At 39.2% G+C, this 243,110-nt stretch overlaps 4 protein-coding genes across 10 annotated transcripts; 1 reads left to right on the top strand and 3 right to left on the bottom strand.

The window, feature by feature from the left end:
• The first annotated feature begins 15,525 nt into the window (after window positions 1-15,525).
• On the top strand, window positions 15,526-24,625 carry LOC115906031 (leucine-zipper-like transcriptional regulator 1 homolog). Its single transcript, XM_030952902.1, has 8 exons — window positions 15,526-15,711; window positions 17,126-17,378; window positions 18,111-18,190; window positions 18,974-19,052; window positions 20,563-20,609; window positions 21,373-21,493; window positions 22,392-22,578; window positions 22,914-24,625. Exons 2-8 carry the CDS (start codon window positions 17,225-17,227, stop codon window positions 23,578-23,580), a joined length of 1,335 nt encoding a protein of 444 aa, XP_030808762.1. The 5' UTR covers window positions 15,526-15,711; window positions 17,126-17,224; the 3' UTR covers window positions 23,581-24,625.
• Window positions 24,626-27,346: 2,721 nt separating this feature from the next.
• On the bottom strand, window positions 27,347-79,940 carry EPB41L5 (erythrocyte membrane protein band 4.1 like 5). Of its 4 annotated transcripts, none has more exons than XM_030952077.1 (26): window positions 79,779-79,940; window positions 78,667-78,851; window positions 68,321-68,425; window positions 63,438-63,480; window positions 62,231-62,309; window positions 59,711-59,755; window positions 59,347-59,399; window positions 57,433-57,553; window positions 56,945-57,032; window positions 56,226-56,314; window positions 55,980-56,049; window positions 55,086-55,255; window positions 54,515-54,621; window positions 53,801-53,828; window positions 51,552-51,594; window positions 51,139-51,254; window positions 42,840-43,006; window positions 42,246-42,340; window positions 37,133-37,261; window positions 36,514-36,575; window positions 35,752-35,862; window positions 35,103-35,196; window positions 34,107-34,184; window positions 33,271-33,312; window positions 32,760-32,887; window positions 27,347-32,131 (listed from the first exon to the last, which is right to left on the bottom strand). In XM_030952077.1, exons 2-26 carry the CDS (start codon window positions 78,844-78,846, stop codon window positions 32,074-32,076), a joined length of 2,301 nt encoding a protein of 766 aa, XP_030807937.1. In that variant the 5' UTR covers window positions 78,847-78,851; window positions 79,779-79,940; the 3' UTR covers window positions 27,347-32,073. The 4 variants fall into 4 exon arrangements, with proteins under 4 accessions (XP_030807937.1, XP_030807936.1, XP_030807938.1 ...); XM_030952076.1 differs by lacking the exon at window positions 79,779-79,940 and adding an exon at window positions 79,606-79,657; XM_030952078.1 differs by lacking the exon at window positions 79,779-79,940 and adding an exon at window positions 79,202-79,506.
• Window positions 79,941-83,753: 3,813 nt separating this feature from the next.
• Window positions 83,754-191,721, bottom strand: PTPN4 (protein tyrosine phosphatase non-receptor type 4). Of its 3 annotated transcripts, XR_004060892.1 has the most exons (28): window positions 191,625-191,721; window positions 153,257-153,411; window positions 146,719-146,826; window positions 143,801-143,843; window positions 143,626-143,704; window positions 139,916-139,960; window positions 139,621-139,673; window positions 137,494-137,614; window positions 136,324-136,411; window positions 135,486-135,574; window positions 130,228-130,291; window positions 124,004-124,176; window positions 120,273-120,341; window positions 113,457-113,591; window positions 112,065-112,223; window positions 107,454-107,613; window positions 104,498-104,581; window positions 104,356-104,412; window positions 102,875-103,031; window positions 101,211-101,377; window positions 99,671-99,761; window positions 99,524-99,585; window positions 98,615-98,761; window positions 96,945-97,063; window positions 96,207-96,335; window positions 94,625-94,773; window positions 91,443-91,578; window positions 83,754-88,966 (listed from the first exon to the last, which is right to left on the bottom strand). XR_004060892.1 is itself a non-coding variant. In XM_030952666.1 (27 exons), the coding sequence occupies exons 1-27, from the start codon at window positions 191,635-191,637 to the stop codon at window positions 88,880-88,882; spliced, it is 2,820 nt and encodes a 939-aa protein (XP_030808526.1). In that variant the 5' UTR covers window positions 191,638-191,721; the 3' UTR covers window positions 83,754-88,879. The 3 variants fall into 3 exon arrangements, 2 of the variants coding, with proteins under 2 accessions (XP_030808526.1, XP_030808527.1); XM_030952666.1 differs by lacking the exon at window positions 96,945-97,063; XM_030952667.1 differs by lacking the exons at window positions 96,945-97,063; window positions 191,625-191,721 and adding an exon at window positions 164,766-164,774.
• Window positions 191,722-224,617: 32,896 nt separating this feature from the next.
• TMEM177 (transmembrane protein 177) lies at window positions 224,618-228,713 on the bottom strand. Of its 2 annotated transcripts, XM_030952466.1 has the most exons (3): window positions 228,689-228,713; window positions 226,880-227,205; window positions 224,618-225,744 (listed from the first exon to the last, which is right to left on the bottom strand). In XM_030952466.1, exon 3 carries the CDS (start codon window positions 225,728-225,730, stop codon window positions 224,780-224,782), a length of 951 nt encoding a protein of 316 aa, XP_030808326.1. In that variant the 5' UTR covers window positions 225,731-225,744; window positions 226,880-227,205; window positions 228,689-228,713; the 3' UTR covers window positions 224,618-224,779. The 2 variants fall into 2 exon arrangements, with proteins under 2 accessions (XP_030808326.1, XP_030808325.1); XM_030952465.1 differs by lacking the exon at window positions 228,689-228,713 and having other exon boundaries at window positions 226,880-227,207.
• Between the last annotated feature and the right edge of the window lie 14,397 nt (window positions 228,714-243,110).

Here is a 243,110-nt window from a genome sequence, read left to right as displayed (position 1 = left end):
CTGACCCCTAGCAGAGGGTCTTCAGAGGGCCTCCACATGGAACTGGGCTGGGAGAGCCATTTGCTTACTTATTCATGACTTCCTTAGCTTAACTACCAATGCCTACAAGCTTCTAGTTTAGTCTGTTCAGAGGAGAAAGGGAAGAAAAAATCCTCTTGGTTAGCAAAGGATTTTCTTTATCATCACTTCTTACTCTTTTAAAAAAGTTCCCAAGTTACACGTTTTTGCAAAATAACAAGTCATTCGTCTTTTCTCAGTCTACTCTCACTCCCATGGCTTCCAGGTTTTATCAGCATTTCAGGTGAGACAGAATGCCTCCTGTTGCTCTCTGAAGATTATCTGTCTTAATATTTGGCAATGATTTGCTCTCATTTGCAGAGAAGCCTCCCTCTTTATATGCACGCTGCCTTCTTTAGTCATATGCCCCAGCCAAAATACTCCAGCTATGTCTGCATCAATGGAATTTGGGGTTTTTTGTGGGGTTAGGATGGGAACAAGACACATTCAGAGATTACACCCTTGACTACCTGACATTGGTCTCTCAGTTTCAGTTATTGCAAGTTGAGAGGTCAAACACTGCCCTGGTCTGAGCATCATAATAGACTTCATCCAGATTTTTAGTACAGACTAGAAAAAGACAGAATGGCAAACCTAGCACAAATGGGCTCACAATACAAAACCAGTGTATAATTCAATGCAGATATTTTTGCTTCTCTTAAGTGCACCTTATTTCTCGTAATAAAAGCTATTGGGATGACAAGCAGTTACTGGTTAGGATAAGAACAAAAGGGAGAGGAAAACATGACTCAGAGTGGGTTGCTTGTTAAAGAAACTCATTATTTAAATATTAAAATAGGAAATACACCGTAGAGAAAGAGAAAAGTTCCATTTAACTGCTCTACACATTTCTTTCTTGTCATTGAAAGCTATCAGGTATCACCAAGTCTAATTAATCATATCGTGAATTCCCATGCATAAAGTAAATCTGTTCATTTAGGGAATCAAAAAATATATAAGACTGTGTTGTGTGATTTGCTTCTGTTTCTTATCCACATATGCTGTATCTCAGCTTCTCCTAGTGTAAGAGGATGTTCTGTCCTCCTGAAATTAGGTACTGAACACATTTAACCTGTGTAAGTTTCAAAGCCAGCCCACCTTTTCAAAGAAGATAAAAACACAAAAATAAAATTCATCACTGATTATTTGACTCTTAGCTAAAGGAATTACATATATTGAAGCTACATTTCAACTACTGAGACAGTCTTTAGCTTAATTTTCACTGAACCATCTTCTTTGCACAACAACGCACCTTTTGGGGCAGAACATCTTCCTTTGCCATGTTCTGTTGAGCCACTAGATGTCCCTCGTTCCTACGTAAACCTCCAGGTGGGAGACAATCCAGGAAGAAAAGCAGGACTCAGGTGGAACTCAAGCAGTGCAGAAGCACGTTTGTGTTCACATCATGCATAAGCTTCCTGTAACAGGTACCAGTGGTTTGAATCACACCACTTAGAGTGTGATTCTCTAAGTCACAGAAGTTCCAGATATTGGTGCTCCAAACAGACAACAACAGTAACTGTGTTCAGACAAATTACAAAATCAAGAATCATCAAGGCTGGAAAAGGCCTCCAAGATCACCCAGTGCCTTCAAACAAGTATGGCCATGCCCACTAAACCACATCAAAAAATGTCATGCCTACCTGTTTTTTGAACACTTCCAGGGATGGTGACTCCACTACTTCCCTGAACAAACTGCTTCAACTTAACAACTAATTCGGTGAAGAAATTCCTAATATTCAACCTGAGCCTCCCCTTTTGCACAAAAAAATGCATGCATGGCAAATACAAAAATCAGATGAGACTGAAGAAAGCAGATTAAGATACCATTGAGGGAAATGGACTAGAAACCCAGGCATCACAGAAACCTGCATCATTCCATCCCAAACTACACACTGACAACAGCATTTTTCATATTCATGTTATTATTTTTTTGCCATTCATGAAGTAAAATGGCATAGTCTCTCGTGGCAGTCAGACTAGGTCTTATTTAATGAAACCATACATTTATCTGTAGTCTAGTTGGGGTTTGGAAGGACCATATCACCATGTAGATTTAGATAACTCCAGTCTAGCCAGGGAATGGTCACGTCAGTATCAGACTGTGAATGCTAGGCAATGTAAGCCAGACATGACATAAATAACAGCATTTGACTTACACTGGCAATGATGAAGCAAAGTCAAACACTGCTCTGGAGGAAACAAAACGTTTCACCAAGTAAATAGTGTCAGGAAGCTGCTTGCAACTGCCCACTAGTTGTTCAACTCCCTTTTCCCTTCCTGCACCCTATCTGCCTTTCACAAGTTTCCTGATCCCCATCAGTTAATTTATACCATCAGCACTTTGCAAGACCCTGCCACAGAAAGTGCTGCATCTCCAATTCTGTTTTGGAAACTCTTCCTCTGATTAGGACTCACTTCCTCAGTATTTTAAATTCACAAAGTGGAAGGGAAAGGTCACATCTAAGGAAAAAAAAAAAGAAGAAACCCTTCCTCTGGATTAGTTTTGCTTTTTAAGTAATGTGAGTGATACCAAATTATATCCATATAAGAAACAGGTCTCCAATGTCCTGTTGGCTTTTTTTTGTCAACAAAATGTTCATGACAGAAGGTCACAACATGTCCTTTCCAGGTTGTTTTCAAAACAGGAGTGCTGTCATTTTTCAGTAAGGATACAGATAGAAGGTTCTGCCAAATCACTGTACTTGTTACCTAATTTTAATGCCACTGACTGAATGATACAGATTTTCATTGCTAATTAAATATCAGATCATGGTGCACAATCTCAATGTTATTCATGCTTTTAATGCCTGGTTATTTCAGGGGGAACATAAGCAGCTAAATGCCTTTATGAGTCTTGATCCTATTCTTAAAAGATGAAGGGAAAAAATATGCAGTTCTCAACAATGTATTTGTTTGTCCAAGGCATTGTCAAAGCACAGAGAGCTGGGAATGTAAGAACTTTAACCTACACAATATGCCTTTGGTCTTCTCTACAGGAGGCCTTTGAACTCTTCTTCTGATTCTCCCTCCCAGCTGTTCTCAGATTGACTCCACTGGAGTGAGTGATGGTTGAAAAGATGGTTATATACAACCATTGCTGGCCCTCCAATTGCTGCATCCAGTCTGGAGCTGTTCAGATCAGAGTTAACAACAGTTGCAACCAATACATTGTGTACTGGTGACCAGTTTCCACCAGGCCATCTATCAGCAATACCAGAGAGGGTCAGATCCAGAGCCCAGCGACCATCAGTGTGAAGTATTGTTTAGTTTTCAGTGGGATCTGTATCAGATTGTTATTTCCACTGATGAAAGATAAACTGTTTGGGGGCTAATAAATCTTACAGCTCCATATAATCCCTGGTGTTCATTGCAATGCTTAATAACTCTGCTCTCACCAGTTATCTAACTCAGTCTGAAGCTAAATGGATTTTTTTTCACAGGCCAATACACACATTACACAGAATCTCCTTTCCCCTCCTGCTTACTCATGCTGTTGGCCATCTTTTTAATAGGAAACGGAGAGCTAAGAAATGGAGAGAACAGAATGACCTATTGAACCAATTCTGCTGCACAGCAGAGCTGACAGGAAAACGGCTGCCTCAGCTCAGGGTTCCAGGAATGGAAAAACAGATGTTTCTTAACTGCATTTAACAGATGCTATTCCAGCTTGAAACAACATTTTAAAATGCAGATCTCAAGTGTTTATGTATTTCCAAAGTATTCAAAGAATGGGAAAGTAGAAATTTCTTGCAAAGTCTTCAAGTAGTGCCAAGCATGCCTTTTATTCTTTTTTCCCCCCTCTTTATTTTCCCAAACTAACTTCTCCAGTTTAGCATTCCTGTAGCTGATACATGCACCTAAATATGCATTGGTGCCTACGTGCCTTAGATAACCAGATCAGGTCTCTTAACAGTGCCACAAAACTTGCATGTGGCCTTGGGCAAATCCCTTTATTTCCCTGGATCTCAGTCCTCCACTTATGCTACCTAGAGCTTGTAACTTTTCCTTAAGAACATCTCTCTCAACTACCAATACCTGCAATAGCTAATACTTAGAAACAACAAACAAGAACACAGACCTGGGGAATTGCCACAAAATAGATTTTAAAAATTAAATTAACTAGCAGCTATTCAGCGACTGGCAAGGTATATACACCAAAGTGGGTGAGACACAGGTGAATTGGAATTGCAGACTATCCTGTCAACTGGGAATGCTTTAAGTCCCAGCATCAAGTGTAAAGACAGAAGGGCAGAAATGTGAGGAAACAATTGTTTCCAGCCTATTCTCTGAGTATATTCAAGTATATTCTCTGAGTATATTCATATTGCTCTGTTATTCAGCCCTTACAGTAAATTCTTAATTTAGAATTAAAAACCAGGGAGGGAAGGAAAGGCGTGCTGAAACATTCTTACCCTGTGCTGACAGGTTTGCCTCTGAGTACGTTTAGCCCATGGAAGGAACTCTTCTGTCAAGCATCACAGAATTTGTGAGTTATTATTCTCATACTACAAATAGAGATCTGAAGTGACAGCAAAAAATAACCAAAAATATACATTAAAGATCTCAAGCCCATGGAACTGTGCATTTCCCAAGAATAAGCTTTAGCCCATATTTACATAGTTTCCTTCTTCCAGTTATGCCAAGTAAATCACAAGATCTGGCTGTGATAGAACTCTGAGCACTTCCTTCCCTGGCTGAAACCAGAGATATGCTACCAGCCCCAAAATAGAAAATACCTCAGCTTAAATTGGTTACCAGCTCTTGTGATAGTTATGGTGAAAGTGAAGGTAGAGAAGATGACTTTACTGAAGGAGTTCTTGAACTTGTCAGATATTCCTAATGTTTAGAGTACTGTGAAGTCTGGGGCTGGGGAACGGAAGCTCTTAATGGGAAAGAGTTGTCACCATCAGTACCAACAGAAAAGGAGCAGAAGCACAAATTTAAGGAAGGTATTTCCCTGATGTTCAAATGTACTTGCAGTAATTTCCTGGTGTTCTCCCATACACCCCATTGATACACAACAAGTATAGAACATTAAACTAAATGGGTTATTTTTACTAAAGAGTTATTTGGAATAGGGTTCTATTCCACTAGAGAACTGAAAAAAATCACCACTTTCTAACAATGCAGATTTAGTAAAAAATTGATTCCTTTTCAAAAAACCTAAATACTTTCTGAAAAAAATATTGACTTTTACAGAATGATTATTCTATGTGAAAAAATGAGCCATTATTCAAATATTTCAAAATAAAAACATAATATGTGGGATTAGAAATTATTGAAACACTCTCCAAACATTTTAAATACATAGACTGGAAACTTTAAAACAAAGACTTCAGATGTTGACTTTCAGAACTAAGATAACCTCTTCTTTTAAGCCAGCCATAGTAAAAATTTTACGTTTAAATACTGTGGATAATACAGCAGTCTTAAGGGCAAAACCATTGGCTTGTAACAAGGCATTAAAAGTCAGTGATTAGAATTTAGTGTAGATTGTAACAACACAGAAGAACTGATGCTGGGTGCTCTTGGTCTTTCATGGCCAGAGCTTCTACTCTTGCTCCTTGTATTTATGTCTCATAAATTGTTCAAAAACTTTAATAATTGAATTAACAGTCAAAATATCACTTCTCAACATCTGGTTCATATTCTTGTCCCAGCTATGCTGGTGCAACTCTAAATTAAACTAAATGCCTTACATGGAGTACCTCTATGATGGTGTTTGGAAGAAGTGGAAGTCTTTAAAAAATGTCTATGTTTGCAGCCAAATTAAATCACAGGTGTTTACAGCCTCTGTGGCACAAGATTGCCATCCAGTGGTAATTCCCAAACCTGTATTCACTGAAGGCATTCCCAGAGAGTTGACCAGCAGCCAGTGCTGCTTATATCTACCAACCTGTTAGCTGCAAATTCAAACTCCTGAGTAGCTATTGCTAGACTGAGAGGAAAATTTCTGTTCAAAATTCATAACTTATCTCTTAAAAAAAAAAAAATAGCTTTCCATATTGAAATAGTTTAGATGTATGTAGATTTTTGCTTCCTTAACAGCAGGAACATGCTGAAGGGGGAGGCCCCTGACACAGCTATATTCAGAGGTAGTACCACCACCCTCTCAGCTACTTTTCAGCCCCCTCTGCTGGTATGGCATTAGTCAGATCTGAGAGCAACACACCAGTGCTCATTTAAGCATCCTTGTACAGAGCTTCATCACCTGCTCTGGAGTGCCCTGTGCAGGGGATGGAGCTGAGACTGTGAGTGATCAAGCTTTGAGGCTGGTTTCATGTGAATACTTACCCAGACATCAATATGGCTACTGGTACCTCTGATCTGCAAAGAACAGGCCCTGAACTCAGACCTTCTACTTCCTGGATAAATGCTTTACCTGCTCTACTAGATCACAGAAATGTCTTTTAGAGGGAACAGGTACAGCTCCAGTTGTCAAGACTCAGTCTGATTGGCATCCTTTAGAGAGGTTTGAGGATTACCTCTAGAACTGAGCCTCTCTGGGGAACTGAATGAAGCAACACAAAGCTTTTAGTTCCTGATTGAGCTAAGATATGAAAGAGTGCCAAGCTGCTCAGCCCTGTTGAACTGGTGCAGATCTAGGCACACAGAGGCTCTATACAGCAGAATATTGCTCCTGTATAAACAGGAAATGTGGTTTGGGAATCTAGGTGTGATGCAAGGTCAGATACAGCTCACTGGGGTTTTTCCACTATCTCTGTTTTAGACTTAGGAGCTCAAATTCTGCTCTAACCACTTATTTTCTGGACTTGGCCTGTAGCCAATAAAATAAATTCTGGTTAAAACCCCATGTATTTCATGCCAGTTGTATTGATCTACCTTATTCTCTGTTTCACCCTCCCCCCATCTGTAATGTTTCCCTTGTACTTAGCTGTATCTCTTGCAATACAGATGTGTAGGAATGATTATGAATGATTCATGGATTTGTTTGGCCTGATTGCCCACAGATTAAATAATTTCATACAATGTTCCCATTAGCATTACAGGCATCTTACTTCTGAACAGGAATTGAGTTATCTGGGGTTGTGGAGGCACCATTGCTGTTAAATACTTGCAATCCCAATGAGCAGCCCTTTCTGCCAGGTCTCTTTAGGAGATGCAGAAACAGGAAAAACAATACTTTTCTTTCTAGGAAAAATTCCATTTTGATGCATCTTTTGCTGTAACATGTGAAATGAGATGCTGAATGTTCAGGCTGCTCCTAAGAGCAAAACAACAGTAGAGTTTCTCCAACTTCTGAAAGAGATCAGTGGGGTGCACATAAAACTGAGACTTTCACATTTTTATGATCACTTACTTCTACTTCACATTTCACTCTGTTCAAGAATGAAAACTATACACTAAATTAGTACAAATAAACTATTTTACCTAGAATTGGTCTAGCCAAAGTAGTAATATTCAAAATTGTATGAAATATTAACAAGTGTGGAAAAAAAAAATACACAAACATTTTGCACTGAACAATAAAGACTCAAATGCTGAAAATGAGACATTCTCCAGGACTAAAATTAATGTGATTTGACTTATGAATTTTGTGTGGTACAATTGCTTTGAGACACAGAAAGTGAGAGACTGGTAAATCAGCTCTTTGTGTGCTTTGTAGCAATCATCATATCATGGATATGTGGTGGAATAAAACAATGAGTAATTTACGTGTCTTAATTCCACAGCAGTTAAATCAATAAAAAAAAAAGTATCCTCAGACATTTTCAAAGCAGTTTGATTAATTTTCTGTTCATGAAACCCATGCTGCAATCCACAATTAATTTTAAAAAAATCAAGAAAAAAATTGAGAAGAAAAAAAAATCAGAAAAAATAACTCCTCCCTTCAAAAAAAGCAGAACCCAAATGCTTATTATCAGAAACACAGATTATTACTTGGTGTCTATGGGATCAATACAGTTTCCTCACATTTGACCAGTAAAACACAACAAATATTTTGCTTGTCTTTTCTTAGGTATGCTGCTTTCTCCTAGATAAATTTTTACTGCTGGCTCCTGTACACAGGGAAAGGAAATTATCTTCTTGGAATGCAAGTGCTCTGTCAGTGCAAAAGGCTGCAGTGGGCAGTTGCAGCAACAGGATTAATGACTTGTTGGCAAGAGAAGCTTTGAGCAAAGGTGGGATATGGACACAATCACAGTTTACATTTTCTGACACCTTTGCTGGGGCTCTCTACTCAGGAAAAAAAAATTGATTGGGGGGTGTCTAAATTTAGTGAAACCTTCATACTGCTCATATTTGATCAGACTAGAAATGAAAAGACAACTGGCAAAATCTCACCCTTCCAGGGTGCAGACCTCAAAGGAAGAGCCAAAGACAAGTGCAGATCTGCCACCTCCTGTTTCTAGTGTGGACAATACAACGACGGAAATAATTAGCTAATCTTTCATTTAAATAAAGCATTTTGGGGGAAAGGCTAAAAATAAACACTGATTCATTCCTTGTCAGGGAAGTTTCTTCTGTCAATTATCACATTGTTACTGCTGTTTTTAATCTAGTCAGATGGTGAGATTGGCAATCCTTTCTGCAGGGGCTTCTGGGTGTTATTTTGTGGAGAATCTTACTTGAAGGACTGATTACTGCTTTTATGGGAGCCAGTGGGAGTTTGGCCACAGTCCTTCATGCATGTTAATTTGAGGGACTTCCAAATGTTAGCTAATGATCTCAGAGTTCTTTTTATGAAATATGTGTGGGTTTGGTTTGGGGTTTGGGTTTTGTTGTTGGGTTGTTGGTGTTTTTTTTAATCCCTAGGAGAACACAATTAAGGCTGGAGAAAGTGCTGCACTGTAGCTCTGGACTGGCCTCTCAATAACACCTGAGTTCTAGAATAAAAGAATTCAGAAGCACACATCACTACTATAGTCAGATATATTATACATAATATTTTAAAATCAAATGTATTTGCATCATTTATATACTCCACACCATATGCTTTGCATTGCTATGGACTCGGTCTATCTGTCGGCCTTCACTTGCAGCTACCTAAGTCAACTCTTTTTTTAGGAACAATACTAAGGGGAAAGCTTTAGCCTCTGCCTCAAAGCAGGGAAATATGTCAGCATGGAAAATAGATGCACGTGTGGGTGGGGGAGTTTCATTCCTGTTTTCTGAAGCCTTATGTAGCTGTAAACGAGAAACAGGCAAAAAAGCGAGCCGGTGGCAGCCGAACGGAAAGCCAAGGACACAAGTCCAAGCAAGCGCTGGGGCTGCGGCTCACTGAGAAGCGTGCAAAGGGATCTTTGGCTAAACGCTGACTTGAAAAGGCTTGAAAGGGAGCACACCAACAAACACCGCTCTCCGTCCTTCCCCTTCCCACAGCCGCTACCACAGAAAAAAACCCCAAAAGTTATAGACATGTTTGTTTCTGGCTGCGTTCAGGCCAGAAACGAGATTCTGCAATTTCCCCGTGACTAACAGGGCAGTTAAGGACTACGAGACGTTCCTCCCGCAAGGAACGCAGCCCGCAGCACCCCGCGCATCCTCGGCTCAGCCTCCGGCCGCGCTCCCGCCGCAGGGCCAGGGACGGGACCCGGCCCCGCCCGCTCGGCCCCGAGCGCGTTCCCACCCGCGGGGCGGGCGGCCCCGAGCGGCCCCAGCGGCGCCGCGCAGGCTCCGGGCAGCGGCCGCGCCCCCGCCCGCCCCGGGCTCGCCGGCGGCAGGGGATGGGAGGGTAAGGCCGGGGGAGGGCGGGGGCGCCCGGCTGCTGCCCGCGGGAGGCGGGGGCTGCCGCGGGCTGCCGGCCGTGCGGGACGGGCGCGCCGCTCCCTCCCGCGCATCAGCGCTGCCCCGTCGGGCTCAGTGCCTGGGGCGGGCCCGAGGGGCGGCAGCGGGCGCGGCCGGGCTTGGTGCACCCCTGCCACATGCCGGCTCAGAGACTGTTTTTCCTTCTTTTCTTTCCTTGCCCCCGGTCTCGGTGGGGACAAGCCCAGCCGTGGTGGGGATCAGAGGCCCGAGGGGGTACCTGCAGCAGCCAGAGCCAGCCGGGGCCCGCCGAGGAGCAGCGCCCGGGCCCCAGGGGGAGAAGGGGCGCTGAGGGAAGGCGCTGAGGGCACTAAGCAGCGCTCATGCACGCCCAGCAGCCCAGGGAACACCGGCACAGCCTGGCCGTGCACATCGCGGCCCTGCTGGGCAGCGGGGCTCTGTGCAGCTGTGCACAAAGTCGCTTTCACTCAAAGGTAGGAAAAGAAACAAAGCGCATGAAAGGAAGGAAGCGCCCTCAGCGCTCAGCAGCCAGGAGACCGCTGGGGACAGGGACTTGCCGCTTCCGCGATGCTGCGCAGGAGGTCTGTGGTAGGAATTGCCAGAGCTCTTGCTGCCTGCTTCCAGTTTAGGAGATTCATCACCCTCTTTTTGCTCATTCCCTTTTCCACAATCAAAGAACATAAAGCACAAAATGCCTTCTATCGAGCAAAAGACAAACAAAGAAATGCAACCATCCAAAACCCAAGCCAAAGTGCATCTGGCTTGGGATGAATACTGGACCATGTCTGCTGGGAGTGAGAATTTTTCAGAAGGCTGGACTCCAGTCCAAAACGGACCCTGTCATTTGGAGTCTGAATATGAAAACAGCTTGCAAAACATTTTTTCAGGCTTCTGACAAAAGAGTTGGTCCTCCTTTTGCTCTGGTATCTAGGCTACATTGTGCAGGCTCATGCATATCACTGGTTTTATTCACATGAGTAATTCCATTTGAATTTGGAGCGACAACGTGTATGTGTAAAGTTACTCATATGCTTTCTGTCTCTTTTATATATTGAAATGATGTGGGTTTCTTTTTTTTCCATTTGATGGTGCAGCCCAGTAACTGTTGGCATCAAGGTTATAGTGAACCATCACAGTTATTATTACTGTTTGTCAGCTGACACCTTTGTTTTCCTTGCCAGACTAAAATGCAGCTATTCCTCTCTATGCAATCTATTTCATCTATGCAATTGTATAATGTTTTTATGCAACCATCTTTCACCTGATGGTGTAAATTCATCTCCCCATAAAAGATCTTTTTGTACTCAGCTTTTCTCCAGTCATGACTGACAGTCATTCCAGTTGTGCCATCTGAGTTTTTCTCACACAAGTCTCTCATTACTTCTCCCATACAGAATAATCTAAATTCATCCTGATTCTATCAGGATATCTGGGATGTTTTAGTATCTGCCAGCTGGAACTTTTTATTTTTCCGATTGCCAAATGCCCTTTCTTTCCTCCTTCATATTTCTTCAAGCTACAGCTTCTGCTATTCTCATAACCTTGTATGTCTTCTCTATCTCATGCTGCATTTTTGTCTAAGGGCAAAATGTCACAAGGAAAACACAATGTGTATCTTCCATGAAGTTGGGGACCAGGAAAACACAATGTCTGTCTTCCATGAAGTTGGCATTAAGTTTTAAGTGTGACTGAGTGTTTTATTAGATGCTTCTTTTCCTCAGTCAGGGGATATAAAGAAGAACCAAGTAAAATTCAATGCTGACTTTTTGGTTTTAATGGAAGATAATAGCTTTTCACTGATAGATTCTCAGCTGTCAGGCATATACTCTAGTACCTTAATTCATGCCTGAGGAGAGTAGTCAGGCTGAGCAGCCACTGACTCCTTTGTCAACCAGAGTCTTTCTTCCTAACCTAGAAAATTTTGTGAATTAGTGTGAGTAGAGTCTCCCTTAGGAAATAAAGTATTTTGAAGTTACTTCAGCAGCAGGTCACAAGCTGTCAAGAAGATGCATTCAGTCACACCTAAGGACAGATTTATTACATTCAATCTCCAGGGGACCTGCCTACTGTACCTTGAAAGAATCCAGCTAGTTAGTTTTTGTGAAATCCCCAAATGATGCCTTCTAGGAACACTGAGAACTGCTATTTCTGGGAGAAGGGCGATGACCTGTGCATTGAAATGACCTGCTCCAGTGGTGACAGTACAAATTACTTCCAAGGAAAGGCTAAAAGGCCAAATACATCTTAAGACTGCCCTGAGAACATGGTGGGAATTTCTCATTTCTTTTCTCATAAAGTCTGAGGACCAGGAACTGTATTTCCTGCCTCTGCCATACCTGGAAAATGCAAAATCACCTGTTTGTCTTGGCTAATTTCTGAAGAGCTTCCCTGCTGCAGCAGCACTTCAGAGTCAGGGTGTCCATTCCATTCTGCATTGTGCTGAGACCACAACAGAGACTGAGTTCTGCCCATGGGTGGAGCCACCAACAGGACCCTAAATAAGATTTAAAAAGCAGATTCGGTTCCTGACGTGAATATCCTATTAAGGACCATAAATAAATAAAACCCATAAGCACACTGAATATGAGCATAAACTTTTGCTCAGACATGGCTGCTGCCCTGGATTTATATATCCATAACATGCTATACTTGTGCCACCCATGGATGTGTATTTAGGAAAGCTCTTTGTCAGAAACTTCATTCAAAATTGAGATGCAGTTAAATAATTAATTGCAAATGTAAATTGTAATTAACAGATTACCTGGGGAGGTCTGCTAATCAAAACTATATATTCTAATTTTTAGTTTTTTTTAAATCCCATTCTTAAAAAAAACCCAAACTATCTAACAACTAACAAACAAAAGCCAAACAAAAAATCCCCAGCAAATGAAATTTTAATTTACTAAGGAAACTAAGGTGGGAAAAATGTATTCACTTTCATCTTACCATAAAACATATTTAAATACGGTGGAAAACGCAATTTCCTGATTCATATGCTAGAAATGTATATAAAAATGTAACAACCCCAGAAATACTTAAAATACTGAATTTCTTTTTTTCATATACTTCCTCCTCCACCATATTTAGAAAATAGATGAAATATTTACTGTATTATTCTAAACCAAGTATGTATTTTTGTGTGTGATAAATTTGTTTACTTAAAAATAAGAAATATACCTAGCATATAGAAAATACAACTGCATCTATTTATATTTATTTAATAAGTTAATTTATTACTAGTTAAGAATTCACTTTGTAACAGAGATGAAATAGTGTTACAAAACACTAACAACTAAAGGATTTTCATTCTTGGGTGAAAGCTTCTAGAAAAAAAAAGACAATGTATTAATAATGTCAATTTGCAAATTTTAATTTTGCAATGATACACAAACATAAATTTATTATGAACTTCTAAAATTAAAGCTTTAATATTAATGTGATCTGAATTAAAGAAAAGCAATCTCTTGCCTGCAGAGCTGCAGAAAGAGGCAGTGAGCTTTTCTCTGGGAGAGATTGATGATGTTCTCTCCGTTGTGCAGCGAAGGTGCCAATGCCCTCGGTGCTGTGGTGCTGCTCTCTCCAGAAGGAGCAGTTGCATACAGCCTAGAGAAACTGTAATTATATGTTTTATAACATAGAACAGAACATATTATAGAAACTGAATATATGCTGTTTCACAAGAGTTGCCCCCTTTAAAATACCTGTTCATGTCAAAAAGCATTTTGAAGCACTGAGATATAGCAGTGATCACGTTTACAAATACTGCCCTAAACTTGTTAAAATTTAACTAAGAGTTATTCCAATAAAAGCTGTCCAGTTTTTCTGTCAGTTTTTAGTATGTCTGCTCTAGGCTTTATTCAGACAACAGGGTTGTTCTTGTTTTACTTGAAAGTACCTGTCTTTCTTCTGAACTCTGAAATCAGGATGGAGCTGTGTCTTCTGCTTTGACTTGTCATTTTACAAACCCTCCTTCTGTCCTTCAGCTTCTCCCTGTAAGAGCAATACCTCTTTCTGTTCCCTTCCTTTTGTCTTCACTCCTGCACTTGTAAGCTCAGTCATGTAGTACTTGCATGTTTTACAACACGTGGCAAAGCCAGGCCCTTATTTCAGTACAGAATGCTAATAATACAGAACTGTCACAGACACCCAACAGTCCTAGAGCCATTCACATTTTCAGGGTGAAACTCTGAAGCTGAGCATCTCTGAAAATTACTTCCTGTATTTTGAAAAAAAAACCAAACCAAACCAAAACAAAAAAACCGACCACAGAAACAGTTCAGCTTATCTGGAGTTTAGGAAAAAATAAAATAGCAAACCAGAGGATACTAGATTTACCATACATAGTGAAGCATTGCAAGTAAACATGATATACTGAAAAAAAGCCTTTTTCTCTATTCTAAACAAGTTGGGTTTGTTTCTAAAACTTTGTAAGGGCCTTGCAAGTCTCCAGAGTTTCCTCATTCATGCAGGCAGTCCCGTTAGAACAAACTTACAATAAAACCACCTCCAGAGCCAAGGTTTCTGGGATAAGTACAAATGGGAAGATCTGTTATTATTTTTGAAAAGCAGTAAAACATCAAGTTGCCTAGTGAGAAAATGCAGTGTTCTGCCTGGAAAGGCTCAAGGCTTGAGTTCAGAAAACTGGGTCATTAACAAAAAAGCCCCAAAACAGAACAAGATTTCCGACTTGGGCCCCTCCCCATACAAGTGGTTTCATATCTCATTATATTCCAAAAAGCTTGATCATTTTAAAAATGAAACTTTTCTGAGTGTATTGAAAACAGATGGAAATGAATCAAGGGGCTGAGATAGAAAAAAGCTTTAATGAAAATCCATTTAAGCAATACTTTAAATAAATAAATCATTTGTCTGAGAAACCACATCTATCCGAAATATAAATAATTATATAGTGAACATGTAAACTACATTTCCTGAAGTAATTCCTGTCTTGCTACATTTCCTGAATTACTTGTATTATGAAACAGTAGTGGGGCGCCATTAATTGATACACACTCAGTGCTATAGTTACTGCACTAATTGCAGCTCTCCGGGCCCTCCACTCAGCTCCTCCAGCCCTTTAACAATTGGGATTGATTGCACAGAAGCTATTTTTAGAATGGAATGGCAGAAGACTTTGGAGAGCAGCAGACATTTTTGTGTGTGCTACAGCTGTTTTGGGGAAAAAAAACCCGTTGAATAAAAATGTTCAGAGTTGTCTTTTTGGATTTTTTTTCTGAAGTCAGAGCTTCCTATTGGATAACTGATATTGTATCAAGTTGAAACTGAGGTCAGTGGTGCAGGACACAGAGGACAAGGCTCAGTGATATTGTTCTCAGAAGAGGAGCAGCTTTTCTTTGGAAATGGGACTGCTCAGGTTGACAGTAGATGAACTCTGGTGGGTTGGGTTCTGTAGACAGGCAATCAAGGACAGGACAAACTTAACAGGGAGTCAAGTTTGCAGTTTAAAATACCAATGATGAAAGGCAAGATTCATTATTAACTTGGTGGGGTTTTTTCACAGCTCTGAAGTGGAACAGTTAACTGATTGTTAGGGACTGTAGGTCTGCTTCCAAGAATGCTTCAGCTGAGAGTAAATAGCCAAGATTCACAAGGGCCAGCCGATGCTGAAAAGGTGTGACTGGGAGGTGACACCCATTCAGTTCATCCCCACTTGGCCTTTTGTTATCCCATCCTGCTCACCTGCCTTGCAAGAGTTCAGCTGGGCTAGATAAACAACTGGACAGGACTTTGTTGCTAATCTGTTACATGAAATCAGGGCTGTCATCATCTCTTAATGCTTGTACAACAGGAGGCAAGGCTTGGAGGAAGAAAAACAAGGAGAAATATGTAGGAAGAAGAATAACCAGCTTTATAACTGAGAAAGAAACCACAAACAGCAAGGGGACAAGCCTGTTTACCTATGTAAAGTATTAATGACCTATCACCCTTTTCAGAGTTAATGATATCAATAGCAGTAATACCTTGGCACTGTTACCCTGCACTGCATCAGCAAATTTGAAGTGTTGTACTAAGGAAGTGACTGTCCCCATTTAGTTGAGGAAGTGAATGATTTGGCTGTGGTTGCTCAGAAGCTCGGCAGAGTTAGGGAGATAATCCCTGTTTCATGTCTTCAGCTGCTTTTCCCTTTTCAATAGGATGCCAGAGAGCATTAGGGACTTACACACCTATAATGTGTCATTACTTCATATCTGCTAATTCCCCTGGACATGAGAAATGCACCCTTAGTAACTGCCACCCATCTTTGTATTCCTTCAGAGAAAACATACAAAGAATATACTTCAGTTTCTACAGTAATAACTTACAATACTGGTTTGCATAAAAAAATCCCAACAAAATTGAAGTAGTTAATCTTGCCTGAATATGCTGCAAGAGATTCTCCAGCATCTCTTTGTCACTGAACATATTCCAGTCTTAAAAAGGGTAAATTTTAGAGATTAATTAGATGATAAGTTGGGTACAATAATTTCATATTAATATGAAATACAACTAGCTTTTGTATCTAGCTTGTTTTGCTGTAATCTTTGTTCTTTGAGTTAAGTGCAGCTTGCCCTGGATTTACGCAATTACTCTTAGGTAAATGAGTCTTCCCTATTGATTTCCATCCTGGGCTCTCAATGCAGCTGGAATCTGGCTCCCACTGGAAAGTCTTTGAATTGGGAGACTTTGTCACTTCATTTGGTGACATACCACCTCAGACACATTATCAACACAAATTACAAAATCTGGTCTAATGCTGGGGGCTTTTTTGGTGTGCTTTGTAAAATAATCTCTGTTAAAACAAGCCACTGTTTTGAAGAGGGTTAATAGAAGAATATTTTCCTGGTAGTTTTGTCTTCACAGAACACAGTGACATCTTGTGGCATGGGAACGGCTGGTGTCATTTTTTTCCAGATGCATCCTCATTTCAGCAGCTTTACAGATAAAAGTCTAAACAAATTCTGGACAACTGATGCATTACTTCCATTTGTAATCCTCACTCTACCCAAAGTTTTTTTTAGTACAGGTTTATCTAAAGTACTCTTTTAGTTGTGAAAAAAGACCAAGCCCTGATATTGTAAATGTAGTGTGTTGGAGCTTCACTGATTTCAGTTCACTGATATTCCTTGGAAAACTTTCAGCTCCAGGAATGTTCCTGTCCCGGCCTCACTGGTACAAGAATCTAAGTCAGAATTTCTGGTGCTTCACTCAAGTTAGTGTACTATCACAGATGGACAAAGTTGTCCACTGTTGCTTTTGAGGGGATTGAAAAGAAAATACAGTAACATTTTATCATAAGGTGGAGGCTTTTCTTTTTTTCCTTTTTGTCTTTTTGCAGACCAAACAGGGTTTAGCCCTGTTCCTGATATTTTGGGACCCTCCTCTGACATGGCAGCCCTTTGCAAGCTGATCCTTGGATAAGATCCCGGTTATCAGCATGAAGGGAAGAGCTGCCCGCGGAGCGCCCGAGGCACAGCAGCCGCGTCCCTGTGACCGGTACAAGCACGCCTGTGCTGTCTGCAGAGGCTTTGTTTATCTCTACGGAGGGCACGGCAGCACCACACTGCGGGACTTCTGGAGATACCACACAGGTGAGCTGGCCTCTTCTCTTGTATGTCAGGATTAAAGCCATTCCACATCAGTCATCGTGAAATTGAGATGCTCTGTGCTTAACAGATTATCCTCATTTAAGGTCTTTCTGTCACAGGGCTGGATAAACTGCTTTTTGTTCATTGGGCAGATGGGAGGTGTTTGCTCCTCTTGCAAGTGTCCACAAAGTTTTGATTTTAGTTCAGTTCCTTTGTTTTTGGGGTTTTTTCCCTCAACCAGAAATACTGAGTCATTTAAAGTATCCTGGTTCTAGCAAGGGATATCAATGAGCTTCCCTGACTCTCTAACACAGCAATAGTTCATGCATGTAAAGTGCACAAAGGGAACATGTGGATACAATACCTTGTAGGTTTTTAATATCAATGCACTATCAAATATAAGCCTTTGTATTTTTTTACTTGATGTATACTTTTCCCTGCTCACTTGTTACTGGAATAAAACAGAATTGTGCTGGGGTTTGTGCTTGTGGAATTGTCCAAATTTGATGTAGGTAACAAAATACAAGCAGTAACAATTATTGTATTTAAATGTAACTATTACTGTTATATTTAAATTTGCTAAATAGAAAAATTAATATATTTGATTTTTAACAGAGGAGAGATGACAAAATGCTTCATTTTAAGCAGCACAGCCACATTCAAAGTCCACCTTCTCACCTTTTCCCTACTGTTTATGTGTTGAGTGCACCACTTAACTTCAGCTTTGGTTTATAGTGAAAAATGAATGGGAAATGTTGGATTGCTCAAGAGATGGTCCAGAAGAACTAGAAGAACATTCAATGGTGGCTTATAAGGTACTAGACCAGGATTATATTGTCCATATCCTGACATTTTATTTCCTCCTATACAGTGCAATAAAATGCCATAGGTATTATGTACTGAAATACTATGCCCAGAAAGCATTTTTGTGTTGATGCAGTTCTGGATGTAGCTGTACCTATATTTGGAAATCTTTCTGAACAGAGCGGCAGTAATTCAGCTCTGCAACAGCCCCCTGGTTTCCTCAGTCAGTGCTCAATAAGTAGCAATAATACCAGATAAAGACCCTGGCAGCACTTTCTCTGACTTATCTGTGCAGTTGTAACAGTTGCTCTGAATTCATTTGCATGATCAGCCACGGCACAAAAACATTCACTACAGAACTCACGTAGAAGAGGGATGGGGGAGTAAAGCACAGTAAGAATTACAGCCCTGCCTGTGAGGGGAAGACAGAATTTAAGATATCAAGAGTTATCACACAATGAAACATTTCTCTAAACATGCATAATCCAATATACCTGAGCAATGCCTCAAGAGAGCTCCGTATTCCCAGCCCTGAAGCTGCCCCAGGCTGACAAGAAACGAGCAGTTCTGAAATATTGTTCCCATTAAACAGCACAATGTTCTTCAGGGCTTCCCACTGGGAGAAAATAAAGACAGAATAATTAAAAATTGGTGGCTTTTTGAGATTGTTAAAAGATCATCATATTGTTAACTAAATTTTGCTGATAGCAACCTTTGCATTTAAGAATTGTTTTTAAAATTATTTGCATGCTGTGTGCCTTCCTGTAATTGATAAATATTTGTGCATTTTGCAGGGCAGCCTGTATATTTTTGGTGGGATGGTGGATTCTGCTTTCACACAAGGAAAAACTCCTCTCTGGATATATGACATTGGTATGATACACAATAGCCAGTATTTTCCATGGGATATTCCATAGGCAGTAATAAATAACGAGAACCAAACTGTTTTCTGCTGCTTGTAACAGAGCCTTCCTTAAGCTTTACAACAAGTAATGTGTGTAAACCTGTGTGCATATTTTCACCTCCAAATTAGGCTGTTCAGCTATCAGAGATGCATGTCTTACTTCAATTAGAGAGGATTTTATGGGAAAATTGTATGTATTTTAAGGTCTCAGAATTTCCATTCCTCCCTCACTCCTTTTTACATTTACTATTTGATCATAAGACCTGATAATTCATGTATTATTTAATTTTTATTTTTAATGCCACATATATTTTAAAACCAAGCTTTCTTGGCTTCTACTTTCTTATGAAAGAAAGTAGATCAGTAAAATATATGTCATTTGTACTTTTACTGAAGAAACATATAAGCTAGAGCAAGAGAAATAAAAAATAAAATAAGGTGGGAAATTAACATCAACATTTTATAACATGGATTTTTTTTTCTTCTCCTAAGAACAAACATTTGGGATCTCTTAAGTGTGTATTCTAATAAAAACAGTGCAGAATTTGAATTTAATAGCAATGTCACACACCATAGATTTGCCCTTTGGAAATCCTGTGTACAGTAATAGCTATTATTTTGATGTCAGATTGTGAGGGGAGAGAGAGAGGCTCAGTTCTTTTTGAGCTGGTAACTCTTGTGTCCAGACCAAGATTTAAGTTTCCTGTCTTCTTTTGCTACTTCACTATGTAACTTTAAGTCAATGGGATTTTTTCAGCCCTTCCTTTGTGTTTTACACCAGTTGTCTGAGAGAACTTGCTGGAAAAAAGCCTCAGAACATATTTTAAAGGAGAAAGCATCTTATTAGTCACAGTACTTACCAGTGGAAATTGGAAATAAGTTATTCAACATTGGTTGTGTATCTAGCTGTTTCGTAGTTATTATTTAAAATCTTTTGGCAAGAATAGCTTTAAGTAATGCAAGCCTGCACTGATTCCTCATTGTATCTCTGTGCTGTGTTATCTGATATTTCCTCTCCTTCACGTTGATCCCAGATCTGTGATTGCTGGCTGTTATTTGATGGCTATTTAAGGGACCTATGAAAAAGAACAAGAAAGAATAAGTGTGCCATAATAAGGTGTGTATGGTAAGCAGAAGGAGTCATACATCCATAGGGAAATCTGGGATTCCTACAAGTTCACAAAATGATGAAAATCACAGGTTATTTCTGCATTATGAAATTCAGCTTTAGGAAACAGGAATACAGTGTGGCACCTGTGTGATTCTGTATCAGATAAAGATAGAGGAAAACTGTTCAAACTGTGTCTCCTGAAGTCTCTCAGTGCTGCTGTCCTAGCAGGATTTCTTCAGCCTTGTCAGTAGAAAACACCATGACGAGACTTCCATGAAATTGAGCTGTGCAATTTGAGCAGTTACTGTGGGAGGAGTGTCCTCTTGTGGTGCGGGATTTAAACTGCGCTTTATTAACTCAATCCCCAGATTCCGCAAGATGGACAGAGAGCTGCAACGAACCAGCAGAGACGGAGGTAAGGAGCCAGGAAGTGGGGAATGTGTGAATCAAATGCCTGTTGCTTTGTTGATTAAACAGATTGCTTTGAAATATGTTCCCCCAAACAGTTCCAATCTCATCTCTTCAGAGACATGTGGCTGTACTTTATTTCTTTGCACTTTCAATAACTTAAGGCTTTTTCCTTCTTCAAAACAGTGTTTAAAAATACTGCTCTTAAATTTTAAGTCCTATATAAGAAGTTAAGTCCTCTCCTCTGCTGCTGCTTCTGTTTTTCTGAAATCCTTATCAAGAAAACTAATTTTAAAGGGAATATTGCAACCATACGTGAAGCCTGTGCTTTTAAAAGTAGGGTTGTGAAAACAGATTGGCAGCCACGCTAATACGTTTTGGAACGTGAAGTGCTGCAGCATTTTTCAATTCTTCAGTGTGAACACGTGGACTCACCAAGTTACTGCCACTTCTAATTGAAACCTGAGTAGAAGCATTTGTGGCTTGGTCTTTTGAGATTGATTTTGTATCACTACACATTAGGAATCACTCATTTTTTGCTACTGAAACTTCGTCATCACAATGCTTCTATAGCTTGGGAGTTGGACCCAGAATTTTTATTTTTTTAAGATGTGACACAGTTACCACTCTGGTTACTTTTACTTGATGGAGGAGTCAAGAGAAATTTTGGGACTGCAGGGTTATTTGTGGGGGAAAAATAAAGGTGAATTTCCAAGACAGATATTGCTGCTGATATGACTTTATAGGTTTTTGTTTTTGAACTGTTCTAGAGCTCTGCACCTGCTAACAGAAAAGGTCACAGTGCAGTAGTGTACCATTCCAGCATGTATATCTATGGGGGATACTTTGGCATCAAAGGCATTTCTCAGGAGTTTTGGGAATTCCATTTTGGTAAGTTAAAAAAGCAGGATACAGTTTTGATCCAGTGTAAAACAACAGCTGCAGTAGCAGAGCTTGCTCTGCTAAGAAAATTCTTGTCAGTAGAAATTCTGTAAGTTAGTTTTGGCTTCTCTTTGACAACATTTAGTGATAAATTCTGTCAAATTCAATTAATTGCTGGCTGAAATTAACTAGACTATTACACTGGAATACATTTTGCAGTATTTGCCAGTTTTACAGCTGAAAATCAGGGAGAATGTTTGTTTACTATCCACTAAAATTCTTCAAGGATTACTAAAAACTTTCAGATCCAGCAGGGACCCTGATTTCAGCCTATTAATGTCATCTTTTGATCTCAAATCTCCAGATGACCATGGGGAGTCAAACCTGACAGGAGATAGTTTATTAGCATATTCATTACCATTCTGATTATGGCAAATGAGATGATTCCCAGAGATTTCCTAAGTGCATAACTTGTTATCTGATAGCCATTCTGCCACTATTTTGAAATAAATGATGGGTTTATCTCATCCTTCCATCCCTCACAGGGAGAATAAGCATAGACATTAATGAATTAATGTTTTTGTTGATTGATTTTTTCTCTCTTACAGCCAGGAAAGTATCTTTCTTTATCAGAGTCAATGAACTGACAAAGCTGTAGGAAAAACTGCTCTGTAAATAAAATTTCCATGGCATCTGTCACACAGCATCTGACATTTTCATTAAAAGTTTATTTCAAAACTGATTCTTTTAAATGCACTTTTTCAGTGTCAGAATTTAATATGTTAACTCATAATAAGCTTAGAGCAGAAACCCTTATTCTCCAACTGAATAGCTACCTCCTCCAGGAAGCAAATCCTTTCTCATATAGGGTAAATTTGATCCATCTATAAATCAGTTTTTGTTTCAGATACAAGGAAGTGGTTTTGTGTCTCCAGCCCCTGTCACAGCAGCGGTCCCGGAGCGCGGCACGGCCACTCGGCAGTGGTTTATCACACAGCCATGTACCTCTTTGGGGGGCTGCTGGGGCTCACTGAACAGAGGGACTTGTGGAGATGGGACTTTGGAAGCAGCAGCTGGTCCAGCATCAGAACAAGGTAAACTGTTCTATTTGTAACACTAAAAGAGCAGAGAAGAGAATTGATCTTACTCTGATTCTGCATGCGGATGGGGAGGGAGCCGATGCCCTGTTGGTAATTGTAGGGATTGTTCAGATCAGGATGCAGTGCTGCTGCCATGCCTGGGGCTCCAGTTGGCTTTGCTCGGGAGAGCTGTTGGCAAGGCGTTGATGCAGCTGTCAGCAGTGTAATTTTGATGTCCCAATGCAGCTGTTCAGCAGTCATCCTTCTGAGTCAAAAGGAAAACAGAAGCTAAAATCAGTGCTAAGTTTCTTTTTGGTCTCCCCTTAACTGCTGGTTTCTCTTACCTTCAGCCAAGGACCTCCTCCAGTGGTAGGTCATGCTTCAATAGTCTGCAAAGACTCTATGCTGATTTTTGGTGGAGGGATTTCAAATTCCAGCCCTTATGATGACCTCTGGAAGTATCATTTCCATACACAGACATGGAAGAAGCTTAGTAGTACTACAAAGGGAAACTTTTCTCCTAAAATATATCACTGCATCTTAGGAATTGGTGTGGATTTCCCAACTACCTCAGATTTCACTGATACATTCCCCAGCCACCCCAAGAGTGAGCAAAAGGACCATCCCCAGCTGGTGCCCATGCTGAGGCACTCTGGCTTTTGCAGCTTCTTCTGCCTACAGCCCATGGAGCGGAGCAACACCATCGAAATGAAAACCTTCAGCCTGCCCCTGGAGCCAGCAGAATTCCCTGCCTCCCAGACCACTTCAGAGGCAGGACTAGGCCCAAAGAGAGACAGGAGCTGTTTGTCCAAGGACAAGTCTCTCCATCTGTTGGCCTGTTCAGGAGAGGCTTTTGCTGCTGCTCAGGCTGTGGGTGAAGAGGAGAGACCTGACTGGGGGTGTGTGGCCACAGGAGGTGGGATCAGCAGGACCAACACACTGCTGCTCATTGGGGGCAAACCTTTGTCCAGCTTCACTGAGATCTCCTTCAGGCAAATGGAGTTTGATTGCTTGTGATTGCTTTGCTTGCAAAGTGAAGGAATAAATTTCCACCACCGTGGCAGTAGGTGGAAAACCAACTGCTTGCAACTGTCTTCAGCTTCCTATCAGCATGCTGGGGAAAAAAAATAATTAAACCTTCTCATACTTGCTGCGAACAGATTTTTTACAATGTTAACAAAACCTGACATATATTTAAGTCACAACTTGCATGTAAGTTGTGATTTCTGAGAGGAGTTTGTTGGAATGCTGCTCTTTTTGTTACTTTTCTCCTGGTCACTTCATACCCTTTCAAATTGGCAATGGCTGAGGCTGCCTTGAGAATCAGAACTGCAGTAACCCATGCTGGCTCCACAAGATGCCATTTCAGGGGCAAAGCTTGCTCATTTTGCACTGGCATAAGAGAGAAATACAGTCACATTTGAGGGGTTCAATTAGTCTTAACGTGAATGTTCTCTAAGATTTTAAAGATTTTATATTCTTGAGTGTTCTTTGCCTAATATATCTGCAACATGAGATGGCCTATGACAACAGAACCCAACAGACAAATCAGCAACTGAATTCTAGAAGATATTCAAGGATTGTATATAACCTTGGGGAAGTGAAACAATGAGTGCCCCCTGGAAATCATCAGCAAGGATCAGAGGAAGGGCATTATACCTGTGAGAACAAAGGATGTGCCAAATGAGTGTTGGCTTTAATGGCTGAACACAGAATCAAAAGGGTGTGATTTCCCACAGTGGGGTGGGGAGGGAACAGAAAGAGGAGAGCTTGACAGAGTGGCACAAAGCATGGGCTGTTTGCACTGGTAACTCATGTTTTAGTCCTAAAGAGATTTCTGCTTTTCCAACTCTTTTATCACCCTACGTAGTACTTGTTACACATTTCCTCTCTGTAGTAGTAAGTTCTGAGTTCATATATGGTTTTTCTTTGCTGAAAAGAAAAAGTGCTTGTTTTGCAAGGTAATATTGTCCAGCATTCAAAGCACTTATTTCATAGATGTTACTAAATACCAGCCTTCTGACAGAACAGCAGCTGTTTGTAAGAGCTGCTGGTATCTGAAATTACCTGAAAGTTAATACTTCCAAATATTTGAAAAGTTTCCAAAAGTTTCATAGGAATAATGACTTTCAAGTAATTTACAGATTTCAAGAATATTTAGAAGTACTTTCCTCATGTCTTCAGAAATAACTGTCATGTGAATTCAGTAGGAAAATTATACATGGATTTGCAAAAGCTGCTTAAGAGTTATCTGGACCACCCATGACCCTCCCTTACCTGGAAACAGAGAGGATTGTACACTGCCACATGAATAAAGCCTGCTCTGTTTCCTATCACTGTGTGCTCATGTTCACCTTTATGAGTCTAATATACATGTTTGTATTTTCTAACTGAACAAAGAACTTACCTTTCTGACCAAGGAAGACGATTCTGCAAGCCCCAGTCATTTCCCTGCACTTCAGCCAGCTTTGAGGGCTGCCCAGGCTTTGAATTTCTCCTCCAAGAACAAGAATTTCCCAGTTTGAGGAGGTTTGTTTGGAAGGGACATCAATACAGCGACTGAGCTGAGCATGTACTCAGCACTGCAGTCTTAAATCAGCAGCTTGTTTTCCTGGTGCTGACTGACATGTCTGTTTTGGCTTTATCCTGAGAGCTGCCGTAACATACAGCCTTTTATCTAGGATTGACAAGGGAAGGAAATTTAACTGGAAAGGCCAACAATAAACCAGTGATTTTTCCAAGTCACGCGAAGGCCTCCTGGCAGGTAGCGGTATCCTGGGGATGTGCAAGAGCCCCAGGAAAATGCCATCCAGCCTCTGCCATTCCTTTCTTCCTGCCCCCTCAAACTCTCTTCCCTTTGGCAGCCCCACGAAGGGTTTAACATTTACTCGGAGCCAACGCAGGCGGGACAGAAGCCAGCCCAAAGGCAATGGCTTGGCACAGGCAGGAAAAAGCAGCTTGGAGCCAGCCCATCTCCCCTCTTGGCTCCCCTGGGCTCTGCCCCTGTGCCAGGTCAGGTGGGGGCACAGCACTGGCAGCACCACACCCACTCCATCACTAAGGGATGCCAAACCTCTCGAGCTGGCCCTAAGGCCCCGCTGTACCCTGCCTTGGACAGGACACCAGGAGAGCAGGGGCTCGGGAAAGGCCTGGCTGCAGGGATGGGGGCTCAGGGCCAGGAGGGTGAGCTGCAGTTGGCCCCAGCCATGCTGTGCAAGGAGGGAGAGCCCTGATCCTGAAGTGGGGCTCTGTGCTACAGCAGTTTTGCTGAAGCCACTGGAGTCTCTTTTTCCCCTTGTGGCCCATTCCCAGGTCTTCAAAAAACAAGAGTGAGCTCAAGTTGGAAGGGAAGGGCATTGGCAACTGAAGTGACTGCATCCCACAAATGCCTACAGGAGTGCCTGACGCCTCAGTCCACTCTGGCCATGCACAACCCATATTTCAGGTACTCTCCAGTGTCCAGACCTAGGGACACAATCCTTGCTCACACCACTGTGACCTGATCATATCCCCTTTCAAACCTTAGCCAGTGCTATCAGCTACACCAAAAGGGTTCTCAGAGCACCTCACTCTCTTTTCCCACTGCAGGCACCTTTTCAAAGAGGCAGAAAAGAGCCTTTGTGGATGTGCTTATGATATTTCTCCGTAACTGTAGCAGTTAATAAGAATTCATCCCAGGCCCAAGCGAGTGACTAAAAGCTGCTGCCATCTGAAAGCTCGGTGGTGGCCTGCATGAAATAATGAATGGAATTACTCCAGCTAGTGGCAAATATTTAAAAACAAGACACAGCACCCCATTTTTGGCTGGGACTGAAGGGGCTGCCACTGAAGTTGGCTGTTTAGAATGTCTCTGAAAAGCAGGGAACCTTGCACGTTCACAGAAATGCAGTCCACACAACAAAAGCAAAAGGATGCAGCATTCTTGGCAGCCTCATCTGAGACATGTGCTGTTATATCATAAATTGTATATAAGGGAACAAATTGATCAGCACTAAACATCTCAACAAACTCATTGTTTTAACTGATATTTGGTTTCTAAACATTAAAATGTATGAATGGCAGAAATATAATCTTCTAAAATGCAGATACTCAAAGAAGGTTTTTTCAGTTAATAATAGAAAAACCTAAATGTTTCATTGTTTTGAGTTGTAAGTGGATTTGAAGAACAATTCAGTGATTTATCAGTGGGATCACAGTTTGACCTACACATAAAATTACGCAACAAGAGAAATTATCTCCTATGAGCTTAGTCAATAGGATGGAGTAATTTCTCTTCCTTTTGATACTTTCCAAATAGTTTTTGAGAAACAAAGATGATCAAAGGGTTTAGTTGCCCTTTGCAGCCGTCTTTAGCATTTAGCCAAAGTCAGAGCTTGGGAGTAAACAGTTCCCTTTAAACAATCAATCATTAGTGCTGCTGCACTTGAGAGCACAGCCCAGTCCCTGGCTGGAGACAGGAGTGAGGGTGCTTGGTTAACTGGCCTGCACTGGAACCACACCGGCAGCTCGGGCTCCCCTTCTGGCCACACGCCTGGGACTGGCTTTCAAAGGCACTGCACACCTGACAGTCCTCCTGGACACTCTCAGCTCTGTTGGAAAAAAAGCATGTAATTCTTTAGCATCTACCTGCAAGCTCTGGTGCTGTCCTAAGTTACACTTTAACTGACAACAGGCTAAGTTTAGAGCAGCAATCCGGTGTCCCAAGCCCCAGCTGACCCACCTCTGAGTGCTGTGCCGTGTAACACAGGGGGCCCAAAGACGACTCTGCAAGACTCTTGCACTGACATGGTGTATTTAAGACAAAACTACAGTACAAATATTCCAAGACTGGGTTGAGTGGACTACAGATCTACATGTTCCCATGTACAGTTTCAATACAGATCTCAGTGCAATGCCTAAGACAGTTCATACATCACCAGTGTTGTGAATCAGAAGCAAGAGGGTGCACTTCGTTTTATAAAAAACCCAACAAATAAATTATACATTGAGAGCTATTGCCAAGCTTTACATATAAAAAGTAAAAATACAGTAGTTAGTGCGGCTTTAACAAAACAAATCTAGCTAAAAAAATATTCTTATATACTTTAAAAATAAGTTTGTCCAGTTATATAGGTGGGGGTGGTGTGTGTGTTTAGGAGCAGAGTGCTCAAGTCAAGCAGTCTAAAGGAGGTGAATTCTGCAGGAGAATCCTGGGGCTCCCGGCCCTGTGGGTGTGGCAGCGCTGCCGGCAGTGCCTGCTCCTCAGGCCAGCAGCCACACGGAGCCGCCTGTGACACCGAGCCGGGCCTGGCTTTAAGGGGCTGTGCTGAGCATCCCCGCCAGCACTGCCTGGAGCCACTGCAGCTCTGCCTCTGCCCGGCACTGTGGGGAGGGCCCTGCACTCCTGTCGGTGGTGCCAACACCTGGAGCAAACACACCCGGATCACACCTGTGTCACTGAAAGGCCATTAGTATATACTGGTCTATCTTTTGGTTGAAAAGTTATGATTGTCCAGCTGCATTTGAAAGCTGTGACATTACAGTGTCTAACAGCTACATATATATATATATATATATATATGTATATAGATACTACAGCTTCCTAAACTCAGAAACACTATGTGCCCAGACAGAGCTTTAAATGCTAGCTGGCTGCTAGCTGCTATCACTTCACCAGTAGATTTGGGTTGTACCAAAATACGTTCACAATGTGAAAAATACATCCAGTGCTGTTTGTGAAGGACATGCTCATCCCAAGAGTATGTCTTTGCTTCATGAAATGAGAAGGAAGGAGCAGGGTGCAGACAAAGGGAAAGCAGGCAAGGGCTGCAAACAGCTTGTACAGAGACCCACACATAGCTGCACTGTTCACCTGAGCTTCTCTAACAGGGCTGCAAATTTTCTTGCCAAAGGTGTGTCCAAAAAATTGTCCAAAATTGCCTTACACAGCTGTGTGTCTTTGACAAAATATGAGAAAAATTTAAGTTTAAAATCAAATACATTCAATACAATTCATTAACCATGACTGATTAACAGGTAAGTAGGTAATTTATGTCCTATAAATTATCTAATATTAAACTCTATTACTACTGAACTAAAGAAGAGATTCTCTTAATTCTGGTGTAAGAAAGCCTCAACTCCCACGTTTTAATGCCCATTTCCTAAGCCTGTAAATGCACACAGCACATGCAGACTCTTAAATGGATGAGACTGAAATGCATCTCTCTCAGGTTAATCAGTTTGAGAGAAGGGCAGGGATGCTGTTATTATAAACACCAAGATTTCTATAAAACCTTTTACTCCAGTCACAGAATGTGACTGGAGTAAAATCACTTTTACTGTCAGATGCAATCACTTAGTATTCATTCATTCATTCATCCCTGTCAACTCTTACAGCTTTTCAGTGGTTGGCAGACCTGCCAACATCCTGACACCAGATTCACACAAAAGCTTTATTTATAAATCTCTTTAAATAAATACCAAAAAATAGACTTTAAGAACATGCTTGGACCCTTATAGCCAATCAATCAATAGTATAGTAATGGCAGGAAAATCCTTTTTTCTCAGTAGCACACAGGCATTAACTGATACTTTATAACACTAACTGTAGGAACTATTACCCCTATTTTGATAAAATGCAGGTGATGAGGAATGCTACATTACCAGTTAGGCAGTCATGTTGTAACACAGTACTTCTAACTGCAAACCAGAACAGTGATGCCAAACTGCAGGATGTTCAGATCACAAACCTGTGTCACCTTGGTCTCGCCAGGCTCCCTACATAAGCAATGATTTGGTTAGATAAGTAAGCTATGTCAAGGTAAATTGAGTGAATAGTTGCTCCAAGTGTCAGATTTTGCTGGGAAGAGTTGGGTTTGTAGCCCCAAATCTGTAAGTTATTGCAAGTTCCCAATTTACCAGTTGAAATGTTTGCATTTTTATGTGAAGTTTCAAATATTAGTCCTCTGAAAATTGAGGAAAGCCTCACCCCTTTGAAGTTTCTGTGTGTGTGCATGTGTGTAATTGCAACATTACCCTCCAAACACGGCTATCCTGACCATGCTGAAATAACAGTTGGTTATTTGGAACCATTTCGATTTCAGGGGACACACTCACCACACGCTATTTACTTGTTATTTGCTGTGATGGCTTGGGAGGAATCTAAGGATGGTATTCAACACACAGTGCTGGAAAACTGTAAACTTCTGTTATTCCAGTTTTGGGAGGGATTCAAGCTGACAGTTCGCAGAGCTCCTGAACCCAACGGGAAGAGCCAAATATCAAACATGCCTAAGAAAATGCTACTGCATTCTGTCTATTTACAAACCCAACACATGTAGCTGGTGAATGCCAGCTCAGCTGCTGAGCAAACAGATGAATAACAAGTGCCAAGTTTCCACACACAGTCCTGGCTTTGTGCAGAAAGCAGACTGTTGCAGCCATTGCTTCCCTTTTCCTGCAGGAACTTTGCTGGCAACTGCATTATTAATCCAGAATAAGACATTTGATATTCAAATCAGGAATCTTCTACATTTTAATAAGCAGTAAGGCTGAGACTTAAAAGCATAAAAAAAAGCCAATACTCAACTGGAAGTAGCAATGAGAGAGCTGAAGGGCTGGGAGCAGGAATCCTGTGCCTGGCTGGGGCAGTGGCTCTGCTCATCCGGCAGCGCGGGAGCAGGACCTGCCCGTGGGCTGCTCTGGTGCTGTCTGGAGAGGCACCTGCAGCACCTGCCACTAATCCTGAAATCCTGGCTCTTGAGGCAATGGCTGCAAATCACTGCCTGCAGAGTCACTCTGGTATGTCAGTCCTAGGAGCCTTCTCTGGTCCCTACATTCCTCTGTTAAGGCCTCAAGGGTTTTGAGACGTGGCAGTGGGTCATGTAAAATCCACGTGGCTTCTCTGAGAGCAACAGCAGCATGAACAGCTTGGTCTGAATGCAGCAGCCTCGCTGGGCCCAGCTCACTTGCACAACCCATAGTGGTTTAGTCCAAACCTTTGTTTACACTGAGACACGTGCACACAGCCAGTGGGCAGAAATGTTGTGCATACAGGATCCAGAACCAATTTTCACATTTAAGTTTGTTTTTAAGAACCCCATGCATGTAAGTATCTACAAACAGCAGCACTACGCAGAAAACACCCTCCAACCTCAGTCACAGGTTCAAACTTCTTCCTCAGAAAGAAAGATCACAGTTGTTTCATCTGTGCTTCCCTGTTAGATGTGGGATTCATCATCTTTGTTTCTCCTCCCTCTGACTCTGCATTATTTTTTTCACAGGCTACATCACCAGGGTCCGTGTGATAATACTGCTGCCCAGAGCTCAAATGATCTCTGAACTGTATGCACTGTACCCCAAACTTCACCTGGGCACCCAAAGTCCCTTCACACTGTGCAGTGTGTGCTCTTAGCTTCCTTCTACAAAGAAGTGAATTGCTTACAGCAATTTTTCACCCTTTTTTCCTATTTTCACCCTAGTCTTTCTGTTATTTGTCCCACATACAACTATTAAATGACACTTAGAACAGGATTCAAAGTGGTGTTAAAAACTGATCTCATGCTGCAAAAATACCTGGTAAGTATTCCTTAAGCATAGTGTCTGGAAAAAACACCCAGAAACAGCATGAAGAGAAACAAGAAAACTGTTTTCCTTTCTAGTCTTAGAAGACAGCAATACTAATCAATAAGCAATTCCTGAAGCAAGCTGCACTCACACCTTCACTGCTTTGGCTCTTAAAACATACAGATCTCTAGTCTAAAATGCATGTATTTGAATCATGTAGGAAATGAGATTATCAGTAAGTATTCTGCTAATGCTACAAGCTGTTTGGCAGGTAATTTGCATTTTCCTGGCTGCAGTGTGCAGCAGCTCAAATCCAGTCTACATAGCTGGTCACTAATGGACTAGATTTTCATGCGTTCCAGGTACTGTAACAGGGTGTGCAAGGATTATTAAGGGGTTAAGGCCAAAAAGGAGAGTATGTGTTGGTACAACGAGGGAAAACCAGAGAGAATAATCACACAGAAGAAAATGTCCTTGGCTGTTACGGAAGGGACAGTGACCACCATGGAGATCCCTGTGCAGGGCACGGCCACGAGGTGGCCCTGCGAGTTCTCCTCATCCCTGCGACGTTCATTATCCCGCAGCCATCAGGGCCCCAGCTCACACCCCACAGCTCTGCGACACCTTCCAGCACCAGAGCCAGCTCAGGGCAAGGAACAATCAACCAGCACGAGCAGGACACAGCTGCTTTCTTTTCCTCAGTTCAGAACTAGCTCCAGGGTGACAGTTCACTTCTCCCGAAGGAGAAGATCAAATGTGCATGTGATTTCACATCCCAGCTCAGGCTGCAGTTCCAGTTATTGTGAAAAATGCAGAAGTCTCTTCCTGGGTCCTGGCAAATCAGCTGGCTGTCTGACTCCCATTCAGAATGAGTTTGATCCCAAGCAAGTCTTTTGGAAGGATCCCATGGAGATATGTTAGAAGATTTGAGTCTTTACAAGGTGAGAGTTTCAGAGACTCCTTCTTCTAGAGTTCAGTGGTGAGTAAACATTTTGTTCTTATTGTAGCATCCTCAGTAACTGGGCTAAAAGGGGTGAAAAAAAATAAGGCTCTGTAAATACACTCCTCCAAAAAGGTCTGCCATGATGGATTACAAGAGAGAAGCATTGCTTCAAACAGCATTCATGGCTGCTCCCCTTGTAACTTAATGAGAACAACAGACAAACCTTAACAGAATGCAATTTAAACAATGCAGCAGTAGCACCACTGCCATTCTTTAAAGATGATCACTGCAAAGCCCGGTTGTCACTGCCATCATTCCGCCTCAGCAGCATGGCAGAATGGAATAGCAAGGGAAAAGACTTCTACCAGTTGGGTCTTCTGACACTCTTATAGCTTGGAATTAACTGGGGGGCATCCTCTCCCCCCCCCAATCCTCTAGCAGGTACTGAAACACTGTGAAGAGATTTCTCAGAAAATTCTTCTGTACCATAACTTTAGTCTATCATTAGAACATCTGAGGAGATAAGGAAAGAAACTGAAGTGAAATCATAACAAGCACACATCCATTTATTTGTCATACTTGAAATGCTACAAACTGAGACAGAGCTAATGTTTACTGGCAAAACAAGGCATTGTGTCTAAATGGCCACTGTAACTATGTCAGTGGAAGCAGTAAAGAGTGCCCACACAGACTTGTAGAGCGAGCTCACCTCACTTCAGGTGCCTGCTGGGATGGTGTCAGCCCACCTGAGGACATCAGGGTCTCTGTGCTGCCTTTCACTGCCTTCAAAGATAAGGCAACGTTATTTCCCAAAGGCCCGTTGGAAATCAGTCCAGTCTGAATGGGAAAGAAAGAAATAAGAAACTCAAAACACCAGTCAGGACAAGACAAGCTAGCTTTTCCATTTGATTTACACATAAATGGCAAAAATAGGATTCATTAAACTCCAGACTGGGCTTTACTAATACAAATTCTTTAAGAAATTTTATGGCATTTACCTGCAGTACAATATAGCAAAACTGAAGTTTAACAATTAACAGGGTATGTTGTCTGATTTACTCCAGCTGAATTAGTTTGCTTTGTTTTTGAAGGTCTATAAATTAATGTACCAGATCGAACTATTAAAAATTATTGTATTTTATTATTTAACTTGAACTCCTGTTTCTTAATCATGATAAAAGCTTTTGCTTTTTTCTTTAAGAAATGGTCAAGTAACTCACTGGCACTATCCACCTTGGTGTTACAATGGGCTGAGAAGACACCTACAAAAAGCAAACAAAAACTCAATTAAAAGGCTGAAAGCAGTTAAGAAAAGTTGTCAAAATAGCATACCTCCCAAAACAACACCTCCTGCAAAGCAATCTCAGATATTTGCCCCTTGTTAGCCTTCGAATCATGCTAGTGATTAGCTGGAGATGTGGCACCCACTGAGCATAGAGCCAGACACTCACTGGGAGCAGTTTCAACTCAGTGCTCCCTTCCAAAGGAAAGAATCCATCATCTTTCAGTGCTTTGTGGACTACCTTAATCCAGAGCACACTACTGTGAAGAGTTTAAAAGTCTTCCTTCTTCCCCCTTTCTCTTGGTGCATACCATGTAACTCATTTTTGCCAGCATAGATTATAAAAGATTTCTTTTTATCTGTATAAAAGGCTTGATTAGTATTACAAGTTTACTATTCAAGTATTTGTGTGTATATCTATATACAAACAGACATATACACATGTACATACATCTGAACCCTTATGTATCTCCAAAAGTGTGAGAAGCAGGCTGGCACTTGCAGCTCTACTAAAACAGTACTAGAGCTTCCTGTGGCACACATACAGGTTCACTCTCCAGGTTCCTTCATTTCTCCTGCAAAGCTGTCAAGTCTACACCCCTACACCAGCCACCCTGCAGGTGGGGGCCATGTGAGCAGTGATCCCTGTCCATCACTTCTTTCCACTGCTGCAGATCCAAGCCTGGCAGACAGACACTAAAGCCAGAGGAGAGTTCATGGGTAAAAATCACTGTTATGTGCAAAGGAAAAGGTTTGGGTTTGAAATACATTTACCCGAGGTGTGGCTTCTGTAAAGTCAATAAGATTCTCTGTCAGTGATGTTAAGGAAACGTCCTGGTCATCTGGAGTGCTCTATGGAATAAATCAGTTTTGAATTGAATTCCCAGTAGTAACCACACAGGTCTACTGAATACTCTAGTGGCTTCCTGAGTTATAGACCAGTATCTTTAATGAACACCACTTTTCAGCAGGCCTATTTTTTCACGTCTTTCCATCTGATCTTTTTTAATAGTCTTTTGATTTCCCTTACTCTCATTAATGTACTGGAAACAGCATGATTGCCACTGTAAGCAAGCAGTGAAACTGTCCCTTCCCCTCTGCGAAGGTGGGGTACTGCACCATTAGAAAGGTCAGCAAGGTCTGGAGTGGGGTGTTTGAATTCAGTGAAATTTATGATTATTCAGTACATAATACTAGTTTAGAGGGCAAACAGCTACAGGGCCGGGTGTTTTGGTCATCCAGAACAACCTGTCAGTCTGCTCAGGTAAAGGCAGCACAGGTCCAATGCTATTGGACTCTACTTTTCTTTTGGAGAGGAAAAAAAAGTTTAATCCCCGAATTTGTGCTCTTCATAGAGTCCAATTAAAAAATACCTTAAGGTAAGTAGAATATAACAAATGAACATCTAAATTTAAACTTCTCCTTCTGTGGTTCTTTTGATGGGAACTGCCTATGTCAGAATTTCATCCCTACCTTCTCCTTACTGGAGCATGAAATCGTTGGGATGTTAAGTGGCTCCCTCCAGTGTGAGAAAAACAACCAGTTTAGAAAAATAAGAGTTATGCCATGAACTGGAAAGAACACGAAGAAATGGCCTTTGGAAATCTCTGTGCAGTGTCCCTGCCTGCTTCAGACAGCACTCTCAGGCATTCCCCAGCGGCTGGCATTCACAGAGCTATGAGAGGCATGCAGCAAGGTCTGCTGGGCTTGCCTGGAGGCATCAGAGCTCAGAATGTGACAGAAACCTTCCAGGCTGGCAGGTGGTGATACCTTTGAAACAGCAGCCTCCTCAGCTGGAGCCAGATTAGCTGGAATTAGCAGGTCCTCATGGTTAGAGTCAGCATTGTCCTCATTCAAGGTATTACTGAAAGGGGAAAACATCCTCATTAGCACTCTGCCTGGATAGCATGGAACAGGGCTGCTTCCCAGACAGCTCAAAACCTTGACACCAGTTCCAGGGAGGCAGACAAAAGACTGGTATTTGTATGTTAATGTAAATGCCTTCCAACTACCTCCATAGGTTACTGCTCTCTCCCACAGTTCCAGCTACAGCTGTGCATAGACCCAACGGTATCGATGTCTTCTATCTCAAAGGAGTTTCTTCAGCCCTTGTGTCTAATTTGCCTGAAGCTTTTCCTGTCATCCTCTTATCTTCCTCTTTAGAGCCAGGGGCAGCAGGATGTCAGGAATCTCAGTCCTTTCAGAAGATGAGAGAGATTCCCATACTGCCTGCAAGGATACTCACCCCGAGGCCTGGCCCACTGATTAACTGCTGCAACGGTAATTAAAAATGCATCCCTAAACCTGCTTAGATGTAGCCTAAATGCTTCAGCAACTGTTCCTCATCTTTTCGGGCCTTTCATCATAACCTGCACGTGGTCCCCTTACCCCAGAAACACGTTTCTCCAGAGTCACTTACGGAACAAGGGTGTTTGAAGCAGGGATTGCTCTCAGCAGCTCTCTTGGATCTTGAAATACTGGACTGGTTGCCGGGGGGCTGCTCTGTGATTTGCCTGACAGGATAAGGTTCCTGGCACAAACCAACAAAAAACAAAAACAGAAAACAGGTACAACCTTCCATGCAAAGCTCTTTATGAATCGCTTGTTACAACAAAGTTTTGGGACTGCTAATGTAGATTTTTTTTTTGTACATTTTATTTACAGTATCAACCTCTGCTCTTTGAGGTCTGCCACGTGTGCATCGTTGCAAATAATCAGGAAGTTAGATGTGGTAACTTTTTACATTTTTCAATGCCTGCAGTCCCGCTGGACCTGCGATCATTTAATATTTAGTAATGCTCAGGAAATTGTCACTGCAGGAGTTTGTATACAATTTTTTTCCTCCACTAGAAAACACCTACTGTGAACAGACCCATCCCCTCTCCCCACACTGAAGCTGTTCACATTTCAGAAATAATTAGTGATTGAAATTGCTGTTGTAACAATGGTCATCAGGTATGGGATAATAAAGAGCATCTGTATTATCTTGTATATAATAAAACTTAGCAGTTATAATCCTGGTTTTCTTCTCAAAACCCCTTCACACTCATGAGGTTAAGGCACCCTATGCAAGGTAAAATGCAATGGTGACTGAGCCACTGGCAGACCACACTAAACTGCAGATTCTCAGTTCTGCAGTGAGGTAACTAAATCACATGTTTCTTACAAATCTATTCACTACCTGGCAGCAGCCTCCTGAATATTGGAATTCTTGACACCTGTCATGCTGTCATCTTTTCCAACCTGAGAAGAAGAAATGAACAGAGACAGACATTTCTGATACCTGTTTCCATCTTGTGTCAGTTCTGAGATTCACAGTAGACCTGAGTGTCTCTATCCCAGCACAAAAAAGTGCTGTTCATCTACAGCTCAGAGACTTAGAACATCAATTCCATACGACAACATCAGCGCAGAAATAAAAACAGTTCACCAATAAAACCAAATAAAATACTGTTATTTGCTAAGGAATTTACTACAACATGCAAAAAGCCCAGTCTTAGTGACAGAATAATTGCTTGATTAGAAGGCAACCTCTGGAGGTTACCTGTCTCAATGACCTCTCAAACCAGGGCTTGCACAGGGTCTTGTCCTGTTACCTGCTGAGTATCATCAAGGACAGAAATTCCTCCTTGGGCAACCATTCCAGTACAGAACCATTATCACTGTGAGAAGCCCCTGACTCTGCCTTGGACAAGGCTCTTGGAACACCCTTATAAGCAAGGCACATTCTCCAACACCAGGCAATTGAAGAGAAATAAAACATTTGAGAGCGTCACAGCTCTGCTCAGTCGAGTATTTACCTTGTGTCCTGCTTCTGCCTGGGCCTTCAGGATATTGCTTTTGAGATCTGCTGGAAGCCACTTTGCTGCTACCATTGGGCTCTCAATTGCATTGTTAAGACATTTATCTGTCAACTTCACCACTTCATCCTAGACAGGAAAACATCTTTATCAGAAGCAGTTTCCACATGGACAAGTCTGGGCTGAAGTTTATCAACATCTCTAAATAACAACAAGGCTCTGAAGCCAAAGGGTAGTTAGCAGATTTATACTGAAATGAAAAAGCAATTTTTTCCTTTATTTTGGAATTCAGTTGTAATGTCAAGGAACAAATAAAGGAAAAAAAGCACAGTGCTTGAATATGGATATGCAAACTGCTGTGCTAAAAATACAGTGTGCAAGAAATGAAGTGCATCCTAAAACTGCAGCCTAGTTTACTGAGAGGAGGTTAATATAATAGCCATTATATCACATCAGTGTAGCCTAAGTAAAAGTTGATAATTTACTCTCAAATGCAAGTTGGGAAGATTTTTAATTTAAAATCCACTTATAAGTTAGACCAAGAGTTTAATTAATGTGCTACTAACTACCTCTCCCATCACTGATTATATCAGAGCAAACTGGCAGCCAGATACATAATGAAGAGAAGTAAGAACGAGATACCTTTCACTACAGTATATTTCATTATGAGAATTTCATTTCTTAATTATAAAATGTTAATTAAGCATTCAATCTACTAATTGCTATTTGATTAGTGGCAGAAGTTAATTAGCTGAGTGAAAACTAAACCCTGTGACCTTCCTTCTGAGGGTATGACTCAGCAGGGGGAGACAGAGTCCTGCTTTCCTCACCATATGCCACGGTCTAGGGCAGGCTGTTCCCCCTGAGCTGCAGGACTGCCCCAAGCAGGGACAATCCTGCTGCACTCCCACCTGCACCAACTGCAGCGTGCCCAGGAGGAATGGAGCCCATTGCAAAGAGAGGAGCAGAACAGAGGAGTTAGAAAGAGGTGAACACCTGTCCCTCCACAGCCCTCCATCCGCTCTCAGATTTCTACATTCCCTGGAGACACTGCTGAGAACTTGTAGTTATTTGGTCTTTAGAGAGGGGAAAAACATTTCCTTTTTTTTGTCTTCCTCTAAACCACCTTTTGGGATACCCAAACAAGATCTTAGGAGACTATCTAAAGGAGAATCCATTTCCAAATTTTGACCCAGTCAGCAATGAACTTCACGAAATATTCAAGAGTCACTGTGTCAACATAAAAAGCTATGAGGACCAACGTTTTAAGTACTTTTATTTCAGAGAAGTTGCTGGAATTACCAAAAGGAATAATTACAACTAAATTATTATTATTTGTACAGCTGCAGCACCCACTGTGATAATCTTTAAGTCTCTACTGGACGTCACTGAAGCAGATGCCATGTGTGACACTACCTGCACAGCATTTGGAATGCATTATTCCACTAATACAATAAATCAGATCATTTTAACTGAGCACATCACTGGTGCTTGAAATATAATTTTATTGTTTAACTTCCTCCCAGCTTCCTCCCCCTGAAAAATCAATTTAATTAGGTCACTCTATTAACAATTAGACTCCCTACTTTTGAAAAAGCTTAGCACAATTACAGAATATTTTAATTTAATAGAGCATAAATGTCGTACCACCAAGGAAGCATTTCCCTCAATATTAATGATCCATTTTTTTCAACCCTATTTTGCACTTGAAAAAAGCATAGGTGTCTTACAGGTTTTTTTAATGAAAAAAGCACGTAGCTAGAAGGAAAAGCATCCAGCACCTGCTAATGCCTCCAGATGTCTAATTTACAGGACATTTCAGGTGTTCACACAAAACGGTGAAGCTGCACGGGTTTGTCATTATTCCAGCTCATTAGGAATGTTTGTTGTTTCCATGGACTAGACAAACTACACTTGTACTGTGTTCTTCAATCAAAACATGGAGCTAGGCAGTGATGCAAAAAGGCGAGGAAAGATTAAAGGCAGTAACAAGGCATGTGATCCCAACCCTTTGTGCTTTTGAGTTCTGCTCCCGGTGCCACTACAAATCACTTTGTGCAGGAAGATGGAGCCTAATACAGGTACATTTTGAACCAACTTCCATGTATTTACAGATCACAACAAATCCAGAGAAAGTAAACCCTCCTGTCCTTGTATTTCTGACTCAGGAGCAGACTTTGAAGACAGGCAAAGAGGGTGAACCTCTATTGTTCATTTCTCTTTAGAAGCTGATGAAAGCAGAGCACTGGTGTATTTAAAGCTATTTGCTCTCTTTGCCAGATCTGGTCACTGCACTACTGAAAGCTGGGAAAGGACAAAGTCGCATTCTTCCAACCCAACAGATTTTGGCAGTGAACAGCAGAGAAGAATGAAGCCATTCATTCCCTCGCTTCCTCTTTTTCTCTAAAAGAACAGGGGTAGCTAGATAAATATTTCCCTATCAAAGGAATCAATCAGGATTGATTGATTGCAAGTACAGAATTACATAAAGATGACTGTCAGACTATCTCTATCCCCTGATGGAAAACAGTTAAAGATTTTTAATTAACAAAGCTGAAGTGAGTTGGCATATAACAGTGTCATGAAGTTCAGGATGCAGCTCTGCCTTCCGGAGTAGGAAGATAACACCTTCCCTCAATGCATTTTACCAAACTTCTTATGTACTGTAACAGTTTCTGCGTTGCTGAAATTTGTAATCACACACGTTCAGAGAGAATGCTGCAATACTGCACTCCCTCTGAAATAATAGCAAGCTCCAGGATCTAAACTTATTGCAAGGTTTTAGTGGATATATTGCAGTCCCGTGCAATTCTGCCAGAAGAGGATAGCACAAACACTTCTTTTACTAACAGATTAAGAAAAGTAAGTACAGGAGAAGAGCCCACAGGTACATTTTATAACAAACACCATAAATGAAAGCTTCTATGTTTTCTAAAGCAGCCTTCAAAGGCAGGAAACAAAGTATTTTTAATAGTGAATTTTAGGTGACTCTTTTCAGGACTGGTTTCCAAACCATTAGCCTTCCTCTCTGAAGGGCGTGTTCATCTGGTGCTACTGTAACCTACATGTCTTTGCAATCTGAATCATTGGGAATTTCAAGTATGCAGAGAGTCTCCAATCTTTGTCTATCTTTTTTAAACAAACACTCTCAAGTGACTTCTTGGTAAGCTACATCATAGGCAGAAAAGTTTTATTCTGTCTCTTCTACCCTAAAAAACCTCCAATGATCTACTCTTAGATTTTCCTAATATAATTTGCACTTCCTTCTTGAAAGCTCAACTGTGTTTTAGCACCTATTGGCATACTGTTGATCCATAATTCTCTGTTATGCAAATGTTCTTGCTCTCTAATCAGATTACTGTCCTCCCAGTATCTATAACCTCTGAAGTTCCTCGGCACCTTATGTGACAGCAGCTGGATGACTGTGACTGTTCTGTATTGGCAGCTGTTTGTTAGATTAGCTCATTACAAGAATCTTAGCTTGCTTATTATAAATCAGCCACAATTTAAAAACCTCTGAAACAGGTCTGGGCCATTCTCTTCAATGAACCAATTAAGTGTTTTTCCCTCCCTCTGTCTGAATTAAAGTGGAGCTTAACCAGCTAAAATATTCTTAAATAAACTGTGTTCATTTGCTTTAGTTTATGTAGAAGCAGTGTTTCAGCATAACAGGACCTACAGTCTACTGACTAATCTTCTTAGAGACCTGGTAATCTTTGTAATGCACTCACCAAGCAGAGAGGTGCACCAGGCAGCCCTGACAGCAGCCCTTAAAGGGGACATGAGCCAAGCAGCCTGCAGCACCACCCACAGCAGCAGCAGCCTCTCACATGGACATGGTAAACAAACACTTAGGAGAGGGCTTAGCTCAAACACACACTGCTGAACACCTCTCCTGGCACCTGGTTCCTGTTACTATTGAGGGAGCAAGAAAATCATAGCTGCTTCACTCAAAGTTAGATAAAGCCTTGGGCCTCCCTGCAAGGGAGGGTAGTCTAAACAGAGATAACACTGCCAGGTGTTTCGCTCTCTCTGCTTGCCCAAAACACAAAAATCTCCCAAAGCTTTTGCATCAGAGAAAGCAGAATAATGGAAAAAATAAATTTCATTTTTAAAGCTCATTTAAAAAACACAGAAGAATGTCCTGTCTGGGGGTAGTTGTCTGGTAACCAGTGAATTTCTCAAAGTTCACTGCTGTTGTAAGGGAGGATCCTGGCTTCTCCGTCCCTTCTAGCAACAGTATTTATTTTCACTATGGCCCTGGCATTTCTTTGACCCCTTCCCTGAACCTATTTAACCCACTATTTACCAACTTAAAGAGCAAACTGAAAACCTAAAGAAACGCAGCACCTCAAAAAAAAGTTCAAAACAAAGGCAGGAAAAAAATTGTTTGCCAGTTTGTAGATATATTTGTTCACTGAAATGATTCCCGGTGGTGAGAGAGGAGCAAGGGAAGCTGGGGAAGAAAGAGTGAAGAGGAAGGAGGGAGAAGAGAACCCTCACCCTGTTCAGGGCACTTAGGCTTGTACTTGGCTCAGCTGCCTGTGAAGTGCAGCCTGGCTTGCCCAGTATGATTTGAGAGCAGTAAATCAAACCACATCACTCCTGTTTGTGTAAACACCGAGCACTAACACCTACATCAGAGAGCAGGTACAAACTGGCCACTTAACAGGAGGGATGGGTCATCAGCAAACCTGACTCAAAACAAAACGTCAGAACAACCTTCTTGGAACTGAAAAATGCCAGGAAAGCAGCTCAGCCCTTCCAGAGAGAGGGTGAACTACCCAACACCATGCAGGTAGCAACCTACACATAAAGACAACTGACAAACATTTCAAGTATTTATGCCTTTTACTCCCACTGATTTTAGAAAATCTCACCAGGGTACAAGTCCGCACACATGCACCTCTGCGCCCATCTTTATCTCACCGCCTTGTCACACACAGGTTTGCAGATCATAAAGCATTTGTACTTCCTTTGCTATCCCCCAGTATTACTCACTCATCATCTAGCAGTCTAGCAAACAGAGCAGGGCAAGAGGAAGGCTTTTCAGAAGGATCTGAACAAGATCCAGGACCGTAGCAGGGGAATGAAGGGAATGAAGGCCAGTTACCTGGACGTTTATGTTTACGTTGGGACGCTCAGTCGGCACGGGGCTGCTGCACTCTGTCTCCAACTGTTTCAGTTTTAGAAATGTGTCTTCAAATGCTGAAAAAGACAAAAAATACATCATCTTCCTAATGTTACCGTGGAGTTATCTGACTTTTAACTTGCATTACTCCTGAATACCAATTACATAATTTTGAAGTTGTACAAAAAAGCACAAGGATGGGGGATTCTACTTGCTCAAGCTTCAGTACAAATTCCAAGCCTGCAGACTGTGTGCACCAAATGACAACACTGCACTCCTGGGAGCTCATTTAACCAGCCACCCTCACAGTGAGCAACCAAACACAGAGTTAATTGCTTAGATGATTGCACTTTATTGTCTTTGTGGACAAAGTCACATCCAATGCAGAAATGACTTTTCACTTGTATCTCTGTCCTTGTTGTTCCAGTAATAGGTGAAATTGTCCTTATGCATATAATCCAAGGGAGCTTCCTAAAACAATCTCGCATTTTTCGTAAGGAAACAATCTCACATCAACCTATTGTTTAATCTTGATCTCACACATCATATCATGGAAAAATCTGTCAGTTTGCTTACGATCAGAGTCTGCTTTGTCTGCAACAGTTTCCTTCGTGCCAGGAGGAGGGCAACTAACAGCCTCTTCTGAATCTCCTGCTGCCAAGCCAACAACTGGACGGCCCAGGGCATCATCCACACAAGTTTCTGGCAAGTCTGTGCTGTCTAGCAAATCAACAAGAGGTATGCTGCAAGGGCAGAAAGATGGGCAGAGAGATGCACAATCATGTTACCGCTCTTCCTGTAACAAGAAAAAGCTTTAACACATGCAATCTCTTTTTCTCAAGCTGTCCTCTGCTGACCAGCCACAATCTAGAAAAACGGTTTCAGGTAACTAACAGACAATTGATGTTCAGCGAGCTTAAGAAACATGAAAAAGGGAACATTTCATATCTGTATAAGAGACTTCATAATAGAACAGGTCCATGTTGCCTGTTGTATCATTATATAGCAGCAGAAAAAGTGAAGAGAGACGGCAATTTTTTATCCATGAAATACTCTTTGGAACAAACATTTGAAGTTTTTCTAACAAACTTAAGGTACTCTTTAGGATTTTTACATGAAAAATAAGAAAAGTTAAGGGAAGGGAAGTTGATATCACAAAAAGCTGTTTGTGCAGCACTGCACCCAACACTGGGAAGCAGAACAGAGGGCAGAAGGGTGCACTGCACAGGACTGCTCTGACACTTATGGTCAGGCATACCTAGAACCAGATTCAGTTTTGTTAACTTAGGCAGAGCAATGAATGAAACCTTAGCAGTCACAGTGTTTTAAGGGAACCACAGCACGTACTCTGTACCCTGTCAGGATCACTTCTTTCACCTCCTTTGGTTTCTGATGGAAATGTCTCCTTTTAATTTTGCCCTATGAGCTCTATTTTCAATGAACAAGGAAAAACAATTACAAAACCAAAAATTATATTATGATGTTTATGTTGAGCAAGCAGTCAGTAATCTCATACATTTCTCCAAAGCTTCGGGAACATCAAAAGCTATCCTAAGAGCAAACACAGAAACCACTGCTGCACAATGCAATGGTTCATCAGACAGCCTGTGCACACAGCTGCAGCTTTACTGCTGCCCAGTTCAATCAACAAACACTCTCCATCAACAATCACAGTTTGGCTGCAATATTGATTTAAGAAGAAAAATCTATCAATCCCTTTTGCAAGTCCTGTCCCAAATATGAGAACAATGATACCAAGCCCATACCCACCACAACAGAATAGAACCTACCCTTAAGCACAGACAAGAGACATTTTCTACTTGACAGTTTAGACCAGCTTCTCCCTTACCACTACCAGGTTAGTGCCTCATGCCCCCCTCCAGTCCCTGGAACCTGGAAGCAATTCCCTGTTGTCACTATAGAGGCTGCAGGGAAAAACTCCTTCCCCTTCAGCTCAAGCACACAAAGAATTCTTTCAATGTTAAATATATACCTCTGAATCAGATTACAGGATATCACTGTTCTAGTGCTAATAATGTACGAATCATTTTAAGTCAATTAATTACTGTGAGGCAAGTTGAGGCCACTGGCTTGATTCTCTTAAAGCAGTGGAATAAGAAGCTACTAGCAAAGCAAATAACAGGGAAAATTTTTCAACTTCCTGTGCAGCCTCTCTCTGCACCACTAATGGGACAAGGCAAACAGCACACAGTCTTGCAGAGAGGGAATGATGGATGCAGAGATTTAATTGTTAGAACCAACAGACAGGAAGAGATGTTCTTCCAATTAAGGCAACAAGGAAAGTGAGACTGAACCCCATACCTTACTTTGCTGATACATGAGTCAAAATGTTTTATCATCTTCACATGGAGACAACAATTTTCTTCCTATTTTCTGACAATTTTCTGTAAATAGTCTCCAATCTTTGATAGGACCACCATTTGAAGAAGTTCAGATTTTACCTCCACCATGCAGTTGCTGACACCATGGCAGTTTGAAGGAACTTTCACCCCACATCAGGACAGGGCCTCAGGGAAATGAAATGAATTTCAGACAAACTCAAGGAAGCCTCCTAAGTCAAGATTCAAGTAGCAATTGACCCCATCTTGCCTCCAGACCCACTGAAACACCACCTGAGCCACGTGAGATAGGCAGTCAGTAAGAAGAAAGTCATACTTGAGAGACCCTCAGCCACTGGCATTCGCAGGCATGAGTTCTCTCTCCAAAGAGCAGCAAAAACTTTGAAGCCTCCCAGACTCTTCACCCTCTTCAGAGCACCAGCAGGAAGATTACCAGGCAGGCTTCAAAAATGGCCCAACCATGAATGCAAAAAGCACAAAAAACTTTAATCACTGCACAGAATTTCTGACACCTCCTATAAAATAATGATGAACTGGCACACCAGCCATAAGGGAAATTGTCCAAGGCTTCCCAGGAAAAGTAGGGCTTCTACCACAGTCAGCTCCCAGTACTCAGGAACTGACCAGGCATTAGCCCTCCACAAACGTGCATTTACCCACACACAAAGAGGTATTTTGAACTTTGCACAGTAATAAGTGCTGGGCTTTATGTCTTCAATCCACTTCTACCATCATATTTTAAGAAATATTCTCTGGGAAATGCTGATAAAAGATACCAGGAGTTCAAGCCACATAAATAATTATGAATATAGGAATAATGAAGGGTTGTAAAGCATGTAAAGGTCTGTCAATGCATTAACAAGTCATTATATGCTCAGGGAGCTCACACAGTTAAGGGAGTAGCTAATGCATTACCCCCTTCTTTTTGCCAGGCCCAAACATTGGTATAAACATGTACCACACAGCACTCAATGTATAACATGACTGAGAAAGCTCTCAGTTAAAAGTGGCGTGAGCAATCTTGTCTTCTCTCCATCAACTACACAGACATTACAGGATACTGTAAAGGTAAATAACTTATTTTCATTTGCATATTCTCATGCAACTTTATAAATAAGGAAGAAACAAATGGGTTTGCTTCACTCTAGAAGTTTACAACATCCACCATTCCAAACCTAAAACTAAAAAGAGCAAAAGTGATTGCTCCAATTAGCTTGGTAGGTGAGACACATCTTTAGTTTACAGCTTGTTCATACTTTTTTTTTAGCAGTGTTGTAAAATAGACTCATACTTCATTAGCAAACTCTTTCCCCCCCATCAGATGTGGGGGCGAGGAGGCAAAAATATCTCAGGCAATATTAAGTTATGTCCTGGTTGACACATTTCTTGGTTCTTCAGGTCTGGATATCTGAAAATAATGGTTTTTTATTTCTGGGCTCTGTAGCAATTTGAAACATAGTGAAATAATTTGAAAATCATTCAAACAATTCTTTTATCCTAAAAGCTAAACTAACTCCAAAAGTCCTCTGCTACCATTTTCCCTTCTTTTTTTTAAATAGGAAAAGAATATTGCAATTTAAAAGCAACAAACTTCAGAAAACACAAGAAAACAGTGTGTTCAAGGGTAAAGGTTTGTTCTTCGTGTTGTTAAAGGCCCCCAAGAATACCGCTGACCCATGAAGCTGGAGTCTTAACCTCTGACTTAACAATTAACCTTGTGAATCATATGGTAGGACTGGTGTTTGTCGGGAAATCTGGTTCTTTTCAACTGGACCAGAAAAACAAAAAAGAAAGAAGTAGTAATAAAAGCAAAAAATAATTTAAAAAATTACTCTTTGCCTTTTTGACACTTCTGGTAAATTTATTCTTAAAAAATTGAAAATAATTCTATTCCATTTCCAAACAATGTTTCTCAGAAGAGGTCTTATTGAGAAAAAAAAGGCTGGTTTTCATATCAACCACATATCTTAGATATTTTTACATGAACCTGGTTCAAAAGAAGGGCCAGTTACATCCTCTATTTCTCAGATTTTTGAAACCATATTATAACCCACTGGTCATATACATACTTTTATAATAAATGTGACTTCCTGCATGGCTCTCAAACGCAGCTAAAAAAATGGATTTTTCAGTCATTAACAAAAACTTTAACACAATTTAAAAATATATCTATCTATATGCACACATAGATAGATATATACTATTTTTAAAATAAGAGTGATGTGTGGCTTCTGGTCTATACATCGTTTTTCCTTAAAGACTCACTACCAACAGCACAATCTGCAGAGCCTTTGTCATAAAAGCTTCTGCCCCTCTATAGCCAGCTCCGGGTGCGTAGTCCTTGTCCCAGAGAGAGCTCAGGAGGCGATTTCCCAGCCTGTGCCGGGGAGCAGTCCCGAGCTGCGGCCGGCCCACGAGTCACAGCGTGGTCATGGTGGCCTGCAGCGCGCAGGCGGCGCCGTGCAGCCCCGCGTTCCTGGCGCTGCGCTCGGGGACGAACGCGGGGCTCGCTCCGTCCGTGGCGCGGCTCCTCGGCGGGGCCCACGCCTCCCACGCGGCTCCACCACGCTGACAGCGGCCGGCGGCGTCGGGGGGCCTGGAGCGGTGGGGAGCGGGAGGGGGAAAATTAGTCAGCGGGAAACGAGGGGGAAACGGTGGGAAAGTAAAGCAAAGGTGAGGGCAAGGAGATTGATGCGAAAAGACAAGGAAAAGGGGCATTCCTGGAAGGTGAATACTGGAGGGAAGAGACATGCAAGTAGAGGTGCACATGATGACGCTGCCAAATAAACCCCTTTCTGCACAGCATCGTGCACATTTCTGTACAAATCTGAATCGGCTCTCATGTTTATGTTGCTTACACTTCCCAAATGTAAAGCACTTCATATTTCAAAACACTTCACGGAAGTAAGCAAGAATCATGTGCATTTTATAGATGGGAGAAAATAATGTGAATGAGGAACAGACCTCAAATATACAGCACATGTTATTTGCAGAAAACAAGTTTAAGTGGCAGCTCTAAATGTACACCTGAAGCAAACACCTAAAGCAATACCAGTTTTGAAAGTGACTGGAAAGTGCAGATTCTAAAGCAAATTGAAAAAAAAGTAGAAGAAAATAGAAGCGCAGAAGAAATGAACATTACTGTGCAGGAGCAAACAGTAGAGCAAATGAATCATCCACAATTTAGGTAACTAAGGGATTGATACTATTGAAGAAGTTCCCTGCAGCTATAACTTGCATTAACATTAAAATTTAGCTGGAAAAGAATAATTTTATAAAAGGTCACAACACAAACTAAGACCTCACTTTCTAATTTTGCCTATGAAAGCATAATGGCTTATAAGTTTTAAATTTAGAGTTCCTAAAATCGAACCCACAGAAATGCTGCGCACAGTTATGGCCACTCTTTGCCACAGTTGGTATGAAGTCCTCCAAAAGCTAGAAAGTGGTGCAAGGGAGAACACTCATCACTTTATTCAGTCTTCTGAAAAATATTATTACGCAGGAGCCCCTAGCTGGGAAACTGTAAGGCTTTAGGCACAAACATCTCCAAAGCAGCAGGGATAAGCAATTAATGGAAAACAGCCAAATTTTAAAATACTTGAAAAATGGACAATGATCTGTTAACTGTTGTCTGTGTAGCACTAGGATCCTTCACCAGTATGTTTTAGGAGAGGCTGATAAAAGGTAGAGTCATATATCAAAAAAGTGCTTGGAAAAAAGCACTTCATAAACTACCAAAGTAAGGAAATTCCTAAAACAAACGTATTCCTTCAGTTTAACGTAAAAGATTCGATTTAATGAGCCAAATCTAAACAAAGTGGAAGGATTGTTGCTGTTCACATAGAGGGGTCAGACGGCCTTCAGCTCAAATTCCACCTTCTCATGTTCCAGAACAGCCAAGCAGACAGCTGAGTTGGAAGATCACACGTGTTAAGGCAGGCGAGCAGAAAAGCATGCAGGATTTACAACAGTGGTAAATGATTAACATTTGGGGATAGTCCTCCTTTAGAAAAGAAACAGGATTTATACAAAGCTCACCCATGAGTAAATTCAGAATTTTGGTTTCTGTGAAATACACTGAGGAAGTGACCCATGAATACTGAGGGCTCCAATCCCCAACAGTTCATTGTTTTATTTTACCATTTCTCTCATGGATGTGGTTAAGGAAAGCTACATCCACTAGCAAAAAAAAAAAAAAAAAAAAACTTCCCTACTTATCCCATAGTAAGGAATTAAATATTAAATCTCTGTCTACTGTCCTAACTTAGCAAAAAAATCCTTCATATCTGGCAAAGTACTTTCTACAATCTGGCAAAATTGCTGTTGGCAGCTGCAGCATTAACATTTTAAATTAAAGGAAACATTGACATTGGGAAGGGATCTAAGCTGCAAGGTAGCCAATAGAGGCATCTGCCAAGCAGAGTACAGAAATCCAGGAGGTCAGGACCTTACTTCTAAACCCCTTCAATCTAACTATCTACAAAATCCACAGTCCAGAAAATTTTGGTGTTCTCAACAATCTTTGGCAAGCTCTCTCTAAAAGAAGACTATTTTTCTGACAGAAAGCAAAGATAATTCATGCAGAAACAGGCCAATTAAAGACAGTAGCAGTTGAAAGGAGATCTTGTTAGCAGCACCAGACACCCTTGCAGGCACAATAGCCAAGTCACAGCGCCCAGCAATAAATATGTATGTTCTGGCAATTCCATTAACCTAACCCCACTCCCCATCTAGGAAATCAGAATGTAGCTCAATTCCTGACTCAGCTCCAAACTGTTGTCTTTTTCCTACAGCTGGATTTGCCCTTTATTGCAGGCAGTACTGTTTCCAGCGAACACAGTAAAACCAGAAAACAACTACTTTCACTAACAATGTCTCAAAGAAATGTAACACAGACACAGTAGAAGCATTGCACTTCAATTAAAATGCATCAGTTGCCAAGAAGCTTGTTTTCTTTAGGACACACTGTTTTGGGTTACATGCAGGTATGTTTTGCATTCACTCCCACTCTTCTATACAAACACTATACCCTGCAGCAGCTGGCATGTAAGCTGAGATTCCTGGACAATGTTAAGACAGACAGGCTCAAGTTCTCAATCCTAAAAACGCACATAACAAACCCAAAACCCAAGTGGCTATAGAGCCCTCTCTGCTTCAGAACCAAAGCAGCAGGATTTCAGTAAGCAACAGCAGCCTTGCAAACACGAGCAGGAACATTAGCACAAATCAGGTACGCAAGAAGATCTGGTCTGGGGCCAAGTCAAACATTTCCGTCAAAGGAAATACAGGTGACTAGCACTCATCTTGCAATTAGGCCAAAAGAATAAAAATATAACCATATTGAGAATGCTGAAGAATAAAGATGCCACCACCTTTCACCCACCACCATGGAAGGAATCGAGCGATCAACAGGATCCCACCATAGACAAGCACAGATTTCAGATACTAGATAAATCAAGGGCAAAAGAAAGAAAAACAACATTTATCATCATATGTTCTGATTGAAATGTCAATAAAATGCAACTCAAAGCAGAATTACCATCCCCTTTATCATTCAAAACTGATAGTATTAGAAGTCTTTAAATTAATACAATTTACACAATTGAAGTACATTTGTCACAGCACTGTTAGAAACAGGCACCATATACTTGTAAGAGATACTGAAGCAAAGCAGATTCATATGGCTGACAATGGGAGAAAGATCCTTTCTCTTGAGAGCTGAAATTGCTTAGGATAAGAGCTTTGGTGTCACTCCATTCTACCATGACTGCTCCTGAGGAGTCTGGCAGAAGCCAGAATTTCCCTTCTTGGAGAAGTCACAGGCAAGAGGAGCCAAAGAAGTTAAGTTGACCTGTGCACAAGTACTGGGTTGATATATGCCAATTTTTGGATTGAAAATAGCTCTGCAATATAGAATTAGTTTAAGAAAAGAGATAAATGTACGTGTACATTTATCTATCTTCAAACAAATCCTCTTCATTTTGAGATGCATCTAATCCATAAAACAAATACTCTGATTACATGAAATCAAAGCTCTTATCTTCAGCTTGTGTCATTTTCCTCAAGCTCCCATTCTACACAAGCACATGAGAAAAGTCAGCTTGCCTATTTCAAAAGGTTCAAAAGACAATTCACAAGGATACCAGTTTACAAGGTTCTGTATTATCTAAGGATCAAGGTTAAGTCGTTGGACCCCATGATACCAAGCAAAGAGTTACATGCTTATGGCAAATGAGAAGGACTGAACTCTCTCCAAGACTTTAAAATGCTAGTCCTCCTTAATTCCTTTAGCCCCTGAAGAAATTTTCTTTTGGTTGGCAGTGACTAAGCCTGTTGTCCTCACCTCTCCACATACAATTCATAGGAAGAAATCAGCTGCATCATCCCTAACTTGATTGTCAACTTACATTAGAGATATAAAGATGGCAGCTTATTTAAGCACAGATAAAGGAAAAGCTACTTGAATCATGCATAAGTAATCAGAATTCATTTCCCAGCACAGCTTAACATACCACTTCTTATCTTGCTGGCTGGCTCCTGGGCTCCTTGGGAGGTTTTCTATTTCCACTAAGACTGGTGCAGAAGGAACCGCTGTTAGGACAGGTAGGTTTGGCTTTGCATTCCAGCTCTTTAGAGACAGAATATAGACAAGTTATTATATACACATTAATGAAGTGATGACACATTAAAGTGAACAAAACATAGCAACACTTCTTCTTAAGCACAAAGCTAAAGCGAGGCAATTTTCTTCCCTTATTTCCCTAACACTGGATATCTATGCCCAGTCTTTTCCAGCACTGTACACAGTTAATAGTTAACTGCAACATTCAATTGGTCAATCACTGGATTTCAAGAACAAATAACAAAATCTTCAAATCTATTTAGACACAGGAAAATTGCCTTTAGAAAGAATGAAAGTCCTTACTTGTGATCCATTAGTTTGGCTGATAACAGCATTGTTTGCAGCACTGAAAGACAAGAATAATTTAAAACTGAATCAGATCAACAAACTGCTTTTGCAGGCTGGTAGAACTCTAAGGACTTTCAGAATGAAACAGTCGAAGATATTTCCGAAGTATTAATCTCTTTTCACAAAGGGTATCAAGTTGTTTTTTCTCTGTTCCAGCTGTAGTTTATCTGCAACTCATCTGTTTTTAACTCTTCTTTTCCTAAACCAGTTTGATTTAAAAAGTCTTCCTGATTCAGTAGGAAGATGTGGTAGGCACTTCTAAAGCAAAAATTGTATCATTTTAGTTAGAACAGCCAGAAAAATGTGACACTGTGAAAAGCTAACCTATATGCTGTAGATGTTTGTTCCATAACTAGAACCCTCCTGATCTGACATTTCACATCACAAGAGTTTATCAGAAAAATTAAAGAGTTTCTTCTGCATACAACCTCTGATGGACTTAAAAGCAGCTATTCAAATTTACATGCACAGCAACTCAGCATAGCATTAATAATAATTTTATGTTATTAAATATTTACTATATTTGATGAATTAAATAAGACCCATATCCCCATTCTTGATGATTTCTGAACCTGCAAGAGACATTGCACATTTCTGAGAGACTTAAAAGCAGTAATGATGCATTATAGATTTCATGCAAAGCAAAATTTTTCCCCAGACTTGTAGCCTTTTAAAAAAGGTTCCCATCTCTTACGACCTGTTAATTTTCTGATTTATGCCCTGGATAACAGCTATCCAACCTGGCAAGCTGACAATTCAAATAGATTTCTGTATTTACTTCAGTGACTCTTGAGAATTATTTTATTTAAAACACCATTATGTCAACACTGAACAAGCTGTTCCTTGCCTGCTTCCCCCTTCCCCCTTTCTCTGTTGAGAGAATGTGGAGGTTACCCCAGAATTTTCAGAAATATTAAGGAGTGTCTTCTGACTAGCACATTCTCCTGTGCTGGGTTAACACAAAGAAGGGAGCAGCATACATCTTTCATGATGCATTTCAATTAGCAACACTGGAGTGTTGAGTTTCAGAAATGGCATAGCTTGCTGTGGAGACACAACAGTGCCACACCTAAGCACAGATCAGGAGACCGCAGTCTTATCAGGAGGAGAAACTGCACATGAAGTTTCTCTTCCTACTCTCAGAATGACCTAAGCAACCTGAAACTTGGGGAAGGGCATGACAACACAGTGTGACAAGAGCACCAATGAAACAGGCACATTTTGCATGCAGAGGATCTCAATGACACCCAGTTTTGCAGAGTACTTTCCCATTATATAGAAAGAAAAAACAATACAGCAAGTCACACTGTAGCCTTGTCTCCCCACTTCCAGACTTCTTCTGCTCTCATGCAAGAACCAGCCCTGCTACTGCAGACAGAAAATGTTGGGCTGCATTAAGTCTGTTGTTCTGAAATGTTTTTTTGGCATTCTGTGGTGGTCACCATGGTGCTTAATATCTACGAATATCTACTTTTTAAAAAGTAATTTGGTTGCAACTGCTCACTGAAGTGTTCACAAGTAATTAAGGCAAAGGACAGAAACCAGAACTGAGTGACCTAAGTTTGTTCACTACCAGGCAGTTCTTTTTAACCTGGCTTCCTCTCTTCCCTTAAGGAAGGGTATGAAAATTATATGATTCAGACACATATGAGTAATTTACATTGCAACAGCAAGTATGAACCTACACATCCAGGAACTTTTAGTAGAAAAATAAAGAACCTAAAGGCTTCCCTTTCAATGTTGATCATGCATGAAAATAAATGCAAGTGTAATACAGAATAGAAACCCATCAATTTATTTCAAAAATACTCATTTTACTGTCTTTTCCCTGTCTTTGACCTTCACTGAATGAGGTATTTCAGTCACACAGCTGGAGCAGGCAGACTTCAGATAGAAGACCTCCTCACAAACTTTTACCTGATCTCTTTACATGGCAGCACATGAACTACAGCTCATATCCAGCAAGAATTATAGCTAGTAATAAACAAACTTCTTGGCTAGCTAGTAAGCAAGTCTGGCAAAATTGCCTGTATGCAGCAACACAGAAGCTTTGCTTTGAACACTAGCTTTTATATAAAGCAAACAATACCCACAGCTAAACCACAATTAAGAGTCCAACACTATATCCTCCTTCTGCAGACATGTGCTCAAGTACAGGTGCCAAACACCAAAGACAGAAATTCAAACACTGGAATGCATCTTACCTTGTTTCTTCCAGTTTAGCAGTGTATGCTGCAAAAATATAAAGCATTAATTAAAATTTAATTTATAATTAGGTTACCAGTTAAATATTAATTATATGATTAATAAAAATAGCCTAGCACTGCCTAAAAGTAGGCAACCAAAAGAGCAAAAGCTGAAACAAAAGAGCAAAAGTTGCACAGATCTCAAGTATAATGTGTGAAAAAAAAAATCTAAATTGGAAAATAAAATAATAAAATCTGAAGAGCAAACCAAAGCCAGATTTAAGCAAGTATCTGAAGGCAAACATGGCTGTCACACCTGACCTATGCAAGAGTGGGAGTCAGAAACAAGCTATCAGCTGCTGTCAGATCATGACAACAAAGGACAGCTCCTAACAACAATGAAAAAAATCTCAGTGACAAAAATTTTGAACTCAATTCATAAATCAAAAGTACCCTAATTAATATATCATTGTTTGCTGAGTCCAAGTTTTCCATCTTCATACCAAGACCTACTGTGTAACTTTCATGGGCAAGCTGGTTTGGACATACTTTGGACACAAGCTTTTTCTGATAAATACATGAGATCTCTTAACTAAGTCAAAGAAAACCTAATTTTGAAAATTCAAGAGAAGGGCAAACAGCTACAGGAGAACTCCTACCCAGAAATTTTAATGGAGATGATTACCTGATTCTCACATTGGATTATACTTCTCAGAATGGAAGTTCTTTTACCTTTCATTTGCAGGGTTCGTCTTGAGTATCTCTTGCTGGGCCTTCTTTCAAAGGATGCTGATCTCCTGGCTTTGTTGGTCTTTGTGGTTTGATATTCTGTTTTCCCACTAAAAATGCCATGTAAGAGTGCAAAGCAGTAAAATACATCGCTTATTTTTAATGATGGAATAGAGATAATGTTCATAAAAACATCAGACTTCTATTTTAAATTCATAGGTTACTATCTCATGTCAGTTCTAAAAAAACATCCCAAACTTCACACCTCAAAAGACTTTTCATAAAAGAGGGTAAGAGTTTTAGAAACATTCTCTTCTTCACGCCATTTCCCCAAGACAAATGGCAGAAGCAATAACTTTTTAAATACTAAATTGCTGTCAAAATATGTGTGCCCTCTGCATACTTCTGTGATCCCACTGCACAAGTTTTGGGAGAAGCTGAAAATTCTAGGAGAGAATAAAGTGTAAGTAATATTGCCAAAAGTCACAGAGAAAGCTGATAAAGGGACTAAACCCCAGCATCCAGGAAAGCAAGGAAAGCCAGGAGGTGTGTGCCAAGTGCCAGTGACACTGACCTGTATCGGAAGCGAGAGCCCAGGCGAATGAAGCCAGACCGACTGGAGCTTTTCTGGACAGGCCCCCGGAGCCGGAAGAAGGCGTGGTGCTCCACTGCACACTTCCACAAGTGTTTGCAGGCTTTGGGATGATCCAGTCTAAAGACAAAAGTGTGCTCCTGCTCCTTTCCCTTAAAGCACACAAAGCACACTGACAACTTACAAGGGGCTTGAGTAAGTCCAAGCTAAAATTCCATACAAGCCAAATAAAATTTGGTTTTTATGATTCCTAATAAATATTTTAAAAAATGTTTTAGGCAGGAAAATCAACATTTGCAGAAGCTATAATGAACAATTGCTATAGTCTAAAGTTGGAAAAGGCTGGAGTCCATATATTTAACAAACCTCTGAATAACTACAAATTGGAAGATACTATTACAACAGGAAGGTACTTGCTGATGAGGCTAAAACGGTTTCACTTCCAAATCTAATCTTCTCAAATTACCAATGCTCACTTTTTTAATTGTCTCAGGTGTAGGCAATTTCTTCGCCATAGAAACAATTCTGAAACCTGCTTAAGTAATTCATTCTACTAAATGTGGTATGTGGAATTTTTTTTAAAACTTTCTTGCGCAATGCACGCTGTTTCCAAAGTACCTGCTCTAGTTTCACCAGGCATTCTGTTTTTAAAAATGGATGACAGAAAAGTTTACCTTTTACTTAAGTCCCTTCATTTCCTTCCTCCCCCCACAAACCACAATCAAAAATCTTTCAGGCATCCACATTAATTCTCAAAACTTAAATATAAAACTTATATTTAAACTTAAATATAAATCTTATAAGGAAAGATTAGGAGTATGTACATTAGTAGTGTATAATCAAGACTGAGATTTAACTAAACAGATATTTATCTACCTGTTCATCATCTTCAACAACAACCAGAGTGAGTTTGTTCTTCTTGAAGTCAAGCCTTGTTATCTTTGGCCTGCCAGATGAACAGAAAGTGCAGGTTATGTCTATCTTTCAGTAACTTACTGAGAAAGTAAGTTACTCATATTCATGGCGCTCTCGCAACCCAAACAATTTTCTTTTTTGCTATCATAAAAGAAGCAAAAGAACCAAAATTGAGAACAGATTTTAGTGTACAATCAGAGAGCTTACCAGAAAAACAAACCAATCTTTGTGTCTCCTTCAAAGACAAGAACTCCTGTAGGTGTTAGTCCCAGGCTGTAATCATTGCCATCTCTTGCCTAATTGCCACAAAAGAAAAATTAGATTCATTTTTGTGTTTTACCCTCTATCCAATTTACTAGAGTGATTAATGTAATTTGTTTGTCCGAGCAAAGTGTTATAATTACACACGTCTGCTATCTTACACAACAAAACTCTTATAGTTTGATGATCTCATGTAATGAATTTTTCTTGTTCGCAACCCTTCAATAAGGCTGACTAAAGAGGAAAATTAAAGTTTCTTGATCTGTCTGTGTAATAAAGAAATCCTTATGCATTTGCTGCACTTGTGTCTCCACAGGAGATCTATGCTTATTTGTAGTTCTTCAGCTGGTAGCTGACTACACCCCAGCAAATTTGAATTACTATGATTTTTCACAAAATTCCTAAGTCTAAATACAAACTGTAGTACATACTTCCACATCAATCACAGATTTAACATACAGCAGATATGCTTGGACTCAAGTTATACCTTCTAGAAACATATACCAAAGAGTGGAATGTTGACACAAAGCCAGATCACTTATTATATAGATTGCAGGAGAACAATATTCCTTTTCTTTCCCCCCTCAAAGCAGAACTAGTGTTGAAATGCAACACAAAACTAACGCTGTCATTTCCAAAGGTCACCATGCTGTGGTTAAACATACCTTGACTATGTGCATGTCTACGCCATACATTTCCAGCCACTTAGCTTTGTTTAAGTAGTTAGTTTCAGCCTGTGCTGGTGTTTGGCCCCTGAAATAAAATTTTTGCTGTTAGGTAGATGCCTGAAAAAGCACAGAAAGGAAAAACTGGTAAATGAGGAAAGAGGAAAAGAACTTCCTGAAAGTTGTGAAAAATGTAAACACTGGTGACACCTGTTCACTTTATTGAAGATTAAGGTCACTTTTTAAAGTTTTAATCTGAACATGCTGCTGCAAAAATTACTGTTTTTCAAGATTTTGTACCTCATCATTTTACTCAGACCTTTGAAAAGCTTCATTTATCACATTATATTCTTTTACAAAATAGGACAGAACCATATTAAAATTCTATTTCTGAACAAGGCCACAGAAGAAGCATCAGCAGTATCTTTTCAATAGATTCTCCTCACAGAAAAATCAGTGCAAACAGCATTCACTGGAAGATCTAGTACCTGCATTCCTTCCACTTCTCAAAAACAGCTAATTCCATCTCTTCAGTCTGAGTGGGAACAAATCTGAACTCAGACACCAGCTCAGGGACATGTTCAGCAGGATCATAGTCTCCAAGTTCAGCTACAAAAAAGAACACTGTCAGGCACTGTTCTCAATAAACACAGTGGAAATCTCTGCAGACAGAAGAATTTCTGCACACTTTTCTAGTTAGTCTAAAATATTAAATTTCTTTTTGTGTTCCTTCTCCTATATCCAGAGATGTTATGTAGAAAACATACAAGAACATACCAGTCAAGGGGTTTGCCACATCAAAAATACAACTCCTTCTCCCACAGATGCTAACAAGTCCAGTTTTAAAGACAGATAAATATCTAAAATGCTGAAATTGACAACTAGAAACCTTTACAAAAATGTACTGATTTACTATTTTACTGATAGAAAACTCTATTTCTTGGATTCTGAATGCTGCAAGCATAATAACAGTCTTTTCACCCCCTCCTTTTTCTTTTTTTTTTTTAAATGCTGACTGAGGAAGTCTGTAGTTCTATAATAATTTACTCCCACTAAAAGGCCTGCCTCTGTTCAAAGGAATGTTGTCAAAGCCAGCTTAGGTTCCAGCTGATTTAAATAAAAGTACACAGCTGTCAGACAGTAAGATTAAAGCCCTGCTACAGGCCTCATTGTGGATAGAGAAAAGAAAAGACCACCACAAAAAGCAGTGGCTATACGGCCTAATTAGATCACTTTGTTTTTCCAAAATCTTATTTACTGAACCTGTATCTTAAGGCTCTAACAATGCTAATATTTTTAACTGTGGAATGTATTCTAACTGCTTTCCTTCCACACAAAAGAGCAGGTTAAAAAGGCAAGTGTCTTCACAGTTTAATCCCAACTCTTATACCTACACATGATTTAGGGCCATTAGCACTTCCTGCATGAAAAGAAGAAAGTGTTTTGAAAAATACTTGTAAGAGAACAAATTTCAGTGACTTAGTCCTGTCTCATGCAGAGTAAGTACAGCAGATTCATAAGATATATGTTGTGTGGAGAATTTGTGTGGCCCAAACACATGGCACATCAACTGGCTTGAATAAGGCCATATATCCATATATCTATATGCTTCAATAAGGACCCAAAAGCCTACTGCAGGAGGCATTTTTTAAAACTTCAAGCCTTCCCTCTTTCTTTTGTGAGCTCCTCTGCTTGAAACCATAGGAAACTTCACATTTGTTAACATCACACCCTCATCCAAACAACACATTTTCATCTGGAATCGAAAGTTAAAGACAACTGATTAATAAAATCTCAGATGACTCAAACACAGCGCTGTATAGCTGAGGAAAACAGAGTATATCACATCTTGGGGCTGAAGAAGGATCTGAAATCCTAACAAGTGCAGTTCAACCTGGAATACTCAAGTATAAGCATGAGACATAGGGCATTAAGATGTTCCTACAAATAAGAGGAAGTCAAAAGCTGGTATTTTATACACAGTGCAAACAAAACCAATTTTTTATCTGATTTGGACAACAAAGACAACACTTGACAGAACCTATATGATGAAAAAGTAATGAGCTGTGTTACTACATCAAAGTGATTCAGGAAGGCTGCAGGCCTCGTATCTTCTGTGAAAGTGGACAGATTTGCACATGAGCGCCTGAGAAAACAACTTTAGGGCAAAGCTGTTTGTGTTCAGAACCTCCTTGTTCTGCTTCCTGAGGAATTGAGAATTTTCTGTATATACTCTCAAGCACAAGTACAATCTAAAAGATCTGCATTTCACACTGGATCACTAATGGCTGGGCAGAGAATATTTTATGGACATAACAAGGACAGACTTTTTTAGACAGTTAATAAGAGTCTACACAAAACTGTTTGTGCAACTTCACCCTTCCTTTCTTGCACCTACTCACCTTGCATGTTATAAGCTGCCAACTGGACAGCAGTGTCAAAAGGACATTCCAATCTGCCAAAAGAGAAATGCACTGTTAAAACCTGAACTGACACCATTAGCAGACAACTTATGTAACTGACAGTAAGAAACTGCAAATGTCTGGGATAAGAAAATTTAAAAGTATTGGTAGGTTTTCAGAAAATTATCAGGAGATAAGCAATACATTATTTAAGCATTCCTCTCCTGATATTCATGCATAAAACAATAGTATTTTAGAGGAAAAAAATAACATTACACTACTAAGCAAAACTTATTAATTATTCAAATATAAATGTAATAAACTCTATGCTAAACACACTGTAATGGTTTAAAAGGCTGCTTACTTTCCACTAAGAATATCCAGTTTCAGCTGCAGAACAAATAAATACCTGTAGGATTAAATAAGAAATAAGTCATTGAGTAATAGTGCTAATGTGTCACTCAATAACACGAGTAAGTTAGAGCTTGACAAATAAAAATGTTTTCTACTCTTAACATGAGTTTCCAAGACGAAAGAAACCGCACCATGACCTCTCAAGGCTTTATCAGTTGGGTTTGTGTGTTTTGCAGGCATTTCAAATGAAGCAAACCCAAAAGTACAAGTTGTCAAAAGCTGAACTACAGTGTTGCATGGAAAAATAAACAGGGTACTGAAGTAAATATATTTTTTATTCTCTTCTGATTCTACTTGAGCAAAGAACAAGTTGCATCTTCCACATTCCCTTCATTATTCATACATATACCAACCTCAAAAAAGAATGGTTATTTTTAAGTCTTGAAAAAAACAAATGTTTCTACTATGGATTGCTTAGTTAAAATCTAACCTGGAATGCTGACTGCAAAGTGACTAAAAATAAATAGCAGGCTGCAGCCTTTTCAACTTGTTTACCCTTCAGAGCCAGCTTTCCTACACTGCCTTGCATATCCTCTACTCTTTTTGCTTAGAAGTGGGGCAAATATTGACTATGAATCCCTTTGGTGTGCAATACCAATTATTCTGTTCCAATACCTCTGAAGAGCAGCCCTTTGCTCCATTATGGTACACAGCTTTCCTTTAACAAGAGAAGAGCTCTCATCAAGTATAAAACACTGGCATCCACCATGGTATCCAGTCTGAATTCCAGCACAGACTCCCAGAAACCTTACACACAACTTCTGCTTCAACATGTGCCCGTGTCTCCTCACTCTTTCATACACAGACACAAAAGAGGTGCAGGTGTTTTTCCTACAGGTACCACAGAAGTCCACAAATACGTTGCCAAACCATTAATTAACCAAAACCTTTTGAACACTAGCCTCTGCATGGGGAATAAATTTGGTTGATACTGACCCCAGATATGAAAATGAACACAGGCCTCCAGTGTGTAGTGGGTGTGACCCGTCTGTGCTTATCAGCCACATAACACTTCCACACAATTCAGGCACTTCCCATGCTGTGCTCCATGACCACTGGCTGAGAACATGAGCAAGCTGCACCTGTGGAAGCTGAGAAGCTCCAGCTGAGTGTCCTGTTGTTTAAAGGCAGAACCCTGGGAAAGCCCCTGCCAGTGTCACCTATAACCCACAGCACAGCTCTGCTTCCCACTGCTTCTGCTATTTCAAGGTGTCACACTGTGTCAAGACAGAAGGACAACTTGCTGCTGTCCTGCTCTGGGGGATTAGCTAGGCAGGCAGACAGTGTTTAAAAGCCCTCAGGTTTCAGGTCTGCCCAGCTAAAACTTGCACAGCAAGGTCTGACTGGCAGAACTCAAGTCAAGCTCGATGAAAATGTTCCATAGTAGTAGATACAGATACAGGTCTGAATTTTGTCTGCAGTTGCTGGTTTTAAAGACAGTTAAATGATTATTCAGGAACATGTATGGGGAGGTAAAACATTCTTCCCAGGTCAGCAGGAAAGCATTAAGAAGCAGCAGTTACCACATTATGTTACCACATGTGAACATGAAGCTGCACAGGGTACATATGGCTGGAAGGGGTAATGCTACTATAATCTTCCTGGTAGCACTCCAAGGGATTTGGCTAAAGTGCAGATTGAAGATCCACACAGACATAAACCTGAACAACAAACAAATGCACTTCACACCCTTACAAATGGCTGAGGTATGAAATGTCTACAGCTATCATGAAAACACAACTTTGTTTACTCTCCAAAAGGGATCAGCAGCAGTGGTAACAACGCAAGGAAGCGCTGTCTCTTACAACAGATTTGTACTCCTGACAGGTGGTAGGTTGGGCTCTTTTTCAAAGCTCCCCTCCTTGTCTCAGCCCATTCAGAAATGCAGTTCTATGAATGGATTTGTGAAATGCTTTAATCAAGAGGAACTGCTGCTCACCTGATACTACAAACCTACACCTATAGTGGTGTTAACTCAGCTCAGCATGGCAGTAAAATACTACTTTCCATAAGCTCTTTGAGGACCACACATGCAATGAATTGCTAACTGAAATTCCTTTTTTCAAAGAGAACCTCTAACTTGCAATTCAATGCTTTTCTGCCTGGAGACAGGATGACTGCATGCATTTGAAACTAACAGCTTAAGAAAAAAAAAAAGACAGAGGAATGATGTCCGTTCTCTTCAGTGAAAACCTCTGTCCATCGTGTATAAGCTACTCAGATCAGTTGCCAAAACTGCCTAATGAAAAATGGTGCATTAAGTCATATATAAATATTGAGATCTCTCTGTGTCACAGCACATTTATCTCCACACACAAAAGAACCACTTTACAAAAAGAAAACTATATTTACAAAAAGCCAAGTAAGCAAGTAGTTCTAAAGAATTTTCCAAATTGTTTAAATAAATGCTATGGAAAACATTTCCCTGGCCTTATTTGGGTCCCCCTCTCACACACAAAATCCCTCTTACCTTGTTAGCTCTTCACGTAGATTGTTGGGCTCTGATGAGTAAAACTTTACACGAAAATGCAGACAATATGGGGGGCCAACTGCAAAGCAGAATTCATGCAAGACAGCAGTAACAGTTACAGGATGAGACAGGTTATTTATTTATTACACAGAATCACATCACAAAACTTGACTGAAATTGGTTGGCTATGTTCTACACAAGGTCTTAAGGCAGGAATTGCTTTATGCCAGGGAAACCCATGAGGAACATCAGGGTGAAAGGACACTTAAATATGCACACAAAACAGTTTTATGTGTTACAAGACAAGCCAATGATCATATCACATTAATGTGATTCTTCCTGCCAAGAGCACGTGAATCCAGGTTAATCCCTATATTTAAGGGCTCTATCCATCACCACAAAAGCTAAGCATCTTGGCTCTACAGTTGACTAAACCTTCAGGCATGCTGTTGGTCTCTGCAACACCTTCCCAGGGCTCTGGGAAATACTCACTGCTGACAACTCAGGCCCTTCTATTCCACAGAAGTTTATAGACATACTTTGTGGGAATTTAAGAGACCCTTCTAGGGAAGAAACATCTCTTCTGGAAACTAAAGAGTTAATTCAGCAAAAGGGTGGATTAATAGCTCTTCAAAACGCCAGACGCGCATCGCTCCGCTGATTCTTGCATTTGACAGGAGGAATTTTCTCTCTCTCACTGCTTCCAAAACCTCTCTTGCATTAAAACAACACCACAAATCCCTGAAGACTTCCCACAGTGCAGAGCAAGGAAGCTGCTAAACAACATCTTCCCCAAGTACACATCACTGCCACAGCCAGGCCACACTGAAGCCTTGCGCAGCAGGTGAGGACTTGATGGACTGGACACAGATTCAAGTACGCAGGACTGCCCCATGCATGAGGTTCCAAGACAAGTTTTCCTATAGCCAGGATAATGCTCCAAAACACTAGAACATCCTCAGCTGCATTGACTCCACTTCAATTATAATTAATGAGTCCATAGCATCTTTAATTAAGAACATCAGAATAAAGTAGTATGAGCTACAGAGGGAAGATGCCATTAAACAATCAGTAGCACCATGCTGGGCTTTTGTCACTCGCCACCCTTGCCCCCTCACAGGACACTGCCCCCACCACCCATTTCAACTGGCTGCGCTTTCCGGATGTTAAATACAATGTACCGAGAGAAAATGGAAAGGACACTTACTTTTAACTTGCTTTTTAATGCTTTTGGTGTTGTCCAGCCAATGCTGAAAAATAAATTAATTTCACTGAATTATCAATAAAGAAATCTCCCATAAAGAACAAAAAAGGAAGTGTCAGTGAAAACCATCTTGGAATAATAAGTAGTTTGTTAAAACAATCTAATTCAAATGTTTCACAATTCATAGCTTTCTGTGCTTGCTGAAGATCATTTTGCTCAAAGTTTGTAATGCAAAATGTCAGTTTTGAACAACAGAAACATCCTGTAGTACCTTATTTAAACCAAATCTTCAAGACAGCACTGTCTACTTAAAAGAAAAATAAACATACTAGCAAACCACTTCACTGGATTTTCATCCTGTCCAGACAAACACTTAATTCACACATTAGGAGGCCAGCTAGTGACAATCAGCCAGAGAAGCATAAATCATAGCTGAAGACTCTGGCACTCAGCTGTGTGTGATGTTTACTTGGGGCAGGAAGGGGAGAGACAAAATAAATATTGTTGGCTTTCAAGCATTTTCTTTTGATGACTCAAGTGCAGTAACAGCAGAGCTGTCTGTGTCCCAACATCAGAGTCGGCTCTACCTAATTCTCAAAAATCTATTCACGGATGACATTTCAGCAACTGTCACATGGGAGGACAAGTTACTGCCTCACCTACTAATGCTAATTATAAGCTATATACTGGACAAGAAGCCAAAATAATGGCTTGACTTACACTGTGTACAACAGCATGTGAAAAAGCTATACTTGGCAGATCGAAATACCTACACATGTACACTATGCTCCCCAAAATAATTGCACATAATCGCACTGCTGAAGAGTTTATAGCAGAAGTTAAAGCTGGAAACATCTAGTGGGACAGATCTCCTTCCTAGTGCTGTGCAGGGCCAACAGCTCCCTCCTCCAAAGGAGGTGACTCACCTAAACAGGAAACACAGCACCCTGACCAGCATAATTGCACTGACTCAACAGCCAGAGCCAACTACCTTACACACCATGTCCTGCATGGCTCACCATGCCCAGGGAACAACACCTCATCAGATCCATCCCAAATGTCACCTTGCAACTAATACAGATGACTTATATACTTAGACTCCTTTTGTTAAACTGTGTGACATGAAGTTCACAGGGAGCTCCAGGGAGGACAGAAAAGCAAGAAGAGTATGAAAAAGAACCAGTATTTTCAGGTTGCACTGCCAAGTGTAAACACATTCCTGCCTCCAGAACAGCCCTGCCTTCTGCAGAGAGCTGAAGTCAGCCTGCAACACAGCCGGGCTGTGACTGATTGCTGTATTAGCTGCAGATGAGAATGCTTAAACCATCTGCTGCTGCTGTGCACACAGCTGAGAATGCTCTCATTGCCTATTCAAACTAAGCAGTTACAGAGAGCTATCTGAAATGTATCTAATACATTTTTAAAATAAAGCAGGAAGCTTAAGGAGGAATGAAGCAAATATTTACATAAATTTTGCTTACGCTACCAGTGAAATGGGAGTTAAGTAATTTTTTTTCTACAAGGAAATCATATAATCTTTTTTCCTATTCCATAAACTCACTTGCTGTAAGAGTTTACTCACTCCTTCCTCCACCAAAAAAATATTTAAGCTACACAGCTGGAGGCTTGCAGGTGATTTGGATACTGAAATGGCAAGGAGAGCCCTGTCTAGGCTCCAGGGCTGGCTGTGCCCCCTGTTTCATCTCCCTCCTGTTTTCTCTCATCTCCTCCACATTCCATAGGAAGGCAACAGAGAGGCAGGCCCACGACAGGCAACGATAGCATTTCACTCTGCTGGGCTCTGACTGCTGCTGCCCACAGGAGCTCTGCTCAATGGTGATGGTGTGCAAGGGAGAAGGGAAACAGAACTGCTTTTAAGTGGGGGTGGGAATGAAACAAAAAAACCAGCCCCAAAACCAACACATGAATGGACAGACACAGACGTCAAGAAACTTGAGATTTATTCCAACTGATTATAATGGAATTCAAGTGGACCTGGAAAAGAAGTTTACTTTTGATGAGGGTTTGCACAGCACAGTGTATTGCTGAAAATCAGAGATAAAGTTTGCTAAACAGAAGGCATTACAAACAACAGACTGCGCAGAGTACTGGAAGTCCTTATTAAAATAGTTTGCTGCTGCAGAAATTAAAAACAAAACACATACAAAACCCCCTCAAATCCTCACACAGCAACATTTCAAGAAGTTTGGGCAAATAGGTTTGTTAGACAAGATGTTGAGGCTAAAACTGATCTCTTCCTGAACAGCAGACTAGAGTGAACACAGAAATCACATGGAAACAACAATTCCTTCACTTCACTAATGGTTTCAAGAACATTTTTAAAGAAGCTATTATTTGAATACTAAAATCCAAAATGTCAGGTAGTTTCCATTATCTGGGTTTCCCCCACTCCCTAGCAAATCTTTAACACCCAACTAGCGATCATGTCAGCAGCAGAAAAGAATAAAAAAAAAGCAATCCTTCAGTTGTTCACAATAGATCTACTGAAAACTTATTTGTACTTAAAACAAGTGTGGGATTTCTAAAACTTTTGTATAACTATGTGTTGCTAGTTTGTATCAATAAAAGTAGCTAGCAAGTATGGTGATATTCTTAGATTTAAATTGGGTAGCAGAAAGATTATATTCTTCAGAGCCAGTGGACAATTCTGTCTACAGTAAGGGACTGGATTCTTACACTATTTAACAGGTCTCCTGAATAATCTTGGACAAGTCACTTGATTAGTCTCTGTTCTTTGTTTCCAGCTGCAGATTGGGTTTCTGCTAAAACTTGCCAGCTCCTTTTGCAGGAACGGCTGCTATTGCAACAGTTCTTCATTTCTTAAAGCAATTAATTATCTTTGGCTGTTGCATTCAGCTCTTCTGGCAAAATTCAATCTTTTCTGCTTCATTATACACAGCTCATCATTAAGGTCCAGTTTAAACAGATTGTTATCTCTACTCTGCTGCTTTTCAGTCACACATAGTTAAAAAAAGGAAGCAAACAGAGTTTGAAATCCCCTGTACCTGGCAGATTGTGCAGTATCAAATATTCAATCACGTGCTCTCTGGACTGGCAGTAATAATTTGCTAGACAAAAGCAAGGCATGAGCCACTGCTGTGGCAGAAAAGATTACTTCTTATTAACACATTTCAAGATGAAATAGGTTTATTTGCTAGCAGATCAGGGAGAGAAAAAAATTATCATATAGATAATTCTAGCAGTTAAAATTAACCCACTGTGATCTCTTATGAGATCCTGGAGACAGGGAAATACATCAGAAGCCACAGCAGAAACTGAGTTAGGATACCTTAACCATACAGACTACAGCTTTTTAGAAACAAAAAGATAAATGCAACAGAGTATTTCACTATCCATACTCAGCATCTTGGAACGCACACGCTGAGCACAGCTAACATGATTTTGAGACATATAAAATGGTATGCAATAGGCTATTTTCTCATTTCTGTTGTATGCGTGGTTCTGAATGCCATCCATCTGTTAGTGTAATGGTCTTTTTCTCTTTAGTGTTAAATGTTTCTGTTCTGCAAGGGGTTTAAGATGACTTTCACTACTGGGAACTACAGACCACCAGCAGCTAATCCCAGGGGCCTTGAAGTTTGCTTCAGATGCAGAACACCAACAATTTTCTCTGAGGAGCACAATCTTTACAATTACATGCTAAGCATAAAATTTGATCACAATAATTTTGGAAAGAAGCCATCAGGCTACAAGTGCTTTGGGGTGGAGCACTGCATCCAAAGCTGTTAGCTTCTTTCAAAGGTTCAAGTCTGTGGATTTTTTTTTTGCCTTTGTACAAAGCTGCAACAACTAAGAGATTACCTTCAAACTGTTATGGACATGGATCTTCACAGAAATAAAGGAATATACATCACTGCCTCCATTTCTGTATGCTGACCTTGAACAATTCAGATATTTAGCTCAACTGTCTGTGCTTCCCCTCTGCCGTCCTAAGCATGAAATAATTCTGAAGTGGCCTTGAAACACAAAACCAATTAGGTTATACATCTAACAAATAAGACTGACATATGCAGCAGGAAAACACCAATCTCATTCTACCTGGGGATGTTGGGCTAAGTGAATACAAGTTTAAGTTGCAGGGATGCAGGACAAAGTAAAAAACACTCCTTGCCTAAAGGCTCACTTAACTTGCAGCTACCCTAGGTGGCATGATTAAATATTTGACTATAAGAAGTATCTATATAAAAGTGCATGGCCCAGAAGTGAAAGAACTGTGGTTACTACTGACAATGCTCTGCTTCTGACTTCAAAACCTGTTACATTTTTAGAAACACACAATAAAACACCAACTTGGGCCTGGAAGAACCCTCAACTCAAACTGATACATACAAACACACCTGTAGCTTCCTAAAAACTTATAGTTGCAGGTCTGAGTCACAACTGATTTGAACAAATCAAAGGTATACCCCTCCTGCAAGCAGATATGGACAAGGTGACTTGCTGACAAGAAAGCTGACAGCATTTGCAAAGGAAAACCTTCTCCTCTCTGTACAGCACATAACAAAAGGGCCAAACACACAATCTGATTTTGCTCCATCCTCTCTGTATCATCAGCACCAAGAGTTTCTGCACCACACACCAGGCTCTGGGGTCTGACTGGACCAGCCTGCCTAGTGACAACAGAGTGTGACAGGAACAAGTGGAAACAAGAAAGGAAGAGACAACAGGCATGGTCATATGTTAGAGTGCTGGAGGAAGAATTAAGCTTGGGGACATGGAAAATCACACACTACAGAGCTTCTGCACAAAACTTAATTCACAAAAGGCAGCTTTCTTATAGCATTTTTGTCAGTATTAGGATTCAACTTTTACACTGTTGCTTAAAAAGGAGCAGAACTACTTACTGCCACTTGTGCTGAATCCATGAACCTTAATCCAAAGTAGTCACTTTCGATAAGGTCCAGATGATACATGATTTGCTCAAACAGGAGCTGGCCTTTGGCTTTTTTCTGAAAAGATAACGGGACTTAGTACACGGCAGGTAGATTTATTGTAGCATCTACCTTTTTCTCTGCACACATTATATTCTAATTCCAAAAATTTAGTTTCTGAAAATATAATGTGGACACCTTTTTTCACCCCCTTGTATTTTCTGATGGCTTCTTTTCTGAAAGGCAAATGCACACCCCACAAGAAACACAGAATATCCATAAAGAACTTGCATAATCTCCTTTCTTGGAAAATGTCAACACTGACTTGCCAACAGAGTGTTAAAATGTCATTTTATCATCTTTCCTTTTAGTATTTCCTTACTCACTGACATTCAATAGAACTGGAAACACAGCCAGTACAATTGCAATAACCAATGTACTGGAAAACTTCAGGAGCCAAGCAAATTGCTTATGAATTTACTACTGTTTGGTATCTAGGTGTTTCACCCGTTTAGAAGCAGGTAGCAAAACCTATTGAATTAGGAGATAGCATTCCATTAGCAAGTGCTTTTAACAACTACTAGGAAACAGTCCTAGTATTCAAGCAACTTGAATAAACAGCATTTAGATATTGCATTTACAAAACTCAGTTCATAAAACTAACTTCCAGGTGCAAAAAGCCAGCTCATATGCTCATACATAATTTATTAAAAAAACAGCTCTAGCCCCAAGGAAACATCATTTTTACAGTGATGATCTAAAAAATTAAACAGCTGCTTTTAAAGAGAAGGCACATAAATAGCACTGAGAAGTTTCTACACAATATATATTCTTCATGCTGTGAGCTCCTTTATAACAATAAATGGAAATAATAGTTTAAGAGTTATTATACCTAAGATGCTTAAATGTAATAAAATACATTAATAAATTATTAGATCAAAGGTCATAGTGTAAAAAAAATTAAATGCAATGAAACGCAGACATTATTTATGCTTACTCTGCCAGCAGCTGAAGGGTTTCTCTATTTCTGTAAAACCACCATCTTGCAATATTTTACCTCAATATTCATACATTCACAACATGAGAAATGGGATAACTTTCTAAGCACATATTTAGTAAGTAAGTAATTAGCAAATTTAGTACAGCTCTCAAAATTCCGAGCCAGACAAATTTTTGTTCTCAGAAATAATCTGGTTTAATCAGTAAGTAATACCTAAGGAAGTAAAGTTGCATGCTGTAATTCTTGTCACCTTCCTCTACCCTGATCTTCAAATATTTTATATTCAACTTTGCAATCACCATCATTGGTTTACTTGATCAGTTAAATCCAACACAACATATCACAGCTCAAAGCAAAATCCTAAAAAAAGTCTGTAAACAGAGGCTGTCTAAGCAAATTCTCACACAGTTATTTCTTTCCAGGTACTGGGAAGAATAGCAGGAATGGAAGGCATTTGGGCCAGCAGGCAACTTCACAAACACACAGCATCTACAAAACATTGTATAATACAAATACTAAATGTCAACCTATCAAATTCATTCAAAGTATTTTCTGTTGGTTTTTGTGGAAAAAATAATTTCTCAGGCAGTAACAGATTTATTAAACACCAACTCAAACAGAAACCTTAAGGAAAACCATCTACACATACAAACCCGTACCTTTCTTTCATTAATAGAGTCTGTAGGCCCAGTCTCGAAAGACCAAGGTGTTGAACTGTTGATATTTTTTCTCAACACAGGATATCTTCCACTTAAACATTAATATAATAATACAAGTGCAATCAATTCAGCACCTGCAACAGCAAAACTAGAAAAACTAGAAAGACTCTATGTTGCATGAAGCTTTCAGTAGCTTGTCTAAAACTAGTGGAAAATCTTCCCTTATTGAGCAAAACATTTGAGATCCTTCTCAATTCCTTTGTAGATCATCTCTAAAAAGTGCAATTAACCAGTTATCTCGGACAAATTCCCTGCTGGTGACAGAAGCACTTGACTCCAGCCTGGAATACTACACATACTACTTCAGACTACCCACGAGCGAAAATTCAATTTCTGCAGTGTCAGATTAGTTTCAGAATGTGTTTGGCATTTCAGAAATCTCAGCAGAGGACTCGAAGATTAACTGGACTCCAAAAGACTAATGTGGGATAAAGCCCCTGAAGAAGCAGTGGAGCAGCTGTGGAAAGATCTGCAGGACTTCTGGTTGTTCTCTGACTTAAATCACCAGGGCTGTCAACATGGAATTAATTATGTACTACTTTGCATATGACTTAAATCATCAGCAGCTGTATTTGGTGCAAGTCAGCAGAAGTGTCACATATGCTTTACTTTACTTAAGTCCTTCCTCCTTAAACAAATAGCAACCAAAAATATTAATGCTTTGTAACCAGTCAACTTTCATGAATCAAAATTAATTTCTTTGTACTCAATAAAACTGAGATCTCAAGAGTTTTCAAAGAGCAAAGATACACTTTTATTACATTTCTTGTAAAAAATTGCCCTTTCTTATGGCAACATTGGTGCTAATAACATCAAGGTTGCGGGTTCAAACGCCGTATAGGCCATTAAGAGTTAGACTTGATGATCCTCGTGGGTTCCTTCCAATTCAGAATATTCTGTGATTCTGTGAAAGTGACATTTTTATCCTGTTGCTGTCCTCTGCTTTTTTCCCCCCCTCTCCTTTCTTTCCCTTACAGCAGAGCTCAGGTTACACTCAAAGGACAAATATTTTCAAACTATTTAATGGTTACTGATGAACTATTAACAACTCCACTCACAAGCAGTCCAGCCAGTAGCTGGTCCTCCCTTCAGGGCACAAATTAAACTTCTCATGGATTTGCAATTCAGTATAACCTGACTATTTGATTTACAGAGTTTGCCATTCTCTCTAGGAAGCAACAGCAAACATCTCACAGCAGGAGAATGAACAACAGGAAAATGTAAACAAAATACACCATACGCATAGGGCAGGACCTCTCCTGGTTTTGCCACACTGGATAAAAGCATCTTCTGATCACTTGGGAATGAATCACACGGCCCCCGCCCCCTCCCCCCGTTTTCCCAATGAAAGGGATGCTCCCAACTAATGACATCTCCTGCTGCTCTTAATAACTGCAATTGCTGGCTGAGTGGGTGTTACACAGGCTGGGCTCAGCCCGGTAGCTCAGCAACACGGCTGGGTGTTCACCTCGGCGCGCTGGTTTGTCCCCTCACTGCCTTCACTGCCGGGGTAAGGCGATCCCGGCACATTCTCCTCGGCTCAGGCATCTCAGCCACTGCCTAAAACCTGAAAGGCAGCATTTATACCCTCTTCTCATGGTCTCCTATTTCATGGACACGCATCCATGAGGAGAAGCCAGCCAGGTGCTCCAAACCGGTCTGATCAAAGGTCAAAGCCCCCTTCAGTACTAGAGCAGCCAGTACAGCAGCGCTGCAGGAGCAACACAAGCTCACAGTAACTGCAGAGGAGCTTGGGCTGGTGGGCACCAGCTGAATGGCTCACTTCAAGTTTTTAACATCACAGCAAAGTATTTTTTTTCCAGAACTTGAAAAAAAACCCCAAGATCAAAATACCCACCTAATAAATCTACTAATTAAAATACTTATAAGAAAATAATCCCTCCTGTTTGTTTATTTCTTTGTGAAGAAATTGAGGGCCTTATACAAGATGAACTTTGAAAAAAATAGATGAATAAGCATTACCGTCATGTAACATACTATTCTTTGCATCTTTGCAGCTGTACTTTTTGTTTAGATTTCTACAGAAGATCACGTTAATATTTTTATTAACAATAAATAACAGTAGCTATTGTCTTCAATAGCTACCAAGTGGCAAAAACTTTCCTTGGTTTTTGTCAACTTATCAGGAGGGTTACCATTCATATGCATACGAGCTTCCTTAGAAATACACCATTTACACACACACAGAAGGTATGGGTCCCTATTCAGGATTTACAGCTACCCAGTTGCTAGGATGTCACCTATGCATGTTTGCAGACCACAGCAGCACAGAAGCAGCAGATAAGCCTGCCCATTTTTTAAATGAAGTAAATCCTCTTCTCTGAAACCACAGGTTTCAAATACCTAAGCTTCAACAGTGAGCTTTAAAGGAAGATGATTTCATATCAATATCATGCAAAAGGTATCTACAGTTAACACCATTAAAGTTTGCTGCAGAATTGGAGTGTTAAAACCCCTTATCGTTACAAAGGCAGCGTTAGAAGTACACATTATTTGTATCACCCTGATCTTCTTATGGCTTTAAGTTCTGACCTACAAATGGAGCTGCTCCTCTCCTCAACAACCAAGCACCACTCCTACAAATAACTTTTCCAAACTCTCCAGTCAACTTTCTCATTCATCTAAAGATGTCACTGGCAGCAAAACACTAGTTCTTCTAGTGCTTCTTTCTCTGGTTTCCTCAGTTTTTGACAAGTGAATATAAAACCCTGCAGGCTGGAAGGCTGGAGAGAATTTCTACCTCCAGAGACAGCTTATCAATTCTTGTATTTACTCAGTGTCTCACAAGTACAGGGAGGTAAGCATTTGGGATTAAATATTTTGTTATTTTATTCTCTGGAGAAAGAAGGCATTTCCCATCTTCATAGCAAAGAAATTTTTTTCAACACCCATCCTAATTGTACATTCATTAGAGTGCATTGTAGGAGGATTTTAATGTACTGTGCTCAGGCTTACTGACCCTATTACATAAGACAAAGACTCAAAACATTCATGTCTGACAGTTTGTTTTATGGAAGTCTCTGTTTCAACTTCCTGAAAATTTTTATGTTCTAACTACCAATTTGATTTAATCAATTTTTTAATTCTTTCTAATACAGAATATATCCACATTGCTTCTTCAGTATTAAGGTTTACAGATTACATGCCTCCCCCTATTATATGTTCAAACATTTCAGTTTTATTTGGTGTTCCACCTGCAGGTTTCTCATGAGCACTCTGATTAAGAGCACCAGAGAGTCCCAAGCCTTTGAGCTCTTTGCAGAGGCAGTTCAGCAGGAAAGCAGGACTCCGGATAAAATTCGCTGTGAGTTAAGAACGTGAAACTTTCAGGCAACTAAACCAGCCTGCAGCACAAGCCCCAGAAACACTCTGGCAGCACACTGCAGGCCAAACAATTTTCTCTTCAAGCAGCACAGATTGCTGCCAGCTGCTCCCTTCCTCCCTCCTTTCCAACAGTGCCAGGGCATGGAGCATTGCACAGAGACTGAAATGCCTGCCTGCCATGGCCCCGAAGCGGCTGGGCTGCGAGCAGGACGCGGTGCAGGCAGCCTGTGCTGCTCACAGGGCACAGGCACTCAGCATCCCCTGGCCAGGGCTCCATCTCAGCACGTATTTCAGTCTGGCACCCCAGGAAGCACCGGCTCACCCTGCACTGCCACTGACCCCCTCCCACTGCACAGACAGCAGCACCTCTGCTGCAGCTCATGAATGATTTTGTCCACTTTCAGTCCCCTAAAGCTCTTTCAGAAGTTTAAGCAAACAGTCAAAAGCATGTCAATGCTTTCAGACAGAAGATCACACAGGGAAATAAAGTTTTAATCCAAAACTTTATAGCCTTAGCACACACAAAAAGGGGCACGTTCAAATGTTTATGTTACTACTACTTCTGTCAGCTAAGCTTATTTTGAAACTTTAGAGGTCAGCCTTGAACACTCAGAGTACTCATTTTATTTGATGATTGATTTTCCAGCATTTTTAGCAGTATTAGATTTTCTTAATCAGCATCCATGCCAGGAACAGCATTTTGTATTTCATGTTTACATCCACAAATATTCAGCAAATGGCCATAAATATTCCACAAGTTTTTAATAAACCAGAGTGGATTATTGAGTAAAATCAACTATCACAATGCATCTTTGATCTTGCAGTCAGATCAACACAAATCATCTCTCTCCAAACAAAAAGCCACTGGCACTCGTTAATGATTTTCACATTCCAGATAGATTTCTTTATTTTTATTTAAAATAGTCACCACAGATACAGTCCTCTTTTCATCTTGTTCTATATTCCAAAAGTCTAAACAGCTTAGTTCAATTCCACTATTACACACAACCACCGGACTGGTTTATACAAGACCTTGTTCTAATGATACTTCATTATAATAAGGACAAAACCATCTCATTTTGCAACCTCCGTATCAAATTTCATGCATGTGTAAGTAAGGAATATTCCAAGATAAAAAACTACTCAGAGAGAGCATCCATTCTCATAATTTCTGTCTTTCATCTTATACCACCAGGAAGCATTTACCTAAAACTTTGCACGTACAGAAACTGGAATACAATTAACTCCATTATCCATGAGAAGATTATGTAAATTGTGGGTTAGGCAGGGTCAGGTTTTTTTACTGAAACACTGCTGGCTTCCACAAAGTACACTTCTGCTTCCACAAGACCCTACACTTAGTATCTGCCTCTCTTGTAAGGCTGACCTTGCACCCCCATAAAAAGCAATCCAAAAATTTCATAGTTCAAGTGTCCATATTTACATTATTTATATTAACATTTCTCCCCCTATCTACGTTATCTTTTCCCTCCCCCAATTAGTACTATGGATAGCATAAAATTGAGTAAATGAGAACATAATTTTAAAATATTTTGATTTTAAAATCCTCTGGAGCTCTCTCATTTCAAACTCTTGACAGTTTTGTTCCTAATGATTTCATAAGTTGTTAGTGACCCCAGATGAAAACTTTTTGTACTTTCAAGTTCCCTCTCACCAACTTGTCTTTCCTCACAAACCCTGAGCACCAAGAGAGCTGGTATTCCAGCTGTTGAGGGGCTCCCTTGACAGACCAGAGTGGTATGACTGAGCTGATGGAATCCTCAGGTAATAAACCAGGGCTGTTCATGGCTTTTGAGCCTTGGGAATTCCAGAGGCGCAATGGGGGAAGATGTAGTTTAGTTTTGCATGGGAACAGGATGAAAAGTAAGATAAGGGATGTCAGCAAAACAGAGTTCTTGTCCTCTCACCACTCATACTAGTCAGTAAACATTCCACCCACGGATCTTAAACAATGGGAAGAAAAAGCACAACCTGACATTTGTCCAAGCTTAACTCAAGTTAACAGAAAAGCAGAATGTATAATGAACAACATCCACAGCAGCATTTACAGACAACATCTACTTTATAAAAACTTTTTTAAGATTAACAAAGTAACAAGCTTCTTAGTGTTTCACTAGGCACATAAATCTGTAAAAATGGCTGAATGCAAAGCTTCAAAAGAGTGGTAAGAGAAGAACTACCAGGTCAAAAAGCAACTTTAAATCTGATATGAAGGTGTGGGAAAAAATCTGACATCATTCAATCTGCCCCAAAAAACCACTGATAACTCGCATTAAGTTCATGCCTCCCATTTTGAACATACCAAGGTGTCAGTAAATAGTATACATGACACTGACATTCTTCAGTCATTGACATAGCTACAAAAGGAGTAGATTCTTGCAAAGAATCCAGTCTATGTACTGTGTGTGACTGCAGCTTTGGTGAAAAGTTCAAGTCAGGCATTTTTCTAATTAAAAACAACAGAAGACATGGAAAAGCAGAAAGATTAAGTGGCTTGACAGACACCAAAGATAAGATCAGTGGACAAAAAGCAGAGTTACTGCTCAAATCCTGGCTCTGTGTCTAGTAAGTTAAATCTCAGCTCCATCATTTACAACCCATCCCTTCCGTCTCATTGTAAGTATTGATAAAATATCAGTCTTTGCTACTTAATGACACTCAAATGTGTTTGGCTTACATGGCAACGTCCCTTGTGGCTGCTTCTTGCTGTTGTTTGCGCCTTTCCTTTTTTTCATTAAGGAGAAATTCAGCTATCTCAGGTTCAATTATATAAATGACTGTAAATGCAGAATACTCTTCTCAGTAAAAAATTTACTGTAAGGATAGAGCTTAACAGCTTTTTGAGCAAACCTAAGCCTGGTATCACCTCTAAATGCTTCTTCACCACATTTGGGGAGGCACATGGGGAACCAGATTGGAGAATCGCTCCAGCTGGAAACTACATAACAAAATTATACTGATTATTTTCAGCCACAGCATTTTCTTGACTTAGCTTACTGCCTGGCTGCTAAAATACTGTTTCTTCTGCCAAGGGGTATGAGAAAACAAGGACAAACGCAATAACGAAAGCAACATCTTTTCTTCCTGTGGCAGCAACAGCTTATGCCACCGTAAAGTATTTGTGTAGCCATGGATTTAAAAGGTATGGCATTCATTCTTGCCTAGACAACCCTTTCTCTGGCTGTGAACTAACCTGTTTGCTAAATGATTCATTCTTAAGAAAAGCTTGGTTATTTATTTTTTTAATAAAAGATTTTCACAGTGCTTAGGTGGACAGCGCGACTGTGCACAAATGAACTGGCAGAGCAGGGGGCACCTCTTTGAGAGAAACAGTTCATTTTAAAGCAAATTTACTGCCAACAAAGTAACAGTACCAGTCTTGGAAAAGATCTTAACTCAAAGAGCAAAAAGATTCTCAAAGAAAGGTTTCATAAAAGAAAAAAAATATACACATGTATTTTTAATTTAAGCTTTACATTTTAGAAAGTGATGTTGCTTTGCCAGGATTTTGTACCCTCCTCCACTTCATCCCCTGTCTTCCCTATCCTTTTTTCTTTCCAAGAGTCAACCTCAAAATATGAATGATGCAAATGGAGAAACAAGAATAAACACTCTAGGAAGTCTGAAATGAAACATTTAATTTACTTTTAATTTATTGTACTTTAATCACTGAAGAAACTGGTACATGTCAGCCACTGACGATGCACTCTAATTAGCACATCTGGCTATGTCAATTTGGTTACTGTTACTCATAACTCAGATGTTCACAGTCAAGGATCTATATTGGCTTTCAAAGAAAAAAATCTGGAGTGAAAAGAGTTTATTGGAGAAGTAAATAGTTACTACTGCACCCTGGTCTGAGATTTATAGGCCAGGTGGCAGGTCACGACACCTCTTCAGGTTCAATTTATGCTTCTCAAAGCCTCAGAAATGTTGTTGGAGCCACCAGGAATTTGCCTACAGAGCCCACTCCAGCTCCAAAGATTACTGCTCTGCTTATGCAGAGACATCAATTTAAACTTGAGTACTTTTTAAGTGTTAACTCTTGCTATTAAGTGTTTGCGGGCATTCCTGGCCTCAAATCAAACATCCTAGGCACTAAGCAGCACTGGATATATTCATTACATTGCTTCAGAGATTTACAAATTGACTTTACCACCCTCTATAAACGCCTATCTGTACAGTCACTTCACAAATAAAGATGTCAAAGGGTTTCTCTAACTCCAGATTATTCGGGGTTCAGGATATCACAAGCGTTATTTCTGCTATGTCAACAGCACTGCTCAATCAAGCTGACTTCCTTGCACTACCTAAACATTCCACGATTAAAAAAGAAAGGGAATAAAGAGCTGTGTGGAACAGCCAGTCTTGAAATGGCTTTCTTTCTAGTCAGCAGTTCCAACACCAGCACAACTGTGATTGCAGCCAAAATCCTCTGGAACTAGTCAGGTCTCGCAGATCCACACCTTCCTAACTTCCTAATGCTCAGCTCTGTGAGCCTAAAACAAGTCACAAACAACTACAACACATGGTAATGGAAAAACAGAGCACATCACTTCTGGTGCTACTGCTCATCCTGTTGGCCAAAAACAGGTATATAATTAGGCAAGCAGAACAGGCACGTGCATATTAAGGAAGCTTTAGAAATGTAAAACAGTGGCTAACACCTCACTCGGAATAAAGCACCATGCCATGAGACAATCCCTACTATATAATCTGCCCTGAGGAGGGGAAGGAAGCAGATTTTTCCTCTTCTCCTCCCCTCTCAAGTTAGCGTTAAAAACCGTGTCCATCTCTGACACAAAACCAGACCAAACCCAACCCACACAGAAATTCCTGCTGGCACTTCAACTCATTCCTCCTCTTAAACAAGTTTCACCAAAGAGATTCACCTTCTTTGTCAAGACAGACAGCTCACCAAAAAGAAAACCCAATTCACCAAACAGGCTACTCTCTCTAAGTTATGCCCTGGCACAACAATTGCATTAAAACATTAGAAGGTGTTCAGTGGATAAGGCATGATGACATCCAGCAAAACACTTCTAAGTTTCAGTGAATGTCAAAGTTAACTATTCTTTCAGAACCTTTTTATGAGCAGCAACTTAGCGGACATCAAGGCACAGGGCCAACTGCCAACAGCGAAGACCAATGCCTTTACTAACTTGCAAACAGCAATCCACATCAGAATGACACAAACCAAGTGTATTTCAAAAACACACTTGGATCGCTCATACCGGTAAGTCCACGCTGACATCTGTGCCGTCCAGCAGCGCCACTCGGCAGGTGATGATGGATTTGGCGTCCCCAGCTGCAGGGATGTGGGTTGCAGCCCTCTGGGCCTCTCGCAGCCTTTCCTTCTCCGCATGCTTTCGCATGGACCGGCGTCCCAGCGTGCGGCGGAAAAAGCTCAGCATCTTTGCTACACAATCCAACAGAGAAAATGAACAGGGTTACGTTTTTTACAGAAGAAAAACCACTAAACCAAAAAAACCAACCAAACAAGCCAACCTCAAACCCAATCAGGAAAAAAAAAAAGAAAATAAAACTGCAATAAAGTTCTTAGAAAATCCCAGACTTTGATAAAGAAACCTCAAGGATCAAACAGATTTTCATTTTTATTTAAACATCCACAGTCTCTGGCTGTGAAAGTCTTTGAAAAAGACTTTTGAAAAAAACCCAACTCAGAACTTTGAAGACGGATGGGTGACTTCTTGGGAATACACGAAACTACGCTTAAGGGAAAAAACAGCGATCGTGCAGATCACCTACTGTTCTCTGCAATCTTCCAATAATACAAACGCCACGGCGCGCTCCTCCGAGACGGTGATCTTGCACAGCTGGGAGGCAACTGAGCGCTACATACCACCGGCTCCTTTCCTGGCTCACAGCTCCACCTCTCCCATCGAAAACAAGCGATAAGCGATCCTTCCCGCCTCAGAGCCGCGCTCCCAGCTCTCCGAGCAGGAATGGCTCCGGCAGGACGGGCGAGCGCCCCTCAGCCACGGCGCTTCCCGGCACACACCCGGAGCTGTGTGGGGAGCCAGCCCCAAGCCCGAGGCGCGACCCCACACGAGAGCCGCCCCGCCGGGCGCCTTCCCCGCCCGCTCCGACCCCCGCCCTTACATAACGCCCCGGCCCCGCGGCCCCGCTCCGGCCCCACCTGCCCGGCTCACCTGCGGGGCGGCGGGAGCGTCCCCGCGGCGGCTCCTCCAGGCCCCGGGGGCGGGCGGGGAGGCGGTGAGGGAGCCCCGGGAGGGGCCGGGCCGCCGGACATGGCGGAGCGACGTGGGAGGCCCTTAAACGGGCAGCGACGTGCCGGCTATTTCCTCCCCCCGCGCTCACTCACCTGGCGGCTCCCCCGGCCGCGTTCTTCTGCTCGGTGGCGGCGCGGAGATGGAGGCGGAGGGCGGCGGGAAGGGAAGGCGACAGCCGGACGGGAGAAGGAACACTCTGCTTGCCGCCGCGCAGGGAGCCCATCGCCCCTTTAACAGGGCGGGGCCCGGTGGAGAAGGGGCGCCCCCCCCTCCCGTGCCAGGTGGTTTCGCCCGGCGGAGGGGCCGCCGCTGGGGGTGGGGGGGCGCGGCGCCGACCACGTGCTGGCCGGGGGGGGTGCGGCAGCGCGGAGCCTGGAACGGGCTGAGGGGCCGCGGAGCGGGGGCGGCGGGGCGGCCCTGGGGATGGGGCACCCCTGGGGACTGAGCCTTCGGGACGCGTTTCAGGTTATTTCCCAAGAGTTCTGGAGTTTTTGCTAATGAGTCGTGGAAGTTTCCCCTCGGTGGTTTGGCCGGACTGTGACCAGCCCTCGGCTGCCCAGCGGTAACTGGAACCTTTAGGTAAACGCGCGCTTAAACCATAAAATTTGTGAGAAAGTCTTATCTTTAAACAGTGCCTGAAAGAGCAGCGGTAGTAGTGTATTAAATCAAGCAGAGCCGTCTACAAGCGAACACTGTTAATATTTATGCACTGAAATAAGTGTATATTATACACTGTAATACACTAAATCAGTGTAATAAATATACACTGAAATAAGCGACTACAAAATGCAGTTTGTACTTTAAAGTTTAAATGCAACCGCCCAGCCTGTGCCGGTGCCCCACGCTTCCATCGCTTTTCTCACGAGTCACCCCAGCCCGGGGCACAAACCCCGCTCCTCGGCAGCAATTACAGAGGGCTGCACTAGACTCTGCTTTTGTATTACATAAATATTTGTGTCCATGTCAGTATTTGAGGAAAAGGAATATTAAACTCTTCGTGCGTAATGCCTGCTAAGAATGACAAAGCTCGGAGTAAAGGAGCTCCAGACACCTCAAAATCCCAGGATAACTGGGACTCCAGCCTATCTAATAGCCTGGGAGAGCAGATACTTGGCCTAAAGATAACACAACATTTTTTATGCTCAGCTCTGAATCGCGGGCTGACACCCGGTCAGTCCCTGCCAGGCAGTGGAATTGGCATAATGAAACCCACATTAATACCTCAACTCCAGTGCCTGAATATACATCGAGTTCCCTTGATGTCATTTACTGAAATGGGGGGGAAAAATTAAAAAAGCTGGCAGGTAATTGCCCACCATTTGCTGACGAAGTAACAGGTTGACAACCACTCTCCTGCCGCTGGGAGGAGCAGGGCGAGCTTTGAGGAAAGGTGAGATTCACATTCATGTGCCTGTTTATTTATTCAGAAAGGTGAATTACAAAACGGGGGCGAATTTAGATATTTACTTCTTATCAGAGGAGCAGGGACTATACTTGCTCTCAGTAGCCTGTCATGAAATACCTGTGGGAACTTGCAATAAAGTTCCCAAAGAAACCATACAAAATTTTACTATATTTAACGTGGAAAAATAATTTATCTTGAGGGTTTGCAGATATCTGATGAATTCTCAGATCAACTAACCAGTGGTTTGCATATCACAGATGCTTAGTTTGTAGTGGAGATCTGCCAGGTAAATGGGAGTCTCCTGCCTATTAAGTCTACAGCAGTTCACATTCTCCTATATGACAAAGAATTGTGGGGAATTCACTGATTCTTGGATGTTGTCCCTAAATGTTCTAACCATCTTCAACTATTCCTCAAACTGAGCTTCTTTCCACTCAGTCATTCACAAAGATTATGTCCTTCCTGTAGTTTCAGTGACACAAAAACTTAGTTGCTCATTTTTGCAATTTCTACTTCACACCACCCTCTTGCTACCCTTCCTGTAATTACAGTCCCCTCCTTCCTCGCTCTTTGCTACTCAGATACAGTCCAGTATGCACAGTACACATTCAGCTGTGTTATCTGCTACTTGTCTTATATCCAGTCTTCCTATTCCAGTTTAAACAAATCTCCTCCTATTGAAAAACCTCTTCTTGCATCTGTTTTTCTCCTTAAAGTGCTTTCCCACTAGTTTATATTTTTGTACTTCAAATCCAAACACCCTGTCCTCACTTTAAAGTCCTGTACTTATCAGTGGAATTAAGAATATACAGGGGTCTCAGACACTCATCCCTCCTGAGAATTTTGTCTTGCCTCCTAAGTCCTTTCATTATCTTTACCCACTTTCGTTTTGAACATCGCCTCACTTTGTGGCAGCAGATACTTCATCACAAGCTTCCATCTGGAGTTTTTGTTCTTCACATCAGTGTTCATCATACCCTCAGCTTTTTGATCAGATTATCATCTCTACTGAACACTATCTCAAATACACTCATTGCATAAAAGGTAATTTAAAAGTTATTTTTCCATTAGAGCAAATCTTGCAGTATTTATATATTTTCAGGCAAAAACTTGGGCTGATGCTTTAACCAAGCAACTTAATTCCTGATAATTTGCAATCTCTTCTAATGCACAATCCACAGGGGTGTATTTATGTCATACAATGTCAAGAAGGAAAATACAAGGTGAACATTATCTGGCACCAGACACAAATAAATGTGGCACAGCAAAACCGTGTGTATAGTAGCAAGAAAATCGCAAAAAAAAAATTAAACTTTAAATTACTAAAGCACATCTTTATTTTGCAATTAAACAATTAAGATTCACAAGTAAACTATATATATATTTTCAAGTCTGTACCTAGACAACTATTTGTCAACTGAAATTAAATATATCCACAAAATATGCATAACAGCATTTTTTTCACATAATAGAATGAAATTTTACTTAAGACTAAAACAAGACTTGTTAAATGTTAATTAGCATATTTATCCTGGGAACTGCTGGTTTTCGGTAGAAGTTAGTGTATACTTTTAATGGCAAGAATTTTAATTTTATCAAAATGAGGACAAATACATAAGGCCCTTTAAAGCATACAGTAGCTGCAGTGACAAAAGCTGAATTTGTTTTCACATTGTCCAGTGTTGACCAATTTCAAGTTTCCATCGTTTTCCATCAACCGTCCTGGCTGCTTAGCCAAGATGATGCATTTAGGTTGTTGGTTTGTTTTTTCCCTCCCCCTCATGTGCTTTTAAACAAATTTATAGGCAGAAGTCTACTAATGGGAAGAGCCTTTGCATCCCCCCAGTATTAATAAAGATACACAAGAGTTAGTCTAAACAATGCAAAAGCTGTTCAACTCTGAGATGATTTACTCCACACTTGCAGTCCATCATTCAGCAGTATGAAACTGAGATGAAATTTGACAACTGAAATCCACAGCTGGAAATGCAAATTCATTACCAGAAGTAACTGGCAAAAATATTGCCACCATCTGATTGTTAATGATGAACTAAATAATACTCTTCCCTTTGTATTTACACATAGTATAGCACCTGTTACAGAAAAAAAACCCCAAACCTTACACAAACAGCCCTGCCAAATTGACTGGTTAAAATGGGATCACTGGTAAATGAAGCAAACCAAATGGAAAACAAATCTGGATACACTGGATAAGATAAAACCTTTACTCTCTTACCTTAATTTTCCTGTAACATTATTTATTATGGGTTGTTACTGTGGTGCCCCAATGTACTGAGATAATTGCACTGGATCATTTATAGTCTAGTCCTTGTGGATATATTCTAGTTAAAGAACAAAACAGCTTAACATTAACTGTTTAACCCTTTCACTTATGTCTCAGGCCCCTGGCCTAGGTGCAAAAGGGTGACAACTTCCTTAAACTTTGTTGTGCATTATCTTTAGTTATCAAAATTCAAATAAGTTAAAAAAAAAAAAAAAAAAGAATACTGATTTCCAAGTAATTGATCTAATGTTAAAAATAATGTTTAGCAGAAACATTTACAGTAAACATAGCTAATCTGCAGCTAGCTGAGAGAGAGCACATAAATTTACAAGTACCCTGTAAGTTTCTATTTGCACCTTTTTTTCCTTTTTTTTTTTCCCCAAATGTAGGCTTCATATTTTTATTAAGACAGGAAAATTGAGATGATAGAATTATCTTATTAATGTCTATTTTCTGAAAATCCCTCAGAAACATGTGAACAATCAACAAGAAGTGGCTGGAACAACAGAAAGCATTCGTACCAGGGTGTAAGCCGAATCATCTCTGTACAGAAACCCATTAAGCATCTCTCTCCAAACCCAATTTATTTTGTCCAATAGTTCAGTCAGTAGTAAGCATGACATAAAGTGCTACTATTCAAACATCAAAACACTTTGAAAAAAATTATCCTTTAAAATGTGTAAGCTTGCTAAATATGAAATACCACAACCAACAAGCTGCCAGCCAGTCTGTGAACCATCATTCTTGCTACAGCAGACTAGAATCAGATATTTTAGTGGCTTTTTAAAATAAGGCTACTAATCAAAATGTCTAAATTTTAAAAATTGAATATTTCAGCTTTTTTTTTTTAAGAAAGTCGTTAATGTCTCCTTTTTACCACTGAAATCTCAATGAGCAAAACATGCCAAAGCCAACAGCCACAACTTACAGCTTATGCACCAGATCAGAACTTGTTGCAGGAGTAGCCCTATGAAAAGATAGACACCTGTGGGAGTAACAAGCACAGAGGTAAAATCCAGTGATAAGGAACTGGCCTTCTTTGCAGACTTCTAAACAAACAAGTGACTAAGTGCAGTGGGATAACAGAGACTGGACAGAACAGTTACACTGAAACAAACCAACCATTTCCTCCTTCTAACAGCTTCCAAATCACCACTAATTATAAATACCTGCATATTCATGCAAGATCCACAGTTAATCAATGAATATGTTTTCACCAGATCTTAATACTGGATCCTAGCGCTAGAAGTAGCAATGGGAAAGAACTTTTCAGTCTCAAGACAAAAGATGGGTACACTAAAATTGGCAAATACACCCAACCCATCTAACTGGGGACCTGAGATGTGAGCTACAAAAAAGACTGCATCTGATATTGGAGGATGTCATTCCTCTACTTGGTGGAAGTCCAAATATCCAAAATTTTCATGTGGACCATAACCAAATCACTCCTTTTATCCTCAGGGCTGAGGGGCTTGCTGATTGCCTGCACAGTGGCTCTACAGTCAAAACTACAGCATATGTACTGGACAACCTTCTTTTGCTTGGAAATTGTAGAGCTTGGTGGATCTGTAGAGCTTTTCATGCTCATGCTAATTCCCTGAGCCACCAAACATCACCCACATACCTGCACACACTGCATAAGCATAAAAATATCACATAATTCAGCTCCACAGCATACCTGGAACTCCAACATCTCTATGCCAGACCTTCCCTTTGTCAGGTTTCCCTGGGCAGCACAACTGCAGCACATCTGCTGCATTTTGGCCCTTCCACAGGTACCATGAAGCTTTTTGGAAGGTCTCCACGGAAAGTTGCCAACTACACAAGTTCTATAACAACCTCCTCATGTTCCTTAATGTCCCAACTGCTTTCTCACCCTTTCTTTACTAGATGGTGTGCCAGACTATAATCAGATATTCTAGAAGAAGTGTTATTGCTTTATCTATATGGCATATAAGCTTTTGAGATTTAACAGAGAAACGTGGAAGAAATGTCAGCTAGCATTAAATCTAGTGAGAAAAATCCCCAGGTGTTCTCTTTTTCATAACGGGGAGAGAATAGATAAAAATAAAATGCATAAAAGCAGTATTTTACTGCTTAAGACCTACAAGTGATTGAAAATACCAAATGCTTCTAAATTCAGGATAAATGAAATTTTCAGCCCTCAGTTACCTGGGATATCTAATGCAGTATTTCTCAAAGTGGACTGGCTGACAGTCTGTAGGTGGTTTATTAAACAATACCTGTATCTTATTTCATATTTAGCAAAAGTAAAAAATGCTCCCAAAAACCACTTAAAGCCCCCACTAGAGCCCCATGTCTTTCTACTAAAAAACCCCCTTCAAATCCATTTTAAACAAGAGATGGTAGTGGTAGTTTTCAATCTGAACCTAAAAGTAAAACCAAAAATCTTAACATTTTACATTGGCACAAATTTGTCATAATATTGCTCTTATTTACAATGAAAACTACTTTTTTTTTCTTTAACTGGATTTGCATCATGGAAGTGTTAGAAACATACTCTTTTCCACACCCACCCAACATTTTTCCTAATCAAATGGTATGAAAATAATTATTCATAAAATCCAACAGTCATAACACCAATCACATATAGGTCTATAAGTCATTATGTCTGAAAGATACATTCATGTTTTGTACAGCATGAAACATACAAAAACTTCTTTAAAAAACTCTTAAGGATGATACAGATCTTCATAACCCAAAGTAAAATATTAAGCAGTTTTGCTTTTTTGGCCATATAAAAATATTTTAAAGGCCATTTATACCACAACAGGTAGAAAAATTTAAATGACTGATTTATGCTGCAGAAAGACTTCAGTGCTATTCTCTTTCCCAAGCAGTTTTTGGTTACCTTTATCCTGGCTTTGGAGAAGCCAAAAGCCACTGAGTCACTGAGGCCAATTAATTAAGAATAGGTACTTTGTTTCATGTTTTTTCTCCAGTGTAGCTAGTTAATAAACTACAAGTCAGTGCAGAGGAACATTTTGAGGAGATCTATTATTCTTGCCTGTGTTTGTAATCAAAACAGTACTGACAGATGACCAATACATATCCCACACTTAATTGTGGTATAAATGGGACTTTTGAACTCGAACTGCTATGGCAATTTTACATAAGAATATTTAAATATGTGACATACCAATGCTATATAATGCTGCATAAACTCCATTTCTGATTTCCCTCACGATAACAGGGCAAATGCTATTTTTGTTTACAACTTAACTATGAAGAAAATTTCTTTCAGTATAATGGATGATTTTTGTTTATTTTTTGGACATTAAGTGCTGAGTTCAATATAACCTTCTAACTAGCCAGTAACTCAGGAAGTTAAAGAATTATAAAAAAAGATTTTTTATTTGTTGAAAATGGCTTAAAATATAACTGAGATTAAAGCTACCATATTACTCTTTTTCAGTTCAGTTCAGATCCAGAGGTTCTTGTAAAATTTATTTTTCACTGAGGGATAACATTGACTTCAGCATCAAATCTAGAAATATAAGTAACAGGGCCACAGCCCTCCTAATATTACTTTGTTTTCTAAAAATATTTAAAACTCTATCTTTCATTTGGCATTGTAGTTCTTGTTCATTACTAAGTCATAAGCCAGGATTTCACGTTGCCTGAATCCCTTTTCATTTAATAGTTCATAGCTGATCTGTTTCAAATGTCCATAGAACAAAGTATATTATACAATATAATTCTTCAATAGTTAAAAATTATTTAGTGTAGAACTTTCCATTTTAATTCTATGCTATATATATAGCTTACAACAAAATTTAATGGATATACATTTTCAGGAAACCAATACAATAAATTAAAACTTTTAAATAGAGGGCACAAAGTTATGCTGTCAGAGGGCAGTCAAATAAGTGACTGGTTTTTTCTTACAGTATATTACACTGGGTACCTTGCTTCTGACTTGGTTTCTCTTATACTAGAAAAATATTTAAAAATGGGGACACCTATGCATCTTCAGAATGAGCTCAGATACTGTATCAGACAGACATTTCTTACAAATCTTCTACCTACTTAAATAAGATGCAACCCATACCAACTGGAACGATTTTGCACAAGCATAACAGAAGGCGACTGGGGTCATTATGAAATTAAAATTAAGTTCTGGGATAACTTCATAGTGTTCTCCTCCCTTCTCCCCTCCAAACAAATAAAAGAAAATAAAAGGCAGACCTGTACGAACATGGCTTGAAATTAACTATGAGGACTGAACAGGTTAGTTAGAAGGTAATGGAATTAAGTCATATCTGATTGTAAGTTCAACTTAATTATCAGTGCTATTAAAGAGTTATGTCTAATTGAGTAAAACAGCTATTCTCAATAAAAGGATAAAATAAGGTATCGGCTTCTAATGACCTACCAGCATTTTGTAGTAAGATGCTAGTAAGTTACTAGTTGGAAGGAATGAAGGAATGTGTCAGATTTTTGATATAATTACAGCACAGCAGCATACAATGCTCATTCATTAAGTTGGCAGAGGTGCTTTTGCTACAGAGAGTAGCACACAGGTACTTGTATAACAAAAGAGGGAATGGTATTTCCATGACTCCTTGTGGTAACGTACTCCAAGCACCAAGGGCCATTTAAAAAATCTGAACCCATTAAGATAAATATGACAGGACAATACCACCCCCATGGAATCATGAGTGCCTTTCACTGGATGTACGCTGTAAGTCTCAAGGCACTTAAGGGGTTAAGACATAATGCATGCACTAGTTCCCATCACATAATCTGAAGTCACACAAATCAGAATACACCAGTGTATGACACACAAGCTGTGCCAAAGAAATGCTGTTTATTTATGTGTTGTTTTTTTTAAATTTTTATTGTTACTATTTTGTACAAGATGCTGGTAAGTGGGCATTATGCAGCTACTGCTGGGTTAACAGATGCCAGCTCTCCTCTAACAACCAGCTGGTCTTTAGTAAGGGTGTAGGACAAAGTGTGCTGCATCAGTAGGCAGTGTGTATCTATCTAGTATTGGCAATATTGCTAATGTTGTAAAAAACAAAACTGTGAGACTCTGTACATAGTAAATAAACCTAGCACTGGAAAAAGACCATGGCTTAGTGTATTTTTTCATTTGTTTTTCATTTTAAGAGACATGGGTGTAAAATAGAGTGAAATAATTCCAAGCCTTGTTTGTAGCAATCAACCAGAAGCGCAGTATATGGCACTACAATGAAATATCGGCGATTACCCTGAACACAATCAGTTCTTTCAGTCCATGGTTTGTTCGGAGCAAATCACGAAAATAAAGTCTTCAAACAGATGAAGGTTAGAAGAGTTTCAGAGACTGATTTTGTTTCAACGTAAAGTGCAACAGTGCTGAAGTTTTCAAAGTCCTTTGTCAATTCTTTGCTGTACTTCACTATCATTTCCTGCAAGCAGTATTATGGCACAAAGAACGTTGCCAGTTCATTATAGAGGACAGGATTCCTCAATTGATATCATAGGTTTTTTGCTCTTTACTTATGCAGTGATGCTTGTAAAGGTTTAATAAATCCTTCTTCATACACCTTCAAAATAGCTTCACATACAAATCTGTACTGACTCTGAAAAGGAAAGTAGATTCAGTAAATTGAAAAGAAATGTAATTGAAAAATGTCATTTGGAAACAGAAAAGGCCTCTAAGATTTCCCCACCCCATTCTCTTGACAGGCCAAGAACTGTGTTTCAAAGTTAGTTTAGGAAACATAATACAGAAGGAACTTTAGATGAGAGCATTTTCTTTCTCAAAGGAAGAATAGGATGAATGGCCCTTTGAAATATATACCAAAAGTCACACCCAAATCCCCAATACTATTATTACAACATCACCTATTTAGCAATTTTCTGCTCTTTGTTTCCTTGCTGAAATTGCACTGACCTGAGGTTTCCATGCCCTTGGATTTAGAAGCCATAGTTTCAAAGCACTTTTTCATACTTACATTAACTCAGGCATGTTACTGGCACCTCCCTGTCAGAATCTGATTTAAAAGAAATCTTTCATGTTTTAAAAACCTAAACCTCCTGTTTCTTAACATTATATAATGTCTAACTCTTCAAGGCATTGAAGTCTAGCACTTGCATACACAGAGGTGACTAAAAGTTTGTTTTATTCAAATAACAGTTAAAAAACCCGACAGTAATCAAATTAGAATAGAATGAAAACAAACTGAAATAAATGCAAAGTGCCACAACTCACACTGCATCCTGCACAATGAGTCTATGCTGGTTAGAACTCCAGCGCACCTGCACTGTCAGTGTTGTGGAACAGCCCTCTCTATGCAGCAGTTAGTGATGCCAGATCTTAAGAGATTAACATATGAACACATCTAGCACTAGAAGCCATCATTTGCTATCCTGTCGCGTGTATATGAAACAGTTCATTTCTCTCCTTTGGGGTAAATCTGCGTTTGTCCCCAGCGCGCCGCGAGGGCGGCGGAGCGGGCCGCGCACAGCGCCCCCCCGCGGACAGCGAGCGGCACACACGGGCCCGGCTCCGGCTGCCGGAGGAGGAACGGGAACGGCTGAGGGGCATGGAACATTAAAAAAAACCCAACTCCTTTATTAGGCCTTCTCCCTCCGACGCACTAAACACCTGCTTTTCACTGAAATTTTTTGTTTTCTAATAAAAATTAAGAAACCAGATTATATTGAGCACATACAGTGGGAAAAATGCCGTTAGAACTCTCACCACTGCAACTCCTACCTTCACTAATAACACTTTCTCCCCCTCTACATATGTTAGAGAGACAGCTATCGATCCTGAAGAACTGTCACAAACAGCAAGAGCCATCCTTCGCTATTTTTCATGTATCATCACCTTTCTCATCCTTCCTGTGCTACCTGAATACAACAACTTTTTAGTGAAGCATGAGTACTGGAACATGAATTCAGCAGCACTGAATGACTGATGAACTAGAAATGGAGACACATACATACTTTTTGTCAGCCTTAATACTCTCTGAAGAACAAAAAAATTTTATTCAAATTTTGTTCGAGGAACAGCAGCAGGGACATGAAAATTACTACAGCAACTACCTTCAAGTAATTGTGATTCAATACTGGATCTAGTGCCTTTTCTCCTTCAAGATGCTTTCTTTCTAAATGCTGTATACTGTGAGTAAAACTACACCAATTACTCATGATTACTCTTCCAAGAAAATAAAAAAAACCTGGAACTATCCAAAGTTTGGAACAACCAAAAATCCAATCTTCTTTTTTTTTTCTTTCTGAAAGACAACACAACTCAAACTTTTCACCCTTTTTAGGTACTTTCTAAAAATGTAAACACTAAACTAAACTGCTTTTAGAGATAAGCAATACCTAACTGATACAATAACAAGTCTCTAAATCTGTTCTAAAACTCTTACAAATCTGAAATATAATACACGAATTATCTCACAAACCCTAAACCTTACAGGTGCACGATAAGTTCTGGTATCTTAAGGTATGAAACCCCCAAAAGAATCCTTTAGTAAGTTACTTTTTTTAGACTAAAAAAAGGTACTTAGGATTGCTTTGATGCATCTCACATGAGATTTAATACACTGATTTTTACAAATATTATTTCTCTGATAACTTCCCTTTAAGTCATTTACAGAGCATAATTAAGGCTTGTTTCCATTACAACTAAGGCATCATAAAATCACTGAATTTCATCACTGAAGTTTTTTCTTGCATACTTTGGTTCTTTCTGTGCTTATCTTTTATACTACTCCCATTCTTAACACCTGGAATTAGGCTCCTCCTTTCTTCTCTGAGTGATTTTTACACTGCTTAAAATTGACCCTTTTTGTCATTATTTGCCAGGTATCCCTGGAACAGCTGCTGCTCTTTTTTCAAGTTTTCTCTGTAGAAATTTAAAGATTTGCTCCTTTCCAATAGCCTTAGAAATTTATTTATACCTGGAGCCAAGGTTACCGCTACACTGGGTAAAGGTGATCTCTGCATTATGATCAACAAGTGCATTAAAAACCCATCCAGTATGACTGGATCATAGGAAATCATTGTTCTGCAGCCCATAACAGCAGGGATGATACTCACAGGTGTTTGGATCATCATGGCTCTTTGATCTCTCATGGTTCTTACAATATCTAGAGGATAAACAGGCTGATTGCACTCAATGAGACACATTGCTGTCTCCATCGTGATCAGAACCCCTGTCCGGCCAATCCCAGCACTGGAACAGCAACAAAAACACAAAGAGGAAAATGAAATCAAGTGTCTGGGGTACTGCTCATAGTTAAAGACCTTCCGTCTCCTGGATTCTCAGGGTTGACCATTATGGCTCCCATACTGCTGGGGCAGGGATAGAACTGGTTCTGTCTGTGTCTGGAAGCAGCCTCAGCCCTGGCTGAAAAGAGCAAAACCCATCAGTACAGAACTGCCACTCCTTGGAGGAGGAACTGCCTTGGAGGAGGAAGTGCCTCACGCAGCCATTCCTCTGAGCAGAACTGACAGAGATGTCTGGTAAGATCCTATTACAAACCACACTAACATCTAGGGGATAACAAAACACGAGCGCATGCTGGACACGTTGTGTCAGTTGGACCATTGCTGAAATGATGATTTCTGCAATGTTGGGCCAATAAAATCATATTCATGTCCTTCAAGCAATGCATACCTTCCTATTTCCAAGTAAAAGAACAATTACTAGAAATCTCTGTAGGGTGACAATAAGGATTGTTTTCTTGTTATTAAAAGGAATACATGATAGCAATCCCTTTCAAGAAAAGGAAGTACCATAACATACACATCTCAGAATAGAAAAATTATCAAGAGAGCTTACAGAAAAAATATTTTTTCCTTAAAAATAAAACAAATCTAAAGATTCATCTACTTTGTTTTATGTACACATATGCTTTTCCAGAAGCGGCAAGCCTTAAAGACTGAATATTTAACCTTGAATTCAATGAATAGTTTCAAATCTTTCAATTAATGTTGCATTTTTGAAATGGACAACAAATGTTTCCCCATACTGGAATATAGGAACAAATACATATTTTGAAATGTCAGCATTATCCTAACTCATATAATAAATCAAAGTATTTGCATCTAAAGTGATTAATATAAACATTTCAAACTTTGAAAGTCCCTTGTTCTGATTTTAAAGAGTTACTTCAAATTAAGTCTGGCTAAACTACTATTTAAATCTTTGTCCAGGAGGTGGCATTAAAGCTACTCTATATTTCAGTGATGTCATAAGAATTTTAAGACAAGATGTACATGTGCTGGTTATATAAAATGATTCGGTAATATTTATATTTCTAGAATTTATATGAACAGAACTTAAATGCAGAATGCTTTATCAAATCCAAGCACAAACAAACAGTAACTGTCAAAGAACCTAATGACTCATTTTACAATTTGAAAAGATTCAGAGGGCAACAATGATGGAAAACATGATAATTTCCCTATGACAAACATAAGGTAGGATAGGACTCTTCAGCTTAGAAAAGGCAATCACTGACTGACAGAGTAGAACACTGAGATAGGGCATGAAAATCATGAAGGGCATTGACAGGATGGGTGGTTCCTAGCTCACCTAGAAGAAGAATTAGAAACTGTTCAACAAAAATAGTAAGACCTTGTAAAGATAAAAACAACCACATGACACAGAACAACATCAGAAGCTAGTGGTTTATGCAGCTCAATGTAACAAAAACCTTTCCAACTCCTTAAGGTCTTGGTTGCTTTATAATCTCTGTGGATTTGGACCATTTTGGTTTTAAATTATTGTACAAAATAAAATAATTTTCTATTAGCTACTTGGATTCCTCACACTAAAGTTGGTGGCTTAGTCCTGAAAACAAATTTTGTTGCACTAATGCCCTGTCCTACTATACTGAAGAGGTGTTAAAAATAGACTGCATGCACCATATGGAGGAACACCTGGGCTCCTTCTGCTTGACTCCCTGCTGGAATTTGGTTATACTTCCCAACAGCCACCAAGTTGGGCCAATTAAGTAAATTATGTTCAAATGTGATAATCCATCTCTTTTCTGCTGTGAAACATACATTTTTCATAAAGCTTCAACTGCACATTGAAATTATCAGTTTGGAGCTGAACTGGTGCCTCCTTGAGATGAATGAAACTGTTCCTATTCTCCCATGTTGTTGTTCCGGTGTTTCTGCACTGTTTATATCATAGAGGGTGTATTTGGCTGCCATTTTCACCATCTTTTCACGACCATATTAACCAGAAGTGTATCAATAATGGAAGCTGAGGAGCAGTATCACAGTTAAGACACCGGCATTCTGGTACTAGTTTCCCTAGTCAGTAAGATTCACCCTCACCCGCATAAAACAGAACTTGAGAGCAGAACTAATGAAATACAATTTCTGATACACAAGGTATATTTTTCTTTTTCTTTCATCTCCTTCAATAAATGTCTAGTTGTAGTCTTTAAATTTATTTTATCCCTCAGACTTCTCAGCTTCTCTCTGAAAAGAATGATATACACCTGATTCAAAACCACTGACTCTTTGGGAAGTATTCAGAATTGAGAGATCAAATATTCACAGAACTGTTCCCCAAGAACTGTGATAGCACATGTTCATTCGAAAACAACTCGTATTATTCTAGTTTGCTAATCAGGTATTTTAAAATGATTAAGGTCTTGAAATTCACTAAAGGAATGGAGAATGCTATAACAAAGTATTGCACAAGGAAAACTTACACTTCATGTGTACATAAAGCTCTAAACAACAGTTATTTTAACTCATTACAAAGATAAATTCTTGAGAAAAATGTCTCATCTTAATGTAAGTATCAAAATACCACATAGCCTAAGACCACAGACTTAAGAGAAAATGTCTTTTAACTGATCTTTTAATAAACCACCTGCATTTTCCACTATGGTTCATTTACACATCTACTCTAGAGCTTTGTAGAGTAGGAGCCTATTCCTCATGGTTACCAAGCATCTTTTGCCATTTCCCTGAACTATTATGTAGGTTGTTACCACAAGCATTTAAATTGCAAACAAAACAAAACATCCCAGCAAAATGCCTGAACAGATCAACACATGTTGCTATTCAAAATCTTGCTTAATGAAATGTGATTACCACATTAAATATTTGTTTTATTTCAAAGTTTGAGTTTTCCTGTCATCCCCAAAGCAGATACTATTAAATATTTATTTCAAGAACAAAGAACAGAACAGCTATTTGATGATAAAAAGTTCCCTTTGATGATTTAATAATATTGGAAAAAAATGTGATACCTGCAGTGAACAACAACAGGTTCTTCTCTGCCAGCCCTCTTCTTTCGCACGAGACACACGAAATCGAGGAAATCGCTGGAATCATCAGGAACCCCATGATCAGGCCATGCTATGTACTGGATTTGGGTTAGCTGGCGGCTTTCCTCTTTCTAATCAGAAACATGAAAGTTAATCAAGGGTAATTCAAGTCCCATTAAAAAAAGCACCAAAAACAATAATAAAAAAATCAATAGTACATTTATAGCAACTTGTACCCATAATCAAAGTGGCTTGAGGCAACGAGCAGTGCTTTGTGAGTGCTAACCATCAGTCATTCTCGATTTTACAATTACTTTTTTTTTTCCTTAAAAGTAAAAAAGGAAATCCACAAATGCTTGCATCTTCAACAGGTGAAAAAAATTACAGAGCACATAATAGAAAAGCAGTTAAAGGATACCAACAATCTAACTGAACACTAGATGTACAAGAAGGTGGTCATATTCTTAGCAAACTAAATTTAACAGAATGAGATAGCATCTTACAAGATCAAATGACAGAAGTGGGGTAAGGAGGGGAGATCAGACATAAAAATTTTCCTTCAAACTCTGTGTGAACAGCAGCAGTATTTTGGCTTGATCTGACCCTCCTACACCTAAAAGGCACAATGACTTTGTTTTCCACTCCCTCCCCTCCCTTGCTCTGGTATCACAAATATAATCAATCGGCCTCTGGTTAGGGGAGGGGACAGCCCGGGCAACCAGAATCGAATTTCAAAAGAAGAGGAGCTACTGCACTTTAAATAGCCTTTAGGCATTGAATCATTAACAGAGATTCCACGGCTGATAGTAGATGAGCAATTGTCTCAACAGGACACAGGGCAGGAATTTTAACTGCAAATTGATTAAAAGACAGCTCTATAAAACTGGCTTCTCACCTGGTAACTCAAGCAGTGAGAAATAACTACATGAACTAAATTCCAGATACTCATTTCCAAACATTTCTGACATTGAAATGCTGGCTGGGGAGGCTCTGAAAACTACATATGCCCTGAAAATCATGCAATGCATGTACAAAAAGGTCATTGTTTACATGTAGCCACCACTCCAGATTCATCTTTCAGCAGGATTTATCTTCCATCTTCTAGCACATACTGTTCAAGATGGAATTATTAAGAACTATTTGCCTCTACAAAGACTTTTCATCATCAGTGTGATGATGAAACATCTCTAATGTCTCATATGTTCTGAAAACATCAAGGGAATAACAAGTTTCTCAACATTTTTATCACTCTTTTTCTTTAGCCTGGTTATGAAATACACCAATAAAAACTTTTAGGATAAATTATATACCCTTCATGTGATCCAATTAATATGATTATGAAAAATGAATCTCAGTGATATTTTTGCTTATGAAAAGTTTGTTATCATTTTATGGACAGAATTTCTCCTAGGAAAGTACGTGACAGTTAGTTTTCAAGAGGGTTCTATAAATAGAGTCCCATTTACAGGGACATGTCACCAAGTTGAAAAGAAAATCTATGCATGTTTTAGGTAGTATCCAAGGATTCTGCAGAATAATACATGAAAATATATTAAGATTTTACCTCCAGATTAGTCAATGTCATTTCTCGAAAGACATAAGCAGGATTTCCTTCTTCTGAATGGCAGGTAATCTGAAAATTCCCATATGATGAGCTTCCTGATGGCTCTGGCCAGTACTGATGGCATTTAACCTAAGGTCAACACATTTTTAAAGATGCCTGTTTTTAAATTCAGAGTATAATTTTCATTTTCTTTAGTTTTTATACCTTTATTTGTTACAGATTATTTTGATCATTCTGTAAACACTATTTAATTACTTACCAAATAGACTTTGTTACCTAATTACTGTTTATAAAATAAGGTATCATAAAGATTTCCTGTTTCTCTTTCCAAGAGGACACATGCACCAGCTCTTGCAGTTAGTTTAACTGAAGATGGATGCCTTTAACTTCCATTACAATTTTTTTAAGACTTTATCTATAAATATTCCATCTTGACACTTGACTGACAAAGATGCTGCTTTATAAATATTTCTGACCTCCAAAATCCTAATCTGATCTTCTCAAAGTACATTTATATGGGAAAAGAACAAACAAAAAAACCCCGGGAAATACGCAACAAAAAAGTTGCTAAGCCAATGCAGAAAATAAGGGGATGAGGAGGGTGGACTTCAAGGACTCCCAATCAAGTCCTCAAATGTGAATGAAAACTTCAAACACTGTGATTTTCTGAAATATGGTTTGAATGCCTAATTACAGAGGTCATTTCAGCTCAAGTGTACTTTTGCATTTCCAACCCACCTGGCGAATCTTTAAGAGCAGCCAGATTTGCAGACTTCCTGCTCCACTGAGACATCCCGGCATGCAGTGGGATAGTGATGTCAGAAGCCTCATGATCAGCTTTAGAGCAGGGAGTCTGCCTATGGGTATAAGACAGATAAGGCCTTTTATTTCATTATTAAGCAGCTCTCCAAAGAACTCCACAAATATCATTATTGAAGGGGTGGGGGAACCTCAGAGAACTGCTATTGCAAGTCTGTTCTTAGCAGATCTGCAAAGAAAACTCAAAGTAAAAGGGCACTTGTACTGAAATTCCCTCTAATCATGTTTATTTGGGAGCAGGCAGCATCATGCAAACATTGAGTCACTGAAAAATGGTTTAAAACCACTGCAACTTCCCTTCAATTATTTTAATTCTATATAGAGTCCTGACCTCACAGCAAGTATATGGTTAAAAAGTCAGAATATATACAGGCAGCAGAACTACAGTTGGTCAGAACAGCCACAACCCACTATAAATCCATCTTCAAAAGAAATCTTGATATGGAGGAATTCCACTACACTATTATTGCAGACAGTCATTTCTGTCCACACACTTAACCAGCCAGTGCTACTGTGAATGTTCCAGACTAACCCAAGTAACTCTGGAATTACATTGTGTGTATGACCACACTTGATTGTTTTGCCTATCTCCAAAGGACAGAACTACATTAAATCCAAAGCTATTAAGGAGAAACTACAGCTTAAACCAAAACCAAACAAACCACAAAATACACCTGAGGCCTTTTATAGAACCATCCACAATTATTTTTACTAATTTTAACTCTTAATTACTCTATTACTAGTATTCTATTTTAACACATTTTATAAACAAATTAAAGGACAATGATTATTTCACATGATTAAACAAATCTTTATAACAGAATAAGATTTTATGGGAAATTTTAGAGTTCAAGTTTTAAGAAAATCCCTGATAAGACAACCATCCAGGCATGGGATATTAACCCTACAAAGCTGTATTAGGCTGTCTTAAAAATTAATCTCACTACATATCAAAGAAGTACTCTATGAAAACTGATGGAACTTCTTGGAGTTCCTTCATTTGAAGTTTAGAGGAAAAAAGTTCTATGAAGCTAAATTCTAGATGCTTTTTACTTTACAATAAGGAATCAGAGCAGACTGAAAGTATTTGAGAACATACATGAAGAGTTAAGTGCATTTCAGGACTGAACAAAGTTTAACTATTGGCTGTATTCACAACAACAGAAGGTTTAAAATCTAAGACTCATCATTGCAAAAGAACTAGGAATGCACTGCTCTTATGAAAAACAGTTATGAAATGATAGAACAGTTCTGGTTAGAATGGACCTTTAAAGACCATCCAATCCAGCCCCCTGCAATGAGCTCCAACTAGACTCAGCTGCTCTGAGCTCCATCCAACACGACCTTCAGTACTTCCAGAGATGGAAACCACTTCTGGGCAACTTGTGCCAGTATTTCACCACTCACATTGTAAAAATTTCTTCCATATATCTACTCTACCTACACTTTTCTAGTTTAAAACTACTTCCTACTATCCCCTTGACATATTATATGTCATCACAATATATTCCTCTAATCTTTTAAAGGCTAATCACTAATAGTGTTTTAGAAGACTATGGAAGTGGCATTTAAGGAAATGTTTTACTTACTCTGCCCCGTTCTACTTGAGTTGTCAACATCACAACCATGGAAGAGCCTTGCTCCCAAGTCATCTGCCAGAAATCAGGACAAGTGTTCGGTAATGGACCTTGGCAAGCAATGTACTGGTTTATTATTGTGGAAGAAGGGATTTCCATCTAAAAGAAGACAAAGCCATTATCTCAATTCCTACAGCAAATGAAAGTCAGGCATCAGACATTTACAGTTTAGTAACTAATTTTTAAAAAAGCATCCATGACATTAATTCTATTTCTTAAAGGCTAGCAAATATGAATTGGCACAGATAAAAATTCTTTAAGTGTTTCACATGCAAAATTACTACAAAGATTCAAATACACTTTACATATGAACTGACAGTCATGTAGTTGCCATAATGAAGATTAATGGGTGAAAAAAGAAATTACAGAGCAGTTGGCAAATAATTCAGGTGCAGCTATTTCTTGCTCTGTAGCTTTTTGACGCTAGCTTTTAAAACACAGATCTCAGAATTTAGTATCTGGAGTTTTTTTCATTAAAGTAAGTAGCTGTAATTTTTCTGTCACTAACAATGAAAAAAATAAGAAGCAAAAGAAATTGATGCCAAATTAAACTTTACTGTTGTTGAACACAACTGTCAGGAAAGTAATCAGAAAAGAAGAATTAATTGCTCTGGAGAGGGCTGCCTTCAGTTTGCATTTTTTCACATTAAATGCAGAGCTAGACTTTAAACATTTCTGAAAAGATGTGCCACCAAACATTAGGAAGGAAATATATCTACAGGAAATTTCAAATCACCTGACTAGAGGCTTAGTACTCCATCCTGAACTAGATATATAAAAAAGATTTTTTAAATCAATTTTTTCATTGAAAAACTATAGAATAACTTAATGTCAGAAGCACTTCTAAAAAATACTACTCACATTTATATAATTTGCATTGATGTAATCTTCATTACTTTTTAAAATAACCCGTGTAGCATCATCTGAAAATAATTTTAGAAAGATGTTACTTATTTAGTAACTGCAGTAAAATATTTTCAGAGCACATATAGACATAGCAATACTTACAAGGCGAAATGTCTCTGTATCTATTTTTGGAAATGTTTTGAGGTAATCTGGCACAAGACATTGTCATTCCAGGCTTTTTCCTATACAATTGCTAAAATACAAAGCTGATGGTCAGAACACAATAGATGCAATAGTCTCATTATTATATTATTTGCATAAATAGAATTTGTTCTAAAAAGTGGTGCTTTTTAGAACATAAACTATAGAGCAACAGTAGCTTCCACAAACATGAAAATACGTTTAAAAATAAAGCACTATAAATTTAGTTATGCTCTGGGATCACTGAAAATGACCAAGATGTAGCCAAAACTTGGTTAAAAACAAAGCGAACATTAAATTTCAATCTTCCACTAGAACATAAATCGAGAGAAAAAGTTGTATTGTATAGTGGTAAGTGAACTCACTGATATTGACATCCCACTTGGTCATTTGGGGCAAGCAGATTATGTTGTGCACAGGCATCAACCTACACTGCATTTCTTTCAGTTAGAATTTTTGTTTTTTCCCCAGAGGTCCTTCTGTATTCCAATAACTTTAGAGCAAATCCTGGTAACCTTGCACTTTTCCTGTACAAAATTGCTTTTGAGAGGTTTCTGCCCTTTCATGCCTTAGTCATGCATTGCCACAACTCTTGTGCTACAAAAAATATTAGTGAAATGATCCAGATTCAAAAAAAGCAGTTTAAAAAACTTTTACGCATTGAACCTGCTAGGGAGAATAAAACTTATATTAATTTTAAATAACTTAGAAAAAAAATCTGCTCTAAATATAAAAGGAAATTTTACCAAAGTTCTTAAAGAATAGTATATAAAATGTATTTTATAGATATATGTTGCAAAATACAATGCTAGATCTCCATTTGGTGAGGAATTCACAGAATTTGCACTGCTGTGTTTTACAAACCTACTGTTTCCTGCTTTAAGCCACTTGATCTCATGCATTTAAGAGGGATATCACCAAGGCACAAGTCAGAGCTGAAGAAACACCATGGCTATCAGCAGCTTAATGCCCCACAGAAAATGCATTACTGTTCTGAAATACGTCAATAAAAATCAACCATTTATAAAAAACACAGTTACATTAGCCTTTAATATTAGGACAGTGTTTTCCATTGGTTATTTTACCATCCCTCATCAAGAATGGCTATAGAATGTCAACAGCTCAGTGTTACTCAGTTTCTACAGCAACTTAGGTATGGAATGAAGGCCTGAGTACAGAACACCTATTTTGGTAGACATTCTTCAGCCTTCATCTTTATAAAGGTATTTTATTAGCATGTCCCTGATAACCACATGAAGTGTAAGTAATCAATGAAACTATTTATAAAACTAAAACCCAGGATTAGGTATTCTTAATTTGCACATACAATACAGGATTGATTTTTTTCCCTTGGTTATTTTTCTTTTGAGACTGTAAGGCGATTGTTTTCTTAAAGGATGCTGACTGTATTGAAATTTAACTGAAATCTGCTTTGTTTAAAATAATTGCTATCCCAAAAGACGTGGAACTTGCCCCTGGCTCCAGGCAATCCAGTACTCACATCAAACTGAGCCAGGACAGTTCCAGTGATGAGCCCCTCTGCTAACTGAATCATGGACTCCCTCAGAGCGTTATCATCTTGATGGACACCATCAAGGGGAGATTTCTCAGGGATGTACTGAAAATCAGGCTCGCTCTCCAGCTTCTCTTCCACAACATCGTAGACAGCTAGAAAAAGAAAAGGTATGAATGCTCTGAAGATGCTGTTTGACTAAAGTTAACTGTAAGTCATTTATTTAAAACAGCACAAACACTGCGTTTCTCCTGTAGAAAAATCCACATTTATTAGCACATTGATTTTAGTCCCCATCAGCAAGGACAGGGAGTCTTTACTGATCATTATAATCCATGATAAAACTATTTTTTTCTTTGGTGTAATAGTAATTTTAAGTGAAAGCCCATCACTGACAGCTAAAATTTTGATCAAAACTCACATTATACGCTGCCTTGTCTGGTATAACTCTCAAATCTCAGATTCTCACATCATGCCTCTGATACCATTATAGCTCCATTTACATTTTACTTACAATTCACTTAGAACTCATTTTAGGCTTCAGTAATTAGGGCAAGATGTGCAGACCACCTGAGAAAATTGCATTTAATACATGGCATTATAAAGCTATCAATGCTCTATGTGTTTCTTGCCTATAAGCTCAGAAATAATATGCATCCTCTGCTACACAAAACAGATATATGCTGCTCAAAAGCCTGTTTTTAAATTATTTTACATCACTACAAAGAAGGAAACTGGCAACTCCTCACTTCTACAACTCACATGTTTTTATCCAGAATACAAAGATAATCAACATGCAAGGGGAAAGCCAGTTTGTTTTAGAAAATGTGCAAACAAGGCTCCTAATTTTGTCTGAAAAGAAAGTAAGCACACAAAAGCTGCAAGAGAACTTATACACAGAATGAGAGCAGATATAAGTGGGGAGTGCAAATTAGTGAAAAACGGAAAAATTTTTATGAGGTGAATGAGGTACTCTGCGAAAGTAATTGCAATTATTCCAATTAAGCATCAATATTTTTCATTCTGCTTTTTCCTCTCCAACTCCACAGCAGTTAGGAGGTGCAGCAGAATTAAATCCAGTGCCCATCTGCTGGCTATGATCCAACAGTGTATTTTGTGAATACACTGCATAAGCATTGATTTAGACTGCATTTTAGCACTTCTACTAAATGTAGAAGTAGAAATGTTACCAGTGGTTTTGTACTGTTTTAAAAATATATGGAAGGATTTTGTATGTATTGACTTCTAATGTCACCTGAACACTGAGTATTTGGTGAGGGGGTTTTTTGTTTGTGTTTGGTTTAAATTTTCCTTAAGAGAACAATAATAACCTTATGAAATACATTCAATATCCACATAGCTTTCTGGACATTTTTATCAATGAGAGCAAGAACAAAATTTAAATTAGCTCTCTCTTAGAAAGATTAGAAATATTTGACGGCTGACTTCTTTATTGTTTTGCAACACTTAGTTACACACAGCTCCTTAGATTATGGGATCAATACACTGTGTTGTTGCAATTCCTTTTCAGGGAAGGGAGTTATTTCTTACATTGGAGGTTAAACACTCCATGCCAGGACACAAAATGGAGGTTAGAAAACGAGAGCAGGGTGTGAATTTTTGTTTTTAATTATGATGTACCAGCCACTCACCATTGGGTCGAACTAGGAGCACAAGTTCCCCTGAGTGTCTCTCACAGCTGGCTTTAATAAACATTACCACTTGGTCGTGGGTATGCTCTGCTATGTCCCTGCCGTTAATCAGGACAACCTGGTCCCCTTCATTCAAACGAGGGACACACAGATCAGCCTGCGAGGTTGAGGGAAAAAACCAAAACAATCTGTAACACCAGCCATTACCAATTTCTTACCTTAAAATAACAACTTAAAGTAACTATACTTGGGCTCTCGAATGCTAACAGCCCTCTTGCTATGGCTGCTGCACTGTATTTAAATGATAAATCCAAGAGTTACACAATCCACAGGCAGTGCCATTCCCATTTGCAGCTGGGAGGTGACTGGCACTGTAATGTGTCTTTCAGCAGCTGTTACTCTACCCCTCAGCTGATGCAGAAAGCTCCTCTGTTTGAATCACCCTTTGTACAGGCAATTAAAAAGCAGGATGTTTTTATCTTTGCAGGGAGGGGAGAAACATGGCAAAACCGTGTCCAAATCAATTTCACAGGCTTAAATGCTTCAGGTCTGAAATACTGCAATGGCAATGGCAAAAAACAATGCACAACTGCCAGTAACCCCAGGGAGAGGAATCAGGTGATAAAAATTCTTATTATAATCACAATCTAAACATCATTGTAGAAAAGAAAGAGCACAAGCCATCACCAACTATCTTCTCCCTATAGAGTGAATGTTTAAAGCCAAAACTTTGCACGTTATTAAATATTTCAGGGATAATAATTAACAAGATACATGAAGAATGATTTGAGCAAACATTTCAATATTTTCAAAAAGTAAAAAATAAAAGAAAAAGGCAAATAAATTGTTAACTTCACTCTAACACCTATCGACAGAGCTGACTCCAGTCAGCTGAATACCAGGTCAGTATTTCTGGCAATAAATTGACAAATATTGTTCCTAGTTTGAAGACACTCTTATAGTCACTAAACATCAGTAACAACACACAATCAGACCTGATGAATGATTCATAATGTCTGGTTTTAATCTACATGTTGGCTTTACTCAGCTACATCTGTCACTGAAGTAAGACATTTGCTATTTTAGTTATTTTTAACACTCTTTCAATATGTAATTTATGTGAAATTACTGAAAGTCTATATCTAAAAAAAGCAAAAAAGTAAAAGTATTTTTAGGATGGCACAGCTCAAGTACCAGTACATACTGAGCATCTGTAATGCCTTGTAATTTTCACAAATTAAACTTTGTTTCAGCAGGAAAAAAATACTTTTAAAGATTGACATATTTAAAGATTTGACATACTTTTAAAGTTTAACATTGTACAGCCCCACCAAATTCTTACTGCATGTAATTTGCTTTGTTCTGATAATGTTATAGCAAAACCTAATTTTCATAGGCAGCTAGAAAATAATTTATCATTTTCAGTACATCCTTCAAGATACACAGATATTGCTACAAAGTCTGCTTTTTTGATAACTTACAGGTGTTCCTGGAGCTACCCTGGACACTATTACCGGCATCTTCTGATCATATCCACCCTTTAAAAACAAATTAAATTAGTAAGAAATCCCAAATGTCAGAAAATAACCTTAATAAACATAAAAGGAATAGATGTACTGTTACCTTTACATTGAAGCCAAACCTTCCATTTTCATCTGGTTTCATTCTGATCATAACAAGATTGTCATGGGGGACACCACCATTGGGCTAACAGACAAAAGTTATAACATATTAGTATATGTTTTGTTCACAGTTAGATTTTGAGGATATTGTATTTAATAATTCTGCAGTTTCCTTATCAAATAACTGCTCCTGGATGCTTGAGAAAATATCAAGCAAGAACACAATCATCTTGGGTTTGCATAAAAGGGGAAAATTAGACATTTAAGAGGCTAGGACATAACTAATTTAAAGGCCTGTTCTGTCAAAGTAAGAAAGAATATTAGAAAAGACTAACTGGCTTCATAACTCTGATAAAAACAGCTTACCAAATGGAAATTTCTTAAATCAATTTTAATTACGACCACAGTGAAGAGCTGCAATAAGAATGCAATACAATGAAAAGGAAGATAATTGAAGATGTCCTTTTGTTTCTTTTAACTGCAATATGCCCGTAGCAAGCAAGGAAATCCTGGTTCCCTATCCCTTGCTCCATTTCCAGTCTAGTGGAGTATGAGGTGTGACATATGCTCTGCACTGATTCACCTCTGAAAATTTTAGCTGCTTTCTTCTTGGTTTTATTTGGATGACAACAACACTGTTAAAGGAGATGCCAATAAACTCAGGAATACTAGCTACCTTTTTAATCTGAAAAAAAAACAACTTGGTGCCATTGAAGTGATTTTTAGCTGGTTCCCATCTATATTTATTTCACAGACTGAACATTAGCTAGTATTTCCATACTTCCTACAGTGAGAATGCAAAGTAATAAAGAAAGGTGTTTCAAGAAAGTTTTCAATGTTATCAATTACAGCAAAGCAGAAGACTCATACTTATGAAAGTAAGTATTTTTGTATGTTAGAAAGTTCAGAACCTGGAGTTTCACTAGACTAAAGAAGTGTGCACAACTTGGCTCATTAGAAGTTAACTCAGCTGCAGGTGTCTTCTGTTCTTGGTTAAAACAAAACAAAATTTGCCAAATGCATTCATAGTAATGAAGAAATGAAAAATTTGGGAAAGTAATGGCACAAGAGATATTAATGAAAAGGAAGGGTCTTAAGAAGCCTGATCATATGCCAATCATTTCAGCCTATGCTCACTGGTGTGGGAGATCAGACAGAATGAACATCAACCAAGTGCTCACCTGCAGCATTTGGCAGCTTCTGTGCCACTGCATTTCCCAGACAGAAAGGAAATGCTAATTTCCTGCTTTAAGATGCTGTTTTGAGCGGAAGTTTATAATGCAAGTGTGCAGAGAGGACTGTATGCCATCATTAATGTGTTTGACTGAAGGGATTTTGACCACACCTGTTTTCAAGTACTTTCAAGTACTTCTGACATTCTCAGACTGGGCACTTAGGGAATGCAGATGGAGTAAAAAGTTGCCATTCCCATATGTGTCTTACTACCTTTCAACACAGACCCTCCATACCCACAACAAACAAAGGAAATTCAACAGCTTTACGAAGTCAAAATGGTGAGGGGTATTCTCTAAAATATTTGAGATGGAACAGCAGAAGACTTTAGCAGTGCAGGAACCTGAATTCTGGTCAGAAAAGCAATTTTGAAACAAAACGACATTCCAAAAATTTCAGTCATGCTATGTTCCTTCTTCTGCAATCCCCAAAATAAAAAGTCATCAGCAGACCAAATTAGATGTTCAATTACAACAGTGAGCTGCCTTCAGCGAGCCTGCATAAATGTATCCCACTGGAGCACAGCAAACAATCACACTGACAATGCACAGAGAAAAAAACAAGCTCATTCACACAGCTGTGTTGGTTTTGCTGAACTAAAAGGAGTTAAAAAAACAAGTGAAAGTTATTTTTGTCAATTTGGTAAAGATAACTGAATACAGGGCAGAAAAACTTGATGACTAAAGTAGTGTTATTTTTCAAAACAGAACAGTACTTTAATGTGACTCAGGTAAGCACTGCCTGAAGACAAAGATGTTACAAATTCTGTTTCATTATTTAATTATAACAAAAAAAAAATTACAACATTCCCAAAACAGTCAAAACCTTAAAACTTTCACTTTTGAGTCTTTTATTAAAACCCCAGCTATGAAATGAAACAGGGGCTTTATGGGAATCTTAACTTTGTTTTAAGGCCTTAGAGAACAGAACACCATAGGTTTACAGTTCAGGATGCAAAAAAAGCCAAACTAAGGCATTTCTAAATATCAGTTTGGGGAGGTGACTCATAATTTTGAATGCCTGAGGTTGACAAAACTGTTTACACAATACTTGCTACATATGGATGTTTTCCCATCCTGCAGCACTTTTCTTGTCCTATTTACTCCTCACATTAGTATAAAATTTAGAACCACTGGAAAACTTCTGGAAGGACAAAAATCACAAAAGTGATCAGGGAGATCTCAGACAATCAACTGACTGTCTTACTCATCTCACACATGCTTGATTATGGAAAAAGAACTTCCGCTCATATTTTTGTTTCTGCTATCACAGGCCTCTTGATACTCTCTTTCTTGGAAGTTCTGATGAGAAATGCAACCACAGACTCAAGAAGCTTCTCCTGATAAAACTACTTTAGAAGCTGGTAGGCATTTTTGGGTTTAGCTTTTTTAGCTAAAGGTGGATTAAACACCTGCAATGTCTTCTTTAAAACTGATGGCAAATGACTTCTCAAAGAAGAGGTTAGGCAGAAATTTCTGCATGTGCTGAAAAGCTAATGCTCAAAAGGTTTGCAAAACCATCCCAATGTAGTGATTTGTTATCAATTGACAAAGCACTACTCCAGCAGCTGGAGTAAAACCAGCAGGAGCCAGGGAAGGAACAGTAATGCTGCAAGGTAACGCACAAACACAGCAGCTCTGAAATGCTTCAGAACCAAGCCCATGTAAAATAGGACCATTATTATGATAAAAAGCAGAATGGTTCAACTGGATCAAAAAACTTACGGTGGATTTTTCAGGTGATGCAGGAACATCAAATGTTTCATTAATATGGTTATTCAGTTCTTGCTGCGAGTGTGAATGATGAATTTGGTTCCAACTGTTCTTTTTAAATTGTTTGGGTGGTAATGCTGGAGGCTGCCCATCTATAGGAGTCTCTTGAGATCTAAATACCAAAATAGAAATATGAAGTGGAACAATCATGAGATATTGACGGTTCTTTCAGGGCTGCAAATAAACTGAAAATGTTAGAAGAAACTCAAGAGTTTGAGAGATGGTTATCTGTAGGTATTTTTAGAACCTCAAAATGTAGTGCAGTAGAATATATTGGCAGATTATGTTTGCACCTGCTGCAGCATTTTTCTTGACAAGTAACTACACAGAACCAGCAAGTTCATCTTTTACCTATGACCGTCTTAAAAATGGTTTTAGCATGCTTAACCCATTACTTCTGATCTGCAAGCACTCCTTTGTAGATTAATAAAAATGTTCTCTGTGTTTTTATATAATATGGTGAATTTCCTTTTGTTAGTCCTCTTGGAATAAAAGCTAAACTCTGTAATTCATATTACATAAATATATGATTCATCTTTCATTATATGGATTTATATTTAAGAATTAGGAAGAACATTTGGAAAGGCTCAAAAGGGCAGCGAGCTCACAGTTCCCAGTAACTTGGTTTGAATGCCAGTTTCTAAATACCAGCAGGATATGTCTTCCTCCACAAGCACCCCATTAAAAGGTGCTATTAAGTCATTTAACGATTTCAGACAACAGCCCACTGATACCAGATCCATAAACCATCAAGAATGAAGTTACAGGTTACAGCTAAATCCAAAGAGAATGCTACCACCAAAAATAGGGGTGTCTGTTCCTTCACCCACATCCCTGGCTGCTGCCTTGAAGAGCTGGTCCTCCTCCCTTGGCTAAGGCAGCTTACGCTAAGCAACCAAAACCACTTTTTGGACAAGCCTGGGTCCTCTGGTTTATCTCAGGGCTGGCCACCATGCAGGGAAGGAAGGACACTCCCAGAGGCAAAAGGAAGACACTGCTCCTTTCATTATGAGCAAGCTGTAGTGGTATCTCATCACATCACTCCCTCCAAAACACACAAACGTGAGCAGCTCTACTGTATTTAGTAGTCTTGCCTCAGTGAACTGTTAGCAGGGCAAGACTCTCAGTATGATACTGAACAAGGTTTCAAGTTGCTGCAAATCTGAAAACCTAAGGCACACATCAAACTACACACCATAAAATTTGTCTCTAGGCAATTCAAGAAAGGCAGATCCCAGATACATGTTCAAAAATAAAAATCTCAGCAAAATGGAGTATACTGATTAAAAAAAAAAAGATGAACCTTTTTTAAAAAGCATGAAAACTGGGAAATAGAACACTTCACTTTGCAATGCCAAACACTTTCTGCTTCTGTTTAAAAAAATTAGTCAATATTCTTAGAAAACAAAACTGGTAACATTTTTGTCAGTGTATGAAAGAAAACAGCACATTCTAAAAGATCCCAACAATATTTTTCTCTATTTTTCTGCTTTATTTCAACTTTCAGAAAATATTTTTTCATGAAGTGTTACAAGAAAAAAAAGCACTAATTATTCAGTCTGATGTCTGAAGAACCTTATGTTCAAAACACAGTTGGGAAGAAAAATAGTATTTCTTAACACTTTTCAGTGCAAGTAACAGAAAAAAGAGCACACTTCATTTTTCAAGATAAGCAGCTTTTCTAAATTCATTTTTGTGGAGAGAAAAATATGATGATTGTCAACATTTGCAAAACAAATCTGCAAGGCAGCTATAAACTATTTAGACATCGACTTACAAAGGTCACCCAGAGATTTTTAGCTGTCTATGCATTCATTCATTCAAGTTTGGCCAGCACAGATTACTCAGTCTTTTAAGTTATGTATTTTCCTGAAAACAATTACTCCTGAGAGTTTCAAACCAAAGAAAAAAAGGAACAGAAAACATGAATAGAAACACAAAAGAAGTTATTCTGATAAAAGCAGAAGATGGATCTGATGTTTGACTAGATGTCTGTACATACATGTCAACAAACACAAGTAAATTCCTACTGAACACACAAACTTAAAGAAAAGATTGGAAAAGTTACTTAAATGAGCATTTTACAAGCAGCAATGCAAGTTCTGTAATATATTAGCATAATGAATTGTGAGAACTAACAATCAAGCCTCGGGCATAAACTTCAGTGCTTTATATTTGCCCAGTCAGCTTTGAATTTCCTTATGAATGCTCAGACAATGGCAGTGAAAGCAGCCTATTTTGCAGGCAAAGCAGCTCTCTGTTACTGAATTCAGCAATTTACATAATAATAAAATAACATACAAACCCTGGCACTGGCAAGCTTTGGGTATTTTTGTTACAGATATCCGGTCTGATCTTTTTAATATATTTAGCAAAAGTTGCATACACACCCCCATAAATTTATTAAATTAAACACTTACCATGTGCTCTTGGAATTTGAGGTTATAATTAGCTAAGGGAACTACAAGCCCTATCTCTCCATTTAGTGTTGAATAGGATGTGCAGATGGAGAAAGGATGTGCAATTAAAGGTTATATCAGCTAAGCTATAATATCCTTCTGAACTGCATGGAAACTGTTGATTTCTTTTGCTATGTTGATTCCAAACTCAAAAAGATCACCAAACCTATTGCCAGTCAGGTTAGCCCCTCTTTTGCACACATATAAATTTGATCGATAAATAAGAGTTTCTGACAAACTAGCACATGGACTACTCAAATCTTTTCCACCAGAAAGGTCAAATTGATTAAGAAATAGCTTTTTGGACTGTAGAACAGTATAGTTTAAAATTATATAGCTACTATGAACTCCATGTCAACTGTTTTCCTTCATAAACGGCAAATCTTGAATCAATAACATCAGCTTAAACCTTCAAAAGACCTCAATGAGATTCATGTATTTTTGAAAGTTAATGTCCTCATTCTTAGAAGTATCTTATATTAGAGATCTATACCAGAATATTAAATTTTAAGCTTCTAACAAGAGGAAAAAAACCCCAAAAATGGAACCCCTAACACTTAGTGATGGAAGAGCAATATTTTTTCTGCTTGGGCATAAAAAGTGCAAAAACATTAAAAAGAAGCCATAGTTGTACAAAACCACTTCCTCTCTTTCTAAGACTCATTTCTATGGTGACTTATTCAAGAAATCAAGTACTAAATAAACAAATCCTAAGAACATTCAAGAAGATCTTGTACAACTTCAAGTAAAGGGATATGAATAAAAGAGTATTTAATAATTGTGCTTTCTTCACTGTATCATTGTGACATTCAGTAGGGGTGTCATTCATAACTGACTTCAGATGGAAGTCTTAGAACAGAGGGAACCTGACCCTGTGTGGCCTTCGGACAACAAAACTGTAATATGAGAGAAGATTCTCATCTGTTCCAGTTCTGAGAGTCCTTTGGCATGTGAATATGTTAAAAAGTCCACCAAAAAAAGGAGTATTTACATGACTAAGTCAAATTAATATTACATAACCCTGAAAGTTAAGTAACTATCTGAGGATCAAATTGTAAATATTGTAGTCTATTGTAAAAAGCATCATGTGCTATTTTAGACAACTTTTAAAATTTTGTATTCTATTTCCCTCCTAAAAATTACACATGGTTGTTAAAATTGAAAGTAGAGTTGGTCTAAGCAAGGTTTTAAAACTGTGTTTAAATAGTTTTCCAGCGTAATTCTTCCTGAGACATACAATTTGTTTATAAACATGTAATTAGGTATGTGCTGCTTTAGAGTTCTCAATTGAAACCATTTGTATGATTTCTCTGCTAACAGAGATTATGATACAAAACTATGAGGGCATAGCTGGCATTACATGTTCAGCTATACTAAGAGGGTACAGTGCCAGTGATAAAATGGTATATATTGAAATATTTTTCCTAATTAATCTGTATTCTGAACACAATTTATTGAGTATTTCAGTTTCTTTGAATAACTCAATGGGGCTTTTTGTTTGTCTTCCTTCTGGACCCAATACAGAATAATAGCTTTTATTTCGCCCATTGTATCCTATGGTAAGCAAGCTTAAAGTATAAAGAATATTCAGAATTATTAAAAAAAAAAAGTCTGGCAGTGTCAGCTTAAAAAAATAAACTCTGTAACAATATACCAAACACACTAGCAATGTCCAAATGCTGGGGTGCCAAAAAGGTATTCTGATTACATAATTTGTAAAGCTCACTTCTGTGCCTTGACAAAAAAGCAACATTTCCAGACTTGTGGGACTAAAGCTTTCCTTCAATTCTATCAAAACCCCAACTTTTGGTTCCACATCCAGACACTGATGGTCACATTACAGCAAACCCACATCTTGGGTTGGTGGGGATGGTATTGTAATCCTGAGCCTGGAATATGTCAGACACAGGTGTTCAGTTCTGTATCATCTAGCTCTTTCTCACAGTAAGACCTACACTAATACCCCAAAATAAATACCACATTTTATTAGATTGCCTGGCTCTCCCTGACCCCACATTTAACAATAAATTCTTCAAGGCCAAGATCTCTGACTTCTCTTCAGCAGCCCTGCATGCCACAGTGGTGTGGTAAGAGCAGAACTTACGGGGATGATTCCAGTATGATGCTGTTGGCCTGGGTGGAGGATGGAGATCTGTGATTTACAAACACTTCACTGGGGGAGGTGTGAACCACATGATCCACTAAATGTCCGACTGATGAGGGTCGTAACCGGGCTCCTTCTTGAGTGAAGGCAGAGTTGCGACTAAGAGGGAAAGCAGAGCAGTGCATGTGACAATAATAACAATATTATTGTTAAACTGCATTTCTGATAACACCCACTAAAATGGGATGCTAAAAAATTATTTCCTCTCAGTGCAAGCACATGTTCATACACATATTTTTATTAAAATTTCAAAAATCACTGAAACAATTATGTTGTCAGATCAACATGTATTTAATCTTTAAGTGTTCAAAAATTATTTTAATAAACACTAAGGGCTATTGAAAAAATGTATTTACTTTTAATTAAAGAAGCCTGAAACCATCATGCTCCAATGAACAAGCTGGCAGCCCAGTCAACAAGAGGAAAAAGAGACTCCTAAGAAGACAAATCCTGACTCTGTTCATGGCAGAACTTAACCTGAATTTATTAAGATGAACAATTTATCCCCTGCATCTTCCCCTAGAAGAACCATAAGCATTGCATTGAGAGTTTAATAATTTCTGGAATCCCGTATTTTCCCATTTGAAAACTAGCATGACAAAATTAAAATTCTTTTAAACATGCATGATTAAGTTTGTTATGCTTTAAGCATCATTATTACACAATTTTTCAGTAATTTTTAAATGCTACAGGTATTTACAACATTGATCTTGTGAATAATATGCTGTAGAATCTTAAAATCTTATCGTTTATGTAATACAAAATTGAATAATACTGATTCTTAAGCAAGTCTCAGCGCCCTGAGAAATTGGTCACCCTCCAAAAGAAATCAGGAATGTTTTTTCACTCACTTAAAACAGAAGGCTCTATCATATGAAGACTGAACATTGAAAGGAAAGGCAGAAAAACTGAGAGGAATAAACCTGCAAGGATTTCCAATAAAGTAATTTTCTCCAATGTTTAAAAAAGTGGTATTAAGTGAAATAAATTATGTTTAAAATATCACATAGATTTTATCATCAGGGTCTTTTTTAAACCAAATTAATAACTTAGTTTTAACTGTGCTTAAGAAAACTCAAACTCTCAAATTTAGGGTAGTGTGATACATCCTACACTTTTAATAGGTCAAGTGAGAAAAGTGAGAAGCACCTAAAACTCATCCCTAAAAAAATGGTTTCTAATGTGAAGCCAAGTGTTACAGAGAATCATTTGGCACACATTTTTTGAAGCTATTTGTCTACATAACACATGAATCCCTTTATTACACAAGTAGGTCACTCCCATTAGAGGTAGAGAGTCACTTGTAGGGAGAGAAGATTTGATGCTACTCACTGATTTGGGGTTCCAGGTGGAGACCGTGACGGGAGGCTCTGTGTTTCCAACCTATCATCAGACAGTGAGTTCCTACTCACTACTTCCCAATCCATCCCACTCATCACTTTCCGTGCCAAGGGTTTACTGGGGGATCTAGAAGAGGAAAGTCAAATGACTAACCAAAAATTGTATGATGTAAGAACAAAATTATATAAAACTCACCACAATGAAACTGTTCTATCACAGGAAACCTGTGATAGATGTTCTATCACAGGAAACCAAATGATATGTAAGAAAGGAAACATAACAATGCAAAGCTTATTTACATGGACAGTTCTGTATTTTCTCCATCTACTGTACTTCATTTAATGTATTTTGAAAAAAAATGCCATTGAAATACTAATAAACTACTGTTGGCTGTGAGGGAGACAGGCAAGACAGAATCTAAACTCACTAGACTTTTAATGCCTCAAAGACAATCTGACTCAAACAGCATAATCACTGAGAGATCTGAACTTAATAAATGTAGAACAAAACCAAACAAAAAACAAGTTAAAAAATCCCCTCTAAGTAACACAACTGTTTAGCCACCTCAGGAAAAATGAAGCAGCAAAAACATCAGGCCAAAATACTCCCAAAGACTTTCAAGAACCGAAAGTGAGGTAATCAACAACATGGCAACAGAGTTACAAAGTTTGGTTTAGACATCAGGGATTTCCATCAAGACCACATGCTTTCTCCCAGAATATGCCTTGTCACTTGCCAGACAGATGCAGTAATATTATTTAACTATTTAAACTTCTTTGTGGGTAACAGAACTTCATCTGGTTTTGTGCCAGTAATGTCCTTCAGATTAAAGGTCATTCTCAGTAGTGCTTTTATACAAAAGGAATTCTGCATTCTACTTGTTGCCCTCTCTTGACATTAATGAAACTTTTTCTTCCCATTCTCTGGTCACTCCAGGATGCCTACAATCTCCTGCTGTTTCTTTCACCTCTTTCTTAAGCACAAATGAAACTATACTTGCAATCTCTCCTGAAATACAACATTTCCAGTTTATACTGGAAAGCAGCAAATGAATCATCTGTGGTTGCTTTTTTCTTAGCATTGCATTGGATGGTTCAGTCATCCTGCAACTAAAAACATATCCAGACTTTCAGATTTTGTTGTTTTCAACTGAAAATTCTTCAGCTAACAACAAAAATACTTTTAAACAATCCACACATGTCCTGTACATTTTGTGTTACTAGGTTTTTATTTTACTTCTACTGCTTTCATGGTGCTACATAGTTCAGATTTCCCATCTATCATTAATCAACCCTCTCTAGTTCCAGTGATACTTCAATCTTTTGTGATATAACAATTTCATTTCCATTTGCCTTCATATTCTATCACTAAATTCTCCAGTTTTGCACAATGAGGTGACAACATATTATTGTATAAGCAGCTCCATACACCCATATCAAAAAATAATTTCTGCCTTCACTGTCCTTGTGACACACGGTAACTGTTCTTTATCTTTGTCATTATTACTGGTTTACTGGAAGAGCAACTCCAGAAAGAAGGAACTTTGAGAAATTGAGGAACTACCTGCACACAAACTACATCCTCTGAAAACGGGAAACCAGCTAACAAATATATTTTTGCTTCTCAGAGAACTTAAAACTCAATGCAAGTCACCACCTTGAGCAGATAATATTGTCCTCAACATTACCAAAAAATCTACAACAATAACCAATTGAGTACTATATTGAATAAGCTTCATAGACAGAAATAAGTAAGATGTCAGTACTGTTGGGTACTGATGCAGTGGTGTTCTCATGGAGGGTTTATTTTTATTTTCACCCCGCCAAGCAGTTCTAAACAGGTATTGCATTCTGCTTTACTGCTCTAAAGTCTTACTGAGTAATAGCTGACAAATTTCAGGCAGTTAAGAGAGATGGGCTATTTTAATAATACTATTTCAGCTTTTATTTCACCTTGGGGAAAAAATCTAATAGTACATTGATATTTGAAAAGAGGGAAATATGAATTAATTCCTCCAGAGAAGCACATCCTTAGCACGCTTCACTATATTTAAGGAATATTAATTTGATTTGAAAAATAATTAGCTTGGTATCAGATCAATTAAACCAAAATTCCAATTTCTGTAATTTACTTCAAATGTGAGCAACTCAAACCACTTTGGTATCTTTCTTCACAAGCATGTTCATGCAAGCAGTTCTGAACAGGTAAAGGAACATGAAACTGAAACAGCAGAACTGAAATGCGTGTCTGATTCCAGCCTTTCCTTATTCTTTTAATGATCAGGGCTCTGGAAGCCTGGACCCTGCTGCCACCCAACCATGTGTTTGCAGCCAGCAGATGAGCACCAAGAGCCAGCTCTGCCAAGAGGTGGATTCTAATACCAGCCAAAGAACAGTCTGAGGGAAAAATGCAGAAGAATGTAATATAACCAATGCTGAATTAGGTAAGTACGGGACTGCAGATACAGTATTTGCTGACAGACATGTAAAGGCAATTACTGAACCTCATTTACCTTCAGTGAAAAAGCAAGAAATGGAATGTACGAAAGTTGGAAGTGCGGCTTTTCTTTATTTAACATGCAACAACAGCATAAGTGCAGCATCCTTGCCTGTGTGAAACTAGATAAATTACAAAGACAGACACAGGAGCATATAGGGTAGGGGAAAAAAAATCCAAGTTTTTCCAAAAGTTACATTTTTGACTGCTTCAAATACCCCACTGCTTTGTATCTTAAGCCAAAGTCTGTAACCATGTTTATGTAAACTTCCTCAATCAATACAACAAAGGAACACAACTCCAAAATGAGCAAAGCATCACCTTCTTCCCTAGGAAAACGTCCAATGTCAAGAAAATACTCACCTTTTACTGTGGATAGGGTCTGATCTTTCAGAAGATCACCTTACCACCACGATAAACAGCTGCAGTGTTTATCACCAAAGCTTTGGCCCAATTATTTTATTAACAGCTCTAACCTCAGAGTCCCCACCCACTCATGTTTGTTGCCCCAATTTCCTGTCTTTGCAGAAATTTCAAAGAAAAAATTACCACACTGCAGAACTGAACTTCTTAGTGCTGTGCCAATTTTAGTTCTCCTGTCAACACTTCTAAATCCAACAATAAGGTTTTTTTTAATTAACATTTAAGATTTGTTGTGAAATGTATCTACAAATTTGTCCTTTATCTCTGACCTCTAGCAATATTAAAATAATTTTCTCATGCCAGAGTGCAACTGAGGAGAAGGGAGAGGAGAACTAAGATGCACAACATTTTGAAATTTTTGAATTTTAAATTTCACCTCTGTCTGCTCAGCCTGGATGCTTCTATTGCACCCAGCACAGGGCACTGATAGTTAACAGAATAAGCCATTTTCAGATTTAATTTTGGTGTACCTGCAGAGACATTCCTAAAAGTTGGAAGCAGTCCTATCTATTTGAGTAGCAACAGAAACTGAAAACTTTACTTACCCCCAAGTCTTATGAGCTGCAAAGGTACAGCAAATGCAAAAAATAAACCCAAACACTCAAAACTGAGTAGCAGGGATGGAATTACATAAAGCAACTAAAAAAACCCATGACATTATATTAGCTCAGCTACAGTACAGAAAAGCCTTCAAATACAGAATTTGTTTGGCATCCACAGCTGAAGGGCTAAAATCTTGCACAAGCTGGGAAAGAATAAAGGTGTTGTTGGGAATACAGGTGGGAATTTAAAAAATAATCTCTGTTCCAAAAAGAAACATAACCTGAAGCCACAGCCTTGCTTTGTATTTTGACAAGGAGTACAGGGAACACATTTCTCAGCAAATCTGACAAATACTGCTGCAGACCAGGAGAGTAAAACTATACACAAATCCGCAAGGTACATCACACAAATGACATATGCAATTTAAAGCACCTGAGAAATTATTTAATAGACCTCAAAAAGTGCATAATTAAAGCAAGATTGAATTTTTGGAAACAGAGACACCAATTTATGATAGGGAGTTTGCAGATACAAATGACTGACACCTCTCACTCAAACTCCCCGCACTCAGCCCCCTGTGCACACCAGAACTGAGCAGCCCTAGAATATTTTGCAAGGACTGTAAGAAAAAGTAGTGTCCTTTAAGAATTCTCTCAATTCTGAACCTTTTCTACTCTTATTATCTGCTTTTATTAAGTTTCTGGGAATTCTTACGGGGTTTCATGGATTGTGAATATCCTGCAATAAATGACGCCAAGAGAACAGCTGTAATGAAAATTATAAAAAAACTCCCCAAAACAACAAAAACCCCTAAACAACCACAAAATCCCAAAATCAACCAAAAAAAACCCATCCACAAAAAAGCTAAACAACTGCAGCAACAGTCTTCTGAATGCAGAACTTAGTGCTGCATGAAGATTAAGAAAACAGCACCTACATAATGTATGAGATTTATTACAGAATATATCCTTCATAGTAATAATTCCATGTTTAAAGGTTAAATGTAAAGGTTTCTACAATTTAGAAAAAAAATCCTTCAGCTAATTTTAAAGTAAAATCCTGAGAACAAACAGCTAAGCCTGCTTCCTGTAGATAAAAATTGCTTGTTTTATTTAAATGGCTGTTAAAAAATTTTATTTCCCTGTCTTGTGCTCTGCACCCATGGCCAGAGCAGCTAGCCATTACTTGTGGCAATCAACATTTCTCAACTTAGAGCAAACAGATCACTGTAGTAACATCTCTGTGTAATTCTCTATGTTCATCTTCTTACCACGAAATGATTCAAAGCATTAATTTAAATGAGGCAGCTTCTAATTAGGTATTTTTAAGAAATCCAAGTGTAAATCTGGATAACTCTACAAAAAACCACTGAAAATATTGCTTGAACTGATCTTGAATTAATCTTCTTATGCAATAATAATAAAATCAACAGTAATTATTTCAACACCTGCCCACCTAGTTCTCAAGAAAGACCTTGAAAAGCCACCAAAAGAATCCCACTGCCTGAGAGCTTAAAAAGCTGTTCAATGCTACCATGACTTTGCCTGATAAAGACACACCGTGAAAAAGAAAGGCAGGTTACAGGAATAAAACCCACACTATAGCTGGAAAATCTGAGAAAAAAAAATTTATCTTCTGTATGAATACAAAAGGGTTGACATCTACTCAGCATGTCAACCTGAGATGCAAATGTTTAGAAGACAAAGAATTAGTGTTCTTAAATTAAGTTTCTTGAACAACACTGCATTCTAGAAATGTTTTCTCTTTCAAGCTTTTTTCACTCTTGAAAATATTAAAGGTCTTTGAAAATAAATTAATTGCACACTGTCATGAGGAAGACAGAAGAAGCAGCGGATTTGCTAAAAGCCTTTTGAGATGTATTTGTTACAATACACCATTATTTCATTTCACTGATATAAACATATATGCCTCAGACATCAATCATCAACACTTAGAAACTCAAAATATGTGGATAAATGCTCTATCTGTTAATAAAAAAGCAACAACGGAAAACAAAATTCCTGAGGATGGAAGAGCCAAGCATTTTATTAACTAAAAGAAGCCAAGATTTATGAAAATAAGAACAGTTCCAGCCATGGCTTTTGATTTTATCAACTTCTTCCATTTTATCCAACTATATTTTATAAACTACAAGTGACCCCCAGCAGAACTTGCTGGGTTTTGCTGCAAAGGGAAGAGTGCCATCTACTGCATAAGAGTTTATGAAATGATAAAAATACTTCTCAACACAAACTATCAGCTCTCCTCCACTCTCTTGACTTGTGGAAAATTGCCAAGTTTAGAGTGCACCAAGAAAAACAGTTTTTAACTGATTCACAACTGTCATTTAGTGAAGTAAAGCTCACCTGTCACAGTGCTGAGTCTCCTGAGTACTAAAAAAAGTTGCTCCAAGTACAAATCTAAATTACCTCACATTCCTAAAGCAAATTAAATGGAGTAAAAAACGGTTTTACACAGGAAAAAATGGTTTAATAAAACCTATTTGTTGAACCAGCATGTTACAGCATTTCTGCCCCCCAAACCAAGTATGCAGCTATCTTTGGTGGGCTGAGATAAAACCCAAATTAGATTCTAATGCATAGACAAGGGAAAGAAGGGGTGAGGACAGGGAAGGAAATCAAGGCAGAATTCACCAATGCTCTTAGGAACAGTGTCTGCAGGCACTTGGAAAATGCAGGCACTTTGCTGGATTTCTACTAAAAGTCTGCAAGTGTGAATTTCAACTCCGGAGTTCCTTAAGGGCCAAAAAGACATCTCAGATGTCAGTAAAAGGAGAAGCATAAAAAGAGGACAGGGCTGCCCCCTCCCCACAAGGATTCTATTCATGATCAGAGCAAACTGCCAGGTGGATGTAGCAGGTGCTTTACTATGGAAAACAGCATCATGATTTCTGAAGAAGTAACTAAATTTATGTCTCGAATCTTTTATTGTAATCACAAAACTGCTCAGGAGCCTGGAATAAAATTAAGTAATATATTCCTGATTAGCCAACTACTCTATGACCAAATACCTTCAGAAGCAGCTCACTTTTCATAGTAAAATGCCTCACAGAGACTACAGCGGTAAAGCTGTTCTCACAAGTAAGACTCACTGTACTTATTTCCTGAAGGAAATACATGTGTACAATTGCAAGAAATTATTACAGACAAAAATACCCATTAACTCAGTATTTTAATGGAGTCTTTTAAGAGCAGGAGATCATTCTTTGTAATAAACATAGCACAGAGAGTAATACAGGTAATAACAAACTATGTAGACTGAAGGCTATCCTGAAATTTTAAAATACATAAATGGGGGAAATATTAAGGAATGTAAACTACTTACCTTGCAAATACCCTGTCTTTATTTGCTCTTTCTTTACCATACTGCACAGATTGGACCTCTGTTCTCCCACTGGAAAGCAAAACAAAATCAAACCACTAAATCCAACATGATTAAATAACAATTCCTTTTTTGAAATTGAACTATCTCAACAAAATGTCTAAATTCTGTTTTCAGTCATGCTCAAGCAATCGCCTTAGCTTCAGTACAGCATAACCTGAGAAAGCATTTGGTAGAAATGTAGGTCTTCTTTCCAAATAATTTTAGATGTAACAAAAGCTTTTCCTTTTGTTTGCTTTTTTATCCAAAGCAATAAGAAATCTCTGCTTGGATCTCTGGGTAACACATAATAATAGTTCCTGTTATAGCCACTATTAAACATTTACAGCATCTCTTCCATGTTCTTCCTAAACTATTCCCTGAATTGCTAGTAACTTAGTTGCTACTTAGTTTAGCAAAATAACACAAAAAAATTACATGATAAGCACATCAGGATTGTATTCTTCTATGCAACTTGTCAAAACTAAGTTTAGATCTTGGAACTTGCTGACTTTTCATATAAGACCAGATGTCTTATGTCAAATCAAAGATTCTTTATAATATTTCATAATTTGCCTTCTAGAAAAAAATCCCAATTTTTCAGTATCTATCAGCACTTAAGAATTGGTGACAAGATACCAGCAACACTCACTCTTGTAGTCACTTCTCCATTATTGACTTCAGAACAAGCACAGAGCCTCCTACAGGGATATTTACATAATGAAAGCAAAGAATCAGCTATTTCCACCTTCGTATTACAGAACTAGTGGATGTGTGAAGACCTGAGAAACAGGTCAGCTGCAATCTCATGAAATTCAGTGCAGGAAAACACAAAGACTTGCAGCTGAGGAGGAATGACCCCTTGCACAGGCCGAGTGTCAACTGGCTGGAGAGCAGGTTTGCCCAGCACAGGTGAGAGCACATCTGGAATGCTTGGTGGAGTTCCAGAGCTCCACAAGTCAAGCAAAGGGCCACAAAGACAACTGAGGGTCTGCAGCATCTGATGGATGGGGAAAGGCTGAGGGAGCTGGGACTGTTCAGCCTCAGGAAGAGAAGGCTCAGGAGGATCCAATGCCAGAAAGGGAAAGTAAAAAATACAGCCAGATGCTTCTTAAGGGAGTCCAGAGACAGGACAAGAGGCAATGAGCACAAACAGAAATATGAGACATCTTAATCAGGGCAGGCAGCAAGGACAGGGCTACAAAACAACAGCCTCATTACCCACCAAGACAAAAGAAAGTTTTTACATTAAGACAGTTTAACACTGAACCAGGGTTGCTCAGAGATGGTGCAGTTTTCCTCCTTGGAGACATTCAAAACCTGGCTGGATATGCTCCTAGGCTACATGCTACAGTGGTCCCTGTTAGAACAGGGCACTGGACTCAATAGTGTCCAGAGCTGCCCTCCAACCTCTGCCATGCTGCAAACCCAGAAAATTTCTCTTTCCAAACCTGCTGCCAGCTAAATTGCTGGGGTTACACATTTTAAACTTAAACAAGCAGTAAGTTGGCTGTATTTGCATCTATTCCTTTCAGATAACTCTATAATTCTATTTGTCCTTCTATAACTGCTACTAATAATTGATTTAAGGTTTTCAGAGAATGCTCCTGCTCTTTTCTCTCTCTTTTTGGGCACTGAACTTGATCTACTATTTTATTGCCTATTCACCCCACATTGTGAAACACCACCAAAACCTTCTACTGTTGATTTCAGATTTTACTACAAAACTGTATCACTTCAGTGCTAACTTCCCTCCACTGTGAAAAAGGAACACACTTGTTTCCCATCTGGTTAAAAGAGATGCTAATACACAGTAAAACTCTTCATGGTTTTCACGATTATTTGGTGGGGAATACTATAAGAACCACTTTGAAAAACCCAATGACAGTGTACAGAAGTCACCTTTGCTCACTAACAGTCTTCTAGATCCCTCTTGGAAGCTTTAATTAAAAAAAAAAATCCTAAATATTCTTTACCATTTCATGCATAGAAGTATTTTAGACCAATGGAAATAGGTTATGTAACAATTCAATAGTTCAAAAATTTCATATCCTCAATTTCTTTCAGAAGTGGAGATAATTCTGTCTAGACCTGTCAGTTCTGTATTTTACTGACTCCTTTTGATCATACAGATGTTGGCTAGAAGTCTCTAGTCCAATCTTTTGCTAACACTAGGTCACCTCTGGCCATGGCTTTGTCTAGCTGACTTTTGAAAGCCTCCACTAACAGAGAACCCACAGCCAGCCCAGTAACTTGTTCCAGCAACACAGCTTTAAAAAAAAAACAAACACTTTGCCTCATGTCCACCCAGAATCTTCATGAATCTTCAATCTTCTGAAATCTCACCTGCCTGTTACCAGCACCTTTGAGTCCATCAGTACTGACATTGCCCTTGAAGTAGCTTTAGGATTGCTGCTGAATTCCTCTTAGTTTCCTCTTCACCAGATTAAAAAAGCCTAGTGCCCTCCACCTCTCTTTGTGGGCCATGTTATTCCTGTTACACTGCCTCTCAACAAGCTCTCAAGCTACTTGCAGAAATTCCAGCCTTTTGGCTGTTCCAGCAACTTTAATGACCTTCCTCGTTTCTATGCAGGTTCCCTTTTCATCTTATGTTAACTTAGGTTGGATGTCATCATCAAAGAGCTGTAATAGTAACCACAATGATTCAGATTCAAAATCTTTACAGAAATGAAAAAGCTTCCTGAAATTCTCTACAGCAACATTGAGTCAAGTCTCAAACACTGTTCAGATCATAGAATGCTCTTTCTCAAATGGGTACTGTGAATGCTGGTCAAAAACAGATGCTATAAACAGTTAGCCATTGAATTACTTTCCTCTTGATACATTTATGCAATTCACAAGTGTGACAGAAATAGCCTGTTATTATGTTTTCTAGCTTTTCATCATGTCCCTTTGTACGTCACAGACACTACTGCCATTCTAGATGGATGATTAGTAGCAGCTCTGTTATTCTCTGTTTCAGGCATGATTTAAACCATTGGCATTCTGCATTACTTGCAGAGACAATTAATTCAGTCACTGAACAGAATTTATTTTTTTTTTTTTATAAAAAGTATAAACCAGCAAAACCCAAAACCACCCACTCCAGCATTACAGGGATTATAGTTATTCCACAGTCATTCTGTGCACCTCCAAGCTTTCTGCCTATTATTTTAAGTTCATCCTTAAAGGTTATGGATTTAATTACCTCCTCATTTTCTAAAGTTCTGAGTTTGATACAGAACATGTATGTCCTTTGTTTTCACCTAATTCCTATTTGTATACATGTAGGTAAGTGAGCTTTATTGTACAAGCTTCTTTTCTGTAATTTCTATTTGGTATTTATTTAGCTCTGTTTTGTTGCTGTTGCTGCATGCAGTACCTGAGACTCAACAGTTTTCAAAAAGACCAGGCCAAAGACTTTGAAATTTTAAGACAACCCAGCAGGAAAACAGGCCAAGAAATGCAGCTTGGGAGACAATCTCAGAGCACTAGTGCAATAATGACCACTAATGTAATAATTGTATTTTCAAGCTATCTTAAAAAAATAGTGACATTTGAAACTCAGGCCAACAGGGAAGGGGAACAGTTGCAGGATTCAAAACCTACTTGAAGTGCATTTGAATGTAGATTCTAGATCAGTCCCCAAGCTCACTACTCACATTTTTTCTCATATATTTCAAATCAGCACTTACCAGTACCGGAACTTGGAACCCAAAGTGAAATAATGTGCAAAAAAGTTCTTCTGAGGTGGGAGTGGTCTGTCCAAACGGAAGAATGTGTGATGCTCCACACAAGCTTTCCACAAATTCTTACATGCTCGGTAATTCACCATATTGAATCCCAGTAATGTTTCTCTAGATTCATGCTAAAAAATGAGAAAAATGTATTTTAGATAAGAATTGTTCAAAGTTCTTTTTGAAACTAAGAAATACTGTTGGCTTTGGGGTATTTTTTTAAAATAATGCTTTTTGAAGTGGGACTCTAATTTTCTATTAACTTTATGTACAACAAACCCTTTTGGAATACCTTTAAAATTTCTTTAAAGAATTTTTTTGTTCCCCTGAGTTATTTTTGTTTTAAAAACAGCCTGCTCAAAGGTTAACAGTCTGTTTAGTTACACAGAAACAAGTCTAAAAGGTATGACCCAAACTATATGAAAAGAATTCCATGATTTGGGAGCTCAAAGACAATGTGCCTCTCTGTTGAAAACTACAGTTAAAATGAGTAATTGTCATGAACATGCGGCAGTTGAAGACTGGGAACAGGTATCGATCTCAAGAGCAACTGACAGTTTCTACTTCTAAATGATTGATTAGATTCCTGGGAAATGCAAAAAGCAAAATGGCAAAGCAAGCTAAGCTATTCTGCTTGTTGAGAGAGCTTGATAACAACCTCTGTAGGTCCAGAAATATCAGCAGCATTTTTCTTTCTCTTCACAGTACTAAATTCTCCCCAACATTTTGCACACCTCAACTGATTTAACTTAGCAGCAAAGTCCTTTTCCAGGTTAAGGTTTTGTTGGTCTGCTCATCTTCAGATCTGCTGAGAAACCAAGGCACAGAGACCTGCAACTCTTCCCCCAGTGTTATATTCAGGAACAAGAATGACACTATTTTCAGCCACAGGACAAATTTACAGCACAATAAAATGGATTTAAAACAAACAGCAAATTCTAACTCCTTATTGATGAAATTTAAGAAATTATATTCAAGACACTAAATCCTGGTATTTTAATTCAATTACAAAGATTACTTATATCTGTTTTTAATTTCCAAGTAATGCCAACTGTTCCCCATATTTTCTAGCCATGTGAACAGAACGATTTAAAAATCAGAAATCAGAAACAAGATAACAGACATTAAGCCCATTACCTATGCAGTTATAAAAGGCTTTACCAACAACATAAAAGTCAAACAATATAAACAAGGTAGATTACTATTCTGCAAGAGAGCAACTATGTATAATTATGGACTGCCTTTATCTGGATCCAGTAAAGGATGAAACAGCTAAAATTTTAGATTCCATCAACAAGTAATCATGATGTAGCAAATTTTCATGTTCTGTCAGCCTTTTAAACAGTTGGAAAAGAAAATTTGACAAATTACATGAGCTGGTGATCATGCATTTAATGTCATTCAAAGTATTATAATTACGGGTTGGGGGGAAAAAATATAACCTGCTGTTTCCCCTAGTTTGTATTCCAGAAACGAGCTGATCTGAATCTCATTCCACCATCTGATCAGCAGATCAGACATGAAGCATGAAGGAGGAGCTGGTGTGGCAGGATGAGAAGGAGCTGCAGCAAGATCAACTTAATTGTAATGCAAGACACCACTTTCACAGGAACTTGGTGTGCTAGAGCTTTAAAGGTACCTTAACAATAGTTCTATTCACAGCTTTTAAAGCTTTCATTGCAGTGCAGGGAGAACTGATCCTCAAACCCTACCCTTCATCTCAATTACAGCTAGGAAACATTGTTTAAGATAAAGAATAATTTATGATATTGGCTCATAAGTGCACTCATCCCTCCCCTATTCACCCTTGAAGGTTCTGTAATATTCCAATATAACTTGGGCACTTGAAATTCATCTTAGCTGAGATTCTGGGTGCAAGATCTAGTTCTACTGCTGGATTTAGAGAAAGGCTGCCCCTGTATTCCTTGGAAACAGCAGGCTTGAATCAATGTGGGCTCAGCACAGGACCCCAAGCTGACATTTGCAATATCCATGGTAGTTCAGCTGAAAGCACATAAAGTAACAGGACAGTTATACTGCAGCCCTGCAGCCCAAGGAATGCTTTTACAGCACAAGGCTCCAGCAAGATGCAGAATGCTCTATGGTCTGACAATAACATGCAGGCATTTCAGGGGGTTATGTCTGCTGTGTCAGACAGTGTCAGAGAGTCACAACAGGATTCTGCTCCAAAATTATTATCTTACTAATTGTGTCTGTGGTTTTTATTAAAGAGAGGAAAACAGTCTGCTTGCCATGGAGAGCAAGAGTGAAGCAGCTGGGATGCAATACTGGTAATGAAGATCTGAGCCCCAGCACAAAACTACAGTAAGACAAATAGAGGTAGGATATAGTGAAGTCCAAGTCATCTTTGTGATTCCTATTACTAAAAACACAAACCCAACAAAAAAAGAAGCCTGGATACTGGTGCTTCTCTCACACAGAACAGCTCAATACTTGAATAAGCACCTTGAGTGGGGCCATTCATTCAAACCCACCTTTGCCTGCCTTGAAACAGTGACTCCAGAGCACTGCTCCAATGTCTTGCTGCTCAGGAAAGAAACTGAGTTGAAAAACTTACTCTCTAATGAGACTCTTTTACTTTGGCTAAACAAAGAAAAATCTCAGAAAAAAACCCCAGAAATTCCCTACCTCATCTCAGAGAGACAAACAGACTTGTGCTTTATAAATTAGGCAGCAATCAAGTAGGCATCTAACGAATGCCAGTGCTACTTAAGATCAAGTATGTACTTGGGCAGATAAGCCCATGCACCACCTTGTGATTTCAGACCAAGTTCTTTCTAAAAGTCAGTCAAAAAAAGACAAAATTCAAAGCACAAACTTCAGATACATAACCCATAATTTAAAAAAATAAAATCAATTATCTTGGCCACTCACTGAAACCAGGTTTCAGTTATGGCCAGAAACCTATCGTATTTTTAGTTCCTGAATCAAGTAATTTTTCAGTGGACATTTGCCTTCTTGAAGAGCAAAAGAAAATGTTGAACAACTTCTTTGGCTGTTAAAGAATCAAGATCACAAAAACATGCTGGATGGCATTAAGAGCTTGATGCTGGCTATTGATATTACTACAGCCAAGGGTGCAACTAAATAGAACCAGAGAAGTTTAGGGAAACTTCTAGAAAAACGAAACTACTGAATTATTCTTAAGCAGCTTCAAAGCATGTAAGGGAAGCAGCATACAGAGCAGGCAGAACAAAGTAAGGTACAATGGAAAAAAATGCTGTTGAAGTAATGGCTCAGGGGGCTTCTAATGTTGCATGAAGAAGTCTTACATATAACATACTTTTCCCCCACAAAATCATAAAAAAAAAATGAAGAAAAAAACCTACTCCAGTGGATATATGCTCCAGCCATATGATTGTCAGAATACTCCACCAGCTTCCCCTCAAGATTGTATTATACTACCACTGGAAAATGACTGTGACATTCAACTGCTTCATCTCTCTTCATTTAAGTGATTTATTTAAACACAGATATAATCTAATGAAAGTAGGCAAATAATTCTTTACTTATGTTGATGCCTTTAAGCTATGCCAAGTCAGCGAATAAAATTAATAGGCGATTCTGAGATAAGGCACTTGCACTTTTGAGGACAGTTGCAATTAAAAGCTCTCAACACTTATTAGCAGTATTTGAAAAATATCTTTTTAGAATTATATAAACGTATATGTAACGCAGTTGGGAAAAAATAAAACCAGTGGAAAATTCCTTTCCCAAGTCCACTAATTTAATATTCTACAGCATCTCAGCTTTGCATTCAAATAAATGCAGTTTCTCAGATGTACAATTTGTTATATATTTACACACCAGTTTGAAACACATCATCAGCATACCATGAATGTATTTCCCCTGTCATATCGTAAATAGGTGATTTAAAATATGCACTCAAAGCACTAGACCAGAGATATTTTACATACCAAATGTGCAATCACTGAGTCACTTCACCTAGTTTCTGCTGCCTGAAGAGAGTCATTTAGGCTCCCTTTATTGTTAATGAGAGAGAAAACAAAAGCAAAAGGAAAAATATACCACCAGAGAACAACTTATTCCATCCTAAAACATACTTCCTGTTCAGGCAAGATGTTTCAGCCTTTGCACGTGATTATTACAGAAGAAATGTAATGATGAGCTTTGGTGAGCCAAGTATCACGAATCAGAAAATATGTTCTTTTAACCTAACTGAAACTGAATATAGGTGAGATGAATCTTATCCTATGAATCTAGTCATGGAAAGTAACTCTGGAAACAATAATTTTAATATTAGCTGTGATTAAAAAATTAGTTTAAGTATGACTTCTTTGGAAGCCAAATTTGAGCTTTGATCTTAAGATATTCATGACTCAGAATAAATGAAAATTAAGTTCCTGCCACCAGTTTTCATCTGATACACAGAGTTTAAAAAAAAACACTACAAGGCTTTTTAATTTGTCAGCTTGGATAAGGTGTCTCAGAAGAGAAATGACATTAATTATATAAACTACATTTTCATGCAAGTAACAATATGTAGAGTATTAAAAAGCAACAGAGAAATAAGATGAGAATTCTGTCTTAGTATTACCTTCTATTATAAGCAGGTTTCTTTTCTGCAGAAAATAGAGGAAATACTCAAGTACACAGTACCCAATCCTATTTTATATCTAGGTATCTTAATCTTCAGGGTCCTGAACTCTGCTACCACAGCATTTTCATCAAGTTCTAATTTAGGAAACAACTGCAGTCCATAATTTCTGAATTCCAAAAAAACCCCAAATTCTCATCTCACATGCAAATACAACTTTCCTGCAGTGGTAATGGAATTGGTATCATGACAAAATTTGACCTCAGCCTGCCTTTGAGAAGAAGCCTGTAGCTCCGGTGGGGTTTTACAAAAATGCTGTGTCACCCCAATAAAACACTCCCCCTCCACCTTTTTTGTATCGCCACTTTTCTGCTCACGTTGCATGATGTCTGCTCACATTGACAGACCTGCTCCCTTCATGATTTTGAAGGATCTGCTTTTAAGATACACCTACTGATACTCCTTTTAAGATACTCCTTTAAGATGCTCCTGTTTTCAGCACTAGTAGCAGTCACCAGACATTGGCCTGTCCTGACAGAACAGGTCTCTTCTTTAACCACATTGTCTCAAAACCTGGATCAGCCTTACAGTACTCAAGATGCATTTCTGCCTAGAGTCATCTTTTATATCTGGTCTGTAACCTTGCATTTCAAGTCTTCAAATCACAGAATCACAAAACATTAAGGGTTGGAAGAGACCTTAAAGATCATGTAATCCCAACCCACCTGCCATGGACAGGGACACCACCTACCAGACCAGGTTGTTCAACCTGGCCTTGAACACTGCCAGGGCTGGGGCATCCACAACCTGTTCCAGTGTCTCACCATCTGCACAGTAAATCCTCTCAGATGTAAGAATTGCAAAAAACCTCTTAACTAATCTGACAGGTTAATCACAAGGTTATATTTTTAAAAAATTCCTCCATCTTTCCCCAGTGCTGTGTCTGTGATGGAAGCTCATCTCTCAGGGGCACAGAACAATCAATTTCTTGCTGAATTAAATGCTCGGTGGTCCTGTGGCATTTCATGGGGTAGCAAACACACACCTCAAGCAGTGAAACATTCAGCTCCAACTTTTTCCACAAGAAATTCAGAAGCAGGCATAAAAATATAGCATATGTAATTTAAAACTACAAAGGAATTCTTATCTCCTCTGTTTACGTATAAGTAATAAAGTCATCATGCATTACCAAATCTGAATAATACAAATCAAAATGTTTATCAAACATTAATTTACAAGCATATATACAACTGAAGCAGCACTAAGCACTACCTTTACTTTGAGTCTGGTTTTTAATGAAATTTAAATATAATATTGATTTACTTTCAACCTTTTCCACATTTATCTTTCATAAACAAGTTACACTTCCTGCATACAAATGTAAAACTAAAAGTATCTAAAATATAAGGCAAATCAAATGAAAAAGAAAACTTATAAAGTATTCTAATGGTCTATCTGCAACACAAAAGAGACAGAATGTTGGTGAAACGGGACTTTTAATTGCAAAAAAACCAAATAATCAGCATAGTATCAGTCAGTATAATGCAGACAGGCAGCAGAAGAGATGTCATTGCTTCCAGATCAAATTTAAGACAGTACTCACCAGTTCTTTCCTAAGTTGAATAAAAAACTGCTTGCACTTAAAAGAAATCTTTACAATCTTCAACCTAAATGAAAAACAAAACCACAATATTAAAATCTTTTATATCCTGAATAATGGTTAAAGGCTTAAATACACCTACTGAAAATATACTTTCTAGAGAGAACATATTTCCCTTCCATGGACAAAAAAAAAGGTATCAAGGATTACATAAAATAGTTTGTATAATTTGAGATTTATGAGCTGTGTATTTATGTTATCCATCAAATTCACTTGTTTACATCCCAAACCCAAGGCAGTTGCTAATTTTGGTATCTTTTCCCCATTCCAAAGCCCAAAGAGCTTTTCTATCCTCAGGTCATTCCAGGCAGATGTTCTCTTTTCTCAGGCTGCTTTCATTATCCCTTAGAATATGAAAAAAATCCTTTGAACTTCACCTGATCCCTGAAAAACATTCTTTCTATATGATCTTACATGTCTTTAAATATTACCAGAACTTGTTTTAGTAAAATAGTTAAGATAAGATATAAGCACAGAGATAGGACTCACAACCTTAAAAAAAATGATCACACCATTAGGAGGAAAAAACCATTTACAATATCACATGACAGGGAAAAATCTGCCTACAGACATGTTCACCTTTCAGGTTATCTATAAACATATGAAATACTGACACTAATTCCAGACTGTTTTAGATGGTCACTCTAATAGTAGTTATACAAAATGGGAAAAGACAGGCTGTATTTTCATCACAATCTAATGATACACTTCTTCAAAGAAATGTAATATTATGATAGTCCATATATTTTATTAAATATACAGGAGCATCGCTTTGGTCAAGTAAAAAGGTGAGGTTCAAACTGTAAAAAGAAAAACATAGTAACTTTTATTACTTGAAAAATGAACAACCGATAAAATACTGCAAACTGACTGGAATTACTACTTGCATATTTATCACTTGCTGAATAAAAAACCCTTAAGACCAGGAAAGATGAGAAGCAAAACATTAACAGACACCTAAGTTGGGTATCTATATATAGAAATTATCTTCTTAACTAAATCAAATAACGACATTTTTCTCCAGGGGATTATTTCGAGCAGGAACGTAAGTGGGATGTCCTAATTTGTTGGGAGAGTCTTTATCTGCAGTAACATGAAGACACTCCATGAATATTAGTGTTTAAATTATGGTTATTTACATATTTTCCCATTTTTTTTCTTTCCCAGCATTGCTATTAGTTTAACAGTTAACCATAAAAACATAAAAAAAAAAAAGCAGTAGCAATAACTGTCCCATTTGTTAGTTGGTTTTTTTTTTTTAATTCTTAACAAATTCTTGCTATCAGAGTTAGTTTCTCAAGGATTTGAGACTTAAAGGTGAGTTGTATCTTATCTACTGAAATCAAATTATTCCCCTGGCAATGCACCAATCTTCTTAGAACCTCTTGTGACAAAAACCTGCTTAAGGATAATGTAGGATGGGTCATATGTTTGCTGGATAGGACATACACTAGTGATTATTAACAGTCTGACTGTGGGAAAAACAGAAAAAAATTAGACTATTTAGGCTGCAGCTAATCAACAAGTAAGTTATTACTAATTTTTCTAACACTTTGGTGTACAGGGCAATTAAAAGAACATTTTAATATATACTTTTTCTAAAAATCGATCTCCATACACTTTGCATACACATATCAGATTTACTTAGCAATTATTCCATTTATAAAAACATTTACTATCTCTCACTCTTTGGAGTTTCCTCTTCTGCTACAGAAATTACTACCCTTGGTAATTTATAAACTCAAGGAGAATAATACATACGGGGTTTTAATGTCATCCCATAATTTAGGCTTACAGAGTGAGGTCAGCTGACTTTTAAGCCTGAAACCATTTGGAACAGACTCAAAGCTGTAACATTAGCCAATAAGGTCTAATTCAACTCAAAAGAGCCACCACTCAAGTACAAAGAAATGACTCAGCAAAGCTGATTCCCAGCTATTTCAAAAAAATACAGCAGATGAGAGAGTTCCTATGCAGTGCTAACACCCTGCTAGGCACTGAGTGAGCACATCCATACTCAGCCCAAGGAAAAGGCATCCTGTCTATGCTTCCTGTCTCTGACTGTTGGCAATGCTGAATATACAAGGAAAAGCGTAAGAACAGGCAGGCATCAATATTATTTTCCTGGTATGATTTTCCCATCTACAGTCACCGCAGACATCCTAAATAAGAAAATATATCTTTTTAAATTAAGAGATATTTGAAATCCTAGTCTAAAATGCAGATTGTCCTCAAACATGTGGAAGGAATCTCCTGATACCAAGCCCTGGTTCTCACAAGGGATCTGCCACCCCAACCCTTGGGAGGTGATAAGGCAGGACATGAGCAATCCAGCAAATTTCTTGAGCAACACCTCTTGGACACAGGTTCTGGACCAGTCACCCAGGGAAGATGCTCGAGGTAGCTCAACTCACAAACAAGAAAGGATTGTCCAGATTTAGTAGCCAAAGACAAACAGGGCTCCAGCAGCTGGGAGATGGTGAAGCTAAAGATCTGAAAGGAAGGGGAGGGATGCAGCAGAATAAACCATGGGTTCAGGAGAGGGAACTCCAGTTTGTTCAGAGCTCTGGTGGGCAAAATCCCACAGAAGCTGCCTTTGGGTCACAGGAACAGGTAGTCAGTCTTAAAGGACAATCTTCTCAATCCAGAACAATACTGATGTGCTAGAAAAGATGCAAGCATGAGAAGAGGCCAGCCAAGATGCACTCAGAACTGCTGACTGGGCTCAAACACAAGAAGAAGTGTACAAGATGTGTAAGCAGGATCAGATCACCAAGGAAGAGCACAGTACCACCTAATCATTGAAGGACAAAACCAGGAGATCCACAGCACAACTGCGATTACAACCGGCACTGGATGCAAAAGGCATCAAAGCTTTCCAGAGATACGTCAACCACAAACAACAGGCTGAGGAAAGCATGTTTCCAACTGCTGAACAGGTGGTCTAGTAACAAAGGAAAGGCTGATCTACTCCATGATCTTCTCCTTTGGTCTTCAATCTCCTTGGATTCCCAGGTCTCTGTGCCTGGTAGCAAAGTTTAGGGAAAGGAAGAATTATACACAATACAAGAAGATCAAGTTAGGACACATGGATTAAAGACAGTGTCCTTTGTTTTCCTCTATTCCTCACTTGTCTTCCTCCTGTTTAATATCTCCCCATGATCAAAAGGTTCATAAAAAGCAATTTAGATATAAAATCAAATTAAGAGTGAGAGGGCAAAATTTTACTTGAGTCTTCTCTAAGCAATACAGTTAAATCTTTATTTCATCCCACATACATGCATTTCTATCCTCTCACTTGTCACAAAACTCAGGAGTACTGAAAAACAGGTATCCAAATATCTACTATACCTACAAAGCACTAGGAAGACACTACACAGCTCCAGCTGCATAGGAGCAAGAGTAAGTGGTAGCAAAAAGAAGTAGTATCAGTACTAGTGGCACAAGAGCAGCAGCATGATTATGGCTAGAAAGAAAGGGTAATATGTCTATTATTGAGCTATATTGTGGAAATTGGTATTTCAGATTATTACTCATAGAAAAAGAAAGCCTCTAACAGGGTGAAATGGGGAAGGGTGGTTCTTTTTTTTTTTTTTTTTTTTAAAGACCAATTATGTTGGAACTATAGTCTTCACAGCAAGAAATTAATATCCCTGGTGTCAGCTGATATGGTTGAATACAAAGAAGAACTGTTTAGGTAATTACACACACAAAAAAAAACCACACTAAGAATTTAGATCAGCATCCCTGGCATGCAAACAATAAGAAGCAGAACTCAGGGAAACCTCCAACTTCCATTAGTGACGTGTAGCTTAATTATGACTTAGATTGTACGTACTCAGTAATTTACCAGTGTGATTTACAGAACCTATTTCTACTACTGCTGTTTTCCCAAAAATAACAGCAGTAAAATCAGACTGAAATAAAACCTTCCTGACTATTACAGCAGTCCATTTGTAAAGCAGCCTTAGCCCAGAAATGGCTTCAACATCTCAAAACTCTCACCACATGAAGGATATCTCTCCCGGAATGTGTCACTATTATAAGGGCAGGTCTGACTGACTGGTACAGTACTTTCAGGTTATCATTGCAAACTCCAGTTTTAATTTACCCAATAACCAGGAAGACTGGAAATTTAAATGCTTTGTAATTGTCTCAGTCTTACTTTTCTTCAAAGGCATACAGGTAAAATGTTCACCACATTCAGTTGTACTGCCTGCAGATAACACTTTGATATAGCTTCTTTCTTTCTCTACAAAAATCAACCAAAATTCAACCAATGACACTGTTTCTCAGCTTGGTAAACCACAAAATATATAACTTCATACAATGAACCGTGAGACTAAGCTTAGCACAGAAAACCAGAATATCGCAGAAAAGATCAAGCACACATCAGCAACAAACAAAAATGCAAAATCAGTAGCAAATGAACAGTTCTGATCATTTCTCCTGAATGAACAGCTTTTGTGCCTGGTGAACTAATGTCTGCTATGATAATCTTATATGACTGACTTCACCTACTCAGAATGCAGCTATAGCAACTCAGCAACACAAGTAATAAGGCTGTCAAAATGAACTCCAAACCAGCAAAGGAAACCAAGGGAAGGTTACTTCTGCAGGAACTAAGAAAGGCATTTCCAGAAAGGTGACATAACTTCTGCAGAGCACCACAGAGGTTACAGAGTACTTCTAAAGAATTTAGAGATTAAAAGATTTTCTGCAGTAAATAAACTTTTTTGATCATATAATGAAAATGGTTACTTACAGATGAAGAGATGACAATATCCTAAATGCTCCACCTCAGTTATTCACAAGTACCCTAACTACATTAAATTTCAAGCCCACAGTACAATTAATTTATAGGTCACAAAACAGGTAAGAGCAGTCAATCTCCAGTTAATATTTTTCAATTCACCTGTCTCTTTTAAGACTGTAAGCTAGCCCATCACACTGGCCCCTGGCTATATAGTTAATCAAAGTACGCTTGGAAACTCCTGAAGAAAAAGAGTATTGAAATTCATTAGTTTCAAAGATGTTTAACAGCACAGCATGCAGACTGGGACAAACCCCCCACAATATTCCCCATGGCACATGAGATAAATAATTTCAACGTGATACAAAACAACATAAGGTTCAGTCTTTTTAAGAATGGTAAAAATATTTTGAAATAGCAAATAAAAACATTAAACAGCTGTCCTTACCACTGAAAGGTGTTAATTCGTACACGGTTCTTAAAAATTAGTATTCCACCTGACATCACTCCAATCATGATTTCATTGTTACTCTGATCCTTTAAAAGAAAAGAGAAAATTACTTGAAGAACAGTATAACTATCTTTTCAAACCTCACATACGTTCATTCTCATCTCTCTCTAAATACACAAAATAATGTGGAAGGAAATGTTTTTTAATAAAACAAATAAGAAATTAAATTTTCTCCTCCTATTTAGGACAAACCTGAATGTTTGCTCTGAGTTACCACAATAAGTACACACAAAATCTTAATTTCTAAAGTTAGATCTGTCTTTCACTAACTTTGATGAAATAAATACAAGAGTATTATAGTTTATTAACAATAGCAGCACCAATAGACTGGTTTGGCATTTGCTACACTAAAAGGGACCAGCAACTTTAATTCCTACTTGAAAGGAAATTACAATCTCAGAACACAGAGAGGAGAGCTTCTAAAACAAACAATATTGTAAGCAATTTAAGTAGCACTTTTTTCTTGAAATATGTTTGCACTCTAATCAAGCACCTGCTATAGAACTCTCAATGTGGCATTCAAGGCAACAAAGCTCAACCTGATTAACACACAGATAACTAAGCACAAATATGAGCAAAGAAATACCCTCTCTACAGTGAAACAGTGGATATTCAATCAGTAAACCCCGGTTAGGCACCTAACAGTATAATATTTTCTCTCTTATTTTCTCTTGTAAGCAAAAGCCAGGAAGGCTCACAAAAAGAAAAGTGTATTTTTCCATAAATCTCAGAGGAATATATTTTTACATTGCAACACTAGTTCATCCAAACTTACCCTTGCATAGTGCAATTCAACTCCATAAAGTTCTAAGGTACGTGCTGTATTGAGATAATTGAACTCTGCTTCTGCAGGAGACAACCCTCTGAAAGAAAGCAGCTAAATCAGGAATGTTCTAACACAACCTCCCACATCAGGCTCCCCAGGTGAGTGCAGACAGAAAATCTGCATTCATTTTACTACTTCTATCCCCACCCTGAAATCTGAATTTCCTTTCTCATGATAAACAGACAGTAACCCAAAAATTTTAACAGAAAAGTATTTGTGTTTCCAAAAGAACAGAAGTCTTGACAAGAGCTCACAACACATTTTATTTTAATGTACTTTATAATTTAAAAAAAAATCCAGATTCTAGGGCTCTTTGTGGAGCCCTAGAATCTGGAAATTAGTTTTACAGTTATTTGGCATTGGTAATTTAAATTACCATCAGCTCACTCAAGTGTCTTTAACGTAGCTAAGAGAATTTTCTAAGACTTTATCTGAAATTTAAGGTAACATTCTGTACTTTTGGAAGCAAAAATGACCTGATCAAGCAAATGTTTTATAAATATTGCTTATATTTTGTTAAATTGAACTAACAAAAGGCACTAAAGTTATAAAATAGGAAGGAACCATCACTGGAAAGTACCACAATGTTACATACTGAAAAAAAATATTTTCCATTGCTTCATTGCCTTTTCCTCTTTCTGAAAGGTCAGAGACTCGTACACAGGAAAGAGCAGATACTGAAGAAAAGGACTTTGTTACTTCTAAAGTAACTCTTTTACTGGAGAGAGCATCATGAAAACAAAGCCCTTATGCTCAGAACATTCCCAAAGACTGAAAAAAAAATCTTAAAGAAAATATATCTGGCTAAGTTAATATCCAACATAATATGCACAAATATTGTCTTCAGAGAACCTTCAACTTAACATGTTCATTACTTCACTAATTTAGATAGTCATATTTTGTACAGACCATCAATGGTATTTATTATACAGGTATTTAATCTAGAAAAAGAAAAAATCACATTATCTTAAAAGAAACAACCAAAACCAACCAACCAACAAACCCAACAACCCACCCACCCCAAAACCTTTAAGAAAAAATACTATTTGTTTTGTATAATAGTACAGCATCAGCAGTCAGGATTTGACAAAGTCAGTATCTTCTGATGTAAATCCTTACATGTGCTGCTGATGTAATTTTGCTATTTCTTTTTCAAAGTCTTGAGGCTGGCTAGGGATGAAAGAATATTCTGAGAGGTAGCCTGGCAAGTTTTCTGAATGGTTGTAGTCTCCCAGCTCGGCTAAAATATTAAAAAGAGAGGTTATTGTTTATCACTGATGTATTTGGCATTGTGCAATGCCCCCAAATTCACATGAGTTTGCTCCCACATAATTTATGATCCACAGCAAAGAAAAATAGAGAAGACATTTGGATTCCCATTTTCCCTTTTGAATAAACAGTCACATTCTCTGTGAATATCATTGAGATTACTTAGAGAGAGCTTTGATTATGCACTTATGAAGGAAATTCATAAAGTGTTTAATTTTTAACACACAAATTAATCCATAAATGCTGTCATTACAGCAAGCACGAAGTAGGATATATATATATAGGATAGTATTCAATTTTCTCTTACTATTTTACTTTTGCTTGTTTTCATGTGATTACACAATTTTATTCTTTTAACACTACAACTGCTATTTCGTTATGAAGACCTGCAAAGTCCAGCTACTCATTCTGCACCAAAATACATTCAGAAGCATTAGAAAAATATTTTTTGTACATTCAATTGTATGTATGAAACAAAGTACACATACATACACCTACGTTGAAACTATTCTACTTTAAACTAATAAAAAGTGTGTTTACATAACTTGTAACACTTCCCTAAAATTATAAGAAATAGATCACAATCACATTTGTCAGAAAACCACATATAAACAACATTTGCTTAAATTCTTTGAGGCTTTCTAACCACAATAGAAAAAATTCAGCTTTAAATATCTGCAATTCATGTAGCAGATCGACAGTGATAGATAAGAAACCTAAAATGAAAAGAGGAGAGATAAAAATAATATATCATGATCTGGGGTCCTGGGCAGGCCTAGCAGCACTGACAAGGCAGATGAAGGCACTTATTGAGCGGGAGGATGAGGAAAGGAAGGGAAGGTAGAAAGACCTCTGGGTCACTTGCATCACCACAAACAGATCCTACTTTAAATAATTTAAAAACTAGAAAATTGGACCAGGTTTCATAACAGAATGCACTCCTTGCTGAAGTCCGAGAGTACAGGACTGAGATCTGCTATTTACATGTATTTATAAAGAGTCCAGGAAGTTTATTACTAGGCAGGTACAGGAATCATTAGACAGAGCTCTGCACGCTGGCAAACATTAGCAGCAGGATGTCATGGATAAATGTAAATACAATACAGTGTGCATACCCACCACTTCTACAATATTTCCAATAAAAATGTTATCAAGTTTTCATAGTTCCTGTTATCAAATACTTCATCTCTTCTAAGACAAATGCCTATAGTATGACAGTATTTGCAGTACATTTTTCAGGCAGCTGAAGTGTGGGAGTTTTGTTTAAGAGAAACTGTTCTATTGATTGACCTACAAAAAGGTGATCACTGAACAAAACCATGCATAAAACATGACACTACCATTACTATATATTTTTTATGAACATATTAACATAGATGCTGTTTCTCTGATATGTACAAAGTATATAAAGTACTAATGTGCATGTAAGTATCTTCAAGAGTAAAAAACACATGAATGTGAATGAATATATTGGGATTGCTTCATTTCAGCTTATGAAGAAAAACTGACTGAGGAAGAAAACTAAATCTCAGTTTTCAAGACTCATCTACTCACTGGGTAGCTTAAAATTGTGAAGACAGGTATTGAACTTTTTGGCCAGATAAGACCAGAACTTCCTTTTCCACACCTATTTGGAGGTTCACCATATAGTGTGTTAAAAACATTCTAGTGTCTTAAGAAATACTTTTTAGCATCATTCTCAAGGCCACCATTCCATGCCTCAGAATGCACAGGAATTAAAGAGTATTGATTTGGGGTTTTCTAACAGCATGGCTTTAAGTATTTTTCCCATATCCAATTCAGCAAAACATACTGGGGGAGGACAACCAATCAATGTCCTTAATCATGAGAAAATTAGCACCATGCCCACAAACACCACAGTATAATGCTATACAAAGTACATTGTTTAGAAACTAACCAATAAGACTTTTTATATATTTCAGTACTAACAAGTACACAAACAGTAATTATACTTACATTGAACAGCATAGGAAGCCAGAAGAGCAGCAGTATTATAAGGACAGGGCAATCTGTTTTGTTTTAAAATGATAAATAAATAAAATTACATATTTCATATGACATTTGGTTTTGAAAATCCTAGTCTTTTATAGTCTATGGACAAATTTGACAGGTGATTGTTATAAACATTTCTACTAGCATAGACAGTGATTTATTCTTAATATGTTTTTATTTTTGCAGGCAAAATCTCCCATTATGAAATTTTTCTTGACCAGATTTGCATTTAATGCTTAACACAAGAAAAATGTCTTACCTTCCAGTAAGAATGTCCTGCTTAATTTGCAAAAAGTACTGGTACCTTATTTAGAAAAGCAAACAAAAAACACAACAATTAAAATTTATTCCATCATTTTTCATCAATCTAATGTAATTTGCTATCAGTTAGTGTAAAACTAACACTTGACATTTTCCATGCTATTTCTTTAACTCTAATAGGAAAGAAATGAAACTTTGCTTAGTAAACTAATAATACACCTTGGTAAATTAAATAACTTACAGGCTATGAAGTTATACTTTATATTTCACTAAAAGGTACAAATTTCACATTTTTCCTGCTTTATACAGCAACCACAAATTGCAGTTTGCATCTGTGTATGGAGGTACCCTCTTAAGAATGATCTGTACTCCACGTAGACAGAACTAATTTATTCTGAGTATTTGATACTGCTGTGTTTTCATTTATATGAATTATTCTTAGTATTTTGGAGTTACATTGTTATTACTGAAGTTGAGCACTCTATTATGTCAAACACCTCTCAAGTAACTTCCCTTGAGCTTCTAAAGTTTTCTTTAAATTATGATGTGAAAAAAGCTTGTTTTAGAAATTCATCTAGCTTCTTCATGTCCACTCTTTCAAGTCAGGAAGGAGATTGATATGACAAAAAGCACAGCCAAACACAAACTACTTCCCACCAAACAGGAGCACCAGAAACATCATGACTTAAAAACTCCAACAAGCCAGAAAGTACAAACAAATTTTCCTCTAAATTACTTCCATTGTTTCTCCAACAAATCCCAAATATTTTGTTAATGTCTCAGAATAAATCTTTTGTTCATTCATTTAGATCCTTCATATTTCACTCAGTGGTTTTAGAAAATTTGAAGTATAAAAGTATACTTCAAAAGTATACTTTTACATCAAGTGGCAAATCACACCTGCTACAAAGCTTCACTGAACTAGAGATTGCAGTGGGGTACCAAACAAGATTTATCATTGTGGCAGGATGCTAGCAGCTTAAACTTTTAGAATAAAAATCTCTGCAACAGAACATAAAAGCTGCTGTAGAATTTGTCTCCACTGCCTTTTGAATTTTTTAAAAAAGTGTCACTGAGTGGCAAATTTAAACATCATTCCTGCTTTCTTATAAATTTAAACCCTACATTATTACTATTATAATAATCACATGTTTTCCTTTGTGTAGTTCTGATTCAAAAGCTGGGCTATACCCATTCATTACAAACACCAATGTTACATATGAAAAGCACTAAATATTAAATATTTATTTCCCAAAAACAACTTCAACTAAGAAATTAAAGCCAAAATATATCACTTTATTACACATAACATGACTTCTCCTAACTATGTAGTCTTCAGAAGGTGGATTATCTACCACTTAAAGTCTTACACAAACATTTACAAATATCCACAGAGAAATCCAATTATTTACAAGCTATATAATAGTAAAAACGTAAAACATTCCATGTTTGTAAGAATATGAGGGCAAACATTTGTGAACTGACAAGCAAAGATTAGTCCATGCGCTCAACCCCTACAAAAACATCAAGAAATGCTTTAACTGACCAGAAAGGCAAGAAGCTAAGTTTAAAAGATATTAACCTCAAGAAGTTAAAACTTAGACATTCTCCAGACTTTAGGATCTCAAATATTTCAAATACTTAAAATGCATATTGAAATAAAAAAATAGATAAAGCAAAATTTTTTACTGATTAATAAATGCAATAAATTACAAGTTAAACTTATATATTAAATAGATATGCTTCACATGCTTTTCTTGAGCATCTCTTCACAAATATACAGCTGCACTTCCATTTTATTTGGATTTTTTTAGTATAAAGCTTTATTAGAAATATTTCATGGTACTTAAAGGACATCTTGATTAAGGGACACCAAGCAGAGTTCATCTTCTGACCATTGTTTGCAGTGAACAGTGAGGTTAATGGTTTGTTAGCCAACGACCAGTTTGAACACTGAAGCCTCACATATTATTGAGCAAAATGGGAAATCAATAGAAGCTTTAGCAAAGCAGATCTGCAAAAGCCTGAACAGACTCCACTAAAACAACAAAGGCAGCACTGCATGACCATGTTTTCATCTTACTTATATAGCTATAGCTAGAAAAGGCAGGACAGAATTACTGCTAATGGAATCAACGTTAATAAGCAATTCTCCCTGCCACGAGGAGCACTAATGAAGCTTCATTCCCTCCCCAGCCAAGTTCCAAGCAAAGCTCTCCAGCACACACTGAGCTCCTGCTGACCTCTCCTGACCTGGGGCATTCAAACCTGCCTTGCTCACATGAATGCACAGAGGGCTGACAAGACACTGAACCTTTCCCTGACAGCTCTTCATGCTGCTTCATGTGTTGAGCCATTCCTCTATTCTCATGGAATTTGTAAAAACTGAGCACTTTGGAGCAGTCTCAGCATCAGCCAGAACTGTCAGAAGTTTGCACTTTTTTTTCTTTCCCTTTTTTGAGGTGGAAATACTGATTACGTGAAAGAACCCATATTTGTGACATGGCATCCTAACTTCACTCCAAAGAAGCCCATGGATAATATCTCTGTCTTTATAATAATTCCAAATACAAATGAGTTTTCTCAGGGGCAATTAGGCCTATTAGCAAAAAAGGCAGAGCCGACCTAGATACAGAAACCATACATTATTTCCCATTTAAAAGAAAGCTGTGTTTATAGCTTTGTATTTAGAGAATAGCACTTCTCCAGTTTTCTCCTTCTTTATAGTTTACTTCACACTGATCAACATTAATGATTTTTTCACCTCCTCAGGAATATTACATATTTTCCTTTAATTCAGAAAACATGTTTTTCATTATTCATTATTTTGATAGAGTAAATTGGCAAATTTTCCTAGAGTAAATATTCCAGTAAAACAAAGTCTCATGCAGAATCTCTGGGAGTCATTTTAGTGAATTCTGTCTGCATAGATATGTGCAGAATTTTGTCCAAAATATGACAAATTAAAGGCAATGATAAACAAATGTGGACTCAAATTGTCACAGTTTTGGTACTCAGGTTTCAAAAGCTATCCTCAATAATTTTTTTGAATGGGCCTGACCTGTTTTCAGAATGGCCGACATCCAGAAATTCCAATCTGTCAATTCATGCCATTTTTGTAGAGGGCCAGAAGTAATTAAAAATATGGAAAATTTGAGGCATTTCTTCAAGGACTAACTGCAATTCACAAGCCTCTGATTTTGATTCACACTGAGCATTTTCTTTAACAGATTTCAATACACTGCTATCAAAATTAACTTATGTGATTCAAACTACAACTACAACCACAAAGAGCTTAATTTTATTAGTATTAATAGAAAACTGGGGAGGGAGACATGCAGAATGCTCAGCAATTTTTTAGTCACAAAGGAGAGCACTCGGAAGGATAGAATTAAATTTGTACTTATTGGTAAATACTGGGATTAAGTTTTTCCTCTTTTCTCTATTTTCCCTTTTCTGTTTCTACTTGGTAGCATTTGCTTCATGCAGTTACTTCACTTTGCATATAAATTCATAAGTTTATTCACAGAGGCTTTTTGTTATACTGATTTGGTACAACTGCATAACTCACATCTGTAATTATTAAGCAAAACTTAGAAGCTTGTACATACAACAAAAATGAGTTAAAAGAAAATTTCCATGTTATACCTTAAAGAAATTAATGACTGTTCTAGAGAAGTATTTTATTGACAAAGCAACCAGACCTACCTTGTGTATTCCTCTTGGAGCTTGTTTGGGTCACCTACAAAAAACTTAACTCTGAAGTTCAGACTGTGAGGAGATCCTCCTATGGTCAAGAAAAGTTATTTCTAATTAATCAGGGCACCCTGGAAAAACAGCATAATAACAATAGATGAATTGACAAAATACATACATTACTCACTTTTTAATTGTTTCCTGATAGGTTTGTTTGGATCCAACCACCTCTGGAAAGAGACAAATTGTAACACAAACTTCAGAGAAACAAAGTACAAATCACAGCCTTATACATCAAGAAACTGGTGCTTTTTTATTACTTTTTACTTGGTCTCTACCAAAATGCCTCACTGGCATACACAGGCTTATTACTGATTCTGGAGGCATCATCACTATCATCAACAACTGCTACTGCTCTTTTTTCCCCAAGATTAACCTATGTTGTCCAGATACCTGTTTCACAGCAGTAATTCCCCTTTGAGTTGCTTCCATGATTGTCACAGAAGCCTGAGAGAGGTCACAACCCAACTATGCTGTGTTTAATAACTGTCAGCTACTCTTTAAGAAGAACCACCTAAGCCAGTGAAGAGCTGTAAGCAGGCTCATTTACCCAACTCAGAAGTTAATTTGTTTAACTACTTCCAGTACTTCTGACTGGATTTTGTGAGTCTGCCACATCCAGGGAGTGATCCCACTGGCTCAAACTGTCAGCCTGTGTCAGCACTGCTACATCACTAACTTGATCTTGAAAGCCAGAGATCCAGCACTCAGCCTCCTGGATTAAGGACTACAGAATAATTTTACTGAACAGTTCCAAATATTGATTACTTCTGCAAGAGAACACTGCTGTGTACAGGCAGAGCTTTATAAAAATCAATGTGGCAAATTTCAGCTAAAAGTACAACTGCCTGGAAAGTTCTGCAAGTTGTTTAAACCACTGCCCATCAGCAACCCAGCAGTCTCTGTACACACCAACTCAGTCCAGGTACCTCCTAAGTCTATCTTTGGTATAAATATTGCTCAATTCCTTGAGCTGCCTTGCAAGGCAAGTCCACAAGCCTCAGGAAATCGTTACATGGGCACAGCTCCTAAGCAGTGACAGACACCTACCCCTTACAGCCTGCAACTCCCTCACACTTATCACAGGGTCTTTTAGTTTTTCAGGTGAGGGAGGAGGAGCCAAACACACAGGTATCTGAGCTACCTAACACACACAACGGATCTGAAGTTAGTCCTGTCATTTTTGTCCTTTTTAATTCATTAGCCTGAAGTTAGTCATTTTCTCATGAGGAATAACAAATAGTGATGACTAGATCTACATGCTGCAGCATCCTTGTAGTAGTTAGCTCAAGAGGAAGTAGAGGCAGTTTGATACAGCCTCAAAAGTGTGAATACCTGAAAAAAAAAGCCTCATACAGGATCAATTAACTTTTAAGACTAAATGTAAAAGCTTAAAGAACACTCCAGCCAGGGATATATGTGTACTTTATATAAGAATCTTTCAAAACATGGTGACAGATACTTTTTTTTCCTTTGATATTAGTATTATAATAAAACACAAGGTCTCTGCAATTCATGAGATCCATGTTTAAACACAATGGTAGAGGTTTCACACTCAATTAGCAGAATCCCCTCTTCCTCATCATCTTTATCTGCTGCTGCATTAACTATATCTTAGCAATATTCTGCTGTATTATTTCACAAGTAACTAGAATATTTGTCAACCCAATATGGTTTCCTTGTCCAAATGAACCAAATGTAAATGTGTATCAAAACCTGAAATTATTCAAACCCATGCATTCTTCACACTTGCATGACTAACACTGGTAATACTTCTTCTTAGCTCTGACACATTGTTTTCATGGCAACTAGATAGTGCTGAAGAGACAAAATATTTAGAAACTAAAAAAATAAAAAAAATCTTTAAAGTATGTGCTCGTACCAAATACCTGTTAAGTCATTGCTTCAGGATAACCCTTAATCAGATCCTTGTATTACAGTGTTGTGCTCAGCTGCTTCCAGACAGATAAACTAAAAGAAAGAGAGCTTAGAGCTCTACCCTTTGGAAAGGCAGATAAATTTCTGAATGTTGAGCAATATTCAATTAAATATTGAGCAATATTCAATTAAATACTTCTTTTAAATAGATGAAAAATAATTCAGCCTTTCTTCTGCTTGCCTATGTTTTTTAAGCCTGAAACAAAGTTTAGAATAAAAATATTACAGAGGCAGTCCACCAATGTCTTAACAAAACTGTCAACAAATGAATGCAGCTGACTTTTGATGCACAAATTGAGAAGTAAGTTTGGAGCCCATCATTGTGCTGTACATATAATAAGAATTAGGTAAAGAACTGTCTTAAGGAATAATGCTTAGCTAAACTGCACTTTGCAAAACAAGTATTGACTCTTTGATACTTATGAAAGAAAATATCCAAAAACGCTCTTAAGGCACTCAAGATCCCAGTAGGACCACTGTAACTAGTGCAGTGAATGTTACATTTGCATCTCTTAGTTTCTACTCGTGATTTACAAAGTTTCAGTTGCGTAGAATTTCTTTCAATTAAGTCCATGAACCGTTGTAAAGACTCATTTCCAAGGGAGTCCCTTCTTTGTTAAGGTGAGGAGATGACCGCCCTTGTTAGATACGGGACTATACCAAGCACTATTGAAAGATCACCAAGGTATCTGGGCTACAAACAGAAACTCCATACACAACAATCTAAAACCCCCTCATTATTCTCTAAGTCCTAAGGACAAATACAACCACAAAACAAATCTAAAACAGATTCACTTTTTTTTGACAATGATAATGCAATCTAGTAAACAGACATAACAAAACAAGTAATATCCTTTTAAGATATTACTTCATAAGCACAGAACTCCATATTTTACTCCAAACCTGGGACTATTAACACGCAATTTTATTGTAACTACAACAAAAGATGATAGAGACCCTCACAAATGACACAGCTGGGGAAGATGGCACAATCTTGCAACAGCTTCTATTTACCTCTCTTTAAATAACACAAAGCACAGTGATTAACATGATTATGACTCTTAAAGACTGTACTTATAAAACAGAGTTTTATAAGGGATAACTTACAGGGTTATCAGTAGATTCATCAGCCAACTGTAAACCAAAGTAATCTCTCTCTGTCAAATCGAGATGCTTGAAGACTATGTCCAACAGAACTTGGCCCTGATCGTGTTTCTGCAGAGAAAAAATACAGACCTTTCCTTTAATCAATAAATATATATAACTGGACACACAGATTTCAGGCAGGTAGAGCACATATAAATTCTTTCAGACGTGCTCTAGCAGCAATTTTTAAAATATCACAAAGTGTATCCCAGCAGCACTATTTTTAAACGAGCTTCAGCTCTTTTTGAAACATATGTAAGGAAATCATTTTTCTTCTCTGTCATTTTCTGACAGTAAGAACTTCTCACTTCTCAGCTAGCTACATGATTATTTCTGAAAGCCTTTCATTAGCCAAATTTGATATTTAAAAGGAGAGCAGAAAAGGAAAAAAAACAGTCAGAAATTAATAAAGAACTCGGTGCAAACAAGAATCTTGTTTGGGTCACTGAATTCAAATGTACAGGTCTACACAAAATATCCTTCCTGATCTCAAAATCTATTCCTGACTTTAAATGAACCAGCATATTGAAAATGCTTCCAAAGTTTAATGGCAGAGACAGCTGAAACAGCCAAATACCTAACCAAGAAGTATCATTTAATACATTCTAAGATAGCACTTCACTGTAAATGAATTAATTCAAAGTAACTGAGTAGCAGTAACACTTCAGAGTCAAGTGAACAAACTTGATTTCTACTACAGGGACAAATGTTACCCACAAAATGATATAAAAAGAATCTGTGGTGTTAGTACCTAGCCATTTTTTGCCTAACCTGGAAATACTGCCAACATAGTAATTGAAACTCTGAGTGTGCCATTATGACAAGACTCAATAAATACATTTGGTGAAATCTGAAGGGAGTTTCCCAAAGAAGTTAAAAGTGTCACAGCATCTTGAAATACAAAAGACAAGCAAAATTCTGCAAGAACTGTCAAACAAGAAGAAATGTGAAAGAGATGATTGATACATTTTCCACCTAGATTTTCTACTTTCTGTCACCAAGCAGAGAGGCTTCTAATAAACTTCTAGGTGCCAAGTATTATTGCAGCTACAGTGGATTTGATACATCTTGCCTTGTTTACTGTAGGCAGTAAGAATAATTTTAGAGTTTTAGAACAAAAACCTCTGCTGTTCTGCTCCCAAAGTACCCTGGTTTGCATAGAGATTACATAACAGTTTACCTTTACAGCTGTTGGAATGGAAGTATGTAGCTAAAAGATCAAGATAAAGCTGCAAGAATTCCATTAATACCCATACAAGAGAAAAATCTACACATCTGCCTTCAGACATCTTTTAACATCTAAGAGCATCCTATCAAAACTAAATTTTTTATTCAGATGAAATTACACTGAATTCAACTGAAGTTTAATAAACTGTCAGAGGCAGTTATTTGCGCCTAAAAACTCCAAGAAGCATGACAATTTATTTTATAATAATAAAAAAGTAGAGAATAATTATACACAAATTATGTTTGAAATAATCCCATGAGGACAATCATACCCATAACTCTGCATATATCTTTAAGTTGAAATTACATAAGGGATACATTTCAGGTCCCATATAAATTTGGCTAAATTGAAGTGACCTAAGAATTCCTGTATTTACTTTGCAAAAGACCTTATTTTTCTTTAAATGGTACAGAGAAGATGTCTTACAAATTGATAAGAAGTACACCACTGAAAAATTTACTTTCCAAATTACTAAAAACAAGCAAAGAAAAAAACAGATGTTAACACAATAAATGTACAACAGCATAAATGGATAAGGCATTTTTTATATACAATCCAAATATAGGCACTTTAATTTTTACTAAATTAGGAGTTTCTGTTATATTTTGAAATAAACCAATAATCAGTACAGTTTTTACAGCAAATAAAGCTAATTTTAAAATTACATAGCAACACTAATTGCCTCTTGGCATTTTTCCCACGTAGATTTAAATAAGAACACAAACGAAGAACTTATAACAGTAACTACCAGAAAATGGGAGATGTCTGGAACCTAAGTTTAGTCTTGCAATTACCACAGCTGACATGTTACTTCCTCTAACAGCATGCAGATACCATCTCTGTAGCTTTTTTCCAATCTAATCCTGCCAATGTACACTGTTTCTTAAAAACCTGAACAAATATTTCCTAATGAAAAAGCTTAGAACTGGCTGATCAGTTTGAATTAAGAAACACAGAACATCATTCCACAACCACAAGGAAGGTATTTTTCCTGCAATTGAGCAGCAAATTTGGTAAGAGAAGACAGGTTTCAACATGAAGCATTTGTTTGGATCACAATGTTTTACCTAGTGCAAAATAAAGATAAGCATTTAGCAAAACCAGACCTTAGCTTAACCCATCTCTGATATTTATGTAATGATGTTGCAGCTTGCCAAAGCAGGTGAAGGTCACAATTCTGGTTGTGGAGAAAGATCCAAAATACTTGTAATACTATGATAACATTGAACAGCTGCTCAAAAATATAAAAAGTATGAAATCAAGTTTAAATGTCTGATTTTTTTAATAAAAAAGCAAACCAAATAAATGCAAATGAGCATAATAAGAAACTTTTGTTGCTACAGATTCAAGTTAAACATTATTTCCTCATAAAACAAGAAATAATGAAAACACGTATGAAAAATGAGAACTATCTAAGACAAAACCACGAGTTAGACACAAAAATGTCCATTTTTTTTCTGAACTGAAGAATTAGAGGGTTACATGCACTTACTAGTCATTGCTGGAGGCAGAATGTCTCACAAATTTTGGCCTCTTAGGCCAAATTTGACATAGACACTAGACATCAATACATGAACTGCATTTTATTAACTGTTTATCATCTAGTATCACTAGATATATACGGATTAATTTTTAATTGCAAAATGATTGTCACTTGTTCACAAACACCATGTGTGAAAATTTAGGCAGATACCTGCAGCTTTGCACATTACACAGGTCTGATGCCTGCTTACCAGCTCTCACCCTCTTCTCCAGCTCCATTACTGACACTCTGCTTTTGCTGCTGCCCACAGAACTGGCTGCACCCACAACAAACACCACAAGACATTGCTGCTGTGTCAGCCTAAAAATATTTGGATTTCTGATGCCAGAGGAAGGGGATGACAGGTTCTGGGCTTTCCTGGAGAGGGTCACAGCTCTGCTGCTCACACATTTGTGGGAGGCTGCGCTGCTCCTTCACTACTGGCAACACAAACCCTTTCACTTGCAGCTCACAACAATGCCTGGGCTGATGCTCCAGGAAGTGCACTCCCCAACACTGCTCAACTCTCTCCTTTCCTTCTACAACTAATGCTATTCTTTTAATTTTTTTTTTTTTGGTCAAAGAAAAAAGGGAAAGTATCAAAGTAATGCTGGAGATTAAATTACTAAAAACATCTAAAATTACAGAGGGGTGGTATGGGGTTTTTTGTTTGGTTTGTTCTTTTCTTGTTTGGTTCGACTTATTTTACAGGTTTTTACATTTTGCTTCCATCAGAGTGTAAATTCATTAAATTTGAAGTTCTGGGATAGTAAAGGCTCCAAATTGAAACATTTGTCCATGACCATTAGCCTTTCTCACAGAACAACCCACCCCATCTATCTTGACATATTGGCTTTCAGGGAATATAAGTAAGCCAGCCTGCATGGAAAAGATGTAATTTTAGGTATTTAAACAAGTAATTAAAACAAATTAAAGTAATTTGATCTTGAAGAAACAGTTTTACAGTAATGCAAATGATCCTGATCATGTTGTTAACTCACATCAGCCTTCTTTCTTCCAGCTACATGTTCTACTGAAGTCTGCTTTTCAGGATGGAAGGAGGATTTCTTCATTTAGTAAGCAGAGCATTTTAAAGAAAGGGTTTGTACTCCTCAAACACAGGCACAGGTTAATTCCAACTGATTCTTCTGCCTGGAACCAATGCAGCCTTTCTCTGGCTACAATCCATGGGGATTATCTGGTTTGATTTGTTACACTCTCAACAAGGTAAGGCTTAGCACAAAGGTGCCTTTTGTTCAGATCAATGGAAAGGGCTGGTTGAATTGTGAACTTAGAACATCACGTAAATTATCAAGAGACATTGTCTGTGATCACCACTTTGCTGTTGGAGAAGAAATAGCATTTGAGTACATTTTTATTAACACACCACTGCATCCTCCAGATGATTTTTACAATCATTAGCATACAAAATACCTATAGCAATCACCAGGAGAAAAAAAAAAGAAGGGGCTAATTTATTTGATGTTATCTTTGTTCTTCCTATTTTGAAAACAAGCCCATAAATATTTATGGCTAAGTATAGAGCCAACCACAATAAAGTAAACCAAAGCTATAAAACCTGAGAACCTGTATGGCATGTAGGTTACATTTGCTACAAATGAATACTTTACTACTCCCTAATTGTGAAAAAACAGATTGAGTCTAAAACATGAGATCAAGATGTTCAGCACCAAGGAACTTTTTATTCCCTAGACCCAGTTTTAATAGACAAACTTGCAGGCTGATCTGTATAAGCAGTAAAGCATGATCCATGCAACTAAAATATTTAGTACACTAGGGAGGTGGTAAGAACATATTACATAATTTTTTCTTGGGAGAGACAGAACAGACATTTGAGGATTTATAGCTGGTGATTCTGCTTTTCTTAGAGGCACTAGTATCCTCTAAAAATGTACAGCTTTTAAACACCTAGATCAGAAAGAAGCACATCTCCCATACCTGCTGCCCAACAACTATTCCTTATTCTTCCCTATTTTTACTTTCTTCATAAGAAAAAACCACAAGACAGATACTTTAATGGAAAACTTATGCACCTGAAAGCAAAGATGACAACATTTACAATTTCTTATGCACTTCTAATGTTTTATATCCAACTACATTTTGCATATATTGCTTTTTGGCAGGCAGTATAGACTGGGAAACTGTTAGCAAGGATGAGAAGAGATACAGAAAAGGGGAAAGCATAGAGAAAAAATTATCTTAGTAGGGAAAGGAGGCTTGATGTTAATAAATTAAAGTCTTTTAAAAATCTGTCCCTCAGCTCCATCATCCAAAATTCCCACACTTTACTACTCAGAAGTCCAGGAAAATTAAGTATTTTTGAATGAACTACAGAAATGCCTCAAGAGACTATCCTAAACCCTTCCACCTTGACTGACATATCTAAAACAAATAACCACCAGATCTGCCTCTGAACCTTAAGCCTCTGGATGTTGGATCCCTGCAAGTTTTTGCCAGATAACAGCTTTCACTTGTGATCAGTAGCTGCAGGCTCTAACCACTGATTACAGAACAGAAAAAGGCAATCCCTCTCACAAATCTTCCCTGAAACATTCAAATATATCAATATCCTTGCTGTACACTGGGTATCAGAATTCAATATAATTACTGAGCATTAGAACTTCTTCAAATAGTCTGAATTGATTTGTCCATATAGATTTGACAATTGCTTCACTTTCTCCTTCACTTCCCATCTGAAGTGCCACAGCCTTATTTGATACTCCTACACTTCATTTGCTGAAGTTCAATCTCCTTTTGAAAAATTTTAATTAATATGCCACCTGTTAACTTTCATCATCACATTATTCAACCTTTCTCTATGTAAGTCATCAATTCTATAGCTTTCAAAGTAAAAGCAGAGTTCTACTACTACAGGAAAACCTACAGCTTCTTTCCTGTTGAGTTCTAGTTCTTCTCACACACAGACAACTTTAAATGCTTTAATGTTTTCTTGTGAGGTCCTTGCCTATTTTTAATGGGTTTTTTTCCCCCTCAGGAAGCTGAAAGAAAGGGCTGCACTTGTGTAACATATACACAACATCATGAACATTTTTATTAGAAAATGGGATGAATAACCTATTTTAAATTCCAGGTTCATGCGTAAAAGTTGTTGATTTTTTCCATTAACAGTTCTCAGTATTCAGCAACCAGCTTTCCATTTTCCTCCCTGTCATTGTCATTAGCGTAGTAGAAGGTGGTGACCTTAAGTGAGGGAAATCACAGAACAATAATATTTCTGAGGAAAGCAAAGAGCAAGGAGATTCTCTAAGATGACATCTATGACCAAGTATAACCATACAGGTGATTGAACACAGTCAGCTATACAGCTATGGGAAAAGTTCCCACTCCACCTTACTCGTGCTGAAAATACAAAAACCAGAATGCAGCAGAACAAAAGCTGCATTCAACTCAATGGCAAAACTGTCCTCCATTTCCACTGGGCAACTTTAATCCATGAAGAGAATTACTAGAAATAAATTATGCTTCGTACACTGGATTTTGAAATGAAGATGTGTTAGTATGACAGAGCATGCCAGAATGACTAAGATCCCAGTAACTGTGCACACGTGTACAAGCATGCCTGCCTGAATACAACTTCCCCTTTTATTCTCTACTTCACACTGTTTGAAAGTCAAACTCCAGCCATACAAACACAGAAAAGGAAAGCAAGCTCAGGATATTTATCTGCAATAAGCCAGATATTGATTTGCAGTAAGAGTGTTACTTACATTAACTCTGAAAGCTTGTACAGTGTTATCCAGGAGAAAAATGTTGCAGACCACCTCCGTATGCTGCCTGTCTCGTGCCAGCTCAGATGCTCGGACATTGTAGGTTCTGCCAGCAGGCAATCGGAAACGTGCGGTCATTACTGTCCACACAGGGTCTGCAGGCAAAACCAACAGAAAAGTTAAAAAGAGCCAAAAAAATGCAAATGCAACAATGTCTCACTTCAAAAAAAGGTGAAAACACAGCAAGTCCATTATTTAAAAAGTCCATTACAGACAGAAGAAAAGTGAACACTAAATTCACAGTAGTCAATAAGACAGCAATGCCTTACATGTTACAACACAACCTTATACCAAAATACTCAGTCCTTTACTTTCTGTCCATTGCCCACACCCTCCCTATTTTAAGGTTGTTTTGTGGGTTTGCTGTTTTCTCATTGGGTTTTTTGTTTGTTTTTAAAGATTCACAACAACATTTTCAATTCAAAAAGCATTGTAATTGCTAGGCATTATGGCTACTAGTTTCCTGATATTAGATGCAATTAAGTAACTAATTTCAGTGCAAAACAGCAAAAAATGCTTACATAAAAAGCTTTATGGAGAAAAAGAAAACAGCAAACAAACAAGACTTTGATGCGTTATTCTGCAAGGCCTGTGCATTCACTCTAAAATCACAAAACATGAGAATGTACAGTGGTAACAAAAAGATTAGCATTGTTTCTTTGCCCTCTTTTTTTAAAATTACAACATGAATAGTTTAATGTTTGTCAAATTACTGAATCTTCTGTCTATGTCAATTTGATTGGATTTGCACATTTAGTTTGGGAGCACAAACAATTCTCATCCTCTCAGCAAGCAACCATGACCATCACAAGTGTACACCCTGTGCTGAGAGCCGATAAATAGAATGCAAGAATTGACTTCCACTTTTCTAATCTAAGATTCTGGTGATTATCATCCAGCCCCAGCCCAGCAAAGTCCTTAAGGACCCATCTGAAGCTATCAGCTCTATCCAATGATACCAGCTACTTTCTCAAGTGCCTCACAGGATCAGGGCCTGTGATTCACTTAATTACACACTCAGCAAACTATTTCTACATCCTTTGACAAGGGCGTAAGCAAACAGAAAGTTTCATAACTTAAGTAGAGAATATATTGAGACATAAAATTAAAATACCCTAAGAGTAGCAAAAGAACACATGTACATTCAAAACCGAATATAAAGTGATTGATTTTCCTGATCTTGCATAAAATTATGAAGCCTTCAAACACATCTATGTATTAACTTCACATTTGTGGAGGGGGACAGGAGCATATGATGACAAAAAAAAAAAAAGGACAATTTAGCAGAGGACAGCAAACATTCCAGCAGTGATTAGAGAGCTTACATGGATCATAAGAGGTATCTATGCTCCAATATACATAAATGAAGAGGGAGGGGTAAGAAATGAAAGATCAATCCCTCCTGAATAGTTGGTAACTCAGATACATAGGCTCTCATGGGAAAGTGGAATACCAAGAACTAAGCCGGGACTTTGTGGTTCAATCATCTTTCCACTGCCTGCAGACAACCTCCTGAGTAACTGCCCTAAAAATCCCTGAGGTATTTGGCTTTTCTAGATCACATCTTTAGCTCTTGAAGTATGACCACACACCTGAGACATACAAAAATCTGCTTGATCATCATCCATCCTTGCAAAATGCTTATTTTGACTTACTCAGCATTTTCAGATTAACTAGTACCTTGCTTCCTCACCAGACAGCTTTTTTCTTTTGGCTACTCAGTCACTGGCTTTAGAACTGAAATGCTGTATTCATGTAGAACTACAGCAAGTTTATTTTTGTTTTGCTAAACCAACAAGACAAACTGAATGATAAAGACACCAGATAAAGCCACCAGCTGCTAAATTTATGACTATGTCAGCTACACAACTGATAACTACAGCCAGAATGTTAGGACAGTATTTGCTGCTGAGCTGAAACTAAGAAGGTTTCAGGAAAGCACACCATTTGATTAAAACCAGTTTCTCCATACCACAGAAACAGCCCCTTGATGGGTGTAATATACAAAGATTTGAAAAAGTAACAAATAAATCAAGAAACAGTGAGCGCCATCTTCAGAGTGCCTTTCCACAAATACAAACACTAGTGCACAAAGGACTGTTCAGCTTTCAAATTTAAGTACTGCAGTCCTCACAAATGCATTTGGCAGTGAGCTAGGAGAGCCTAACTCAACAAAGCATACTTTTGCAGCAGAGGGGAAAAAGGACTTGTTTAAAACTAGAAAACAATCTTAAAACCATCACGTTTTAAGAGAAGAAAAAGGTAAGTCTCACCTTTTCTCCTGTTCTTTCCTCTATTTTTGTCATATTTGCTGATCAAGACAAGACCAGCAATATTTTTTCCTTCCTCATCACTGCCTTAAACTAGACAGAAAACTGGGTTTCAGATGCAGCAACAAATCCGAAAGAGGGAGCAAAGAGAAAATCATCCCTTAGTGACCCTCAAAATCCTTTATCACCATGAAACCATTCACTCTGTCCCGTCAACAGACCCAACCTGCAGATCTATCAAGGTTCTTGCTGTAACACAGATCATCTTTGCTCCAGCCAAACAAAAAAATATTGCATAGTTACAGACAATGACTGGATTTTTCTCAATGTACATAAATGAAACGATCAAATTCAAGAAAGAGGCACTGTATTAAGAGTTTGTTATGGAAACAGGAGCAGCTATATTGGGCCAGAACAACAGTTCGTGTAGCTTGCAGACTGGAAGGGCAATGCCTTCTCCACTCTCCCTAAGAAAGAAACAAACAAATAGGACACACACACACTTCTCATGCTGTTCCAGTGGAGTTTAGCATCTTCCCAGTGGGAAGCTCATAGTCCCACCACGCTGGACATCAGTAATTCATTAATGTTTTCTTCATAGACTTAAGGAACTATGTTTTGTACTTTCAGATTATGCAATGATATATAAAATACACAGTACTTGGAACCACCATCTCATAGCAGACAAGTTTCTTGCATGAAACTAAGAGTTTTTTGCAACTACAAAACACAGTTTAACAAGTATAATGACTCAAATCCTGAAATGCGCCCACGAAATGGAAATAAACAGCCATGAAACTAATAGAGAAGAAGGTGACAAGAGACTGTCTTCTGTAACCCACATTCCAAGTTAATCTTTCCCTCTATGTCAGCAAAGAAACTATGGAAGAATGTAAGGAATATGTTAAAACACCTTCACCATCACATGCACTTTCAAAAATACTCCTCCTTCTAAGACCTGCCAGGGTTATTACACAGAACTGCTCTGTGGCCAATCATGTGCACACAACCCATATTTAAACCTCTATCAGCACATGTACACTTAACAAAAAGGACGCGGTTGTTAAGTACAGATAGACTCTGCAATTACTGGTTTTACTGACACACTTGTTTTACAACATAATTGGCCACAAACTGTACCCATATCATCTTTGCAACTTCTTTCTTTCACAAATAAATAAACCAAGAACACAGATAGTATTGTCTCCCAAACACATATTGCCATTCTTGCTATACATTTTGAAAACTTACTAATAGTGAAATGGCTAGCTCTTGCTTATAAGGTTACAAATTACAGCTGATTTCCTAACAAATACTGATATATAAAATGAGAAAATCTGATAGAAATTCAGCTACACTCATTGCATACTTCTGCAATAAAAATATTATAGCTAATGTTAGTACAGAACAGAGGAGTGCTTTAGGCTCCAAAGTAAAATCTGCATACCCAAAAGAAACAGGAGTAAAAACAAAAGCTGAGACTTAACCAAAAAACCAGTTTGAGAACATCTGGCTTAAACAGCAGGCTAACTTAAGCAAGATACTAATGTGTGTGCATATCCATGTTGTGGGCAGTGCCACGGCCACTTAATGCTAAAATATTTTTATACATGCAAGTGGATTATTTAAACCAGACTTAATCTTTGCATATGATGAAGGTTTTCTGCTTATAATTTTTCAGCATCTTCTGGTAAGCATGTAATATTTATGTGAATAAACAATCTAAAGAACATGCTGCTACAGCAACTGGAGAAGGACAGGACTTGTGCAAAGTAACTCCACTTACCTCTCAGGTCTGTGGAGGGAGTAAGTTGTACATTTCCTGCCTGAGCTCAGGTTTCAAGTGGTGAAGCAATTCCAGGGAGTGTTCCCTATCAAAGGGCAGAACATTCCTGCAATACTGGCTTGGTTAGGGCACTAAAGAGCACACAGAAGCTTCACAAGTGAATTTTCGGTCTCCTTTATTCTTTTACGTAAATGTATACAGTATAATGACAATTTGCTTGGGCATACAATAAACTAACTGATTTTAAGCAGCTTAATAAATAAGCAGTTGGTTAAGCAGGTAATTAACTGAAATTTAATTTATCCAAGAGTGCAGCCAATTTGCTGACTTGATGCGAACTTTCTTTAAAAGAACTCTTGATGTAATGCACAGAAAAACAACCACCTTAACACATTACTGTATGCACATGTGCATGCAAGGACATGAGAAATTTCATTTTTCATGGCTCATCTAAAGCAGTTAAAGAAGCTCACGCATTGTCAGATTTCCATTTGTTTAGGAGCTTGTATTTTAGCAACCCAGAAGGCACAGATTTGCACTGTGGCCCACCTGCTCATTTGGGTCCAACACAGTACATGAATTTCCTACAAGAAGTAGGAAAGTAGGTCAGACTCATAGAAGACCCACGTCCTTATAACATGATGCAGCTTGAATATATTAAGTAAAATGCAGACCCCATTGTTACTAAAATGATCCATACAACTTAATTTTTTATATATATATATATATATATATATATATATATATATATAACAAAAAAACCACCCTTTTAAATGTACAAAGACAATTATGAAGGTTTAAACAGAATAAGACAAGACACTGCAATTCAGACAAACACTAAGATACACCTAGAGCCCATCTTCATAGAGGTTTATTGAAAACACATTAGTGACACTACATTAAATGTTTCAATCCAAACTAGTTTGAAAATGCTAAACATTAGCTGGTCATGCATTTTCTGAGGGAATTCCACATTAAGTCCAAAGAAATTGTTCTTGTCTTGTTTTTTGTCTTTAAAATTTTTGTTCTGAAAGCTTTCAGCAATTCTGATGCAGCATACAGCTTCAGGACATTGCATATAAATGAAAGCAGAGCAGAAGTGCATTTTCATTTAAGTGAATCAACCCATGCACTACAATCCTGAAACTGTTCCAACGAGAGTTGGACTTGATGATCCTTGTGGGTCCTTCCCAACTCAGGATAGTCTAAGATTCTGTGATTCCTTCCTGCTTTCTGCTGACCAAATAATGGAAAGTATCATTAAAGTTCATATGCAAACACTGACTTATTTCACTTTGCAGTCACAGGTGCAAGGATTCCAGCAAGGCTTCTAGCCAGGCAACAGCATCATTAATGATTCCAGGCTCTATCAAACCCTTTTGTTTTATTTCTAAGTTTATTTAATATCAGTTATATATAAATCAACCACATTCATTCTACATAAGGAAGATAATATACTTCTGAAAAGTTATCATATGGTCACTTATTAAATTTTTCCTAACCCTTAACTGAAAAAGAGGGTTATTGCATCTTTACTGCTGACGAACTGGGACAACTACTCTGACCATACAATGTAACTACAGCCACTGGTTCTTCAGTGCTACAATGTTCCTAGACAGTTGTGGGAAGAGCTCGGGATACAAGAAGATACTGGCTTTGGAAGCTAGGAACCTCAAGTTCCCAAACCCCCACTACTTCTCTCCGCTGGTGGGTAACCAGACTGTGCTCCTTAGCCTGGTACCTACATGGGGCTGGCAGCTTCCAGACTCCAAACTCTCCTGCTCCTGGGTCAGGCATCCCTGCATCCTTCCTTACAGTCTGGCACTGAGCAGTCTCCAGGCTTCCTGTGCAAAAACAGCACACAAGTTGAGCTCATCTGCAGCTGCTTCTACACATTCCTCCAAGATCTCTACTATCTGCAGACACTGAGCTGCTTGAGCAAATCCCTCATGGATGCCAGAAGTATAGAACAGTAAAGGAAAATCCTACTTCACTTCTCAAAGTCACAAAGAAATACTTATGTTCTCCTCAAAACATCCATTATCTCACCTGCATTTCAATGCATAAGCTACTCTTACATCCTCCTTTTCCACATCCTCAGTCACAAGAAGAGCCAAATGTAACAAAAAAAACATTAGTTCTTAGTTTATATGACAGTTTCTGAAAATATTGGGCCAAAACTTCAATAGCTGAGAGAAAAGAAGTTGAATTTAGCCCCTCTCCTCCATCATCAGCTTCTCCTATACAAGAACCAATAGCAGAGAACTAATTTAATATTCTAGCCACTTAACTCAGGTAAATTTCTAAGACTGTTAACGCATCTCATGAACATGAGGGTTTCATAGGGTTGGCTGTGGATTTCAGTGCAGTCTTGATGCCTAAATTAAGAAGCATTCTCAGTTAAAAAAATTACTCAAGGATTTTTTTTAAACTAAGACCTCCTTGAATAATGCTTTTTATCTACTTCTCTGAAATGGAATTTCAAATTTGAACAACTGCTGAGTGATATCAGCAAGATTCTCACTGTTATAATCACATAATTACTCATAGAGACAAAGGTTAAAGGTGAAACACCTTGCTCTGTCATGCCCAGATTTTCATACTTTCTAACATAAAAATAATAATTAACGAGTGTTCAATCACTCTACATAGGATCTGTTAGAGACAGCTGGAGGCTGTACACCAGAACACAGCAAATTAGTGAGACAGTACTGTAGCACGCTACTGTTTTCTCTGAAAAATAAACTATTTGGACAATTTGACAACTCCCTCCCTTGCTCCTCCCTGCCCCCAAGAAGAAGGGCACAGCTAACAGAGAAGCCTATTATAAATGACACTTCCATCTAATTAAATGTCAATACTCATTATGCTTGAACTGCATGTACCACACTCACAAAAAAGCCTCTCAAATTCAGCTGATCCCTTTCTCTGTTTTGAGTTAGAAGTAGGACAGTACTGGAAGACTGGTATCTGCTTTGCTCCTGTACACAACATTTCAGGAAACACATAATAGAAAGATAAAATTCATTAGTTAGAGATTACAACACCTACTGGCAGTTTAGGAGCAATATTAATAAATAAAAGAGTTCTTAGAAACCATGCCATCAACACTGACCATTATTTTGAGCCTAAACCCTTTATGTCCTCCCTTTCTATGCTCAGTCATGTTCCACATGCAGACAACCACTTTTCCATCTTCACTATCCAGGACTCTAGATGAGATAACAGCCTGAGAAGATATTAAAATTTCTTTGGCAAGGAAAAAAAGAAGTGGGAATAAAAAAAAAGGCAAATAGACTTATAAATTCCAAACAGCTCAATATGGTTCCAAACCCATTTTTAAGCTTAAAATTTAGTCTTAGTGAACACCTGTCCAAACACATTACAGCTTTGGATTGTCAGGGAAGCTGAAGAAACTCAACCAATAGACTAAAAGTCTTCAACTAAGAAAGGAGTTAGAATTTAAACAGCTAGCCCTCTCCCCCACACGCCATCCTACTTCATCAGAGCTCCCATTTCCCTTTTCTCTCCATCAGTTTTACGGGCCAGAATGTGAACAAATGCAAAGACAACAGAAAGCCTCCTTCCAGCTATTCCTGCCAGCTCATGGCTCAGCACTCATTACCCTGATGATAACAATACTGCAGAAGAGACAAGACCTTTCCATCACTTTCACATGATACGAGAAAAATGTCCAGAGTGCACATGCCTTTAGGCAAAGCTTCACAGGGAGCACCTGTGGTTATTCACAAGCAACACAAACCCATCTGTCCTGCAGGTGACACACTGAAGCCACAACCAGAGTGGAAACATCATATGAATTTGTGCAGCTCTTTTGTTTCTGACCTGGAGACTTTTCATTTCTAGGTGCTATTCAGGGGTTAGGGAGGTTTTACAGAACAAGTCACACATACATGTGAACAAGATGTGTGAAGAACCTCACATGAGGTTTCAGAGATTACTTTGAGCAAAATCAGAGAAATTTTCTCTATAATATGCAATACACTCCTACACACCCTAAGGACCAGAAAGAAGAGCACATCTATCCCTCTATTAAGCAATGGACTATAGCTGATCTTCAGGAATCACCTGATCACAGTGTGACTTTACAGAATGGTTTAAGGAAGCCATACCTTGGTGTGAAGAAACAGAGGGACAGCAGCTGAGGCTAGAAATGTCTTTATGTAACAAACTGGTATCATGTAAGGCCTGTTATATGAAAACACAAGTTGATGGCAAGCACCAGCTAGAGCAGTGCCAGGTTGTGAGGCAGTAAGGCCACAGAGAGGGAAGAGGCCCCAGGGGCACAGCTGTGGCCACTTCAGGCGGGCAGGCAGCAAACACGCACAGGCATCACGGCAGCAGCAACCCACACTCCTGCAACGAGCCACTGAGGATGGAAACAGCAAAGCTAGCAAGGAAAAAGACTAAATCTAACTTTATTTTTTAAAAAGCCAACCAATCCCTGTGGAAGGGCAGATAGCTGAAGCAGTCAGTAAAGAATTTGTCTGCCAGGAAAAACAAGAACAGGAATAGGAGCAGTGTTCAAATATCACTAAATGGTGATTTCAACTATCCTCCTATATTTAAAAAATATTCTAAATTAAACAAATATGCAAATGCATTTATAAGACATAAAACCTCCTTGTTTCCCAGTATGCCGCTGTCAGTTCATGATATTTGGAAGTGTTTATCATGTTAAGATTACTAGGAATAAATAGAAAAGTTTTTCAAGTGAGTTCCACCTCCATTATTTTAAACTTGATTCTATCCATAACCTGCCCTTGTTTGAAAGTAGCATTAAAAATGGTAATCCATGACCTTCACATAGATGATCACTACATCTGTCTCTTCCCATTCCTGGAGCTGGATCTCTTATTCTTGCTTTTATGACTCAAAGCTATAATAAGATGTAGTAAATGAAGACTATAACGAAACATTACTAAAATATCTTGATAGAGACTTCTCAAAATAAATCCCCAGTACTTTTTAAAACGTGTTCTTAAACTAGGTTAAATAGATTTGAATAGATCTTTCATTAAAGGGAGATCTGGCTCTGATACAACTCTAAGATCAGGAAGCCTAAATATTACCTATCAAAAGAAAAAAGGGCTGAAATCAGAGTAAGTTCAGAAGCACCAGGTGATAACAACTTAGTATTTAATGTCTTGCTTAAGGGGGGGGGAGAATATACACCCCCACCTCAAAACTCCTCAAATCCAAATTTCTTCCTACAGTTTTCCTCAAAGGTTTCAAAGCATAATTAAGTTTGATTCCGCTTTGCAACATGACTTTAAAAAAAATTCTCCACCTATTAAAGACTTTATAGTTCTCCACAGACCTAGTAGAAAACTAAAGCTCCTCAATATGTAAAACGAGTCTTTTAAATTTTTTAGTTTTTAATGACAATGCACAACTGCCTGTAGCTAGAATAACCAAGTACAGTCCTTTCATGACACTAATTATTAACAGCTCTAAATTTGAGCAACAACCCAACTAAACACCCTGAATCGAGGAAATATAACAAGTGAAAATTAGGTTTTGATTTCAGCTTTTCCATCAACAAATAAGAGGGGTTTTTAAACACAATTTAAGAAATCAAAAAGAGAAAAGTTACATGCAAATAGCAACCGATGATCCTCAACAGTTGTACACAATTAAGCAGATAAGACAGGTAAAAGACCAAATGATGCAAACTTACACATTCTAAATTGGTGTGACTGTAAATGAACACAAGTCCCACTGTATCTTGTATGTTGTACAAGCCTCAACCACAATTATCTGACAACACTGACAGAAAATATATGATGAAGAAAATCTGTGGGCTTGCCATTAGCCACTTGGGCACCCACGGATCAATACTGCTGCCTGCTGAAGGACTCGCAAGTCCAGAGCAGCCAGTGGAACCAGCAGCTGTAGCTCCAGCCGTGGCACCTGCTGTGAAGCCTCTGAAGTTAAAGGCAGTCTGAACGGAAAACAAACTGGCAAAACTCAGAAAAAGCTTGTATTCTACTCATACCCAACTTCAAGTTGAATTTTGTCTGGCACTAAAACTGAGGTATTAGACAGGGGGAGGAAAAGTTGTCTGTGTATATTTTGTTCAGAGTTGCTAAACCTAAGCCAAATTATCTTCAATAGATTTAAACACAGCAGATGCTAATTCTATGGCTCAGTGTAACCAACTGGACACTTTCCATCAAGATTAGTTTTTAATCAGAAACACCACTTCCATAAAATAGGAATTTTCACGTGGAAAATTGCAGTTTTGCCAAAACCCACCAGTTTTCTGCAGGAAACATTGAAATAATGCCTATCTGGCTACCTGCCTGGAAAACGCTTGTCAACTCCGCTTCTTCCTCCAGCAGAAAACAAACCAAGGGATGTCTTCTGGCAGTGCTGCCCAGAAAAGTGACCTCAGTCCATCCGTGGCCCTGGCTTTCAGCCACCCTGCTCTGCACCCCGGGCACTTGGCCTCTCCACAGCGCCGTGGCTGTCAAAGGCAGCAGGTCACCTTTTGGCTGGCCGTGGGATGAGAGACCCCAGAGCAAACCAGGGAACTGGAACAAGGAGCTCCCCACATCAGGCAAGATCAGTTTAGCTGGTGCACCTGCCCAGTTGCAAAAGAATCATCCTATTTTACATCATCCCAAATTTTAAGGCCTCCTTTTATTTATTTTTTTATTTACTATATTTCACAACTTCACCTCAGTTTAAGTTTTCTTCTGACTTCTGCCTCTTCTCAAAGACTTTCTTAATAGGAAATAATTTCCATTTTCAAGCCAGATCAAGATCAGAAATTCAAAATTACCTGAATGAATCTGACAATGAAAATATCATGCATATGATGTTCAAGCAACCAAATCTTATAATCATTCACATGCAATGGAATTTTAAACAGGAAATATAAAATCACATTTTTGAGGGTTTAGTTTCTTTACCAAAGTATCTTAAAGATGTCTATACTCCACAGATTTGTAAATTGTACAAATCCACTTTGTAACAATTGTATCTGTACTTCTTACAAAGTGAAACTCTGAGCCAAATCAAAAGTTTTCCAAAATTGTGGCATACTGACCTCAACAGTCACACCCTGTCAGGGGTTACGACACGCTTACACATTAAGGGCAGACTGCAGACCCTCTACACTCATCTTCATGCATTCAGAGGTTTGAAAATTGTTAAACTACACTCAAGTTTGGACATAAGTAAGAAGATAAATTATCTTCGTGCATATTTATAAGAGTATCTAAAAATACTTTTCATTTTGGGATGTATTTCCTTCTCTTGAAAATGAATTGACAAATTTACAGAAACATCTGTAAAAAAAAAAAGGAAGAAAACATGCAAGAGGAAAGACAAGATCCAAAATTACATAAAAGTTTGTAATTCTTACCAGGGTTCATCAAACCAAACTTCAAAAACCCCCTTAAAGTTTATGTTTTTTGTTTCTGAATATGACTGTTTTCTTCCTTTTAGCTTTTGTTCTTTACAGAATTACACAGCAATACTCGACAGTTTTCACAAAATTAACTTAACAAAAATAGCAGACACTATTAATGGTGTGAAAAGCAACATAACCCTGTCATGGCTAACTATGAATATACTGTGGGGGGAGGTGGGGCGCAGAAATCCCTACATTCCTAAATTCAAAAAGTAAAGGCACAAAGTTCAAAGTATACAGTTGGAAAAGGAGGAAGAGCTAAAACCACAAAGTTTATAATGCACTCCAGCTCCAGAATAAATACATCATGATACCCAAATAAAACAAAAATTCACTGACAAACTGTATTTCTGTATTATACATCTTATCTATTCAACCTCAAACCTTTTATTAGAAGTTAGATTTCTTTTACTAGCATATTAGCAAATCACTTTCCAGGTACAGAGTATACATTTTCTATAAGAAAAAGCCATCTAGTGTATTTGAATTTAATAAAATATCAACTGAGAAAAATTACCTGACCATTTTGCTTGGAGCTGGAAACTTCTACAATCAGCTGCCATTCATAACCAGCAAGAAACTTTCAATGTGGTTGGTCTGAGATCAACTGAAGTGAATTATTCTACTATTTACTGAGTTTATTTTTAGAAGGAAAACAACTTCTACCATCTCCTCTAATGCATCCATGTTCAGGAAGACACAGAGGCTTTAATGCTTGTTTATCATATTGACTCAGTTCAGTATCAAGTTTCACATCCGCTGAGAGAACAGGCGCATAACCATGGTACAAACCAGTGTTCAACTAAAAACAAAACAATAAAAGAAACATCACAACTCTTGTGGAATAAAACATTACCAATAAGGGCAACTGAACCCACATATGCAGAATTTGTGTGTGCTGAAGGTAAAGAGCAAAAGGCTATTAAAAGGAGAAAGTACTACAAAATTATAAAAGGCTATTTATAGGCTTCATGTCATGCTACTATTTAATCACACTGCTATTTATGCTTTCTCTCATGCATTTACCAACTCTCAGCAAGAAGAAAACCTTGAATGCAGTTTATTCACCTGCCATGTCACAGGGCCTTCAGTTGCATTTACTTCTATGCTGCTCCCAAGAACTTCCTTTCATCGGGCCAAACTGATTCCCTGCTAGGACACAAGCACACACCTCCTGCCACAAACCAATGTGGGGAGGGCCCACTGGCACTGATGATTCCGTGATAGTAATCAGATTACCTCTTATTCTTCCTTGTAAGACAACCAGAGGTCTAGAAGGACCCTGTAAAAACATGTTTTCTGTCACTAAAACTGCAGTATGGTTCAAATCCTCACCTCGAGCCTTTTCACTGTGCTGCAGCTGAGAGCACACAGTTATGCCTCTGCCAAGAGGCTGGGGGCAAGTTTGGGTTTTGATTTTTTCCCCTAGCACAACTCTAAATGCCAACTTAATTGTAACCACAGCCCAATAAAAAGTCCACGTCACCACTTCAAATTTTCTCCAACTTGTGGTTGGAGACCTGACCAATTTTTTTTTTCTTCTCAATAAAGCCTAATCCTAAGAAAACCATGCTGTCAGGGAAGATTATATATCTAGTCAGTAAACTATGAGTAAGTGTAACACAAATGAACTTTTATACTACAGTGCCTACAACTGACATCTATTTCTTCAGAATAAAGTAATCCAAGCATAATAGTTGCTCTCAGAAGAAGTCTTAATCCAGTGATTAATTTAGCTTTCTATGCCAGAGAATCATAGTACTTGCACAGAAAATTACTGTTAAAAATGAACTTTACTGTTCAGCTGTATACAGGAGAGATTGCTCTAGTCTTCAACCATCTTTTCCCACTATAATAAAACTAAGGACATAGCACTCTTTTCCTCTTTTAAATCAAAGGACTAAAGCTGTAAACGTGATTTAGAAGCCTTGTATGCAAGCTAAATCACCTTTCAACACATAGCAGCTTTACAAAATGCTTAGCAAAAAATCCATTTGGATAGTCTCTTCCACTATATTGCAGGTAAGAGAGATTGTAAGACAACAGAAGCGGTTATAGTCCCCAGGCTGTTAGAAACCAGAACTTTGCAGGGCTGTCCCATTTTCCCTGCAGTGAGTTCTCTGCTGCCTGAGGCAAGTGCTCAACTCCCAGCCCCACCCCTGCTGAGCCAGGGGCTATGCAAGGCAGCAGGTCTGAATGACAGATGTGAACCGAGTGCTCTCAGTTCTCCTTTCATTCTACTGGAAAAGTACGTAAGAACGTGCGATTATGTTGCATGTCTCTCTGTTTCAAATTTGTAACAACGACTGGAAGAAAGTGGTAGCCTACAAAACCTGACAGCAGAGACCCAAAGCAAGGCTTAGTGAGCCTGTCTGCAGCGAAGTGGGCACACTATAAATACCGGAAAGGAATTTCATAGTCCAAGTAAAAAGGTAATGTAAATCTGCAAGGAAAAACAAACATCCCACAATTTCCAAAAGCATGCAAGGAACACGCACTGCAAGCAGCCAATCAACTGTTGGCAATGACAGCATAACAAACTGTCACAGTGTAAAACTCACCCTGGTATCATATTTGTTATTTTTATACACGGGGCAACATCCTGACTCCAAAGCTACTTGAGAAGCATCTCAGTTACACAAGTCAATGTACTTTTATGATAGTAGACCTTCAACATTTGGTAATTCATATGAGCTTTATGTAGACATGCTGATGTTAAATCACTATGAAAGATGGCAATAACTCCTTGGTCAGAACTAAGCACAGAAACTGTGCTGCAGTCCCTAAATCTAGGACACAACTACATCCTCAGGTGTAATTACGGTAAAGCCAAACACAGCAACGGACTTACATCAGTAGACAAGTTTCCGCCCAGCATTGCAGTTCTCAAGGATCTCTATGACCCATACTTGCAGTGTGAACTGCTTTGTGAAGATGCAAATCTCTGACAAATGAACTCTGAAATTCCTCCAAGCCTGTAGAGCCAAAAAACCTCAAAACTCTTTAGAGAAATTATAAATCTAAGTGTCCCTACAGAGAAAAAGATTTGCAGAATGCACCCAAGTTTCCCAGCTTCTAATCCTTTTGGTAAAGGTGAGAATAAAGATTTTAGCTGTTGTCTATAAAAGCAGTGGAAGGGGAGCTGCCAGCAAGTACAATCACCACTTCCTTAAATACCTTTCCTTTAAATCCACCATTAAACACTTTTTTTTTTCTGCTTAACCGCCAAGCAGTCAACATTCTGGGACAGATTCATTTCTCTTTTCTAAAAGGGAACAGAAGCTACTGTGGGAGAAAAAGGGAAAAAAGCCTCCACCTCTCAAAGTACAGAGCACAAATGACTATCTGTCCAGTGCTGCCCTCTGAATAACACCAGTGCAGAGGCTGTTGATGGTCAAAGGAAGGAACATCTTCAATTCAACCCGGGGTCAGCCTGGGACAGCCCCAAATTACCAGCAGTCCTTAGAAGAAATGTCACCACTAGATCAGGTGTGATTATTCACCACTAGTGCTACCTTGAAAAAATGAGAAATCTTACCTGCAAGAACAATTCAATAAGCAAACATCAAAAATAATGAATAGAGCAAGTTCTGACAAAATTCTGGCTTAGTTTTCCAAAAGCTCTAAAAGAGCTTTCTCAAGACATTTTTGTTTTATATAAAGGACAGCGCAGTTCTAATATTTCCCACTACAATTCTTGCTTACATCCAGAGTTTGTAAAGTGACAATAAAAAGCTCAAAGGTATCAACACAAACTTGCACAGAAATGAAAACAAGTTACAATAATGAATATTTCAGTTATTTTTATGAATACCATTATGGTCAAAAACCAGCCTACTAAGTTGATAATATTAAAAAATACATTTTTTTCCAATATACTTTCTTGTTTTATAATGACACATGGTGTCCCTTGGGAGAATCATTTTTCTATAAATATTTGACATGAAAAGCAGGATTTTTTGTCTTAGCAAGTATGTTGTGATTCCTGACAGAAATAACAGATAACAATGGACAGTGGAGATAGCACACTGTTAAGGTGAACATAAAACATAAACTGTTAAGTTTAGATTTTTGGACATTTCAATGGAGTCCTTTAAAAGTCATTAGGCATTATTAGGCAATTTAAATAATATATCAAGTAATCTTAAAATAGGCTGGCTCTTGCTCCTGTTGTTTTCCCTGGATAGGCAGGTACAAACATGGGTCAGATTCACAGGTTGATGGTTACTGATTCACAGGTTGATGAGGTAGCCTTGCTGAAACTACAGAGGTAATAATTCATCACTTAAACCATCACTTCTCTACCATTCACTTCCTGCAAATACTCCAGATCTCTTCCATGTATGTTCTATCCTTCTCAAGGCTCTAACAGTCCCCCTTCTAACTGTTCCGTTTCCTTCATCACTCAAATCCTTTTCTACATTTTGTCCATTTCTCTAATCACATTTCAACTTTCCTCTGGCTTACTCGATGCCCTCCTCCTTTGGGGTGGGTACAGAAGATGGAACAGCAACAGAAATCACAAGAATGCACAGAAAATCAAACAGGTTCTGCCTGAAGGCAATAAGAAAAACTGTAGCCAAGAGACAAGAACCATGCCCAACTCCGCTCCCAAGGTTAACAGAGACCTGCCAGGTACATCCACAGTCAGAGTAACTGCACAGATGTCTGATGCATTCTCCTGAGATGCTTTCCATGTGGTTATGAATGGAAGGGATGGATGGCAACCTAATCATCTATGCAGCATTATCAAAAATCATTAAAAGGCTGTTAAATTTCACACATTTTAACATTCAGTACAGAAAGATTTCCAAACCATTACAAAAATTCATTAAGAACATGCAGTCAAGTTATTTCACCCTAGCAGTCTCCTACATTTTTACTTAAATCTGTGTTTTATTTTTCTATCATTTTCACCAACAAAATTAAGTCAAGCTTGTAATGCTTAGGGACAACCTCCTTCAAAAAAAACCAGACTTTCATAACAGAAGACCCAGAAGGAAAACTGATTAAGTACACGTTTATTCTCAACACGCACACACACGTTGACAGTGACATGAGTAAGTTGCTAAGTTTTCTGATACCTAAAAAGAAAGCTTTTTATCTATCAAGCTGGACTTAGATATCTAACTGTTTGACTTGATGATCTTTAGAGATCTTTCCAACCTAAACAATTCCAAGACTCTAAGTGTGAAGAGACACTCAGATTGATAAAAGATAACACTCACCTTTCTTTACAGTGAAAATATTGAACAAAGTGCACTGAGAAGGAACAGTCTACCCAACATATAAATAAAGACGGCATTAAAAGGCAACAAGCTGAGTCAGCACATCTGCACTGCTCCTCTTGGGCACTGTGTTCAAGAACTCTGTTCATTCATGTGCCCCTGCAGTCAGGCCAAAATGGCTTTCTCACACCTGCTTCTTTAGGCACTCTTTTGTAATTAAACTCAGATTCCCCAAACTCTTTACATCTATAGCATCCCAGAATTAAAAGGCTACAGAAGAGCGACATATGGCAGGATATGGAATGTGCACATTAACAAAGAAAACCAAGCAACAGGTTTCTGCTATTTTCCGAGTCTATTCACATGCCCTTTTCCCTGCTGGCAGCACTGCAGCACAGCCCAGGTCCCCTAGAAGCAGCTGCAGGAGCCACAGGTGAAAGCAGCAGGAATGTTGCTGTGCAGTGAAGGTCTCTCTGAACAGCGGTATATGCTTATCTGAGGACACAAAGCTCTTCCCCATGCTCCCAGAAATGCTCAGAAGAGGTATTTTCCAAAAATAGAGACGGTAGCCATAGCCACCATACTCACCAGTGAGACACAGTCACTTTCTCTCTAAACAGCAAGACAGACTCACCAGAGTATCACAGATCACTCAGTTCTTCTGGGAACTCAGGCTTTCACTGCAAAAGTACTTTAAATTGGGACCTTAGGAAATTCAGTACTTTCAAAACTGCATTGGTAAACTCAGTTAGCAGCAAGCTTCCTCTTCACAGAGATGTAAAGGACAGCCCAGAATAGCAAGGCTCACCAAGCGCAGAGCACCAAACCAATACCACTGGCTTCTTAGTTCAGTTTTCCCAGTTATGTCTTCTCTGACACAATCAGTGGACCAGTGACAGAGATGAACAAGCTTGCTGTATTATGAAAAGGCAAAAAACTTCAACCCACAAAAAGGAAAGTATTCTTTTTCCCATTACAGGTTAAACCTGGGAACAGACATAGAAACTACATTTCTTAACAGAATAAAAAATAAGATCTGAAACCACCACATTTGCATTATGATTATGCAGAGCACTCTGTCTGACAAAGCCCAGATTGAATCGATCCTTCTGAACTCCAGCCACCACACCAGCAGCATTAGCAATACTGACTACAGAACAAGTACACTTGAGCAAGTCTCTGTTGCCATAGATAAACACATATGGAGTAGTCACCTAGGTACAACCATGCAGTTGTTGAAATGGGATGACAGGAGAATTCAAGAGTTTCAGAACTGTCAGCACACTAACACCAATGATAACGTACCATGAAATTGTTGATACCTTCTGTGGAAAGATGTGACAATACATAATTTGTTCCCTAGATCACAGGAAGTGCATCCTGGTGACCCAGGACTAGAAATGTTTTGGTAGCTCCAGGAAGTTGCAAAGAGAGTAAAAACAAACAGATGAATGAGCCCCTTTACAGTCCAGTAAAGGTTTGCCAAGTTTTGGCTCTGTCCACTGCTGTAACAGGTCCTCTCCTCAGAAGTCAGTCTCAGTGGGTCCAAAGCTGGAGTCTGTGAAACCAAGGAAGAAGTGATGCAGCTCCAGATGGATCACACAATTACTGAACTGAGGCTGCCAGGAATATGCACTGCCCATGGAACAGTGGGTGGCCAGTGCCATGCACCATGACTCCTTCAGCATTACTCGATGGCAGGGTGTCTCAAGCTGAAGAGTATCTGGAGGGTTCTTCAGTTCTGACTGTTCAGAGGAGAGAAATGTATCAAGGCTTGTCCTTTCCAGATGCAGAAACTGGTGTCAGGGTGCTCTGGCAACTTCTTAAGAATGATGAGCATGATGTTATGTACATCACAGAGAGAGGCAATGGTAAAGAGCTTAATACCACCACCACATTATCCTTATAAAAAGTAGCTTCCACCCTCCAAGAACCAGCACAGCATGCCTATTTACCAGGTCACCCAAAAATATCTGAGGGAGCTTCTCAGCAGCTAAGAGTATGAACAATCTACAATGCCCATCTGAGAATTTTCTGTTCTCAAATTCTGAAACCTAGAGCCCAGAGAGCAGAAATCCCTGTTATTTAACACAAAATCAGCAAGAAGCTTCTGTCTGCTACTGACAGGCAGGCAGACTGCTACAAGCTATTCTGATTCCTCATGAAGGATGTAACATAAGCATTATTAAATAACAGACGTGTCCATCTGTCCTCTGGAAGTATATAAAGAGAAACACAAATTAGAATTTCTTCACAGTCTTAGATCATCCGCCTTTCTGTAAGAAAATCTGCTGAAAAAAACAGAGAGAAATGAAAAGGTGCCAACTAGACTGAACAAGTGCTGACAGAGCTCATGAAAGTGCAGAAAAATCTCATCTAGCTCTCAAGAAATCCAAAATAAGTAACTCAAGAACACATACACCCAAACCTACAGCTTATGCATACTTTGTGGTAGGCTTTGTTTTTTAACAGATATAGAGGCTACACTACCTGGACATCTCTGTCACATGGTGGTCACTACAGCAAAATAACTCAAAAAATCTATGACCAGCCACTAATATTTTTGCCACTATACATTCTATTAAGCCACTTTGTAAGATGACTGTAATACTCCTCTGAAAAATGATATGGGAAGATGTTGGCAGCTGGAGTAGGAGCAGCCATGCCACCATTACATAGCAAGTTTTAATACCACTACAAATCTGGTTCTTACATCTCATCTTGCAGTTCCATGGACTGATGAATTTTTAGTCTCAACCACAAGGGATGAGAAAAGTGTTAAAATTGTAGGTGTCTGAACATTTATCTAAAATTCACTGTTGTAGTTAGCTTGTTTTCCTGTTTTGTTGGCTTCACTAAGAAGTTTCTTTCCATTTTCTATTGAATATGGTTGAGAGTTTAAGCGAATAAAAAATTGCTTTCCAGAGTAACTATATCAGAGTTAGAGATGATCAGAGAGCTATTACTTAAATGCTGTTTTCAGAACATTTACAGCTAAAAACACAACATCTATAGAAACTATATGAAATCTAGGCAAGGCAACAGGAGACAAATAGCTGAAAATTTGTCAGTAACATTAAGGTAAAGAGAACACAACCACTGTTCTCCACTGGCAGCAGATCCAGGAAAGTATTACCTGAGAAATCTGAGAGCAACTCCTGAATGAAGATCATACCTTCCTTTCAGCTGGGAAAAAAGAACAGTGTTCAAGGGCTTATGGAAAAGAGCAGGCAGTAGGATCTATGTTATCAGCAGGCACGAGCAATACAGAACAGATACGGGCTAAAAAGACATTACACAACTACTGAGAACAGGAGGGAGGTGATGGAAAGAGCTCCCAGAGGAGTGCTGCCAGCCTGATGATCTGAGCATCAGATCCCCAAGTGTGCACATAACAAGGCCATAGGATATTTTGGGAGAAGATCTAGAGAGGAACCCACAAAACGTCATATTTATTTACACCTTATGTGCCACAAACAGTTTGCTTTCTATTTCCAATTTGGGATTATACTTCAAGACACTGGAATCTGGTGGTTCACTTTCATCAGGGTGGTGCATCCATTCCTGGTATTAAACTCTGAAAAATGACCTATTTACTAAAAAAACCCAATACTGAACGATCATGTGCAGCCTGACTGAGCTCATGTCTGTTTTGGTGCATTAAGCTAAGATTCTTGTTTTACTTCTTAGCTCAATCTTTGAAAGAACCAAACACTGATTCGTTTGTATAGAAACAAATGGAAATTTACAAAGTCAATAATTGGGATTATGATAGCCAGAAAGAAGGCATGGACAAGACAATGAACTATAGATCATATGACTGACCAGAGGCTAACTAATATCACTCCTTTCTGAAAAGTTGTACACACCAAGCTGCAGAAATTGTCTCCATGGTGTGCATCACACTCTGAAACAATGCCACTTTTTTTGTTATTTTTTCCAAATAAGTACAAGAATAGAGGGAAAATAATATACATGAATTTTTAGGAACAACAAAAAGATACTCTATTCTTACATCAGCTGAGATGTTTTGAGACTTCAACACTTGTAGCCACACCATTACTCACAGGTTTGGAACAAGTCTATTTACACGGGAGCATGCAGAATTGCATTTAGAGGGGAATTCATATTTTTGTGCACTTTAACCTAAGTTCAGGAAAATTATCATATTTGCAGGTAACTTAAATTCAGATGTACATTTTACCATTTCAGCACCAGTTTAATATCTGTAGAGTAAAACTAACATCCCCCAACAAACATAGAAACAAGAAAAAAACACCAAACACTTTCATGCTGCTTGTTAATAACTTGACTGCAAGGTAATGAAGTGCATCTCTGCAGACTTAGGAAAAGGAAGGGATTATTTAGTGCAGTGGTTTGCCAAGAGCATCTTGTGATTAATTTCAGGGACATGAAATATTTTGTTGTCAAGATATCCAGTCACTGCTGGAAAGACACTATGAAAGCAGGTTAGGTTGCATTACATTTTTTTTGTTCCGATGATTCTACCACAATAGCTAAAGTTTTTCAAATTTCACAATAAGCAGGTACCATACTGTACTGATTTGGACAACTACCACTTTAAATAATTTTTTTTGAACTTATACATATCAAACTCAAACAGCTTATCAGTCTAAACCTCACTGTAATAATTTTATGGGTATGTACAAATGACAGTACAGGTTTAACTAATGGTGTCCACACAAATTATTCAAATAGGAGGTTTTCAACCTATCCCCAGGGCAACAGGCTCCACCTCCTGTGCACACTGAGAAATGAAGGCTTCCTATTGATGCTGTTATTGATCACTTACTCTAACAGAGAGATAAACAAGGAGCTTTGGAAAATATGTCAAACAGTAAGAGGGAGAGGTAGAGAGGTTAAGGAAAAAAGCAGCAGAGATCAGGATTTCTAGAAGTAGGATGTGACAGTATCACAGACAACTAGATTTTACTCCAACAAACTCTTTTTATTTTGACATAACCTGGCAGTGTTAGCTAACACAGCATCCCTGACCCACTCCTGAGTCTGGCCTCTCGCTTCCAGCCTTGCATCATCCTCTCCCTACTGCTGACATAGCCATTTGTACAGCCATATGGTAAACCAGAGTGGGGAAATAAGAATCAACACAATTTTGGCAAAATTATTCTTCAGTCGGACCAATTCCCCAATATGACTCACTGTGCAGCGGCAAAAGCACTACAGCAGCACAAGGAGGGCAGCAGGTGGCCATGAAGAGAGGAAGGCTTCCTTCATGGTCAAAACAAGGAAAAGAGTAAAGGTATGAGCACCCAGCCAAATAAATACCATTCACTCATCCATTTTGTTAAAAGCCTTTTTAAGAAAAGAACAAAAGGGTGGAAAATGTTGAAAAGGTGAGGAAAATGTAAAATTCAAAACTGAAGCTTTCGACTGTACATTTCCTGAATCTGGGGCAGAACACAACCAGATAAAATGGGGTGATAACTAGAATCATCTACAGGAATTTTTTTTAATTATGAAGCTAAAGCAAGCATTTCATGTGATGAAAAAATCTAAGAAAGCGAGCAAATTAAAAAGGAATGGAAGGAGATGAAGGTGCAAAAACAGCACTGGAGACCAGAAATTTCATGTATTCCCCACTTTTTCCTTAGGTACCTATGGAGTATCACAATACAAGTACAACTTTATTAAAAAAACAAAGCACACATCAAACCTATTAATTTCCATATGTCAGTGCTGAAAAGATGCCTTTCTTTTTATGTTTATCCAAATCATCTTTTATATATATACCTGAAACTGTTGCATCATTTCCCTACTTATCTGCTACAGACCTCCCTTAAAATTTCCTGCCTTATTTAGGTCCCCTTCACCACAGAACACACAAGGACTTGCATACAATACAGCGAATAATGATAATGAAGAATCATTGGGAAGAAACAAGTGGCATGTGATTTGTTTTGTGGTGTCTGAATCACTAATTTGTATTTTGTTTCAGGAGGTGCCAGGGGAAAGATTAGGACTATAGTGTTAACACAGACAATTCTGAAAAGGTCAAGTTCCCCAAAACATTATGAAAATTCAGTGATGAAATGCAGCCAAAGACATAACATGACAGAGGTGATGGAGATTGACAGTGAGCTACTCTAAAGGGCTCCCTGTACTGTTTCATCTGAAGGCGGTACAAAGTCTGGCATATCAAAGAAAATGGAATGGTAGTTACCAATGCAGACATCAGGGAAGTTTTACTGAAGCTGTACTTAACTACAAAAAGAAACTGAACAGAATACGCCCTGAAGTGCTGAATCTGACCTAAACCCCTATTTTTGTTTGTGCATTAAGAGGTCTTCAAAAGTACAACGTGGCTTAATACAATCCATAATGAGCAGCAACTCACCCTACTGTGTCTGTACTGGTAAAAGACTTGCACAGAACCTGGTATTTTTGCTGCACTTTCTATCTTCAAATTTATATACTCAGTAGGCGTACAAAAAATATCTCCTTTTATCCAATGATCTCAGAGTTTTACTGGGAAACTATTTCTCATTTATAAAGGAATAGAACAAGATGCAGAAAACCAAGTAATTTGCCTGTCATTACACAGTGAGTCAGTGGCAGCAGCCCACACTGGTCATACATCCCTTGCTGTTCTTATCAGGTACTGGCATTAGAATAAGGTCTTTTATAATAGTTACATCCATATGTATCAACAACATGATCCTCACAATTTCAAATTTATGTTCGTTCTTTCTTTTGCTCAGAAAATGAACACTAAACTTATAAAATGCACTCTATTTAAAAGATAACACATTAGTGCCTTCTTTTTTCAGCCCAGTATTTCTTTGACTGAAAGATACCAGAAATGCTTTTGTGTTTGGGTTTACAATGAACATTTAAAAATAGTTAAATATTCTACAGAATAAAAGTTATAGCTATGAGTAGCTACATGTTAAAACCACACAAACCTAGGAATGGATTTATAAGCAGTTGTATGTGGTTACATCATGGAATGTTCTCTGTATACAGGACACGAGTCTGATAACGTCTCCATGTTATTCATCACTGTCAGGATTACTGAGTTCCAGATCTTTTATCTGATCCAAGAGTGCACTCCCATTCTTATCTGCAGCACGTGCTGTGCCAGCCCTTTTGATGCAAAATTTTTCTCCCTGTGGTATGAAAAGTGACTAGTGCATGAGGGGTGGGGGGAGAATGACAATGACAGTACAAATGAACAAGGAACAGTAACACATAAACAAAAGATGAATTGTTAGAAAAAAGGTTAATTTATGCAACTCAAAGAAAAAAATCTCCTCTAGTTAACAAGCAATTCTTAAAACCCACAGAACTTGGCATCAATTCTATGATCCCTTTAGCATATCATCTTTGGCACACAACCATGGGAAAGATTGCATTTTATCTTCATCAATGACTTTGGAGACCTTTCCAAAAAGGAAGACTGTTGTAATTGGTGCTAATACATTTTCCTACAACTAGTCTCTGCAGCAGAACTTTCACTGAAGTTTCTTACTGTGCACTCAGTTTCACCATTTGTCAGAATATTGATGGAGTCTAGACTTAATTCACAATTTTTCTTATGCTGCACACGTCCAAGTCCAAATAGATAAACTCATATTGGACATAATGATTGCCACTTTTGCCAATAAAAAACAAAGAATGCTATTCTGATGTATGGAATAACAGAGGTTGTGCTATGAAGAGTTTCATGCCAGTGCATTCAACATAACTGGCTTACAGCTTTCAGCTCAGGCAACAGAGGGTGAGTAGGCAAGGCCAAGTTGATTATGCAGCTGCTTGATACAACTTCTGCCACCTGAAAATGCCATGTAACTGTACAGACACAGACTCCAAAGACCTGTTGTGGGTAAAGCAGAAAACCACCAGCAGCTGAAGGAAGAGAGAAAGCAGGATCTGCTCCTTCCTTTCCAAACATCAGTCATTATTTCAAACAGATAGGGCATGGCTCTTTCAAACAGATATTTAAATGTAGGATCCTGGATCTTGAGCCCCTGTGTGATTGTTTCTGCTGCACCATGCCAATCAAAAACCTATCAATCCACATCAGCAATGAGCACACACCCCTGTCACACCCTGGTGACAGAAGATCATGACATGTACTGAGATGGTGGCACTGGACTTACAAAGGCAAAGGCAGTTGGATGACACAACCTCCCTCCAGGAACGCTGCAGGCTCCCACAGGTGTGGGGAGCAGCCCCACCTGTACATATGCTCTTAAGCTTCTCATGTGCGAATACAACTCCTTAGTTGCCAGTGAATGTATACATTCCCTTGAAAAGCCAAATTATGCATAACATTAGAATAATTCTATTTTTAAATGCACGTTGGAGTCTGCATAGCCATAGATAACCTTGTTTCACAGGATCTGCAGCGCTCAAGGGATGTATTACAGCTATAGTCAATAGCAGGCAATACAGCAGTGAGAAGAGCTGAGGGGACATGAGCTTAACTATGCATGGCTAAATCAACATCTTCTGGAAAGTGACTACCTGGCATGGAACAGTAATTGCTACAGAAGAAAAATATTTATATGCAGTAGCCAATGTTTAATTGGGCACAGGGAAAGGAGAAGGAATATCCCTATATATTTTTAGGTGTACTTGTCTATTAGAGAGCTTAGTTAGCAACAGGTTACAAATTGAAAGATGATTTGCAGAGAGCAACGTTTACTTTCTAAAACAGAGACTGACACTGAAATAATTTTAAATTTAAATTTACTTTCCATAACATAAGTTGTAAGTGCTTAGGAGTCCATGTCAAGGAATAGAAGTTTTTAACTATCACATGACACAAATTCATTTCTTACTTGTTCAAATATTATGTTCCATACATATTGATATTTTCTGCTTCCCTCTATTTTTATACATGAGATGTTTAAGATGCGTAAAAAGACTCCACAAAGTCTTTTTCCTCAAGAAATAAAAATAAAAAGGCCTCCTCCAAAAGATCAAGGCAAGTGGCTTCAGATGTTCAGCTTTCAATCCAGAATAATAAAAGAAAACTATTTTCTGAAAACATACATTTGCTTCATAAATTTGGAGAACTTCTTTACACTGTCAAGCAGGCACAATTCACTACAAAAATACCGGAATTGCATACAAGGTGGTTATATACCAATTCTGCTGAAAAGAATCTTAGAAGGTAAGTGGGAAGGAAAGAGAATATTTTTAGTAGGTCATAAGATACAAACATAAACCAACTATGTCATGCTGTTGTAGAGAGGGAATTCCTCGGATGAGGATACAGAGTCAGGCGCACAGCCCACGGGACAGATGAAGGTTCTCTCTCATGACTCTCAGTATTGCAAAACCTCAAATGGACTTGGTTTTAAGCTTCCTAAACCAGATGCAGGTCAAATGAGAACAGTCTGGTTACTTCATACAATATCACAGAAATTGAATGTATTACAGCTTTCAAGCACTTTGAAACAATTTTTATCCATATATAGCTGATGGAATGCTTACTAAGACATTCAATGTTACATCAATTAGATATTAGATTCAGTTCTTTTATTATGGCATGGAGGAGCACAACACACTCACAGACCCTGCCCTGGTAGAAGAAAGCACTTCTGGAAAAGGGATGACAAGCACAAAACACAGTAAAGCAGTCAGGGAAAGATTTAGTTCAAATTTAGGACCATATTTTTGTCCCTGAGATGAATTTGTAACTACCTGTTCCACCAACATGGTATATACTTGTATATACTTTGAAAGAAAGTTCAATAAAAGGGATTACCTGACAGTGAGGAGCTATGAAACACACTATGCTGTATCAAATAATAACTTCTTTCTTGCTCCATACCAGTACTGTATTTTATTATATCCCTGTTTCAGGTTTTCTGGCACCTACTTGCATGAGCTGGATAGATTGCTGCTTTCCAAGTCGTCCTCATCTCCTACCACTTCTGGCATTCTCTGGTTTTTCCACTTCTGTTTCTTCTTCTTGCATTCAAAACAAATTATAAACACTTGATGCAAAATGTATCAAAATGTTTTCTGATATATTTGAGACTGGCTAAGAACAGCACTGTCAAAGAAGATTGATAATACCAACAAATATTTGACCCGTGTCAAATAAAACATGAGGTACTGGGTTTGTCTTGCTTACTGCCATGAACTGTTTTTCATAAAGAAACAGAACACAGATAAACCTAAAAATATAGAGTGATGCTCACTTTTAGAGAGATTTAAAATTATTTTTTGCCCTTTAGCAGAACCAAGTTTCCCTAACTAAACTATTTTTAGATGCCCATGATTATTTCTTCCAGCTTATAAATTTGTTACATTCAAAGCACCTAGAAGAACAGAGGAAGGGCAAGAATGTGTTTTAAGAAAAAAAGTCATGTTTAATAAATTTTAAACATTAGGATTACAAATTGTGCCAGCAATGTTCCATTATCTTGGTTTGATAAATGCAGAACAGCCTGGGAAATTAAAAGAAGCTTCACGTTGCAGTGACAAAATTAAGATAGGTTTTGGTGTACCTATCAGTCAGTTGAAATGCAGATATTAACATACTAACTTTGTGGATCCTTGAATGACATAAGTGTCAAGATGAAAGCAGCTGACTCAAATGCAATCTGAATTAGAAGTGGAAAAGGAAATGGGGAAGAACTTTGAGGAACCAAGAGAAGATCTAATTTCATTTCACTTTATTATTTTTTTAAGGTAACACCATGACAGGATTTAAATCCCAAATGCATATAATTCCAAATGAGAACACTGAACACCAGTGGCTCTGTAGCTATGATATTGTCTGTGGTACCAATCTTGCTCCTCACCATACTCTACTTTGCCCCTCTTTCCCCTCATCACCAGCAAAACACTTCTCAGGGTGCAGTGTAAGTTTCATCTGAAGAGTGTTTCCACTCCAAGCGTTAGGAGAGGGAAGGACTAGAGACAGGCCATGTTTCCCTATGTCTCCACCGAGCTGAAATGCTTCTCAAGTGCCAACACATGCACCTGCTCATGCAGCAAGGTAGGTGAGGAGGGGACTGTGGCTCTGCATGTAAAGGTGACTGGACTGGTGGCAGCAAGTCTCAGCATTAGTTGGTTCTCAAGATGAAATTCCAAAAAGAAGCTCTTAACACCTCCTTCTCCTCACACAGAACCAGACTGTCTGGTGAGCAGGAATTAGGAGATTGGGAGGGTGGGGAAAGGCAACTATCATCTAAAAGGTCCTGCTGGTACCTTGACTTGGTTGTCTGAATTATCAGCAACAGTGAAAAGTAAAACTAGAACACAGAGAAGTCCATTAATCTGAGTACCCTGCTGCCAACCAGAACAAAACTCTTCCCTTGTAGATGTGCTCCCCACACCAGGTGCTAACACTGCACCATTACCTGAGGGGAACTGCACGAGCTGCCCAAAAGCAACACCACTCAAAGGGCTCATTTATAAAAGTAAAGCATTACTGAACACAGAGTGCTGTATTTCACATCACATCATCTTTGGACTACTTCAAAAGACAAACATCATTTTTTCTAAAGCTTCTGGCGTGCTCAAACCATGTTCCTGAAGATAATCTCACTTCCTAGAACCCACCTAAAAACTTCAGGATCAAAGGAACTGTTCCAGATGACATGGCCTGAGGTGTAATATGAACACTACAGGCTGGAAGTAGTTCCAGCATAACCCTGCATGATCACAGGTTGGTCACTTCTATGATTGCTAGCATCAGAAAATTGAGTGTTTTGGAGGAGAGGATATGCTTTACACTGCATGAGTTGAACAGATGAAAATTAACCAAACTCCACTCTTTGAAGACTATTTTTACATTTTTATTACAATATAAGAACAGGAGATTGTGCCTAACATTTGGTTGATCTCTGAGGAAAAATCCACCAGTGAATATTTCACTAACAACCTCAGCACAGAGCTCAACATGCAAAATAACATGAATAGAGCTTGAGAGAAAAGATAAAAATTACACTGTTTTGGAATGCCGAATGTAAATACATCATTTTCAAATGAAATTGTCAAACATCTTGTTGTGGTGGTAAAAACCAAATCACTATGCAAAATGATAATACAAGAAAAGTCAATTGTATGTTTCTAATAATAAATGCTCTTGTGGCTTTTGAAGTCACAAAAAACCTCTTGGCTGAATTGAAGCATTGATTTCTGTAGTTATTTATGTGCAGTTCCTATTAGAATTCTATTGAATTCCTTGAATGGTGAATGGAAGTGCTTTTGAAAACACACACAAAAACTGTTAAACAAGGGACAAAATAAATGGAGAGTGTCACATTGCCAAAAAGTTTCAAAAAGTCAACAGAACATTTCAATGTTTTTTGAAGTGCAAGCATGTATGACATGGCTTGACAGAAAATAAGTCTAATACAAAAACAATATTCAAAATACATTTCCCCATCACTCCTGAAGAGGAAGTATAAACACTGGTATTTGCTTCTCAGACATTATTTCTAAATGACTTGCAATACTCCTGAAATATAATCTATAGTAAAACATAGTTTTATTTTACAGAATTTTAAAATGCAATCACTCCATCTTTTTATCTACTATACACCCAATATGATGATATTTTACTTACTATGCATACAGATATATCCAAAGTGTATATTATGTTAATTATGTTAAGAAAATAAGGATATTTATACAGTGCCAAAAGAAAAGGTTTCACTGTGGGTTTTTCTGAGTACTAACAAGAGACATTTAAGTCTGGAAAGCAGATTTTTAGAATGTAGCTTTCTGTTTGCAGCAGAAAAATAGTAACATTAATAAGTTTATCTTCAGAACTTCTGTATCAGCCTATTTTTATTTTAATAGAAACCACATTTGTTTTCTCATTGAGAGTAATGAGCACTTCTAAAATAATCTTACCACAGAGTGCTCTTCAACAACTTAAGTAGTATCTTATTTTGAAGCAATTTAAAATTATTATTATTATAGCATTACTCAATACATATATTAATTTCTTTTCTATTTTTCCTAATTACTCATGGTACACTCATTCTGCTGAACTATAGCAACTTCTTTGAATCTGCAGTTACACATCTTTGTCCCTAACATGATGACATAATTTGCTATCATGCACTACTATCCAATGAGGGATGGATCTCTGACCATGTAACACATCCCAGCTTATTGTACACAACTGCTGGAACACACACAGTTATCATGGCACCCCACAACACAAAATATATTCAAATGAATATGAAAGACTTCAGCGGAAAAAGGGTTTTGCAGATACCAGAGCAGCTACAATCATTTCCCACAACAGTTAGAATGAATCTGTTTGTCTGGCAAACAAAGGGAAAAAATACTGTAAAGCGGTGGATTGGAAAATGCTTACATCAATGAAACTTAGAAATAGAAAACAGAGATTTGACAAATTAGCTTTACTGGCAACATAAGTTCTATTCAAAGGTGGCTGAACATGAGCTGAAGTTTCAGATGTTAATCAGGTTTCTCTTTCAAGCTACTCTCTCACATACATTTCATTAGTATAATTTCTACAAAGCACTTTTATTTCTGTTTTCTCAGGACTGTGTGTGTGCTTCCAATGCCAAAGAAGTTATTATCCACATCACCCTTATTCAGAGAAGGATGCTTTTTATGAAAATCCTGCAGAAAGCATCCAGCATCAATGAGCTCCCATATAGCTTTCCTGTAAAAGGAGAGAGAACATATGTAACTGGGGAGGGGACAGCACCACGATCATTAAAAGGAGGCAATGCTTCTGCTAGTAACTACAACCGAGTCTTTTAATTGCTCACTTCAGTTTTATTAAATAGCTTACAGCTATCTAGAGAATTTCTAATCTTGCATTTAATTAATCTCAAGAATGAAGTTCTCCTGCAGGAATTTCCTCTTGGAGGACTTTCTGTCAGATGTTCATTTTCAATCTATTTTCTAGTCCTCTACTGAGGAATTCTGTTCTAAGTGTAACTGTATGTACACATCCTTAGTGGTTACTCACACCTCATTTTCTTACTGTACATCTCTCAATCTTTCAAGTGGCATGTTTTTGAAAGCAGTGATATTTTAATTAATATCTTTATGATGTCTGTTATTCAATTCTATACAATTTACTTAACTTGAACAATTGAAAAACTTGAACATAATCCAGAGTTTCTGCCAAGTATGGGGATTGTGGAAAGTCACAAAGAGATTTACCAAAAGAACCCAGGGAACATCCACCACAGTGCATCCCTCCCCAGTCACACTCTCACATGGTCACTTCCCCAGACAGATCCAGGAACTGTAGAACAAAATACTCAAATCTATACTATGAGAAAAGGGAAGAGACAGTATCGTCAATACTGTAAGTCACTTGAGTAATAGCAAACCTATTAGGTGAAGGTACCAAAAATTGTAACCACATTATACCACCCAGAAAAGCAAAGCAAAAATAACCTTTTCCCAACAACAAACTCCAAAATTATTTCCTTAGTCCAAATTTGAGTATCTAAGGCCACTTAGAGTCTGAGTAGTTTACAAATCCGACTTACATGGTATATTTTAATATATCATACAATGAAAGGAGAAGCAAAATATTAATTAGGGAAGGGTTAAGAAAGGTAAGAAGCTTTTGCCACCATTAATGTTCTGTCCCTCCTCACCCAGCTGCATGTATAGCAAACTTGAGAAGAGGTGACAGAACCACAACTAGCACCAACTGCATCAGCTCTTAGTACTGAAGAATCTAAATCAGTAGTCTCACTTAAGCACACAGGAAACAAATAAGCCAAAAAAAAAAATTCAAATCACTTGGAGGTAAGACCCCATAATGTAACCATCTGGTGTGTTTGTTCCATTGTAATACAACTTCTGCATTTCAGTTTCTCCCTCCTGTGGTGGTGCGTGCCACGGTTATTGCAGCACAAACTTCACAACAGGTCATGAGATTCGTGGACAATAAACAAAAATGTATTTACCTCTCATTTTTCATAATGTTTACCAAAACCCAACACACTTTAAAATTATTGCAAGGTAGCTGTCCTTCTCTTTCCCCTCTTTTCTATCCCAACTTAAACAAAGATGATACAGCCCTTCAGTTTTAGAGGCAGACACATTTCAGTCTTTCAAAACCTTCTTTTCACAAATACTACATCCTTGCAAATATTAAAGAAATCTGCTCCATGGAAAGCAGGTGCACTTGGATGAGCTAACAGGATGCACTCTCTCCTTACAGAATCAACACACAAGCCTAAAACATAGTAAATGGGGAATTACTCGTAGATTAGGATTCCCATCCATAGCCTCATTTGCACTCAAGTACTAAAAACAGACTGTGGCATCCATCCTAACTGCAGCCTGCCTCCCAAAAAAAAAGGCAAGAGCCTCTTCCAAGGGAAGTCTTAATAGCAGCTCACAGTTTGGTGTTTACAGGCCACAGATTTAAAACTCAAATGCCAAGTTCCATAAAATTTTATTTTTAAGTCAAAAAAATTGATACACATCCCTTCTCCAAAAGTAAAGCTTTTCTAAATAGGGGCATTCAATAAACTCAGGAAAACATTTTAAGAGCAGTACTGAGGCTCCATGCAGTTTAGAGACAATGCAAAACTGGCATATGCAGTGCACACACACAATTCGTATGGGAAAAAACAACTTACAATGCAACACGTCATTGGACATCAGCACTGGTCATCTTTAACCCTATTTACACATCAAAAGACAAAAATATGTCTCACTTTTTCAGATGACACTACAAGCTTGTTGCACGTATCAAGACAGACAAATGCAAAGTGACATATGTTAATTTTAACTCTCTCCAAAGCCAATTTTTCATGGGAAGACTGCAGGTTTTTTCCCCAAAAACATTTCTGAATTCACTGACAAGGCTAATAGAAACAAAACAAACCCAGTTTTATTATGTGATCTTCCTCATAAACTGTCATTTTTTAAAAGCAAAAGCATTGGATCAAAGCTGTAAAATCTGAGAAGCATTTCTTTTCGGTACCAAGAGAAATACATTACATTTTGGATTATTTCAATTCAGTTGGATTTGTTCAAATCAGTTATAAGAGCTTTAATTACAATTAACATGTTTTGCAATTTCGTGGCCTAGGAAAATATAAGGGAAAGCACCATCAAGAAATTCTCCCTTAGCCTGGATAAAAAACTGAGCTAAGTTGGAATTTCAGAGAGCATCAGTAGCAATAACTGTTCCTCCACTGACTGGTATATTTTCCAAGTGCTCTTACTGACCATGTGGTCATTTCTCTACTGAAGGACAGGAATTAACAACATTTCCAGTTCTATTCAAGCCTGAACTAAGTATGAAGTTACTTCAGCACTGTGTCTCTGTTGGCACAGACAGGAGAGCACAAGTTCTGGTGTGTCACACTTGAATTTCTCCTTTGAAAAACACAGCTTTGCAGTGTGATCAAATCCATTTGCTGGACTCTTTTGCACATACCACCTTCCACTGTGGCCAGAAAACACAGAAATCAGGCTTGTTAACCTCCTCCAAGACAAAGTATGTCAGCACATCTCTGAGACAAAGGAGCCACAGTAGGCTCTTCTACCAGCTGCTGCATGGACAGTGATCTGCTGCAGATACAGTTTCAATTTCTGGTTTTAAACCCGACATAAAAAAGCAAACTGCTTAACTAAGAATTGTTTTCTCATCTAAGAAAACACCACTTACATAACTTTCATTGCATTCAATAATTGACACAAGTTTCAGAGCACTACTGATATAATTTGTTTCTCATTTCTGTCTTTTGCAGCAGACACAAAATATTCCTTGGAGGTTTGGTTGGTTGGTTGGGTGGGTTTTTGGGAGGGTGGGTGATTTGTAGGTCAGAGGGATGTTGGTACACAAATGCAAAAAACTGGCCAAAGGACTTGGGAAAAGCTAAAATACACTCAGCTGTCTTAAAAGTTAATATCCTTCTGGAGACAAAATGAGGATCATTTGCTTAATCCAAGTACAGTTAACAGCACAAAACCAAACCAATTAAAATTGTTACTTCTACCAAACACCAGAAAGAGCTTATATTTATTTTTTTTCAATTGGCTTATTAAAACTATCAAACAAAATAGCAAAATCATATAGAACTCAATACCTTCAGACTTTAACTGATGTTTCCCAAGAAAAAGCACCAGTCAGAACAAGGTTCTGACTAGCAGATATTGAGCAATTTTTAATTTAGAGTCCAAAATCCAGGCAAATATGAGAACTGAATACATCCTCCTTAAAGCTTATCTACACCATTCTAATTTTAAAAAAGTAAAAATTCCAAGTATGAAAATGTTAGTCTCTAGCAGCACTACATTTGATTGTCATTTGAAGATCTGGGCTTTTGGTCACACAGAATAATTCAGTTATTATTCTCTAATCTATTTACCCTGAAAAAGATAAGAAATACCCAGAAAGGCAATGTAAGAATGCACGTGCCATAAGAAGTGGATTGTCTGTTTCTCCCTCATCAATCTTAGGGTCAGACTGAAAACTGTCAAGTGGCAATGAAGAGCTCACTTCACACTCCAACCAGGAAAAATATTTCCCAGAGCATTCTTCATCACAGATCATAAATACTCATAATCAAAAGACTGTTTATTTTTAAATGGATATTAGCCATTTCCCCCTTCTTCATGTAACGGTAGAGATGGCAGTGTCTCATAAACCACACAAATGGAATTGCATTTATCATCCAATAGTCACAGTAAACTTGTCCAAGAGTAATTGCAGTGTGAGACAAAGTAGGGTGCCAAGAGAGGCCTAATTGCATCACCCTACCAAGTCTTTGTTTGAAGGTGCATAAGCTGAGAAAGGAGAAGCTGGTTCAATCCTCACATTTCAAAGAGAAATTCATCAAGTTATGTTTGTCTGATCTACTGAGAATCTCTGTGACCACCAGCTGTAACATTCTGTGGCATGTACTGGGACACTGCATACAACCAGCACAGACTTCAGTGTGCTATTAACTAGATTCTTTTAACCTACACATCTGGACCCTGAATTCTGGTATGTCAGCACACCAATAAAACTACTCTGAACTCTTTAACTGCTATAAACTTGAAGTAATTTATTTTGTAAGCGGCAAACAGCAATAGTTTTTTAATTCTGGAATTCTCCAAAATAAAGATGGAGAGTTTGAAAATGTACCTGCATACATAACACTATAATAATTATATATATGTCTGTATATATATAAGTCTATATATACACACACATATATATATATATATATATATGTGTGTGTATATATAGACTTAAAAGGTACTCCAAAATTTTAGAAATTAAATGCTTTCAAAAGCCTAGAAAAAATTGTTTTTGTGCTACTTCAGTGGATTACAAGTCCTGAAGGAAAAACAGCCTCTGTTCCCAAACAAGCATATATGAACAGCTGGTCCAGACAGTAAAGACCTGCTGTTGTATTACCAGCACACTGCTGAGCTCCTTGGGTTTTGTCTCCTGCTCAGGCCATTCTCCCCTCCCGTTGCTCTTCCACCTTCACTTCCTTCTTTCCTCCATGAACAATTCCACATTACATACATACACAAACCATTTTTACAGTTATTTAGGTTGGAGGACATTAATACCCATGAGAATTTTGTCTGGGCATTTAATGAAAAGTGACAGCACCAGAGTGAAAGTGTTGTATTAAAAAAAAAAAAAAGCACAGTCAACCATCTGCTGAAAGATTCTCTTGTTTGACCATTTTTTAATTGGTGAGAATGGAAGTGAGGTGACACAGAAACAGGATGTGAAGGCATGGGATTCATATGATCTTGCACCAAATCTAAACCCAAACTGTGGGAGGGGAGGAGCAAGGCACAATCATGATGAATCAGAGGATCAAACAATTGGTAGTAAGAAGACCTAAGAAGACAAACCATAGAATTGTACTATTTATCAGTTTAGGGAAAATAGTCTAACATTGATTCCAACACCAAAAAAAGCCACACACATGTCTACTGCTTGTTTTAACTGAAGATCTGACCAGATGAAAAGTTAGAACAGAACATTCTATCCCCTGTAATTTTAAAAAGACATTTACCCAACCCATTGACTACGTCCAAAGCCTGAACTGCTCCAAGCAAGCTGCTCTTTTTCCCACATACAGGTGAGCTGATGGCTGACCCATCCTGGCTACCTTCCCCTCCAGTGTAACCTCCCCTCAGCTCTCAGTGTGCATCCCACTTTCTGTATGTGTACACAAACCAAAACTCCCAAAACAAAACAAAACTCCCATGTACACTCAACAAAATCCTTATAAAGTAGCAACCATAAACAATGGCCCAGTGAAATGGAGCCCCCAGATGCTGCTCAGGACCTTTCAGCAGTGCTGTTACAATATGAAAGCAATCTTTTAGAAGTCCCTTGATCACCAGTAATCACGTCACACACTATTGTAAGAGGCTGCCAGCCCTGGAGCTCTGCATGCCCAGAAGCCCCTATGACATCACACAAACACAACCAAAAATTCACACACAGCAAATGCCCAGGACAAACACAGGCCTGATGTCTACTGAACCAATGCTGGAGCTCACGTTCCTGCAGCAACTTCTGTGCAGGTGGATCCATCTGCCCAAAGAGGGGCCACTGCAGGATCTGAGCCAAAATGATGTATCTTGAGTATTAACTTACCATATATTTCAAATATGCTAATGGCAGTGACATGTAAATAGTACTACATGAACCCTGCCCATTAACAAAGAGCTCATCCACTACACAGAGCCATTAGCATTACTTCTAAGATTACAGGATTTTGGTTTTTATTCATGTTTTAAAGTATAGCTGCTAATAATTAATTAATTCTAGTCACAGAAAAACAGCATTGGCTGAACTTTCCTGCTACTATGGTGTAAGTGTACCCAATCCTGAAAGTATTTTTAGCAAGGGTGTTCAATCAATACTGCTATGTACAACCTAAATTAGACATTAATAGGACATGAGAATTGTAAAGCATGGCAACAAACAATGCATTCCACGGACAATTTTGCTGAACAAGAAGTAACCATTGAAGTAAACTCTAAACAGGTAAATCTGATTCCAAACAAATTTAACTGCAAGCATAAGGAAAACATACTGAAAGGTAAAATTATTTAATATATTTCTGCTTGTGAAGAATACGCATTTGTATTTCAATGTTTAATCTGACTCTGAACTAAAATTAAAAACACACATCATCTAAAAATACAAAGAAACTGTAATGACAACAAAATTATGGCAAAAAAATCGGACCAACAGTATATTTCTGAGTTTATAAAGTATAAACCTGCCTGGGAAACATATTGACACACGTGTACATATTTGTAAGCTTATCACCCAGAATCATATTTTATCAACATGGGGCAAGCCAGAGTCGTGCCAATATGTAAAAACAACTTTTTAGGTCAGTGAAGCAAGAAACCCATTGTCAAGAAAATGGCACCCATAAGATTACAATACTGAATATATTATGTTCAAGCAATGAACTGGAAAACTTTCCTACAGTATACATATCTAACAAAAAATGGTTGTACCGATTCTAATGTAACTCATTCCTGTATTTCTGCAACGCACATTTACAATGTGACGGGCACACAATGTCTGCATGCGTGTGAACACGTCGGTGGCTCCCAATGTTACAGAGCACTTATATGCCAAAACTAGCAGGCAAACGTGCACTCACAAAACCCCCTTACCACTGAACTCGGAGTTTAGCTCAGGGCAAGAGAAATACCCCGTGGGTGAGCAAATGTATGCGCACACTGCAGTCTAACAATTATTCTTCAGCTGTGATCCATTAGCACTTCTGTAATACACGAGTCACATAAATATTTTCTATCACACAGTTTAAAAAATTTTAACAGCTTGGCCACACTGAAGTCCTGGACGGGTGCAAGTAACAGCATAAAGTTCGTTCACGTGTATTTTACATCCGAACGACGTATATCCTTCGAACAGACCAGAGGTGGGAACATCTCACGTACACGGGCAGCTATCTAGTTTTAGCTACTAGCTCTGGGAGGTTTTTGAAAGGAAAAAGACGTTATGCCTCTTCCAGCCGGTGCTGCAACAGCATGCACGAGTTAACCAATCACCAGGTACACGAAAAGCCTCTGTCGCATATAGACACAGCGATTATACAAGCCTTCTGCTCGCGGGAGACACTAAAAATGTACCAGAGGAATGCAGCGACAGCACTCAAACCTATTTTCCCTACCCATAACCAGGGCAACGCGCACATGTGCCTAGAAAGCACAGGATCGCAAAGTTTTTTATTAAACACGCTAAAATAAAAATCCGTTTCGGGTGTTCGGCGAAGTTCACTGCATTTTAGAGACCCCGACCTGCCCCTGCACCTCGTTCCCCTCGAGGCTATTTATCCCCCCCCACCCCCACACAGCCCCACACCCCCTTGGCCAGAGGGGAGCCGGCTCTCCTGCTTTTTCGGAGGAGTAAGCGGAGGGAGAGCGCACACACACGGCCACCCCCTCCCTCCCAAAAGGGCTCAGGGCAGTCGCTCTTCGCCCGCGGCGACCTGAGCGCGAAGTTGCGGGAGGGGGAGCGGGGGGGTTACAGCACACACAGACGCGGCTCGCGGCACCCCTCGTCCCCCCAGCCCGGAGCCCCGAGCGCGCCGGCGGCCGCCTTTACCTTCATGTAACATCCACGTCCTGGTTCCAGATGGAGCGGGGAGCGCCGAGGGAAGAGGCGCGGGGGCTGCGCGCTCGCGCCGCTGCCGCCCCGCGCGACCCCCAACCCGCCTCCGCGGGCGCGCGCACGGGCACGCGCGCCGCAGACGCTCGGGCACGCGCAGCGCCCGCACCCCCCCTGCGGGATTGGGATCGAGACCGGGAGCGGAGGCGCCGCTCGCCGCCCCCCCGCTCAGTCTTTCCGCAGCGCCCGCCCGAGCCGCAGCCTCGGGAGCAGCGACAGCAGCCGCCCCGCGCCCCGCCGCAGCGGCGAGCGCCGCATCGTACTGCAGCGACTGGGCCGAGGGAGCGGGGGGGAGGAGAGGGAAAAAGAGCTGGGGGAGAAGAGGACGGAGGAGCCCCGGGGGGAAGGCGGAGGACACCCCCACCCTCCGGCCTCTCCTTCCCCCCTCTCCTCACAGCGACCGGCCGGAGGGGCCGCACGGGCCGCGGCTGTCCCTCACGGGGCGCGGCACTGCCTCGCACGGACCGGCGGCTGCCCCGCACGCAGCCCCGGCCGGGAGGCAAAGGGGACCGGGGGGAGGTGGAGCGCCGGGGCGCTGCGGAGGCGCCTTCCCTGCCGGCGAGCGAGCGAGCGCCCGTGGGGGAGGAGGGGGGAGGACCTGCAGCCTCCTCCCCTCATCGCCGCCCTCCTGCCCGCCTCACGCGGGCAGCATAGCAACCAACATGGCGGCTGCGCAGTCACCCGGCGGAGGGCGGGAGGCGGCCCCCGAGAGCTCGCGAGAGCCCATGGGGGGCGGGCGCTGTGCTCTCCTTTCCATTGGTCCGTCATGTGTCCGTAAAAGGGAGGAGGCAGGACTGGGAGTGCAGCTGGCTGTCTGATTGGCTGAGTTTACCATGGCTGAAGGCGGTGGTGAGCACTGATTGGTCAGGTGAGCCGTCACTCACACCTGTAGCGGTGCGCTGAGGGGGGCGTCCCTCCGCGGTGCTCGGTGCTTCGGCTTGGTTCCCGGCGGCCGCAGCTTGCCCGGGGGACGGGGTCCTCTGAGGGGAATTGTGCCCCTGGGAGCCGCACGCTGCTCTTCTGACCCGCTCCGTTCCGAGGGAAAAATGAGCCATAGTTGGGCAGTGGGGGTGCGTTAATGTCGTAACCCTCCGTCTTGGTCACATGGGCCACCCAGCCTCACCCTGCAAATGTCCCAGAGGGTCATTACTGCCTCTAGGTCCTTCCCGGAGCTTTGCAGAGCATGAGGTGTATTGTGCATCCTGGCCATTTTCATATGTGGCCCATGGGAAGGTTTGCGTTCAAAGACGTGGTTTAACACAACCCGGTCCTTTGATGTACTTATATTGTGTATGAAAGGGTTTGGTTAAAAATGTCTTTAATGTCCACTTATTAAAATACAGCCTTTCACAACAAGCTCTTTACCGAGTAATAGACACAAAGAATATATAGAATCATTTAGGCTGGGAAAGACCCTTAAGATTACTGAGTCCAATGTTTGGGAATGAGTTCTTGGATTTCACAATTAAATTTCTAACCATAGCAAGATGTGGAGTAATACTGAAGGAGTTTGCATGTTCTCTTCTACTTAGGAAGCTTTCTAAAATCTTATTCGTTTGATGTTTGCAAACCCTACATACATTTCCAGCCTAAATTGTTCTTGTGCCAGTTTTGTTCTTTTGCTTAAATACTCCTTCCCTCTTAGCAGTGTTTTCCCTCAATTACTTTTAATAAAGCAGTCGTACCCCCTCCATGGGCTAAATAATCCAAGGACTTGTAATCTCTCCCATTTCCTTAGAGTATTAGGATATACAGGATACTCCACATGACTTCTTTCAGGAACAAGTTGAATCAGGGGTGAGAAGACCGAGTTTGGGGAAAGCAGTCAAGCAGAAATTTCAGATCACAATCTCTGGAGCACTTTTAAATAATAGACTTCTTAATGAATAGAAAACAGTTATAAATTGCTGAGATTTACATTTTATTAACAGAAGCCTAAAATATGACAAAGCTTGAAATGTGAATGATTCCCCTGGATCGAACACTTCCTAGACTGATGATTTCATAAAGCCCCAAAATAATACACACAGCATCAGTAATGCCATTCCTTGTTGCATTCCTGTTCCTCCAGCTCTTCCTGAACATCTCTGTAGTTACCTTGACAGACTCATTGTGGTGCAAGTAGAGACATCCAGCAACTGTATCCTGCATTTGTGAGCTGCTGCCAGCCTCTCGAGCAGGGCATATGTTCCTCTGTGCATTGAAGGCATCCTTGGCTGCAGAGTTGCCTTGGTTGACGGATAATTCTCTTTCAGTTCATGTCAAAGTTAGGCATTAATTGCACATGTACATTTCAATCCATTTGCACTTAAGATTCCAATTCTACCTCTTACATTTTCATATAATTTTCTTGTGCATGGTTTGTGTCAAACATACAGTTATGTTCAATGTGAGAAGAGCAATAATTAATACATTGTTTTCAGCAGAGTATGTGATGGAGGAGCAACCCAAACCGCTCCATGTGGTGATCGTAGAACTACACAACATCATTTTGGCAAATGCAACCTTGCAGTGCTACAAAGGCATTTGTTGTGCTGATCTAACACAAAATTAGCAACACATACAGATATTATAAGTGCATTCCAAAGTCAATTCCTTGCAATACATTGTCTTTTCTGCATTTTGTTGTTTACAGAAGACTTGATTCAAAGCCCTAAATCAAGGCAGTGGAAGATTCCCACCATGTTCAGAGTTCTTCAGGTCAGGCCTACATTGCAAGAGCACTGAACAGATATTGAGACAAAGTTCTCCAGCTCATGCTCTTACAACAGCAATGGAGCAAAATTGCACTGCAGAATGTTTGAGTGCAGATATTGCTCAGACGAATTCAGCAAAAAACTTACTTTGCAGAATTCTGAGTTACATGTCATATACCCTGAACAATCACTTCCCAAAATTATGAATGAAAGAGAGAAAGCAAACTGAAATGTCACTTTGTCATTATTTACTCAAAAGAGCACATTCCTTTCTCATGTAAAAAGTGCATTCAGCTCAATTCATATAACAGCAAGTTTCTGGCTGTATTCTGCCTGTGTACATAAGCAATGTAAGCTGCATTTTGTGAAAATATTTTGCATAGCAAGAGTTTAATTTTCGAACCAGTGTGTAAGGATTTATCTATATTCTGTTGATGTATTTTAGGGAGGATATGTTATCTCACGGCCTGTTGTGTCCTGCTAGTAAAACACCACTATGTTAAACCGTTTTGTACAAGTTAAACCTCTTGTGTAAATATAGAAGCAAACAAAAGCTTCTCCTTTACCTAACAGACCCGTGGTATGTGTTTGTGCCAACAACCTTATTACTCATGCAAGACCTGCCAACCAAGCTGTGATTAATTTATGTGAGAAAACTGTATATTAAAAATGTGAATGGATTTTAAGCCTCTCACTGAAAAACATGCAAACTGCTTTGTGGCCAAGAAGACATACTTAAACACTGCATTAAAGCAATTCAAGATAAATTACTCTCACCACAGGTGGAGTTTAGCTGTGAAAAGAGGAGACAAGGCACTTAATCTTAACGCTAAGCTTGATCAAGCATAACGTGTTTGTTAGCAGATGGGTTTTCTATAAAGTAAGGTCCTAATTCAGCAAAGCCCTTAGAACATACACACATTACTTAGGGAACAACCTTAAAGTTGGCCAAATTCCACGTGGGCAGTGCCACTGCTCAGCATTAATGGCACAGAAGTTTGTGCTGGAGCACAGCTTTGGGATCTCTATATCCATAGTGCATTGTATGGACATAAATACTGAACGTGCGTGTTCAGCAGTGTCCTAAGCTATGGGGACAGAAGAATTTTGCTGCTTGGGACAGGGACTCACTTTCTCTAAGTTTGTGCAATACCTGGTGCCATAGGGCTCCACAGTACTAATTGTTAGAACACTGTGAAATAGTAATTTGTGGTAATAAGCTTGTTGCGGCTATCATCCAGTCTGGAGGCTGGCTGTATTTATTTTATAAATATATGTTATAGATAATGCTCAGAAATGCACCAAAACGCAAAGATAATGGAAACATCAGTACTTACAGTTTCTGGACCATGTTTCACCAAGTCCTTTTTTTCTCTAGCCAGCCTTTGACAAACTTCTTTGCCTTTAATACACATCAAAGTACCACAAGGTTGAATTGCTAGATACCCACTGCAAACAGCCCAGTGATTTTGTGAAGTTCACTTGTGCATTCACTCGTGGAACACTGTTATTTTCTGCTTCTGTCCAAAAGAAGCATAAACACTGGCAAGTACCTGAAACTGGCAAAACAAAACCATAATAAACCAGGTAAAAAATATTTTGAAGCATAATTTTTTTTCTCCAAACACATCAAGAACAAATCTGCCAAAGAATGTGAGGAACTAGCAGGCAACAGAGATGTAATAGAAGCATTCAGGGAAAACAGGAGAAAACGAAGTACTTTTTTTCTGTCACTCTTCTTTTTGGCAGATTTTGAGGTGATTGCTACAACAAAACCTTTTTAGGGGCATGGTCAGAAAAAACATATTTGCAAAACTGGGGGTCTGTGGTTTTGGAGCCAGTCAGTAAACTGTCAGTACCTGACTGCCAGGACAATGTATTTTTCACTCCAGGGTTTAAAAGAAGCTTGGATCTGAAACCACCAAACTATTAACCGTGCTTTGTAGTTTATGGTTTGGAGTGAACCTAGTTCTGGAAGAATAGAAATTTTTAGACAAGACTTCAGAGAAAACAGAAATGACAAACCAGTCAGTCTAGCACATGGCTCATCACCATGTAATGAGAAGAAGTGGAAACTGCAAACCTCATAGTGCTTTAAAAATGTCAGCAAAGTCAGCAAATATTGATAAAGAGGAGCTGGCTTATGTAGACTTTGTGTAAATACTGGGACTCTGGAGTCTTCAGCCTTAATCAACTCCCTGCTGGAAGAAGACCAAGTTTGTACCAGCTTCTGCTATCTTCTTCCTCCTCTCCTCCTCCCAGTTTGCTTTTACTCTCAGTCTAATTGCCACAGAAAGGAAATCCAAATGTGTGGTACCAGGGGAGACAGAGCACATTTGGGGTATCTTCCCAGTCTGACCCATAAAGGAGCTATGGACACGACTGAAGGACATTCAACATGCAGCCTGGATGAAGCAATCACATATGAAGATTTTCCAAACAGTTTTACAAAGCCCAGGAGGCAAGCTCTCTGTGTGATTGGTAACTGCTTCAAAGGGAAGATAGAGGGGTAAATGATCACAACGGGAGTAACCAGTGAGATTCCAAATGCACCTGAGCTTTACAACACGTTCACAAGCGGTAAATGAAACAGGGTTGGACAGTGTTTTCTAGGCATTCACAATTATTCAGGAAAATCAAAACCAAAACTGCTGACACAAAGTAGCCAAAAGAAAAAACCATCATGATAAAAATGGAGTAGGTGATAAAATACCAGTTAAAATATAACGATCAGATGTCAATGAAAGGAAAACAAAAAAATATCTACTTGTGCAACTTAGTAGGCTCTAATTAGTTCATATCAGTCAGCAAAGATATTTTGAAGTCACTATGGATAAGTTTTCTGAAATTGTTATCTCAGTGCTCAGAGAGGCAGTTTGGACTGATAAGGACAGAAGAGAATGAAAAAGCAAGTATAAAATAAAATGCTACTCTATAAATCTTCAGGAATCCTGTTCTTTCCTTTAATACAAGACAAAATTCTGCTTATAGTGTCTTGACATGTGGTAGCATCTTAAGCATTGGAAAAACATGAAAAAACAGGAAAAATAATGACCAGATTGATCAGAAAGACGGAATACCTTCTAAGACAGACCAATTACTCTGGAACTATTTAGAAAATAGATGAGAAATGGCAGATGTAATACAGGTATCAAAAATCAAGTCTGACATGGGAAAGGTGAACAGGGAACAATTACTCATTTCTTCCAAGAACAACGATGAATCTAATAATATTTTTTCAAATGGAAGTGTAAAAAAAGCAAAAGGAAGTACTATTTAAACAACATCTGCTTAATTTAGATAATTCACCATCATGAGATCTTTTAGATGCCAAAAATACTTAGGGCTGCAAGAAGTTCCTAGACAAATTTACAGAAAAACAGGCTGCTTTGCAGAGAAATGGAGAGAGCCTCCAATTCCATCCTTAGATATTCAGAGATTGAACTGGTAAATAGGAGGAGAATATAAGCTGTAACTGCTCTCTCCTTATATTTCCACTGTAGGGAACTGGAGGGCACTAGGTTACCTGGACTTTTGGTGTGACTTGGGTCAGCCTTTCTTGTATTGCAGCTGCAGCAGAAAGATGTCCCCACCTCAAACCTCTTGCTTCCTGTCATATCCTGTGGGGACTGAACCTGAGAAATCCCAGTAAAACGTTTAAATCAATGGAACATCTAATGAACGTTTTTAGAACTTTAAAAGGGATTTAATCAACATTTTAAGATCTTAATTTAGCAAAACAGTTGCATAGATACAAAGCCAAAAATGATGGTTTAGTTAGACCTTCATTTTGACTTAGCCCAAAGAACCTCACCCAGTAATTTCTGCAACAGCCTGTAACTTTGGTTTGAGCTGTGTTGCAAATTTTAAAATAGTTTTTTTTTTCCTTTTCTAAGCCCATCATTAAGCAACCCAGCACTGACAACTAAAGCATTCTGGATTTGGAACTCTTCAGAAAATTTCTGGAGTATTTGGGAGAAGAGAAAGATACATGCAAAAAGCAAAGTATAAGTGGGCTCCATTTGTGTGGAATTGGTTCAATCCTACTATTGATTTCTTTCTACAGTGATAAAAAGTAATTGAAGTAATATGTGAAATGAGCAGCTGACACATACAGGTTTCACCTCCACAGGCTTTGTTTTATTTTTCCCTAACTTTACGTTGACCTTTATTTGACTGACTTGTAGGCAACTATCCAGAAAGTAGACAGTTTTCTTTCAAAGCCGAAAGTCAGATAGCAGTGGTTCTAATAAGAATGATGTAAGTGCACAGGTAGCTGTGTTTTGTACTCAATGCTATTTACATTTCTGTTGCTAAGATCCCTGAGTGAAGGCCACAGCACTTTATTCTCTTAAGGTGACAGCAACTTGTGTAGATAAGCCGTGCACACTGTACATCAGTAAAGAAGTTGCTTGGGTTGGTTTTGCTTCCTTGATCTACAAGACAAACACTGAAATAAGGTCACACTTTCAGATGGGCAGTTTCATATTTCAGCCCTGTTTCCAGTACAACTTCAAGAAACCTTTTGAAAAATACCAGTACATATAGAAGAAGAGAGGAGAAATGGCCTTTCTGCCATCCCTTCCAAATTTTTTTTCCTGAGGATTTAAAAAAATAGTGTAGTGCTTGGTTACTTCAGCCTTTCCCAGGCTTCTTTATAAATGTTTGCACAGAAGTCCTCACTCATGTGAGACCCAGTGGAGACCCCGTGTCACCTCTCACTGTGCCGCAGTTTCACAGTTGTGGTTTTGAGGTCGGTATTGTCTGCCAACAGTCAGCAGCAGTGCAGGGCCTTTCCCCTGCTGGTAAAACATAGCCAGAATTGCACTCCCAGTCCAGAAAAAGGCTTTCTCCATTGCAGTATAACATGACATGTTTCCAAAGTAAGTGTTCTTTATGAGTATTTCTGAAGAGAAAAATAAAAGAGCATTTATTGACTGTTGCGGTTTGCTCTGACCCTGAATTAGAGTGTGATACGGAAAACTGCCAAATTTGTCCTGTCCGAAGAAAAAGGCAAAGATGGCACAGCAGCAACTCAACTAGACAAAACATATGTGCAAAATACTTCCTGTTACACCGAGGTTCTGGCCTCCTGCAAAAAAATTGCCAAGACAGATTTTTTGACCGGTTAAGTTCTTCCAAGAACTGTATAACCTGTTCTGCATTTTTGATTCATAGAATGTTCACTTTCTGGCTTCCTGAAGTGGTTCCAAAGTTCATGTCATAAGCAGAAAAAATTTTAGAAAGCTTGGGTTGCTCATGTAGAAATTAGCCGGACTAATTATAATAAAAAAGCATCAGCATTTACAGAAAATACAGCTCACTGCATTTTCTAATCAGGCAGAAAAAATATTTTCAGATCAAGAATGCAAAATGTTGTATGTGTTCCTTTTTATTTAAAAATATTTGTATCCTAACAATAGTATTGATAGAGTGTACCAGATGACATCTGAAACTTTTAGCAAAGACAAGAGGACCAGAGAGCCAGAGGGAATTTTCAAACTATTTGCCATTTGCTGAATAGAACCCCGGAAAGATGCTTTCACAGACACAAAAGTGGCTTCTGGATTACCAGGGAATAGAAGAAGAGAGATGCCAGTGAAGGGTGAGTTAGCAGCCCTATGGACTGACAACACTGAAACCAGCACAGCACAGTATTGCTCTTACACCACTACTCTACCTGCACGTTCCTTACCCAACCCCAAAGGGACCACACACGGAGGACAGGATCTCTCAGTGCTTCGTGGCTCTGGTGACACCACCACCAAGGCTAGCATCTATTTGCACATTGAATGTGGCTTTTATCTGATCTATAGCAGGTCTGTAATGTTACCTACAGCTCATAAAATTTGCTTGTTATCTAAGAATCTTAGCTTTCATGTGCTAGTGTTACCAACAGCCATTGTACTGATGATGAGTGATAATGATGATGTTTCTAGTCATAATACTTGTGGGGACTTGGAAACATGAAAGTTAAAAAAGTCAGAAAAAACCCAAAGAACAACAGAATGAAAATTAAAATGCAATATTATTTCACAATTTTGGAAACAAACTCATTTTTGAATGCTTGCCTTTATCATAATGTGTTACTGATACTCCCAAGTCACCTTTAAGATAGTAGAAAGTGTGCTTGTATTCCTCTCTGCATAAAAAGGCAAAAATCAGAAGCTCTTTGTCTCCAGCTCCAGGCTCAGCAGTCACTGGACTACAGTGAGAAGGGGTTTTTTGGTAATGTCTGCTGTCATTTCTTTAGTACTCAAAAACCAGGATAGTTACCCTCATTGCAGTGAACTTGTTCTGGGATCATGGGACAGGACCCTCAGCAGTTCAGAGGAGCAGGAAAACATCAAGTAATGAGGGGCTGGACTGAGATTAGGACAGAGCTGGAAGGTACTTTAGGAGATTACCTGGGAGACATTCTGGAAGAGAGCTGGGCAGTCCCACTGCTTGCAGGCAGCACTATCAGCTCTACTCTTTGCACCAAGGTAGGAAAACAGGAATCCCCCCTACTTTGCACCTTCCCATGGGGATTAAGTAGTGAGCAGATCTGATCTATCTTGCTCCCAAGATTTAGAAAGGACAAATACAGAATGGGGAACCCTTGAGTCTGCTGCCTATTGGTTAGATGCCACAGGGCTAATGCAGATTCCTCTGTAATTGCTTGCTACACATACGTGGCAACATACAGAGGCCTCATGAATTGCAAAGAAATTGTATCTCAGATAATTTTGGATTAATCACAGTTTTCTCTAGGGGTACTGTTAATGAGGGACATACCCTCTACTTTGTATTCCTCCCCAAGGCAGCACATTTCCATGCCATATCATGAGGAACTGGCTCTACAAAGCCATCATTAATTTCATAGCTGTCTCCCCCCTCTAACAGTGGAGGACTCTCCACTATGAACTGTGCCTTGGGGGAGACTCTGGTGTATGGATTTGTGGTTCTTTGTTCACCTCCCCATAAAATACTGAAGACATTATGCACTTGAAAAGTCACAATAAAGAAAAGTCACATTTTAAAGAAAATAATTATAAAACAAGCCTTCTATTCTTTACTCTATTAAGGTCACAGTTATCGAAAATTAAGATTTCTTCTCTTTTAGCATGGATATGCTACTCTAATTTGTTTATAAATAGAATATAATAATGACATTCAGAAAAAATTATATTAAAAATGTTACACTAAGCTTTTTTTGCTGCTGTTAAGTAATTACACAGATGAGCCCATTTTCAGGACCTGTTGAGATTTGGTATGTCTCCAAAGCTAAGCCCTTGAATCCCAGATTAAATATGCAAAGGCAGTGGGAACAATTCCTGCTTTGCTTGTGCATTCACAACTTCCCTGAACCCTGCAAGGTCTGGCTGCACCACAGCTCCTGGACCAGTCCTGGGCCAAGTCCCCTGGGAGCCAGATCTGGCTGTGGTGTTTCCAGCGTGACCAGCTGCTGCAGCAACACTGACATAGTTCGGCTTGTGCAACGGCTAAGTCAGGACAAAATTTGGGGAACAGCAGCTCTGGCTCTGTAGTTTAATTGGAGACAGTATTAGCATGAACTCAAAAAACACAAAACAGACAAAGCCAGGACAGAAACATTGTTGCTGCTGCAAAAGCAAATTTAAACTAAGTAGGGAAGTTTCTAAAAGACAATTTGCCTTCATAGCAATTGTGTACCTCAGACACAGAGACTCCTGAGCTGAATTCAGGCCAGTGATACCATCCTGCCTGGATTAGAAGCATTGCACTGTACCCAGTTAACTGCAGCCACTTTGCAGAAACCCCCGAAGTGTTCCACTGAATGATTTGAGGGAGTATTCCCAGTATTCCCCCTCCCCAACAGGGCACACTTTCATCCCCACTGTGCACCAGGGTTATTGTCACTGTTCTGCTTTGCTTTTTTTCTGTTATTTATCCTTTCTCCACTAGATGCTACACTGAGACCATCAAACATTTATTGAGTCAAATAACATAAATTTGAAGACTTAGCACAGAATAGCGTGTTTAAGACAAAACAGTGACAGCATTGCTCTGTGTGGTGTGAGGGTGAGACTCGTGCATTTCACATTGGAGTAACTGCTCTGACTTCATCAGAGATTCTTACTTGGCACTGCATGAAAGAGGGATAAAGCAAGTTTGTGTTTCCTAGCATTATTATTCATATGCAATTGTATCAAGAAATTACCTAAATGTGTGAAATGGTTTACTGAGAGTGCCACAAAATCTAAAATTAACCAAATAATATGTGTCAAAACAATGAGCTAGTCCTTTTTTCTCTTTATATCTTAGAAATTCAAAATTGCATGCTGAGCTGGAAAATTACACTAGATTATATTTTTTTATGAAGCTTCTTCAATAATATCACAGATACACATTACTTTTCTTGATGTTATGCAAGCCTTTGACCCAGGCAGCTGGGGAAGTGCTATGCAGTGTGGCTCCCACAGAGCCTGCCAGCCTGGTTTTAACTTGTGCATTGTGCAACACCTGCTGGTAAACAACCTGAGATCCTCTTACCTCTCAGTGCAGGCAGGCCCAACCAAGCACTGCTGCAGAGCCTTTCTCATGTGACAAGTTTATTGGATAAATGTGTTCCAGCCTGTCTTGGAGGCTCTACTTGGACAAAGCCAAGTGAAGGTTGGAGACGGTTTCAGCTAATTAAGGTCTTCAGGGCTGTGTCTCTATCAAGCCTTTGGTTACCCCCCATTCCTAAATGTCTACTTATCATGTTCCACACTATTCAGAAATGTGCTGTGTGTTACAACCCAATTAGCAGCACCTTTATTGTTTCAAGAAAGGGGTAAATGTAATTTGAGAAAACTGCAATATGACCTGGTTAAGGTACAGCATCAGTGATATACTTCATTTCCAGCAAAAATCAAAACACAGCTTCAAAACCCTGTCATATTGGCCTGTCTTGCTGTGACATGCTTTAATTTGCTTATCTGGTCTTAATCTGGGAAAAGAACTAGAATAGAAAAGAATGGTTTGTTGAAGCTCAACAGAGCCTAATGGCAGTCAATATTTACTGTTCAGGAACATAATCTGCTGCTGGTGTGATGAGGTTCAAAATATAAATTATATACATCAGCTGAGGATCTAGGCCACATGCTCAGCAAACTGGGCCCTGGCCTCCTTATTGACCATTCACAAGCTACTCTTCAGATTAGTGTAGAGAAAGGTGGATTAAGAGCATGGTGAGGGGGAATCTCCTTTTTTGTTTTTCTTTTCTTCCTGTAGACATTGTTAAGCTTAGGTCAGTTTAGCCAGTGGCAAGATGCACCATTATTTATTCTAAGCTAGGGACTCTACAGTGTTTCAGGTCAGAGGTTTCATTTTGGCAGAATTTCATGTAATACTCTGCAGTGAGGAGTAAAAGTTAAAGTTAGGAGTAAAAGCCACAGATTTACAAAGAAGGGCCCTAAATATTTTTACATTGCACTGGTTATACCGAGAAGCTATTAAAAATATTAAAAATAAATTATTAAAAGTACTACCTTGTCTTCAGGTAATTAACTTACTTCCTATTTACTCCATCTGAACAGTTAAAAACAAGCACAAAGCTCAGCCTCAAAGTGGGTCATAATTCTGTGAAAAATCAGACATAAGGTCATGACCTAAATGAAATGGAGTTTGCTTCATAATGACCCTGGGAAGGAAGGGATCGGCCAGTGGTAGGGAATCAGCATGTCAAAGGGAATTGTAAATGGGAGCTTTGCAGAGCTTTCATCTTTTCCAGATGGGTTCATCTCCAGCTCAGGTCAGTATTGATTGAAAACTGTTACTCTGCACAGTCTGTTCAGTGCCCAGTGACTCTGGGAATTGAATCATGTTCCCAGCAGACAAGCAGTTGCATCGCGTAAAACCACCACTAGACCTGAAATTAATTTCTAATTTTGCTGGCACCCTTCCAACAGAGAGGTCAGGCTGAGGAGCAGCCGTAAGGATGAGAATTCCTCCTGGCAAAGTTGGAGGCATATGGGGGGCGCAGACCACGGGGGAGAGCAGATGTGGCAGGGCAGCAGTAGATTTGAACCTCTGCCGTTCAGGCAGGGCTTTCAGTCTTCTGAGTGCTGGTGGAGCAGCAAGTTCAAGGGCTGCTCCCAGGTCTCCCTTGTGAGACGTGGTTCATGGCAAGAGAACAAGCTGGAGAAACCATCACAGCCAGACATGAGAACCAGCAGGGCTGGGCAGCCTCTCGCACAGCCCTGCTGAGCACCTCCATGAAGCTGCTGGTATCTGCAGGCAGGACCACACAGGTGACAGAGTCAGACCAACAGAGGCAGTGTCACAAGGGGTGACTTACAGAACTCATTTGGTGGCATGTTATTGCCAGTGGGGGAGGTAGGAGGAATACAAATTTGATAAGGTACTACAAAAGTTTAAATGATCTCATGTGTGCAGCTAAATATTGCTCTTTATCTGCCTGTTCTAGGAAAGAAAGAAAAATATCCCTGTGTTTCTTTTCCACTTCTGCTGGCTTCTGTGTTTGCACAGCATCAGACAATTTTTGGGTGGAGAAATTTTGCTTGCTAAGGAATACCAGGGAGGAAGCATTTAGTTTTCAAAGTCCCTGGGTTGGAGCCTGTTTTTGCCATTTGTAAGGAGAAACCCAAGCATTATGTGGACCTTTTTTGCTCCATACAAGAAACAGCAACAAAGCCAGGAAATGTTGCAGTTTGCAGTATTGGAAAGCTTGCTTAAAAAGAAATAGTAATAGGAATTACTGAAAGCAAGGAAGTAATTTTTGGGGTGGAATTTCTTCAACACATTTATATTCCAATAAGATTAGTTAATATTCTTGCCTTGCATGTGATGAATCACACTGCCCCAAGCCATGTAGAACGATGCACTGCTGATACTAAATAAATGTAACTTCAAATCACAGTTGTTGAGTGCCTGCCCTTTTATGGTAGAACTAGTCCCAGGAAAGTCTGAATGAGTGATACCACTTTCAGGTATCAAGCACTGGAAAGTGCACGCACACATAAACTGACCTTATGATACAAAATCTCAGCAGATTACCACTTCTGTATTTTAGCACATTCAAGAAATACTGCACTGCTTTTGCACTGTGCTGGCTTGGGCTGGGGTAGAGCTCAGTTTCTTCACCGTAGCTGCTCTGGGGCTGTGGTTTGGATTTGTGCTGCAAGCAGTGCTCATAATTCACAGTGTTTCCATTATTGCTGAGCAGCGCATACACGGTCAAGGCTTTTTCTGCACCACCCACCAGAGAAATGGTTGGGAGGTGCACAAGGAGCTGGGAGGGGACAGAGCCAGGACAGCTGACCCCAAGTGACCCCAGGGATGTCCCATCCCGTATGGCATCACGCTCAGCAAACAGAGCTGGGGAAGGTTGGTGAGGGGCCACTGCTCAGGAACAGGCTGAGCACTGGTCTGTTGCTGGTGAGCAGTTGGGGTTTTTTTCATCACCTGTCTTTCTGAGGTTCTATTTCTCTCTTTCATAATTTTCTTTTCATCACAAATTCTTATAAATTTTATCTTATTTTGGTTATTTAACTGTACTTATCTCAACCCAAGAGTTTTCTCACCCTTCCAATTCTCTTCCCCCATCCCACCAAGGGCAGTGAGCGAGCAGGTGTGTGGGGCTGAGTTGTTGGCTGAGGTTAAACCACAATCTACAAAAACTTATTCCTTCACATTATCCCCTCTCACTCTCCCAATCCTCCCTGCTTCTCTCCCAATTCCACTCTTTTTCTATCTTCTTGCCTGTAATCACTTGAGCCAGTTTTTCCAGACTGATCATATGCTGGGCTGGTACAAGACCATTATTTCTGGATTCATCCAAATGCTGCATAGATTCTGATGCACTCCCCCACCTCTTCTTGCCAGCCCTCTAACCACAGCATCTGACATCCCTGACTGTTACGCTTTGTTCCTTCCAAAAACTTCCACCTTTGGAAGATGGAGGGTCCAGTGTTCCATTGAGTCCTTTTGCTGTCCTTTTTTGTGGATTTGAGGATTCTAGTGAGACACCTCACACATATTTTAGGGAAAGTAAAGAACCTCTGAAGGTGCAGCAGAGAGGAAATTAAGACTTGGTGCAGGATGCCTAAGCCACATGGAGCAATTATTTACCAAGTGTGTTTCAAAAGCAAATTTGCTGGCAGGTGGACCAAGTGGATAACACAGAAATTATATTTAGGGATTTAGAAAATATCCTTACCTAGAAATAGGAACTGTGGGAATGCTCTTTTTTCATGCATGCCTTGGATCAGTGCTTTCATATGAGGATGAGACAAAGGGCTTCATCCAACCCCAAGCACAGCAGGTTGTGCCCCACATGCATTGCCAGGATACACTGGCACACTGGCACTGGCAGCTCCTCAATCAGGGGATAGATTACTCACTTAATTCCTGCCCACTTTGCCACCCCCTGACTCCCTTGCCTGCACCATTCAGGCTGCTGTGGCAGGTGCAATCTTGCACATAGGATGTGCTGCCATGTCTCCTCTCACTGTCTGGTTTCTCATGTGTCAAAGTGATCGTTTCTCACACCACTGCAATACTCCTTGGCAGAGCACAGCACAGGTTTGGAGGCTGTTAGAGGGCAGGCACTGAGGCAGCCCTAACAAGTGACAGATTTTTATATCCACTTACTGAAGCACTGTTAATTCATTATACACAAAGTTTAATGGAAAACATCAATGCTAGGATCACACTTCCACCACAAGTGAAATGGTTTGTTGTGCACATCAGTAATTACACTTCTTGGCATTTTACCCAAGCCTCACAGTATTTTTGTGGAGCTTTTTGTCACTGTATATTAGTGATTTTGCCAAAGCCAAGGCACAAATAAAGAGGGAAATATAGTGCTCAATTGAAAGCAGCCCAGGTGCAGCAATATAATTTGTATGAGGCAAATTTACCAACTGCAGTGGGTGTAGTTCTCTGATGGATGGTCAGATTGACTGGTCCCTGTAACCTTATCTGGCCTCAAATGCTGGAACTAACCCTGAAATAAGGTCCACATAGGGAGGTGCTCTGAGCCCACCTGAAGGCTCATCATTTGTGATTTCTACCTTCACACCTCACCTTAGGAAGAGAATACAGCTCTAATCTATCAGCTGACATGCCAGCAGTACTGCCAAGGGGCTGCATATCTCAGAGTAGCCTGGGGGGATGCCCTGACAAACTAAGTATAGAAGCTTGGCCAAATGTGCCTCAAATATATTAATTTCACAACTGAAGGTCAGTTTTGCTAATAGTTATAACACACCATGCTATCTATGTCTGGTGAGAGTAATGAGGTCTTGGCTAATGCATCATTTAATGCTGTTAAAATTTTGCTGAAACTGCCAGGCTGGGGTTGTTTTTTTTGTTGTTGTTTGTTTTTAGCAGCGTGAACATCTTGGGTTTGCTTGAGTGAAATAAAGAATTAGATCCTGCTAGAATAAATTTCGAACATAGTTTCTGAAGCTGAGAAATGGCATTAAAGTAGGTATTTTCAGTACAAACCAATTCAGGTTATTATTGCATGAATAGCCTCTCAAGAGAAAATATAAATGGAAAATATATATTTAAGATACAACTGCTCAGACATTCAGCAAAATAGATGCATTTTTGCTTTTACCTCACACAGCCTGTTAGAGCTGAGGTGACTAAAACACCCTGCAGAACTGTGACTTGGACTACATAACCTCGTGTCAGAGCCTGCTCAGATCCCAGTGTGAGCTACCCTGGAGCTTGGTCTGAAGGCACTCTGTCCTGTCTCAGCATGGAGGCTGCAGCTATTTATTCCTCAGCTTGCCAATAGCACCTCATTTTCCCCTAGAGGGGTCTTCAGAGGAAGTCAGGTACTTACCAAGCAAAGCTTTCCAGAATGAAGGCTGCTGAGGGAGGCAGCGTGAGGAGCCAGAATACATTAGCCAGAGGCCAGATACCAAGGACAGAAAGGAAAAGAGAAACACGTCCTTAATGAACATGCTAAGATTTGATACAAAAGATCAATGACTTCCTAAAAACACAGACCTCTTGTGTAGATAATATCAGGTATAGCGCAGGGAAAAAAACTCAAAGAGCTCTGAGAAGGCATGTCTCAGAGAGCGTTTAAGTATCTCATTTAGAATAGCATAGAATAGAAAACACTAGTTCTCAAAAAGAAAAGAAAAAGCAGGTCAAATCTGGAAAAATGGTAAGAAGGTCTCAAAATGGAAGAGTAATGCCTCTGGCAATGAGGTGTCAATAAGAGCTGAAGTGTGAAGTGAAGTTGTGCTGTTTTAGCAGGTTGGAACTTCTGTCTCAAGGGAGGGGGAAAGCAGATTTGCCTTAACGCAGAGTCCTGTGTGATCCCAAGGGAGGCTGACTGCCCGTTACCCACGGCTGACATGCACTGTCAACTTCTGGTGGATCCGAATCCTGCTCACGTTATTTCCTAGTAAAATCCTTTATTATTACTTTGAGAAAAAGGTGGTCCTGGAGTTGTAACACCAGCCCTGTACCAAATGTCTGCACTAAAGAATCATTTCACAGATACTGTTTTTCAGAACTGTCTGCAGATAAAATATGTGGGCTCAAAATGAATCCTTACAGGATATCCACTAAGTGGATTCATGGCTGATCATTCACATTTACTGCTGTCTCTTGAGGGGATGCTGCTTAACAAGCTCACTGGATGGCACGGCTAATTTGTAAGTCAGTGTTTCAGCTTTGTCACTTACAACATGCAGCATCTTTTTATGCAGCAAGAACATCTTTAATTTACATACTCAACATCATCAAGCTGTTCAGGTGTGACCACGCTATAAAAACAACATGATTCTAGTACAGCTTTGTGCAGACATTATTTATTTATTTGCTATATCAGCCTATGTCAGCACAAAATAAAAGCAGGTAGAAAAGGCACATGAATTTTCTTTAGCTTAAAAATCAGTCACAAGAATCTTGTTCCTACAAAGACCATATAGGCTGCAAACCCATATTTTATGTCTGAACATATCTGCTTCTTGCAGTCTTTTCCAGTGATTTACAATGCCAATTATGCTAGAATTGGACATATGGAATGGCATCATCAGGGATGATGAAGGTCTGCAAGCTTTCTATAAAGGAAAGGTGTTTTAAGCAATACAGCAGTTCGATATTTGTTTTCCAAAAAAAACCAAAGGGTTTAGCTTTCTGCATCCAAATCAAACCAAAGGCTCAAACCAAACAAAAGCAATACATCACAAGAGCAAATACAATGATGAAATAATTTTACATATGCATCCATAGAGGATATCAGAGTGATCAATTTGCATACCCAATTCTGAAATAAGATTCCTGTGTGACTAGTTGGTTTTATTGCAATCTTTTGTTCCATCTACAGGAGCCTCCACCTGTGCTGCCAGCCAGCTGCAATAGGCTGTTACACAACTCAACACATGTCCCAGTTAGTCCCTAAAACTGGTTTCACCCAGCTCTCAAGATCTCATTTCTCTTGAGAAAAGTAATTTACTAATTGTGATGTGTACTTTAGGCTTCTGGTAATGTCCTGTGCCTTCAAGGCCCTGCTGACATTGTGTTCCTGTGCTTTCAGTGGCCTCCACTGTATTGGCCTGCTTTTTTTCAGTGAACTTCAAGGCCTGGCTTCCTGCTAAAATAACTCATATTTCACTAGCACAATGTGTACATCCCCACTCTAAGGTCACTGGATAGTTCAATGTACAGAAAGAATGGTCTCTTGGGATGTGCATAAAGATAAGCAGAGAGATATAAATAGATACAACGCTTTCCTAATGTTCTATTATTAATATATCTTCATTATGGCAGTATGACTGCTGTGCTATCTAAACTGCTTTACAACAGATGCAAACTTTTAACCAGACATATGGGCTGATACAGTCTAGAAAGCTCTTTGAAGTCAGAGGGTGAATAATCGAACCAGCTTAACTTTAAATCCTCTCAAAAAGCACACAGTTTTTGGAATCAAGCAATTGCAGTTTGCTTTAGAATGACGAGCTTTTAAAAAAACTAAATCTAAAGGAAATGTTATTACTGTTCCACAGTATATGTTTCTTTTTTTTCTCTTACACATGCCTCATGTACACCTCTGTGGCTTGGAACATGGGTTTGTTCACTGCCTGTCCAGGGCTTAACAACAGGATGCCAGATTCACAGCTATTTACATTGCTTGACTCCCACTGCCTGCCTAAATGTCAAGTATAATGAAACAGAAGAAGAAACATGGTGGGGAGATAATTTTGAGTGAGCTTTCTAGAGTATTGTGTCTTGTTTTTCACAAGGGTTTCGTCTTTCATCACAGTGTCCAGTAATCAGTCTTATCCATCCTTTGGTATTTCCCATCAGCAATCTGTTCAGATTCTAATCAGCTTTTAAATACTAAATTGTATTCATTTTAAACATGCCTTTTGAATTGGTAAGAAAAGGATGTTTAGGGTGAAACTAACACACACAGAGTCCTATAGAACACATCCCTGGTTTGGGCTGCTGCATTGTTCCTCCATGCAAGTCCCAAACAGCCTGCCTGTGACTAACATTGCCATGGCCTGATTTACACACAGATTTAGTATCTGCAACTCATTATGATATTTAAACTTCTGGGTGGCTCAACTCCTTTGAGAAATTGGACCTAATATCATTCCACACAGAAAAAGATGTAAGTACTTATTAACCTGTAGCAATTTACCATAGCATTTATAAAGATATGAATAACATGCAGAGTCATGCACATCTTACTAATGCAGACTGAATTATTCATTGCAAAGCTGGGCAATATTTTTATCAAATACTTATTATGGATAAATATTTTCCTTATTCAGTACCTTGATGTATGTTTGAATAACACCTTGCAAATAATTCTTCATGCAAATGTTGCACTGAAATATTAGCCGTTTCTTCCTTTGAATAGTTATTTCCAAATCAATTTCCTTTGTGTTATTTATTCATTACAAATGAATAAATGTTATTCATGGAGCTTGTTTCTCTCTAGGCTAATAAACAGACTTGGTGTTAGCCCTCAAGTACTTGCAATCTCAGCTTCATATGTGAAAACTCTTGCACACAGTGGATCTCTATGCTATCACAATATTTCTGGCATCAACATGGAGATAAAAGAAACACGGGAAACCAAGGAAAAGTGACTCAAAAGTTCAAAATATGAAGTCAATGCATATGTATCGGTTATATGCCCTTATTCCACTGACTGTCATTCTTTATGTTGGTTTTGGTCTTTCTCCTCTTTTCTTCCTTTAATGCCTGAACACATTCAATCTCATCTTTTCTTGTCTATTTGTTTGAGATTGACCAGTTTATATTTGCTTGCAATTAGTCCTCAATTTCTGATCAAATGCTGCTCTTGCAGGACTGTACATACAAAACTCTAAATAATTCTCCAGTTGTGCAAATATTCTCCAAGGCATGCAGGTGCTACTTTTGTATCCTTTCCTTTAATTTTCAAATATAAACACACCATCACCATGAACAAAATTCACCTTTGTCATCAGTGGCCAAAACAGGACAGGCCTGCATTTTGTGGTGCAAAACTTTGTGGACAGCCTGTACTTCCTAAGTTTGAGGGAAAGTATTTCTTCTTATAAATTATAGACAAGATGTGCATACCGTGAGGTAAAATGTGGCCAGTGATTCCCAGCTCCTGGAGGCACGGGCTGGCTTGTGTCCATAAGGATCAGGGCTCCCTCCCCCTTAGAAAGGTCACACACACACTACAGGATGGCCCTTCTTATTGTGAGACACCATCATGACTGTCATGATTGCTGTTATTACTGCTACTATGGTAATGCCACAACAGGGAGCTGGCTTTTTTCAAATGCACTGTGTGAAATAACGTGGTGCCTGTGCTGCAGCCCTCTGGGGCAAGGCTTTTACAGGTCAGGCTGTTGGCCTGCTGTGGGGTGTGCAGGAACATGGGGGCTCTGGGTGACACTGGATAACCAGCCAAGGTGATGGGGAGTCACACCCAGCAGAGTTAGGAGAGACATTTCAAAATCAATCTCCAGGACCAAACGGAAATGCTGGTGCAGGTGCACCCTACAGCGTGTGCACAGATGTTACTCTCCTGTAGCAGATCAAGCTCCCTTCTGCTAGAATGAAATGCTACTTTAAAAATGCTTCTAGCTGCAAGCTGGCATTACTGCTTCCTCCCAGTAATGAGGCTCTGGCAACCCATTTATTAGCATTACAATTTACCTGTACTCAGCTTTGCACTTGCATTTGCTGATCACTGCAGCTGAAGCAAAAGAAAATAAATGCATTGAACACATGCACACATTACTTAAATATAATGCACATTACTACATGTTGTCCTCAAAATAAATAAAAAAACAGAAAGCAAATTCACAGAACAGAGTCTCTGTCTACTCTGCCAGCTACCTAAAAGTCTGTTGCGATCTCTGATCAGATAGATCAGTCAGACATTTATGACTTTGTAATTTTTGAACATAGAAAAATGTAAGTCATAGCTACTTTTAAAACAAAACACTGGTGTGTCAAGAAGGAAAAGATAATAGCAGCACAGGTTCTGGCCAGATCTAAATCCCAAGTGATGGAGAGACAGAGGGGATTAGGATAGGATCCTGTGGTCCAGGGACAGCCAAAGTAAATGGTGATTATCCAGTTCTAGTTTAGGCAATTTTCCATTCACCTATGTCATGTTTTTTAGAACAATAACTATAGGAATTATTTAACATCTTTATTTACTGCCACTCTTCTGCTTACAGATGAAGGTTGCAGCAGTTACCATCATGAAACAGGACCATATGGCTTCATGATCAGAAACAAATTTACTAAACCCTGTCTGTATTATTTTAATTCCTATCTTGATAGTGAAACACCAAGTGAGAACAGAATTCAGCCTAAAAGATGAGGTGTCAGAATAATTTTATATCTTGTCAGTAGGTAATGACTGTAATGGTATCTCTTACTTAGGTACCTTCATTAACAACTTAATGGTGAGAGCATGTTTTAGCAATTGTGAACGTGTGGAATACTCCATGTTCTGGGGCAAAAGATTAGTTTAATGAGGAGAGAGCCAATTTCCTGAAGAAGTGCCTTATATAGTTCCTGCTTTTAAAAGAAGAACAGTAACATGGACAATTTATCATTACAATGTATGAAACACTTAACTTCATGGTTTGGTGCATTTATAGCACTCCTAGAGAGGGGAGAGAGATTAATAGATTTTTCTCACGTGGTAAAATAGGTGGAAATTTGTTCTTCCAAATCCTTTTGCTCAGTAGAGAAACATTCATTACCAGGAGATTGGGTTCAAAGAGCAAACTATCACTTAGCCTCTCAGTCACTTCATGTTTCTCTACATGATTTTTATGTTTTTAGGCACCTTTGAAAATGTGACCCACAGACACCCAAACCCTGTGAATAGAGCTTTGATAAATGCTCATACCTTTCAAATACATTGTACTTTATTTTATTATAAGCAAGTAGCTTTAACTTCAGTGGGCAATAACGAAACCTCCAAACAAAAGTGCTGCAATGTTTAGCAGAAGTAAAGAAGCTGCAGCAAGGAACAACCATGAACATTATGTCATCTAGTCCATCTTGCCAACAAATGATGTTTCTCTACAGCCTTGGCAAGCAAACCTCGTAATTAGGCATGCCAAAATAAAAACTGGCAAAAGCCTTGGTACCTGATGTGCAAAGAAAAGAAATTAGTACAAACCTAGTATTTACTTTGTCTGCATCTTTTTCAGAATTGAAGCAGAAAGGCTTCAGTGTCCTTGAATATTCATCCCCAGGAAAAAGCTGATCTAAATATGCTGTCTTGGTACTTCACAGTTCATGTCATCTTGCATTTTTCCAGTAAGTTTAAGTAGAAAAAATTCTACAGGGCAAGTTTAATTTTCTTTTCCTATTTGCTAAATATAAGATTATTTACCAGCCTACCTCTGCAAGTTATGACAAGCTTACCATAATATAAAAAGACTGTGAGTTCAGGGAACTGAGATTTAGCACATTAAAAGATTATAGTTTTAAACAGTCTCAAGCTCTCCTACTGTTCTGCAGCAAAACCCTTCTCTCTCTGAGCTCTCTAGCTAGCAATCCCTTTCCAGTGCAACCATTCTATTTCTTGTTGACTCCAAATAACATATTTGCATAAAGAAAGTGGATTCTGTCTGTCTAGAAAACTATATCATGTTAGTGGTCCTCTGTTATACAAGAAAGATTAAATAAGCTGGACAGACATCAGACAAACATCTCCAAATAGAAGATATCCTCATCCTCACATAGGAGTGAAGTTACATGAGATATTTGGAAAGTTGGATGGCAGCAACCAGTTTGGTGATGGTAAATACTTAACTGGACAAAATGCCTTTCCCTATAATATTAATTTTTGTTAACGCCAGTCACAAACCAGACCAAATACAGGCTCTTTAGGCTGATGGTGCACAAAACCCATTCTGCTTTGAGGTCAGGGGGACTGGAATGTGCCTGCCACTCTCACCAGCCCATGCTGGACTGGCACACACAGCACTGAAAATCCAGGTAGGAGCCATGGCCAGGATGTGGCAACAGCTCCCCTGTTATCTTGGTAAGCACAAACTGAGAGCTGCCTGAAAATAATCAACACATCAAACCTATGGTACCATTTGCTTGGCCAACAGATATCGCAGAGTAATAGCAATGCTGTGCTGATTGTTTTTTTCCATTATTGGTCAAACAGAAATTATTAGGGACAGAACATTGTAGGCACCTTAGAACTACCCTGTTTTTTTGGGTGGCAAACTTGGCACAAATAAAAGTCTTGCCTCTTAGAGAAGGGTCACGCAGTTCCTTCTGAGGCACCAACATCTGGGCTGCTAAAGGGCCACAGCTCCAAGGGAAAAAGAAAATGGCTCAGTTGGCAAGACAAGACACCTGCTGCCTATGCCTTACACCAGGCTTTAAGCAAAGCCAGTGTCTGGCCAAACCCTCTTGACTCAAATGGCATTCCTGTCCATCTGTGGTAACTAAATAATTCAGAGTTGCCACAGTCCAGACACTTCATTTTTGTCTTATTAATAGATGACAGCAACCTCGGGCCAGTCTCCCTTCCCCTTGGTTTGACTCTCATTAATCAAGCCCTTGAGCTAGATATTAGTTTTCCTATCAGCATGGCCTTGGCACTTAAAATCCAAGGATTATACATGGCACATGTAACATTAGGTGAACCAAAGAATCTCAGCCTGCAACTCCATTTAGCCTGTTAATGCCAGGAAAAGCAGTCATGTCCTCAAAGTCTTTGTGCTTTGCTGAATTCCTGAAAAAGTTCTCTTTCAGAGAGAAGGTCAAGTGTTATCCCCACTGGGCAGGAGTTACTCAAGCACATATGCTCATCACTGATTTGCTGCCAGTGCACGTGTGACTGCCTGCCTGCCAAGAGGGACACAGAATTCACATCTGACACACAGAGGCTTCCCCTGGATGTTCTCTGCCTGGCAAACCACTGCTCTTTGGTCCACAATATTATCATAGGAAACAGGGCAGGGGAAAACTTCTGAATTTGTGATTTTCCTTAAATTATTTATAGGGACATTGAGCAGTAATATTTAAGTTAGGGAATCACTGTTTCATAGCTGACAGCCCATGAACCCATCCACAAACTGCAGGGTGGAAAACCTTTAATAGCTGAGTTACAAAATGTGCAATGAGTTTCTGATGGTGTGATGGATGCACACATTAAACATCAAGAAAATAAAACAGCTACAACATGACATGTATTTTACACGTCCCTTTTTATGGAAGCTGTTCATGAAATAAGAAATTTATATTGCGTGCTCTTTGATAGCCTGGATGGAAACTAATCCAAAGGGAATTACAAAGTACTAAAAAGTACTGTAAAGATGGAAAATTGTAAAAGACATGAGGTGATAATATTTCTGTGTCAAAGTCTATAGAAAGGGGCTTTTTTGATCATAATGAAAAAAATTAGCAGTCTTTTTGCTCTCCATAACCTATTTAGTGGCAATGAAAGTGTTGGTTTGATTATTTTTTCTTTTTTTTTCCTTTCTAGGAAGCCCACATAAAAAGAAAACCCAAGGTAAAATAAGACTTGAGAAGGAGGCAGAGGGGACACTGTTCCACACTGCTGAAAATAATCCGTCCAAGGAAAACCTGATTAGTGCTTTGTGGTGAGGTCAGCCACCTCGTGGGATTACTTGGTTTTACTCCCTTGCTTCCCAAGGAGTTAAACACTTTCCACATTAGCTACAATGAATATGATGGAAATATTCCTTGGATTGCATGACACAAGTATCCCAGTCCCCATTCTGTTTAACCCACCATAAAATTCCCTCTATCTCTTCCTCTTCCAAAGCCACAATTCCTAAATTTCCTCCTGCACCATGACACTGGGATCCCCTTCATCCATTCGTGCCTGCAACTCCCTCTTTCATATAATCTCCAGGAGATTATGGTTTAAATCTACAAATCAAAGGCCTGAAGAGACGATTTAGCACAGATCTATATTCTCAACGTGCACGCTAGCATGTGACACAACACAGTGGGCACAATGTCACCTCCTGCAGCCATGTGATAAAAGGACATCCCAGATCCCAGTGGTAATGGGTGAAGCTTTGGGTGGCTCTGAGCACAGAGCAGCCTGATCCCCTCCACAGATCCAGCAGCAGTGACCCAAGGGCTGAGCAGGAATCGTCCTTCCCTGGTCAGCAGCAGCACGACTGGGTCACTTGCAGAGTCTGGCTGCATTCTGCCCGCCAGGTAAGCAGAGCTTGTGCTGGCGTCATGCACCTTCCATGGCTTCCAATTTGTATCACAGCATCTGCCATGCCTCCTGCTGCTTTGAGGCAAGCACCTCAGTTGGATTTGGCCATCAATGTTGGTTCTCTTGGTACCATTCAAAGCCAAATTCAGTAGAAAATCTTTAAGATTAAAACCAGAGGAACGCCACGAAAGAAAATCAGTGCATAGTAGGTCTCTTCTTTTCCAGAAGCTTTCATAGTTTAGGCTGAAGCCAACATGCACCCAAAGACCCATAAAAACAGCTAAGGAACAATTATTTCAGACCAGACATCATATTGTAAAGTCCAACATGACAATGTTCAGTAAAAGGAGAAAAAATCTGGACATATCTGATCCCAGAACATGCACACATACATTTTTGCAGAGTTCAAAGCTGCATCAAATCTTTTTCCAGCCTCAGAATAAAACAAACTTCAGAGACAGCCATGCTAAAATTTGGGAAATCTGTGCAACAGGTAAACTTCCCTTTAGTATTTCTACACAACACTTCTCCAGTGCAAGCAAATTTTTTATGTGGATCAAGGAAGTAATAAATGTGTGTGCCAGCTGAACTGCTTGTTCAGAAAATGGCACCATGCTTGCCTACTGCATTTTTTTCCGCATAAGCAGAAAAAAAGATCTAGTCACCATGTGACTCTAGAAGAAAATGTACCTTTTTGATTCATCTATTGTGAGGTCTATGCAGAGATTTTTTCCTTTCATACTAACTGAAAGAAATCCCTAATATGTAGAAAATCCCAATTACTCTTCTTCTCATTCAGCTCCCAGATAATTTCCATGCCTCTATATATCCAGTTCTGCTGCTGGAAAGTAAAAAAAAAAAAATTGAAAGAAATGGTTTTACAGTTCAATTTGCAATTGCTAAAGTATGATTTCAATTTCTAATACCTAAGTTATGTTCTGGCCAGAAAAGCAAGAAAAAACCTTTGCCTTTTCACCTGCTTCACAGGGGTAAAGCCATCATACACATGCCAAGTTTTCATCCAGCCACCTGCAACTGTGCCACAGCTGTCTTCATATAAGATATAGGCAAACCTGATTAGGATCTCTAAATTGCAATTGCAAAAAAATTACCTGAATTTATAACTTCTGTAAAATGATGAATTCAGCATTTCCTTTTATAAGGTGCTACCATGCTTAATGAAAACTTCAATAAAAAGTTTGTCTGGTTGCTGACTTGACTTTTTCAATATTCAGTACGATATCTTTAGGTTAAGATGAAGAATGTGGAAATCAAAGGGAAATAACTGTTAGGGGATGAACACAATTTTCCAAATTGCTTAAAAGAATATATAAAAATAATAATCTTTGGGATCACTGGCTTTTATTTTCCTGTGGCAACTTCTAACCATCACAGGCATATAATGAATGTCTGAACATTAAGAATTTATGTGTGCTGCCTTAGATGAGCATAATTCTCACTATTATTAATGAGGAACTATAAAACACACTTCAAGATTTATGCCTAAATTACATGATGTTTCCAAAAACCATAAATACATCTGTCCGTGGGTATCTACAGAGAATTATATAACATGCTTTTAAAACATGGTCACTGAGGCAGTGAAACTCATCCCAAATGAGAAAAGATCTTACAAGGAAAACTTTCTACAGAGTAATTCTTACCCTGCTCTGTTGTCTGAAATATTTATATAGCTGCCTCCAGTCTAGTCAGAAAAATGAAGAATAAAAAAATGGGGAAAAAAAGATATTTTTTAAAAAAACCAGGCTTGTTATTTAAAACATGGCTTGATCTTAATTTTAAATCTTCCCTGAGAAACTGATTCAGTATTTCATTGTACAGTAATTAATTTAAGAATCAATGTAGCTTTAAAACACTAATGCAGGTTATAGTTTTATCTTTACTTCCTCATAAGTTGTATCTCTTAATAGCTACAGTGGTGTAATACAAGAACCCACAATTCTCAAAACCAGCACATGGATGTGCCTGAGCTAAGTACAAGCAGCTAACAGCACTACATAAAGTTGTAACTTCTCAACTCACAATACCTCACCTAGCCAGAGGTATATGAAATACCCTGCAATTTTCAGAAACAGGAAACAAAGTTTGTAAGGGCTTAAAGGGAATAGCAGCTTAAAAGTGACAGAGGCAAATTAAGATCAAAAGTGAACTGGGTGCCATAGACAGCAAATAAGAAATATATCTTTTAAAGAGTAATGCTAAGTAGAAATGTCAAAAGTAACATCAAATTATTTTCTTATGGCAAAATAGGAAAGGCTTTAACTACAATGCCTATTTTTCATGTAGTCAAAAGCATTTTTCCCTGAAAAAACATGTAGACTAAATGTAGTAAAACAGGAGAATGGAAGATGCTGCAGTCTTTGGCAGGTAAGTACTGTAGGAAAAAGTAGGAGGTGCAAATGAAAGTGCAAGCAGCAAGTGAGCACTTAAAAGTTCACAAATCTTGCTTGAGCAAGCTAAAGCAGCTTGGAAGATGAGTCAGCAGGCTGAAGAGGCAATTAGAGTAACAGAGCAAGGGGAAATGAAACAGAGAATGAAGAAACAACAACATTCCCACTGGAAAATTTCCAGCAAATGATAGAAACAAAGCTTTCAGAGGTCAGCAGGTCTGCACTAAACCACTAAACAGTTACTGGATAAAAGTTGTTTGGATACTGCATTTCCTTTCTTCATGTTCACTCTGCAAGAACTGCTGGAACTGTGAACCTGGGATCAGGCTCACAATGTCTTGTGTTTTCTAAATACTCCTAGTCACCCTAATGAGATCTGCTTTTGCAAGACTTCTACAGAAGTAGTTTTATTATACACAGAGGAAAACACAGCTTCAGCTTCATCTGTTACTCATTTATATTGAAAGAAGCTGTTAACACCTTGACTACATTAACAAGGTAATGCTCCTGCAAACCAAAGCACAAAGTGATTCTGAGAAACCAGGTCAGGACTGGAAAAGGGACCAACTTTCCAGATGATGGAAGTTCAACCATGGGAGGAAAAGAAAAAATAAACAGGAAAAAGTTCTCCAGTAAGCATGATTTGGGGGACAATTATTTTTTCAAAACAAGCAGAGAGCACCACAAATTCTTCTATCAGTATGTTTTTCCTACAGAAAAACTAGGGTAGGAATCAAAAAAAGTACACCTGGGTTGGCTGTGTTTATCAAAGTGGATTTTTGAACACAAAACTGAGTTTTTAAGAACACCCTTTCTCTCAAAATTGAAGACCTGGATAGATTTTGGCAAACTTGGTCTTACTGAGGAGAGTAAAAACTTCCAACTGCAGAGATATTTCAGTGTTCATTTCTGGCTACAAAGCTTAAGAGTTTGGCTTATACTTTTCCAGATGGGAAAAACAGACGGATTTCTGGCCAAATTTTAGTGATTTTCTCAACTTTATGGATTTGGCAGTTTGAGCAGCCTGAATATACTCACTTCAACTTAACAAACCAATATATTGTCAGTGAAAAAGATGCCCAGCAAAACATCCATAAGCCATTTTACAGTGCCTTCAGTTTAATTTGTCTAACACACCAATTCCTGGAGAATAATAACAGTTTTTTCTATTCTTAAGTCTGGTTTTGACAACAACCAAATTTCTCTCTTCCCGAAGGTGTCCTCCTTATTCCAAGATCTTAAGTATGTCTTCCTACATCAGCATTGTTCTGCTTGAAAGGCATTCTGCCTTTCAATAATATAGACTTCCAGCTGAGATGAGTGAAATCAAGGAGGAACTGGATGCATGGATAGCAGATTGTCTGCAAGTTACTGATTTTTATATTAATGTAATCACATCTGCTACATGGAGCTTTTAGTGAACAGGAGCAGATAATAGTTCCAGGATAGGGTCCACATACTGCACATAGCAGCACTCACTCCTTGATGCTTCCTCTGCATTTGCTCCTCTGGTGAACGCCACTTGTGTTTCAGTCATGATGATTTGATTCATACATTCAAATTCACACCCCACCCATGCAAGCCACACTTTGTCACTGTGGTTGTTTCACAACTGCTACAGCCAAGGGCAAAACAGTAGTAGACTCTTCCCAGCACCAGCAGCTTTCCCTGCAGGGCAAGAAGCTCCACAGCTCTGCAGTCAGCTCTCTCACCATCTTATCTGTCAAATTCTGGAAACCACTTTAATGTGAAATGGGGTGATAGCAGTGCTCTACTGTAATAAAAAAGGCTGTTTTCTAAAGGACCACTACCCTTCAACTGAAGCCCTCTGGGCAAGTCCACATGCTTTACTCAGTGCTACCTGGGTGGAGATTTCCCTCTCTCTGAAGCTCCTGCTTCTGTAAGCTGCTAGAGAAGCCAGATACCCATAGCAGCTGATTCAGGAATTGCTGTAATCAGATGACTTCCACAGCTTGTTTGCCTTCAAGAAAACTGTTAAGCTCTCAATATAGCTCTTATCGGACAACTTTATGTTTTTTAACCATTATACAAGCGGAAGATACCTCTACAACAAGAAACTGCAATTTTTAGGATAAAGAAATATGTGAGTCAGGTCCTGGAGTACATTTCTTACACTTCAGTGGCAATTCTGAGCAAAGCACCTTGGTGACCCTCATCTCTTGCAGCATCACCCACTAAAGCTTTATGAAGCAGCAAGAATTGCATTTATATAAAAAAGAAGTTACAAGGATAATTTTCTTTTCAGTTACATAGAACATTCAGGATAATAACACAAATAAACCAGTCAAGCAAATCCCTCTTTAAACTAGATTTTATCTAAATTTAAACTAGCAACTCATTTTGGTCATTTCTACTTTTCCTTCTTCATCCTTTAATCACTTTAGCAGACAGAGAGGTTCATATCTGTAGATAGTATCCATTTTTATGAGAGCTCATTATTCCACCGATATCTCTGCTTTTACAGTTTCTAGACTTAGACTTCTTTTATCTACATCTCCTAGCAATTCCTTTTAGCTTAACATTTTTTGTTGCTTTTCTACACAAAAATTTGTACAAAGTGTGCCTTGTCTGAGCAGCAAAAGACAAGCCAGTTAATACTAAAACAAGTTGTTCAAATTCCTCAGATTTTCAGCTTCAGAGCCAGGGGAGGCTATTCACTGACATGATATACTGAAAACTGATTTGTTTGGCCTTTTCTGGACCATTGAATGAACTTGCTTTTCTACATCAGACCATTCTTAGTATGAAACATTTCCACCTTTAATTCTAGGATGCTTGCTTCTAGTGAACTCTCAAAACCAGACCATTTTTATTGCCAGTATGTGGAGTTCATGTTTGATTTCAATGATAGTTCTACCTACAGGAAAACATCTGCAGTATAATAAAAGACTTTTAATGAGTACTGTCACGGCCATGTATTTGAGTTGTGCTACCCTTACTTGCCAAATAGCATGGGTGATCTTGCACACAGCAATTACCTGGCAACACACACACACAAAAATCTTTTCCAGGACAACCTGCACATTCCCAAAGTTCAGGGAAATCTTACTAAGCAGTTGTGATTGCAGTTCCTGTTTTCCCTGTATTGGCACTATGACACTGCTCAGCTGTATAGAGAGGGAGGTGTGTAAGCCCTTGGCAAGAATCTGTCTTTGGAAAGAAGGATAATGCATCTTAGTGCTAGCCAGCCCTTCCTTACCAACACCAATGTGCCACAGCCAGTTCAGAGAAGGGTAAATGGGACACAACATTTATAAATACATGGAGCTTCTTGGAGAATCCCACTGCAAGAGTCAAGTGAAGCACACAGCTGCAAAACCCATTAGCATCACTGGGGCTTTACACCCCAACAATGTCAAATAACCACACCAGCTGCAGGCATCATGATGAAAAGCAACAGTAAGGAGTGATAAAAGACAAGTAGATTACTTTAATTTCATTTTGTTTAAAATGTTATTTGTAAATCTCCCAAGAAGGTCTTGATTTCCTTTCTGCACTCTGTAGCAGCAGTTCCTTCAACCACATAAACTAAATGGGCCAAGTTCTCTCTGAGAATATTTCACAAAGTTTATATTTGTCTGAAGGAGTAACAGGAGGATGAAATAAACTCACAGATTATATAAACCAGGAATTATATTCCAGTTTTGAGTCACTATTTCACTCTACCAACAAACTTCTGTTATGTCTTATATTGGATTTGTCTGGAAGACAAGCTGAAAAAAAAAAAGGTCAAAGCTTTTAAAGACCCCTGCCTAAAAGTGAAGTCTCTTCTTATTCCACAGATCAGGAAATTTTATCACTCTTTCACAAAGGACACAAAAACAATAGCTTTATACCTTACAGTCAGAAAAACACCAGAGAGACATCTCATGACCTGATGAAGACAAGTGCAAGCAATACGTGATGTTTCAGAAGCATGTGGCACAGATTACTTCAGCAGAAACTCAAACATCTCACACACATGGCTTCAGCAATGGAAGGCAACAGCAGTGCTTCAGCAGCCAGAATATCAATTTTATGTCATCATGTGATTCAAAAGGGAAACAGAACTCAGTAATGCTTCGAGCAAACACAGGTGTGACAGTTCTTATTGAAGCAGATGAAGAAAGGACAAAGCCAGGGCAGAGAGGACACTCAGCACATCTCTGACTGAGAAAACACAAAATAATAGAAGCTGCTGGTGAGAATGACAGAGATGAGAACTATTCTGACATCACCAGGGAGAGCTACTGGAACAGCAATAGAAATACAGGAAAGAAGGAACCACAAAGTTTGAAAACTATCACCTTGAAAATCAAGGTGAGGCTATAGTGGAAAGCTTACTGCCCATGCACTAAAGACTTCTCCAAAAGATTAGTAATCCTGGGCAAAGCTTGGCCTGCCAGACAAAATCTTGTTGAGCCAGGAGAATAATCTCCTTTGGCAACTCTGCATCCAAGACCTCACCAGTTTCTGCACCAAATGCCAGGCTCATGTCTCATACCTTGCCTTCACTGATAAAACAGGTGACATACATCTACATATATTTTTAAATGAAACAAAAAACTATACCAAACAAGCAGAAAAACCTTTTCTCAACATGCTTATCCTACTTGTGAGGAAACAATCCAGGACAGTCCTCTTACACGCTACCACTCCTGGGGAACATTCACAGTGACATTGCAGTCACCATGTACTAGAGAGAGCAGAACTAGATTTAAGCAAATGATGCAGGTGCTGATAATAAACTGTCTGTACTGGTAGGAATTGCAGCATAACTAATGTCTCCTACTGAAGAATGGTGATTGCAGCATAAGAACATACACAGCACAAGAACTTATACAGAACAGAAACACTCTGTGTCTTGATATTTATGTAACCACATGGTACAGACTGCCCATTTTTTAAAAATATCCGTGTTGTTCCACAAGAGAAAGAGCAAACACCCGAATTTAAATAGTAATGATTCCAAAACCTCCTCTGGACTTGCACCTTGCAATTTGCCAGACTGAAATGGCAGGAAGGCAAAGCAGCACAGCAGAGCTTCCAGATCAGTGTCTGAAAAGTTTCCCTTCTCAGCAGTCTTGTGATTTGAGATGCACACAGAACTGAGCACTTTGGAAGCAGGTCTTTAATATTTTAAGAGAGAATTCTTTATTCAAGAAACGTGCAATAACTCTTTCTGAACTATATGCAAAAATAAACCCCAAAATTCTAATGAAGATACAGAAGCAAAAAAAGAAAAAAGCAGCACAGTGGTGTTCCAAAATACATAATTCACAAGTTTAAAATTCATGCACTCCCATCAGATGCCTGGAGCTCTCTTAAAATATTAAGAATCAAAGTTCTCCGGTAAGTGTATGGGGTATACTTTATTCTGAACCAGTGCCTTGGGAAAAGGTTACCACTTGGGGCATACGTTTTCATCCCTTCTTTGCCCATCAGACCACGAAAAATCCTGTTGCGGGACAAGATCTTATCATAAAATTCAAGGCCACCGCTGGCATAGTCCTTGGAAAGCCTGGCTGCCTTGGAGTCGGCCCTGCAGTCCAGGTGATAGGTGATGGCATCAGAAGAAACATAGTAGCAGAGCAGTCCTCCCATGGCAGTGACAAGGTTACAGAGGCCCCGGAGGATCACAGGGCCACTGGATAACCCCAGCAGCAGCTTTAGAGCAGTCCCACAGACAAACGTCCCAGCCAAGCAAGTCGGAGCCACAACTGCACTTGCTAAAGGGCTGCCATTCTGCAAGTACATAACTTCTCTGGCAATGGCAAACTTCTGAGCTTTAAGGGAAAATGTGAGAGCTTCCTTCAAAGCCACACCTTCACTGCTGTCCCAGTCTACCTCCTTGCCATTTATTACAACAACATGGTTGACTATTCCTTTTTTATCCTCAGCTGTGCTATCAAAGTTAGGCGGGATGCCCACCAAACAACCTTCGGGCAGCCAGGGAATTCCAGCGCTCACAGGGTGGAAGCTAGAAGCTGCAAAGGCTCTGTAGGAGCCACTGGACTTCACACCAGTATCTTGAAGGACATCTTGAAACACACCACAGAGCTTCTCTGAAAGCTCAGCTGGCTGCCCCTCTGACCAGCACTCGTGCAGCAGTTTGAATGTCTGCTCAGGAAACACGTGATAGGAAAGGTTAGTGCCAAGCAGTCCCATGCAAGAAACAGCCAACACAGTGATCTTGTGCTTCTTGAACCACACTGATGCCTTCCACAGGAATCGCACTGCCATAGTCAAATCCTAACCTGTTCGTAACACAAAACCAGGAATTAAACTGTGCACAGATAGGTTTGTCATCTCTCTAGCACTAAAAAAACCCCAAACAACCAAAGCAGAAAACTTGAGAAGAAGCAGAGCACAATAACCAAAGAAACAATTTTTTACATTAACAAAACACAAAACATCTTTACAGAGGAAGAGATACACAATAATTTTTGGGCCTTTAAACACAGGATGATTGATATGAAGAATTAACTTCTCCCTTTCCTCCAGTAAATCAATTTACCACAATAAAGACAACACTAAAGCCACCACACTTCCTCCTCCCCCAGCAATCAATACACACCCTGTATTTACCCAACATACTTGTCCAGTCCTTGCTAGCACAATCCCAGTCCTGCCTTCCACTATACAGTCTACAGGTATTAAGGTCAGAAAGAGCCAATAATTAGATCAGTCTGTGCCAACCTCCTCTACAGTGCAGCTGCAAAAATTTTAATCAGTAACCTGAATCCTAAATTCAATAAGCTGAGTTTGACTACAACTTTCAAAACAGGATCACATTTTAATTTGAAAAATTTCAGGAGACAGAATTTTCCTTTAGGAGTTTGTTCTGATGGATAGTCAAGCTCAGTATTAAAAAAAAAAAAAAAAAAAAACCCAAAAAAAACCCCCAAAAAAACCAACCAAAAAAACCCAACTAAAGCCCAACAAGAAACAGTATGTGTTTTCTATACATTCTTTTTCTTTTCTTTCAGATTTAAACTTCCAGGCAGCGGTTCTGGCTTACTCAGCAAAAAGATATTTTCAGAAAGCAGCATGCTTTCAGCAGCTACTTTTAAAAAATTGACTCTGAAATAATTTCTCTGACAAATACTATGTTCAATCTAGAGCATAAACTGGAAGATAAATTGTTTCAGGGCCTACGACTGTGTTATGACTCTTTAAATAAGCAAATAAACTTAAAACTTTCAAACCTGCCAACTCATACAGTTCAAGAGACATACTTCCCTTGGGAAGCATCAGTTCTTTTTATGGTCCAAGCCATATTACATGCTCTGCCCAGGAAAGCTCCAATTTCCTCTTAAACAAAATTCTATTGGATACAAAATTTCCGCCTAGAACGATGCTACTGGGAAGGTATAAAAGTGAATTAGGCACCTAAATCCAGCAGAAATCAGTGAAAACTGGGCACCACTCTTTCCATTTGCAGTGTCTCTTCTCTCAGGGCTTTCACATACGAGCTTCATAGAATCTTGCTTCAGCTGTTAAAGACACGAGTGTTTCCAGCTGTCCTCACAGGAAGCTGAGGTGGCAGAAGGGAATTGAGCTTTGATACAACAACCAAAGTCTGAGCGTGGAGTGCCATCAAAGGTGGGCCTCAGCTATGCTGCTGGGCTCTGTGTGGCAGCAGCTGAAGCAGGGACACATGCTCTCCTTCCACATGTGCTGAACAAGAACTTCTCACAGAGGGGCAGAGTGGACAACTGGGGTCGGTAACATCATCAAACAGCACCACAGGACATGCCAGGATACACCCATCATGATCAACAGCAAATGAGAGTTAACCACAGGGAAACAAAAAGAGATCATTAAAACACCACCTTTAAATTAATATGTTATTACTACTCCTTCCTATGAAGATCTTTCAGACTGTAAACCCACCAGGGGAAGAATAATCTTGTTTAATATTTATGCTGCACTAAACACACACTGAGTGCTTAATAAAAACAATGATGTATGTAATCATACAGTAATTTAATATGTATTTCTTAGTGCAACAACTAGTGGTGTTCTTACATTCTGCTGAAAACAGAGGTGGTGAGTTTTTTGACAATATTATTTAAGAAAAACATGCTAAAGAGCCAAGACCTTGGATGAAACCAAATTTCAGGAGAAAATCTCCTTGATAATAGAACTAAAAATGAGAAAATGGTAATACTTAAACCATTTTGAAGTTGATGACCTCTCAGCAAATCTGGTATCTAGATCTGATTGAAAAGATCATGTAATTTACAGTGCAGGGGAAAGCACTTCCAAGGGATGATTGTAGGGAGCCTATCACTTGATCCTCATGTGAAGCTGAGGCAGGGACTTCACAGGTTTCTCCTGTCAGAGAATGCCCTCCCACTGGAGCTGGCTACATAGTTTTAAGATTAGAAATGCTGCAAGGAAAAAAGTCCCTCTTCAGCTTACATCCACACCCATGTGGGCAAGGACAGACCACACTGAAAACTCCACTCTCCTTCCTTGCATTACCTAATGAAAAGTCCTCCCTTGCATGGGCAAATGTGATTGTGCACATCGAATGCAAAAGTAAGCAGGAAATGCCACATTTGTTTTCTCATAATAGTCAATACTCAGGAAAATAAAAGGAAAACTGCTCGCAATACATTTTAGCATTTATGCTTTCAAGCCTTCCTCAGGGGTCAGTGCAGATGCTCAGCTCCTGCAGATATCCCACTGCAACCCGAACCGTGCATGGCACCTTCATTTTATTCATCAACTTTGTGCAATTTATGTATGAGGAAAGCAACCGGAAACTGCAAAACAATTTATATGGCCCATATCCTGCTAATTTAATCGTTTAGTAACCATGAAGCCATGCTTACAGAGGCCTCCCCCACATGCTGAAATACTTTCTATCTCTGCGGTGTCACAGGCACTTAATTCTCACTGAACACAGAGATCTGTATCAGCTAAAGTTCAGATGGGGGATATCTGGGCGGGTTTGGCCATAATACGTGTGCATTACTGAATTTATTGCTTTAAAATCGCACGTAGTCGAGAGGAAAGCCCAGCTTAAAGCACGATCAATCAGGAAACGGGGCGCGGGCCCGACCCGCCTCCAGGGCTCCGGCTGTCACGAAATTAAAAACACAGAAGACAAGGGTGACACAAACGCACACCCCCGGCGCCCCGCCGCGGGAACCGCCCGGTCCCCCCGCCCCGCGGCCGCCCAGCACCTACCGCGGGTCCCGGGCCGAGGCGGGGCTGCGGCCGGAAGGGGCGGGCGGGGGCGCCATGGCGGGCGGGGCCGGCTCCCCTCAGAACGGCCGGGTATGGCTGCAGTGACACTGCCCGGGGCTTGCCTCGGGGGAACGCACCGAGGGGAGGGGCCGACCCTCTGAACCCGGCCTCGGGCGAGCGCATCGAAGGGAAGGTCCGACCCTCTGAACCTGCCGGCGAAGAGCAAGAGACACCCACTCTACCCCTCCAAGGGCAGCCGCCGCATGAGGCGGGGACTGCCGCTCTCTGCCCGCCTCATGACTTAATTCTGTGCTCTAAGTCCCGGCGTTCTTCCTGCGAAATGCTTTACATCTGTATGATTAATACAGCCCTCTCCACTGCAAGGCAGGAATGCGTGCCGCTAAGGCAGCAAGTGGCAGAGCTGGCATCCGTCGTGTAGGATTTGTCTTATCTCTCATTCCTAATGGGAAAATAACATAGGCAGGGATTTTTTTTAAAATTTGCATTACAGTTATTGTTTGCTCAAAGCATACGGCCAGTGTGATTTCTCAAAAAGCCCGTGTGGATTTGATCTACAGCTTGGGCACTCTGAAAGCTCTAGAAAGATGTGAAATAAGAGGTGGCTGGCAGAGCAGCGCCCTTTGGAAGCACTGGCATCCGAGGGCTGAGCTCTGGGAAGTCCAGCCTTGCCCCTGGAATGTGCCGTCCTTGCAAAGCCAGAATGCAGAATAGCTTTTGGCCAGGTGAGGGTTTTATTTGGAATGGGGACAGTAAAAGGGTGGGTTTGTCTCATTTATAGGAAGTTTGCACTCATGCTGGATGATTGTTTTAAACTGTTCCTTCACACCAGGCAGTCATAAGGTAATAATTTTTCACTATCCAAATAGAAGTTATGCTGAGTGAGAGGCAACAGAATAGAAATAAAAGTGAGCTGTTCTTACTTTGTACTTGTGATTAATTTTGACTGATCTTGCTTTCTTTGCAGCAGCCCCTGAGTGAAGCATTTCTTACCAGTAAAGGTTTAGTTCCCAGACATTTTAGCATGACCCTCGAGTTCACATGAAAGGATTAAGATTGTAAACTGACTACTTAGTAGTTCTAATTCAAATTTATGGGGATTTTTAGGACTTTCATGAAAGTATCCTAATGAAGAAATTTATCCTATGTTTTTCCACTAGATGACCTGATTTTTAGAAATGCTAGTACTAAATAGGCTGGCTAGGCACAGCCTGTTGTGAACAGAAGCTGGTAATGGCAACCTTGGTTTTAACTTCCAATAAACAGGTTACTAAGAAAACACACTCCTTCATGGCAGGGCACAGTTCTACCCTTAGGTTATGGCTTTATGCTTTATGGCAAGGCAGATGAATAGTTTGCTGCCACCCAAAGGGAGAAGTCAGAGAAAAGATCCCACCTTTTTCACCTGTCCCCCCTGAGCCACTTTTTGCCAGCTCTGTCACCCATCAGACCCTCTTATGCACCACGTTTATCTCACTATTAGCAGAAAACATAGTAACAGACAAAAAGGCATAATTTTCTGCTAGGTTATCAAGCAGAATGGAACATTGAAAACTGAGAAGTGCCAAGGCTCTAACAAGGTATAAGGCAGCCAGAAAAAAAAATTGCAAAAAAAAAAAGACTAACAAAAAACCTGACCAAAAAAAAAAAAACAAAACACCAAACCAAAAAACCTTCACAAACTAAAAAAACCCCCATCTTCCTCTCTATATCAGCAGAGAGCTGTTACAGTCTTCGTTCTGCAGCCTCAGCATGGAGCTTCATCATCTGCCAAAACATACAATTTGTAAATTGGCATTGCTATTCACACTTCATGCAGATGCACAAAAAGTGGGTATGTAGGTGATGGTGGACAACAGACACTAGCAAACACACAGACTCTCAGGCTTTTAAAATCCCTCATCACACTGAGACTTACTTATCCTGCTGGTGAATACAGAGAAAAGGTTGGGTGGGTTTGTGAAATCTGACTTCGAGAGATGCTTCTGCAACAGGTGGAGAGATCTAGAAAACAAGGATTTCTTACACTAAACCTCAAAAATCTGGCATTGCATTCTTACTGTGGTTTCTCTTAAGAGATTTATAACTAATACGACTGGGAAAAACGGACACCCCGGCTTTACTAATCACCACGCTGGCACAGTTCTGGTTTCAAGAAGCAGCTGTTACACCAAGGGAGGTGAAACAAGACCGAAGTGCACCCTGGTTTTGATGCTCGTACACATCGTTGTAGTCATGGATCCAGGGATATGGACCACTTTTAAATTAGCCTGCTAGGTGGTGCTGTAGGACACGCTCTGCCTTACTCATTCAGGAACATGACCCAGTTCTCTCGCATATTTTACCATAAGACAGAGGTACCTGCCATCATCTGCCTCTCTAACTTGCAATCTGTATGTATGAAGCCTTGTTGCTACATTAGGAAAAACGTTGGCATTTAAATACAGAACTGAAAATCATTCATTTTGCTTAATGATTTATGTGGTCTTGCAGTCTATTTTGCTCATGTGATTTCCAAAGTGGAAATGTAAATGTGGTCAGTCAGTGAGTGTCCACCAGCCTAAGATGTAGACATGTCTCCCCTCAACATCTTCTTCCTTTACAGAGTCTTTATCTGATTTATCTGCCCTTTTATGCAAGTTTTTCCATCATCAATCCTCTAGATATGAGCTTTAACAGAGGGTAGTAGGAACCTTATAATTTTGGCACAAATTTATGCAATATTGCATGTCCCAGGTGTCAGATGTGAAAGAGAGATTGCAGGAGTCTGGGATTAGGAAATTACACTATGTATTTCTGTAGAGTTGCATTGATAGCAGCAGGAGGGGAGAGATTTCAAAGTATACAGGACACAGATAATCCACCAGTCACCTATGGATGCAATCATGAAAACCAGGGAACTAGAATGTGGACATTAGGGAGTTTTACAGGACATGAAGACAGAGAAGTCTGATGAAGAACAGAGGAAATGTTAGAGGGCAAAAAGATCCCGGAGTGAGATGTGTTGGCTGATCTGTGGGAGATCTTACTGTGGAGGAAGGGTGTGACTTGTGAGCCTTCTTTTAAGTGCAGCTCCCTGGCCCACTTTTCAGTATTGCAGAGTGCAATGCTTCAGTAATGAACACACAGAAGCAGCGCAATGCTGTGAAGCAAAATATATGCCTAGAAGGTACCTGTACTAAGGTGAGTTACAATGGCCTGTGCTGGAACTACTTCCAACTCAGCAGAAAATGCATTGAAAATTGCTGTATTAAATGACCTTTAATGTTCTTGACAGGTGCCAAAAGGTTGAGCCTGTTTGTACTTGAACTGCACTGAAGGAGAAGAAGAGCTTGTGGCAAGATGGGCTTTCCAGCTGTCATTCTGAGCAAGTTGCCCATCTCCAAAGTGCAGCAAATAGCACAGTGTCAGTGGGATTGAAGTGTACACAGCATTGAGCAAAAGCATGAAGGTGCAGCTCTTCAGATCTCAGCAGTTTCTGTTGCTGGAAAGGGGAGGTAGCAGCCAATATTGATAATATATCCTTGTATGTCCCATTCCCACTGCGCCTCATAGTCCCATGTGTTCCATCCATGGAACATTCACACTCACCAGCTGATGGGGAACACAACTGCAAATTTTGCCTGCATGCCAGGATTTTGCTTTTGGCTCAGTTAGTGCAGATTAGAAACTACATTTTCCTTTATATCAGGTTTACAGACAAGGTTTGGCTGAAATGACATTCTTATGCTGATAATCAAAGCCATGTATAAGAAATAGTAAATAAATAGGAATAGAAATAATAGGAATAGGAAAAAAATTCCCATCTCCTTGTTAGACCTCTTCTGTTGAAAAAGATGACTATTCACAACTATTTTTCTTATTCCTGGGGCGTGTACATGTTATTAAAGATAGATAACTTGTTTCCTCTCAAGATGGGTGATGTAGACAAGCATAATAAACATTCAGAAACACAGCCATGAGAAGAGGTAATTATATTTCTGGTCTCAAATCAAACCTTCAAACCCCTGTATTTATATATATTTAAGAAGGATTAAAAAGATGACTAATTTTGTTGTTGGTATTGGCAGGTATATAGATCACACCAAAGCAGAGTCTTTAAAGGACTGGGAAGACATTTTCGTCCCTAAAAAATCACAACTTGGAACTGATCAGGGATTAAAAACTAGTGTTTTGGAAGTCATAAAGAGGCTGCAAGTCATTTGGATGGCTACACAGCTCTGGGACTGACTTTTCTTTCCAGAGTCTTTGAAGTATTGATCTGCTGATCCAGACCTGCCTAAACCTCAGACTCTGTGGCAGCAGACACAGAAAAGGGAAAATAGGCAGGTTTTTGTCTCTTTGCTACTGCATTTTCAGATCTGGGGGCTATTTGTACAAGCTCCCTCACCTCTATCTGGATGTACCAGAAGCTGATAGAGTAAGCACCCTGTGAAGTAAAATAGAAAATCCTTCCCTCAAGCAGGACTCCTTTGAGCGTAATCATCAAAAAATCCTTGATCTGAATGTGCTTTGCGATTTCTGCTGAGGCTAATAGACACACATCCACTTGGTTTAGGGGTGACTGTGGTGGTGCTGCGTTGATGGTTGGACTGGATGGTCTTGAAGATCTGTTCCAAACTTGCTGATTCTGTGATATCCGGGTGAACACAGGTGCTAGTGGGAAATCTGGATACCAGCAGCTGAGAGCTAAGAAGCAAAACTGCTTGCAGAGTCTGGTCAAATCAATTCATGCTGAAGCTTGTGGTTCTGCAAGTAGTTTACTGCTATTTAAAACTGCTTCAGGTGTATCCATATTGTGCAGACAGACCCTATACCACATTGCATTAGTTATATTACAGACACCATTGTGATGTCATTTGATGAAATCAAATGAAAACTGACAAACATAAGTTCATTGTCTAGCCTGGGATTTCTTGGCAGTGCACATGAGCCAAGCTGTTAACCAGGATGATTGTTCACTGTCTATAACTAATACAGTTATTTTAAAGAGCTCTGGTCCTGCAATTAGCTAGTTCTCCTAAAAGGAAGGTACTATAGTGAATTAAGATGTCATAACTTCATAATACAGCTAATTAGCACATTTCCCTTCAGGATTGGAAGAAGTGTGTCTTGGGAAGGAGAGGATGCCAATTCTTTGAGGCAATGGTATAATATTTAACAGATTGAATCATACTGTCTAACCTTGGGAATATTTGAAGTTACTGCAAAGGTAATGATATTTGAAAGCAAGTAGAAATTTGGGGCTGTTTCACTGAGTCAATCAACCAAGGTGGTCACTGGGCATTTCTCCATGGTTGGATTACTTCACAAATGCTGTGACCTTCCAGGAAGGTCCTTATCACTGCAGATAAGGGTAATTTTACCTGTCTCATTAAAAGCTGTGGAAGCTACAAACAGAATACCAGCTAGTCTAAAAAACAGTACATTCTACTCTAGTAACAGACCAGAGATTCCACTCTGCCTCAAGTCAGTTGAAAAGACATCCCAGTTCTACGGAAGAGCTATCACTAGAAATAACAGAATTAAATTATGAGAAAATGCAAGATGAATGTTAAAGTGAGATCTGTCTGGAACATTGGATTCCTATTAATTCAATCTGTTCAAGACTTGTCTTATTCAGTGTTATTACCAATGCTCAGATCCACATTTTTACTGTCTAGGAAAAGGAGACTCATGCTGATAAGAGTAACAAAAGACACATTCTGTTAATGCAGAAATAATTTTCTTTGGCACTGGAAATCCAGCATTTTCTTTATGTTACCCTACTGATTGCCCAGTGCTTTGGTGGGGAGCTGGAGACTCAGGCCCAATCTGTTGAGTTTCTAATCCAAAGACACCTGCCTACAGTTTTTTTACCTGCTCTCAAAGTGGCACCTAGGCTTTTTTTTCCTCAATCAGAGGTCTTACTTTAAAATACTTAAGAAAAGGTCATCATGAGAAGATGGGATCACGTATAGCTGTAGCACACAGCTTTTTTTCTTGGACAGCATGTGTAACAGGAGAAAAATAACAGCTTCTGAGTGGGAGCTGATCAAGTCTTACACAGAGTGTGTGAAGCAGAGAGCAGCTACAGTAAACCAAAGCTGTTCTCCATAAACCAACCACCCTGCAAACCAGGTGAAATCTGTCTGCTTTAGCACTGTGGTATAGCAGTGTGTAGGAGGGAAGGGGTCTGATCCCACACTCTCTTCTTGGGAAAACGTGTTCGGCCACTGAGCAGTCCGTGTTTCAATTGCATCAGTCACTTAAGGATCTTCCAGTACTTTAAGAAACTTTTTGAGCTATATTTCAGACTGCACAGATCTCTGAGACTGCACATATTGCAGCTTTATATATGACTGGATCAGCTCATATGTGCTTGCAAATGAATTAAGTTTTGAAGAGATCCTCTCTCAGATAAAAGGTCTAAAGAAAGCAGTATCACCTACAGAGACTCATTCCTGTTTAAGCAGTAAATTTGTTTTGAAATAGATAGGTTTGTTTACATGGTTTATGAACATCTCTTTAATCAAATACTAGCTTTCTGGGTCAATAGCTTTTTCAGGATAGTTGCTAAAGTGAAATCCAGATACCATAATATCAAGTTCATTTATACATCTACTGCCACTCCAACTATATATTGCTGGTGATGCCTAATGAAGTGCAGGCTACACACAATTTCCTATAGCTGGCTTGCAGCATGAGCATCCCAATCTGTGAAGGTAAGCTCTAAAGAAAGATGTTTTGAGTACCTTTTAAAATAAGCATTGAAGATCTACACAGCTGATGTAATTGCCACCCACGGTCACAACAAATTTTTATGTTGTTTTCTGAGAGTTGCCCAAAACTAAAATCATCCAGATCTCAGTACTGAAAAGTGAAGGACCCCAGTATCATTTAAAGTGATAAAGCATGTTCATAGTATAAAACAATAACCTTTCTGGATTTTTTTCACATCCTACAAATAACTCTGCATGGGGAGAAATAACCACGAAAACCCAGAGACAAACTTCAACCCATCCAGCATCCTACAGAAGGGGATGTGCATTGATTTGCAGAAACCAGTTTTGTTCAGAGTCTGTTGTTTGTGTCAGTGGTGTTACATCCTCTTCAAGCCTCCTAACAATTTATTAATAAAACCCAAAGTAGAAACCATTGTTTTTCCCCAGCTGAAGGCATTCTTCACCTTAAAATATAAGCAAAGGACTGAGAAAGTGGACTGTGGTGAGGATAAAATACTAGGTGCAGATAAACAAGTATGAAACTCTATGACAAAGAATATGCAAGGTAGGGACCAGTGATTGTTAGGCCACACCTGCAAGAGGCTATTAGCACTGAAGTTCATATTTGTATGTCACAAGGGAAGATACAGGGATAACCAGTAATCCACATTCTGAAACACAAGTTGGTAAATGCCAAGAATACTTCTAATGAACGCAAACTAATCTCCCTGCTAATCTGGAGCTGATAACAGTGACTGATTACACAATTGCATCTGGAGAATCACATGAGACCCAACAAACTGGGGAGTCAATCAAAAAGCTGGAAGCTGCATTTGAAGGAGCAGTCCACATTACCCATAAAAACAAAGGAAAACTTAACACATAATATGTGTTACTCACTGGATAGCTTGTCATAAATAATTCAGTGCTAAAAACAAAGTCAGGAACAGCCATATCAAGTGCTATAGATAGCCAAAGTGGTTTACAGACAGCAACTTCACAGATGAGGGACAACATCTAAGAACCAGGTGAGAGGGCGTCATGTTGTCCACAGCTCAAAACCAGAAAAGAATTGTAATAAATGTATCTGTTTCTATCACATGATTTACTCATTCAAAGGTAACAGATTTACATTTAGAGAACTTGCAAAACAGCACTCTAACCAGCAAGAACTGACTATAGCTTACAGATCCCTCTGATACCATGATTTTCTGCACACAGATGCCAACATTCCATCCAGTTACAGGACAGGAAGACTGTTCCAGAGTACTCTTGGAGACCATTCAGGTACTTGCTTTTGCTCCATACAAAGCAAGAACTGGAATGAACAATTTACATGGAAATGCACACAAAGACAGAAAGCATAGTGCAGGCCAAAAAAATTTTAAAAATTAAAAAAAATTAACAGACCTGTTTGTTGTTCAAGCCTATCCTCAGTAATGCAGTAAGTCAGGAGCAGTGTGAAAAGCTCCATTTAGAGAACAACCAGCAATATAGGGAGGAAAAAAAACCCCAATATAAAAACCAAACAGAAATACTCTTTCTTGCAGAACAGACTTCATTCACTAGCAACTTCTCTCTCCCCCTTAAATGTACCCCAGGTTAATTGAGTCATCTCATGATCCAGGCCACTTGAGTCTTGTTTCCTTTCTAACCTGCAAATTTATAAACATTAAGGACCATTTCTAAAGACATGAGCAGTACTAGTTAGCCATTTTACACAAAAATCAAGATCTCAATTGTGTGTATACTGTTGTTAGTATTGGGAAAAGTCTAATTAAATCTCTAAACCTAAAACCCCTGTTCTGGTAATGATCACAAGGACAATGTAGTTTGGCAGACCTTCTAGCCAAAAAAGCCCTGTGCCTGAAAGGTTCAACCTGCTCCTTTCATCTTTTATTTGGCCACTATAACTATATATCTTGCTTTACTCTGTAAAGCTGTGTATGGTACAAAATGTAGGCTATGTGCAATCTGAAATAAAGCTGCTTATTGCACAGAGGATGCCAAAATTATTAGCTCTGAATTTTAATGAGGAGATGCTTGATTTCTATGCCACTGGGATTGCAGGAAGTAAGATAATATGCATGAAAACAGGGCAGGGGGAAATAAATAGAGTAACCAACTTTGTCTGTGTTAGAGTTAATCCATTTAAATGGCTGTAACAAAACCTGCCTGCAGGTTTGTTTTTCAGAGACTACATGTTTAAGCTCTAACAATCTGCATTCCCAAGTTACTCTAGGTCCAGACAAGAAATAACAGAATCAGGGTTTGTTAGGGGGAAGTTTGCTGCATTCAGGTCATTGAGGAATCAATCTGTCTGGCCAAATTGTACCAGATGGACAACACAACATTTGAACACTCGTGGTACTACTCTTTATCCTGCCAAAGTACCTTGGGAGTGACCGAGAGCCTCTTTCTCCAGTGTGAAAGTCTGTGCTGAGGCCCTGCTGTCCACAAACACTGTTTAACATCTCTTTGTGAGATTGGTTTTGATTCCATATGCTAGTAGTCAGCCTGTGACTAAATGACTATTGGCAAAGGTATTGAACTAAAACCTAAAGAAATGGAAACTTTCATTTGGACTCCGGTGGGCTTTGGATTGAGCATAAAAAGAATAAGTACTCTAAAGCAAATAAAGCTAAACTTCAGGTTTCCCACCATCTAGTCTCTTGTAATCAGAGGTGCCAGTCAAGGTTGTTCAGCTGCTAGATGCTATCAAATGCTGTCTCAAACCAAGGTAATGATAAGAGATTTTCAGAAAAGCAGCAGAGAAAAATAAAGTGCATTTTTGTTGACATAATCACTTTTGGATAAACAACACACAGCTGAGTCTCAATTCACAATCTTTCCCAGGAGGTCACTAGGACTGCATGTGCTCTTCAGTGGTTTAACCTGGGGTTTACTCTCTTTTTCTAAGCAGAAGAGTGATCTGCTTAGACTTTTCCAAGGGATCTTTTCTTTTGAGAAACAGACTGTCTTCAATCCTTCCTTATGCTGGTCTTGAATTAATACTGGCTTAGAGTAGCTGGGGACTTCATGCAACAACCAAATGTGTTCAGAGCCCTAAACACTGTGTAGATAATGTTGGACACAAGGCTCCAAAAAGTCAGTGTGGCAAGTATGATCACCATGGGGAGAAGCACAAGTAATAGGATTATTGGTTATTGTTGCATTATTATAGATAAGAACGGTTTCAAAACTCATCCCAAATTCCACCTCCATTTCCTCTGCTTGAGGAATGTCAGTTCAAGGGGAAATGCCTTACAATGATTGAATAAGTTCTCCCATTTTACTCACCCTTAATGCACACATGGCCACCTCACTCTTCCACCTGACCCCTGGCATTTTACCTGTGTCCTGCACCAGTGGCCCCTTCCTTGCAGCACCTTCTGCTGGGCTCTGTACCACTCATGCCCATTTCCATCAGCTGCCAGCCAGCCCTGGGCACCACTGTTCCAAAAACAGGCAGCAGTTGCAAGAGGTCGTTCTTACCTTCCACCTCTTGGAGGGTTTCTGCTGGAAGAAGCACCAGCATGTCAGGTAATCCTTGGCACATTTCCCTGTGCTTTATGGTCCAGACAACAGGAAAAGATGTCCCTGCACTTCCCAGCTAGTGAGTAAGAGGCATTTGTCTGCTTTGGCATGGGCACTGACAGGTACATGTGATGAGAGAGTGGAGTGGATCACAAGCTGGCAGAAAGCAGCGTGGGCTTAGCCCTGTCAGTTCTCCAGGGGTGGTTTCATCTTGACACCCCCAGTGGTAGCACCTTATGCACTACAAGAATTAAGGTATTTGGAGGGGTCCACAGGGTTTTCTATCTGATAATTATTCTTAGGAGAAAGGCTTAAGCTTGGTACCAGAGAATCCCCTGATGGCAGGAAGGGAGAAAGGACAGCTGACAGAATGCCCATCTCTAGCTATTTTTCATCCTCCAAAGCTGAATCTGATCCAGTTCCCTGTGAAGGGCTGTTGGACAGGCACTCTTGACTAATTTTCACTCACCTCTTCCCAAGTGACCTTCTCCTTCCAAAGAGGATGAGGAAATCATCTGTCTCAGCTGCACTCTCTGGGAAATATCTTTTGCAAACTTCAATTTATCTCAATTGAAATGAATTGTTTTCATTTGAATTTAGCTTCAAACTTGGCTGTGTGACTGGGAAGAGATTCACTGCAGTGCACAACAAACACTGTATCCTGTGCCTCTTCCATCTTTTAATATCTGTACAATAGCAGGACCTGGAAAGCAGAAACCCTGAATCATCTTGGTCCAGGAGTGTCACTCGCTTCTCTAAGAGCAGCCTGAGGCATCTCACATACCATGTAAGAAGTGAACCCGTTCTTGAATGCACAGATCACACAACATGGCTCATTTAACTTGCAAGCTCAATGCTTCATAATGATACTTTCCTCCAGGGGATGTTGCGGGAAGACATCAGAGCAGAGAGCTGTGTTTCAGGCCTCTGTTTTCTAAAGCTTTGTGCTAACCCAGAAAGTCTCCTATCCTCCCAAGTACAAACAATAGGTCACTATAAATCTGTTCTTTACAGTTTTGTACCCCTTTAGATTTTATGAGAAATACTTCTGTTTGACAGATGAACACAAAGGTTTAGATTAGATATAAGGAAGAAATTCTTCACTGTGAGGGTGGTGAGACACTGGAACAGGTTGCCCAGAGAAGCTGCGGATGCCCCATCCCTAGAAGTACTCAAGGCCAGGCTGGATGTGGGCTCTGAGCAGCCTGGTCTAGTAGAAGGTGGAGGGGTTGGAAAGAGGTGATCTTTAAGGTCTCTCTCAACCCAAACCATTCGGTGATTCTGTGATCAGAGAGTTCATTCAATAACTAGTATTGAAAACATTGGAATAGCATATTAGATATCCTAAAAATGCCCTCTGGGTTTAAGAGAGCAAAACATCAATACATTCTGTCTAAACAGAATTATACAAATAATTTAAATTAGCTGTATGGGTCATGAATAAGTCAAAAATGAAAAACCCCTGGTGCCATCCTGCTGCTCCATGATACAGTTCCTTGCTTGCACAGTACACCTGCATAGCTGAGAGCAGGTAATGTTATCCATTTTGAAGGACAATGAGTAACTATATGTAGGAGCAGAGTTAAACACAGGCATGAAGCCCCAGTTCTCTTTGTTTGGAGGCACTGTACATTTTAAGGACAAATTCTGAAGCAGAGAGTGCTGTGTTCTCTCACAGAACTTACGACATCATGCTTTTGTATGTACTTTCCTGGAAAGTCTAATTGTTATTTGGAGAAAGTCCCAGGTACAGGAGGTCCTTCTACAAATTGCCACACTGGGAGTTGCTTGTGCAACACCATGGTGCTTCTGACCTGTAATGTCCATCCCCTTAGGTCCTCCAGCCTACTGCCCTCCAAGGGAGGACTGACGCAAAAATGTGGTTTTGAGGAACATACTTGGAAGAGCACACTGTGCACATCCCACTCTGATTGCCACCATCCCAAAAGATTCTTGATCCTGAAATATTTGCATTGCTATAACCTGAGTAGTGCACATAGGATGATGTGCTCTGTCTCTAGTATGGAGGATCAGGACAATTCTGCTGTCTTGTTGGCCTTAAATTTGGATCCTTCTGGGCTTCTTTAAGTACCTTTTGGGTATTACTTGATAAATAACTGAACTGGACTTAGCTCTCATGAAAAAAATTTGAGAAACTGTATAACCCCTTAAGTGTATCTCTCTCTGATTAAAAATTTCCCAGCTTCATCAAGAGTCTAGTCAAGATAATTTTTTAATAGAGAAGGATTCTGCAGTTCTGATAAAATAGCAGGTAAACATTGCAAAGAGAGAACAAAGTGACCTCCCTTCTGTTTTTCCTTGCAGCTTAGAGAGTAACATGTCTCATTCCACTTGCTGCTGAGAGCCTCCCTCATGGACTAGCCACTTGATCACACCACATCCCACACGCACGAAATCTTCTCACAGCACTGACAGAGGAGGAGGAGAAACACTCCCAGCATTTCTTTACCAGCCTATTTCCAATCCCAAATTAATCCTGCCTGGACATCCCAATGACTAATCGGGTTCTGTGACTCAGCTTTAACAAAACCTCGAGTGGATGAGTACCCACTCCATTAATCCTCTGCTTGATCTCCCAGTGCACAGCCCTTAAAAGGAGAAGGGGCAGGCACACTTTGAAGGCATTAAGCTACAAGCCGTTTGCAAACAGATTTTCTCTCTTCCCCTAAACAGACAAGTGCTGAGTGCTGCTCAGCATCCAAATTCAGGATAATTATAGTGACCTCCCAGCTGTCAGCGACAGAAGTGCGGGAAGGCGGATTATGCACATGAAGTCCTCTGCAGCTAAAGCTACCATATGTGCAGGTTTCACTGGGCATGTTTCACAAAGCCAACTTTCTCCAGGCTGAAAAAAGACTTTGGCCATTTGTCCTGAACTCATTTGTGGCTGGAACCCCTTCCAGGCTGGCTGACATTTGGACTGGATCCATGAAGCACACTCAAATCCCCTGCATATGCTGGCCTCAGCTATGCTGGAATCACCACGTTTGTGCTGCCCATCTGCTGGAGCTGAGCCTGAGGGGCCTTGAAAAGGCAAAGAGAAAGGGAGCTTAAACCTTGTGATGACAATTTTCATAAAGAGAGGGAAGTGAGAGCTCTCTCCTGCCTGCAGCTCCTGCAGGCAGCTCCCAGCATGGGCAGGACTGATGTGGGGCAAGAGGTAGAGCCTCTTTGGCAGGAGGCTGTTTCTCCAGACAGGAGCCATGTCCTGCATCACTGCTGTGAGGAGTGCTGTGGCAAGCTGTGCCTGCACAGCCTCTCTGCACAGCTGCTGCTGTGCTGGATGCCCCATCTGAGGGCCTGGCAGCCACAAAGATCTTGCGAACCACAGTTTATTACAGCATCAGCTACGTCTTGACTAGAAAAACCCTTCTGCAATACACTGCCTGTAGCTCAGCTACAGATTCAAGAAGGTTTTTGACTGTAACTCTTGGGGTTTAAAAGGCCAACTGTATTCTTTCACTTCCAGAGATTCATAGATGTCCTGCAGACATCTTACCATAAAATGAAATCACCTCCCCTCATCATGTCTGCATGGAAAGATTCAGGTTGGTGAGTCTCAACTGGCTTAATTCACCAGGAACTTTTTGAATTCTGAGCCTGAAGAAATGTTTGCTTAAGCTTTTATAAAAAAAAAAATAAACCTATGCCAAGGAAACTGAGAAGAAAACAAACAATTAGAACATGCAGAGCTTGACTTTTTCCCTCCAGTGAAACAACCCAGACATTTTAATAATTAAGCAGCTTCATAATGTTTGTAGAGGGAAACAAAAGTTTATTGCTTTTCCTATTTCCAGGCACAGGGCAAAGTGTAGGGGCTTGCAGAGGAGAAGACTTAGGGAAGGAAAAAAGTGATGGTGCTATAAGGTGAAAGAACAAATCTCTAAATCCCTAGGTAATATTTACAGTACTGCAGTGGGAATTCAGTGATTCAGGGTTTGGGGCCTCACTTGGTAAACCAGTATTTTTGCACATGAGGAACTTGAGTGAGTATGTGGTTTAAAGGAGATTCTTTAGGCCTAGCCCAATGAAAATTGGGTTGTGCAATTCTGACTCATATTTCAGGATCACTCATGCTCTAATTTAAACCAATGGGAATTTTTTATTGACTTAAATGAGAACAAGATTAAGCTTTTATTCCA

This window comes from Camarhynchus parvulus, chromosome 7 (assembly GCF_901933205.1).
Source record: "Camarhynchus parvulus chromosome 7, STF_HiC, whole genome shotgun sequence".
NCBI classification, from domain to species: Eukaryota; Metazoa; Chordata; class Aves; order Passeriformes; family Thraupidae; genus Camarhynchus; species Camarhynchus parvulus.
The sequence above is the reverse complement of the archived record's forward strand: the minus strand, read 5'-3'. Positions and strand labels throughout refer to the sequence as shown.

What these genes read in the sequence shown, in the direction of transcription:
- LOC115906031 (XM_030952902.1), top strand. Translation starts at nt 17,225, where the DNA reads ATGAAGGGAAGAGCTGCCCGCGGAGCGCCCGAGGCACAGCAGCCGCGT. An exon ending in ACGAACCAGCAGAGACGGAG is followed by an intron (nt 20,610 to 21,372) that starts GTAAGGAGCCAG and finishes GAACTGTTCTAG; the next exon opens with AGCTCTGCACCTGCTAACAG. An exon ending in GTTTTGGGAATTCCATTTTG is followed by an intron (nt 21,494 to 22,391) that starts GTAAGTTAAAAA and finishes TTTTTGTTTCAG; the next exon opens with ATACAAGGAAGTGGTTTTGT.
- EPB41L5 (XM_030952077.1), bottom strand. Translation starts at nt 78,846, where the DNA reads ATGCTGAGCTTTTTCCGCCGCACGCTGGGACGCCGGTCCATGCGAAAG. An exon ending in ATGTCAGCGTGGACTTACCG is followed by an intron (nt 68,426 to 78,666) that starts GTATGAGCGATC and finishes TTATCTTTTCAG; the next exon opens with AAAAAAGCCAAAGGCCAGCT. An exon ending in ACGAACCCTGCAAATGAAAG is followed by an intron (nt 53,829 to 54,514) that starts GTAAAAGAACTT and finishes ATATTTTTGCAG; the next exon opens with CATACACTGCTAAACTGGAA.
- PTPN4 (XM_030952666.1), bottom strand. An exon ending in CCACCTGGAACCCCAAATCA is followed by an intron (nt 112,224 to 113,456) that starts GTGAGTAGCATC and finishes TTTCCCTCTTAG; the next exon opens with TCGCAACTCTGCCTTCACTC. An exon ending in CTGTCCTGGCTCAGTTTGAT is followed by an intron (nt 99,762 to 101,210) that starts GTGAGTACTGGA and finishes TTTGTATTTTAG; the next exon opens with CAATTGTATAGGAAAAAGCC.
- TMEM177 (XM_030952466.1), bottom strand. Translation starts at nt 225,730, where the DNA reads ATGGCAGTGCGATTCCTGTGGAAGGCATCAGTGTGGTTCAAGAAGCAC.